The sequence below is a fragment of the Oncorhynchus mykiss genome, chromosome 5 (genome assembly GCF_057628025.1).
Source record: "Oncorhynchus mykiss isolate SJ-2025 chromosome 5, ASM5762802v1, whole genome shotgun sequence".
In the NCBI taxonomy this organism is placed as follows: domain Eukaryota; kingdom Metazoa; phylum Chordata; class Actinopteri; order Salmoniformes; family Salmonidae; genus Oncorhynchus; species Oncorhynchus mykiss.
The window spans coordinates 38,371,736-38,645,933 of NC_143026.1; the positions used below are offsets into that span (position 1 = coordinate 38,371,736).

Here is a 274,198-nt window from a genome sequence, read left to right on the forward strand (position 1 = left end):
TACCACAAAAATTAAGCCTCCACTAAAAGGCTTTCCAGCTGGCCTTAAGGCTTCAGCATGCTTCAGTTCAGCTGGCGCCTAGATTTAGCTAGCCAAACCGAACGAGTGTGCTTGCATACTTCGTTAAAAGACCTTAGCTAAAACATTTTTTAAAAGCTACATTAGTACTGTTTGTCCATTTTGAGACCCTGTAGACAGTATACACTTCCTCAAAATAGTACAAATTAATCTAAGATAACTCAAGAAATCTGTCATTAATTTTGAAGATTTTGCCAAAGAGATCTTAGTGGGGCAATTTTACATCTCAGGGACAGATCCAAATGTACTGGGGGGAGGGGCTGGTCCAACTCAAGGTGTCATAAAAAAATAAGTGCGCCCCCCTCCCCAAAGTAAAACATATTTTTACATGACCCTCCCCTTGTACTGTAAAATAAATGGAACACCCTCCCCCTCATCAAATTAACTCAAAATAATGTTTACAACCACAAATAACAATAGCTGTGTTTATAAATGTGGATGGACTTTTGTGTCACAGTCGATGCCACGCAGGGCTACGGCCAGAGACCACAGACGAGCTCCCTCTCCCTGCCTGTTTCATTACACTACAATCAGAACCGGCTGCAGACAATTATCAGCCAGGGGGGAAATCAGATTTTCAACATTTTGATGCCATTTATAATTCTATAAAATATATGCAAAATAAATTCCACCAACAGGTTTCTGTGCCAATAAACCACACAACCAATAAAAAAAACATACAGACTTTGGGCACATCGATATCATGGTTTGTGTTTAACATCTCGACAAAAAGAAAATGCATCCTTCCTACCTTGTAGGCTTACCCAGTATTGAAGGCTTGGCTTGACAATCTCTGAAGGTCATTAAACTTTTTTGGTGTTTTGTAACAGATGTCTCTTTCCATTCATTAATTGGCCTCTGCACAGTTTGGATTGATTGATTTTATTTTTCCATTAAAGAAATTTAAAATAATTATATACAAAATGGTATTGTCTGCATAGAGGTGGATCAGATAATCATCAGCAGCAAGAGCGACATCATTGATGTATACAGAGAAAACAGTCGGCCCAAGAATTGAACCCTGTGGCACCCCCATTGAGACTGCCAGAGGTCCGGACAACAGGCCCTCCGATTTGACACACTGAACTCTGTCTGAGAAGTAGTTGGTTAACCAGGCGAGGCAGTCATTTGAGAAGCCAAGGCTGTTGAGTCTGCCGATAAGAATGCGGTGATTGACAGAGTCGAACGCCTTGACAAGGTCGATAAATACGGCTACACAGTATTGTCTTATCGATGGTGGTTATGATGTCGTTTAGGACCTTGAGCATGGCTGAGGTGCACCCATGACCAGCTCAGAAATCAGATTGCATAGCGGAGAAGGTACGGTGGGATTTGAAATGGTCAGTGATCTGTTTGTTAACTTGGCTTTCAAAGACCTTAGAAAGGCAGGGTAGGATAGATATAGGTCTGTAACATTTGGGGTCCAGGGTGTCTCCCCTTTTGAAGAGGGGGATGACCCCGGCAGCTTCCAATCTTTGGGGATCTCAGACATTACGAAAGAGAGGTTGAACAGGCCAGTAATAGGGGTTGCAACAATTGCTAAGGATAATTTTAGAAAGAGAGGGTCCAGATTGTCTAGCCCAGCTGATTTGTACTGGTCCAGGTTTTGCAGCTCTTTCAGAACATCAGCTATCTGGATTTGGATGAAGGAGAAATGGGGAGGCTTGGCAAGTTGATGTGGGGGGTGCAGAGCTGTTGACCGGGGTAGGGGTAGCCTGGTGGATGGCTTGGCCAGCCGTAGAAAAATTTGTGTTGAAATTCTCGATTATCGTAGATTTATCGGTGGTGACAGTGTTTCTTAGCCTCAGTGCAGTGGGCAGCTGGGAGGAGGTGCTCTTATTGTCCATGGACTTTTCAGTGTCCCAGAACTTTTTGGAGTTTGTACTACAGGATGCAAATTTCTGTTTGAAAAAGCTAGCCTTTGCTTTCCTAACAGCCTGTGTATATTGGTTTATAGCTTCCTTGAAAAGTTGCGTATCGCGGGGGCTATTCGATGCTAATGCAGAATGCCACAGGATGTTTTTGTGCTGGTCAAGGGCAGTCAGGTCTGGAGTGAACCAAGGTCTATATCTGTTCCTGGTTCTACATTTTTTGAATGGGACATGCTTATTTAAGATGGTGAGGAAAGCACTTTTAAAGAATAACCAGGCATCCTCTACTGACGGAATGAGGACAATATCCTTCCAGGATACCCGGGCCAGGTCGATTAGAAGGCCTGCTCGCTGAAGTGTTTTAGGGAGCGTTTGACAGTGATGAGGGGTGGTCGTTTGACCACAGACCCATTACAGTGATCGCTGAGATCCTGGTTGAAGACAGCAAAGGTGTATTTAGAGAGCAGGTTGGTCAGGATGAAATCTATGAGGGTGCCCGTGTTTACGGATTTTGGGTTGTACCTGGTTGGTTCCATGATCATTTGGGTGAAATTGAGGGCATCTAGCTTAGATTGTAGGACGGCCGGGGTGTTAAACATATCCCAGTTTAGGTCACCTAGCAGTACAAACTCTGAAGATAGATGGGGGGAAATTAATTCACATATGGTGTCCAGGGCACGCAGCAACAGTGAGAGACATATTTATGGAAAGGTGGATTTTTAAAAGTAGAAGCTCGAACTGTTTGGGTCCAGACCTGGATAGCATGACATAACTCTGCAGGCTATCTCTGCAGTAGATTGCAACTCCACCCTCTTTGGAAGTTCTATCTTGGCGGAAAATGTTGTAGTTGGGGATGGACATTTCAGAAGTTTGGTGGCCTTCCTAAGCCAGGATTCAGACACGGCTAGGATATCAGGGTTGGCGGAGTATGCTAAAGCAGTGAGAACAAAATAACTTAGGGAGAAGGCTTCTGATGTTAACATGCATGAAACCAAGGTTTTTATGGTTACTGAAGTCAACAAATGAGAGCGCCTGGGGATTAGGAGTGGAACTGGGGGCTACAGGGCCTGGGTTAACCTCTACATCACCAGAGGGATAGAAGAGTAGGAGGATAAGGGTACGGCTAAAGGCTAGCAAAACTGGTTGTCTAGTGTGTTGGGGACAGAGAATAAAAGGAGCATATTTCTGGGCGCGGTAGAATAGATTCAAGGCATAATGTACAGACAAGGGTATGGACATTACAGAGACACAGACACGATACACAGATAGACACAGACACATTACAGAGATACAGAAACTCTCAGGAATCAAGGTAAGACCCAGATGCAGACTGTCGAAGTAACAATGTTTATTGTAGTAACAGGGCAAGTAAAAACAGGTCAAGGCAGGCAGGGGTCGATAATCCAGGGAAGGCAAAGGTACAGGACTGCAGGCAGACTCAGGGTCAGGCAGAGTTCAGAAATCCAGAGGTGGAGAAAAGGTACAGGACTGCAGGCAGACTCAGGGTCAGGCAAAGTTCAGTAATCCAGAGGTGGAGAAAAGGTACAAGACAGAAAGCAGACTCAGGGACAGGCACAGAGAGGTCAGGTGGGCGGGTACAGGGTCAGGACAGGCAAAGTTCAAAACCCAGGAGGACGAGAAAGGAGAGGCTGGGAAAAGATCGGCGCTGACAGGAAAACCACTGGTAAGTTTGAACAAGCAAGACAAACTGGCAGCAAACAGACAGGGAACACGGGTATAAATAATAGGGGATCATTGGGAATATGGGCAACACATGGAGACAAGCACAAGGTCAGGTGAAACAGATCAGGGCAAGACAGACACATTACAGAGATACAGACACATTACAGAGATAGAGACACATTACAGAGATACATACACATTATAGAGATACAGACACATTACAGAGATACATACACATTACATAGATACATATACAATTACATAGATGCAGACACATTACATAGATACAGACATATTACAGAGACACATTACAAAGACATGTTACAGAGATACAGGCACTTTACATAGATACAGGTACATTACAGAGATACAGACACATTATCATAGATACAGACACATTACAGAGATACAGACACATTACATAGATACAGGCACTTTACATAGATACAGGTACATTACAGAGATACAGACACATTACAGAGATACAGGCACGTTACATAGATACAGGTACATTACAGAGATACAGACACATGACAGAGACACATTACATACATACAGACACATTACATAGATACAGGCACGTTACATAGATACAGGTACATTACAGAGATACAGACACATTACATAGATACAGGCACGTTACATAGATACAGGTACATTACAGAGATACATTACATTATAGAGATACAGACACAGTACGGAGATACAGACACATTACATAGATACAGACATATTACATAGATACAGACACATTACAGAGATACATTACATTATAGAGATACAGAAACAGTACGGAGATACAGACACATTACATAGATACAGGTACATTACAGAGATACAGACACATTACATAGATACAGGCACTTTACATAGATACAGGTACATTACAGAGATACAGGTACATTACAGAGATACAGGTACATTACAGAGATACAGACACATTACATAGATACAGGTACATTACAGAGATACAGACACATTACATAGATACAGGCACTTTACATAGATACAGGTACATTACAGAGATACAGGCACTTTACATAGATACAGGTACATTACAGAGATACAGACACATTACATAGATACAGGTACATTACAGAGATACAGACACATTACATAGATACAGGCACTTTACATAGATACAGGTACATTACAGAGATACAGGCACTTTACATAGATACAGGTACATTACAGAGATACAGACACATTACATAGATACAGGTACATTACAGAGATACAGACACATTACATAGATACAGGCACTTTACATAGATACAGGTACATTACAGAGATACAGGCACTTTACAGAGATAGAGACACATTACAGAGATACATACACATTACAGAGATAGAGACACATTACAGAGATACATACACATTATAGAGATACAGACACATTACAGAGATACATACACATTACATAGATACATATACAATTACATAGATGCAGACACATTACATAGATACAGACATATTACAGAGACACATTACAAAGACATGTTACAGAGATACAGGCACTTTACATAGATACAGGTACATTACAGAGATACAGACACATTATCATAGATACAGACACATTACAGAGATACAGACACATTACATAGATACAGGCACTTTACATAGATACAGGTACATTACAGAGATACAGACACATTACAGAGATACAGGCACGTTACATAGATACAGGTACATTACAGAGATACAGACACATGACAGAGACACATTACATACATACAGACACATTACATAGATACAGGCACGTTACATAGATACAGGTACATTACAGAGATACAGACACATTACATAGATACAGGCACGTTACATAGATACAGGTACATTACAGAGATACATTACATTATAGAGATACAGACACAGTACGGAGATACAGACACATTACATAGATACAGACATATTACATAGATACAGACACATTACAGAGATACATTACATTATAGAGATACAGAAACAGTACGGAGATACAGACACATTACATAGATACAGGTACATTACAGAGATACAGACACATTACATAGATACAGGCACTTTACATAGATACAGGTACATTACAGAGATACAGGTACATTACAGAGATACAGGTACATTACAGAGATACAGACACATTACATAGATACAGGTACATTACAGAGATACAGACACATTACATAGATACAGGCACTTTACATAGATACAGGTACATTACAGAGATACAGGCACTTTACATAGATACAGGTACATTACAGAGATACAGACACATTACATAGATACAGGTACATTACAGAGATACAGACACATTACATAGATACAGGCACTTTACATAGATACAGGTACATTACAGAGATACAGGTACATTACAGAGATACAGGTACATTACATAGATACAGGCACTTTACATAGATACAGGTACATTACAGAGATACAGGCACTTTACAGAGATAGAGACACATTACAGAGATACATACACATTATAGAGATACAGACACATTACAGAGATACATACACATTACATAGATACATATACAATTACATAGATGCAGACACATTACATAGATACAGACATATTACAGAGACACATTACAAAGACATGTTACAGAGATACAGGCACTTTACATAGATACAGGTACATTACAGAGATACAGACACATTATCATAGATACAGACACATTACAGAGATACAGACACATTACATAGATACAGGCACTTTACATAGATACAGGTACATTACAGAGATACAGACACATTACAGAGATACAGGCACGTTACATAGATACAGGTACATTACAGAGATACAGACACATGACAGAGACACATTACATACATACAGACACATTACATAGATACAGGCACGTTACATAGATACAGGTACATTACAGAGATACAGACACATTACATAGATACAGGCACGTTACATAGATACAGGTACATTACAGAGATACATTACATTATAGAGATACAGACACAGTACGGAGATACAGACACATTACATAGATACAGACATATTACATAGATACAGACACATTACAGAGATACATTACATTATAGAGATACAGAAACAGTACGGAGATACAGACACATTACATAGATACAGGTACATTACAGAGATACAGACACATTACATAGATACAGGCACTTTACATAGATACAGGTACATTACAGAGATACAGGTACATTACAGAGATACAGGTACATTACAGAGATACAGACACATTACATAGATACAGGTACATTACAGAGATACAGACACATTACATAGATACAGGCACTTTACATAGATACAGGTACATTACAGAGATACAGGCACTTTACATAGATACAGGTACATTACAGAGATACAGACACATTACATAGATACAGGTACATTACAGAGATACAGACACATTACATAGATACAGGCACTTTACATAGATACAGGTACATTACAGAGATACAGGTACATTACAGAGATACAGGTACATTACATAGATACAGGCACGTTACATAGATACAGGTACATTACAGAGATACAGGCACTTTACATAGATACAGGTACATTACAGAGATACAGGCACTTTACATAGATACAGGTACATTACAGAGATACAGGCACTTTACATAGATACAGGTACATTACAGAGATACAGGCACTTTACATAGATACAGGTACATTACTGAGATACAGGCACTTTACATAGATACAGACACATTACAGAGATACAGGCACTTTACATAGATACAGACACATTACAGAGATACAGACACATTACATAGATACAGACACATTACAGAGATACAGACACATTACAGAGATACAGGCACTTTACATAGATGCAGACACATTACAGAGATACAGACACATTACATAGACACAGGTACATTACAGAGATACAGACACATTACAAAGATACAGACACATTACAGAGATACAGACACATTACAGAGATACAGACACATTACAGAGATACAGGCACATTACAGAGATACAGACACATTACAAAGATACAGACACATTACAGAGATACAGACACATTACAGAGATACATTACAGAGACACATCACAGAGATGCAGACAAATTACAGAGATAGAGACACATTACAGAGACACATCACAGAGATGCAGACACATTACAGAGATAGAGACACATTACAGAGATACAGACACATTACAGAGATACAGACACATTACAGAGATACAGACACATTACAGAGATACAGAAACATTACAAAGATACAGAGACATCACAGAGATACAGACACATTACAGAGACACATTACAGAGACACATTACAGAGATACAGACACATTACATACACACAGACACATTACATAGATACAGACACATTACAGAGATACATTACATTACAGAGATAGAGACACATTACAGAGATACAGACACATTACAGAGATACAGACACATTACAGAGATACATTACATTACAGAGATAGAGACACATTACAGAGATACAGACACATTACATAGATGCAGACACATTACAGAGACACATTACAAAGACATGTTACAGAGATACAGACACATTACAGAGATACATTACATTACAGAGATAGAGACACATTACAGAGATACAGACACATTACAGAGATAAGACACATTACAGAGATACATTACATTACAGAGATAGAGACACATTACAGAGATACAGACACATTACATAGATGCAGACACATTACAGAGACACATTACAAAGACATGTTACAGAGATACAGACACATTACAGAGATACATTACATTACAGAGATAGAGACACATTACAGAGATACAGACACATTACAGAGATACAGACACATTACAGAGATACAGACACATTACATAGATACAGACACAGTACGGAGATACAGACACATTACAAAGATACAGACATATTACAGAGACACATTACAAAGACATGTTACAGAGATACAGGCACTTTACATAGATACAGGTACATTACAGAGATACAGACACATTACAGAGATACAGACACATTACATAGATACAGACATATTACATATATACAGACACATTACAGAGATACAGACACATTACATAGATACAGACACATTACAGAGATACAGACACATTACATAGATACAGACATATTACATAGATACAGACACATTACAGAGATACAGACACATTACATAGATACAGACACATTACAGAGATACAGACACATTACATAGATACAGACATATTACATAGATACAGACACATTACAGAGACACATTACAAATACATGTTAGAGAGATACAGGCACTTTACATAGATACAGGTACATTACAGAGATACAGACACATTACATAGATACAGGTACATTACATAGATACAGACACATTACATAGATACAGGTACATTACAGAGATACAGACACATTACAGAGATACAGACACATTACATAGATACAGACATATTACATAGATACAGACACATTACAGAGATACAGACACATTACATAGATACAGACACATTACATAGATACAGACACATTACAGAGATACAGACACATTACATAGATACAGACACATTACAGAGATACCGACACATTACATAGATACAGACATATTACATAGATACAGACACATTACAGAGACACATTACAAATACATGTTAGAGAGATACAGGCACTTTACATAGATACAGGTACATTACAGAGATACAGACACATTACATAGATACAGACACATTACAGAGATACAGACACATTACATAGATACAGGCACTTTACATAGATACAGGTACATTACAGAGATACAGGTACATTACAGAGATACAGGTACATTACATAGATACAGGCACGTTACAGAGATACAGGTACATTACAGAGATACAGGCACTTTACATAGATACAGGTACATTACAGAGATACAGGCACTTTACATAGATACAGGTACATCACAGAGATACAGACACATTACATAGATACAGGCACTTTACATAGATATAGGTACATGACAGAGATACAGGCACATTACAGAGATACAGGTACATTACAGAGATACAGGCACTTTACATAGATACAGGTACATTACAGAGATACAGGTACATTACAGATATACAGGTACATTACAGAGATACAGACACATTACAGAGATACAGACACATTACAGAGATACAGGTACATTACAGAGATACGGGCACTTTACATAGATACAGGTACATTACAGAGATACAGGTACATTACATAGATACAGGCACTTTACATAGATACAGGTACATTACATAGATACAGACATATTACATAGATACAGACACATCACATAGATACAGACACATCACATAGATACAGACATATTACATAGATACAGACATATTACATAGATACAGACACATTACAGAGACACATTACAAATACATGTTAGAGAGATACAGGCACTTTACATAGATACAGGTACACTACAGAGATACAGACACATTACATAGATACAGACACATTACAGAGATACAGACACATTACATAGATACAGGCACTTTACATAGATACAGGTACATTACAGAGATACAGGTACATTACAGAGATACAGGTACATTACAGAGATACAGGCACTTTACATAGATACAGGTACATTACAGAGATACAGGTACATTACAGAGATACAGGTACATTACATAGATATACAGGTACATTACAGAGATACAGACACATTACAGAGATACAGACACATTACAGAGATACAGGTACATTACAGAGATACGGGCACTTTACATAGATACAGGTACATTACAGAGATACAGGTACATTACAGAGATACAGGTACATTACAGAGATACAGGCACTTTACATAGATACAGGTACATTACAGAGATACAGACACATTACATAGATACAGGCACTTTAAATAGATACAGGTACATTACATAGATACATTACATAGATACAGACACATCACATAGATACAGACATATTACATAGATACAGACACATTACAGAGACACATTACAAATACATGTTAGAGAGATACAGGCACTTTACATAGATACAGGTACATTACAGAGATACAGACACATTACATAGATACAGACACATTACAGAGATACAGACACATTACATAGATACAGGCACTTTACATAGATACAGGTACATTACAGAGATACAGGTACATTACAGAGATACAGGTACATTACAGAGATACAGGCACTTTACATAGATACAGGTACATTACAGAGATACAGGTACATTACAGATATACAGGTACATTACAGAGATACAGACACATTACAGAGATACAGACTCATTACAGAGATACAGGTACATTACAGAGATACAGGCACTTTACATAGATACAGGTACATTACAGAGATGCAGGTACATTACAGAGATACAGGTACATTACATAGATACAGGCACTTTACATAGATACAGGTACATTACAGAGATACAGGCACTTTACATAGATACAGGTACATTACAGAGATACAGGCACTTTACATAGATACAGGTACATTACAGAGATACAGGCACTTTACATAGATACAGGTACATTACAGAGATACAGGCACTTTACATAGATACAGGTACATTACAGAGATACAGGCACTTTACATAGATACAGACACATTACAGAGATACAGGCACTTTACATAGATACAGACACATTACAGAGATACAGACACATTACAGAGATACAGACACATTACAGAGATACAGACACATTACAGAGATACAGGCACTTTACATAGATGCAGACACATTACAGAGATACAGACACATTACAGAGACACAGGTACATTACAGAGATACAGACACATTACAAAGATACAGACACATTACAGAGATAAAGACACATTACAGAGATACAGACACATTACAGAGATACAGGCACATTACAGAGATACAGACACATTACATAGATACAGACACATTACAGAGATACAGACTCATTACAGAGATACAGACACATTACAGAGATACATTACAGAGACACATCACAGAGATGCAGACACATTACAGAGATAGAGACACATTACATAGATGCAGACACATTACAGAGATACAGACACATTACAGAGATACAGACACATTACAGAGATACATTACATAGATACAGACACATTACAGAGACACATTACATAGATACAGACACATTACAGAGATACAGACACATTACAGAGATACAGGTACATTACAGAGATACAGACACATTACAGAGATACAGACACATGACATAGATACAGACACATTACAGAGATACAGACACATTACAGAGATACAGACACATTACAGAGATACAGACACATTACAGAGATACATACACATGACAGAGACACATTACATACATACAGACACATTACATATATACAGACACATTATATAGATACAGACACATTACATAGATACAGACACATTACAGAGATACAGACACATTACAGAGATACATTACATAGATACAGGTACATTACAGAGATACAGGCACTTTACATAGATACAGACACATTACATATATACAGACACATTACATATACTGTATACAGACACATTACAGAGATACAGACACATTACAGAGATACATACACATGACAGAGACACATTACATACATACAGACACATTACATATATACAGACACATTACAGAGATACATACACATTACATAGATACAGACACATTACAGAGATACAGACACATTACAGAGATACATATACAATTGCATATGTACAGACACATTACAGAGATACAGACACATTACATAGATACAGACACATTACATAGATACAGACACATTACATAGATACAGACACATTACATATATACAGACACATTACAGAGATACAGACACATTACATATATACAGACACATTACAGAGATACAGACACATTACATAGATACAGACACATTACAGAGATACATATACAATTGCATATGTACAGACACATTACATAGATACAGGTACATTACAGAGATACAGACACATTACATAGATACAGGTACATTACAGAGATACAGACACATTACATAGATACAGGTACATTACAGAGATACAGACACATTACATAGATACAGGTACATTACAGAGATACAGACACATTACATAGATACAGACACATTACATAGATACAGACACATTACAGAGATTCAGGTACATTACAGAGATACAGACACATTACATAGATACAGACACATTACATAGATACAGGCACTTTACATAGATACAGACACATTACAAAGATACAGGTACATTACATATACTGTATACAGACACAATACATACATACAGACACATTACATAGACACAGACACATTACATATATACAGACACATTACAGAGATACAGACACATTACAGAGATACAGACACATTACAGAGATACAGACACATTACATAGATACAGACACATTACAGAGATACAGACACATTACAGAGATACATATACAATTACATATATACAGACACATTACATAGATACAGGTACATTACAGAGATACAGACACATTACATAGATACAGACACATTACAGAGATACAGGTACATTACAGAGATACAGACACATTACATAGATACAGACACATTACAGATATACAGACACATTACAGAGATACAGACACATTACATAGATACAGGTACATTACAGATATACAGACACATTACAGAGATACAGACACATTACATAGATACAGGTACATTACAGAGATACAGACACATTACATAGATACAGACACATTACATAGATACAGACACATTACAGAGATACAGGTACATTACAGAGATACAGGCACATTACATAGATACAGACACATTACATAGATACAGACACATTACAGAGATACATTACAGAGATACAGACACATTACATAGATACAGACACATTACATAGATACAGACACATTACAGAGATAGAGACAAAAAATGCTCAACCTTGTACAATTCTTACAAGCGTGTTTGGCTGGTAACTTATTCTTTAGATGTTTGGGGCTGCTGGTGAACCATGATGTGCAGGCTTTATCAGTGAAACTGGACTAGCCCACCTGCCAGAGTCTTTAGGGTGTCTGTAGCTAGACTTCCATTCAATTGGCAACGGATTGTCATGTGAAGATTCTAAAATCTTTATAAAAACAATATGCCATTTCAGAATTTCCTTTAGGAAAACTTTGCGCCGGTCAACATGACCGGGAAAATGATAATTTAATGGACATCCATATGCATTCAGATCCAAAATGGCACAGTCAGCGCCATCAATAAATGAGAGATGTTGACCAAATGAGACACATTTATGTGTCCTTAAAAACAGCCTATAACAATTTACAAAAACACTATTCCTTGTATTTCGATGAGTAGCATATACACATTTTATAATCTATTTATTTTTGGAGGTTTTAGGCTACTTTCCTTAAACAATAATTGTCCACCTCGTGGTTCAGCTGTCAGAGATTTGAGCACTAAATGTCAGGGCACCGCAATGCAAAAGAAAGAGGTATTCACTGAATGATATTCATATTTTAATGTATACAGTTGAAGACGGAAGTTTACATACACTTAGGTTGGTGTCATTAAAACTCATTTTTCAACCACTCCACAAATTTCTTGTTAACAAACTATAGTTTTGGAAAGTCGGTTAGGACATCTACTGTGTGCATGACACAAGTAATTTTTCAAACAATTGTTTACAGACAGATTATTTCACATATAATTCACTATATCACAATTCCAGTGGGTCAGAAGTTTAAATACACTAAGTTGACTGTGCCTTTAAACAGCTTGGAAAATTCCAGGAAATGATGTCATAGCTTTAGAAGCTTCTGATTGGCTGATTGACATAATTTGAGTCAATTGGAGGTGTACCTGTGGATGTATTTCAAGTCCTACCTTCAAACGCGGTGCCTCTTTGCTTGACATCATGGGAAAATCTAAAGAAATCATCCAAGACCGCAGAATTGTAGACCTCCACAAGTCTGGTTCATCCTTGGGAGCAATCTCCAAACGTCTGAAGGTACCACGTTCATCTGTACAAACAATAGTACGTAAGTATAAACACCATGGGACCACGCAGCCGGCATACCGCTCAGGAAGGAGATGCGTTCTGTCTCCTAGAGATGAGCGTACTTTGGTGCGAAAAGTGCAAATCAATCCCAGAACAACAGCAAAGGACCTTGTGAAGATGCTGGAGGAAACAAGTACAAAAGTATCTATATCCACAGTAAAACGAGTCCTATATCGACATTACCTGAAAGGCTGCTCAGCAAGGAAGAAGCCACTGCTCCAACACTGCCATAAAAAAGCCAGACTATGGTTTGCAACAGCACATGGAGACAAAGTTCGTACAATTTGGAGAAATGTCCTCTGGTCTGATGAAACAAAAATAGAACTGTTTGGCCATAATGACCATTGTTATGTTTGGAGGAAAAAAGGCGAGGCTTGCAAGCCGAAGAACACCATCCCAACCGTGAAGCACGGCGGTGGCAGCAGCATGTTGTGGGATGCTTTGCTGCAGGAGGGTCTGGTGCACTATACAAAATAGATGGCATCATGAAGATGGAAAATTATGTGGATATATTGAAGCAACATCTCAAGATATCAGTCAGGAAGTTAAAGCTTGGTCACAAATAGGTATTCCAAATGGACAATGACCCCAAGCATACTTCCAAAGTTGTGGCAAAATGGCTTAAGGACAACAAAGTATTGGAGTGGCCATCACAAAGCCCTGACCTCAATTCCATAGACAACTTGTGGGCAGAACTGAAAAAGCGTGTGCAAGCAAGGAGGCCTACAAACCAGACTCAGTTACACCAGCTCTGTCAGGAGGAATGGGCCAAAATTCACCCAACTTAATGTGGGAAGCTTGTGGAAGGCTACCTGAACTTTTGACCCAAGTTAAACAATTTGAAGGCAATGCTAACAAATACTAATTGAGTGTATGTTAACTTCTGACCCACTGGGAATTTGATGAAAGAAAGAAAAGCGGAAATACATCATACTATTATTCTGACATTTCACATTCTTAAAATAAAGTGGTGATCCTAACTGACCTAAAACAGGGAATTATTTAGTAGGATTAAATGTCAGGAATTGTGAAAAACTGAGTTTAAATGTATTTGGCTAAGGTGTGTGTAAACTTCTGACTTCAATTGTGTGTATATATATATATATATATGTATATATATATATATATATATATATATATATATATATATATATATATATATATATATATATATATATATATATATATATATATATATATATATATATATATATACTATATAAATGAAGAGAAGCTTAGGCCTAACCCCAGAGAGATAGAGATATGCCCGTGGCATGCAACGACACCAATATGCATTTCTTCATGTCAGATGGCTACTGTGTCTGCTACACAGAAATAGATTTACAGAAGGAGGCTAATTCGTACATTTTCTATAAAAAATATAGTGCATAAGCATTATATTGTTAGATTATAGGAGTAATTCTGGTAGGGCTGAAACAGATTTCCTCACCTGAAGTTCAACTGTCAGAGTCAGTTGAAGCGCCGGAGCGCACTGCCTTCATATCATAGGCCTGCAGTAGCTAAAGCTTAATAATAGCCACACCATACCAAACCTCGCCAACGTTTATAAATGTTATTGGGGTAATATAAAAAAGTAAGTCAAGGCATTATTTATAGAGAGAAAACAGAAGCAGAAGAGCGAATGTAAACCAGGGAAAAAACACACTACAATCACTAATGTTGACCTATCACCAGCTAAGGGGCGTAGACTTCAGCTCCGATCTTCGACTTCCCTCTCGATAATGTTTTTGCCTTCATATCATAGGCCTGCAGTAGCTAAAGCTTAATAATAGCCACACCATACCAAACCTCGCCAACGTTTATAAATGTTATTGGGGTAATATAAAAAAGTAAGTCAAGGCATTATTTATAGAGAGAAAACAGAAGCAGAAGAGCGAATGTAAACCAGGGAAAAAACACACTACAATCACTAATGTTGACCTATCACCAGCTAAGGGGCGTAGACTTCAGCTCCGATCTTCGACTTCCCTCTCGATAATGTTTTTGTGCCTGAACACCAGAAAAAAAAAACACTCACTGAAGTCCTAAACTAACAAAAAAACGTCACAAAATGTTGTGTAATATATGCATGAACTCTACCGAACTGTTTAGGCTGGGAAGCACGCGGACGACTTTATTTGGTACACTTTGAAAGGGCTTTCAAATAAATCTGAGATCAAAATACAACATTTACTGTAGGTAGGCTGGCCTACATAGATAGTATTGTAATATGTGGAATGGGAGCTTTGACTAAACAGTAAACTTCAAGCTTACACACCTGAATGGGAATTGAAGTCAGACGTCTGTCAACCTCTCCATCGCAAGTTATAATTTCATCAGCAATATGGCCTTACAGCAGACCCAGCTTTCATTCAAAACACAGTCTCCATGGTAACTATTGATAGCTGCTTGTTAGGGCTTGTTGCTAGAAAATGATTACTTTCTGATGGTGCGAGGGACTGGATAAAGGTACATTGAATCCTTTTTGTCTGACAGAATTACAGCTCAATTTGAATTTCTCAATCTCGTCATACAGAACTCCACTTCATGCTATCAGAAAATGTGTGAACACTTGCAGGCGTGCATGTGTGTGCATGTGTTTGAGCTTGACTGAATTGAGCATCAGCTCAAAATGCACCACAGGCCAATCATAAACAGATTGGATTGGATTGTTCACGAGGTCGTTGAGTTCAACCTGAAGTGCCTCAATCTTTTATACATGTATTTTATTACACTTGCAAAAGGTTTGAGTGCTGTATTCTTTGTCTGGTGTGTTGTGTATGTAGGGATGGTTTCAAGGTTGTGTGATAACTAATTGACTGTGACTGTACTGGTGATTCCAAATGAAATACCACTGGCACAAGCCAAATTGCTCCAACAGTAATTGTAGTATGAACATTTTAGATTGTTCACATCGGGGCTACATGGGGCTATATTTATTGCAAACAGTATTTCCAAGCATATATAGTATTTGCAAGCTTTATCTGGGTAGTTGTCTTTCATCTCTAATGTCTAATGGCAACACAGCAGGGGCTGTCTGCCTGAGGGATCTAGGGTGTACCTGTGTGTGTGTGTGTGTGTGTGTGTGTGTGTGTGTGTGTGTGTGTGTGTGTGTGTGTGTGTGTGTGTGTGTGTGTGTGTGTGTGTGTGTGTGTGTGTGTGTGTGTGTGTGAGTGTGTCTGTGTGTGCGTGCGTGCGTGTGTTTGTGTGCGTGTGTGTCTGTCTGTGTATGTGTGCGTGCGTGCGTGCGTGCGTGTGTATGTGCGTGTTTGTGTGAGTAAGTGTGTGCATGTGTGTGTGCTTGTGTGTGCGTGTCCAGGCCAATGCTCCTGCAGCTCATACTGTGCTCTGCTCTCAGAAGGGACTCTACTCCCACTGGCTGGCTTTTAGGGTAAAACAGCTGCACCCATCTCTGCCCTTAAGCTTCCTACCCCCTACCCCGCCATCCTGCATCTGTGACCTCATTTCCTATTTACGCAGACATGCAGAAACACCTCATGACCACATCATCATTTCATTTGCAGTTGCTCAATTAGCCTTCAAACAGCCCTGTCATTTTATCCACATATTAAGCACATCACAGTTCACTCTGTAGCACAGATAGGCTTACTGCTCACCTCAGTGAATATTTATAACGCTGTGTGAGCCAATAAACACCTTAAAAAGACATACTTAAAATCTGAACTTTAATTGTGCCCTAAAGTAAATTTGACAGCTGTGTTCTTTAAAAAAAGGAAATTGGACCCTCATTATGCACAATGTCATATAAATTACCATTTGAAACCTACATGTACAGCTGCTTTCATGAAGAATATTGAAATATGTTTTGACAATACCCCTGAGTGCCATTCTTCAATTTTAAAAAGGGCTTCCAATGGCAAATGAGGTTACCATGCCAACCCTGGTTCTATATGATATACAATACATGGAGAAATGTTATCCTCGTAACTGTTGTTGCTGCCAGCCTTACACAATGCAAAACACACTAATGAATTTATAAATAAGCGGATTGATCAAAGGGAAACTACTTTGATCCCCTTGATCCCCTTGAGCTTGTGACAGCAGAATAATTTGGAAAAGGGTCCCTCCGCTTTTAGTCTATCAGGACTCCTTACGCAAAATGAAAAAATGCTTTTAGGCTAACTTCATTTGTGTTAAACCACCGTTTACAGTTGTTACTGACAATACTGCAGGTGCTGGTTGTCAATCATAGACCGGGAACAATACACCCTGATTGTAATACATTTTCCAGGTCAGTCTTTTTTTCTATAGACATACAGTAAGAATACCCTTGTATAATAGAATTAGTGTAGAAATAGAACATTTACTCTTTGGATGAATTTTAAAATCCTTCATTTGAATCAATCCATGTGGAAAAAAAACACAGTGGGTATATTCCTCTTCAGTTTTCTTTTTTCAATCATCTTCTCAATTTCGTTGCAAAAAAATGACTTTCCAAAGCAGATTGACGTTCATTTAGCAACTGAGCACAACCAGCAAGGGAGAGCATTAAGTGAATTTCAACAGTAAAACTCAAAGAGCAGCCACTCATCTGAACGTGTGTTTAAATTTACATTAGATTCTCAAACAGACTTTTGCAGCATGTTAATTACCCCCTTTCACTCAAACAATATTCTGCTACGGTACGTCAACATGTTTACAATACTGTGTCTATTTCCATGTTATTTTGGCAAACTCCAGTTATTCTTCCTAATGTAAATCATATGATTTTCTATAGTCTACAACAAAAAAGGAAGGGACACATTTTCTGATAGCATGAAGTGGAACTGTACAAAGAGATTAAGAAATTAAAATTGGGATATATTTCTGTCAGACAAAAAGGGTTCAATGTACCTCTAGCTAGATTTAACACACACACGCGCACACACGCACACGCACGCACGCACACACACACACACACACACACACGCACGCACGCACGCGCGCACACACACACACACACATACAGCTGAAATGGTCTATTTAAAAAGACAATTCGGTTTTTAATTAATGCTTGAAAAAGCGGTGAAAAATCAACATCTTGTATATATTGCTGTTTTATCCCAGAGAAGACAAACAACAAGAAGAGAGACTGAGATCATTTTTATCCAGAAAGACGCTTAGCAAAAACAATAGCATGTCCAAGGGGACATACTGAGGGATGCAAATATGGATACATTTTGTCTGGGAAATACAGTATAACAAAGAGAAACAACATGCGAAAGCTGCCTGTGCAATCTGTGAAAGTATTTTAGGGAATGCAGGAAAAATTAAATTATAGATTGAAAACCATCCACGTGATCACTTTTACCCTGAAAGGCTGAGACAGATGTCTTTGTGCTTATATTAATCAATCAGAACATGATGATAATCTAATCACTGCATTACCATGTCAGATTTCCACATTCAAAAATGGGTGTTATGAAAGTGTATATGAATATAAATCAAGCCAGGATCCTAATCTGGCATTTTTGTAAACTCTGGTTATAATGGTCATGCTCAAATATATTAAAAAAACATATTTATTTCATACAGCAGACAAGATCTGCTTGGTTTGAATAATCAACATGATAAAGTATGTTTGCAGACTTTTGTTTAGACTCAGGCCTATTCACTGACAGATGTTCTCAAAATATTATCCAAGCCCCCCTGTGCTCTCCCAACTCCCATATAGTTACATCCTATCTCAGCCATGCCATTTGGCTGCTGCCCTGGACTCTTCCACTTCCGCTAGCTGTCTGTCACCGCTGAGGATGTCAGGCAGGCCCTCCCTCTACCGAGTGTCCTCATCAGAGCAGAATGAACCTGGCGCTGGCACTAATAAAGAATACCATCTGTGCCTGGCAGGCGGAAGGAAAGAGGCGAATGAACCAATGAACTTCTCTGTAGCATCTCCTCTCTCACCACATGCCACTGGCTCCCCTCAGCTCTGTCATGATGAAAGGGGAAGAGTGCAGGGGTAATTCAATTCCAGCAGGGGTCAGGGGCGACCCCGGTAGAACTATCTGTAAAAGGGTCAGGAGAGACATTATGACTGTGAGATTCAGAGACTAATGGGGGAAGAAGCATTATCGTCAAATTGCGCCTTCTCTCAGACCATCACATCCAGTTCAATAACCTATGGGGAGGAAGACAATAGCCCCTAGTCTCAGGTAGTGGAGAGGTGAAGCTGTATTATAGCCTACATTATCTCTGAGAGAGGACTTCTATACATTATATAAACATACACAAATACTAGGTCTACATGTGTGTCCATGGTGCCTCTTATTTATTTTCTGTCTTCTTGAGACTCCACTTTCAGCTTAAAATAAAAAAAAGAATTCTCTCACATGGATTTGGGATCATATGAGAATATGATTATTTCATAATGTATATTGCCACCTGCTGGCTAACATTGCCTCTCATAAAATCATACTGCACTCCACAATGACAGTTTTAAAACATTACACATCTTGAATACCGTCTGATTGGAGTGTGGGCCAATGGGTGTGGAAAAAATGGAGTTGTAAAAAAGAGTTGTATTCATCACACTGATTCTGTTACAAAACATTTTGTCTGTTGCAAAACAAACAGTTTACTCAAAATGGAAAATGTTTTGCAACGAAAACGAGAGTTTCTATTGGTCAAATGCAGGTAGGTCGTGCAATTGTGATGGGAATCACGTTCCAGAGTTCCCTGAGTGAAGGTCAAATTAGGAAGGATCAGGGCTGTCGAAAATTGGCAGTGAAAATTGTCGAAGCAGCGAGTAGAGATGATGAATGTAGTGGATGGCCAACAGTCTGTGGATGTCAGTCAGTTGAGAAATCTAATTGTGAAGAAGGTTGATTTTGTTGCGTTTATTGCGCAGGTGATAATTGCACAGGTCAGACATACAAAACATCTAAGGGTCTGGAAATCAGTGTAAAAGCGGCTGAAAGATTCTTGGATCTCCAAGATTTTCACGGCTGAAACATTGCAGGGAATACTGTCTAACACACCGATAGCGTCATTGAATTTTGGTACACAAGAAGTACATTAATTTCCAAAGAAACGCTGCGTTTGCCTTGCAGCGTTGCATTGTTGCATTCGGTGTGGTGCAAATGTTGGATTTATCGACCATATGCTTCAAACTGTATGCATAGATGGCTGGACAGAAATGGTATCAGAAGGTGTATTTTTGAACTTTTGTTGCATACATTTCCAGATTATGCTGCATACTATTTTGCACAAAAACACCACACTGAACGACTGCAAGTGCCTCTGCAAGGCAATGGTGCAAGGCAAACGCAGCGTTTCATTGGAAATAAAGTAATTTTGGTGTGCCAAATCGCAATGACACTATCGGTGTGTTTGAAGCGTCAGGCCCCCGAGCTTGTGTAGGGATCTGAGTACATTTGACGAAGTAGAGTACCTTTACTTTTTTTCGTTAAAGTATCTACGTTTTTACCCCACCCAGTAGGTTGCGGCAATACACCTTTTGGGATATAGTCCGCCAATAAAAAGAAGAAGAAGAAGGTCCCTCCCCGTTTCGTTTGCTGTTTGCTTGGTCAGTGCTATCACAGCTAGAACAATGAGGCAGATATTTCACTGGACGTATAAATGCGAAGCTTCCGCATGGCGTTTCCAATCACTACCAAATATGGTAGTGAGAGGAAGCCCAGTGGCCGGCAGTGGGAGAAGATGGAACGAGATGGATTTTGGCCGATATTCTGCAAATGTTCTTATTAATGACACATTTGAGCTCAGTACAGTTTTCTGTTCCCAAAACTATAATATTTTTCGAACAGAGTGGACAATGTTTTGTAGACTTTACCCTTTGCCAAATTAAAAAAAATGCGTTGTTTAGAAGGAGTGCAAATGCGAATTTAGTTATTGCACACGCGCACTTCACAGAGTAGGCGTTCCCTAACGGAAATATGCAAATATTTGCTAGAACGCGCCAATAGGATCTCGCTATCTCGTGCTTGGTTCTGATCACCTCCTTGTTTGTTCTGCCCACTGTGACTCACTTGTTCCCATTGGAAACGACTATCTTAGTTATACAAACCTTTGGTGCTATCGGTTCTTAAACGGTTTCCGTTGACTGACGTAATGAGTACACCACAGGAGGACGACAAGCACGAGTTTGTGAAGTAAGATATTATCTGAGTGTATTCGAGAACGTTTACGAGTCCATTTAAGTTAAATAAATGTCTGGCACGTAATTGAATCAGGTCTTAGCTGCTATTAGCTAGGGTGGCTAGGGAAAAGTTAGCTGTTGTAGTACATTCCTCAATGGGAATATATGGCCTAGCCCTTGCACTATAAGTTTCTCATAACCAATGATTATGGGGCAGATATTGTGAGAATTGGGCCATCCTAAGTACGTATCGTAGCCTAAATAATACATATGTAACTATCGATTGTGTAAATGCAAATGCACTAGAGCTGCAGCACGTTGAATGTAATGACATCATACATTATTACAAATGTACAACTATTTGTATTATGAGTCATATTGGAAAAGGCGGGGCATCGTTTTGTTTGAATTGACCAATGAGCTTGCGCCCCGATAGGTAAATAACAGGCGTAGGTAAACAGAATACGTGCTCCAGCTACATTGTTACAATATTCTCCACATGGAATCGTTCCACATCCCAAAATATATAAACGTAGGCTACAATGGCGTGTAGTAATTATTCCGTTTTAGACCATCGTTTTGCCAATTATGCATGTGATTTTGAAGAGAACGTGGCCAGAGTGGTTCAATAACATTTTATCTTTAGCCTATGACACATTTTATTTGTTGGTTATCTACTGTTTTAAGGCCAGGAACGACGAGTTAAAGTGTCATTTCTGATGCGAATGAGTAGTAGTATATTCTTCAGAGTATATTTGTAACATGACTCTTCTCTGGGTATGCCACATTTATTTATCCTAGGTAGTGACAGCAACATGGAGGAAGTCATGAGCAGGCTGCAGACCCTGAACCCAGATCAGCTACGACAGGAGATTATCGGGGCAGGGCTGAAGTGTGGCCCCCTTACCACCACTACAAGAGCCATCTTTGAGAGGAAGCTGGCCAGAACCCTCCTGGAGAAGCAGGGAGGGGATGGAGGGGTGACTGGTGAAGGTAGCACCTCCAATGCAGAGTCTAATAGACCCTTAACAGATACAGTAGAAGCAGACCACACCCTGGAACTCAAATCACCAGCAGAGGAGTGCAAAGAGACCGAGGAATTGGATGAACCAGAATTTCCCCTTGTTTACTATGGTGTATGTCCTCATTGGGAGGAGTCAGTGGTCACTGATGGTATGACCTCTTTTTATCCTATGAATAGTGCAAGATAGAGATTGTCTCTGAGTTCAATGTGTGGTGAATGACTATGTTTTCCCCACCAGACAAAGTACATGTATATGTGGACAGGAAGAAAGCTCTGAGAGCCATGATGACAATGAAAGAGTCCAGGTTTAAGTCCTTCTCAACACGAGAGGAAGCTGAGAAATTCTCAAAAGGCATCAATGAACATTGCCCAGCTGTAGCCAGCACAACTGCACCAGACGGGCCCCAGGGAGCGCTGCAACCTGTAGTCCACACAGGTGTGTCTGCTTCATAGCATAGCTTTATCTAATATAGAGCTACTATATAGATAGAAAGCTAAATGGATCATTCACCTCTTTTGTGTCATGTAAAATTAGCAAGAAAAAGGTTGACCGGCATGCATACAATGACACCCTTGTCCTCCCAGGAAGCCCTACCGCATCAGGGACTTTACCTGTGAACCTGGAGAGGGCTAATGAATTCCGCAGCCCCCGCACCCAGGACCTGACTGCCAAGCTGAGAAAGGCAGTGGAGAAGGGGGACAAGGAAGCCTTCAGCAAGCTGGTCTGGGCCAACCCACGCTACCTTATCGGATCTGGAGACAACCCCACCATCGTGCATGTATGCATTTGAGATAATTATTGTTTCTGTCATTTCCATGGGAGCAGAATAGTGCTTCACATTCTCTGGTGTAGAATAACTCTGTATTCCTGTTTTTTTTTTTATAGGAAGGATGCCATTATAACGTCCTGCATGTGGCGGCCAAAGAGAACCAGTCAGGGATGGTCCAGCTCCTCCTGGACACTCTGGAGAGCCCAGACTTCATGAGACTCATGTATCCCGATGACCAGGAGGCCATGTTACACCAACGCATCCGCTACCTCGTTGACCTGTACCTCAACACACCTGACAAAGCAGTGAGAACTTGCAGTCTATGAACCGTAACTGTGTAATACAATGGGGGTTGGTAGTCAGCACAATGCACACAGACATTATAGTCTGTCAGCGTTAAAGTGTGTATGTAAGGTATTCATGAGATGTACTGAATGTGTGTGATGTCCCTTTAGAGCAATGAAACTCCTCTTCACTTTGCCTGTAAGTTTGGCTGTCCAGACGTGGTCAACGTACTGTGTTCTCATCCGGCCACTGATAAACACCGTCAGAACAAGTACAACCAGAAGCCCTCTACTGTAAGCCACATTACAACCACTTAATTTGCACTAAAACCCTTCTCTTAGTAAAGCATTCCATTTCTCTTCAGTAAGGTGTATTGTCCCCTGAATGTCATGCCAGAAAAGAGATGATTTACAGGACTAAATACTTGACTTTATAAATGCCTTTACAGGTGATATGTGAGAGGAAAAACAAAACCTCTGACATAAAGAAGAAGATCAAGGAATATTTGGAGGGTACGTTTAGATGTTTGCCAATGATGGCTATAAAACCTTTTTATATGTGCAAAAGCCAACATGTGAACACATTGCTAACTTTGACCCTTTTCTGACAGAACGGTGCTATGTTCCCTTGCTGAGGGATACAGACAACAGCTTCCAGCCTGTGATTGGTTTGCCATGGTCTCCAAGCCCACTGGAGGTGGATTTTCATTCGCTGGGATCAGGAGTGGCTGGGAGTCCCATAGACCCAGTCATGACTGTGAGAGCATATGTGGGTCCCCTCAGTCCTTCAAAGGTAATCTCAATAGCTTGGAGTATTGTACAATGAAATAATCCATCTATAGAGGCTCAGGCCTTTGTCTCTAAACCCATTTTCTGTTTTGGTCTTCCAGGCAGATGAGTTCCATAGACTATGGAGAACTCCACCCAGGGATCGAGCAGAGTATTTCCACCGTATTCTCAAATCTGACCCTGACAGGGGTGCAGAGCGTGTGGGGAGGTGAGTGAATGAACAATGGACCTGTGACCTTTTTTAAAGGTCAAATGCAGCTGTTTTTATGTCAAATTAAATTATTTCTGGGGAACAATGAAGTACCTTACTGTAATTGTTTTGAATTAAAATGCTTCCACCATCACAGGAAAAACAGGTTGAAATTTCAGGGAGTCTTTTCAAGCAGCTCTTACACTAAAAGGGCATTATCATAATTTTCATAATATTGTTCCAACCGTATAGTGTGGAAATACACTGAGTGCACAAAACATTAGGACCAGCTCATTCCATGATATAGACTGACCAGGTGAATCCAGGTGAAAGCTATGATCCATAATTGATGTCACTTGTTATATCAACTTCAATCAGGGGAGGGGAGGACACGCGTTAAATGATTTTTAAGCCTTGAAATAATTTAGACATGGATTGTGTATGTAGGTGAATGGGCAAGACAACATATTTTGAAGTGCCTTTGAACAGGGAATGAGGTGCCAGGCACACCAGTTTGAGTGTGTCAAGAACTGCAACGCTGCTGGGTTTATCATGCTCAACAGCTTCTTGTGTATATCAAAAATGGTCCACTGCACAAAGGACATCCAGTCAACTTGACACAACTTTGGGTAGCATTGGAGTCAACATGGGCCAGCATCCCTGTGGAACGCTTTTGACATGAGTCCATGCCCTGACGAATTGAGGCTGTACTGATGGCAAAAGGACGTGCAACTCAATATTAGGAAGGTGTTCCTAATGTTTTGTACACTCAGTGTATATGTAAAGCATAGGCAAATATAGTTTTTGACTGCAGTGAGCTTTTAATAGGCTAAACTCTAAGGAAACAAACAAGCACATTTTATCAAGTAACCATAAACTTGCTGACGATCGATGAATGTCATGTCAAGGAAAAATGTAATGGCTACAGTTGGCATATTTTCTGATCGATCTGATCTCTCTCAACAGGGAGATTGCACATGGCATGGGGCATCCTTGGGCAGAGTACTGGGACTTCCTTCAGAGCTTCACTGACCTGTCTACAGAGGAGGGATGGAAGAGGCTGGAAGAGTATCTGGATAGGAAGGACCGAAGTGAGCTTCCCCGAGAAGAATATGGGAGGACAGAGGAGACCGGTGGTGGATTTAAAACATCAACACCCTCCAAAGGTAAGCACTTCCATAGAAAATCTACAACCTTACAAACATGTTATAACATATTATTTCATGCTTGAAATTATACAGGGAAATCCCAAAGTAATCTCAAATTCATGTGTTTTCCGTCATTTCAGAGGAGCAGAAAAACCACCAGAGCCATGCCCTGTCTAACCACATCCTGAATGACAAGAACTCAGCACCAGTGGAGAACAGTTCCCAGTCACCTGTGTGTAACCTCCTGCCAGAGTTTGAGAAAGCCAGTCTAAAGGTAGCATCTGGCACTGTGGAGGACTCGGAGAAGGCATGTCTGGCTCCCTCTGTACCTTGGAGAGAAGGCCTGGACCTGGGGGACGGTAGCTTCTGGAGGACCTGGGAGAGGAGTCGGGGGAAGAGGCAGGTGGAGGAGCTCTCTAACCCTAGCTCTGAGGAGTATCTGACTGCAGACGAGGGCTCAGACTCAGAGGGCCCAGATGGTCCCAGAGATGGTGGAGACAGGAGGAGAGACTCGGGATCCTCTAGCGCATCTTACAAATCAACGGAAGGAGACACCGCTAAGGACACAATTCTGATGACTGACACCCCTACAAGACGAAGACAGGAACTGTTTATGGATGGGTAAGTCTAGTCTTTGTTTATTTACTGTACATCAGTCAACCTGTCAAAATGATCTGTTGAAATTTAAACTGGCACAATAAATGTTTCTTTGTAGCCCAATGGAAATGCTAACCAATGTTCTTTGACTCTTTCTTGCAGGGAATTTCCCACCAAGTTGGACAGTGAGGTCCTGTCTGCAATGAATAACATGGAGATTGACCTTGAGAGATACCCTTGCATTACTAAGTGGAAGACCACCATTCTGGCCTATCCCTCTTCACAGAGGCTAAGGTGAGATAGATACCTATTCTGTTTCTTTATGCTGTGTCAGCAGACATACAGTTGAAGTCGGAAGTGTACACACACCTTAGCCAAATACATTCAAACTCAGTTTTTCATAATTCCTGACATTTAATCATAGTAAAAATTCCCCGTCTTAGGTCAGTTAGGATCACCACTTTATTTTAAGAATGTGAAATGTTAGAATAATAGTAGAGTGATTTCTTTCAGTTTTTATTTATTTTATCACATTCCCAGTGGGTCAGAAGTTTACATACACTCAATTCGTATTTGGTAGCATTGCCTTTAAATTATTTAACTTGGGTCAAACGTTTTGGGTAGCCTTCCACAAGCTTCCCACAATAAGTTGGGTGAATTTTGTCCCATTCCTCCTGACAGAGCTGGTATAACTGAGTCAGGTTTGTAGTCATCCTTGCTCGCACACACTTTTTCAGTTCTGCCCACAAATTTTCTATAGGATTGAGGTCAGGGCTTTGTGGTGGCCACTCCAATACCTTGACTTTGTTGTCCTTAAGCCATTTTGCCACAACTTTGGAAGTATGCTTGGGGTCATTGTCCATTTGGAAGACCCATTTGCGACCAAGCTTTAACTTCCTGACTGATGTCTTGAGATGTTGCTTCAATATATCCACATACTTTTCCACCCTCATGAAGCCATCTATTTCGTGAAGTGCACCAGTCCCTCCTGCAGCAAAGCACCCACACAACATGATGCTGCCACCCCCGTGCGTCACAGTTGGGATGGTGTTCTTTGGCTTGCAAGCCTCCCCCTTTTTCCTCCATAATGACGATGGTCATTATGGCCAAACAGTTTTAATTTTGTTTCATCAGACCAGAGGATATTTCTTTGTTCCCATGTGCAGTTGCAAACCGTAGTCTGGCTTTTTTATTGTGGTTTTGGAGCAGTGGCTTCTTCCTTGCTGAGCGGCCTTTCAGGTTATGTCGATATAGGACTCGTTTTACTGTGGATATAGATACTTTTGTACCTGTTTCCTTCAGCATCTTCACAAGGTCCTTTGCTGTTGTTCTAGGATTGATTTGCACTTTTCGCACCACAGTATGTTCATCTCTAGGAGACAGAACGCGTCTCCTTCCTGAGTGGTATGACGGCTGCGTGGTCCCATGGTGTTTATACTTGCGTACTATTGTTTGTACAGATGAATGTGGTACCTTCAGGCGTTTGGAAATTGCTCCCAAGGATGAACCAGACTTGTGGTCTACAATTCTGAGGTCTTGGCAGATTTCTTTAGATTTTCTCATGATGTCAAAAAAAGAGGTGAGTTTGAAGGTAGGCCTTGAAATACACCCACGGGTACACCTCAAATGATGTCAAGTAGCCTATCAGAAGCTTCTAAAGCCATGACATCATTTTCTGGAATTTTCCAAGCTGTTTAAAGGCACAGTGAATGTAAACTTCTGACCCACTGGAATTGTGATACAGTGAAATAATCTGTCTGTAAACAATTGTTGGAATATTACTTGTCATGCACAAAGTATACAGTATGTCCTAACCGACTTGCCAAAATTATAGTTTTACAAGAAATATGTGTAGTGGTTGAAAAACTAGTTTTAATGACTCCAACCTATGTGTATGTAAACTTCCGACATCAACTGTATCTGGTCTTCGATACTCTTGAGCGGTATACTACAAAGTAGGATTATGGAGTTAACTTGTCTTAATATTCTGATGTAATTTTTTATTTTGTAGAAAGATGCGTTTGAAATGGGCATGGTCTAATTGATTTAACTAAAGAAAAAACATATTGAAGTTGAGCTTTTTTTTAAACGAACCATTAAATCAAATGTTAGTTTCTGGCTAACTCATTGATCCTGCTTTGTTGTATAACTCTCAGGTGGTTAATGCTGCTGTTTTGTATTTCCAGCTGGCCAAGCCCGAAAAGGAGAAGCTTGACTGGGACACCAAACTGTTCTCCCAGCAGGCTCAGCTTTCACAGCCCAGGCCCCAATACCCAGAGCTGTTACTCCCAGACCATCCTCTGCAGGACCCTATTCCACTCCCCAACCTGACACAGGGGAACCACAAGCAAACAGGATGTCATGTCCCACAATCTGAATGTGGTGTTGAAAACACAACAGGGAATGTTGGCCACCACATCAGGTCTATAGTCTGACTTTAGAACCCAGGCAGGAGACCACTACATTGCCATTTAACAGGTTACATGTCCTTATTTTACCTTTGTGCTAGTTTCCATTCATGTAACTATTTGGGCTTTTCTATGCAAGCCACTATTACCTTATCTGGTAACTAATTGAGCTGATATTTGCACTAATGCATGTCCTCAATGCAAGCATTCTCTTCTGCCAGATAGCATAGCTACAGATTACACTTTGAATTTACCTAATGGTGTACACTGCTCCCAATACTAAAGTGATACAGTATGTAATGATGCTTTTTCTTATGAAAATTGTTTTATATTGTTAATGACTTAACTAGCTGATTCAAGGTAAATTAAGAGTTTTAAATTATCTATTGTTTTAATGTATACCTATACACAAACGGATATGATGTCAGTACATTTCCTCATGTTTATTCATAAAATGTCATATTAAAGCATTATCAAATCAATTTACTAAGAAATGGCACCGTCTGTAAAATACATTACAAATGATTTTTAAATACAAAACTGCAGTCAAAAGAATGATTCCCAACGTGGGCAAAACCATCTTAGAGGAGAAATGGTGGCAGCAGAAGGTCCGGTTACATGGGGCCAGCAGTGTTGGAAGGCGTGTCAGGTACGGGTGAGTTTTTCAGGAGGCATAAAGCCTGAGTCGCCCATCATCCTCAGTCCCACCCTGCCACTGGGTCTGATGGTGATCCAGGTGATGCTGCCGTTATTCAGGCCCAGCCGCAGCCAACCTTCTGGGGGAAACTGCAGAGCCCTGGATCAACCAAGAGAAACAGTTCCATAACAGATTTGACCTCACAATCAATGCCTAAAGAAATGTGTCCCGATTAAAGCATTACTACAGGAAACCAGGACCATGGGACGATATTATCAGTGTTGAACATTGACAAGTAGATCATGTTTTTCCACACCTTTCCAGTAATCTGTGAACCTCTTGAATGTTCACCTCACCGAGGACAAATCACTCACTATGAATTAGCTGAGCTATGCAACTCCATTAGCATGTTGTTGATGACTTGACTAACCTGCACACAAAGTAGCGAATAACATTTGCGTGGCAGACAATGATCTCGTAGCTATCCTCTGTCTGCTTGCTGTCTGCACGGTGGATGTAGCGACGGAAGGCTGCCTCGATTCGAGCTCCATCTTCATGATACTGCAGAAACCAAAGCACCAGTACAGTGTGTGAGGGAAAGTTTGACAGCCAATTTTGTACAGCACTTTAACAGATTGCTTTGAAGGTTAAGCCTTTAAGTGAATATCGCACAAGAAAAATAAGTGCAAGTGGGTAATTGTATCCATCTCCAGGACTAAGGATAGCAGATCACTCACCACACAGTCAGGTTTCCAGGAGATTGGTGGCACAGGCTCAATGGGAGCACCCTCTCTTAGCAGGTCACAGCTCACTTTGTCCACCTCTAATGCAGAGAGAGAGAGCAAAACAAGTTGTTTAGTACTGTTCAGTTTGGAGGCTTAGAATTACAGTACCAGTCAAAAGTTTGGACACACCTACTCATTCAAGGGTTTTTCTGTATTTTTACTACTATCTATATTGTAGAATAACAGTGAAGACATCAAAACTAGGAAATAACACATACGGAATCATTAGTTTTTTTTTACCAGGCCAAACACATAGAAATACAAACATAGAACAAAAACATAGAATACCCACCCACAACACACCTCCAGGCAGAGCCCCAAGATGACGTCGAAGGACATGGCTGACGTTTTACATTCTCCCAATGTCACACCCTGACTGTAGATTGCTTTGTATGTTTCTATTTTTACTTTGGTCAGGGTGTGATGTGGGTGGGTATTCTATGTTTTTGTTCTATGTTTGTATTTCTATGTGTTTGGCCTGGTAAAAAAACAAATGAGTCCCACTAAGCCCAAACCAGATGGGATGGCGTATCGCTGCAGAATGCTCTGGAAGTCATGCTGGTTAAGTGTGCCTTGAATTTGGGGGAGGGTGTATAGTGTGAAAGGCCGAAACACCCCAGGAACCAAAGGTACACTACTGACGATGTGCTCCCCAAATTTCACCAAGCTCACTCACTCTTCATGAACTCTTGGAAGTGCTTGCACAAAGGATAGTAACATCTCATCCTGTGTTCTTGGAATCTCTCCTTTTTGCGTAACTTATTTTGGACATAATGTTGCTGCTACCGTCTCTTTTGACAGAAAATATATTTTGAACATGAGAACAGCGATTACGCACCGCGGACTGGAAGAAACTTTTTCCTTTAACAAGAAGGATATCCTGCTTTCACTGGAACAGGCCACGCCTTTTTCGTGAATACGCAGGAAAAGGATTAGTCTCCCGCTCCTTGAAAGCGTGCTGCCTTCTGAGAATCCGTAGGCGAGCGAGTAAACTCCCCTGCCATCCGTTCTTTTTGCTAATGTGCAATCATTGGAAAATAAAATTGATGACCTACGATTAAGATTATCATACCAACGGGACATCAAAAACAAACATCTTATTTTTCACAGAGACGTGGCTGAACGACGATACGGACAATATAGAGCGAGCGGTATTTTCCATGCACTGGCAGAACAGAGATGCTACCTCTGGTAAGACGAGGGGTGGGTGTGTGTGTCTATTTGTCAATAACAGCTGGTGCGCAAGGTCTAATATTAAAGAAGTCTCGAGGTATTGCTCGCCTGAGGTAGAGTACCTTATGATAAGCTGTAGACCACACTATCTACCAAGAGAGTTCTCATCTATATTATTCGTAGCCGTCTATTTACTACAACAGAATGAAGCTGGCACGAAGACTGCTCTCAACCAACTCTAAAGCCATAACAAAACAAGAAAATGCTTACCCAGAAGCGGCGCTCCTAGTGGCTGGGGACTTTTGTTTGCCTACTTTAATGTAGGCAAACAAAAAAGAAATCCTAGACCACCTTTACTCCACACACAGAGATGCATACAAAGCTCTCCCCCGCCCTCTATTTGGCAAATCTGACCCTAATTCTATCCTCCTGATTCCTGCTAACAAGCAAAAACTAAAGCAGGAAGTACCAGTGACTCGCTCAATACGGAAGTGGTCAGATGACGCGGATGCTACACTACAGGACTGTTTTGCTAGCACAGACTGGAATATGTTCCAGGATTCATCCAATGGCATTGAGGAGGACTCCACATCAGTCAGTCATCGGCTTCATCATACGTACATAACCCAACCAGAAGCCATGGATTACAGGCAACATCCGGATCGAGCTAGGACTGCCGCTTTCAAGGAGCGGGAGACTAATCCAGACGTTTATAAGAAATCCCACTATGCCCTCAGACAAACTATCGAACAAGCCAAGCGTCAATACAGGATTAAGATTGAATCCTACTACACCGGCTCTGACGCTCGTCTGATGTGGCACGGCTTAAAAACTATTACAGATTACAAAGGGAAACACAGACGCGAGCTGCCCAGTGACGTGAGCCTACTAGACGAGCTAAATGCCTTTTATGCTCGCTTCGAGGCAAGCAACGCTGAAGCATGCACAAGAGCACCAGCTGTTCTGGATGACTGTGTGATAAAGCTCTCGGTAGCCGATGTGAATAAAACCTTTAAAATAGGTCAACATTCACAAAGCCGCTGGGCCAGACGGATTACCAGGACATGTACGCAAAGCATGGACGGACCAACTGTTAAGTGTCTCCACTGACATTTTCAACCTCTCTCTAACCGAGTCTGTAATATCTACATGTTTTAAGCAGACGACCATAGTCCCTGTGCCTACGAAAGCGAAGGTAACCTGCCTAAATTATTACCGCCCCGTGGCACTCATGTCGGTAGCCATGAAGTGGTTTGAAAGGCTGGTCATGGCTCACAACAGCATCCTCCCGGACACCCTAGACCCACTCCAATTCGCATACCGCCCCAACAGATCCACAGATGACGCAATCTCCATCGCACTCCACATTGCCCTTTCCCACCTGGACAAAAGGAACACCTATGTGAGAATGCTGTTCATTGACAAGAGCTCAGGATTCAACACCATACTGCCCACAAAGCTCATCACTAAGCTAAGGAGTCCATCTGCAACTGGATCCTGGACTTCTTGACAGGCTGCCCCCAAATGGTAAGAGTAGGCAACAACACGTCTGCCATGCTGATCCTTAACACTGGGGCCCCTCAGGGGTGTGTACTTAGCCCCCTCCTATATTCCCTGTTCACCCATGACTGTGTGGCAAACACGACTCCAACACCATCATTAAGTTTGCTGACAACACAACAGTGGTGGCGTGATCACCGACAACAATAAGACGGCCAATAGGGAGGTGGTCAGAGAACTGTCAGTGTGGTGCCAGGACAACAACCTCTCCCCCATTGTGAGCAAGACAAAGGAGCTGATCGTGGACTACAAGAAAAGGCTGGCTGAACAGGCCCTCATTAACCTCGACAGGGCTGTAGAGAAACGGGTCGAGAGCTTCAAGTTCCTTGGTGTCCACATCACCAACGAACTAGCATGGTCCAAACATACCAAGACAGTCGTGAATAGTGCACAACAAAACCTTTTCCCCCTTAGGAGACTGAAAAGACTTGGCATGGATCCCCAGATCCTCAAAGGTTCCTACAGCTGCACCATCGAGAGCACTCTGACCGGTTGCATCACCACCTGTTATGGCAACTGCTCGGCATCTGACCGTAAGGCGCTACAGAGGGTAGTGTGAACGGCCCAGTACATCACTGGGGCCAAGCTTCCTGCCATCCAGGACCTATACAATAGACGGTGTCAGAGGAAAGCCAATAAAATTGAGAGACTCCAGTCACCCAAGTTACAGACTGTTTTCTCTGCTACCGCACAGCAAGCGGTACCGGAGCGCCAAGTCTAGGACCAGACGGCTCCTCAACAGCTTCTACCCCCATGCCATAAGACTGCTGAACAATTAATAAAATCACCACTGGACAAGTTACATTGACCCCCACATCTTTTGTACACTGCTGCTACTCACTGTTAATTATCCATGCATAGTCACTTCACCCCCACCTACATGTACAAATTACCTCAACTAACCGGTTCCCCCGCACACTGACTTGGTACTGGTGCCCCCTGTCTATAGCCTCGTTATTCTTATTGTGTTACTTTTTATTATTACTTTTTATTTTAGTCTACTTGGTAAATATTTTCCTAACTCTTCTTGAACTGCACTGTTGGTTAAGAGCTTGTAAGTAAGCATTTCACGGTAAAGTCTACACATGTTGTATTCGGCGCATGTGACAAATAAAGTTTGATTTGTAAGGGCTATTTGACCAAGAAGGAGAGTGATGAGTGCTGCGTCAGATGACCTGGCCACAATCACCCGACCTCAACCCAACTGAGATGGCAGCCAACAAGTGCTCAGCATATGTGGAAACTCCATCAAGACTGTTGGAAAAGCATTCCAGGTGACTACCTCATGAAGCTGGTTGAGAGAATGCCAAGCGTGTGCAAATCTGTCATCAAGGCAAAGGTTGGCTACTTTGAAGAATCTCAAATTCAAAAAATATTTTGATTTATTAAAAAAAAAATTGGTTACTACACAATTCCATATGTGTTATTTCATGGTTTTGATGTCTTCACTATTATTCCACAATGAAGGAAATAGTAAAAAATAAAGAAAAGCCCTTGAATGAGGAGGTGTGTCCAAACTTTTGACTGGTACTGTACTTTTGATTCGAGCTTAGAATGAGTGGTGTCCTGTTGTCTCTGACCTGGAAGATGCTTGCTGATGATGCTGGCAGTCTCTGTGGCACGGGTCATAGTGGAGTGGACCATGACATCATACTTCAACCCCAGGGCAGCCAATCGCTGACCAGTGTACTCAGCCTGCTCCCTGCCTATAAATCAATCAAACAATCAATCAATCAGTGCTTTATTGGATTCAATTTACTTCAGCCTCCTCACTGATACTTTTTAAAAATGGCTACAACACTGTAATCAATGCACTTCATATACATGCCTAGAGGGGTTAGGACCCTCTCCTTGTCCACACTCCCATTCAGGTTGTACTGTGAGTGGCGGATCAGGAAGATGTGACGAGTCGCTTTGGGTTTGTTATTCTCCACCTCTGTGTTCAGTTCTTCACTGGTGATCTCTTTGTCCTTCTTTTTCTTCCCATTTATGAGTGCCAGGGGGTCACGCCTTACAAATGAATCACATGAAAAAGCAGAGATCAGGGAATTATGAAACATATCGTTTCACTTCATACACAAATTCCCATAATGACAATTGACAACGAATCAATGATTCGATTGGTTCAATCATACTCCCTTTACTGAGCGATGTGCTCATGAGAAATTAATTTAGGCTAATTATAGCTTACTTATCCCAGTTACTGTCCCAGCCATTCCCACTGGCAGTCACAGTGTGGTCATGGCCTGGTGACCACGTCTGAGGCACTGCTGCTTGGAGAACACCTAGACCAGTCCATTTTCTTGAACTTTCGTTATGTTTCGTTTTTTCAAAAGGATATCCTTTCGGTTCAGCCATTGCCACAAGTACTGCTGTTCCACCAGCAAGCCCACACACCAGCTTTGTTAACCTCCTGAAAGACATCCTTGCCAGGAAAAGGACAACAAAACGATATCACCAAATCCAGACGCAGCAACAACTACTGTAACAAACCTAAACTGAGTTAGCTACCACATCTGAGACATTAACATTTTAAATAAATAATATATGTGCATGGACAATAACAGCAGTGGTGTATGCACTGAAAAGACGAGGCAACTACGGAAACGTAGGAAGGAAAAAAATACGGAAATAATAAACGCTACCTATCCAAACACAGCTTTACAGCCGTAGTACCCATATTTGCCACATGATGTCAGTAGATAGCTAGCTATTTTCATTTGGCACAAAAAAAAAACATTTTCTGGCTTTGCCTAGCTCCAAGGCAACGCCGTGGCTTTACTCAGGAGGAGTCAGGATCATGGGGATGTCTCTCCCCACACAGAAAGCGGAGGGAAATTTGAAATTCTTCGAAATGATGGTATTAAAATGAAATTTTTCATTATTTTTGTAGGTCGAACTATTGCATTAATTGTAAACAAGAATAATATTTGAATGACATTAGAGATTACAATTTAGATTAAGTGGAAATATTTTGGTTCGGTGTTAGCATTAGCTAGCTAGCGTTAGCTAGCCAGCCAACACTTCCTTGTTGTTTGTTGACGCCAAAGTAGCATACATGCTAGCTAGCTACCAGCTAAATCACTTTATTACCATTTGACTTGTGTGATATCTGACCTGTGATAGCTTCTCGGCATTTCGTTTAGCTAGCAAGTCCCTATCATTACAGAACATCAACTCAACCTGAGATGCTTGAAGATGGTGCATGATGATTTCCCCATCAATACCTAGCAAGGGAGTACGCTAACATTATCGATTAAAGATGGAGCTGAAGCTGGAGGTTGTGTTGTCATCGAGCATCAAACGGAAGAAACCATGGCCACGGTTCTGTTGGCTCGGATTGGTGAGGACACTGAACTGTCAATCATCCACACAGAGATATTGACATCCATCACTAGATAATGCAAATCATTTGATTGCACAGCTTGAACATGAAATGGACTAGTATTGAAAACGGTAGTATCTGTGCAGTTTGTGACTGTATCAAACGGTTGATTTGTCCAGGAGAAGGAGTCTGTTTTCCTGCTAGATGACAAGCGGATCAGTGAGATCAACATGGTGTCTGGACACACCAAGAAGAAGACCCCCAAGCTGCAGCCCCTGCTCCCCAGGGTGGTAACCATGGCCGCATCCCAGAACGGTACACTTTCAGTGGCCTTTACATTTCAAAACCATTTGATTCCATAGAAACACGGCAGTAATCCTCATTGCTAAATTGTAATTATTTTGCCACTTACCTCCCAAATCTTACTACATTTGCACACACTGTTATTGACTTGATTTATCCCACGTGTAACTCTGTGTTGTTTGTGTCGCACTGCTTTGCTCCATCTTGGCCAGGTCGCAGTTGTAAATGAGAACTTGTTGGTTAAATAAAGGTGAAATAAATACATTTCCATGATTCATTTCTGTTTGTAGGTGTGTGGCTTGCCGGATTGCTAGTCTCAGGAGAGATGTTTTTATGGAGCAGGGACAAAGACTTCTTGAAGACCGTGGCAGCAGTCCCGACAGAAGCTCAGCTCGTCACTGCAGCACAAGGTCTGTATGTGCTCAAGCCATTGTTACAATAAGTCATGTTCAAGCTTGCCAACACAGCTCCATGTACTTACTGCGTATGTGTGGGTATGTACACAGGGTCTGGCGTGTGCCTGTCTCTGGTAGTTTCAGGGGATGGGATGCGGGTGCTGCTGTTGACTGTGACAGGGCAGGTGTTCCTGTGGGAGTGTGTGGACGTGCGTGACCTGGCAGGGGTACGGGATGGTACTGCTAGAGGACGCTGGGCACAGATACAGCACCCTGGAAACACTGCTCTGCCATCCCCAAAGGACAAGGAGGCATCTCAACACAGCATCTTCGTCAGAGGGGAGGTGAGAAGGACTACTCTGTCCACAGGGATAGACATGATTCAGTTGGAAAAGTCTGACTAGTTTCCCTAGGGAACGTTTGTCATGCCCTTATCATTTCTTCTGGTCTTTTCCTTGTTTTACTGCCAGGCAGTGGGCGATATCTGCTTGTCAGCTTTTGTTTTCACCTCGGAGGTGGAGCTAAGTGTCACTTTCCTAAAGATCCAATGGGAGGAGGGTCAGAGGAGCAGGTGAGTGGACTGGGAACAACTTCTCAGGGTCAAGGGGTCAATACTGCCGCTCGAGCATTTACACTCCTCTATATACCTTTTTATTGTCATAATACAATCAAAGATCTTTGTTCTCATGTTGCTCATCTGGAACATCTTTGATTGGGATGTATGTTTTTCCGTCAGTCCTGTGGGGTACAGTGTACGCTGGGTCACTAAGACATACCCCATGTCCTGCCTCACACCACCCTGTCGTCCGGTGAGGTCCAGGGGGTCACTGGTGCCAGCCTTCTCCCCTGATGGCCTGCTGTTAGCTGTAGTCCTGAACCAAAGAGACCCAAGGGCTACGCAGGTTCTCTTTGTCAGCACTCAGAACTTTGTGATTGTCTCCAGTGGACTGGGGGGATGTGGCAGCAAGAAACTCGTCATTCCTTCTAAATACGTGAGGTAGGTACACGACTATAACAGGGAGTATGTACTGTAGACACTGTATGTGCTTTAGATGATAAAGATGGCACCCTTGTATCTTGCAGGTCGTACTGGGTGGGCAGTGTGAGCTGGGCTGCGGGAGGGCTCTACCTGGCCTGTGTGCTGAAGAGGGGCTCCTTCCTCATGCTGGCTCGTCTGGGGGGGCTGCTCTCTCTGTCTACCTCAGGGTGCAGTGTGGACTTTGGCCCTGCTCACTTCCTGCCCCTGCATCCGCTAGTCACTTACAGGTAAACATGAGAATGATTCCATTCATATAAGCAACCCATTTCAAATGGAATGGTCAGTTTTGCTAATCCTACATATTGTAGCCACCCTGACCAGTTTGGATTTGTTCAAGTGTTCCATAAGTCATCCAACAGGAAATATACCATCAGTGTGATACTCTCTTCATCAATCAGTCCATCCATAGCCATAGAATGTCAAACTGATTTTGAACACACTCTAGATTATTTTATATCTGTTTTGATCCATTAGTCTCTCTACTTCCTTTTCCTTTCTTCTTCTCTCTCATCTGTAGTCATCCTCTTTCTCTATTTCTTCGCTCTCCTCTTCCAACATGGTCATTGTGTCCTTTTTCTCATGTCAGTATTTGAGGGGTTAACACGTGTTGGTCTTGATACTCCACACAGCACACTTGCGCTATCTCCTAAACATAATTCACTTTCTCATTAGCTTGATGGCACTTGAAACACAAAACAAATCACTGACATTTCTGATGATTATTTCTACATAGTTGGTACAGTGCATTCGGAAAGTATTCAGACCCCTTGAATTTTTCCACATTTGGTTACTTTACAGCCTTATTCTAAAAATGCATTAAATTAAAAAAAATGCCTCATCAATGTACACACAATACCCTATAATGACAAAGCGAAAACGGGTTTTTAGAAATGTTTGCAGATATATAATAAAATAAACTGATATCTTATTTACATAAGTATTCAGACCCTTTGCTATGAGACTCGAAATTGAGCTCAGGTGCATCCTGTTTCCATTGATCATCCTTGAGATGTTTATACAGCTTGATTGTAGTCCACCTGTGGTAAATTCAATTGATTGGACATGATTTGGAAAGGCACACACCTGTCTATATAAGGGACCACAGTTGACAGTGCATGTCAGAGCAAAAACCAAGCCATGGGGTCGAAGGAATGTCCATAGAGCTCCGATACAGGATTATGTCGAGGCACAGATCTGGGGAAGAGTACCAAAAAATGTCTGCAGCATTGAAGGTTCCCAAGAACACAGTGGCCTCCATCATTCTTAAATGGAAGAAGTTTGGAACCACCAAGACTCTTCCTAGAGCTGACTGTCCGGCCAAACTGAGCAATCGGGGGAGAAGGGCCTTGGTCAGGGAGGTGATCACTCTGGCAGAGCTCCTCTGTGGAGATGGGAGAACCTTCCAGAAGAACAACCATCTCTGCAGCACTCCACCATCAGGCCTTTACGGTGAAGTGGTGGTGGCAGCATCATGCTGTGGGGATGTTTTTCAGCAGCAGGGACTGGGAGACTAGTCAGGATCGATGGAAAGATGAACGGAGCAAAGCACAGAGAGATCCTTGATGAAAACCTGCTCCAGAGCGCTCAGGACCTCAAATTGTGGTGAAGCTTTACCTTCCAACAGGACAACCACCCTAAGAACACCGCCAAGACAACGCAGGAGTGGCTTCTGGACAGGTCTCTGAATGTCCTTGAGTTGCCCAGCCAGAGCCCGGACTTGAACCTGGTCGAACCTCTCCGGAGAGACCTGAAAATAGCTGTGCAGAGACGCTCCAGATCCAACCTGACAGAGCTTGAGAGGATCTGCAGAGAAGAATGGGAGAAACTCACCAAATACAGGTGTGCCAAGTTTATAGCGTCATAACCAAAATGACTTGAGGCTATAATCGCTTCCAAAGGGGCCCAAAGGGGCTTCAACAAAGTACTGAGTAAAGGGTCTGAATACTTATGTAAATGTGATATTTCAGTTTTTTTTTAAATAAAAAAACATTTTTGCTTTGTCATTATGGGGTATTGTGTGCAGATGGATGAGGGGGAAAAACGATTTAATCAATATTCGAATGAGGCTTTAATGTCACAAAATGTGGAAAAAGTCAAGGGGTCTGAATACTTTCCGAATGCACTGTACATGCCTGTCCCCTTGAAAAGCATGTTAATATACTACTATAATATACTCATGAATGGTGATGCTTTTCCCCACCCTATATTAATCTCTCCCCTCACTTTCCCCTTTCCCAATCATCTCTAACTGTCACCCCTCATCTCTCCTCAGACCTCCAGTCTCTGTCGGAGGGGCTGGGGTTGACCCTCTGTCCAGCTCCAGCCTGTCTGTACGGGATGTCCTGAGACAGCGCTACTCGGTGACCTGGCACCCACGGCTGCCCTACCTCATTGTGTCTGATGGCTACATGGCCACAGTGCTGCGGGTCCCTGAGCAGCCCTCCCCCGCCACCCTCCTCAGGGCTCTGCTGCACGACACCAGCCAGGGCCTGGAGAGTGCCAGCCGGGCACTGGGGCGAACACAGGTGAGGGGTCAGGAGAGGGTAGGGAGTTGAGTGTATTTCATTGTTTTGCTCTTGTGTAGTTGCTGAAATGCTCAATACTAATTCGGTCAATAGCTAAGATCAACGGGCCCGTATATTTCTCTTGTTGTTTGCTCTTTTTTTCTGTTGTCTACCTTCTCTTTTCCCAGCCCCATGCCAGGGCGTGGCTGGAGTCCATATCCTGTCTGAATCCTAGTAGCAGTCTGCAGGAGCTGAGAGCCAGGCCCACACCTGTACCTACCCCAACAGCCACAGCTACATCCACCCTGCCCCTCTTCCTGCAGGACCAGGGAGACCTGGGGGACACCAGGGAGCTGATCCAGAGAGTTCAGGTCTGTCCATCAGCTGATTCTCTCACACACACACACACTCGATGTTCTCTTCTCTTTGTCATAGTAAATGTTAATTTGTGTGTTTCCTTAGGCTTTGTTTGAGGATGACTCTGATCTTGAAGGACCGCCCGCTGGTTCACATGTGGAGGACCACGGTCGGCTGGAGTTTGCCTCCATGTTCGACACCCTCCATGCCCTCTCAGACACCCTGGCTGATCTTGACCCCAGTTCTCACCCTGACCCTGATGCTAGCTCTGCAGACTCAGAGAGGAGTCCCCCAGCCCTCCCTCCTGAGCTCCGGGGGGTCCACGGCAGCTTGCTGACAGCTTGGGCTCTGGGTGTGTCATTAGGTGGCGTTATGGAGCAGAGAGAGCGTCTGCTGAAGTACACAGTCCGCTGTGCGGTCCGCTTCGCTGCTCTCCTCCGTCTAATTTCCATCCCCAGCTCCCACACGGGAAAGAGAAAGAACAGCACCATTCCCTTCTCCTCCCGCCTCCTCCACCTCCTCAGAACCCTTCTCTCTTTCCTCCCCTGGGGTGCCCCTCACACAGGGGGGAGGAGTTGCCTGGGTTTGGTTGTGGAGCTAACTCAACAGCTAGTGGGCCTGCTCCTCTCCTCGCCCCCTGACCTCTCTCAGACTGGCCAGGCTAGCTCTGAGCCCTCCTCCCAGACCCTGTCCACAGCTCTGCTCCTCCTGCAGCTGACCTCCCACAGTATGGACCACACCTACAGCCTCCAGCAGAAATGTGCCCACACAGATGTCTACTGTGTGCTATTCCTGCAGGAGGAGGGAAGAGGGCCATCACAACAGGATCTGCCTCTCCCCCAGTGGCCCTCTAGCAGGTAGAGTCAATCTCTTGTGCATGTGTGTATTCATGAGAGTGGGCGTGTGATTGATTTTTAACGTAGTGTCATTTTTGGCTCTTTAGTCTGATCTCTCTCTCATATCCCTCGGACATTATGACTCGGCAGATTGCGGGGAGCGTGGCGTGCAGTGTACAGGCACACCCTGCAGTACTGGGAGGAGCTGAAGTACCGTAGGAGCGGTACGGACTGGGAGGAGGAGCAGGGCCGTGTGTCTGTCATCCTGTCCCAGATCCAGACAGCTCTACAGGGGATGGGAGAAAGGCTGGAGGAAGGGCCCACTCTGCTGAGCTACACAGGTAGGATGAACGGGAGCCTGTGTGAGCACTATAAAGTTGGGGGTTGTCTGGTTTCTGTACATTGAAGTGGTTCTGTATATAAGGGAAGACTCAAATGTGCAACCTTGTTTTGGGTCCCCAGGGGAACAGCACTTCCTGTTTGGTTCCTACTCAGAGAGTGCTCAGACTTGGAGAGCTGAGCTGTGGGCAGAGAGAGAGAGAGGTGAGAAGGATAGTTTAGTTGATATGTGTGGTTTTGGGGGACAGTTTGAATCTAAAGGTGTCACCTCCTGTTCCCCAGATGGGCCTCGGAGTGCGTTCTTGGAGACACGTCTGTTGCTGTCCCTGCTGTATGGACTGCTGTTCCAGTACCGTCTGAAAGAGGCCCAGGGGCTGGGGGACCACATGGCCCGTCTGCTACTCCATCAGGCTGGACCACATGGGGACGATAGTGCCCACAACACTGGTGTGTATGGATCTTGGTCAATCCAGGTTCATTGGAAGAGATTACCCCCCAAAATCATACTTTTGGCTTTACATAGCGCTAAAATGCAAAACTCATACAAATTGGCTCAATGTCATGCCAAGAGACTGTATCTGTATCAGTTTTAAAAGTCATGTATTGTTGCTTGTTGACATTGACTTTATTTATCTGTTGGTTGTAGAGGAGGCTCTTCCTGGCTCCTGGCTGCCTGGAGAGGTCCACAGGGAGGCAGCCTGTGCTGTAGTACAGACTCTGGGAAGGTTCATGGCCTCATATTTCACCAACCAGCCCCTTCTCATCCTGCCCCCTCACAGTGTGGATGTACTGCCTCCCTTACACCTCCCCCATGGTAAAAACTTCTCCATCAAAACACATACACACACACACATTATTGGTCCATACAGGCCAGTGTGTTGGACAGTGTGTTTATTCCTATGTCTATGTCTCTCTCCAGCCCCAGGTGTAGGGCGCCTGGTGCCCCTGTGCCAGGAGGGTGTGGCGGGGGCGGTGCGGGGTCAGCAGCTGTCAGAGGTGTGGACGGTGGGCTATGCCCTGGACTTGCTGCTACAGGGGGGGCTGCTGCCGGAGGCCACCTGGCTGGCTCATCGTCTGGGGGACTGGAAGACTGCAGTCTCCCTGGGCCTGGCCTACACCACCTACTCCACAGAGCACTGCGACTTCACCGGGTCAGTATGTGTTTGTCTGTACGTGTTAGAGCTGCCAGCTCATCAATTCCCCACTGAGACGTGTATGTGGATTGTGATGATTAAGTCAATGAGCTTTTGTGAGTTTCTGATGGTTGTCTGTTGCCACCTCAGGCTCAGATGGCGAGAACTACATCTCCCAGCATCCCTTGAGCCTGTGAGCCTCTTTCAAGGTCAGCTGGAGTCTCTACTGGGCAGGAAGGCCAGGTCAGAGGAGACCCAAGGAGACGAGGAGAGCTACAAGAGCTTCACAGGTGTGTTGTGCCTGACGGGGGACCTCTGCTCCTCCATTCTACAGTACAGTTTGCCTCCACATCTCTGTCTCTATCGCTCATATGCACTTTTCTATTTTCCTCGCCTTTAACATTCTCATCTCTCTCTCTCTCTCTTTCAGACTCTCTGGAAGGTGAGGACGTGGAGTTGTTGCAGGGTTCCGTGCAGGAGATCCTGAAGGCATCAGTCATGGCTGGTGTAGATGTGTTGTCCCAGCCCCTGGGGGCTCTACTGGACTCAGCCAAAGACCTGTCCTCCTGCCTTCCTGCTCTGGTGCCTATGGGCCTGTACCTGCCTGCGCCTCCACTCTACTGCCCTCAGCCTGCACCCAACACACAGGTACTACAGAGCACAGCGTTTCCCCGGGAATGTTGTAACAAGATGGTGCTGCTGAGTAAGGCCGGGGGGGGATGCCCAGGGCCTTTGGACTCAGAGATGTTAACTGCCATTTCCTGTGCCTCTCTTACATTCTTTGGGGAGAACCCTGGAGTACAACCACACCCAATTTGAAGGGAGGGGGACTGAGACAATGTTCCACCACTATTCCAAACTTAAAATATAGAAATATCTAGAAATGGAACCGTTAGGTGTTATTCTATCTATATATTTTGTATGTCATTAGGATCCCCATGTAGCTGTTGCAAAAGCAGCAGCTACTCTTCCTGGGGACCACACAAAACATGAAACAATACAGAATGACATAGTACAGAACATCATTACACAAGAACAGCTCAAGGACAGAACTACACACATATATTCATACACACAAACTATCTAGGTCAAATAGGGGAGAGGTGCTGTGAGGTGTTGCTTTATCTGTTTTTTGAAACCAGGTTTGCTGTTTATTTGAGAAACATGAGATGGAAGGATGTTCCATGCAATAATGTCTCTATATAATACCGTACTTTGTTGAATTTGTTTGTATTTGGTGACTGTGAATAGATGTCTGATGGAATAAGTGTGTGTGTCAGAGCTGTGTGTAAGTTGACTATGCAAACAACTTGGGATTTAACACATTAATGTTTCTTATAAAAATAAGTGATGCAGTCAGTCTCTCCTCAACTCTTAGCCAAGAGAGACCGGCATGCATAGTATTTATATCAGCCCTCTGATTACAATTAAGAGTAAAACGTGCCGCTCTGTTCTGGGCCAGCTGCAGCTTAACTAGGTCTTTCCTTGCAGCACTGGACCACACGACTGGACAATAATCACGATTAGACAAAACTAGAGCCTGCAGGACTTGCTTTATTACGGACAGACCTCTCCCCATCTTTACAACCATTGAATCTATATGTTTTGAACATGACAGTTTACAATCTAAGGTAACGCCAAGTAATTTAGTCTCCTCAACTTGTTCAACAGCCACATCATTCATTACCAGATTCAGCTGAGGTCTAGAACTTAGGGAATGATTTGTACCAAATACAATGCTCTTAGTTTTAGAAATGTTTAGGACCAGTTTATTACTGGCCACCCATTCCAAAACAGACTGCAACTCTTTGTTAAGAGTTTCAGTGACTTTATTGGCTGTGGTTGCTGATGCATACATGATTGAATCATCAGCATACATGGACACACATGCTTTGTTTAATGCCAGTGGTAGGTCATTGGTAAAAATAGAAAATAGTAGAGGGCCTAGAGAGCTGCCCTGCGGTACACCACACTTTACATGTTTGACATTAGAGGAGCTTCCATTAAATAAAACCCTTTGACTTCTATTAGATAGATAGCTCTGAATCCACGATATGGCAGAGGTTGAAAAGTCATAACCTGTTGTTGAAAAAACTTGTGTTATGGTCAATAATATCAAAGGCTGCACTGAAATCTAACAGTACAGCTCCCACAGTCTTCTTCTTCTTAATTTCTTTCAACCAATCATCAGTCATTTGTATCAGTGCAGTACGTGTTGAGTGCCATTCTCTATAAGTAGGCCAAAAGTCTGTTGTTTAATTTGTTTACAGAGAAATAGCATTGTATTTGGTCAAGTACAATTCTTTCCAACAGTTTGCTAAGAGCTGGCAGCAAGCCTATAGGTCTGCTGTTAGAACCAGTAAAGGTCGCTTTACCACTCTTGGGTAGCGGAATTACTTTGTCTTCCCTCCAGGCCTGAGGACAAAGACTTTCCTCTAGGCTCAGATTAAAAATATGACAGATAGTCAGCTATCATTCTCAGTAGCTTTCCATCCAAGTTGTCAATGCCAGGAGGTTTGTCATTATTGATCGATAACAACAAAAAATCCACCTCTCCTACTAACTTTACAAAATTCAAGCTTCCAATGCTTTTCTTTCAATATATATATATTTTTTTATTTATTTTTATGCATGAATACAATTGCTCACTGTTTGTTGTTGGCATTTTCTGCCTAAGTTTGCCCACTTTGCCAATGAAATAATCATTACAATAATTGGCAACATCAAATGTTTTTGTAATGAATAAGCCAACTGATTCGATGAAAGACTGAGTTGAGTTTGTCTTTCTGCCTATAATTTCATTTAAAGTTTTCAAGTGTTTTTCCATCGTTCTTTATATCATTGATTTTGGCTTCATAATACAGTTTCTTCTTCTTTTTGTTTAGTTTAATCACATCATTTTTCAATTTGCAGTAAGTCAACCAGTTAGATGTGCAGCCAGACTTATTAGCCACTCCTTTTGCCCCATCTCTTTCAACCATACAGTCAATGCCGTAACAGTTCTAACAGTCAGTTTCTTAACAGGTGCATGCTTACCAATATTTGGAACAAGCAATTTCATAAATGTATCAAGTGCAGCATCTTGATGCTCCTCATTAATCACACCAGACCAACAAATATTTTTAATGTCATCCACATGAGTCACAGATAAATATTTTGTATGATCTCTTATACACTATTATAGGCCCAGCTTTTGGAACTTTGGCTTTCCTGGATATAGCCATTATATTGTGATCACTGCATTCAATGGGTACAGATACAGCTTTAGAACAAAGTTCTACAGTATTAGTACAAATGTGATCGATACATGTGGATGATCTTGTTCCTGTAGTGTTTGAAAACACCCTGGTTGATTGATTATTAACCTGAACCAGATTACAGGCAGCGGTTACAGTGAGAAGCTTCCTCTTGAGCAAACAGCTTGATGAAAACCAGTCAATATTCAGGTCCCCAAGAAAGTAGACCTCTCTGTTTACATCACATACACTATCATGCATTTCACACATATTATTTAGATACTGACTGTTAGCACTTGGTGGCCGATAGCAACACCCCTAAAGAAAATGATTTAGATGTGGTTGCAGGTTCACTTGGCACAACACTTCAATAACACTTGACATAAGATCTACTCTAAGCATTACAGGGATATGGCTCTGAATATATATATATATTATATATATATATATATATATATGTATGTATGTATGTATGTGTGTGTGTGTGTGTGTGTATATATATATATATATATATATATATATATATATATATATATATATATATATATATATATATATATATATATATACAGCAACACCTCCCCCATAAGCATTTCTCTCTTCTATATATGTTATATCCTTGTATTGCTACTGCTGTATCATCAAAGGAATTATCTAAATGAGTCTCAAATGGCTAATATATGAATGTTCTCTGATGTTAGCAAGTTATTGATTTCATGAACCTTTCTAAGGCTGCATATATAATATGGGCTATTTTCAGCCCTTTCCTGGGTAGCTTATCAGAGGTAGACATAATACTGAAAAGAGCAAACAAAGCAAGATAAAAAATTACATTCAGCAGTCCATTTATCAATTTGTGTGCATGTGTGTGTGCTGCGTGGTTGAAGCTACGAACCCATAGGTTTGGCTCTCTCATCCCCTCCAGGCTTGTGGGAGGGAGGGTGGACAATGAGCCTGTCATTGTGGATGTAAGCAATGGCCCCACACACTCTGGCAGTTTTCTGAGACTGGGATCAGTTCTTTCCTCTTCTGGCGCACAGCTTCAGGATAGTCCTCGTTGAGGAAGATATACGTTTCTCTCAAGTTCTTGGCTCTTTCCAGAACAGCTACCTTGTCCTTGAACCTCGGGAACTTGACCAACATCAGCCTGGGCCTAGGCCTATCACCTGGGCCTGTCACCTGGGCCTGTCATCTGGGCCTATCATCGGTGGTGGGTTTTCCAGTCCTGTGGGCGCGCTCCACTTAATCTTCCTGTGGTCTTCAATTACTCAGAGATCATTTCCCTCACCTTGTCCTTAGATTCTGCAATTCCGTTCCACAACCATGTTGTTCCACCTTGATTGTCCCCCGAGAGTCTGATTTATGTCATTGTTACTCAGGATCCATCAGGGGGATTTGGGCAGCTGTTGGAGGGGGCGTCCCGTCACAGGGTGTCAGGGGTCCTCCAGAGGGTGCTGCTGCTCCTGAGGTCTGCTCGCTGCTCCCGTCCAGCTGCCCAGTGGTACATCAGCCACCTGCGACGCTCCCGACATCGCCTAGACAAGGTATTTCCTCCATTTCTCCTACACAAGGTACTGAACCCTCCTATCCTGTTCTTACCCCTGTCTCCAGCCCTCTTCCCCCTGCCATCCTGTTCTTACCCCTGTCTCCAGCCCTCTTCCCCCCTGTCATCCTGTTCTTACCCCTGTCTCCAGCCCTCTGTCCCCACACCCTCTAACCCCCCTCCTATCCTCTGTCCCCACACCCTCTAACCCCCCTCCTATCCTGTTCTTACCCCTGTCTCTAGCCCTCTTCCCCCCCTCCTATCCTGTTCTTACCCCTGTCTCCAGCCCTCTGTCCCCACACCCTCTAACCTCCCCTCCTATCCTGTTCTTACCCCTGTCTCCAGCCCTCTGTCCCCACACCCTCTAACCTCCCCTCCTATCCTGTTCTTACCCCTGTCTCCAGCCCTCTGTCCCCACACCCTTTACCCTCCCCTCCTATCCTGTTCTTACCCCTGTCTCCAGCCCTCTGTCCCCACACCCTCTAACATCCCCTCCTATCCTGTTCTTACCCCTGTCTCCAGCGCTCTGTCCCCACACCCTCTAACCTCCCCTCCTGTCCTGTTTTATAGAATAGATTGTATGAATGTGCCTATCTTTTTGAGTGAAATTAAATTATTTGGAGTGTTGTGCTGAGTCTCGTGGGGACTAACTTGGTGGTCGGTCTTTAGATCCGTCAGAAGTACTCCCAGCAGCAGTGTGTGACCAAGGCCTTCCCAGAGGCTCTGATGAAGTTTGTGACCCGCAGTGGATTCTTCAGACTAGGACCCAGTGGGGATGGAACCATGGACTCTGTCACTATACAAACTATCAGTAAGAAACTTTTTTTGACTGTTTGTCACACCATTGAACTACATTCATCCATTGAAGCATGGCCTAATTCCGAGCCTTTTCCCTCCAGTCTGCTTCAGGGAGCTGTGTGGCCTGTGTTGGATGCTGAATGTCAGAGACCAGCTCTCAATGTCTTGCAGGAAGTATCAGGCTGCAAGGAACCATGGGAGAGATCCCCAGGTACCACACAAAGGCCTTTTTCCTGTGTTGCTTGGTGTATCTTCTTCTGTGTGTGTGTGTGTGTGTGTGTGTGTGTGTGTGTGTGTGTGTGTGTGTGTGTGTGTGTGTGTGTGTGAGATCCTCTATAATCAATGATCTGTTAACAACTTGTTTATGTGTGTATTTCATCCTGTAGGTCCCAGCAGATGACAGCGAGGTGACCGCAGCCTGCGAGGAGGCTCTCCACTGGGCCTGTCGTTTCCTTCCCTTCTCCCGATTCCTCAATGCTGAGGAGATCCTCCAGGACACCCTCCTCAGCTTGGTCTCTGAACTACCCCCTGTACCCCTGGTAAACCTGAGCCGGCAGTCACCTCATTCACAGGCATTCCTATTCGGTTCATTGTGTTTTTCCGCGTCCCACACAGGAGAGGTATAAAGTAGAGTGGAATCACGTCTCTTACCCCAGGCTGTTGTCTTCCTCCAGGTGGCAGAGACTCTGGTGCAGGCCTTCCCTGAGGAGGAGGAGTCAGTCAGGGTCCCTCTGAGAGAGAAGTACAACTCACTCCTGCGGAGACTGAGGCACTGCACTGTCCCAGGTAACTACTATCTACTAATGTCATTGCTCTTCACCTTTCTGCCCAGCAGAACGTAAAGAGAGTCAAAAATAATATATGTCATTTAGCAGACACTTTTATCAAAACTGACTTAGTCATGCGTTCATACGTTTTACGTCCGGGTGGTCCCGGGAATCAAACCCACTGTCTTGGCGTAAGGTAATGCTAATGTTTCTTACTAATCTTCATTCGCTCCTTGACCTTCTCTTTCTCTCTTCTAGCCTCAGGACAGAACGGTGAGAAGAGGGATGAGGAGGAGGGAGAGGAGGTGATGATGATTCTGGTGCAGGAGCGGCTCAGACAGAGGAGGAAGGACCTGAAGCGTCTGGCCAGGCACCTGGCTCCCCTGGAGCTCTACCTATGGGAGAGGGAGGAGGAGCAGGACAGGGGGGGAGGAGGGCAGGGGGCTCTAGCCCTGCTGGAGAGATTCTCCCTGGGGGCCAGTCTGAGTAACAGCACCCTGACGGACTGTGGGCGCCCCCTGGTGTACAGCGATGGAGACACGGCCGAGAACTCCGTGGCTCTCTCTCCTGACCTGCACAGCAGGCCTCCTCACAGGTAGACTCAGGCTTTCTTGATGAAATTTGTATCTGTCAGAACTATTTGTTAAGAAATCAATCATTACTTTGAAACCTTGTCCTTTTATGGCCATTGTGGCAACGTCAGGCAAGTTGATTGGACAAAAGTTTCTCTTTGGTGTAATTTGTGGTGTAAACTATTTTTGTTTTCAGCATCAGCAAGAGAGTGAGGGTGCAGGACCGAGCAGACAAGCCTGGAAGTCAAGTAGAAGTAGTTGAGGGTGGGAGCACCCAGGAGGAAGACCAGAGCTGCACGGGCCCAGCTAAGGACCCTGCCTTGGGGGAGGACAGCCCCTCTCTGACCCTGCCCGTGGTGGGGACCTGGGAGTTTGAGTTGGAGGATGCTGAGTACCTGCGCTTCCTGGAGCTCTTCCTCAGCTACGTGTTGGAGAAGGACGGTCCTGACCCAAACGCAGGCTGTGACCCTCCCCTGCTGAAGGGCTTCTGTAGCCAGCTGAGAGACAGGGAGCTGCACTCCCTCACCTTCGATGTCCTCACCACCCTCCGCCGCCGCCAGAGAGATGGGCGCCAAGCGACCAGGAGGCAGGGGGGCAGTGACGCCCCCGTGTTCAGAGCAGGACACTGCTACAAACCAGTACTCGTTACCAACCCTTTGTTTCTCCACAGTGAGCCCCCTACACCCAGACCCAGCATGTCTGTCAGTGTCCTGTCCCTTCCTGGGCTCAGGACTGGCAGGCAGCAGGGGCTGTTTGGCTTCAGTCTGCAGGCCAGGTCTGCCAGCCCAGCTCCAGAACCCGCACCTCAAAGAAGCCGCCTTTGCTCGAAGTCTAGCCCCAGTCAGAGTTCTGTTCCCTGGGAGCAACCATCGGAGCGCTGGGCGTTCGGGCCCCTGTGCTCCGTGGAGGCTGTAGAACTGCAGCAGGAGCTGGAGCCCAAACTGGAGGCCCAGTTCCCAGGGTTGGGCAGGCTGCTGGAGTGGATGGTGCGCTGGGCTGATAAGAGGGTGTTGCTGGGACAACCCAGCCGGATGAAGGAGAGGGAGGCGGGCGGAGGAGAGGTAGCTGGAGGTGGGGTGGTTATTCGGGTCAAAGCCTCGGCTCCTGCGGTGCTCACGGCCCTCAGCATGTTGGAGCACAGGTACACCGCCGCCCTGCTAGGCATGGACCACTACAGCGCAAACTTACAGGTGAGTACATAGTGTTCTATGAACTGTTTATTAACCAGATATAAGATGTGCGTGGGCTGTGTGCCATAAGTGATGAGAACCACCAGACTTGGCATAGACCAGAATTCTCTGACAGGTTTCCTTTCTTCTCATTATCTCAAATCAAATGTTATTGGTCACATACACGTGATTAGGAGATGTTATTGCGGGTGTAGCGAAATGCTTGTGCTTCTAGCTCCGACAGTGCAGTAATATCTAATAAAGTACACAACATATAAACACAAATGTAAGTAGGAATGAATTAAGACTATATACAGATATGGACGAGCGATATCAGACCGGAACGTACTAAGATACAGTAGAATAGTATAGAATACACTATATACAAATGACATTTGTAATGCCAGATATGTAAACATTAAGTGACTAGTGTTCCATTCCTTAAAGTGGCCAGTGATTCCTAGTCTATTCCTATAGGCAGCAGCCTCTAATGTGCTAGTGATGGCTGTTTAACAGTCTGATGGCCTTGAGATAGAAGCTGTTTTTCATTTCTCTCGGTCCCAGCTTTGATGCACCTGTACTGACCTTGCCTTCTGGATGGTAGCGGGGTGAACAGGCAGTGGCTCAGGTGGTTGTTGTCCTTGATGATCTTTTTGGCCTTCCTGTGACATCGGGTGCTGTAGGTGTCCTGGAGGGCAGGTGGTTTGCCCCCGGTAATGTGTTGGGCAGACCGCACCACCCTCTGGAGAGCCTTGCGGTTGCGGGCGGTGCAGTTACCATACCAGGTGGTGATACAGCCCGACAGGATGCTCTCAATTGTGCATCTGTAAAAGTTTGTGAGGGTTTTAGGTGACCAAGACAAATGTCTTTAGCCTCGTGAGGTTGAAGAGGCTCTGTTGCACCTTCTTCACCACACTGTCTCTGTGGGTGGTCCATTTCAGTTTGTCAGTGATGTGTACGCCAAGGAACTTGAAGCTTTCCACCTTCTCCACTGCAGTCCCGATGTGGATAGGAGGGTGCACCATCTACTGTTTCCTGAAGTCCACGATCATCTCCTTTGTTTTGTTGACGTTGAGTGAGAGGTTGTTTTCCAGGCACCACACTCCCTCAACTCCTCCCTGTATGCTGTCTCGTCATCATTGGTAATCAAGCCTACTACTGTTGTGTCATCTGCAAACTTAATGATTGAGTTGGAGGCATGTTTGGCAACGCAGTCATGGGTGAACAGGGAGTACAGGAGTGGACTGAGCACGCACCCTTGTGGAGCCCCAGTGTTGAGGATCAGCGGAGTGGAGGGGATGTTTCTTACCTTCACCACCTGGGGGTGGCCCGTCAGGAAGTCCAGGAACCAGTTGCACAAGGCGGGGTTCAGACCAAGTGCCTCGAGCTTAATGATGAGCTTGGAGGGTTTTATTATTTTTTTTTATTTCACCTTTATTTAACCAGGTAGGCTAGTTGAGAACAAGTTCTCATTTACAACTGCGACCTGGCCAAGATAAGGCATAGCAGTGTGAACAGACAACACAGAGTTACACATGGAGTAAACAATTAACAAGTCAATAACACAGTAGAAAAAAGGGGAGTCTATATATACATTGTGTGCAAAAGGCATGAGAAGGTAGGCAAATAATTACAATTATGCAGATTAACACTGGAGTGATAAATGATCAGATGGTTATGTACAGGTAGAGATATTGGTGTGCAAAAGAGCAGAAAAATAAATAAATAAAAACAGTATGGGGATGAGGTAGGTGAAAATGGGTGGGCTATTTACCAATAGACTATGTACAGCTGCAGCGATCGGTTAGCTGCTCAGATAGCAGATGTTTGAAGTTGGTGAGGGAGATAAAAGTCTCCAACTTCAGCGATTTTTGCAATTCGTTCCAGTCACAGGCAGCAGAGAACTGGAACGAAAGGCGGCCAAATGAGGTGTTGGCTTTAGGGATGATCAGTGAGATACACCTGCTGGAGCGCGTGCTACGGATGGGTGTTGCCATCGTAACCAGTGAACTGAGATAAGGCGGAGCTTTACCTAGCATGGACTTGTAGATGACCTGGAGCCAGTGGGTCTGGCGACGAATATGTAGCGAGGGCCAGCCGACTAGAGCATACAAGTCGCAGTGGTGGGTGGTATAAGGTGCTTTAGTGACAAAACGGATGGCACTGTGATAAACTGCATCCAGTTTGCTGAGTAGAGTGTTGGAAGCAATTTTGTAGATGACATCGCCGAAGTCGAGGATCGGTAGGATAGTCAGTTTTACTAGGGTAAGTTTGGCGGCGTGAGTGAAGGAGGCTTTGTTGCGGAATAGAAAGCCGACTCTTGATTTGATTTTCGATTGGAGATGTTTGATATGGGTCTGGAAGGAGAGTTTAGAGTCTAGCCAGACACCTAGGTACTTATAGATATCCACATATTCAAGGTCGGAACCATCCAGGGTGGTGATGCTGGTCAGGCGTGCGGGTGCAGGCAGCGAACGGTTGAAAAGCATGCATTTGGTTTTACTAGCGTTTAAGAGCAGTTGGAGGCCACGGAAGGAGTGCTGTATGGCATTGAAGCTCGTTTGGAGGTTAGATAGCACAGTGTCCAAGGACGGGCCGGAAGTATATAGAATGGTGTTGTCTGCGTAGAGGTGGATCAGGGAATCGCCCGCAGCATGAGAAACATCATTGATATATACAGAGAAAAGAGTCGGCCCGAGAATTGAACCTTGTGGCACCCCCATAGAGACTGCCAGAGGACCGGACAGCATGCCCTCCGATTTGACACACTGAACTCTGTCTGCAAAGTAATTGGTGAACCAGGCAAGGCAGTCATCCGAAAAACCGAGGCTACTGAGTCTGCCGATAAGAATACGGTGATTGACAGAGTCGAAAGCCTTGGCAAGGTCTATGAAGACGGCTGCACAGTACTGTCTTTTATCGATGGCGGTTATGATATCGTTTAGTACCTTGAGCGTGGCTGAGGTACACCCGTGACCGGCTCGGAAACCAGATTGCACAGCGGAGAAGGTACGGTGGGATTCAAGATGGTCAGTGACCTGTTTGTTGACTTGGCTTTCGAAGACCTTAGATAGGCAGGGCAGGATGGATATAGGTCTGTAACAGTTTGGGTCCAGGGTGTCTCCCCCTTTGAAGAGGGGGATGACTGCGGCAGCTTTCCAATCCTTGGGGATCTCAGACGATATGAAAGAGAGGTTGAACAGGCTGGTAATAGGGGTTGCGACAATGGCGGCGGATAGTTTCAGGAATAGAGGGTCCAGATTGTCAAGCCCAGCTGATTTGTACGGGTCCAGGTTTTGCAGCTCTTTCAGAACATCTGCTATCTGGATTTGGGTAAAGGAGAACCTGGAGAGGCTTGGGCGAGTAGCTGCGGGGGGGGGGGGGAGCTGTTGGCCGAGGTTGGAGTAGCCAGGCGGAAGGCATGGCCAGCCGTTGAGAAATGCTTGTTGAAGTTTTCGATAATCATGGATTTATCGGTGGTGACCGTGTTACCTAGCCTCAGTGCAGTGGGCAGCTGGGAGGAGGTGCTCTTGTTCTCCATGGACTTCACAGTGTCCCAGAACTTTTTGGAGTTGGAGCTACAGGATGCAAACTTCTGCCTGAAGAAGTTGGCTTTAGCTTTCCTGACTGACTGTGTGTATTGGTTCCTGACTTCCCTGAACAGTTGCATATCGCGGGGACTATTCGATGTTAGTGCAGTCCGCCACAGGATGTTTTTGTGCTGGTTGAGGGCAGTCAGGTCTGGAGTGAACCAGGGGCTATATCTGTTCTTAGTTCTGCATTTTTTGAACGGAGCATGCTTATCTAAAATGGTGAGGAAGTTACTTTTAAAGAAAGACCAGGCATCCTCAACTGACGGGATGAGGTCAATGTCCTTCCAGGATACCCGGGCCAGGTCGATTAGAAAGGCCTGCTCACAGAAGTGTTTTAGGGAGCGTTTGACAGTGATGAGGGGTGGTCGTTTGACTGCGGCTCCGTAGCGGATACAGGCAATGAGGCAGTGATCGCTGAGATCCTGGTTGTAGACAGCGGAAGTGTATTTGGAGGGCCAGTTGGTCAGGATGACGTCAATGAGGGTGCCCTTGTTTACAGAGTTAGGGTTGTACCTGGTGGGTTCCTTGATGATTTGAGTGAGATTGAGGGCATCTAGCTTAGATTGGGTACTATGGTGTTGAATGCTGAGCTATAGTCGATGAACAGCATAGGTATTCCTCTTGGCCAGATGGGATAGGGCAGTGTGCAGAGTGACGGCGATTGCATCGTCTTTTGATCTATTGGGGCGGTAAGCAAATTGAAGTGGGTCTAGCTTTCTTGGGAACAGCAACAATGCTGGCCGTCTTGAAGCATGTGGGGACAGCAGACTGGGATAGGGAGAGATTGAATATGCCCGTAAACACTCTCTCCTTTCTCCCCTCCACCCCCAGGTTCCAGAGAGGCAGTGGACAGTGGCTCCAGTGTTGCAGCCTGAGGTGGGCTGGAAGCTGGAGAGGGAGAGCAGTGTGGATACAGGTTACCCTGCATCAGCTGGCACACCCATTACTCTGCCAGACCAGGATCCCCAACACTGCGAACTGTCCTAGTGAGTGTGTGTATGAGTGTTTTATCGTTTTCTTATGGCTCAGAGAGGATCTTAATATATGTCTGTTCTACAGTGGCTCACAGACTGAGGGGGTGGAACGAGTGACATCCCAAGAGACCTCACAGCTTTCTGACCCTGTGGGAGTAAACTTAAACCCTGAGAGTGGGGTGGCAGACCTCCCAGACAACAAGTGTGACCTTTCTGCTGAAAAAGGAGAGGACAGCAATGCTGACGAGGCCTTGAGGTCATCAGCCTCTCTCGCCATCCTCAACATCTCTGTCCACATCAAGAGCCTCCGTCCAACACTGAGCCCACCAGGCCAGGTGGGCACTGCCAATCACACCATGAGCGTTCCTCTATGTTGCTAGATGAAGTGTTTGGTTGGCACCTGGTCACTAAGTTTGTCTATCCTTTCTTCTCCCCAGGCATTAACGCTGGCAGATCTACGGTGCTCAGAGAGGGAAGAGAACATTGTCAGCTCTCAGTGAGTTCTGGGTGTGGGAAACATAGGGAAAAGTGATTTTTTTGTTGTTGTGGTTCTCATTTACTATTTGACTCCAGAGCCAAACCGTGGCTGGTTGGTCGAGGTGAGTTGGTAGGCTACTGTTACCGTGGTGATAGTAAACAGAAGCTACAGTTTGGTATGACAGACCATAGAAATGGATTCTATTCATTCTATTTCTACGTGACCGACACTGTGGATTGTAACCAAAGCACAGCAGCCAGTTACTAGAGGGCTTGTTTTATGTCTCTTTGGAAAAGTCATTTCACATCATGTTTATGTTTACATGAATGTTTGTGTGTTCTAGAGAGGGGGAGGCAGAGAATCTGCTGTCTCATGGCTCCCTGAGAAGACCATCAGATATTACTGAAGAAGTGACAAGAAATATGTAAGTGAGCCCAAACAAAAACACACTGTATATTGTTTTGTATTCCTTTTAGTTCCATATAAAATATTACAGAGGTACTTTGGTTCACTACCTTTCAAATCTGCATTTGTGACATTTACCTGGTCTGTTTTCTCCTCTTCAGAACTCTGAGTGAGGGTTCAGGATCAGACGGCCCTCCCAATGCCAGCTTCCAACCCCTTCCCGGGGCAGGGCCTCAGGCTGGGGCTCAGGTAGCAGACTCTGCCCCTAACGGCGGACTGCCCCAGGGGAGCACCAATACGACCCCTGCCCCTGCCTCTGCTCCCAACCAGACCCTTCCTGCCCAGACAGACCCTGTCAGACAGCTCTTGCAGGATGAGCTATTCAGACTGGTCCAGGTGGATATACATTTGAACATCAGACAAGGCAGGGGAAAATACATAAATGTATGTATGTAGCCATGGACTATTTCACGATTGCTTCGTGTTTCTCTCTTCAGTTGCAGCAGATCAACTTCATGAGTTTGATGCAGGTGGTCGGAGCGTCGTTTGTCAACCTCCCAGTGTCACAGAACAACACACTCCCGGCCCAGTCCAATGTGCCCTATCCACACCCCAATACGCCTCTGTCCCACCCTAACACTCTCCTCCCTCACCTGAATCTGACCCCCTCCCAGAACAACATGTCCCCTATGCCTCAGACCCAGAGCTCGGTTCAGGCCCCTCTAGCCTCGGAGCCCCTGTCTGGGGGACACGGACCCACAGACCAACCCCCCATCCACGAAATGCAGCCATTGGCCGTCCACCCTGAGCCATTGAGAGATATCCAGGGGCAGACCAGGACATTGATCTCATCCTCTCATGGGTTTCAGACCACTGTGGACCCCACCTGCAGTGCCCCTCTGCTACTGCCCTTTGGTGGTAGTTCACAGGTTTCTGCTCCCTACAGCTCAGGACTGAAGCTGCTTCAGCTGCACCCTCCCCTGCTGTCCCTCCAGCGGCATGGTAAAACGGCCCCTGTACGTGAGGCCTGGGGACCCCCGTCTGAGAGGAGACCCAGCACTGCCGTGCCCCCCCACCTGAACCCCAGCCAGTATGACCCAGCCGCTCTGGGGAGGGCAGAGGAGAGATCGAGGGAGGCAGAGAGAGAGTCCACCGCGCCACCATCACACCTCAATCTGACACAGTATGCCCACTATCCCTCCAACCAGGCCCCCAGGAACACACTGCCCCCGCTCCAGAATCCAGAGACCAGGGTGGAGAGGTCCAGAGGGGCTGAGCCCCGTCACCTGCCTCCTACCCTTCCATCCCACAGACCTCCCCCTGTCCACGGACTCCCCCTCCTCCGCTTCCACCCTGACCCACGCCCCCCTACGACCTTCGCTCTCATACCACTCCCACACTCCTCCAGGCCCCTGACTGTCACCCCAGCAGCCATGGGCCACAACCCCAGACTACAGCTACTCCAGAGGGACCCAGACCCTCCTAGGATGATGCTGCCCGAAGCCACCCCTCCGGCCTGCGTGCCACATCTCATCCCTCTGGAGGAGCTGATGGGCTGGGCTGCAGGGAGACAGAGGGGGGCAGAGGCCAGACTCCAACTCCTCAGAGTGGACCCACAGGCACAGAACCCTACCCCTGCAACACCCTCCACCAGCACCAACTCCAGCAGGAGGCAGAAGAGACGAGTGGACAGGTTGAGGAGAGAGGGAGAGAAAGCAGAGGTCACATTTAGACCGGAGGACTCCATCATACTCCCGCTAGAGTGCAATGAGGACGAGCCTGCAGAGCCTGTTCTTGGGGAGGGCTATGTCTTCCCTCTTGGGACATTTGACTCCGTGCTGACTGGTCAGGGATTGGTGGACAAGGCACTGTCTACTGCAGCTGAGCTCCATGCCTTTGCCTCTACACACAAGAGGCCTCCTGAGAGCCACGATGCCTGCACCAACACAGACCCAGCTTCTCCTCACTCAGATACAGGAATTTCTGCCCAACCTACTGTCACGTCTGCTGCTTCTGGACGTGCTGCTCTCCCTCCTGAATTGTTCCAGAATCTGCGTTTCCCTAGAGACCCTCCTGTCCACGACACAGAGACATCGGGGGAGAAACGACCCGAGAGAAACACGGTGAGAGGACTATTTAATGACAGAATCGAGTGGAACGTTCAGTACACCGGTACAGATCATCTTTACTGTTTCAGGCATTTTATGAAATGCTACTTAATGGTCTTATCTCTCTCTCCCTGCCTCTCCGGATGCACAGGGTCGTCAGTTCATACATGTGATAGATCTGGAGGATGGGGCCCTGCTACAGGAGTTGCCATCGTGCCCCCGCCCTGCGGTGCGGGACCATGACGTCACCCCGTCTCAGCCCTCTCCCCCCACCTCAGCACAGCTCCACCTGCTGGCAGCCTCCGTCACCAACTCAGCCCCTTCGGAACTCACTGCAGACACCAGCACAGAGGACGACCAACCCCAAGCTCAGCCAAGTGGTCTGAGTCAATGTAATCGATTCACTCTGCTAAAACAACAGAGTTGTACGCCGTATATTGTCTCTGTCTGTAATATGTCCTGTGTCTCCTCCAGGCTTCTCTGTAGCGTCCCTCCCACCTGCCCACCCTGAGCCCAGTGGAGACCCAGTGACTCGCAGTCTGCTGCAGGAGAGGAGAGCCCCAGGCTGCTCCCTGGAGACCCATCGCGGAGCTCCATCCAGGGCCCCAGTGATCCAGGTGGCTGCCCGTCTGTCTGAGATGGACGCCCAGCTAGCTGCCTTGCAGAACATTGCAGATCACATGGAGAGAGAGTTTGCCAATACCAGACTGGTAACGTAGCTTTGGGATTTACATTTCTGCACCTCATCCTGCCTGTCTACTTGTCGGCCTGATGATTGGCAAGTCAGTGAGTCTGCTGATAGTCCGTATGTGTAATATGAAGTATTCCCTCTCTTAGCTGGTGAGCACCATTGAGACTCTGCGTCCTGCCATGGCTCCTGAAAGGGTGGAGGGAAGAACACCAGTGAACAAGACAGTGACTCTGGCCGTCTCACCAGAAGGTCAGATCCACAGTGAAGGCGTCTCCTAGCTGAATTCGGGCTAGGCGACGCGGACGCCTGTGCTCGCATACTCCTTTCAAAAATGTGCATGGAAACTAGTTGTCTCTTAGAATGTCAACACACGTTTCATTGAGGAACCCCGTCCGTAGTTCCCACTCCTACTCAGAGTAGTACTTTTGACCAGTCACAGAAGAAGGGGTGTGGACTTCAGCTACCGAACTTCGACTTGTGTGCTCAAACATAACCAAATGTTGCTATAATGTATGCGCTAACCGTTACGACTTGGAAGCGTGCGCCAGGCTTGACACCAGACCAAACGTCTTGTCACCAGACCAAACGTCTTGACAACAACAACAGTTCTGCCATACCCCCTCTGACTCTGTATATGTGTGTATCCTCTCCTTTTGAGCAGGGTGGCGATCACGCCTGTCCGTGCACCATGACCCTGAGCTAGCGGGACTTTGCCAGGAAGAGGAGGAGCAGGAGGAAGGACCTGATAGTGTCGTAGTCAGCTCTGCTCCTTGGGGTGTGAAACAGCCCTCCTCTCTTTCTCCTCACGCTCATGCCGTCCAGAGCACCTCGACCCTGCACCAGCCCACACCCACAGGTATAGCAGCCCTCTGCAGCAAGCATTCCCACTGTGGGAATATAGTTGTGCTCGTAAAACAATTCTTAACATGTGTCAACAGATCGCTATTAGCTTAGCTTGTCATGGCATTGTTGATACATTATTGGCCATTGGATCCAATGGAAATATCTCCCTAGTAGATAATGGTGAGCCATGATGGTGTTAGTGTGATTGCACTTCTTATGAGTCCCTAGTGGTTCGGCAGGTGGTAGTGGTCTGTTGTGCCGTTTCCAGTTACCAGGCTACCATCTAATACTCCTCTTACTGGCTCACCACAGTTGTAACTTTAGTGTCTGTCTACCCGAGCACCACACATCCCTGCTTTGTGCCTCTAACCAGTCTGTCTGACCAGAGGTCTACAGTATATCAACTGGGGATCAGTCTGCGTAGAATGGCATCTCTGTCTTGTCTGCGGTTGCAGGCCTGTGGTTGTCTCCCGTCAGACCAGAACCAGAGCAGCGTGTGTGGGACATGGGTCAAGGTAAGAGCCACACACACACACTGTCACACACACCTGGCTGGGACTCGGTGCTGTTACCTAACTCTGCATACACACTTGTGCTGTAACCGATAGAGACTGCGAGTGGACACGTGTCCTTCTGCCCCTGAACAAGGCAGTTAACCCACTGTTCCTAGGCCGTCATTGAAAATAAGAATTTGTTCATTAACTGACTTGCCTAAATAAAGGTACAATTAAAAAAAAAATAATAATAATAATAAATAAATAAAAAAATGCTACATCCCACATACAGGCACACTCACCTTGTAATGGTACACCTGGTACCTGGTACCAGCATGTCTCTGGTTTGTGCTAGTTTGTGTTTCAGGTCGACATACTTGGAAGAGACACTGGACAGCTGCACAACTCACCCCCTTGCAGCAGCATTCAGATCTGTATCATCCTATTTAGTAAACTGTATGTTGATTGTGTTCCTCTTGCAGATTTAACAGACACTATGGATGGAGCACCTGGAACGTAAGTATGTGAAAACTGATATCGGTCATCTATTTAGGAACATGTTAAAGGATCACTGTTGGTTACCCTCTGTGTGAGCATTATTCCATAGATGTGATTGTGGTTTGAACTATCACATATTATTCTCCTCCTGCCTTTCCGGTCTTCCTCAGATGGGCAGAGGAGACTCTGGGTCTCAGTGGGCTGAGTGATGTGGCAGACATCTTGACGGAGTTGGTGAGGGGGGGAGGCATCTCCCCCACGGCCCTGGGGCTGTCGCACACCCAAGCTGCCCGCCTCAACAGGTAGGAACCTGCATGGTGTACAGCTCTAAACCTACTCCTCCTCTGATTGTCACCATCTCGAGCACTTTTGACTGGCTCTCAGCAGTGATGTGTTTGTGATTGACAGCAGGCTGAACCAGCAACAGAGCGGCAGGGCGGGACAGAGGGGCATGCGAGCAGAGGAGGAGAGGCGAGAGCTGAGGGTTTGGATGAGAAGGAAACAGAGGGAGAAACTGGTCGAGTACCGCAGACAGAGGGAGGAGAAGAGGGAGAGGGAACGCAAACCCTTCTCAACCCCAGTCACACTGGTGAGAGGCTTCTGACTCGCATTTACATTCTTTGTTCTGATTATTTTTTCAGTGCCTTCATTCAGACACCATTTCTCTTCACAGAAACCAACGTCCAAAGATATAAACATCAATAAGAAAATCAAGGAAGAGAAAGACAAGTATGAGCACGAACACAGATAGATACAGACATACATACAGATATACAGACATACAGATAGATACACTACCGTTCAAAAGTTTGGGGTCACTTAGAAATGTCCTTGTTTTTGAAAGAAAAGCACTTTTCTTTGGTCAATTTTAAAATAACATCAAATTGAACAGATTGTTAATGTTGTAAATGACTATTGTAGCTGGAAACGGCAGATAAATAAAAACAAGTTATATCTACATAGGCGTACAGAGGCCCATTATCAGCAACCATCACTCCTGTGTTCCAATGGCACGTTGTGTTAGCTAATCCAAGTTTATCATTTTAAAGGCTAATTGATCATTAGAAAACCCTTTTGCAATTATGTTAGCACAGCTGAAAACTGTTGTCCTGATTAAAAAAGCAATAAAACTGGCCTATACGGTAATGTACATGCAAGTGTTCCAAGTACTAGAGGCGTGTATGTGTATTGAAATGTTGTGTATTTGGACCTTTAGGACGGTTCTGCTGGAGCACCACAATCAGCGGGCCCGCGATGCCTGTAGTCTGATCACAGACCTCCTCACCACCCCACTGACCCTGCCCACTAACGCCAACCGTACCCTGAACCTACCCTCCACCTCCTCACGACCCTCTTCCACACGACCCCTTACAGCTCAGACTGTCGGCAGCACCCGCAGCAGCCCCAGGTACACCTCGTAGGGTATTCACATCTGGGAGGTTTTTAAGAACAATTTGGTTTCTAAGAACAGTTTTCAACAAATGTGTCTAAAACTATAATGAGAGGGATAGAGGATGATCCTTGTCGTTCTGTGACATCCCAGAGGTCGTAGTCTCTCTGTTGGGGGGAGGAGGAGGACCATTACCAAACCCCAGACTGGGAGAGCCCGCTCCCTCTCCTCTCCAGGGGTGACACTACGTTCAGAAAGACGGCCTGCGTCATCAGGGGGGCAGGAGACACTGACTTCCAGATTGGGACTGCACAGACCAGGTTAAGGCTTCTACCATCCACTAACAATCTCTTTTGATTTTGGTGTTCTAAGAATATCTAGGGGTTTACGCTAACAAAATGTATTGATATGTGATGACCTGGGATCCATAGCATTTAGAATGTAGAATGTTGCCAGATGCAGTGACTGACCAGTGTGTCTGTTTCCTGGGCGTTAGCGAGTTTTCTGCCAGGGGATCGTCTCTCCCACGTGACCCGGCGGGGTATGATCACAGACCTGAGGGGCAGGACTGGGACTGGGCCGATGACACCCAGCCAGCAAGGTGAGACACTGCCAAGCTGTTGAGTAATCTTAGTAGCCATGTTTAGGCAGGGTTGGGGAGTAACGGATTACATGTAACCCATGTAAGGGATTACAAAAACCCGGTAACTGTAATCCGTTACCAGCCAAAATATTGTAAGCAGATTACAGATACTTTTTAAAAACTAGATGATTACTTTTAAATTCAGAAAGGCTGTTTGAGAGAGAACAAAAATCGTCAACATTTCTCTGCTTACTCAATGACATTCAAATCAGCATTGAAAAAAAGTGAAAGTTGAAGTGTGTTCCACCTGAGTCAGAGACCACTATGATGACACACCAAATGTGTTTGATGGATCGCGGTAAAAGAGCAGGAATAGGCTTTTGTAGGCTACGGTCTGAGCTGTCTTCCAATGGTGCGACTGCTGTTGGCATCCAAAGATTATCCAACTTCAATAAACGCCTGGAGTTAAGGATGACAGCAGTGGTGTAGTGTACGGTGATAAGTATATCCTTTACTATTGATATCTACATAGCACATTGATGTGAATCACACTGCTGCTCTCTCATTTAGCTATCTGCTCCTTACGGATTGTGGTTGTTGTTGATGGCTGTTCACAAATCTAAATGTCTATTTGAACCCAATAATGGTTGAACTCAAGAAGTTTAAGCTGCCTATCAGTCATTGTTTTTGAAACCAGTGGACAGCCAGTGAAAAATGTGCTCTTACATCTGCTGCATAGTGCGGATCCCAGCCAATGGAACAAAAGTGGGGTGTTCAATCTAATTCATGCTGATGATTAAAAAAAAATTCCATAGGCTTAATGGACACATGCTCAAACTCGCACATTTATGATAGACTAAAAGGTGCAATCTGTAGTTGCTACATCCATTTTTGGATTTATAAATGTCATACACACATGCAGTCAGTCAGTACCAGTCAAAGGTTTGGACACACCTACTCATTCAAGGGATTTTCATTATTTTTACTATTTTCTACATTGTAGAATAATAGTGAAGACATCAAAACATGAAATACACATGTGGAATCATGTAGTAACAAAGTGTTTTTTATATTTCAGATTATTCAAAGTAGCTACCCTTTGCCTTGATGACAGCTTTGCATTCTCTCAATCAGCTTCACCTGGAATGCTTTTCCAACTGTCTTGAAGGAGTTCCCACATATGCTGAGCACTTGTTGGCTCCTTTTCCTTCACTCTGCTGTCCAACTCATCCCAAGCCATCTTAATTGGGTTGAGGTGGGGTGATTGTGGAGGCCAGGTATTGGTCAAATAGCTCTTACATAGCCTGGAGGTGTGTTGGGTCATTTTCCTGTTAAAAAACAAATGAGAGTCCCAAGTGAAAACCAGATGGGATGGCGTATCGCTGCAGAATGCTATGGTAGCCATGCTGGTTAAGTGTTCCTTGAATCCTAAATAAATCACAGATAGTGTCACCAGCAAAACACCATCTCACCACCTCCTCCATGCTTCACGGTGGGAACCACACATGCGGAGATCATCCATTCACCTACTCTGCATCTCACAAAGACAAGGTGGTTGGAACCAAAAATCAAAAATTTGGACTCATCAGACCAAAGGACAGATTTCCACCAGTCTAATGTCCATTGCTTGTGTTTCTTGGCCCAAGCAAGTCCTTTAGTGGTTTCTTTGCAGCAAGTCTCCTCAGAACAGTTGATGTTGAGATGTGTCTGTTACTTGAACTCTGTGAAGCATTTATTTGGGCTGCAATTTCTGAGGCTGGTAACTCTAATGAACTTAATCTGTAGCAGAGGTAACTCTGCGTCTTCCTTTCCTGTGGCGGTCCTCATGAGAGACAGTTTCATCATAACACTTAATGGTTTTTGAGACTGCACTTGAAGAAACTTTCAAAGTTCTTGAAATGTTCCTCATTGACTAACGTTCATGTCTTAACGTAATGATGGACTGTCATTTCTCTTTGCTTATTTGAGCTGTTCTTGCCATAATATGGACTTGGTCTTTTACCAAATAGGGATATCTTCTGTATACCCCCCTACTTTGTCACAACACAACTGCTTGGCTCAAACACATTTTAAGAAGGAAAGAAATTCCACAAATGAACTTTAACAAGGCACACTTGTTAATTGAAATGCATTCCAGGTGACTACCTCATGAAGCTAGTTGAGAGAATGCCACGAGTGTGCAAAGCTGTCATCAAGGCAAAGGGTGGCTACTTTGAAGAATCTGTTATTTGTTTAACACTTGTTTTTGTTTACTACATGATTCCACATGTTATTTCATAGTTTTGATGTCTTCACTTATTCTACAATGTAGAAAAAATAAAAACCCTGGAAAGAGCAGGTGTGTCTCACATTTTGACTGATACTGTATGTCCATTGATTCTTGAAGAATATAACTTATAAATGCCTCATGAGCCTAGTTCAAATGTCACACTCCATGAGAACCCACAATATAAGCTTGTGTTTTTCCAATGTTTGTATGGCCTCATAACATGGCTAAAACAATAATTTTGATGTCATGGACGGTCAGTCCTTGTATCCATAGTTATGTCTATTAATCTGAGAGTGGTTACATTTCTTCAAGTCCATCCCTCAGCTTTTTACCAAAACAGAGGCGGAGCGACAGTTTTGTTATTGTTTCATCTGTGGATTTGCCATTTAAACAGCTGTTTTCTCTGCAACCGCACGGCAAGCGGTGCCGGAGTGCTAAGTCTAGGACTGAAAGGCTCCTCAACAGCTTCTACCCCCAAGCCATTAGACTGCTGAACAATTCATAAAAATCGCCACCGGTCAATTTACATTGACTCCCCATCCCCTCTTATGCATTGCTGCTACTCGCTGTTTGTTTGTTACCTATGCATAGTCACTTCGCCCCCACCTACATGTACAGATTACCTCAACTAGCCTGTACCCCTGCACACTGACTTGGTACTGGTGCCCCCTGTATATAACCTTGTTATTGTTTATTGTGTTACTTTTTATTTAAACTACTTGAATAAAATATGTACCTTCTTGAACTGCACAGTTGGTTAAGGGCTTGTAAGTAAGCATTTCACGGTAAAGTCTACACTTGTATTCAGCGCATGTGGCAAATAAAGTTTGATTTGATATTATCGAGATATCAAAGTGTCACCAAAAAAAAGGTAAACAATAGGCCTATAGCAAATGCATCATATGGCATTCATTTTTCACATGTAAATAGCTCTTTTCAGTAGTGCTCAAAGCATGCCATTCCATGAGCGCAGCATTTATTTTTCAACTCAACTCAATGACCCCAATCAGTCCTCCATGACAACAACATCATAAACAACACAGTAGGGCCGGCTAATAAGTCCTTCGTTTTGGGGTTATGCTCAGGTAAAACAATTAGGCTAATCTATACTTCCATATTTCTAAGTCCTATTCTTGAAGATCAAGGGGTATAACATTTATTGGAATGACTGGAATTCTGATAGACTTTGGTTTTTAATGTAAAGATATAATTTAATTGTATTATTATTATATGTAGTAGAAAGCAATGGTTTAGAAGAAGCCTACATAGCCAACCCCTAAAGTAAAGTTGTACATCCATATATGACCAGCTATGTAAACTTTAACATTGATTTATCCTGCAATCGTTGTCGTTCAATTGGTAACATACATTTTTGTCTTCTTCTAATGCCTCTCTTAAAGGGAAAGTCATCTAAAAGTAACTGAATGTAATCAGATTCCGTTACTGAGTTTAGGTAATCCATAAATTATGTTACTGATTACAATTTTTGGACAGGTAACAGTAACGGATTACATTTAGAAATGAACCTACCCAACCCTGTGTTTAGGTAATACAGATTAATGTTATACCCTGTTTCGCCCTGTAGAGTGGAGAAGAGAAGTGATCCAGTCGTCATCTGGACGGAGAGGTGGAGGAGCAAGGGAGCAGAGAGAGACTGAAGAGAGGGAGGAGGAGGTGGTGAGCCCATGGAACCCCCCTCCAGAGATCTGCAGGTTGCTGGGGCTGGAGAACTCAGAGGGCCAGGGTGGTGTGGTGGCTAGAGCTGGGGGAGCAGGGCTGGACAGACTTGATACCCTGTCAGAGAGCACTGGCAGCATCCTCAGCAAACTGGACTGGGCTGCCATTGAAAGCATTGTGGCCTCGGAAGGGGCCATCTGATTGACTTCGAGCATCCCCATCGGCATGCAGGGACGAGGATGACTATCTTGAGGGACAAGAGGAGCAGAGGGTCACAAGGGAAGGATCACAACACAACATTAAAACCATTGATGTGCTTATACGCTGTGATATTACTTGAAAGCGTCTCAACTGTTCACGGGAGCATGTGGAGGGTAGTCAGTACTGTGTGTCTTGTCATGCATCCTCTTGGTACCAGAGAATCAGCATCATCATATTGGTACTCATGCCTTATCTTTGTATTGTATGAGTTTGTCATGTCTATTTTTGGAGATCCAGTGTGTGTATATGACATTTTTGTTTTGGGTTTTAAATACCTGCGTATGTATTTATTTTTGTGTGAACTTATAACCAGCTGATGTGGGCGGCAGGTAGCCTAGTGGTTCGAGTGTTGGACTAGAAAGGTTGCACGATCGAAGCCTGAGCTGACAAGGTAAAAATCTGTCGTTCTGCTCCTGAACAAGGCAGTTAACCCACTGTTCCTAGGCTGTCATTGAAAAGAATACGAATTTGTTCTTAACTGATCTGCCAAGTTAAATAAAGGTAAAATAAAAGAACATATTGATTTCCACTCAGGAAAAAAATGAAATAGAGTTTGAATGTATCCTTTGCTTTGTGGCATAGATCAACATTTTAAAAATATATATTTTTATAAAGACTGATAGTACTAGAAAGGGTAAGTATGCCTCTTTTTTTTGTAAGATACAGAATCTGCACAAATGGTCAATGACTGGAAGTGACAATATTATCAATAGCTAGAAATGACAACTACTTTGCAGTATTGGCGCTTTTGTTGAAATATTGAAGCAGCTTCCGGGTCACAGTTCAAGTAAACTTAGAAAAAAAAAAACATGGATCCTAACACAACGGGCAACGGTAAATGTTACGTTATTAGCTGATTTTTTGGGGGGTCAATTTTATAACTAAGCGAATAAATGGTTGCAGGGGACAATGTTCGTAGCAAGCATGATTATTCAATATGAATGTGAGAGAAATAATCCTGTTGTTGCTGCTACGTCAGCTAGCTAGCTACCAAACTAGCTAGCTAGCTAGCTGACGTTAGCTACTACAGCATCTCTGGCTACGACTATTCTTTCAATGAACAAAGCACGCTGAAATGTTTTCGTAATTAAACGGGTCCAACTGCAAAGTAGCTCAACCCAACAGAAGTTTGTATCCTCGTGCAGTTTGTAATGCGCTAGGTAGTCAAATGTATGTGTCATATGCACAGGATACACATGTACACAGACACAGTACAATGACACGGTTAATTGCAGGTTCACCTCAACAATGCGACAACAGTATAATATATGTAAAATAAAATAAGCAATAACGATCAAATAGAAATTCAATGAAAATATGGGAATAAAAATATAATACAAAGGCACTCAAACAAGAACAATAGTTGAATGTGCAATAGGGGGTATGGTTAGCAAAGTATTTACATTTAGCAATATTTTTTGCAATGTAATATAAGTAAGTGTATGTGTTTGTGCATATGTGAGCTAGCTTGTGAAATACAATAGCCACTCTGGAGTGTAGTCAGTCTATCAGTAAATTATGTATACAGTCTGTCTGATTTTTGGTTAGTTCTTGGTGTGACAATGGTAACATTAAGTATTGACAATGGTAGTGATTTCATGTTGAGAGAAAGTAGTGAATGAATGAAGCAGCTAGTGTGATTGAATCCTTTCCTTGTCTTTTAGCGTCTGACCAGAGTGATGGAGATATGGCCTCTGTCATGGGATTCTCTGGCTTTGGTAAGTGTTACTTCCATTGGCCTTCATATCAACCTGACGTCAACAACATGTTCACCAGAAATGTATTTTAATAGGTGAGTACAGCATTTTCACACCAGCGTTCCGCTCTTCACTCCAGGAAAGAAAGCTCGCACCTTTGACCTGGATGCCATCTTTGAGCAGACCCGAAGAACAGCAATCGAGAGGAGTCAACAAGTATTAGGTTAGTGACAAATAGCTACCTTCCCTTTAACTCAGTGTATGTGTGTTTTAAGTGTCTAACCTCAGCTGTGTCTCCAGAGGAGAGGCAGAAAGAGGAAACTGGGGACAGCTCCCATACAGCCAAGGCATCAAGCTCCAAACAGAGAGACAGAGCCTCTGCCCCTGCACCCAGGTAACACAAACAATCCCATCCATCCTAACTGACCAATGACTTTCATATGCTCTGAGTTATATTAACTGTGTGGGAGGGTAATTTCAAATTGAGTGTTATTACCAGTATGCAGAATTGGCTAGATTATTGAAACCCATGGGTCTCTCTTACATACTACCCAACAGGAAGAAGGAGGAGAGCAGTAGTGGCAGCACTAATAGTGACGCAGACTCTGACTCAGAGCTTATTGGCCCCCCAGTGCCCAAACAACTGACTGGTCAGGAGGATGATGAGGACTTGGTGGGGCCACCACTACCACCAGGGTACAGAGGAAGCATAGCTGACGATGAAGACGACGATGATGATGATATGGAGGATGATGAAGATGATGTAAGTCTGTTTCCACTAATGACACAAGGAAACGACTAAACATTTTACAGTATATTTGCTTGAGGCTAAAAACATCTGCTCCCATACTGTTGCTAAACCTTTACATGAGTACATACATTTCTGTCTGCAACAATAAACAATTTACATAAGCACACCAAATAGGTTCATAATTATGATCATTATACATTTCAGTCTGTAACACTGAACATTTTTTACAGTCCTGAAGCCACATATTTATTTACATGGTGTGTTCTTACTATGTTATACCACTGGAGGCCAGTACACTCTTAGCATTTCATGAGACTTGCTTTATCATTCCCTTTTACACAATAATGTATTGTGAGTCGACCCAGTGCAATCTTGGTGTACTGCTTGGGAAAGCAAGAGTTGGCTTTCTCACACCACCTCCTGATAAACCATAACAAAAAGACATCATTTTAAAGTATGTAGGCCACCGAAATGCACCGCCCAAAGACACTTGGCCAGATGGTTTTCTCCTTAAAAAAGTGTTCTCCCTCATCTCCCCCTCTTTCTCTCTGAGTAGTAAAAGTCTCTTTGCTGTGTGTATGTTATGGGTGATATAGGCCAGACACCCATCGTTCTCAGAGCAGGTGTGATTTGAGGCCGCCGTGGGGCTATGTGATGGATGGTGGCCTGTGACATGTCGGCCTCTGGTAATAACACGGCCCTCAGGCCAAACGCAGCCCTCCCATTGGGTGTAGGTGTAGCTAGTGGACCCTGCTGTGGGAGAAAACCAGCCTGTAGCATATCACAGCCCATTAAAGCTGAAATATTGTGTATGACAGAGTGCCACTCCACCTTCATCAACACATGTATGACAGGCAACTTCCTGTCCCTCTCTCTCTCTCAGAATCCAGTGAAGAAGATTCCAGACACTCATGAGATTACTCTGCAGCATGGCACCAAAACAGTAAGTATTTTCCAACTTTCCTCTCTATAACCCCCCCTCTATGTTTATTAACTGCGGTGTTCTATAACCTTTCCAAAGTGGATTCCAAACTGCTCATTGTTACTCATTGCACTCATGAGCCCGTTTAAATATAGCACCCATTAATTTGGATATTTCCCTCCTAGGACTCATTAACAATAGAACTGCCTGGCCTTTGTCTATCAGTACCCGCTAGAGAACGTTGCCGGGCGTCTCCTTTAGCATATGCATCAGATGCATATCAACCTGCAAGGTGCAACAAACATAAGCACCAATGCTTGATAAATAGTGCATAAACTATTATAAACATATTATTTGTTTATGGGGTAGAACAGCTTTAATATTACAGATAGATTGTAGCTTCCATCATTGTAATTGTCTGCATCATTTCCAATCCCCCATATATTTTGTTGTTGTATGTACAGTCATGGCCAAATGTTTTGAGAATGACACACATTTTAATTTTCACAAAGTCTGCTGCCTCAGGTTGTATGATGGCAAATTGCATATACTCCAGAATGTTATGAAGAGTGATCAGATGAATTGCAATTAATTGCAAAGTCCCTCTTTGCCATGCAAATGAACTGAATCCCCCAAAAACATTTCCACTGCATTTCAGCCCTGCCACAAAAGGATCAGCTGACGTCATGTCAGTGATTCTCTCGTTAACACAGGTGTGAGTGTTGACAAGGCTGGAGATCACTCTGTCATGCTGATTGAGTTTGAATAACAGACTGGAAGCTTCAAAGGAGGGTGGTGCTTGGAATCATTGTTCTTCCTCTGTCAATCATGGTTACCTGCAAGGAAACACGTGCCGTCAGCATTGCTTTGCACAAAAAGGGCTTCACAGGCAGGGATATTGCTGCCAGTAAGATTGCACCTAAATCAACCATTTATCAAATCATCAAGAACTTCAAGGAGAGCGGTTCAATTGTTGTGAAGAAGGCTTCAGGGCGCCCAAGAAAGTCCAGCAAGCGCCAGGACCGTCTCCTAAAGTTGATTCAGCTGCAGGATCGGTGCACCACCAGTACAGAGCTTGCTCAGGAATGGCAGCAGGCAGGTGTGAGTGCATCTGCACGAACAGTAAGGCAAAGACTTTTGGAGGATGGCCTGGTGTCAAGAAGGGCAGCAAAGAAGCCACTTCTCTCCAGGAAAAACATCAAGGACAGACTGATATTCTGCAAAAGGTACAGGGACTGCTGAGGACTGGGGTAAAGTAATTTTCTCTTATGAATCCCCTTTCCGATTGTTTGGGGAATCCGCAAAAAAGCTTGTCCGGAGAAGACAAGGTGAGCGCTACCATCAGTCCTGTGTCAAGCCAATGGTAAAGCATCCTGAGACCATTCATGTGTGGGGTTGCTTCTCAGCCAACGGAGTGAGCTCACTCACAATTTTGCCTAAGAACACAGCCATGAATAAAGAATGGTACCAACACATCCTCCGAGAGCAACTTCTCCCAACCATCCAGGAACAGTTTGGTGACGAACAATGCCTTTTCCAGCATGATGGAGCACCTTGCCATAAGGCAAAAGTGATAACTTCGTGGCTCAGGGAACAAAACATCTAAATTTTGGGTCCATGGCCAGGAAACTCCCTAGACCTTAATCCCATTGAGAACTTGTGGTCAATCCTCAAGAGGCGGGTGGACAGACAAAAACCCACAAATTCTGACAAACTCCAAGCATTTATTATGCAAGAATGGGCTGCCATCAGTCAGGATGTGGCCCAGAAGTTAATTGACAGCATTCCTGGGTGGATTGCAGAGGTCTTGAAAAAGAAGGTTCAACACTGCAAATATTGACTCTTTGCATCAACTTCATGTAATTGTCAATAAAAGCCGTTGACACTTATGAAATGCTTGTAATTATACTTCAGTATTCCATAGTAACATCTGACAAAAATATCTAAAGACACTGAAGCAGAAATTAATATTTGTGTCATTCTCAAAACTTTTGGCCACAACTGTACAGTAGTAGTTAAAAGTTTGGACACCCCTACTCATTCAAGGGTAACGCTCTTGGCATTCACTCAACCAGCTTCATGAGGTAGTCACCTGGAATGCATTTCAATTAACAGCTGTGCCTTGCTAAAAGTTAATATGTGGAATTTCTTTCCTTAATGAATTTGAGCCAATCAGTTGTCTTGTGACAATGTATTGGGGGGTATACAGAGAAAGCCCTATTTGGTAAAATACCAAGTCCATATTATGGCAAGAACAGCTCAAATAAGCAAAGAGAAACGACAGTCCATCATTACTTTAAGACCTGAAGGATAAGTTAGAGTTAACTGCACCTCAGATTGCAGCCCAAATAAATGCTTCACAGAGTTCAATTAACAGACACATCTCAACATCAACTGTTCAGAGGAGACTGCGTGAATCAGGTCTTCATGGTCGAATTGCTCCAAAGAAACCACAACTAAAGGACACCAATAATAAGAAGAGACTTGCTTGAACCAAGAAATGCGAGCAATGGACATTAGACCGGTGGAAATCTGTCCTTTGGTCTGATGAGTCCAAATTTGAGATTTTGGTTCCAACCTCCTATCGTAGGGAAACAGATGATCTCCGCACGTGTGTTTCCCACCGTGAAGCATGGAGGAGGTGTGATGGTGTGCGGGTGCTTTGCTGGTGACACTGTCAGAGATTTATGTGGAATTCATGGCACACTTAACCAGCATGGCAACCACACAATTCTGCAGCGATATGCCATCCCATCTGGTTTGCGCTTAGTGGGATTATCATTTGTTTTTCAACAGGACAATGACCCAACACACCTGCAGGTTGTGTAAGGGCTATTTGACCAAGAAGGAGAGTGATGGAGTGCTGCATCAGATGACCTGGCCTCCACAATCACCCGACCTCAACCCAATTGAGATGGTTTGGGGTGAGTTGGATCGCAGAGTGAAAGAAAAACAGCCAACAAGTGCTTAGCATATGTAGGAAATCCTTCATGACTGTTGGAAAAGCATTCCTCATGAAGCTGTTTGAGAGAATGCCAAGAGTGTACAGAGCTGTCATGAAGGCAAAGGGTGGCTACTTTGAAGAATGTCAAATATAAAATATTTAGATTTGTTAGTTTTTTGGGTTTCTACATGATTCCATATGTGTTATTTCATAGTTTTCATGTCTTCACTATTATTCTACAATGTAGAAAATAGTAAAAATAAAGAAAAACACATGAATGAGTAGATGTTCTAAAACTTTTGACCGATATGTGTGTGTACATACATACATACATACAGTTGAAGTCGGAAGTTTACATACACTTAGGTTGGAGTCATTAAAACTAGTTTTTCAACCACTCCACACACTTCTTGTTAACAAACTATTATATAGTTTTGACAAGTCGGTTAGGACATCTACTGTGTGCATGACACAAGTAATTTTTCCAACAATTGTTTACAGTCAGATTATTTTACCTATGATTCACTGTATCACAATTCCAGTGGGTAAGATGTTTACATACACTAAGATGACTGTGCCTTTAAACAGTTTGGCAAATTCCAGAAAATTATGTCATGGCTTTAGAAGCTTCTGATAGGCTAATTGACATCATCTGAGTCAATTGGAGGTGTACCTGTGGATGTATTTCAAGGCCTACCTTCAAACTCAGTGCCTCTTTGCTTGACATCATGGGAAAATCAAAAGAAATCAGCCAAGACCTCAGGAAAAAAAATGTAGATCTCCACAAGTCTGGTTCATCCTTGGGAGCATTTTCCAAATGCCTGAAGGTACCACGCTCATCTGTACAAACAATAGTACGCAATTATAAACACTATGGGACCACGCAGCCGTCATACCGCTCAGGATGGAGACGCATTCTGTGATGAACGTACTTTGGTGCAAAAAGTGCAAATCAATCCCAGAGCAACAACAGAGGACATTGTGAGTCCTATATCGACACAACCTGAAAGGCTGCTCAGCAAAGAAGAAGCCACTGCTCCAAACTGCCATAAAAAAGCCAGACTACGGTTTGCAACTGCACATGGGGACAAAGATCATACTTTTTGAAGAAATGTCCTTGAAGAACTGTTTGGCCATAATGACCATTGTTGTGTTTGGAGGAAAAAGGGGGAGGTGTGCAAGCTGAAGAAAATCATCCCAACAGTGAATCACGGGGGTGACAGCATCATGTTGGGGGTGCTTTGCTGCAGGAGGGACTGGTGCACTTCACAAAATAGATGGCATCATGAGGATGGAAAATTAGGTGGGTATATTGAAGCAACATCTCAAGACATCAGTCAGTAAGTTAAATCTTGGTCGCAAATGGGTCTTCCAAATGGACAATTGACACCAAGCATACATCCAAAGTTGTGGCAAAACGGCTTAAGGACAACAAAGTCAAGATATTGGAGTGGCCATCACAAAGCCCTGACCTCAATCCCATAGACAATGTGTGCAGAACTGGAAAAGTGTGTGCGAGCAAAGAGGCCTACAAACCTGACTCAGTTACACCAGCTCTGTCAGGAGGAATGGCCCAAAATACACCCAGCTTATTGTGGGAAGCTTGTGGAAGGCTACCCGAACCGTTTGACCCAAGTTAAACAATTCAAAGGCAGTGCTACCAAATGCGTGTATGTAAACTTTTAGCCCTCAGGGAATGTGATGAAAGAAATAAATGCTGAAAGAAATCACTCTCAATACTATTATTCTGACATTTCACATTCTTAAAATAAAATCTTAACTTTCCTAAAACGGGGAATTTTTATTAGGATTTAATGTCAGGAATTGTGAAAAACTGAGTTGAAATGTATTTGGCTAAGGTGTATGTAAACTTCCGACTGCAACTGTATATATATATATTATAAAGGATTAATTTCATGAATAATTATTTGTGGAAATAGATCAAAACACTAAAAAAACACACTAGTCATTTGTTTTGACTCAAGAATATGTTTTGTATATTTCTACAATGATCTTAGACTTAGACCAGTCACACGGACACATGCACACATACACACAAACAATCACACGCACGCAATCACACGCGCACACACACAGACACACACACAAATCCATTTGATCAACTTTATTTGTAGATTTGATTGGTAAAAGAGTAATTAATTAATAGTATAATGAATTAGTATAGTATAATGAAATAGTATAATTCATGAAAATATTATAATTAAATAGTATAATTAGTATTTCTAGTAGTCAGCCAGGTTAAATTATTTGCTGTATTCCTAAACAAAAGTGTCAGTGCATGAACAATTGTAAAGGATGAATTGCATAAATTAACAGCATATTAGATTTTTAAGTTTATTATGTTACTCGTTTTTGCACAGTAGCCAGAGAAGTGCTGCTGCGAGTGTGGTCATGTGATGAATACATGTACAGCACTGATATTCTTGGAAATAGAGCTGTACTTCTTGAATTATGAGAGTTATTTGACAAAGTTAAGTGTAATATAAATGCCAGAATATCTTCTTTCAGATACTATATAGAAATCAAAGTGTTTTACCTGCATGTGACTCTGAAGGACAATTCAATAAAGTGATGATCCTTTCCCTGCCTCTGTAAATTACAAGATGCGCCCATCTCTTCATGTTCAATTTGACAACTGATAGGCCTAATGTTGTCACTCATCAGAATATTGAAAAATGTAATCCTGTCTATAGATGAACTCTTATGTGTGAAATTTGGGTACAGTGTGTAGTTTCGATGGCCGGCTGTGCAGGCTGACTGGCGTCGTTTGTTTCCCACTCATGAAGTTAGATAGAATAATACAAAACATATCCTTTACTCTAAAGGCCTACTGCAACACAGCATGTTTTCATTTCCCTTACAGTACATTTGATTAGTAATAGAGTTGAGGTAAATAAAACAGTCCCGTAACAGCTTCTTTTTACAGAGTCAAATGTCAAAGAGAATGGTATCAACTCACAAGGCGCACGGTCAAATTATTAACATGAGCTCCGACGCTGATAAATAGGCATTACACTATTTTTTCACAATTAAATCAACCTCGTCACCCTCCTTAACATTTAGTTGGGCCTAATTTAAATTCAATTGTGTAGCGCCTGGCTGGGTACCAACATCCTACAGCACATTGTCTTGCGGGTTAAGTTAGGAATAGGTGTGAAAAAAACGGAGTAAAAGGCACTACGTACCTCCTCTGTGGTTTTAAAATTCTGACAAATGAGCTTGTGTAAAATACAAACATTTAGAATAAGTCAGGGAAGCAGCAGGACAAAGCTTTTTTGGGGGATTGATTTCTTTAATTTACTAAATCAAATGTCAGTGGCCGTTGGCCTATGGCGGTTCTAGCGTTTTAAGGCTAGGCAATGCACATCCAGACAAACTACTGGGACCCTCAGCCAAGATTGTGTCCATTGTGCACTAAGCTGGCTGGTTAGGTGGTGTGCTGTTAACCCAGTAGCAACTAGGTGTTAGTTAAGTGGTTAAGGTCCCTGGCAGGTGAAAGTAACCTCTGTTTGCTCCCTCCCTCCTCAGGTGTCGGCCTTGGCATTGGACCCCTCTGGAGCCCGTCTGGTCACCGGGGGATACGACTTTGACGTGCGCTTCTGGGACTTTGCTGGGATGGATGCAGCTCTGAATTCCTTCAGAACAATACAGCCCTGCGAATGGTGTGTCCACCACCTAGACTAGAACATACGCATGCCTATCAAACGGAGTGCATTGGGAGCGTAACCCATTAGGCCGTCCACCCATGCAGCCAGAGCCATCAATAAACGAGGGATATTGGCCAAATGAGCCATTTTTACCTTAAAAAAGAAGCTTATAACAAATGACAAAAACACTATGCAAAACTTTACAGCCAGTTGTCTTATTGGTTTTTACTTTCCTTAAACAATAGTTGTCCACATCACGGTTCAGCTGTCAGAGATTTTAGTGATAAATGCATCAGGGCATTGCATGCATACACCTATAGGCTTAGGAATCCACTGTATGATATTAATATATATGAAGAAAGAGAAACGTAGGCCTAGCCCCAGAGATAGATGTGCCGGCGGCATGCCCGACACCGACATGCATTTCTTTATCCTTGCCAGATAGGCTACTGCGTCTGCTATACAGATATAGGTGTACAGAAGGAGGCTAATTCATGAATTTTGTTATCCAAATATTTTTTCTTTATTAAGATAAGCATTATATTGGTAGATAATAGGAGTAACTCTGGTCGCAATTGCAGCAATTACTAAGAAAGGCTGGTGCCTACCGTAACCAACAAATGATAACAATAGGCTAACAATATTCATTTTACAACAAGCCTACTTAAACCTTAAACTAAATATGCGGCACACAATTATAAAGACCGATCAAACTTCACTTAGCCAACCAAAATGTCTCAACAGAATGAAACAAAACACATTCGGCATTCTTAAGGAGCTGGTTTAGACCAATAAATAGGCCTACAATAATAACAATGATACACAATAATGATATTTTGTTTACATTTTTCATATAAAAAATACGTTTTAAAAAAATAGCATCCTACCTGAATAGCGAGTTGCACAGTTGCCTACGTTCTTCTCATATTTGTCCACTACAATAGTAAAACGTATCCCCTTGTAGGCTTTTCACTGTGGGGGGAATTCAGACCCGAGTTAACCAAACGTACATGGAACATAATTCCCTTTCTATGCTCTTTTCTCTCTGTTCTGACCTTGAATTTAAGTATGAGAATAGCAAGCTATTCACCAGCTATTTGTTTGGGGTGGAGATGGAATAAATGAAGGTGTGGTGGTGTCTACAGATATGCCATATTCTGACCTTGACTTAATTCCAACACCTTTACACGCGAGGAAACCATGAGTAAAGCCTAGTGAACCTACCGGTTCCAAGTGGAAAAAACATGGACTGAATTTTTGTAGATAGAAATAAACACCATTCTCCATGCACTTTAATTTACACTGAGTTGCACCCCCTTTTGCCCTCAGAACAGCCTCAAATCATCGGGGCATGGACTCTACATGGTATTAAGCATTCCACAGGTATGCTGGCCCATGTTGATTCCAATGCTTCCCACAGTTGTGTCAAGTTGGCTAGATGTCATTTGGGTGGTGGACCATTCTTGATGCACAGGGGAAACTGCTGAGTGTGAAAAAACCCTGCAGCGTTGCAGTACTTGACACACTGGCACCTACTACCATACCCTGTTCAAAGGCACTTGAATCTTTTGTCTTGCCCATTCACCCTCTGACTGGCACAAATATACAATCCATGTCTCAATTGTCTTGAGGCTTAAAAATCCTTCTTTAACCTGTCTCTGCCCATTCATCTACGCTGATTGAAGTGGATTTAACAGGTGACATCAATAAGGGATCATAGCATTCACCTGTGAGGCACACCTGAGTGAGCATACATTTAAATAATTAGCATTTATTTATTTATTTATTTTACCGGGCTGATGGTGCCTGCATCTTATGGTCAGTCTCAGCAGAGGGAGAGAGCAGCAGACTCAAGGTCAGTCTCTCAACATCCCTCCGCTCTCCCTTTCCTCCACTGACACTGACCAAAAAGGGACATCGTCTTCCAACTGGTGGCAAAACTCGAGTCGCACCACATTATTTCTGCCTCATGCACAAATTCATGTTGTTACTCCAATGAACAAAGGAAGTGAAATATTCCCTGATATTAAAAAAGACCCAAGCCTCTAATATTAACAACGCAAGCCTATAGAAACACTTTCCTACTCATTCATTACTGCTGCAGCGATACAAAGTGTTGACAGTGCTGAGTAAGAACTTCAACATAAACACAGCTCTTTGCTGTATTCATTGACAGTCTTCTCTAGTCATGGTTTTAAATGTTATGAAATCTCACAGAATCAACTTTGCTGTAGCTTTGTACCTTCAGACACATGAAATGGTTCAAAATGACAACAGTTGCCTTCCCGGCGCGCAGGGCAGCTGAATCGGGTACACTTACGGCCAACAGCCCAAGACGGGGAAAACAAATAATTTTATTTTTTTATTTTTACAGAAAAGTTTGCAAATCTACCAGGAATACCTTTGAGATCGACCAGTTCAATCTCGTGCATTTCTCTGTGGGCTGATATTTATTCTGCGGGACAGTCCCGGGGGAGCTGCGCGTGGCAGTCTCGGGCTAATGTTTTTTACATGTATAACTTGATAAGAGCTATTGATAAATGAGTAATCTGTTTGGATAAGGGAATTGTAAATATAAATTACACTTTTAAATCTATTTTATCTTATAATCGCTGGAGACAAACGTGAAACCACTCATATGGCAGCAACCTGAAGCAAATCAACTTAAAGTAAAGTTTTACATTTAAATTGTACAGCATTTTAACTTGCACTGATGGCCACTGTTAATTATAGGCTACCCAGACGTCCTCTGTTTCCTATTTGTATCATGTTAAGTATTAGCCTCTATCAGTATCGACTGTCAATATGCCTAATAACCACATATATTCAACTGCCAATTTACTGTTAGTTCTATTCAGTTGCTATAGCCTACATCATTCCATTTAATGACATGTTTCGATTACCTTCGTTTGCTTCCTCTGTAAACGGCGTCACGGCCGTGTGGTTGTTGCTGAGGATCATTAGTAACAAAACATGTAGGGTGATTAAATGGTTATGTAGCGGAGAGCAGACCAAGTCGTAACAGTTTGAACCCGACGCATGGTGCAATAATTAATTGGCCGTGTCATCACACAGTTCCGTGGTTAGTGCAGGCAGTAGACATGGATGTTGCCTACTATTGTACGCTATTCTCCCTATTATATTTCTGTGTACACTAATCTTCCAACATTACCATGGGTCGAAGAGCTGAATGTGGCAATTTACCATATTTCGGTCCTTATTATTAGGTATGCTATTAGCAATAAGCATTACCACCTGTAGCCCAACTGATGCAGCATAGGCTGAAGCATGGGGTTGTCTGTCTGGGTTTACCCTGTTGGGCCAATCATTAGTTAGATCCCAAATGTCATCTTTTAACTAGTTACCATCCTATTGATGAATTTTATGTCCCAAACATCTTGCATAAACACTGTGAATATAATGTAAGCCTATATGTTTAGGTGACTTGGGGTAAACCTCCACCCGGGGCAACACGTTCCCTGTTTGTACTTCTCCAAGAAACCACTTCATAGGGTGGCGTTTTAAATCAAAGTTACTCTACAATTGACCTGTTAGTTAGCCCCACTCTCCCCTATGCACTCACAGGGATTTGCAGAGGTGTATGGTGCTTAACCATGACACTGCAGTTAGAGCATATTTAGGAGTTGACAAATAAATGAAGTAGGAATGGAAAGCTGGAATCGCCTTTTTAACAAAGGCCATTTAAACGGTTATTTTCCCCACAATTAGAGGAACAAGCCGACTATGTAAATAGATCAACTATTCTACTATGGGTTGTCTGATTTGTGGCCTGTTCTAGCGTGTTCAAAGTGCGCCACGACAGTTAAATGACTGCAGCGGAAACACTTCCAATATCCCATCGATCGATCTTGATATATGGCAACTTTCAGGATGAATCAAACCACTGTATTTTTTTATTCACCAATATATTTAGTGTGTAAAGGCTCTCTAAGCCTCTTTTTATGGTTCATAAATACTTTCCCAACCCTAAATAATCGACAAGATCAGAGTATTTTTAAGTCTACCAACTGGTGCTGAAACGGAGACGAATATGAATGTAATTTAGATGGCTTTATTTAATTTATCGGCTTTTAATTAATTTTATTGGCCAAAAAACGCCAATTACCAGCTAAGGAAACCCTGCTATCAAAATGCTCATACACATGCACAAACATGTTGTTGTGTTGCTTCAGCGCACCTCATGTTAACTGTACTACCTCATGTCAGAGGAATGGATCTTCTCCCTTTAATTAAATGGACCTAACCTAAATACTGTATGCTCGGATGCAGATGAGAGGAAGAGCTTGTGTTTGTGTACATGTGTATCACTGTGTGTATTTAATGTTTGTTTCGTGGAACCCATCAACGAATACATTCTCTCAGGGGTTTTGAGAACCAATGGGCTGAGCTGGAGCGGGCTTTCCCTGAATCTTATTAGCCGAACTCCACGCCACATTTAGCCTGATTACAGAGCCGTCCAATAGTCTCTGCGGTCACTGACACACTAGGCCGTATTTGGAGAGCCGTGTGAAGCCCACTGTTTCTCCATCGCTAGAGTTAAAAACGAGGGGTTATTTCCACTTAATGAGGAACCTTGATTCTTTCAGTGTTGTTGACTCTTCCTCTGAAGGAAATGTAGTGATGGCTGTCTGTGCTCCAGACCCTGGAGGTAGGAACAGAGATGTTAACCCAGTTTTATTTCACTATGGTCCCACTCCCTAAGCGTTCGGCTCCCCGCACGAAACCTGGCTGGCCCCTCTACCCCCTGCTGGGTTAATGCAGTTTGATATTGACCTGAATTGCTATCTGCACTTTGGGAGAGTGGTTATGTGTGTGTTTGCGTGACACGTGTGGTGTGCATGGAGTAGGAGGTAACAGTTCAGCGCATAGATTGGTATTGTGAATGGGTTGCTGGTGTAGCTAAATCCCAATCTTTGGGCTCATATTTGAAAATCTCCACTCCTTTTCTTGCTGTAAAGAAGCAACCCAACTATGTGTAGTGCAGCCAAGGTTAGCTTCGGTGTGTGTTACATTCTTCTGTCCCAGTCTAACAGACTGTTCATTGTGTCTGAGGGACAAGACAGAGAGAGGCCCAGACCTAGACATATCCACTGTTGTTCTGTCTGGTCCAAATCAACTGTTTCCGCTAACTCTCTGTGATGTCTGTTGTCACGGTTCTTATGGTAACAGGTTTTAGTCTAACACTGCTTCGGGATTTAAAGCTGTTATATGACATCGCTGTAGCTCTGATGCCGTACACTTTCAGACCTAGCAGATGTCTCTCACCAATTCAACAGAAACTCCCACAAAGACACTTACCGCACGCATCCATGGGAATGATAAGTAAAAAAGCTTTGCCTTTCTCATCCTCTCCCATTGTGTCCCCTCTCAGCCACCAGATCAGGTCCCTGCAATACAGCATCACTGGTGACGTCATCCTGGTGGTCTCTGGGAATGCCCAGGCCAAGGTGTTGGACCGCGACGGGTTCCCGGTCATGGAGTGTCCCAAGGGAGACCAGTACATCGTGGACATGGCTAACACCAAGGTACACACTCATCCACCACCTACTCTCTGATATGTGCTTCCTCTGTTACTGAGAAGGGAAGAGATATAGCCATCGGACACTATGGCCTTCCAGCCCCCCTGTCGGTGGCCACTCAAACAAGCATTCGGGCCTGGGCCTTAGCTTTGTGTCAGGGATGACCCCTGCACTGTATGTTCTGCAGCTGCAGGTTAGTTTGTGTATGGGAGTAATGATGTGTACTGTACTTCCAGCTGGGAACAGTCAGAGTGGAGTAGGAGAGGGTCACGATGACATTCACAACTAGATCATGCCGTGGTGACCGACCACTGACCAAGGTCGCGTTCGTTCAATGCGTCTTGGGTGAACAGTTTTTGCTGTCGAAAAGGCCGTTGCTGATTGTCCATTCGCAGAGCATGTTCTGCATGGTGGCTGAGACACCTGTGAGAATGATGTGATAGAGATGACTTCCCCAGTAGGATAACTATTGTAGGGTGTTGCTCTGTCTCTCTACATTCCTGTGGATCCAATGCTCCATTGGGGCTGTTGCTGGCAGCAGGGTTTTGGGTAGTGAAGCTCTGCAGCTCTGCTGAAGGTGACCCAGCAAATGTAGTCCAAAACTAATTATCTCACATCCCTACATCACCACCACACACACACACACACACACACACACACACACACACACACACACTAGTCTCTCTCTTTCTCCCTCACTCTCTTCTGCTCTTTGTCTCTTGCACAGCACCCACCCATATGCCCTCTCACACACTCACTCACTCTCTCTCACTCACTCACTCACTCACTCACTCACTCACTCACTCACTCAGTCACTCAGTCACTCAGTCGCTCACTCAGTCACTCAGTCACTCACTCACTCACTCACTCACTCACTCACACACACACACACACACACACACACACACACTAGTCTCTCTCTTTCTCCCTCACTCTCTTCTGCTCTCTGTCTCTTGCACAGCACCCACCCATATGCTCTCTCACACACTCACTCACTCACTCTCTCTCTCACTCACTCACTCACTCACTCACTCACTCACACACACACACACACACACACACACACACACACACACACACAGTGTGTGAGAGAGGGCTGGGAATTATCATGATACTTTGGTTAGCGATATGATATGCATTGCAATTTTCACGATTCTATATGTATTGCGATTCGATACTGTGATTTTATGGCAATTCGATGTTCTAAACATACTGCTCATCATGTCTGCTGCAGAGGGACAAGAGAGCCATGATAAAAATAAATAAAAAAAATAAATGTGTGTTTCACTCCAATTTTGTGGTGTCCAGTTGGTAGTTACAGTCTCATCGCTGCAACTCCCATACGGACTCGGGAGAGGCAAAGGTTGAGTGTCATGCGTCCCCCAAAACACGACCCGCCATGCTGCACTGCTGCTTGACACACTGCTCGCTTAACCCGGAAGCCAGCCGCACAAATGTGTCGGAGGAAACGCCGTACACCTGTCGACCGTGTCAGCATGCATGTGCCCGGCCCGCCCCGCCACAGGAGTCGCTAGAGCAAGTCAACAAATTGGATGCGGTCTATCACACTTCCATCCGTTTTGTCACCAAAGCCCCATATACTACCCACCACTGCGACCTGTGCGCTCTCGTTGGCTGGCCCTCGCTTCATACTCATCGCCAAACCCACTGGCTTCAGGTCATCTACAAGTCTCTGATAGGTAAGGCCCCGCCTTATCTCAGCTCACTGGTCAACATAGCAGCACGCACTCCAGCAGGTATATCTCTCTAGTCACCCCCAAAGCCAATTCTTCCTTTGGCCGCCTTTCCTTCCAGTTCTCTGCTGCCAATGTCTGGAATGAATTGCAAAAATCACTGAAGCTGGAGACTCTTACCTCCCTCACTAGCTTTAAGCACCAGCTGTCAGAGCAGCTCACAGATCACTGCACCTGTACATAGCCCATTTGTAAATAGCTTGTCCAACTACCTCATCCCCATACTGTTATTTATTTATTTATCTTTCTCCTTTGCACCCCTGTATCTCTACTTGCACATTCATCTTCTGCACATCAATCACTCTAGTGTCTATTTGGTATATTGTAATTACTTCACCACCATGGCCTATTCATTGCCTTACCTCCCTTTCTTACCTCATTTGCACACACTGTATATAGATTTTCTTCAACTGTATTATTGACTATATGTTTTGTTTATCCCATGTGTGTCAGTCTGGTTCTAATCAGGCATTGGCAGTTGGCTGTCCTCTCCTGTTCTGTTGGGGAGGAGGGGAATCAGAGGTGCATAGCAACGGTAGTTCCTCCAGTCCAATTAAAAGACTGTGAACGACCGGAGCTGTTTGTTTTGATGCCTTTTGCCAGAACGTGGAATTAATTCAGTCATTTACAAAACCATATAAGCGCTAAACATACAACACCATTTGTGGAATGTACCCTAAGCATTACAAGTATAGGTTGAAATACTTTTTTGTTCTCCATCTGTGAAAATTCAACGTAGTCCTTGTATTTTACAGTATGGGGAGATATAGCATTTAAATGCTATAAATGAGAGAGAATGACGGTTTGATAAGTCGTGGTAAAGGGGAACATATTACTGTGGAAGCCGGGCCGTGTCCAGTCCCATGGTTAAAGGGCTAACAGGCAGGCCTCTCCAAAATTCACACACTGATGTCATTTTGCTCAACTCCTGTCCTTTCTGTCAGGTTGAGATATGTCATGTCTGAACTCTCGGCTGCACGTCGGAGAAATCCCCTGCCCTCTCGGTGCAAGAGGGCCTCTCTCTGGGCAGTCGCTCTTTGAAGATGTTATTTGTTATGGCTATTTCTGTGAGTGCTTTTTTTACCAGAGCAGAACCCTGCTGGAGGTCACAGTCCTATGAGCTCTCAGTTTTGAGGCAGAGGGAGCTCCACTGGGCCTGGCTGGCTCTGGTGTTTAGGGGTCAGTGGCTCAGTGTCAGGGGGGTTCTCCTTCCCTGTAGGTCCATCTCTTTTCTCTGGAGAAGGACCAAGGGCTAACTAGGAGCAGTGAGATCAGGCTGCTATGCACGACGTGCCACTCCGTAAAATAGATGTTTGGTCGTTGCTTGTTGAAATCCAGATTCCTCAGTGCTGATTGGGTCAAATTATAGCCATTTAACTACGTTTCTGTCTTTTTATTTCAGGGTCACACTGCCATGCTGAACAGCGGCTGTTGGCACCCCAAGATTAAGGACGAGTTTATGACCTGCTCCAACGACGGGTGAGTTGTATGTGCGTGTGCGTTTCTCTGTGCCGGTGAATCTGAGGTTCACAGGGACAGACAAACGCACTGTTATAAGCTGGTAGTGGTGGAAAAGTACTCATTTGTCATACTTGAGTAAAGATACAGTGGGGCAAAAAAGTATTTAGTCAGCCACCAATTGTGCAAGTTCTCCCACTTAAAAAGATGAGAGGCCTGTAATTTTCATCATAGGTACACTTCAACTATGACAGACAAAATGAGAAGAAAAAAATCCAGAAAATCACATTGTAGGATTTTTTATGAATTCATTTGCAAATTATGGTGGAAAATAAGTATTTGGTCAATAACAAAAGTTTATCTCAATACTTTGTTATATACCCTTTGTTGGCAATGATAGAGGTCAAACGTTTTCTGTAAGTCTTCACAAGGTTTTCACACACTGTTGCTGATATTTTGGCCCATTCCTCCATGCAGATCTCCTCTAGAGCAGTGATGTTTTCGGGCTGTTGCTGGGCAACACAGACTTTCAACTCCCTCCAAAGATTTTCTATGGGGTTGAGATCTGGAAACTGGCTAGGCCACTCCAGGACCTTGAAATGCTTCTTACGAAGCCACTTCTTCGTTGCCCGGGCGGTGTGTTTGGGATCATTGTCATGCTGAAAGATCCAGCCACATTTAATCTTCAATGCCCTTGCTGATGGAAGGAGGTTTTCACTCAAAATCTCACGATACATGGCCCCATTCATTCTTTCCTTTACACGGATCAGTCGTCCTGGTCCCTTTGCAGAAAAACAGCCCCAAGCATGATGTTTCCACCCCCATGCTTCACAGTAGGTATGGTGTTCTTTGGATGCAACTCAGCATTCTTTGTCCTCCAAACATGAAGAGCTGAGTTTTTACCAAAAAGTTATATTTTGGTTTCATCTGACCATATGACATTCTCCCAATCTTCTTCTGGATCATGCAAATGCTCTCTAGCAAACTTCAGACGGGCCTGGACATGTACTGGCTTAAGCAGGGGGACACGTCTGGCATTGCAGGATTTGAGTCCCTGGCGGCGTAGTGTGTTACTGATGGCTTTGTTAATTTGGTCCCAGCTCTCTGCAGGTCATTCACTAGGTACCCCCGTGTGGTTCTGGGATTTTTGCTCACCTTTCTTGTGATCATTTTGACCCCACGGGGTGAGATCTTGCGAGGAGCCCCAGATCGAGGGAGATTATCGGTGGTCTTGTATGTCTTCCATTTCCTAATAATTGCTCCCACAGTTGATTTCTTCAAACCAAGCTGCTTACCTATTGCAGATTCAGTCTTCACAGCCTGGTGCAGGTCTACAATTTTGTTTCTGGTGTCCTTTGACAGCTCTTTGGTCTTGGCCATAGTGGAGTTTGGAGTGTGACTGTTTGAGGTTGTGGACAGGTGTCTTTTATACTGATAACAAGTTCAAACAGGTGCCATTAATACAGGTAACGAGTGGAGGACAGAGGAGCCTCTTAAAGAAGAAGTTACAGGTCTGTGAGAGCCAGAAATCTTGCTTGTTTGTAGGTGACTAAATACTTATTTTCCACCATAATTTGCAAATAAATTAATTAAAAATCCTACAATGTGATTTTCTGGATTTCTTTTCTAATTTTGTCTGTCATAGTTGAAGTGTACCTATGATGAAAATTACAGGCCTCTCTCATCTTTTTAAGTGGGAGAACTTGCACAATTGGTGGCTGACTAAATACTTTTTTGCCCCACTGTACCTTAATAGAAAATGACTCAAGTAAAAGTCACTTGAGTAAAAGTTGGTTTTAAATATACTTAAGTATCAAAAGTAAATGGAATTGCTAAAATGTACTTTAAGTATCAGAAGTATAAAAAAAAATCTAATTCCTTATATTAAGTAAACCAGACTGCACCAATTTATATTTTAAATGTTTTTTTAAAATTGTTAGATAGCCAGGGGCATACTCCAACACTCAGACATCATTTACATATGAAGGATTTGTGTTTAGTGAGTCCGCCAGATCAGAGGCAGTAGGAATGACCAGGGATGTTCTCTTGATAAGTGTGTGAATTGGACCATTTTCTTGTCAAAATGTAACGAGTACTTTTGGGTGTCAGGGAAAATGTATGGAGTAAAAAGTACATTCTTTTCTTTAGGAATATAGTGAAGTAAAAGTTGCCAAAAATATAAATAGTAAAGTACATATACACCCCCAAAACTACTTAAGTAGTACTTTAAAGTATTTTTACTTAAGTACTTTACACCATTGCAAGCTGGCTAACACCCAGTACTCAACCCTGCCCTATGTACATTGTCATTGAAAACTGGTCACTTTAATAATGTTTGCATACTGTTTTACCCACTTCATATGTATAACTGTATTCTAGTCAAGGCTCATCGTATATATCTACTGCTGTACACACCTTTTCTATTCATATACTGTCCAAAATGTCAATACACACCATAATATACATGCAGTATATATTTATATTCCGTACTCTGACATCGCTCATTCTATTTCAGTATTTCTTAATTCCTTTATTTACATTTTTGGGGTTGCATGTATTGTTTGGTATTGTTAGTTATTACTGCACTGGTAATAAGAGGCTCGGGCCAACTCTCTTCTCTGTATACATCAATGATGTCGCTCTTGCTGCTGGTGATTCTCTGATCCACCTCTACGCAGATGACACCATTCTGTATACTTCTGGTCCTTCTTTGGACACTGTGTTAACTAACCTCCAGACGAGCTTCAATGCCATACAACTCTCCTTCCATGGCCTCCAACTGCTCTTAAATGCAAGTAAAACTAAATGCATGCTCTTCAACCAATCGCTGCCCGCACCTGCCCGCCCGTCCAGCATCACTACTCTAGATGCTTCTGACAACTACAAATATCTAGGTGTCTGGTTAGACTGTAAACTCTCCTTCCAGACTCACATTAAGCATCTCCAATCCAAAATTAAATCTAGAATTGTCTTCCTATTTCGCAACAAAGCATCCTTCACTCATGCTGCCAAACATACCCTCGTAAAACGGAATATCCTACCGATCCTTGACTTCTGCGATGTCATTTACAAAATATCCTACAACACTCTACTCAGCAAATTGGATGCAGTCTATCACAGTGCCATCAGTTTTGTCATCAAAGCCCCATATACTACCCACCACTGCGACCTGTATGCTCTCGTTGGCTGGCCCTCGGATAATATTTGTCGCCAAACCCACTGGCTCCAGGTCATCTATAAGCCTTTGCTAGGTTAAGCCCCGCCCTATCTCAGCTCACTGATCACCATAGCAGCACCCATTCGTAGTGCACGCTCCAGCAGGTATATTTCACTGGTCACCCCCAAAGCCAATTCCTCCTTTGGCCGCCTTTCCTTCCAGTTCTCTGCTGCCAATGACTGGAACTAATTGCAAAAATCACTGAAGCTGGAGGCTCAAATCTCCCTCCACTAACTTTAAGCACCAGCTGTCAGAGCAGCTCACGGATCACTGCACCTGTACATAGCCCATCTGTAAATAGCCCATCCAACAACCTCATCCCCATACTGTTATTTAATTTATTTTGCTCCTTTGCATCACAGTATCTCTTACTTGCACACTCATCTTCTGCACATCTATCACTCCAGTGTTTAATTGCTATATTGTAATTATTTCGCCGCTATGGCCTATTGCCTTACCTCTCTTATCCTACCTCATTTGCACATACTGTATATATACTTTTTCTATTGTATTATTGACTGTATGTTTGTTTATTCCATGTGTAACTCTGTGTTATTGTTTTTGTTGCACTGCTTTGCCTTATCTTGGCCAGGTCGCAATTGTAAATGAGAACTTGTTCTCAACTAGCCTTCCTGGTTAAATGCTTTTTTTTTTTTTACTGCTGGAGCTAGGAACTTTCAAAGCATTTCGCTATCCCCGCAATAACAGCTGCACTAGGCCGTTACCCGAAAATTGTATTTGATTTAAATGAACACGGCACTAGGCTGTCTCCTACAGCTGGAGGGCTCTATCAGAGCTGGGATGAGTGGCTTGATTGGTTTGAAAAAGGCAGTAATGAGCTGAATAAGGGTGCACTGCCATGTCTCACTGCTTTCTCAGAATGGCACCGTGCAACTCATGACTACTTGGTCACTAATCTTCCTAACAGCAGGATTATGTGGATCAGGACCCCCACCAGAGAAGAAGACCCTAAACGATTCTTACAGGGAATAAACTAGTCGGATAGTCTCACCGAAATGTAAGGACAGCAATGCCGGTGTATGATCACTAGAGTCTTTGTTTGAGCTGGGGTACAGTGGCTTATCCAGGATCAGCTGGAGGATTGCAAATTAACATATCCCTTTAAGACTCATTTTCATTGAGATCACCTGGGCATCAATATGGCCCTCTCTGAAGTCTATTTCCAATTCAACAGTTACTAGGCAGTATTAGTTTGAGCTTCCAAAAATGCTGGTTTATCATTGCTGACAATATAAACTCAGCAAAAAAAGAAATGTCCTCTCACTGTCAACTGTGTTTATTTTCAGCAAACTTCACATGTGTAAATATTTGTATGAACAGAAGATTCAACAACTGACAGACAAACTGAACAAGTTCCACAGACGTGTGACTAACAAATTGAATAATATGTCCCTGAACAAAGGGGGGGTCAAAATCAAAAGTAACAGTCAGTATCTGGTGTGGCTACCAGCTGCATTAAGTACTGCAGTGCATCTCCTCCTCATGGACTTCACCAGATTTGCCTGTTCTTGCTGTGAGATGTTACCCCACTCTTCCACCAAGTCAAGTTTCCAGACATTTCTGGGGGTAATGGCCCTAGCCCTCACCCTCCGAACCAACAGGTCCCGGACGTGCTCAATAGGATTGAGATCCGGGCTCTTCGCTGGCCATGGCAGAACACTGACATTCCTGTCTTGCAGGAAAGCACGCACAGAACGAGCAGTATGGCTGGTGGCATTGTCATGCTGGAGGGTCATGTCAGGATGAGCCTGCAGGAAGGGTACCACATGGGGGAGGAGGATGTCTTCCCTGTAACGCACAGCATTGAGATTGCCTGCAATGACAACAAGCTCAGTCCGATGATGCTGTGACACACCGCCCCAGACCATGACGGATCCTCCACCTCCAAATCGATCCCGCTCCAGAGTACAGTCCTCGGTGTAACGCTCATTACTTCGACGATAAACGCGAATCTGACCATCACCCCTGGTGAGACAAAAGCGCGACTCGTCAGAGAAGAGCACTTTTTGCCAGTCCTGTCTGGTCCAGCGACGGTGGCTTTGTGCACATAGGCAACATTGTTGCCGGTGATGTCTGGTGAGGACCTGCCTTACAACAGGCCTACAAGCCCTCAGTCCAGCCTCTCTCAGCCTATTGCGGACAGACTGAGCACTGATGGAGGGATTGTGCATTCCAGGTGTACCTCGGGCAGTTGTTATTGCCATCCTGTACCTGTCCCGCAGATGTGATGTTCGGATGTACCAATCCTGTGCAGGAGTTGTTACACGTGGTCTTCCACTGCGAGGACGATCAGCTGTCTGTCCTGTCTCCCTGTAGCGCTGTCTTATGCGCCTCACAGTATGGACATTGCAATTTATTGCCCTGGCCACATCTGCAGTCCTTATGCCTCCTTGCAGCATGCCTAAGGCACGTTCACGCAGATGAGTAGGGATCCTCTGTATCTTTCTTTTGGTGTTTTTCAGTCAGTAGAAAGGCCTCTTTAGTGTCCTAAGTTTTCATATCTGTGACCTTAATTGCCAACCGTCTGTAAGCTGTTAGTGTCTAAACGACCATTCCACAGGTGCATGTTCATGAATTGTTTATGGTTCATTGAACAAGCATGGGAAACAGCTCTTTACAATGAAGATCTGTGAAGTTATTTGTATTTTTACAAATTATCTTTGAAAGACAGGGTCCTGAAAAAGGGACGTTTCTTTTTTGCTGGGTTTAGTTTACCATCATCTCACTTGTCACCAGCAGGGAGTCCTCTAGGCTAAGCTACGCCTCTGGGACCCTTGGTCTGTCCTCACCTCTCTCACAGTGTGGAGTCACCTCCTGGAGCTTTCATTGGGGAAAATCTCTGTTTTCAGAATACAATGGTAATACAATACAGAATTATCCATGTAACCTAATACACTTTCACAAGCCCTCTGTTTGTTATGTGTTCCTCTAGCCAATTGGTTTCCCCATAGAGCTTATCACAGGGGCTGTAGTGTTTCTATGTTTAGGGGTGGGGTCCGTGTGTGTTTCTCTGAACATGTTTATGTATGTGTGTATATGTGTGAGAGAGCGAGAGGGAGAGAACCCCAGTGATGATTCTAAGTGAGTGTGACAGGCAGCGGAGCAGAAACCCAACACCATGATCAGGACTGAAAACAAGGCTGAGGAGGGTAGGGGCTGGGACCAGTGTTCACCTCTGACCATCTCTTCTCCCTCCCAGATGTGGCGCTGGGGCTAGCTGCTTTATTTAGCTTTACTTTGGGTCCTGGGAATCCTCATGTGACACGTTAGCACTGGGGGTTGCCAGCCCAGTTCTGGGAGTAGCGCAGATCAGAGCAGTGGACAGAGAGCCGTTTGCAGCCGCGGCCAGCTGTAGATGTGAAGGGTCCCCAGCGGGAGGGTCCGAAGCGGGTCACTACAACTCCCTGGGCCACCGGGACCAGGAGAGGAAGGGAATGTCCAGTGGCCTGCTTTCAGGAGGTCCCTCTTCTTTCAAAGTTTCTCTCCCTCTCCTGCCCTCCATCCCTCCCCTCGGTCTCCCTCAATCACACGTCTCACTCTAAGGCCTCGGGGAACGGATGATTGTCGGGCGGATGTTGTGAAAGGGGATGTTTGGGACTTTTTATGACTGCCTCTTGTGAGCTAGGTGAGGTTCACTATGAGTAACTGAAGTTAGAACTGGAAGGGACTGAATGAGGCGTACGGTGAAGTGTTAGTCTCAATGAAGTGCTGCTGACAGTAAGAAACAGTTCATGCGTCGTCATTGGGTAATGATGATCAGTGTGGGAGGTACACCCAGTAGACCTCACAGCACAGGGAGCTGGGCTGTAGCCTGGGTTTTCACCTCAGGCAGTTATCTAAAGGCCCAGTGATTCTGAAGGGGTTGTATGAAAATGTATGCGCTCACTACTGTAAGTCGCCCTGGATATGAGCGCCTGCTGAATGACTAAATTGGAAATGTTGTCTCTCTCCTCCCCACTCCTGCACTCCCGTTCAGTGGTCCCAGTGGGGAGCCTGGATGTCTTGGCTGCTGTGTGTGTGCCTCTGTCTGACAATGGGCCAGATAAACCAGGACCCAGGGCTTCTATTTCTGAAGACCAGAGGAGGGCCAGCCGTACCGCCTGGTGCCGTTCGTCTGTCTTACTGACAACAGACCAGTGTTACCACCCAGATTTAATAGTCTCTCTCTCTCTCTCTCTCTCCCTCTATTGTTCTGAAGCTGCTTTTGATGTGCTGCTTTTGATGCTTTAATGTACTAGCTCTTTCAGGGCTCTATACTGACCTTTTTTTTACAAGGAGCACGTGTGCCCCTATGTTGAAATATTTAGAAGCACAATGACACATATTTAAGATAACAAGCCGTTTTCTTTAGCGATGGTGCAAGCATGATGGTCATGTATCTGCACTCAGTGCATTCTCCATGGCACTCGGGCTGCGGTACAGTGAAGTAATCATTGCAACAATTATCATCTAGAGGATTTTTTTGTGTTCGCACTGGTGCACCTAAATTAAAACTCCAGGTCTCACAGCAAACTATTTAGGCGCATATGGCGAGTCAAATGGTCGCACTGTCTTTGCCCACACAAAAAAAATACAACAAATTACTATAGAATTCTTTAGTAAATTGTAGAATACTATACTACGCACTGTAGTGTCTCTCAATCATGTGTAGTACTTGTTGAAAAATACTATACTAAATACTACAGTATTATCCGCAAAACAAACACTGTAGTAAATACTACAGTAATGTCCCCATTCTCCTCCCACATATCCCCATTTGTACACTATATACAGTCCATTCGGAAAGTATTCAGATACCTTAACTTTTTCCACATTTTGTTACGTTACAGCCTTATTCTAAAATGGATAAAATAGAAAATGTTCCTCATCAATCTACACACGAATCCCCGAGCTGACATGGTAAAAATCTGTTGTTCTGGCCCTGAACAAGGCAGTTAACCCACTGTTCCTAGGCCGTCATTGAAAATAAGAATTTGTTCTTAACTGACTTGCCTAGTTAAATAGAATAAATAAATAATAAAAGGTGCAAGGGTACCAAAAATGTTGTGCAACATTGAAGGTCCCCAAGAGCTCAGTGGCCATCATTCTTAAATGGACGAAGTTTGGAACCACCAAGACTCTTCCTAGAGCTGGCCTCGCGGCCAAACTGAGCAATCGGGGAAGAAGGCCCTTGGTCAGGGAGTTGACCAAGAACCCAATTTGTCACTCTGATTGAGCGCCAGAGTTCCTCTGTGTTGATGGGAGAACCTTCCAGAAGGACATCCATCTGCAGCACTCCACCAATCGGGCCTTTTATGGTAGAGTGGCCAGACAGACTACTCCTCAGTAAAAGGCCCATGACAGCCCACCCATGACAGCCCAGTTTTCAAAAAGGCGCACCTAAGGACTCTCAGACCATGAGAAAAATATTCTCTGGTCTGATGAAACCAAGACTGAACTTTGGCCTGAATGCTAAGCATCACGTCTGGAAAAAACCTGGCACCATCCCTACTGTGAAGCATGGTGGTGGTAGCATCATGCTGTGGGGATGTTTTTCAGTGGCAGGGACTGGGAGACTAGTCAAGATTGAGGGAAAGATGAACAGAGCGAAGTACAGAGAGATCCTTTATAAAAATCTGCTCCAGTGCGCTCATGACCTCAAACGGGGATGAAGGTTCACCTTCCAACAGGACAATGGTCCTAAGCACACAACCAAGACAATGCAGGAGTGGAATTGGGATAGGTCTCTGAATGTCCTTGAGTGGCCCAGTCAGAGCCTGGACTTGAACCTGATCAAACATCTCTGGAGAGACCTGAAAATAGCTGTGCAGCGAAGCTCCGAATCCAACCAGACAGAGCCTGAGTGGATCTGCAGAGAAGAATGAAAGAAGCTCCCCAAATACAGGTGTGCCAAGCTTGTAGCATCATACCCAAGAAGGCTCATAGCTGTTATCTCTGCCAAAGGTGCTTCAACAAAGTACTGAGTAAAGGGTCTGAGTACTTATGTAAACGTGATATTTTTAATTAATTCGCAAAAATGTTTGCAAAACCAATTCTTGCTTTGTCATTATGGGGGTATTGTGTGTGCATTGATGAGGGATAAAAACGATTTAATCAATTTTAGAATAAGGCTGTAACGTAACAAAATGTGGAAAACGTCAAGGGGTCTGAATACTTTCCGAAGGCACTGTAGACCATATATTGTGTTCCTTACAGCAGGGGTTCTCAAATTGGGTTCCACAGCCAGCTGTCTAAATAAATGACTATTACTAACAACACAAACAACTTTTGACCAAGGGATTGGTGGAATACGTTTAAGTGTGTAATGCAATACAATGTAATATTATTATGTTCTTAAATAACCCTGGGCAACATTGGCCTGGGAGGCTCACATGGGTATTGGTACAAAATGTTATCTTCGATGCTAAGAAATAGACCAAAATATAGAAATTTGCCAACATACAGAATTCTGGCCTGTATGATGCATTTTGCATCATATGAACATGCAAAACGTTTTATTAGCAATGGACTTATGAAACAAATAGCAAAATGTTTTTGGGGGTGGAGTTTTCCTTTAAGGCAGCCCCCCCACACCTTTCTGAGGGGTTGAGCTAAATGCGGAAGACACATTTCGGTTGACTGCATTCAGTTACTGACTAGGTATCCCCTTTCCCTTAACCCTACAGTATATTCTAGAGTTTTATTTTACTGTAAACTGTAGTATTTATTAACTGTAAATACTACAGTAAATATTAGTATTCACTAGTGTTTTCATAGACTTTCTACAGTGAATACTACAGAACAGTCTGCAAAAACACTACAGTGAATACTCAGTATTTATATCATAGTATACTATAGTATGTTTTTACATGGGTTATTAGGCCTATCTACAGCATATTCTCTGGTTGTCACATTCTGTGGATTCCTCTTCCCATGGCTTTGGCGGTCCTCTTTAAGTGTGACTAAACTATCCCAACATATTTCTATCAGAGGAATGTGACGAGAGATGTCGTTTCCCGATAAAGTAGCCCCGTGGAGCAGCAGTTGGAGTTAGACCGTATTGAAGCCCCTTTCAACATTCTCACTCTCGTTTGAGATTAAATTGGCATACATGCCAAATAGCACGCTACCTAAACGCAATGTGATTACTCATATTTGAAGCATAGGGCCCAAATAGCTGCTAAGTGCGGTGTTACTTAAACAAATTCTCTGCTGAAAGAACACCTGTTTGAAAGCCTCAAGGAGAATAATATGTTTCAGGCCAAATAGTTTGCCCCTGGAAAGTGTAAAGACTTTGTTCCTCTGTGGGAGTATTTCTAGCCAAGATTGAGCTATGGGTTTTACTAAGTAAGACATGTTTTGACACAGATTAATAGGGATGGAGAGACACACACACACACACACACACACAAACAATAACCCTAATAACTGTGAGGAATGTTTTGCTGGATGCCAGGGATAACCTCCATGCTGGGCTGCAGGACAGGGCTGGGATGTGGATTCCGATTGGCCCCAGAGGAGAGGAGAGCATGTCTCTGTCAGCCCCTGTCCTGGAGGTTCACCTGTCTGCTGTCTTTATCATACAGTACACCCCACCATTCCATGCACCATTCCATACAGTATATGATCTACACTGAGGGAGGGGCGTGCCTTCAACTCAATAATACAAAGGGTTTCTTAATGTTTTGTACACTCAGTGTAGATGGCACATTAAGGAATCACCATTGTACATGATCTTTCTGAAAATGGACACCATTATGAATCTGCTTCATGCTCTCGGGCCACACCAGTATAATAACCATGATAAAGGATGTGTGAATTGAGCGAACCCCGTAAATCTTTGCTATGGGGTTTCTCGCACTGTAGCAGCCTCTGAGTTGAGCTCTCACAAGTGTTTTATGTCCCGTCTCGATGTAAACTGATACTCCTCCCTGCTCTTGAGATCATCCCACTATCTCTTAATTGTTCATTTCTGGCATACTGTGCTTGTCAACTGAGTATTTTTCCCATTTTTCTATATGTAACCCTACGCTCTCAGCCCAAAGTATGGAGCTTGGAGATACCCTAATTTGGGCTTTTTGGAGGACTTGTGCAGGATCACAGGGCTATTAATTGTGATCTCCATGGCAATACGGAGATGTGGAGTGAGAACAGACCGATGTCCCAGGGGTCTGAGAGAACTTCTCATCCTCTCTGGGCATTGAGACACTCAGACACACCAGGTTCATCCACAGTCCAGCGCGTCTCTAACACCACGTCTCCCAGAGCCCGGCACCCCGCCTGCCTTACGGAGCTAGTGTTCCATATCCTGCTGCCCTGGAATGTAATTCAATGAAGAAAAATATGAACGCAAGATGCAACAATTTTGAGTTACAGTTCGATAAAGGAATCCAGTCAATTGAAACATACAGTTGAAGTCGGAAGTTTACATACACTTAGGTTGAATGTATTAAAAATTGTTTTTCAACCACTCCACAAATTTCTTGTTAACAAACTATAGTTTTGGTAAGTTGGTTAGGACATCTACTTTGTGCTTGACACAAGTAATTTTTCCAACAATTGTTTACAGATGGATTATTTCACTTATAATTCACTGTATCACAATTCCAGTGGATCAGAAGTTTACATACACTAAGTGACTGTGCCTTTAAACAGCTTGGAAAATTCCAGAAAATTATGTCATGGCTTTAGAAGCTTCTGATAGGCTAATTGATATAATTTGAGTCAATTGGAGGTGTACCTGTGGATGTATTTCAAGGCCTACCTTCAAACTCAGTGCTTCTTCGCTTGACATCATGGGAAAATCAAAAGAAATCAGCCAAGACCCTAGATCTTTTTTTTATTTTTTATTTTAATTCTGCCAAATCGGTGTCCAAAAATAAATATTTCCGATTGTTGAAAACTTGAAATCGGCCATTCCGATTAATCGGTCGACCTCTAATGCCAATTGCATGCGCCCTCAAAACATCAGTGGCGTTGTGTTGTGTGACAAAACTGCACGTTGTAGTAGGCCTTGTACCCAGCACAAGGTGCACCTGTGTAATGAATGCTGTTTATTCAGCTTCTTGACATGCCACACCTGTCAGGTGGATGGATTATGTTGGCAAAGGAGAAATGCTCACTAACATGGATGTAAACACATTTGGTACAAAATCTGAGAAATAAGTTTTTTGTGCGTTTGGAAAATTTCTGGGATCTTTTATTTCAGCTCATGAAACATGGACCAACACTTTTTTGTTCACTATACATACCACAACCAGATACTTTCAAGTACAGACTGTTGCCTCACAGCACAGAATGGATTGGATGTTGAACTATAACCTCAACCTGCTGCAATGGTGAGGCTACTCCTGTTTTATTGGAGCGACAAGAGACTTTCATGGTAATTTCCTCCTGTGCTACTCCAATGGGATCTAGGCTAATGGCTTACTTAACTTTTCAACCAATCAACCTGGATGAGCTACAGTCACTTTATCATTTGGTCTTTGGATGCAGATGCACTGCCCTACTTATTGAGCTTAACGAGGATCCATTAAACCAAGCTGACAATATTTATAAGCCTTTTTATCTCACTATTGAGGTGGATTTCAAATCCAGTGTACACACAGGAATCATAGCCACGGGAAGTAGGGTGGTGGTGGGGGTGCTGCGTTTTCTTTGCCCAGGCTGAAGAAGTCTATATCGGTCCATTAATGCAGGACTAGTAAAGGCCCAGTGCACTTCTTTTGTGGAGCATGTTTAAAACAAATGTATTTGAGAGTTTACCAGCATTTGTAACTTCAGTCTGGTAATTACGGTGGGGCAAAAAAGTATTTAGTCAGCCACCAATTGTGCAAGTTCTCCCACGTAAAAAGATGAGAGAGGCCTGTAATTTTCATCATAGGTACATTTCAACTATGACAGACAAAATGAGAAAAAAAAGGATACTTATAGGATTTTTAATGAATTTATTTGCAAATTATGGAGGAAAATAAGTATTTGGTCAATAACAAAAGTTTATCTCAATACTTTGTTATATACCCTTTGTTGGCAATGACAGAGGTCAAACGTTTTCTGTAAGTCTTCACAACGTTTTCACACACTGTTCCTGGTATTTTGACCCATTCCCCCATGCAGATCTCCTCTAGAGCAGTGATGTTTTGGGGCTGTTGCTGGGCAACACGGACTTTCAACTCCCTCCAAAGATTTTCTATGGGGTTGAGATCTGGAGACTGGCTAGGCCACTCCAGGACCTTGAAATGCTTCTTACGAAGCCACTCCTTCGTTGCCCGGGCGGTGTGTTTGGGATCATTGTCATGCTGAAAGACCCAGCCACGTTTCATCTTCAATGCCCTTGCTGATGGAAGGAGGTTTTCACTCAAAATCTCACGATACATGGCCCCATTCATTCTTTCCTTTACACGGATCAGTCGTCCTGGTCCCTTTGCAGAAAAACAGCCCCAAAGCATGATGTTTCCACCCCCATGCTTCACAGTAGGTATGGTGTTCTTTGGATGCAACCCAGCATTCTTTGTCCTCCAAACACGACGAGTTGAGTTTTTACTAAAAAGTTATATTTTGGTTTCATCTGACCATATGACATTCTCCCAATCTTCTTCTGGATCATCCAAATGCTCTCTAGCAAACTTCAGACGGGCCTGGACATGTACTGGCTTAAACAGGGGGACACGTCTGGCACTGCAGGATTTGAGTCCCTGGCGGCGTAGTGTGTTACTGATGGTAGGCTTTGTTACTTTGGTCCCAGCTCTCTGCAGGTCATTCACTAGGTCCCCCCGTGTGGTTCTGGGATTTTTGCTCACCGTTCTTGTGATCATTTTGACCCCACGGGGTGAGATCTTGCGTGGAGCCCCAGATCGAGGGAGATTATCAGTAGTCTTGTATGTCTTCCATTTCCTAATAATTGCTCCCACAGTTGATTTCTTCAAACCATGCTGCTTACCTATTGCAGATTCAGTCTTCCCAGGCTGGTGCAGGTCTACAATTTTGTTTCTGGTGTCCTTTGACAGCTCTTTGGTCTTGGCCATAGTGGAGTTTGGAGTGTGACTGTTTGAGGTTGTGGACAGGTGTCTTTTATATTGATAACAAGGTCAAACAGGTGCCATTAATACAGGTAACGAGTGGAGGACAGAGGAGCCTCTTAAAGAAGAAGTTACAGGTCTGTGAGAGCCAGAAATCTTGCTTGTTTGTAGGTGACCAAATACTTCCACCATAATTTGCAAATAAATTCATTAAAATCCTACAATGTGATTTTCTGGAATTTTTTTTCTCATTTTGTCTGTCATAGTTGAAGTGTACCTATGATGAAAATTACAGGCCTCAGCTTTTTAAGTGGGAGAACTTGCACAATTGGTGGCTGACTAAATACTTTTTTGCCCCACTGTATCTGTAGAAAACAGTTCATCTGATAATACTTGCGGAATGTAAAAATACTTTTTCCAATTTCTTGAAATACTTTGCAAATGCATCTTATTTCTATGTGAAAACTGATTGTCTATTCATTCATTTTCCATGTTTGTAGACGCTCTTATCCAGAGCAACTTACAGTAGTAGTGAGTGCATACAGTAAATTATTACTATTTTCCACGTTATAAAAATATTCTATTTGATGTGGATGTTTTGTCTTTGTCCGTAACTTTTGTATCTTTTGATGTGAATGTTTGAGGACAGTTTTTTTTTTTCAATGAATGCCATTAGAATGACAATCGCAGAGAAAGGGACAGGGCAACAACTACAATTTCAACTATTTAATCCTGCAAGATACTGTTCTTAATTATACAACTACCTTTTTTGCCGAAGTGGAGATGCTGAAAAAATGTTTTTCCCAGCACTACAGACGTTTCTATCGGTCCGCCAATACTAGTGAAGGCCCAGTGCACTACTTTTTGTTGTAAAAAAATAAAACATTCTGATTTTTCAAGGGGTGCTCCCCAACTTCCCGCTGCTATGACAGGAATATCATATAATAGCAATGTGCTGTATATTTTATTCTGTATACTATGTTTTTGCACGAAGGAGGCGATAAGTCAACATCTTCCCCGGCCTCACCTGGATGTCTGGTTGAACCTACTGTGTTCGTCTGTCTCTTGACTGCTCCTCTTCCTGTTTGACAGCCAGCAGTTTCTTTCCCCTTCTTATCTTGTACATCCTCTGAGATGGAGTAGCTTCCATTTTCCCCTCTAATCCCTATCAGTGATTATAACAGAGCCTCAGCGGGCCTCACAGCCGGGCCCCATCCCCGGGCCCCCAGCCATTCTAACACAGCCTGACACACAGAGGCCCCTGCGCTTTGATCAGACTGTCCTTTATTCCTCTCCTCCTTATCCCTCCATCTGGGGAGCTTTCCCATAATCCCAGCCACCCGGCCCTGGCAGACCTAAAGACTGTCCCACAGATAGCATCTGAAGGCAGAGAGGAGGGGGGGGGGCTAAACCCTGGGTTGATGTGTGAACGGCTGTGTTACCTAGTAAACCACACATGCATGACTGAGGCTGTATGGCTCTCGTCTTTTATCACAAACACCCCTCTGGGTCTTTAAGCGCTTACACAGGAAAAGGGGAGCGCTGATTGAGGCGAAAACAGGCTTGTTGGGGAAGGGAAAGAAAGGGTGGCGTGATACTTTGTGTGCCCCTCCGTGTTTTGGTTTCTTTATTATTCTGTACGGAAATGTTTTGTCACTTCATTGAAAATAATTGAGGTGCGACTTGTGAGATGGTTGCTAAGTTGTTGGTTCATCACACAGGAACGTAGCACCCTTCTAAAGCGGGTGATGTTAGAGGGTCACCAAAATCATTTATTAGAAGAAACAGCTCCTAAATAACTTGAGTGCACCTGTAGTTTACAATCCACTAGGTTTTGCATTACTTTGCGGCCATTCCTTGAATCCCTACAACTTCCCACCTAATATGTGGTAGAGCATCCTTGCCTAGCTGCTGAGATGTGTGAGAGACCCAGGATTGGCCCAGCCGTGGTGGGGTGGCGGTGGCCTCTGCTCCTGCCCTGTCAGCCATCAAGGCCATGTTTTGGAAAGAGGCTGGCTGAGATGAATTGAATTCCTGGTGTTGTGTGCTGCTACGTGAAAAGTTCTGCTGTCTTTAGTGTCTGGACAGACACCTAGGCTCCTATGTAGACAGAATAGAGACGTCTGTGAGCGAGCAGGTGGAACGATCTGTCACCCTGCACACTCCTGTCACCCACGACACGTATGCAATGCATACACACACACACACACACACACACACACACACACACAAACATTCACATACGAATTCACATCACGCACTAAACTTGGTCACTGTGTTGCTAGTATGAGGATCAGCCTGAAAGCACTTTGTGCTAGCAACATTATTAAACACTTGTAAATTTGTGAGGTTTATTAAACAACTGCCAATACTCCCTCAGATGATCTGTCTTTGGCTGGCATCTGTGTCACCTTGTCAAACTTATCTAAACACAGTTGAGTGTGTGTCTGACTGTTGTAGTGTGTAGCGAGCCGTGGAGGAATCCATGCCTTGCTGTTAGTAGCAGCTCTGCGTGTTTATGGTCCTCTCCTGACCCTGTGACCCCCAAGGGTCAGGCCTGTTGAAACAGGCAGTGGGTCAGAGAGACACACATGCAAGAGAGACATACATTTGCACGTCTGGTCTGCTAGGCTGACACATGGCACCAGGCGCCTCTAGTGTCTGCCCTCTGACTCATGTTTGTGCTAGTCGGCTTCCACTTCCCCATCCTCCCTTCCCCTCTCTACTGTCCCCTCTACTCCATCTCTATTTCTCGCTCTATTTTCTCTCATCCTGTACTCTCCTCTTGTCTATCTCCTCAACCTCTTTAGAAGGGTGAACTACTGAGCGTCTGTTAAGTTAGGTGAAGGTTATAATGTTGAGTGAGGTGGTAAGGAGGCGTGTGGAACTTACCTCCTTAAGGCATCCTTAGGATGGGAAACCAACCGTGTTGGTGAGGTTAAAGGTTACACTTCCTTTCCCCTCTGACCCTACAGGCCTTGGTGGTCCCAGTCACATGACTGTCCAGTGTCCACGTTGGTATGTTTTAAAAGCTGCAGAATGCCTGCTTTGAGCCTGTCTGACACGTATACATATTTCAGGTCAAATTTATGGTTTGTTACCTGTAGAAAAAAATCTGGCTATGTTTATATGACACCCTTTCAAACAGTCATTTTTTTTCCCTCACCACTTTACCAGCATACTTCTTTTATACATAGCATTGTGCAGCCCGGCACCGGTGACGGGTGGGAGTAGGGGTGTGCAGATGTGGGTATTTTAATAAACCCATTGAATTTACACCATCACAAAGAAATGCCTGATCAGTCAACATACATATATTTTATAATAAGAATATAACAAAATATTAGTAATATGTTTCCCAAACTACGCAGGAACGTGTGGAACCCGTTATTCGTCAAAAAGTATTCTTTTTTTAACAGAGACCATGCCCTTGTTTATAATTTCTAACCTGGGTAAAATTGTGTGGGATGATTTTAATGTATTCGTTTTTTTTATCACCTTTTCAAGGAATTGCAGAGAATATATGCAACCTCCCTCAATATGCCTCCATTGACTTTTACCACCCTGTCCCTGTATTATCACTCCTCTCCTAGTAGCCAAGTCAATATTTGGTTCAACACTTAGAATTGACTCAACCGTATACAACCAGCTCAGCTGTGTTTGTGTACCTATCGGTGTTAGAAATATGTATGTTTGTTTTTTAATTCTTCCCATCCTGCGCCGTCTGTCTGCAGCACGGTTCAATAATGTGTTGAGCAGATGTAGGGAGTAAAATCAGGACTTCATGGAGGCTTCAGACACGCCTGTCAGGCTGATCTAGTGTTCTGTCTCTCTGCTCCGTTCCATAACCTCTCATCCTTCAACACATATCTGGCTGATACTATATGGAGGGGTATGGGAAGAAGGCTCAGAGACTAGGGAACATCTATATGATGTGAGTTACTGGCTGATAGGAATTGTGGAGTTGTAATAGGAGAGCTCTCAGAATATTTGGATGATAATGGAACGGTGGTATGTTGTGATTGTTAATGGATTTGAGGAATTTCTAGTCGGGGATATTGTGCACAGAGGTTCGGGCTACTGCTGATACAGTGCATCCGGAAAGTATTCAGACCTCTTGACTTTTTCCACGGTTTGTTACGTTACAGCCTTATTCTTTGATGGATTACATTTATTATTTTCCCCTCATCAATCAACACGCAACACCCCATAATGAGAAATTTTAGGAAACTGAAATAACACAAGTATTCAGACCCTTTACTCAACACCTTTGGCAGCGATTACAGCCTTGATTCTTCTTGAGTATGACACCTCAAGCTTGGCACACCTGTATTTGGGGAGGTTCTCCCATTCTTCTCTGCAGATCCTCTCAAGCTCTGGAGCAGGTTTTCAACAAGGATCTCTCTGTACTTTTCTCCGTTCCTCTTTCCCCTCGATCCTGACTATTCTCCCTGTCCCTGGTGCTGAAAAACATTCCCACAGCATAATGCTGCCACCACCATGCTTCACTGTAGGGATGGTGCAAGGTTTTCTCCTGACGTGACTCTTACCATTCAGGCCAAAGAGTTCAATTGACCAAAGAATCTTGTTTCTCATGGTCTGAGTTCTTTAGGAGCCTTTTGTCAAACTCTAGCATAAAGGCTTGATTGTTGTCCTTCTGGAAGGTTCTCCCATCTCAGCAGAGGAACTTTGGAGCGCTGTCTGAGTGACCATCAGGTTCTTGGTCACCTCCCAGACCAAGGCCCTTCTCCCCTGATTGAGCAGTTTGGCCGTGCTGCCAGCTCTAGCAAGAGTCCTGGTGGTTCCAAACTTCTTCCATTTAAGAATGATGGAGGCCACTGTGTTCTTGGGGACCTTCAATGCTGTAGAAATGTCTTGGTACCCTTCCCCAGTTCTGTGCCTCGACACAATCCTGTCTCCTCACTCTACAGACAATGTCTTCGACCTCATGGCTTGGTTTTGCTTTGACATGCACTGTCAACCGTGGGACCTTGTATAGACAGGTGTGTGCCTTACCAAATAATTTCCAATAATTGAATTTACCACTGGTGGACTCCAATCCAAGTTGTAGAAACATCTCAAGGATGATCAATGGAAAATGGATGCACCTGAGCTCAATTTCGAAGTCTCATAGCAAAGGGTCTGAATACTTACATAAATAAGTTTTATTTTTATTAATATTGAACAATTTCTAAAAACCTGTTTCCACTTAGTCCTTATGGGGTATTGTGTGTAGATTGATGAGGATGTTTTATTTATTTAATCCATTTTAGAATAAGGCTGTAAAGTAACACAATGTGGAAAAATTCAAGGGGTCTGAATACGTTCCAAATACACTATGTTAATATCATGTGTCGTTTGAGCATCTTGTGTGTTGGTTCATAAACCTCTACTCTTTCTCACTGTGTTCTCAGTACTGTTCGAACATGGGACCTGAGCTCTAACAAGAAGCACAAGATGTGCTTCAAACCCCGCTCCCTGCAGGGGAAGAAAGTCACGCCCACATGTTGCACCTACAGCCGAGACGGGAAGCTAGTGGCAGCCGGCTGCCAGGACGGAACCATCCAGATCTGGGACAGGAACCTCAGCGTGAGTCTCTCTGTCGCACGCGCTGACTCGCACACGCATAAACGACCACACGTACGAACAAACACACACACACACTACCTCACCATTGTCTCACACTAGCTTATGCACACACTGTTAGTCACACATGAAGGACTCCGAGCAGGAGGCCAGGGGATGGGGTCAGAGTTCAAAAGGTCCCCAACACTAAGCAGGACCCAGCAGTAAATAAAGCCATAGGTGGGAAAGTGGCGTTTGTGTTTGATAAATAGCCTTAATTCAAACCATCCTGTCTGTTTTTTCCCATCTGTCTTGTATCTGGTGTGATATAGGATGAGGGATGTGTGGTATGCGGATGGAGAGGTCTCTCTACGTGTGTGGTGGGGGGAATAAGAATAAGAATGTGTCGTATGTTAGTGGGACAGATGGTTAGGTTTGATCCTCATTGCTGAGATGGAGGATTGTTGGTTGTTGGGCAGACATTTATTGTTTTCGGTCACTGGGGTGGGGGTAACCGTTTACATTATCCCCCCCCCCCCCCCCCTTGCTGGTATAGACTTTACAGTGAAGTGCTTGCTTACGAACCGAGCAGGGTTTATAAAATAATAATGCAAAATGGAATCGTGACTAACATGAGGAATAAAATGCACAATGATGGAGCTATATACAGTACAGGGAGTACCAGATCAATGTACAAGGTAGATAGATAGATAGATAGATAATAATGAGTAAAATAAAGAACAGAGTAGCAGCAGCAACTGATGAGTGTAAAAGTGTGGGTATGTATGTGTTTTTGTTGTGTCGGTATGCCTGTGTGTGTTTGTGTGTGTATGTAGTGTTTGTGAATGTGGGAGGGTTTTGTGTAAGAATGACAGTTCAGTGTGTGTGTGAGCGAGTGTCTACAGTTGAAGTCGGAAGTTTACATACACTTAGGTTGGAGTCATTAAAACTCTAGTTTTGGCAAGTTCGTTAGGACATCTACTGTGTGCATGACACAAGTCATTTTTCCAACAATTGTTTACATATGGATTATTTCACTTATAATTCACTGTATCACAATTCCAGTGGGTCAGAAGTTTACATATACTAAGTTGACTGTGCCTTTTAAACAGCTTGGAAAATTCCAGAAAATGATGTCATGGCTTTAGAAGCTTCTGATAGGTTAATTGACATAATTTGAGTCAATTGGAGGTGTAACTGTGGATGTATTTCGAGGCCTACCTTCAACCTCAGTGCCTCTCTGCTTCACATCATGGGAAAATCAAAAGAAATCAGCCAAGTCCTCAGAAAAATAATTGTAGGCCTCCATAAGTCTGGTTCATCCTTGGGAGCAATTTCCAAACGCCTGAAGGTTCCTTGTTCATCTGTACAAACAATAGTACGCCAGTATGAACACCATGGGACCACGCAGCCGTCATACCGCTCAGAAAGGAGACGCGTTCTGTCTCCTAGAGATGTACGTGCTTTGGTGCAAAAAGTCCAGATCAATCCCAGAACAACAGCAAAGGACCTTGTGAAGATTCTGGAGGAAACAGGTACAAAAGTATCTATATCCATAGTAAAACGAGTCCTATATCAACATAACCTGAAAGGCCGCTCAGCAAGGAAGAAGCCACTGTTCCAAAACCACCATAAAAAGCTAGACTATGTTCTGCAACTGCACATGGGGACAAAAATCTTAATTTTTGGAGAAATGTCCTCTGGTCTGATGAAACAAAAATAGAACTGTTTGGCCATAATGATCATCCTTATGTTTGGAGGAAAAAGGGGGAGGCTTGCTAGCTGAAGAACACCATCCCAACCGTGAAGCACCGGAGTGGCAGCATCATGTTGTGAGGGTACTTTGCTATTGCACTTAAAAAAAATAGATGTCATCATGAGGGAGGAAAATTATGTGGATATATTGAAGCAGCATCTCAAGACATCAGTCAGGAAGTTAAAGCTTGGTCGCAAATGGGTCCTCCAAATGGACAATTTTTTAAAATGTTTTAAGTTCACCTTTATTTAACCAGGTAGGCTAGTTGAGAACAAGTTCTCATTTACAACTGCAACCTGGCCAAGATAAAGCAAAGCAATGCAACACAAACAGCAACACAGAGTTACTCATGGAATAAACAAACATATAGTCAATAATACAATAGAAAAAGTCTATATACAGTGTGTGCAAATGAGGTAGGATAATGGAGGTAAGGCAATAAATAGGCCATAGTGGCGAAATAATTACAATATAGCAATTAAACACTGGAGTGATAAATGTGCAGAAGGTGAGTGTGCAAGTAGGGAAATGGGAGCAAAGGAGAAAAATAAATCAAATAAATAACAGTATGGGGATGAGGTAGTTGGATGGGCTATTTACAGATGGGCTATTTACAGATGGGCTATGTACAAATGCAGTGATCTGTGAGCTGCTCTAACAGCTGGTGCTTAACGCTAGTGAGGGAGATATGAGTCTCCAGCTTCAGTGTTTTTTGCAGTTCGTTCCAGTCATTGGCAGCAGAGAACTGGAAGGAAAGAGGAGGAATTGGCTTTGGGGGTGACCAGTGAAATATACCTGCTGGAGCGCGTGCTACGGGTGGGTGCTGCTATGGTGACCAGTGAGCTGAGATAAGGCGGGGCTTTACCTAGCAAAGACGTATAGATGACCTTGAGCCAGTGGGTTTGGCGACGAATATTAAGCGAGGGCCAGCCAACGAGAGCATACAGGTCGCAGTGGTAGGTAGTATATGGGGCTTTGGTGACCAAATGGATGGCACTGTGATAGACTGCATCCAATTTTCTGAGTAGAGTGTTGGAGGCTATTTTGTAAATGACATCGCCGAAATCAAGGATTGGTAGGATAGTCAGTTTTACGAGGGTATGTTTGGCAGCATGAGTGAAGGATGCTTTGTTGCGAAATAGGAAGCTGATTCTGGGTTTAATTTTGAATTGGATATGCTTAATGTGAGTCTAGAAGGAGAGTTTACAGTCTAGCCAGACACCTAGGTATTTGTAGTTGTCCACAAGTCCAAACCGTCCAGAGTAGTGATGTTGGACGGGCGGGCAGGTGTGGGCAGTGATCGGTTGAAGATCATGCATTTAGTTTTACTTGCATTTAATAGCCATTGGAGGCCATGGAAGGAGAGTTCTATGGCATTGAAGCTCGTCTGGAGCTTAGTTAACACAGTGTCCAAAGAACGCCCAGATGTAGACAGAATGGTGTCGTCTGCGTAGAGGTGGATCAGAGAATCTCCAGCAGCATGAGCGACATCATTGATGTATTCAGAGAAATTTGTCTGCCCGAGGCTTGTGGCACCCTCATCGAGGCTGCCAGAGGTCCGGACAACAGGCCCTCTGATTTGACACACTGAACTCTCTGAGAAGTAGTTGGTGAACCAGGTGAGGCAGTCATTTGAGAAACCAAGGAAGTTGAGTCTGCCGATAAGAATGTGGTGATTGACAGAGTCGAAAGCCTTGGCCAGGTTGATGAATACAGCTGCACAGTATTGTCTCTTATCAATGGCGTTTATGATATCGTTTAGGACCTTGTGCGTGGCTGAGGTGCACCCATGACCAGTTCGGAAACCTGATTGCATAGTAGAGAAGGTACGTTGGGATTCGAAATGGTCAGTGATCTGTTTGTTAACTTGGCTTTTGAAGACCTTAGAAAGGCAGGGTAGGATAGATATAGGTCTGTAGCAGTTTGGGTCTAGAGTGTCTCCCCCTTTGAAGAGGGGGATGACCGCGGCAGCTTTTCAATCTTTGGGGATCTCAGACGATACGAAAGAGAGATGGAACAGGCTAGTAATAGGAGTTGTAACGATTTTAGAGGATAATTTTAGAAAGAGAGGGTCTAGATTTTCTAGCCCAGCTGATTTGTAGGGGTCCAGATTTTGCAGCTCTTTCAGAACATCAGCTATCTGGATTTGGGTGAAGGAGAAATGGGGAGGCTTGGGCAAGTTGCTGTGGGGGGGTGCAGGGCTGTTGACCGGGGTATGGGTAGCCAGGTGGAAAGTATGGCCAGCCATAGAAAAATGCTCATTGAAATTCTCAATTATTGCAGATTTATCGGTGGTGACAGTGTTTCCTATCCTCAGTGCAGTGGGCAGCTGGGAGGAGGTGCTCTTGTTGTCCATGGATTTCTCAGTGTCCCAGAACTTTTTGAAGTTTGTGCTACAGGATGCAAATTTCTGTTTGAAAAAGCTAGCCTTTGCTTTCCTAACTGCCTGTGTATATTGGTTCCTAACTTCCCTGAAAAGTTAAATATCGTGGGGGCTATTTGATGCTAATGCAGTACACCACAAGATGTTTTTGTGCTGGTCAAGGGCAGTCAGGTCTGGAGTGAACCAAGGACTATATCTGTTCCTGGTTCTAGTCTTTTTTGAATTGGGCATGCTTATTTAAGATTATCAGGATAGCACTTTAAAAGAATAACCAGGCATCCTCTACTGACGGAATGAGGTCAATATCCTTCCAGGATACCCGGGCCAGGTCAATTAGAAAGGTCTTCTCGCTGAAGTGTTTCAGGGAGAGTTTGACAGTGATAAGGGGTGGTCGTTTGAATGCGGAACCATTACGGATGCAGGCAATGAGGTAGTGATCGCTGAGATCCTGGTTGAAGACAGCAGAGGTGTATTTGGAGGGCAGGTTGGTTAGGATGATATCTGAGGGTGCCCGATTTTCCGTATTTCGGGTTGTACCTGGTAGGTTCCATGATAATTTGTGTGAGATTGAGGGCATCAAGCTTAGATTGTAGGATGGCCGGGGTGTTAAGCATGTCCCAGTCCGATAGGCTCCGATAGGCTCTAGACAGCTAGCGGCCCGCGGATAGCAGATGGGAATTCAGGGGACGTTGCGTCGGAGGAGCCAGTTGAAAAACCCACTCGGGCGATTTACGTCAGTAGTCCAGTCATGATGGGTCATCGGGGCTCCGTGTCGGCAGTAAAAGGGGTCTAGGACAATTGGCAAAGTAAGTATTGTACCCCAAGTGGCTGATGGACCTCTTTGGCTAGCCGGGAGATGGGCCTAGCAAGGGCTAGCTCCAGACTAATTGGTAATCAATGATCCCAAGCATACTTCCAAAGTTGTGGCAAAATGGATTAAGGACAACAAAGTCAAGGTATTGGAGTGGCCATCACAAAGCACTGACCTTTGTTGGCAGAACTGAAAAAGTGTGTGCGAGCAAGGAGAGCTACAAACCCGACTCAGTTACACCAGCTCTGTCAGGAGGAATGGGCCAAAATTCACCCAACTTGGGTACCTTTAATTGACTATTTAGCAGTCTTATGGCTTGGGGGTAGAAGCTGTCTCGGAGCCTGTTGGTCCGAGAGCCGATACTCCGGGTATTGTTTGCTGGAAGGTATCAGAGTGAACAGGCTGGAGTCTTTGGCAAATTTCCGACCTTCCTCTGACACCGCCTGATATAGAGGTCCTGGATGGCAGGGAGCTCGGCCCCAGAGATGTACTGGGTTGTGAGCTTTTGTAGCGCTTTTCAGTCAAGGGTGGTGCTTTGCCATACGAAGCGGTGATGCAGCCAGTCAAGATGCTCTTCATCGTTCAGCTGTATAACTTTTTGTGGATCTGAGGGCCCATGACAAATCTTTTCAGCCTCCTCAGGGGGAAGAGGCACTGCCGTGCCCTTTTCATGACTGTGCGGTAGCTGTCGACCGATTATGACTTTTCAACGCCGATACCGATTATTGGAAGACCAAAGAAAGCCGATAGCGATTAATCGGACGATTTTTTATTTAATTTATTTGTAATAATGACAATTACAATAATACTGAATTAACACTTATTTTAACTTGATATAATACATCAATAAAATCAATTTAGTGTCAAATAAATAATGAAACATGTTCAATTTGGTTTAAATAATCTAAAAACAAAGTGTTGGACTGCAGCGCCAGCTGTGCCGCCAGAGACTCTGGGTTCACGCCCAGGCTCTGTCGTAACCGGCCGCGACCGGGAGGTCCGTGGGGCGACGCACCGTTGGCCTAGCGTCGTCCGGGTTAGGGAGGGTTTGGCCGGTAGGGAAATCCTTGTCTCGTCGCGCACCAGCGACTCCTGTGGCGGGCCGGGTGCTAACCAAGGTTGCCAGGTGCACGGTGTTTCCTCCGACACATTGGTGCCGCTGGCTTCCGGGTTGGATGGCGCTGTGTTAAGAAGCAGTGCGGCTTGGTTGGGTTGTGTATCGGAGGACGCATGACTTTCACCCTTCGTCTCTCCCGAGCCCGTACGGGAGTTGTAGCGATAAGACAAGATAGCAGCTACTAAACAATTGGGTACCACAAAATTGGGGAGAAAAAGGAGTAAAATTCACACACACAAAAAAAAAATATATATATATACACATTGGGGCAAAAAAGTATTTAGTCAGCCACCAATTGTGCAAGTTCTCCCACTTAAAAAGATGAGAGAGGGGGGTGATCCATGTTAAGTCCTTAGTGGTGTGGACGCCAAGAAACTTGACGCTCTCGACCCGCTCCACAACGGCCCCGTCAATGTGGATGGGATACGTGCTCTCACTTCTTTCTCCTACAGTCCTCGATCAGCTCCTTGGCTAAAGGGGAGATATGCTGGTCTAGGTTAAAGGGGTGGTCTGCTGCTTTAAATTCCAGGTAGCAGATAATGGACCCTAACAGATACTAATGTAGTTGGTGTTGTATATTAACTAATATACATGGGTTCTAATTTGAAACATTCTTTGTTAGTTTGCAATTGTACAATTTATGCTCCCTGCATATTAAAACCACAAAGACTGCCGGAATGCCCCGAACACAAGATCGTAATTTCTGTGAGTCACACGGTGGAGGAACTTAAAAATCTAGCTCGCTTATTTTTCTAGCGAGAAAGAAATAGCACAAATTCATTCAGAAATGGAGGAAGAGGATAGCTAGCTATAGCAAGCTAACGTTAGCAGCTGCCTCTTCAACAAGAATCAACTGTGACAACATTGATCGTAAAATCCAAAAAATAAACTTTCCCATTTAGTAAAATCCACCCCTCCTAGCGTCAAGTGTCAAATTTCAGTTTAGCCCACACTCGGCAGGCTATGTAGAAAACTCCCCCGGAGCCACAGAAATACAGAATTACCGCAACGCGCAGCCCCCTTGAAAACTTGCTTTATACAGTAACAGTGACCACCATCGCGGCCAAAACTACGTTTTCCCTTAAGATTGTACTGTTTATAGTATGACAGCATCAGTAGTTGGTTACGAAGAGATGGCAGACATGTTTACAGTTGGCTCTTTTTATTTGTGTTATTTACATGGAAGACGTGAGCTAAATGCGCTCGCTAACATTAGCAGAGAGGTAGCAAGTTAGCTCTTTGACTTTTACTTACCTGATTGACTTCCATGCTGACTGAAACCCATGATAATGCTCAGTCTCTGCTGGTGCTGCTGGCTGTTTGAGATGCTTTAGAAGTGACATTGATGGTAGGGACAGCATCCACTTTGAGAAGCAAGTTCTTGCTGAAGCACTCTTTCAAATTTGCATTACCCTGCAAATTGACGAGTAGACGCCCAATTCGCCTTACTCATTCTCACAAATGTCCCACATTTTATCAGATTTTGGTAACACTTACCGATTTTGTGCTTGTGGCTAAAACCACGTTAACCTAGTGCAAGTGAGGGCATTTCAAATAGTTGTTCTATTTCAGATAGTGGGGTTGTGGGATTCCTTCTGAAGTTAGAGCTGATTTGGGGAGAACCTCAAACCCAGCTTTTAGAACAACTTAATATAATAATAATTTGATTTAAGAGTTTGTAATTTGGGAATGTTTTCTTGGGGTGATCTAAGTTACTACTATATGCGTTTCTGGCATTGAGAAATAAGTGCTACACCTGGGGTGAATTCCTAGAGTGATAATGTCACATTCGAGGGTTCAACTAATGGTGTGAACAGCTTGGCGGAGAGGATACTGTGAATTACTAGCTAGATGGAGGATGCTTCCACTGAAACAGTAAATCAATTCATAGCTTAGTAGACTTGCTATACAACTCTATTTGGGTGGCCCTAGAGTTTCGCCTAATGTTATTCATGGCGAACTGAATTTTTGAGTGCATGTGAACTGCACAACAACAGAAGAGTAACATATTCCACCTGGGGTTTTAACCTCAGAAATACCCTGCATGTTTTGGTCAACAGTCCACTATTACACAATACTGCTGCCTGATTCTGGCATAACTCAGCCGTGGCTGTAGTAAAGTATATAACCTAAGCGAAGCTCCACAGGCTATCCGTCATCCTGAACTTAGCCCAGTGAAAAATAGCCAGTGATGTAATAAGAGTCTATCTGTGGTGGGGTGTGATGATTGAGTGGACAGACATGGAGGTTGCAGGGAGGCCTAATCAAATCCACTCTCTTCTGTACTTTTCCACTATTACTTAATTAAGTAATCAAAGTGTGCATTCCATCCATCTCTCTGATCCCGACTGCACGGTTAATTGTGTATTTTGGATCCTGGGAAGCGTTCTTCACATTTGCCTGACTGTTCAGTTTTTCTCTGGAGATATGTGACAAAGCATCACAGTTAGGACCTTATCAAATCTGCAATGCGGAGAACGCGGACGGAATCACATTAAAACGAAATTCAACAATATTCAAATATTTATTGAACTTAGTAGGCAATCGACTAAATGTCTTAAATTAATACATTTGTCCAAGTTTATCATAAGCATGAACAGAATGCATCAGTGATTCATATTTCCTGCAACTTTCAAGAGGCAACGAGCATGCCCCTGTCTGTGAGTTGTGTGCACGTCTACCACTTTTTGTAGCCGTTAGCCATGATGCGAATGAAAACAGTCTTCTGGTAGATGGAAAAGCTTTCCCAACAAACCTTCTCATTTAAATATGAACTACAAAGTAGCCTATGCTTACCTGGGAGAAGGATATAATGATTATTTGCATCAATCCAGTGGGTGTTTGTTTGTGCTCAACAGAAACACTGCTAAACAGCCTCTTGCTAGGTTCCCACTGGAATTAAAGGGTAACTACACCCAAAAGTTCTTTTTTATATAGTTCCCCAGACCTCAAAAGTGGTCTCCTGATGTCGTTTAAGCATTGTTTGTCTATTAAAAAGGTGTGATTTTGAGAGTGAAAACCTGAAAAAACAGGGGGAAACGGAAACTGATGAAATGGAATTTGGGAGAAAATAACTGAATCAGCCAAAAAATACAACAGATTTTATAGAGCCCTTCACAGTGGAGGAAAATGACCTGCATTCAGCACTCGGATATGTCTCAATCTGCTTCAGTCGAGTGTCTCTCATGGAGTAGAATTTCTTGCCTGGCTACAGACTGAGGAGAAACAGGCCTTTTTTCCCCGGCTCAGACGGTCAGTCACATCTTCACTTCTCCTCTTCCCGGACTCTGCATGTCCTGCCCGACTGTCTACCCATGATCCTACCTGCGTGGGGGCTTTTGCGGCCGGTGGGTGACACGTCTCTGGTCTGTGTCGGGGTGGTGGGAAGAAATGACACGCCGCAGCTTCCTGTGGAGGGATCGGTGGAGAGAGCAGGTTTGGCAGTCTATCGCTCACAGCCTCACTTACAGCTGTCACAGACAGACCTGACCCCCGAGAGGGGGAAAGAGAGAGAGAGCACTCTGGACCTGGCAAGAGGCCTACTGAGGCAATCTCTTTAAGTTTGAGGAGGTGTCAGAATGTCAGGACATCACTCCAGTTTGATTTCCTCCTAGTTATGTCCATTTCCTTAGTGTTTGTTGCCAGATTTCACAAGTCTTGTTATCCCACTAGAGTAGACTATTCACAAGGTACTCTAGTATACAAGGCTGAAGCTGGACTTTCATCATCTCTTTATTTATTCTTCCCATGTTAGCTTTTGCTTTGTTTTCCCCTTCTATTTACGCTTAACCAAAACAAAATCAGGACAACATTAATCCGAATGTTGACCGTCATTCATGCTCGTCTGCCTTGCTAACAGCTAAATCCTGGACCTTTGTAATTGGCTTAAGGAATGTTAGGAGATGATACAGAGCGTATGGGTTTCCCCTTATGCCTCCAGCAGCTCCCCCGATCCCTCCGTTCCGCTGAGGACCTTTCTGTGGACAGGGTTGAGTAGCTCAATGTGTGTGAATAGTAGTGTGTGTGTGTGATGTGACTGTTTTTAGTGTGAGGGGACGTCTGTGAGACAGTGACAGGCAGGCCTGATATCTGCAGGCTCTCTGTGCAGTGAGTCGGGAAACAGGGCTCAGACAGAGGACGGTATTTGTTTAGAGATTATAACATTTTATATTCACAAATGTAACAATCCTTTTTTTGTATTATTACGATCCATGAACCTTTGGTTTTATCTGTAGCAGGCATGCTTTCAGTTTCACATTTCCTCACTCATTTTCTCACGTCTGCCAGAGAGTCTGTGAATTGAGTGATGCTAGTGAGTTTTCTGTTGCTATATTCCTGTCCTGCCAGCCCTAACAGATCCCAGAGACTTGCCCCCCCCACCCCCACACCCCTGCATGGCTATAACAGCAGGCTCAGAGAGATTGAGTAAAAGCTCTCTAATTTATTACTTGTTCTTCTCCCAGACTAAATATTTACCCAGCATCCCATAGCAGCTTACAATAACACTGTGTGTTCCCTGGCCACCTGGGCTGGAGGGGCAAGTTTTCACTGAATGCCCTTTACCGTTACACATTTGTAAGAACCCTAGCCCTGGGACAAGGACATGTTTGTGACATGTTTGTGATTTAAATAGAGGACCCCAGAAAACATTATGACAAAACGTAATCAATTTGACTCTTATCACTCGCATAGATTTAGACCCACTTCCTAGCAACTCACTGCTGATGCCCTTTCACTGCTACTCCTCTTCACTCTGAAGAGGTTAGGATCAAGTCCATCTCTTGCCGTATCACTTCTATTACTCATGGGCAGAAAATGTCGACAGACAATATCAATTATCCAGCCGACCTTGATCTAGTGCTCGGACCGAAGAAGGATTATTGAGGATGACAGATCAGGCTCCTGAACCCTGATGTGGGATTGATTGATCCTGTGATGGGAGTCAAGAAAGGTCTCAGCCTTGCTGCTGTAGGGTCGGCAGTGATTGCGTGGCTTGCTGTTATTACTGCATTTGTGCCAGAATCACCCAGTTTCATGTCCAGGGTTGCCAGGTAATGTGCAGTGGTACTTTAGGGTGCTGCTGGGAAGCCTTTCACACTAAGAATGGGTGACGTACGGGTGAAAGCGGTGCGTGGATACGCTGGCCTCGGTTCCAGAACATTCCCACAGAGACGGAATGTTATGTCGTCAGTGTTCTCCTCCAAGCCCTTCAGAGTACAAAGTGCATCCACTCGAGGGGTGGTTTCAATCAAGCAGTGGTCAGTGTTAGTGTAGTACAGAGCCGTTACGAAACGTCTGTGCGAAGTTCTGCACACCATAATGAGGAGGAACATACAGTCCTTTGTGATATTAATGTGTTCAATCCATACTGTTCATATGCATATTGTGACGACATGAAGTCAAATTTGGTGATAAACCTCCATCCTGTTTTTATTCTAATCACACACTGTATACCTGCCTGGGTAAACGGACCAGAGCTGGCCAACACATCATTTGCAGTCACTGGCCTAATGGGACCTCAACGCAGCAGCAATGTGACTCTGCACAGTGTCACTGTAAACCAGTAAATCCCAGGGCCATAAAAGATTGGGCCAGGGACTTTGGCTAGGAACTGCCTGCAAAGGTCTAAAAACACAGGCCCAATGAAAATGTTTCAAGGAGAAGCCCAGGCCCTGACAGAAAGCTGGAGCAGCTACTCAGCGTTCTTTACGATCCTGTCTTCAGGGAACCCTTTGGAGTGTGAACAAACTGCCCCAGCTGGGCCTGTCTGGCTGGCTGAATGCATCCTGCCTCCTACAGACACAATACCACAATATCACAGCCTCCATCACAGCTGGGACTGGTAGACTAGCAGCCAGCCAGTCAGGGAACTGGGAGATTTGCCTTGTGGCAAAGGAATGCCACTGACAGCCTCCAATATGGTTCTTAACCTGTTTCTACATCCTAAAGTGAAGAGATTTTATTCCCTGCATTTTGGCTAAGGCTTTATGACTTAGAGAAATGGTGGTTGGTGGTTCCTTTTAACATGAGTCTTCAATATTCCCAGGTAAGAAGTTTTAGGTTGTAGTTATTATAGGAATTATAGGACTATTTCTCTCTCTACCATTTGTATTTCATATACCTTTGACTATTGGATGTTCTTATAGGCACTTTAGTATTGCCAGTGTAACAGTATAGCTTCCGTCCCTCTCCTCGCCCCTACCTGGGCTCGAACCAGGAACACATCGACAACAGCCACCCTCGAAGCAGCGCTCCACAAAAGCTGCGGGGAGGGGAACGTCCACTCCAAGTCTCAGAGCGAGCGACGTTTGAAACGATATTAGCGCGCACCCCGCTAACTAGCTAGCCATTTCACATCGGTTACACCAGCCTAATCTCGTGAGTTGATAGGCTTGAAGTCATAAACAGCTCAATGCTTGCATCACAGCGAAGAGCTGTTTGAATGAATGCTTACGAGCCTGATGCTGCCTACCATCGCTCAGTCAGACTGCTTTATCAAATCATAGACTTAATTATAACATAATAACATACAGACTCATACAGACTCTGCGCGCAATGAACGCAAGAGAAGTGACACAATTTCACCTGGTTAATATTGCCTGCTAACATGAATTTCTTTTAGCTAAATATGCAGGTTTAAAAAAATATATACTTGTGTATTGATTTTAAGAAAGGCTTTGATGTTTATGGTTAGGTACACGTTGGCACAACGACGGTCCTTTTTCCACGAATGCCCACCGCATCGATTATATGCAACGCAGGACACGCTAGATAAACTAGTAATATCATCAACCATGTGTAGTTAACGAGTGATTATGATTGTTGATTGTTTTTATGAGATAAGTTTAATGCTAGCTAACAACTTACCTTAGCTTCTTACTGCATTCGCGTAACAGGCAGGCTCCTCGTGGAGTGCAATGAGAGGCAGGTGGTTAGAGCGTTGGACTAGTTAACCGTAAGGTTGCAAGCTTGAATCCCCGAGCTGACAAGGTAAAAATGTGTCGTTCTGCCCCTGAACAAGGCAGTTAACCCACCGTTCCTAGGCCGTCATTGAAAATAAGAATGTGTTCTTAACTGACTTGCCTAGTTAAATAAAGGCGATTATTTTTCTTTTTAATCGGCCTTATCGGTGTCCAAAAATACCGATTTCCAATTAATCGGTCGACCTCTAGATGAAACCTAGCCCATCTCCTGTGGCCTGACCCTGGGCCTGGTCATACACCACAACACCCCCAACCCTTGATGAAAATGTGTGAAATCTCTGGTGATGTCCCAGGGATCAGCGTTGTAGGTGGAGGTCGACCGAATTATGATTTTTCAACGCCGATACCTATTATTGGAGGACCAAAAAAGCCGATAGCGATTAATCGGCCTATTTTAATATATATATATTTGTAATAATGACAATTACAACAATACTGAATGAACACTTTTATTTTAACTTAATATACTACATAAATAAAATCAATTTAGGAAACATGTTAAATTTGGTTTAAATAATGCAAAAACAAAGTGTTGGAGAAGAAAGTAAAAGTGCAATATGTGCCATGTAAGAAAGCTAACGTTTAAGTTCCTTGCTCAGAACATGAGAACATATGAAAGCTGGTGGTTCCTTTTAACATGAGTCTTCAATATTCCCAGTTAAGAAGTTTTAGGTTGTAGTTATTAGAGAAATTATAGGACTATTTTTCTAAATACCATTTGTATTCCATATACCTTTGACTATTGGATGTTCTTATAGGCACTATAGTATTGCCAGCCTAATCTCAGGAGTTGATAGGCTTGAAGTCATAAACAGCGCTGTGCTTCAAGCATTGTGAAGAGTAGCTGGCAAACGCAGGAAAGTGCTGTTTGAATGAATGCTTACGAATCTGCTGCTGCCAACCACCGCTCAATCAGACTGCTCTATCAAATATCAAATCATAGACTTAATTATAATATAATAAACACACAGAAATACGAGCCTTGGGTCATTAATATGATCAAATCCGGGAAACCTATTATTTCGAAAACAAAACATTTATTCTTTCAGTGAAATACGGAACCGTTCCATATTTTATCTAACGGGTGGCAACCGTAAGTCTAAATATTGCTGTTACATTGCACAACATTCAATGTTATGTCATAATAATGTAAATCCTGGCAAATTTATCACGGTCTTCACACAGTTCGCAATGAGCCAGGCAGCTCAAACTGCTGCATATACCCTGACTCTGCTTTCACAAGAGAAGTGACATAATTAGTTAATATTGCCTGCTAACATTAATTTCTTTTAACTAAGTATGCAGGTTTAAAAATATATATACTTGTATTGATTTTAAGAAACGCATTGACGTTTATGGTTCGGTACATTGGTGCAACAACTGCTTTTTTATTATTAGTATTATCATCAACCATGTGTAGTTAACTAGTGATTATGTTAAGATTGATTGTTTTTTATAAGATAAGTTTAATGCTAGCTAGCAACTTACCTTGGCTTATTGCTGCACTTGCGTAACAGGTGGTGAACCCTGCCATGCAGGCTCCTCGTAGAGTGCAATGTAATCGGCTATAGTCCGATTACATTGTCGATTACCGATTGTTATGAAAACTTGAAATCGGCCCTAATTAATGAGCCATGCCGATTAATCGGTCAACCTCTAGTTGTAGGCTCTGAGCCCAAACTGTTTTCATCCATGCATATAATTTAGTGTGTGTGTGTGGGACAGGGATTCATAGAGAGGTGCCACCTATTGCTCCATACTGAGGAAGGGGAGAGTGAGAAATCTGAGACAGGCTTCAAACGAAGAGTCGAGTTTTACAACCTGGTGCAGAACAGGAAGCTAGGCTTAACACTGGAAGCAAACCAACATCAGGAAATGAACACATATTAAAACCTGTAAGAATGTAGTCGGCAAATACACAGTATAGGATTGGATTGAAATAACACAAATGCATTGTGTGATTGATTGGTACAATGACGGTTGATACTCCCCATGCCTTAGGTGAGATACCTATAAGTCAGTGTGATTCTGTTCCTAGGCCATCATTGAAAATAAGAATTTGTTCTTAACTGACTTGCCTAGTTAAATAAAGGTAAAATAATTGTAAAAATTCTAGATCACTATTAGGAAGCTTCTTTCTCCAGCCCGAGGAGTGAAATGAGAAGAATTTGGTGCTCTGCTGTATCTCAGCAGGGTTCCCAGTTCTCAGAAGACCCTTTCCTGGTTGAAGCTGTAACTATGTTGCTGCTACCCCCCCCCCCCCCCCCCCCCCCCCTTCTCTCTGTCTCTCCCCTCACCTTTCCCATTCCTCTACTGAGGAGAGCGGTGCAGGAAAAGGGATGAATATGTCATGTCAACAGTAATCAAATCTCCCTGTAACAAGGCTTACCTCATGTCTGTGTTTTGGGCTGGGAGAATAACGACCCCAGTTCCCATAGCTCAACCAGGGGTCACATTGCTCTGTTTAGCAAAAGTAAGGACTTCTTAATTTGCAAGAATATCTAGGATCTCGTAAATGAGATCATTTGACCCAAAATATGACCTTAGTGCTTGGTTTTCACATTCATTACAGCTTGAAAAGCTAATGTACTTTTTCTGGTATGCAAAATGAATTATTTGTAGGCTAAAAAGAGTGCTGGGCTTCCAGATATTGTCCCGGTCATACCTCTCTCTGTGTTGAGATTTTTCCCCTGTTGTTCATTTAACATTCTAAACTTTTGAACATGAAAAAAACAAACATATACAAGTGAAGCTTTTAGCAATCACTCTTCAAAAACCATTTGCCCCAGAGGATATGAGATACTTGAGAGATAAAAGAAAATAAGTAGTTGAGGCCAAATGGTAGAGAGGACTGGAATAGATGGAGAGAGACGTTGAGTGATAAAACGCAGTGAGTGGATGATGTGTGTGTTATCTGAAGCTGAAAGTATACAGCAGCGTTCTATTTCTTTCCCAGCTTAATGACTTCCCTCCACTTACTATGGTGCTTATGACCCTGTTCCCTCGCTCGTCAATACAGCACCACCTGTTTCATTCCTCTGTCTCCTTTTCTGACAATATTGCTCTTTCTTTCTCTAGCTCTCTTATCTTTTCCCTCTACTTTATCCCACCATCCCTCCATTTCAAATTCCTTCTCTCGCTCTCTGACTGAAATTCCTTTGTTGCTATATTTAATTTACCATTGATGTGTTTGGTTATCGTTTAGAGTTGAAGGTTTACATACATAAATCCAGGTTGTGTATGTTTGAGTGCTGGGAAGTCCTTTTCGTCAGTACTGAAAGCTGTCTGGTTGTGATTTATGTGGGTAGTCTGGTTGTACTCAGCACAGGTAAAGCCGAGATTCGCTATGATATACAGTAATTAAGCAATAAGGCCCTAGGAGGTGTGGTATATGGCCAATATACCACAGCTAAGGAGTGCCTGGATACAGCCCTTAGCCGTGGTATATTGACCATATACCACAAACCCCAGAGGTGCCTTAATGCTATTATAAACTGGTTACCAACATTATTAGAACAGCACAAAGTACTATTTTGTCATACCCATGGTACCCGATCTGATAAACCAACATTCAGGACTCCAACCACCCAGTTTATAATATATCATTCTATTCTGGTAATCTACTTTTTTTTTTTTTTTACTCTGTGTGTGCTGGGTTTTGCAAATGTGTTCCTCCTCCGTGTTGTTTCTCATCGGTCTGAGTGGCTTTGGTTTAGTGCTGTGGAGCAAAAGCTATAACTCTCCTTGCCATTCCATCCTGAAGGCACATTGGGGCAATGCCAATAGTCTAGACCTGTGGACCTTGACACACAGCGCCTCTGCCGCAACAGGAGCTGATGCAGTGGAGCACACAGGAACCACGTTGGATGGGAGGCTATCTTGGATTGCTGCAGTCTGCTTCAGCGTGGACATGATTAGGGAGCTGAGATGAATGTTGGTGGATGAACTTGACTTCACATGGCCGCTTGTCAGTCTGATTGGCTTTTATCTAAACAATCTGTATCTTAAATGTACTACACGTCAACCCCCCCCCCCCCCCCCCGAGACTCATAAACAGCTTTTCAATAGATGATCTATAAAAGCACTACTCAAAGTGAAATTCTGTTGTATCAGCTTTTTTAACCAGTGAGGGCATTTTAGCCAGCATTAGCACTGTCAGGCCGTTTGAGAGCCCTCAATAGATTTGACACTGGGCTGAAAAATCATGTGGCTTCCATGGTGCGAGTGGCACGTGTTGATCACGTCACATGCTGCAATGTCAACCATGTTTTCGTTTTAGTATTGATATGTCTGTGCAAATGTATGACGCCCCTGACACATGGTGTTTACAGTGTTATTGACGTCACTATGACTGACCCCAGTCACATGTAAAGTCTTGTAAGCTTTCCAACCTAAATGCCTTAAAAGGGTTAGGACAAAGTGGTTTATCTGCTATGTATTGTGGTGTGGGACATACGTCTTGAGTTATGATTATGTGTTTCGGATTTAAATCGAGAAAAATAAAAGACTAGTAGTCGGGCAGCTCAGCTTGCCAAGGTAAACCCCCAGAGTCTAAAATCACACACTGTGTCTGTACCGTCTGCAAAGGTCTGAGCGTATCGTACAACATGGTGGTTTTGAGGGTACGGTGTTTTAGGAGCAAATTGAAACCGTATGTTGTCTTGAAGAGATGGAGCATGAATAAGTCTTTATGTTACTGGAGTGGTAAGAGTTCAACATCCGTTGGTGACAGAAAACTTCTAGAAGAACGTTTAGAAGTTCACCAAAGGTGATTGACAGTCTACGGAACATGCATTTGCTACAGCACTTCCGCCACTGAGACGATGTCCTGGGATGTTCGGTCTGATACGATGTCTATGTGAATGTTGGGTCACCTTTACTTGTCATACCTTTTGACCTCTATCCTCTTCACCCTCAGGTCCACACCAAGTTCCACTGTCGCCAGGCCCACGCCCCAGGAACAGACACCTCCTGTCTCACCTTCTCCTACGACGGGACAACACTGGCCTCTCGAGGAGGTGGGATCTATCAGCCTGCCTCACTACTTACCCATTTCCTCCTTACTACAGTACACCACCAGTATAACATGGACATCAGTGTTGCCTGACTGTGCGTTCAACAACACTGTACTGTAGCTCTGTGCCTGTGTGTGTATACATTGGAGCTAGTCCCTCTGCCCCAGCCCTGACCCCATGCTTTCAGGGGAGATGTCATGTCTGAACACGCATCCACAAGTCTGTTGTTTCAGCGGGGAAAGAGCTCATCTCTTCCCCAAAGTGCAAATAAAGACAGCCAGTCTGTCACCATCAGCGAAGCTGTGCAGCACACATGCAGATCTTCCATACACAGAAGCAGAGGGGTTTCCTCCGTCTTGGCGTGTGTTCTGTTCTAGCCGTACGTCCCTCTGAGTGGGCTGTATGCTTGGCCCGAGATGCCTCAGCCTTAGATCATGCCTGTGTTGACTCTCTCATCAGGGTGCCAGTGTTCCTTAACCATTATAGTTCCCCGTAAGGTCACTGTTGCGTTAAGAACGAACGGTATTTTACTGTACATGACTGACCAGACTGTGTGACCTATGGTAAGTAACACAGGAGAGAGTTGTACATCAGTGCACCGTGAAATAATTACAATACCTCTTGAATAACTTCCATTTTCTCTGCCAGGTGATGACACTCTAAAGACCTGGGACATCCGTAACTTCAAGAAGCCTCTGAATGTGGCTACAGGGCTTTCCGCCTTCTTCTCCATGTGAGTACTCCTGTCGTTATTCCCTTGATTAATCATTGGTGATTTGAACACTCTATATGGGATTTCCTGTGATTACTTTAATATAACTGGTTGGTACTACCTACATGTGCAGGGTACAGTTCCTGAGAACAACTGAAGGACATGACTTAAAAATAAAAAATAAATGTGCTTGTCTAGTATCAGCTGGCTGAAGTGTGGTGTGTGACTGTGTCCCGAACAGGACAGACTGCTGTTTCAGCCCTGATGACAAGCTGCTGGTGACGGGGACGTCGGTGAAGAAGGACGAGGGCAACGGGAAGCTGGTGTTCTTTGACAGAGCCTCCTTCCAGAAGGTTTATGAGATAGATGTCACCAACGCGGTGAGAAACATTATTTAACTCTGACTGCAACACTAAAAACATTCATTTATGTAGATTGCAACAGAGGCAGTATTGCAGACTTACCTAGAAAGTCCCTGAAATGTCATTTCCTCTCAGGATTTGGGGTTTGTCCTTGTGTTCCATCTTAAAACTCTCCTACATCAGTGTAAGCTCTCATTTGGGCAGGAAATAAGTCTTGTCTGTTCAGATTAAGGGGTTTAAGGTAATTTCCCATTTAACCCAAGATTAATTATCCCCAGCAGGGGTTAGAGCTACTTTACAACCACTACTGTGACTGTACAGGCAGGATAGGAGGGTTATCCTGGGGAATAGTGCACACTGCTGAACTCTATTAGTAAGTTCTGATACTGTAGATACTGCTGAACTCTATTAGTACGTTCTGATACTGTAGATACTGCTGAACTCTTAGTAAGTTCTGATACTGTAGATACTCCTGAACTATATTAGTAAGTTCTGATACTGTAGATACTGCTGAACTATATTAGTAAGTTCTGATACTGTAGATACTCCTGAACTATATTAGTAAGTTCTGATACTGTGGATACTGCTGAACTCTTAGTAAGTTCTGATACTGTAGATACTCCTGAACTCTTAGTACGTTCTGATACTGTAGATACTGCTGAACTCTTAGTAAGTTCTGATACTGTAGATACTCCTGAACTCTTAGTAAGTTCTGATACTGTAGATACTGCTGGACTCTTAGTATGTTCTGATACTGTAGATACTGCTGAACTCTATTAGTAAGTTCTGATACTGTAGATACTGCTGAACTCTTAGTAAGTTCTGATACTGTAGATACTCCTGAACTATATTAGTAAGTTCTGATACTGTATATACTGCTGAACTCTTAGTAAGTTCTGATACTGTAGATACTGCTGAACTCTCTTAGTAAGTTATGATACTGTAGATACTGCTGAACTCTCTTAGTAAGTTATGATACTGTAGATACTGCTGAACTCTTAGTAAGTTATGATACTGTAGATACTGCTGAACTCTTAGTAAGTTCTGATACTGCTGAACGCTAAACTTAATCCCTCAGGCCTGGTGTCTACTGGTTCTGTCGCCTTGTGTAAGTAGCAGTGAGGGTTTTTTGATGGCCAAGTTCTGTTTTAACAGTCCTGCTGGTTGAAAATTTGTGTTATTATAGAGGCCCACACAGCCCCTCCCCTCCCTGTTGATATGTAGATTTCATTATGAACAATTCATGGAACAAGTGACCTTAAGCTTTGTTTCACCTTTGTATCACGTCATTTAATTCAAGCCATGCATGTGTGTCTGAACATCAGAATTAGCCTACATATATCCTTGCTACATTTCAACAGTGTTAGCCTTTTCTCTTTGAGCATCTGCCTTGAGTTATGGCTGTGGGTCTAAACATGGCCACCTGTGCTATCTCTGAATGAGAGCAGAATACTGATGTTTCCCCCAACTCTGTGGTTTGCCAGTAGCGCGATCATCTTTCAGTGCAGGGACAACTGGAAAACCCAGCTCAACCCATCCAAGCCAGGAGAAAAGAGTCAGGAACACGGTTTGGGGCCGAGCCAAGCCAGGAAAGAGATGCATAATGTAACCCTACTCTCTGCCAATCAACCTCATCAAGTGTTGGCAGAAGATGCTTTTCCAATTGATTCATTAAACATTGGATAGAGAATTAACTGGTCTAACTAGCAAACCATTGTATAGTCCATTCACATACACATATTAATGTACATGTGAAGTAATGTACTCTGCAATCTAGCATGTAGGGAACCTTCTGTACATGCTACTTGTTGCCAAGGCAAAGGGCACGTAGGTGTAAAAATGATCTTCTGGAGATACAGCAGCTCCAGACGCTCTTCTCACTGACACTCCACTGCAGCGTCTGTCTGGCATTAGCTGATCAGAATAGCTCCCTTCACCAGGGTAGATGGGGATCCAGATCAGAAGGCTGCTGTGAGAGAGAGAGAGCTCTGTCTGTGGAGAATTGAAACCACACCGCCAGCCCCAGGTTGAAAGAATGTTCTCTCTGTGTCATGTGGTACAGTAAAGTATGCGCAGCGCAGCTCTTTTTCCATTCTCCTCTCTTCTACCAATCCCTTTCCACCTCTCCTTGCTCTCTCTCTCTCTCCCGCCCACCCCGACCCTCCAGTGGATTTATCAGAGTGTATGTGAAGTCAAAACAGTGAGGTCTGACAGAGGCTAACTCAGTATCCTCTGGTCCAGGCTGGACAGCTAGGTTCTCCTATCCTCTGGGGGTTTACAGTGGTCGCGTTGCACCCTACCTGCCAGCCGGCTGCCGTCTCCTCTCCATGTATGTTTGACAGCCGGCCTGGCACAGCCTACAGAGAGAGAGAGAGACACAACTCTTAAGTGCATGTACCCATGTATATTTAGTACCTACCCCATTCCAAATCAGATAAGCAAAGCTCTGAGGTGTTAAACGTTTGTCTTTGCAGCAGATGTAGTTATTTCTGGGGCGACGTGCACTCGAGGGACCTGCCCAATGAGCTGTTTACTGTGTTTACACCAGCCGTCCCCGCTCTGAGATGGGTTAAGAATTTAAGTGCTGTCTATATGAAGCGACCAGACGGTCGAGTGAAAGGCAGGGCTACCAATCATCTCCGACTAAACAGTCTTCATAACCCTTGGACCAGGGGCATAGGCTGTGCTATGGCGTGGAGGAGTTTTTAGCCTGGGTTAGGTAAATACTCCAGCCACTCTAAGCTTATCTCTGTCGATGACAACGGGCATGAACCAGGTGAGGACTCACAGACTCACTCCAGCTGAGGTACAGTGGGAAATACCTCTGAGATATACCTATCAGTGAGAGTACTGGTGGATGTAGCAGTCCCGGGAACCCTACGGTAGATTCCTCTGGGGAGAAATGGCAAAGACCCCGTGGGTGTAATGGGTATTTATTTCTGGTGGCTGGGTGTTGTGTGTCGGTGAGGCGTTGTCCCAGCCTCACATTCTCATAGTGTGTGTCACATCTGTGTGTTGATGTCTGCACTCGCAACACTTCACTTCTCACACTTGATGGCTCTCGAACAGTAGCCTTCCTCTCCTGCTCTTTGATAGAGATGCTTTCATCTTTAGTGTGAGGAGGGTGGAAGGTTGGCCAATGTCCATGGTGGTTCTCCTCTTTGTGGCTCAGTACATCACTCCTCCACAAGGGCCTATCTGGAGGTCATTCTGATTTCAGTTATGGGGTGCTCAGGCAAATTCGGATACTTTCATAGAGATTTTCCCATTTGATGGCACCAACGCTATATTTCTGTCTGCTGTGGGTAAATAGTCAGCTGTGGCATGGGGAAAAGGGGGGTGATAGTTAGGCTTTGTATGGATGTGTCCTTACAACATTGTGTGGAGTAGGAGTGTAAACAGTGTGGGGAATACTGTAAACACACGGCTCTGAATATCCACATTGGAACCCTCTACTGCTCAGCGAGGCTACCGCATAGCTCTGCTGGCTTGGGCTGGGCCATACCTGGCTGGGCTGAGTCAGTTGGGTTGGATCGGACTTGTTCTGCTGGTCTTGGTTCTGCTGATCTTGCCTGTGTTGGGCTGAGCTCTGCTAGGCTCGGTTCTACTTGGTTCTTGCCTGTGTTGGGATGCTGCTGGGTCAAGTCTCTGAACTGTGATTGAGCTCCACTGGAGTGGAACGGAATTCCTCAATGCTATGCATGTGATGTGATTGATGTGCTCCGGTACCATAGCGACCGTGATAGGCTGTTTTACACACTGCCCATTGATTGTCATTGAAGCATCTCTACAAGGGGCGCTTTGGTTCATTACGCTATACACACACACACACAGTTCTGTCCAGATACGTTTGTGCAGCATGTTTACACATTTCACATTTCTTAAAGTTCTGATTGGGAGCATTTTCTAGATCTTTCTAAATCATCAATTACTTTGCCACATGGTCAGTGGGGTAGATTAACCCTGACATGTCCACTACACTCACTCACCCGTCACCACAGAGCTGCTGGAGGTGCCTCGGGGGTCTGCTAGGCAAGTGTTTGAGGATCTGGGATGTTGTGGTGAGGGGCTGTTTGGCTGACTGTGTTTATGTAAGTGCATGATGTGTAATGCATAGGTATTGTGGGAATAGGTGAGTTCCTAATAGTATGTGTGTGTTTTGGTTGCTGTGTGTTGGTCCCCTTACCAACTGGAGCCCGGTGGGAACCTGAACAGCTGGGCGTTAAGCAGCTTTCAACCAGTCACAGACCCTCCCCACAGCACACCACACCTAGTCCTAACCGTCCCCATCCTGTCCCATCCCCCACTGGGCCACTGATTTCCACATCCACACTAATACTCCATCCATGGTCTCTGCTTGTAGTACTGCCCAGCATCATTCATAAACCATTTTCATGATTTATTTTAATACAAAACGCTATCCTTTGTGAACTAAAAAATCATCATTATTCCTCCCTCTCTGTCACACAGACAGTCATGCATAGAGAAAATTGCACCTCAGTGTGAGCAAGTAGGGCTCTGACGGTCATGGAATTTTGGATGACGGTAATTGGCCAGACAAATGACCACGGTCTATGTACATTGAATACAAATATAAATGCAACATGCAACAATTTCAAAGATTTTACTGAGTTGCAGTTCATATCAGGAAATCAGTCAATTGAACTATATTCATTAGGCCCTAATCTATTGATTTCACGACTGGGGATACAGACATGCATCTGTTGGTCACAGATACCTTATGAAAAAGGTTGGGGTGTGGATCAGAAAACCAGTCAGTATCTTGTGGGACCACCATTTTCCTCACGCAGCGCGACCTCTCCTTCGCATAGAGTTGATCAGGCTGTTGATTGTTGCCTATTGAATGTTGTCCCACTCCTCTTCAATGGCAGTGCGAAGTTGCTGGATGTTGGCAGGAACTGGAACACGCTGTCATACACATTGACCCAAAGCATCCCAAACATGCTCAATGGGTGACATGTCTGGTGAGTATGCAGGCCATGGAAGAACTGGGCCATTTTCCAGGAATTGTGTACAGAACCTTTATCAAGCTGAAACATGAGGTGATGCTGGCGGATGAATGGCACGACAATGGGCCTCAGGATGTCAACAGTATCTCTGTGCATTCAAATTGCCATCGATAAAATGCAATTGTGTTCGTTGTCCGTAGCTTATGCCTGCCCATACCATAACCCCACCGACACCATGCGGCGCTCTGTTCACAACATTGGAATCAGTAAACCGCTCGCCTAAGCAACGCCATACATTCATCCGTGGAGAACACACTTCTCTAGCATGCCAGTGGCCATCGAAGGTGAGCATTTTCCCACTAAAGTTGGTTACGACGCCGAACTGCAGTCATTTTAAGACCCTGGGGAGGACGACGATCCCACAGGTGAAGAAGCCGGATGTGGTGGTTCTGGGCTGGGGTGGTTACATGTGGTCTACGATTGTGAGGCCGGTTGGATGTACTGCCAAATTCTCTAAAACAACGTTGGAGGCGGCTTATGGAAGAGAAATTAACATTCTATTATCTTGCAATAGCACTGGTGGACATTCCTGCAGTCAGCATGCCAATTGTACAAGCCCCCCAAAACGTGAGACATCTGTGGCATTGTGTTGTGTTACAAAATTGCACATTTTAAAGTGGCCTTTTATTGTCCCCAGCACAAGATGCACCTGTGTAATGATATGCAAGTGGAAGGATTATCTTGGCAAAGGAGAAATGCTCACTAACATGGATGTAAACACATTTGTGCAGAAAGTTTGAGAGAAATAAGCTTTTTGTGCGTATGAAACATTTCTGGGGTCTTTTTATTTCAGCTCATGGAACACTTGACATTTTACTGTTATGAAGGATATTTTATTTTCATTGCGGTTTTCGTCTACAACCGTCGGTTACACGGTTGTACGCTAATTGTGCCATCCCTATGCGTGAGAGCAATGCATCCTCTTCCATTCCTCTGTTTTGGCCCCTGTTTTGGCCCCACTGTTACAAATAGGGTCTTCGAGAGAGGGATGAAGAGAGCTCAAAATAGCCTGAGGATTCTGCTCTACATTCAGAAAAATCCCAACGTCCAGCCACTACTGTCCAGCCGCTACTGTGTTAGCTGCCACAAATCTGCTTTGCAACTCTCAGAATTTCAACCTATCAACTGGAAGTCTCTACACACATGCACTCGTAGGTGCTTCATCACTGCTAAACACTTTTGCATACACACAAACACCACACACACACACTCTGGATGAGCGTGGTCACATTTGCCCTTGGCAGCGAGCCATCTGTCATACACAGACTGAAGGATCCAGGCCGCGTCCTGACGACCAAATATAGTCAGCTAATGCAGAGACCACTCCGACAGTTAAAAACCTGCCTGTGTCCGCTCCAGCGGTTATCACTAAGAATGATTTTAATCTCATGTTACAATCGAATGTTCACCATGTTTCTGAAAAGCTCATCTCCTGTCTGTTTCTCTTTGTGTCTTTTTCAGGGTGTGGTGCGGTGTCTCTGGCATCCCAAGCTGAATCAGATTATGGTGGGGACTGGAAACGGACTGGCTAAGGTCTACTACGACCCTGTCAAGAGTCACAGGTACGCTGCGCTGAGAATGCTTACCTTTACGGTAGCTGCGGACGGAAGTTATGTTTTTACATGACGAGTTTTTACTGTACAAACTCCCATTGAGAAATGATAATTGGTCTGAAGTAGTGTTGCACGGTATACTGAAACGTCGGTGCTTTTTTGATACTAGAACATGACAAACGGGTCGGCGCTAGAATTTTTGTTACTTTCCGTAGTTCTGTCATATGTGAAGTCTCACGTCATGTACGGATTGAAAGGATTGAGTCTGTCTAGTAATTTGTCTGAGTCTTCTCAAGGGGGCAGTAGTAAGCTAGCCAGGCTACTTGCGCTTGTGCATGCAGCTGACACAGCGAGAGCCACTTTTGGGAAGCAAGCGAGGGGAGAGAAAATGCCGACAGCATGGCTTCTTCTAACGAAAACATACCTCCATGCCCACAGCTTGTTGACAAAAATGGCTTCTGAAGCGAAATATGGGAATTCTTTCCTTGCAGAGCAGATGAGGGCCAGCCCACCCAAACAACTATGCAAAAAGTGTTACAAAGCCGTCCAGTGCAAGGGAGTTTTAGTTCCAAAACGACTTGAAAATATATATATATTCACACATGACATTTGCATTGTAACGTTATTCTACTAGTAACTACAGTGCCTTCAGAAAGTTTTCACACCCCTTGACTTTTTCCTCATTTTGTTGTTTTACAGCCTGAATTTAAAATGGATTGAATTTATACTTTTTTTCACTGACCTACACACACAAAAAAAGCTGAAATATTCAATCCCTTTCTTATAGCAAGCCTAAATAAGTTCAGGAGTGAAAATGTGCTTAACAAGTCAAATAATAAGTTGCGTGCAATAATAGTGTTTAACAGGATTTTTACCTAATCTCTGTACCCCACACATACAATTATCTTTAAGGTCCCTTAGTCGAGCAGTGAATTTCAAACACAGATTCAACCACAAAGACCAGGGAGGTTTCCAATGCCTCGCAAAGAAGGGCACCTATTGGTAGATGGGTAAAAAAATAAATTTTTAAAAAGCAGACATTGTATATCCCTTTTATTTCACCCTGAGGCCAATGGTGACTTTAAAATAGTTTGTTTAATGGCTGTGATAGGAGAAAACTGAGGGTGGATCAAAACATTGTAGTTACTCCACAATACTAACCTACAAGATATATACAAGATATATACAATAAATATATATTCAAAAACATGCATCCTGTTTGCAACAAGGCACTAACGTAATACTGCAAAAAATTTGGAAAAGCAATTCCTAAATACAAAGTGTTATGTTTGGGGTAAATCCAATACAACACATTACTGAGTACCATTCTCCATATTTTCAATCATAGTGGTGGCTGCATCATGTTATGGGTATGCTTAACGAATTGGGAGTTTTTCAGGATAAAAACTAAATGGAATGGAGCTAAGCACAAGCAAAATCCTATAGGATAATCTGGTTGTCTGCCTTCCACCAGACACTGGGTGATTAATTCACCTTTCAGCAGGACAGTAACCTAAAAGGCCAAATCTACACTGAAGTTGCTTACCAAGAAGACAGTGAATGTTCCTGTGTGGCCGAGTTACATTTTTTACTTAAATCTACTTGAAAATCTATGGCAAGACATGAAAATGGTTGTCTAACAATGATCAACAACCAATTTTACAGAGCTTGAAGAATTTTGAAAAGAATAATGGGCGAATGTTGCACAAACATGTTGCACAATGTTGCACAGTTGCTTTTAGAGACTTACCCAGAAATAGTCACAGCAGTAATCGCTGCCAAAGGTGCTTCTACAACATATTGACTCAAGGGTGTGAATACTTATGCAAATTAGTTATTTCTCTATTTCATTTGCATTTCTTTTTTTTAAATGATGGGATATTGTGTGGAGATGTGTGAGAAAAAACATACACTATCATTCCAAAGTTTGGGGTCACTTAGAAATGTCCTTGTATTTGAAAGAAAATATTTTTTTTAAGTCCATTAAAATAACATCAAATTGATCAGAATTACCGTGTAGACGTTGTTAATGTTGTAAATGACTATTGTAGCTGGAAACAGCAGATTTTTAATGGAATATCTACATAGGCGTACAGAGGCCCATTATCAGCAACCATCACTCCTGTGTTCCAATGGCACGTTTTGTTAGCTAATCCAAGTTTATCATCTTAAAAGGCTAATTGATCATTAGAAATCCCTTTTGCAATTATGTTAGCTGAAAACTGAAACATGCTGGCCAGCAAGGCAGAGTTGCAAAGAAAAAGCCACATCTCAGACTGGCCAATAAAAATAAAAGATCAAAATGGGGAAAAGAACAGACACTGGACAGAGGAAGATTGGAAAAAAGTTTTATGGACAGACGAATCTAAGTTTAAGGTTTTGCGATCACAAAGAAGAACTTTCGTGAGACCCAGAAAAAATTAAAAGATGCTGGAGGAGTTCTTGACGCCATACAGTGCCTTGCGAAAGTATTCGGCCCCCTTGAACTTTGCGACCTTTTGCCACATTTCAGGCTTCAAACATAAAGATATAAAACTGTATTTTTTTGTGAAGAATCAACAACAAGTGGGACACAATCATGAAGTGGAACGACATTTATGAGACTGGGACGGAGATTTGTCTTCCAACAAGACAATGATCCAAAACATAAAGCAAAATCTACAATGGAATGGTTCAAAAATAAACATATCCAGGTGTTAGAATGGCCAAGTCAAAGTCCAGACCTGAATCCAATCGAGAATCTGTGGAAAGAACTGAAAACTGCTGTTCACAAATGCTCTCCATCCAAACTCACTGAGCTCGAGCTGTTTTGCAAGGAGGAATGGGAAAGAATTTCAGTCTCTCAATGTGCAAAACTGATAGAGACATACCCCAAGCGACTTACAGCTGTAATCGCAGCAAAAGGTGGCGCTACAAAGTATTAACTTAAGGGGGCTGAATAATTTTGCACGCCCAAATTTTCAGTTTTTGATTTGTTAAAAAAGTTTGAAATATCCAATAAATGTCATTCCACTTCATGATTGTGTCCCACTTGTTGTTGATTCTTCACAAAAAAATACAGTTTTATATATTTATGTTTGAAGCCTGAAATGTGGCAAAAGGTCGCAAAGTTCAAGGGGGCCGAATACTTTCGCAAGGCACTGTATGTGATGGTCTGGGGGTGCTTTGGTGGTGGTAAAGTGGGAGATTTGTACAGGGTAAAAGGGATCTTGAAGAAGGAGAAGCTATCACTCCACTTTGTAACTCCATGCCATGCCCTGTGGACGGTTGGAGCCAATTTCCTCCTATAACAGGACAATGACCCAAAGCACAGCTCCAAACTGTGCATGAATTATTTAGGGAAGAAGCAGTCAGCAGGTATTCTGCCTATAATGGAGTGGCCAGCACAGTCACCAGATCTCAACACTATTGAGCTGTTGTGGGAGCATGACTTTATGGTACGTAAGAAGTGCCCATCAAGCCAATCCAACTTGTGGGAGGTGCTTCAGGAAACACAGGGTGAAATCTCTTCAGATTACCTCAACAAATTAACAACTAGAATGCCAAAGGTCTGCAAGGCTGTAATTGCTGCAAATGGAGGATTCTTTGACGAAAGCAAAGTTTGAAGTACACAATTATTATTAAAAATCATTATTTATTTCCTTGTCAACGTCTTGACTATTTCCTATTCATTTTGCAACTCATTTCATGTATGTTTTCATTGAAAACAAGGACATTACTAAGTGACCCCAAACTTTTGTGTATATTTAATAGGTTTTGAATTCAGGCTGTAACACAACAAAATGTGGAATAAATCAAGAGGTATGAATACCTTCTAAAGGCACTGTAAATTCAAATTATTTTTGCGTGACAATGACATGAACATATTCAGCATGACATTCATGTGAGCATTATAATATGACAACCCAAAAGTAATGTGAAATGCACTCAACTTATGACAGCAGTATATTTAGGGTACTTTGTTTGTCTGGGCTTGTGGGCTTGCTAGCAGTAGCCACGAGCCCACCAGCAGCCCTGGGTGGAGCATTGCATCCTGGGAGTTAAAATTTACCCTGGGAATCGTAGTATGCTGTGCAAAATTCATTGTATTTCTATGGTAGTTTTTATTGCCAAAGGCCAACAGGGGCCTGGCTACCCCTATCCCAGCAAACACCTCAGCACCCCCTGCAGCAACTTGCCAAAGCCCCCCCCCCCCCCCCGCGCGCTTCTCCTTTACCCAAATCCAGACAGCTGATGTTCTGAAAGAGCTGCAAAATATGGATCCCTACAAATCAGCAGGGCTAGACAATCTAGACTATCTCTTTCTAAAAAATTATCAGCCAAAATTGTTGCAACCCCTATTATTAGCCTATTCAACCTCTCTTAAGTATCGTCTGAGATCCCCAAAGATTGGAAGCTGCCGGGGTCATACCCCTCTTCATAGGAGGAGACAATCTAGAGTCTAGACCCAAGCTGTTATAGACCTATATTCATCCTGCTCTGCCTTTTTGAAAATCTTTGAAAGCCAAGTTAACAAACAGACTCAATGGCCTTGGCTTCTCAAATGACTGCCTCGCCTGGTTCACCAACTACTTCTCAGATAGAGTTCAGTGTGTCAAGTCGGAGGGCCTGTTCTCCCATCCGGACCTCTGGCAGTCTCTATGGGGGTGCCTCAGGGTTCAATTCTTGGGCCGACTCTTTTCTCTGTATATATCAATGACATCGTTCTTGCTGCTGGTGATTCTCTGATCCACCTCTATGCAGACGACACCATTCTGTATACATCTGGCCCTTCTTTGGACACTGTGCTAACAAACCTCCAAACAAACTTCAATGCCATACAACACTCCTTCCGTAGTCTTCAACTGATTTTAAATGCTAGTAAAACTAAGTGCATGCTCTTTTGCTGCCTACACCCTCCCGCCCGACTAACATCACGGGGCGGCAGGGTAGCCTAGTGGTTAGAGCGTTGGACTAGGAACCGGAAGGTTGCAAGTTCAAACCCCCGAGCTGACAATCTGTCGTTCTGCCCCTTCAACGGCAGTTAACCCACTGTTCCTAGGCCGTCATTGAAAATAACTGACTTGCCTAGTTAAATAAAGGTAAAATAAAAAAATCTAATAAACTACTCTGGACGGTTCTGACTTAGAATATGTGGACAACTACAAACACCTAGGTGTCTGGTTAGACTGTGAACTCTCCTTCACATTAAGCATCTCCAATCCAAAATTACATCTAGAATCGGCTTCCTATTTCGATGATGCGATACATAACCCTCCAACACTCTACTCAGCAAACTGGATGTAGTCTATCACAGTGCCATCCGTTTTGTCACCAAAGTATTTGGGTATAATGAATGTAATTTGACCCAACTTCAGCTTAACGTATATCAAATTATATTTTAAAACCGCTTAGATGTACTTTTTAAATGATTTTGTTGTCTGGTATGGTTTTGCAAGATTCTTCTGTTATTTAATACGGTGTTTTATTTTTCAAGCAATTTAATATAGAACGGAAGATATTCTATTTGTTAATTTTGTTCTACAATTTATCAACATATTGTTCAATGTTTAAAAATCGAGTATCATTTTGGTATCGAGTATCATGATATTAAACCTGGTATCAGTATGGAAGTCAATATTCTGGTATCGCGACAACACGTCGGAAGTGGGTTGTCTAGACTCCATCCTGTTAGGAGCAGATCAGAAGAGACTGGCCGGTACTGTATCTAACCTACAGTCACCCACGTTTGAGAACGGTGTATAAAGCTGACCGTGTCTCCCACATAATGAAATATGAACTCTATGGTGTCTCCTCTATCTCTCTGTGTGTAGGGGAGCTAAGCTGTGTGTGGTGAAGAGCAAGAGGAAAGAGAGGCAGGCGGAGACACTGACGCAAGACTACATCATCACACGTAAGTACCTCAGCACACACCTGTGCATTATTTAGTATGAGATCTACAACACACCTACCATATACCATCCATGATCACTTAATTATTTCCTAGCTAGTAGCTCCTTGTAGTCATAACTCAAGTTCAACGGTAGCTGTCGATCCTAACACTGTCATATAGGCATTATAGACCCTCTTTCCCTTAGGTTAAGTCGTTGTGCAAGGCATACAATTTAGTCCCGTTTACGAGGTGGACAATTACCAGAGCAATTTGGCTTAAGTGCCTTTCTCAAGGGTACTACAGCGGTAGGAGCTACCTTGAAACAGCTACAACCATCTGGTCACCAGTGACCTGCTCCCTCCCATATGTTACTGTGTTCCAGGAAGGACAGCCATCCTAGTCTAAAAAGCACTACTCCAGAACACAGAAAGCCACTGCATGATGTGGAGTGGGGGGGGGGCTTGTGAAAGCTTGTTAGACAATCGGAACACTATACACACATACACCAGGGTTTCTGTCAGGAAAATGGAGCGCTGGACATTTGAACGTTCTTCTTACTGAATTCCCATGCACACATTGAAGATGTTAGAAAAACTGTCCACATGTAACTTTTCTCAAACAACAAGACCAGTAACGATCAGCAAAATCACTAGCCTATGTCAATCTACTATTCCCCCATAGTAGAACAGTTGACCTATTCTTTTGGTCAGCTTGTGGAGAAGGATATAGCCTATTCCAAATGAGTAGAACCAGTAGGCCTCGGCTATATATATAAAAAAAATATTAAAAAAACGTTAAAAAGCAATGAGGCTGATGCAACATTTAGCTTAAAATGTTGATAAACTATTATGTCTTCAGTAGGCTAAGCACGAATGTTCGTTGCACATGCTAGCGGTTTCATGTGACAGAGATGAAAATATCCACTAGAAAGAGGGGAGATCTAAAGATGTAAGAACTAGCATGGATTGCTAATATGGCTAGGATTGTGCCTACTGAACGGTGAAAGAAAGTTGATTTGAAAACCAATAGAACATGAGAGAAATAGGCTTTTTTATTTTTATTTCACCTTTATTTAACCAGGTAGGCAAGTTGAGAACAAGTTCTCATTTACAATTGCGACCTGGCCAAGATAAAGCAAAGCAGTTCGACACATACAACGACACAGAGTTACACATGGAGTAAAACAAACATACAGTCAATAATACAGTATAGACAAGTCTATATACGATGTGAGCAAATGAGGTGAGATAAGGGAGGTAAAGGCAAAAAGGCCATGGTGGCAAAGTAGATACAATATAGCAAGTAAAACACTGGAATGGTAGATTTGCAATGGGAGAATGTGCAAAGTAGAAATAAAAATAATGGGGGTGCAAAGGAGCAAAATAAATAAATAAATAAAATACAGTAGGGAAAGAGGTAGTTGTTTGGGCTAAATTATAGGTGGGCTATGTACAGGTGCAGTAATCTGTGAGCTGCTCTGACAGTTGGTGCTTAAAGCTAGTGAGGGAGATAAGTGTTTCCAGTTTCAGAGATTTTTGTAGTTCGTTCCAGTCATTGGCAGCAGAGAACTGGAAGGAGAGGCGGCCAAAGAAAGAATTGGTTTTGGGGGTGACTAGAGAGATATACCTGCTGGAGCGTGTGCTACAGGTGGGAGATGCAATGGTGACCAGCGAGCTGAGATAAGGGGGGACTTTACCTAGCAGGGTCTTGTAGATGACATGGAGCCAGTGGGTTTGGCGACGAGTATGAAGCGAGGGCCAGCCAACGAGAGCGTACAGGTCGCAATGGTGGGTAGTATATGGGGCTTTGGTGACAAAACGGATTGCACTGTGATAGACTGCATCCAATTTGTTGAGTAGGGTATTGGAGGCTATTTTGTAAATGACATCGCCAAAGTCGAGGATTGGTAGGATGGTCAGTTTTACAAGGGTATGTTTGGCAGCATGAGTGAAGGATGCTTTGTTGCGAAATAGGAAGCCAATTCTAGATTTAACTTTGGATTGGAGATGTTTGATATGGGTCTGGAAGGAGAGTTTACAGTCTAACCAGACACCTAAGTATTTGTAGTTGTCCACGTATTCTAAGTCGGAGCCGTCCAGAGTAGTAATGTTGGACAGGCGGGTAGGTACAGGTAGCGATCGGTTGAAGAGCATGCATTTAGTTTTACTTGTATTTAAGAGCAATTGGAGGCCACGGAAGGAGAGTTGTATGGCATTGAAGCTTGCCTGGAGGGTTGTTAACACAGTATCCAAAGAAGGCCCAGAAGTATACAGAATGGTGTCGTCTGCATAGAGGTGGATCAGAGACTCACCAGCAGCAAGAGCGACCTCATTGATGTATACAGAGAAGAGAGTCGGTCCAAGAATTGAACCCTGTGGCACCCCCATAGAGACTGCCAGAGGTCCGGACAGCAGACCCTCCGATTTGACACACTGAACTCTATCAGAGAAGTAGTTGGTGAACCAGGCGAGGCAATCATTTGAGAAACCAAGGCTGTCGAGTCTGCCGATGAGGATGTGGTGATTGACAGAGTCGAAAGCCTTGGCCAGATCAATGAATACGGCTGCACAGTAATGTTTCTTATCGATGGCGGTTAAGATATCATTTAGGACCTTGAGCGTGGCTGAGATGCACCCATGACCAGCTCTGAAACCAGATTGCATAGCAGAGAAGGTATGGTGAGATTCGAAATGGTCGGTAATCTGTTTGTTGACTTGGCTTTCGAAAACCTTAGAAAGGCATGGTAGGATAGATATAGGTCTGTAGCAGTTTGGGTCAAGAGTGTCACCCCCTTTGAAGAGGGGGATGACCGCAGCTGCTTTCCAATCTTTGGGAATCTCAGATGACACGAAAGAGAGGTTGAACAGGCTAGTAATAGGGGTGGCAACAATTTTGGCAGATAATTTTAGAAAGAAAGGGTCCAGATTGTCTAGCCCGGCTGATTTGTAGGGGTCCAGATTTTGCAGCTCTTTCAGAACATCAGCTGAGCAGATTTGGGAGAAGGAGAAATGGGGAAGGCTTGGGCGAGTTGTTGTGGGGGGTGCAGTGCTGTTGACCGGGGTAGGAGTAGCCAGGTGGAAAGCATGGCCAGCCGTAGAAAAATGCTTATTGAAATTCTCAATTATGGTGGATTTATCAGTGGTGACAGTGTTTCCTATCTTCAGTGCAGTGGGCAGCTGGGAGGAGGGGTTCTTATTCTCCATGGACTTTACAGTGTCCCAGAACTTTTTTGAGTTAGTGTTGCAGGAAGCAAATTTCTGCTTGAAAAAGCTAGCCTTGGCTTTTCTAACTCCCTGAGTATAATGGTTTCTAGCTTCCCTGAACAGCTGCATATCACGGGGGCTGTTCGATGCTAATGCAGAACGCCATAGGATGTTTTTTTGTTGGTTAAGGGCAGTCAGGTCTGGGGAGAACCAAGGGCTATATCTATTCCTGGTTCTAAATTTCTTGAATGGGGCATGTTTATTTAAGATGGTTAGGAAGGCATTTTAAAAAAATATCCAGGCATCCTCTACTGACGGGATGAGATCAATATCCTTCCAGGATACCCCGGCCAGGTCGATTAGAAAGGCCTGCTCGCTGAAGTGTTTCAGGGAGCGTTTTACAGTGATGAGTGGAGGTCGTTTGACCGCTGACCCATTACGGATGCAGGCAATGAGGCAGTGATCGCTGAGATCTTGGTTGAAAACAGCAGAGGTGTATTTAGAGGGCAAGTTGGTTAGGATGATATCTATGAGGGTGCCCGTGTTTAAGGCTTTGGGGAGGTACCTGGTAGGTTCATTGATAATTTTTGTGAGGTTGAGGGCATCAAGTTTAGATTGTAGGATGGCTGGGGTGTTAAGCATGTTCCAATTTAGGTCGCCTAGCAGCACAAGCTCTGAAGATAGATGGGGGGCAATCAGTTCACATATGATGTCCAGAGCACAGCTGGGGGCAGAGGGTGGTCTATAGCAGGCGGCAACGGTGAGAGACTTGTTTTTAGAGAGGTGGATTTTTAAAAGTAGAAGTTCAAATTGTTTGGGTACAGACCTCTGCAGGCTATCTTTGCAGTAGATTGCAACACCGCCCCCTTTGGCAGTTCTATCTTGTCTGAAAATGTTGTAGTTTGGAATTAAAATGTCTGAATTTTTGGTGGTCTTCCTAAGCCAGGATTCAGACGCAGCTAGAACATCCGGGTTGGCAGAGTGTGCTAAAGCAGTGAATAGAACAAACTTAGGGAGGAGGCTTCTAATGTTAACATGCATGAAACCAAGGCTATTACGGTTACAGAAGTCGTCAAAAGAGAGCGCCTGGGGAATAGGAGTGGAGCTAGGCACTGCAGGGCCTGGATTCACCTCTACATCGCCAAATGAACAGAGTAGTAGTAGAATAAGGGTGCGGCTAAAAGCAATAAGAATTGGTCGTTTAGAACGTCTGGAACAGAGAGTAAAAGGAGGTTTCTGGGGGCGATAAAATAGCATCAAGGTATAATGTACAGACAAAGGTAAGGTAGGATGTGAATACAGTGGAGGTAAACCTAGGTATTGAGTGATGAAGAGAGAGATATTGTCTCTAGAAACACCATTGAAACCAGGAGATGTCATTGCATGTGTGGGTGGTGGAACTAATAGGTTGGATAAGGTATAATGAGCAGGACTAGAGGCTCTACAGTGAAATAAGCCAATAAACACTAACCAGAACAGCAATGGACAAGGCATATTGACATGAAGGAGAGGCATGCTCAGTCGAGTGATCAAAAGGGTCCAGTGAGTGGAGAGGTTGGTTGGGGGTCACGGCGATTTAGACAGCTAAATCGGTAGCAAGCTAGCATACGATGGAGGTCTGTTATTAGCCAACTCTTGCGTTCCGTCAGTAGATTAGTGGGTTTCCGTGTGGTAGAGGGGATGAATCCAAATCACACAACAACAACAAAAATAAAAACAATAGATATAGTTATAGAGGCCCAAGAAGAAAAATAAATCAATAAATAAAAATAAAATAAAAATTGTCCGATTGTCTATTCAGATAGCAGCCGATAAGATAGCCAACGGCTAGCAGGCCGCAGATGAGCGCCCAGGCAACGTTGCGCCGGAGGAGCCAGCCGGACAGTTCCCTCGGGTAGACAACGTCGGCAGTCTAGCCGTGAAGGCCCGGTGGGGCTCCGCGTAGGCAGCAAAACGGGTCCGGATAGGTGACTGCAGCCCAGGAGTGATTGATGGAACTCTTCAGCTGGCTAGCTCCGGAACAATTGATGTTAGCTCCGGAATCGACGAAAGCCGATAGTCACACGGATAGCAGCTAGCTAGCTGCGAGATCCAGGAATGGACGTCCAGAGCCAGCGGCCGAAATCCAGGGGCATGGAGAGAAAAATTGGTCCGATATGTTCCGCTCCGAACCGCGCTGCGCTGCACCGCGCCGTACAAAACTGGCAATAGATTCTCGAGCCAAAGGACAGCCGATGACCACAAACCGTGGTCAGCTGAGTACCAACGATTAGCCAGTAAATAAGCTAACTAGCTTCTGAACTAGCCCCTGAACCAGCTTCAGAGTAGCTTCTGAACCAGCTTCTGGCTAACTCCCGGCTAGCCTCTGGCTAATTTCTGGCTAGCCTCTCGAAGGATCACAGATCTGAGGTAAATAATACTTTTTTATATAAATATAAATTGGTGAAACGGATTGCAGGAGAGTGTTCTGAAGATGAGTTTTTGGAAAATTAAAAATGTATGTGAAAAAGAAGTTGTAAATATATATATATACGGGACACGACAGGACGAGGACAAAAATACGTCTGAACTGCTATGCCATCTTGGGAGAGTGGCTACTGGTTTCAATGACATATGGACGTCTTTATGAAACAATAGGCTACTGGTTTCAATGTCATATGGAAGTCTTTATGAAACAATAGGCTACTGGTTTCAATGTCATATGGAAGTCTTTTATAAAAGGATTGCCGGCACAGACATGGTCGAATTTTGGCTAGGGCACTTTGAAGGTAAGGTAAGACATGCCTCATAATATGTAGTAAAATGTTCAGGTTTCAAACAAGTATGTTTTCAAAATCCATACTGCCTTTAGATCATTGCAAAATGCTGTGTGACATGCTGATGAAGCCTGCCTTCTGTTGCCTATCCATTTGAATGGCGAATGGAAGCGTGCATCAATTACAAGTTGAGGAATAACAATAGTAGCTTATTTTAGGCATAGCCATCAAAACAGTTTTTAACACTCATCTAAAATTGTTGAGCAATGATTGGGCTTATAAAGCACACATTTCACTCCAGCAGCAATGAAGAGCTGTTTGAGGAGCTTAGCAGCAACGAAGAGCTGTTTGAGGAGCTTAGCAGCAACAAAGAGCTGTTTGAGGAGCTTAGCAGCAACGAAGAGCTGTTTGAGGAGCTTAGCAGCAATGAAGAGCTGTTTGAGGAGCTTAGCAGTTACGAAGAGCTGTTTGAGGAGCTTAGCAGCAACAAAGAGCTGTTTGAGGAGCTTAGCAGCAACGAAGAGCTGTTTGAGGAGCTTAGCAGTTACGAAGAGCTGTTTGAGGAGCTTAGCAGCAACGAAGAGCTGTTTGAGGAGCTTAGCAGCAGGGAAGAGCTGTTTGAGGAGCTTAGCAGCAGGGAAGAGCTGTTTGAGGAGCTTAGCAGCAGCGAAGAGCTGTTTGAGGAGCTTAGCAGCAACGAAGAGCTGTTTGAGGAGCTTAGCAGCAGCAAAGAGCTGTTTGAGGAGCTTAGCAGCAGGGAAGAGCTGTTTGAGGAGCTTAGCAGCAGGGAAGAGCTGTTTGAGGAGCTTAGCAGCAACGAAGAGCTGTTTGAGGAGCTTAGCGGCAACGAAGAGCTGTTTGAGGAGCTTAGCGGCAGCGAAGAGCTGTTTGAGGAGCTTAGCGGCAACGAAGAGCTGTTTGAGGAGCTTAGCGGCAACGAAGAGCTGTTTGAGGAGCTTAGCAGCAGCGAAGAGCTGTTTGACAGATTTTCCGCTCAAAGGCTGTAACGCTGTGCGCATATGATAAATAAGATGCATACCGAATGTACACACACCCCATTTTTAATTCCACAAAATTATGCAAATGAACCTATAGACAGATAAGCATGACATGTCAAATGTATTTCCATCGACTGGGATTTCCATTAATGAATAGGTAAAAAACAGCATTGTTTAGCAATGGATTTTTTTTCCTTCTCCCAGAAAATTGGCCGGCGGCAAATTTATTTATCTGCTTTTCAAACTTTTATCATCCACAAGCCGTCTATTACCAGCTAACGGAAACCCTGACACACACACACACACACACAGCTTTCAGAGGCAGGCAGCATCAGCGAGTTTTGCCATTAGCTGATGGCGTGGGGTGAGAGTGAGTGAACAGACAGCCACAGGGCATGATGCCACGCGTCAGCCACAGTCAGCCACCAGGGCTCCAGTCACGCCAGGGACAGCCACCTCGTCCACCCCCGGCAGCGTGATACCCCCGCTAACACACACACACACTCCCGTATCATACTCCCACTCACCCCTCTCCTGAATCAACACACTCCCCCCTCCCTACAACCCACCACACTTGACCATTCTTTAACCCAGCCAGTCTGTCATTTCCACACGAATCACTCAGCTGCACGGTGCATGGACGACGTGTGGCTCTCTCAACCTCATACAGAAGACTCTCTCACTCCCACTGAGGTAATGGGTGAACAGTAACTGGAGGACAAGACACCTGGCTGTGCCGTGATAGACTAGGAGGGAAACACAGCTTATTGTTTAGGTGACAGAACCCTTCTCTAATATCCATCATGTGATTTCACCGCCACCCCGACAAGCTGAGAGACTATTGGCTGGTGTCTGATGGCCGCGGTCGCTGAGTGACGCACTTGTGCCCTAGTGCTGGAAAATTAGAGGGGACAGGAAGCGTGGTGATGGCCCATTGAGAAAAGAGTGGAAATCTGTTAACAGTAACCTTTTTGCTTAATGTAGCATGGAGGAGAAGAATTAACACTGAGCAGTGACAACAGGGGCTCCTGAATGGAAAATCACTTCATCTAGCCCACTCTGTGTCCCTTTGTAACCCCTGAGGAAACACACACACATACACACACACGGGTACTTACTCAGCTATACAAGCGTACACATACTGTTGGGGACACGCAATAACTCAGGTGTAGACATAGAATACACACTTACTGTAAAGTGCCCAAGACATGCATTGTGGTGGTGTTCAGCAAACTGAAATATAAATATAAACACGGACGTGATAGTGTTGGTGTCCAACAAGGCAGTAGGCAGAGTGCTATAGACCTCACTAGAGGTCACTTGGTGTGTTTGGCTTTTACGCTATGCTCTGCACTTAGGCTTGTTGAAGTGTTTGTTAATGTATGCGTTTTCTACTCGTTTTCTGTTTCTCCCCCCTCTCTCTCTCTCTCGCGCTCTCATATTTTATAATTTCTTCTCTCCCGCCAGCCCATGCTCTTCCCATGTTCCGCGAGGCCCGGCAGCGCAGCACTAAGAAACAGCTGGAAAAAGACAGACTGGACCCAATGAAGTCCCACAAGCCTGAACCCCCTGTCACTGGACCAGGTAACGTTACGCGGAAAATTCCACTACATACACACATATATATTATACAGTGCCTTAAAGTATTCACACCCCTTTACTTGTTCGCATTTTGTTGTGATAATGCCTGAATTTAAAATGGATTACATTTAGATTTTGTGTCACTGATCTACACACAATACCCCATAATGTCAACGTGGCATTTTGTTTGTAGAACATTTTAGAAATGAATACAAAATGTAAAGCTTAAATGTCTTGAGTAAATAAGTATTCAACCACTCTGTTATGGCACACCTAAATAAGTTCAGGAGTAAAAAATGTGCTTAACAAATCACATAATAAGTTGCATGGACTCATTTCATGTGCAGTAATAGAGGGTAACGTGATTTTTGAATGACTACACCATCTCTGTACCCCACAAATATAATTATCTGTAAGATCCGTCAATCGAGTGGTGAATTTCAATCACAGATTCAACCACAAAGACCAGGGAGGTTTTCTAATGCCTCACAAAGGGCACATATTGGTAGATGGGGTTAAAAAAAAAAGGGAAAAAGCAGACCTTGAATATCCCTTTGAGCATGGTGAAGTTATTAATTATACTTTGGATTGTGTATCAATACACCCAGTCACTACAATGATACAGGCGTCATTCTTAACTCAGTTGCCGGAGTGGAAGGAAACCACTCAGGGATTTTACCTCGAGGCCAATGGTGACTTATAAACAGTTAGAGTTTAATGGTTGTTATATGAGAACTGAGGATGGCTCAACAACATTGTAGTTACTCCACAATACTAACCTAAATAACAGAGTGAAAAGTAGAAAACCTGTACAGAATACAAATATTCCAAAACGTGCATCTCGTTTGCAAAAATGCACTTAATTAATACTGCAAGAAATGTGGCAAAGAAATGCACTTTTTGTTCTGAATACAAAGTGTTACGTTTGGAGCAAACACAACACATCAATGAGTACTTTTCTTCATATTTTCAAGCATGGTGGTGGCTGGATCATGTTATGGGTATGCTTTTCATCAGCAAGCATAAGAAATAAACTAAATACAGCTATGAGCACAGGCAAAATCCTAGAGAAAAACCTGGTTCAGTCTTCTTTCCATCAGACACTGGGAGACTAATTCACCTTTCAGCAGGACAATAACCTAATAATAACCTAAGCCGTCATTGTAAATAAGAATTTGTTCTTAACTGACTTGCCTAATTAAATAAAGGTGTAATATATATACACACACACACACACACACACACACACACACACACACACACACACAGTTGATGTCGGAAGTTTACATACATTTAGGTTGGAGTCATTAAAACTAGTTTTTCAACCATTCCACAAATTTCTTGTTAACAAACTATAGTTTTGGCAAGTCGGTTAGGACATCTACTTCGTGCATGACACAAGTCATTTTACCAACACTTGTTTACAGACAGATTTTTTCACTTATAATTCACTGTATCCCAATTCCAGTGGGTCAGAGGTTTACATGCACTAAGCTGACATTTAGAGACTTTCCCAAATAGACTCACAGCTGTAATCACAGCCTTAAGGTGCTTGTACAAATTATTGACAGGGGTGTGAAAACTTATATTTTTGTATTTCATTTTCAATAAATGTACAAAAAATAAAAACATGTTTGTCATTATGAGGTTACCTGAGATGGCGGTTTCCACCATCGTAAACACACCAAATGATGGAATTTCTTGTGGGAGACTGGTGTCACATCGTTCCAGACACTTAGAGAATCTTTGCCAAGGCTCATTGAAACTGTTCTAGCTCGTTGTGGTCCAACGCCCTATTAAGACACTTTATGTTGGGGGTTTCCTTTATTTTGGCAGTTATGTACCACTACATATGTCTACTGTTATTAATGTTACACAACCAATAACGCCACTATAGCTGTCTACTAGTGTTATTACTGGTGGTAGGAACACTTCTTACCCAAGGCAGGTGCATCCAGGGGCTTGACTGTTGGAAGTGTTTTCCTCTTGAAATGAATTGACTCTATCATTCTTTGCTTACCAGACGGCAGACACATTCATCCAAAGCCACTCATACACTACATTATATTTTCTACAGTAATACAGCAGCAGTTTGGGGTCACACAGCAGTATAGATTTTCACGCTGTGACAAATACTTTTCACTCTAAGCCCCTGTGGGATTTTCACTCCTAACACGTTTGGCCACTGTGTCATTTCCCTAACTGCCTAGTCATACTGCTGCACTAAGTTGAACTTCTATGTCCACGCTGCATACAGTCAACCTCTACGCTCTACCTGACCCTCCCTAAATAAGCTGAGGTGCGGGCACAACCTTTCTTGACTAAATGTCTGTTTAGCTGTGATGCTATGAGAAAGTTTACACCCCAGTTTTCCTCTTGAAACGTCCCATATCTTCTTCCTCGAGACGGAGAAAGTGGAAGAAAGAGGTAGAGAGAGAATGACTTGTTGGCTAATTCACTGTCATTTGTTTATCATCCTGATTAACCTACCTTTTAAAAGTACTGTGCAATGTTTGGGATTTTGGCTGGTTGCTTGCAAGAGGACCTCCTTCAACCCTCCCCTAACAGCTACCTCTGACACCAACCCACTGAGACAGGATATCACTGGAGTCTCCTCTTTCAGCTGGGCCTCACTGTGTGTGTGTGTGCCAGTCCATGTTTAAACACAACATAAATACCCTCTTACGGAGATGAGGATGTTTTTCCCAACGTTCTCATGTGTGTATGTTTTGGCGCAAGAGGAATGTGTTTCCTTGCATGTCACTAAATTTGTGGTCGACTTTTTTTTGTCATCTATATTTGGCGGTGTGTATGTCTGTGTCTGTATGTATGTCTGTGTATGTCTGTCTGTGCTTGTGCATGAGTTACTAATCCAGTGGTTGTCGTCTCCTCTCAGGTCGTGGTGGTCGCGTGGCAGCCCATGGAGGTACTCTGTCCTCCTTTATTGTGAAGAACATTGCTCTGGACAAAACAGACGATAGCAATCCTCGCCAGGCCATCCTCCGACACGCCAAGGAGGCCTCCGAAAACCCCTACTGGGTTGCCCCTGCCTACACCAAGTAAGACTGGCCACACGTACACACACACACACACACACACACACACACACACACACACACACACACACACACACACACACACACACACCCCTGGGATGACGCAGACAGACAGTAAGGTGAGTCTGCACTGGGTGTAGTTTATGGCAGTGTGGCTGTGCTAAGGATCCAGCCTTCCTGCCTGGCTGGCTTGGTGACACATGAATGTTTAAAGAGCTGCAGCCTAGGCCTGGAGGCCCACCAACAACCAATCAGCTACCTGAGAGGGCTTGTGTTTCACCTCAGTGTCCACAGACACGCTGGCTAAAGAACGGGTCTATTCTTGGCCGAGGACCTAAAGGTGTTGAAGGAGAACTTCCACATTCTGTAGACGTATCGGATCTCTTGATGGTGTGAACAGGCCCATATCAATGTAATTCATGGCAGGGTGTTTGGCAGGAGATAAGCTCACCGTATTTTAGTTGGAACAGTAAATGAGTGAATGAACTTATTGAGGTTGACAGTTTTACCTTATATAACCTTTTAACTCAATGGAATGATCGAAGTCTAAAATGACCAGGCGTAAGAATAGGTCACTCACCTGAGAGAGATTTCCCCATGTTGATGCTATTGCTCTAGAGGTTGGAGTGTAGCCTGGCCCTGGTTTGGCCCTCTGGGAGTGAGGTTGGAGTGTAGCCTGGCCCCGGTTTGGCCCTCTGGGAGTGAGGTTGGAGTGTAGCCTGGCCCCGGTTTGGCCCTCTGGAAGTAACAGCAACAGTCACACCTCTCTTGGCTCTGGTCTCTGCTTGTTTGGGTGTTCACATGCATTATGCATCAGTCTAATTATAGCGACACAATCCCAATGGATTGTCTGTCAATAGCTTATCACCTCACCAGTGGACAGGTGCAGAGATGAGTGATGGAGATGTTACCATCATTATCATCATCCTCTTCATCGTCATCCATACAGGTACAGGTAACTGCCAAAATATAGGAAACACCAACCTAATAGGGCGATGAGCCACCATGAGCCAGAACAGCTTCAATGCACCTTGGCATAGATTCTAAAAGTGTCTGGAACTCTATTGGAGGGATGTGACCATAGCCCCTCTAGTAATTAGTAGGATTTCTATGTCATAAATCCTCAAAGTTCCAGAATGGGGTGAAAATGATGGTTGATGGTGGTGGAAACCGCTGTCTCAGGCGCCACTCCAGAATCCCCCATAAGTGTTCAATTGGGTTGAGATCTGGTGACTGAGACACACACACTTTAAACCCCCTATGTTCCTTTGAGATCCCTCTTTCGAAGTCACTGATCTCTTTTAGCCATGGTAGCCAAAATAATGGGCAACTGGACATTTGTATACAGTATACCAAACCCAGTATACCAATTTGTATACAGTACCCTAAGCACGCTGACCCTAAGCATTAATTTCTTAATTAACTCACCAGTGTGGAAGCACCTGCTTTCAATATACTTTGTATCCCGCATTTACTCAAGTGTTTCCTTTATTTTGGCAGTTACCTGTATGTGTGCTTAGCAAGTATTTAGTGTTGTTGTCAGTAGGGTAAGACACTCCAAGGTGCCATAATATCAAATCAAACTCTATTTGCCACATGCGCCAAATACAACAAGTGTAGACTTTACCGTGAAATGCTTACTTAAAAGCCCTTAACCAACAGTGCAGTTCAAGAAGAAGAAAATATTTACCAAGTAGGTTCAAATTAAAAGTAATAATAAAAATGAACACAATAAGAATAACAAGGTTATATACAGGGGGCACCGGTGTACCGAGTCAGTGTGCAGGGGTACAGGCTAGTTGAGGCAATCTGTACATGTACACTCGTGGCCAAAAGTTTTGAATGACACAAATATTAATTTTCACAAAGTCTGCTGCCTCAGTTTGTATGATGGCAATTTGCATATACCCCATAATGTTATGAAGAGTTATCAGATGAATTGCAATTCATTGCCAAATCCCTCTTTACCATGCAAATGAACTGAATCCCCAAAAAACCTTTCCACTGCATTTCAGCCCTGCCACAAAAGGACCAGCTGACATCATGTCAGTGATTCTCTCGTTAACACAGGTGTGAGTGTTGACGAGGACAAGGCTGGAGATCACTCTGTCATGCTGATTGAGTTCGAATAACAGACTGTAAGCTTCAAAAGGAGGGTGGTGCTTGGAATCATTGTTCTTCCTCTGTCAATCATGATTACCTGCAAGGAAACACGTGCTGTCATCATTGCTTTGCACAAAAAGGGCTTCACAGGCAAGGATATTGCTGCCAGTAAGATGCACCTAAATCAACCATTTATCGAATCATCAAGAACTTCAAGGAGAGCGGTTCAATTGATGTGAAGAAGGCTTCAGGGCGCCCAAGAAAGTCCAGCAAGCGCCAGGACCGTCTCCTAAAGTTGATTCAGCTGCAGGATCGGTGCACCACCAGTACAGAGCTTGCTCAGGAATGGCAGCAGGCAGGTGTGAGTGCATCTGCACGAACAGTAAGGCGAAGACTTTTGGAGGATGGCCTGGTGTCAAGAAGGGCAGCAAAGAAGCCACTTCTCTCCAGGAAAAACAGCAGGGACAGACTGTTATTCTGCAAAAGGTACAGGGATTGAACTGCTGAGGACTAAGGTAAAGTACTTTTCTCTGATGAATCCCCTTTCCGATTGTTTGGGGCATCCGGAAAAAAGCTTGTCCGGAGAAGACAAGGTGAGCACTACCATCAGTCCTGTGTCAAGCCAATGGTAAAGCATCCTGAGACCATTCATGTGTGGGGTTGCTTCTCAGCCAAGGGAGTGGGCTCACTCACAATTTTGCCTAAGAACACAGCCATGAATAAATGGTACCAACACATCCCCTGAGAGCAACTTCTCCCAACCATCCAGGAACAGTTTGGTGACAAACAATGCCTTTTCCAGCATGATGGAGCATCTTGCCATAAGGCAAAAGTGATAATTAAGTGGCTTTGGGAACAAAACATTGATATTTTGGGTCCATGGCCAGGAAACTCCCCAGACCTTAATCCCATTGAGAACTTGTGGTCAATCCTCAAGAGGCTGGTGGACAAACAAAACCCTGCAAATTCTGACAAACTCCAAACATTGATTATGCAACAATGGGCTGCCATCAGTCAGGATGTGGCCGAGAAGTTAATTGACAGCATGCCTGGGCGGATTGCAGAGGTCTTGAAAAAGAAGGTGCAAATATTGACTCTTTGCATCAACTTCATGTAATTGTCAATAAAAGCCGTTGACACTTATGAAATGCTTGTAATTATACTTCAGTACTCCATAGTAACATCTGACAAAAATATCTAAAGACGCCGAGCAGTTGCCATACCAGGTGGTGATGCAACCGGTCAGGATGCTTTCGATGGTGGAGCTGTAGAACCTTTTGAGGATCTGAGGACCCATGCCAAATCTTTTCAGTCTCCTGAGGGGGAAAAGGTTTTGTCGTGCCCTCTTCACAACTGTCTTGGTATGTTTGGACCATGACAGTTTGTTGGTGATGTGTACACCAAGGAACTTGAAATTCTCGACCCGCTCCACTACAGCCCTGTCGATGTTAATGGGGGCCTGTTCGGCCCGCCTTTTCCTGTAGTCCACGATCAGCTCCTTTGTCTTGATCATGTTGAGGGAGAGGTTGTTTTCTTGGCACCACACTGCCGCCAGTTCTCTGACCTACCTATAGGCCGTCTCATCGTTGTCGGTGATCAGGCCTCCCACTGTTGTTTCTTCAGCAAACTTAATTATGGTGTTGGAGTCGTGTTTGGCCACACAGTCATGGGTGAACAGGGAGTACAGGAGGGGACTAAGTACACACCCTGATCTAGTCTGGCCTAAGTACACCCCCTGATCCCTGTAGACCTACCTGTAGCCTCTCATCTGGGGGGCCTGGTTCAGCCGATCCACCCAGTATGGGAAGATCACTCATTACCACGGCTAATTGGAGTGTTGGCACTAATGAGTCGCATTGTAGCACTTGGGTACTGTGACATTCATGACCAAATTAACCGGTTACTCCCTTTGTTGGGCTGTTTTAATGGGTTCCCTCTGGTATCAGAACACACATGAGACAGAACAGAGTGAATATTGCATTACAACTCTCTCACCTGATCATTGAATGACCTGGATGAAAGTTCTGGAAGAGTGGGTGTTGTCTATAAAACATCCTTAGGAAAGAGTCACAGAGTAGGAGGCCTACTGCAGGTGTTTTAGGAGGTGCTGGAACTAGTGAAGGTTTTGGAAGAGCATATTCTTAATTCCCGTACTCCTTCCTATAGTCTAACCTTGTGTGTGTCTTTTCTGCGTACGTCTGTGCACGTTTCACTGAGTGTGTTACATCCCCTCCGTAACTCACACAGGACAGATGTTGGTTTTTAATCACTGCTCAGAATAGACAGAGTGATAAAAATAGAGGAATGTTTAATCTCATCCTGTCCCGCCGCACTGGTTTATGTCCTTTCACTACTTCTCCGTTCTCTCTTTATCTTGTCCCTTCCATCTCCCGCATCTGTTTTCATTGTCTGTTGAGGGTTGACCCTGAATTCGACCCTCTTATTTGGTTTGAATAAGGATGGTTGTATTGTACTGTACCAAAGTAAAAGATGTGTAGTAAGTTGTCTCCCCTTCTCCCTGTCTTCTGCCAGGACCCAACCAGATGCCATCTTTCAAGAGGAGGAAGAGTCTGATGAAGAGGCTGACAAGGAACCAGAGTGGAAGAAACGCAAGATCTGAGCCGCAGCAACCCCTTAGTGTGTGTTTGTGCGAGTGTGCACTGGTGTGTTTGGATATGTGCATGTTTTTGTACTTTACAGTACTTGAATCAAATGTAGTGCCGTTTATGATCTCCTGAGAAACAGTAATAAAAGGGACAGTCCATCCAAGTCACACTCGCAGTACTTTTACCTCATCTCTTTGATGCTCATAGCATTGTCTTTGGACCTGTAGAGTCCAAGATCAACCCAGATCAAGATTTTATTGTGATGTATTATGCTCCACTTAGAAACCAGATAGATCAAGGTGGATTCTATCAGAGAGTTCACCCTCTTGGACGTCCACTCAGTCTTAGTCATGGACTGAAGGACGTGCATGTGTTTCCTTCAGTGAGTCACTCCTTCAAATAAATATTTATTTAGATGTTATTTCTAGTGCGCAGTTTCACTTGCAGGACTCAAACATTCCTAAATATTGATGGGAAAAGTGAACATTTTGCATGAAAATGAATGATTGCGTTCGGAAATACCAAGACAACTCCATGCCATGTGGTGTAAATTACGATCCATCATGTTGGAGAATAATTTGGGGGGTATGAATTGACTAGAAGGTTATGTTTCTGTCCATATCAGCAGGTAATATATCTGTTATACATACCCAATAGAACTATATGGGTAACAAGCTGCTGCATAGCTAGACATTTTTTAAATATACTTGAATCGCTTCCTTTCACCTCACCCGGAAACTAGATAGTGACGACAGTCAGCAGTGTTGTCCTAAATCTCTTGTACAACCTGTAGTGTCTATAATTACGTTAGTGTGACAGAAAAAGCTATGCCATATAGTTCATGGATCACATGTTCGTGTTCATTACAATCCCCTGGAATGTAGCCTCTGGTTAACCCACCAAACAGTTGTGTGGGATTGAGAAGACCATTCAGTTTCAACAAGTTCTACTATAGTGCCTTTAGAAAGTGTCAGTTGTCTTTCACTGGTATGACTGAAGACAGGCATGGAAAGGGTTCGATTTGTCTTTCCTTCTTAGTGAATGAAATCGCAAAGGGTGTGCTGTGCTTTGGCCTGCACAAACAATCATCCCAAGAGATCTGGACTAGAAAACGTGTTCTTAACACAAATCCTCGAAAGCTGCTCATTATCTGGGCTGTGGCCAGATCGCCATGAAAAAGCCTCAAACGTCCTGAAAGCCGTAACAACTCCCAAAGGAGCGTGGCTTAGCCAAGCCCCAATCCTCCTGCCCAGCACTACTATTCCAAATGCTGACGTCACCAGCCACTGGCTCCAGCAGTGTCTGTTACCGGCCCGGGAATGCCACAATGTTAGAATGCAGGCGAGCTATGGGTGATATCACAGTCCACCCATGCCCAGTGTGATCATCTGCCTCCTTTAGTAGTGGGCAACGGGTGTGTTGGGGCTCTGTTTGGCACTACGGCCCGTATAAGTCATGGAGGAGTCAGAGGATCAAATCTCTCCTCTGTTTTAGTCTCAAGTTTGTCCCCATCTCCTTGCCGTCAATAGTTCAAGAGAGGGGCAGGTTTTGGCCGGTAGTCCAGGCGTGAAGTCTTGATCCTCACAGGACAGTTGTGTGTACATAATCAGTGCTTTCGTTTTATCCACTGGAAAAAAAATCGAGGTACATAAACCTTGAGGTGTATACACACCGGCAGAAGTTGACTGACTCACTCCGCCTGGCCAACTGTGCCATTTTCTCATCAGCGTTTACATATCTTCTCTGCACGGTGGAAACATTCCCGCTGAGTGCCTCGATTTACAGCATGGTGTCGCTTTACAGCAAGCTTTTGTTTAGCGTACAACCCTGGGCCAGCGTTCAGGAATGCACAACACGAGGAGTAAAGCACTAGAGAGCCTCTATCTCCTCTCTCTAATCCGGTCCTACGACTCCCTACACACACCTACAACCCTCAACCACCCTCTCCCCTGACCCGCCCTAACTTCGAGTGCTGATGACAACCTCCAACATGATGATACATTATTCCACAATGAGAAATACTTTTGCACTCGTCTTGCTTACAGTCTTAGAACAGTCTCCTTTTCTCTTTATTTTCTCCACAAATGTATATGTCGGGGAGAGACTACTTATGTTATGAATGACCTTTCTGGCTGGCGAGAACCTGGCAATCTTTTTCAGATTCTACAGCTCACTGAAGCAACAAGCATTTAGTATTCAATAGCCATCATACAGACATTTTGATAAAAATGAGTTTAATTCTGTAAAAAGTTATAAAATGAGTATTGTACAAAAATAAAGTTTGTTGAGGGCTTTGGTTCAGTAACACAAAACATTACACCTTTTCTTTCGCAGGTGATTATAACACAAACATGGGTCTGAAAACAAAAAATGCAATCCTTTCTGCCTGGTGTTGGCACTGCAGATTCCTCTGCTTTTACACACACCTTACCTTCACAAAATAACTGCCAGCGTTATGAACACACAGGAAAAGGAACACTGACAGTTGAGGAAACAACCATATGTGAAGACATAGGGGGAGTGATCAGACACAGTTTACACACTTAAAAGTAACATACGGAAAGGTAAGGGCCCAAGAGGCTGCCGGAAAGGCTTACACAGAAACCAGTTATTAAAGGGGATGATGATCCAATTGATTAAAGGGGTCGATCTTTCTCTGACAGTGTTTGGCCTAAATTCATCTTGATGCCGTGGATTTGTTCTGTGTGCTGGGGGAGATTATGGGGCTAAAGCTGGCTTGGTTTCTGTTGGGTGAGCACAGATACTCTGGTCCATAATCCATGCTAACATCAAGGCCTGTTCTGGGGCTCCCTTTCTCTGGGTTTCACTCAAAAGGTCTTCTATATGGACAAGGGCATAGTACTGTAGTAATAATGCTTTGAAGATTCCTCTGTTCGTTTTCTTTTCTGTAGTTGTTTTGGGTGAGGATTGATGGTATGCTGTATAGTGCTCACACTGAGCATGCCTGGTTACCCCAGTGCTCCCCTCTCTCCCCTTTAGTAATGTCACAATCTATGTCCGTCTCTTTGTTGTACTGTCTGGCCCTAAGACATGTATGTCGGCTTGGCTAAGAGTGACAGAGCCAGATCTCCCTTAAATGGTTTTAAACACCAGGGTGCCTTTGCCAGTGGGAGTAGTGGGCTAAGCTGCATGTTAGAGGATCGTTTTCAAACTAACCCCAGATCAGTGAGAAAGACCTGTGTCAGAGCAGAGCAGAGACAGAGACACTCCCAGGAACGCTAAAGCCTACTGGGACAGTAACCACTACAAAGCCTTTGCCCAGACTTGGTGTAGAGCCAGGACCAGGCTGAAGGGTTGAGATATAAGACCCTGGGCAGCCAAGCATACATGCATACCATCAACTTCTGCACTGTGATGGCCAAAGGACACTGGGTCCATTTTCCACAGTCTAGTCCCTCAAGGTTTTCATTATGATATGAGATTTTCTTGTGGTCTTTTGTAAAGCGGTCAGTCAAATATTACTTTGCAAATGGTGTGATTGAAAGAGAATGAAAGTGCGTTGAAAGCAGTGGTCCTGAAGGCTGCCCATAACCAACCTGTCCTGTACCTCCTGAGGTCCTTTTGTTATTCTGTCTATAATTCAATGTAGTCTTCTTTTAATGTGGGGAGTATCATTGTAGGGAAGGCTGCACAGCTGTCTGGGATAACCACCGGCAGTACGACTTTATTTTGTCCTAAAAAAACAACAACGAGAATGCAGGGTTTGTATGCTCCTTGTAAACATGCCATGGTTTTGCCAGAAGTCTGTTTACCCCTTTACTTTGATAGAGTTAGGAGTGAGGAGCAGCTGACTGGTCTCTCCCAAGCCCTCAGCCCCTAACGTCCCAGGCCTCTCCATCCTCTCTGCTTTCCATTAGTGACAAATGAGGAACACTGTCAAAGACGCTCAAACCTGGCATCCTTCAAAATGATCGGAAAGCAGAGATAAGATTTTTTTTGTTTAGAAAAAGGTTGAAATTGGTCCACTCCAAGCTGTCTTTCTCTCTGCTTTCCCTCCCTAAACCTGATACCTTATGTTATTCTCATAAATCCATGATGTTTTGGAATCGGCAGTGGGTTTAGGATTATCTACCATGGAATTCAGATACAAACTGTACAGCGTTTGGAAACAAAAGGATGAGTTTGATTGGTTATGGCTGCACCTTGAACCCAGTTGTTTCAGCACAATCTGATTTCCCTTAGAAAACACATGCTCTGCTTTGGCACTATCCAGGACAAAACAAAGCTCAAATAAATAAGGAAAATCATAAAAATGGACTGCAATAAATAACAATAAATTAGTTCAATCTTAATAAATACATCTCATATATAATTAGAAATATTTGGGATTTTACATTGGTGTGTAGCACCAGACAGTCTCTGCTGTAGGACTAAGCCAGTCAACAGGTTGAAGAGTCCTCTCTACTTTTTTTCCCTCGTTCATTGTGAATGTAAACTTTAAGCTCCAGTCTGTGCAGTGGAACCAGAACACACTGGACTGCAGCTAAAAATACTCATCAGGACGAAGTCTGTTCTCACTGTGTGCCTCAGGAGCTGTCTACGTTTCTGGGAAAATAGATGCTCCCAGGAGAATCTGACGTTTTGAGGAACAGACCAGCTTTCAATATCCAGATTTCCTCTGTCTGGTTCTGTCTCACCAACTCCATTGCAGGCAAGCCTTTGAGTCTAACAGCATGGTTCAACAGGTAAATGAGACAGTATCCATGTAGACCTCCAAGGACGGGATCCAACCATGAAGTGAATACTGAGCTGAATTGACAATGTCTCTTTAATGGGCTGTTACACTGAATTCCAATGTAATTTAATGTCAGTCATCAACTGGCATTAGAACATAGAGGAGTCCCTTCTCCACTGTGACCTGACTTGGGCTCTGGATCAGCTTAATCACTGGAGGTTTGGGGACTACACTATCCCTGTTCACCCCTTTGCAGCTTCTCAGGAGTTGGACAGGACACGCTAACACTGGCCATGGGTCCTAAGACACCACTGGAGTGGACTATTTGTCTCACGTTCTGTTGTTTTCCACTGTGTTCCTTCCCTTGAAAAGGCAGTGCCAGCCTCTGAGAGGCTTTATGTCACTGCCCGCTTCATTTATGTCTGTCAGCACTTTGCCTTTCTCTCTCGTTTCATCTGTCCCAGAGTCAAACACAACCACATTTGCGGGCGGAATGCTTCTGCAGAATGTGGTAGTCCTCGTTGTTGTCATCCAGGAACGACAGGTCGTCGTCAAAGGCGATTGGTCGACAGCAGGTGCGGGAAGGTATGTCCTTGACCAGCTTCTTGTTGTGGGTGAGGTTGTTGAGGATCTTGTCATAGTTGGTCTCTGCGTCTGAACAGGGGCCGCTGCAGTATCGGAAGATCAGCTCCTCTTTGGTCTGGTAGCCCAGACCTAAGTCAGTGACGTTGAGATGGACCTCTTTTAGCAAGCAGCCACGGCCTTCAACCGGCTTCATCCGCTGCTCCCCTCTTTCACTGCTCCTCCCTTTGCCCCCTCGCCCCCGACCCTTCTTCTTCTCCGCGCGTCCTCCTCTTGCCCGTCCTCCTCTCCCCTCTCCTCTCCCTCCTCCTCCTCCTCGGTCCGTGTTTGCTGCTCCTCTCTGTCTCTCCTGCTCTCTCTGCTCCCTCCTTTCCCTTGAGCCGCCGGCGGGCTCGGATGATCTCCTCAGTCTGCCAATGGTAGCCTTGATAAAATCCATTACATCATCAAACTGGTCCGGATATGGGCCTGTGATGTCATCTGTAAGAGAGAGGATGCATAGAGGAAATGACTGATAATGCAATAGTAAAGTCAATGCATTAAAGTGACAACATATACTGTAGTAATAAAGTAGTGATGGCAACAATTTGAATGTTAAATCAATATAGTTTCCCTGTGACAAGGTAGCGATGCTTCAATAACTGTAACAGTTGGCAGTTCCATACAGAAGATCGTTTCAGTAATTCTAGTTATACTTCTTGGAACAGACCACCTTCTCTTTCCCTTTTTAAAATACTGAATCAGAGCTTCAAAGCACCGCTAGAAGGGAATCATATGGACTGTGATATGGAGAGAGACGATTTCATCTCTCTTCAGCACTTATTCTATTTCAAATTCAAAACATGCAGGAAGCCCTCCGCCATCTGCAGAGGGAAACAAAACCCCAGAGAGCCCTTTGATCCTCATGTAATACACGGTGATTCCATTATAGTGTAAACTCCCTCCTCCTTCTCCGCATCGCTTAAACGTCTGGCAACCCACTCAGAAGATCACAGAAAACATTATTGTTAAATGACTCAATTAGTATGACACTAATCATATTACCCAATATGAATGTCAGGTGTATGATGTTTTTTTTTATGTTTTAATGTGTGTGTGTGTGGCTAGCTTTTGTGCGTGTGTGTGTTCGTTCAGTGGAGGTGGGGTTAGTAGAGAAGGAATGCCCTTAAAGCTAGCCTTGGCATGATTTACTCCAGGCCTCAGTAGACTGGCCTGTGTGTGGCGGGCACAAGGCACCCAGGCAGGTTGTGTAGTGTGTCTATCTGCCAGGTAGAGGTGTCAGTAGCCCAGCCTCTTCTTGCCGTTGGGAGTCACCTGTCTCACCTGTCCCACTGCCAGCGTGCAGGTCATCTGATCCACCCAGCTCCACGGCTGATTGGGCCGTCGTGGTGGTATCGGGTGAGCCAGGGACCAATCTGTTTAGACACCCTGTGCCCTTTGATTTAAGCACCTTCTATTGTGTGGCTATCAGCTGATGGACGATAGAGTAGACAGACAGACAGGGATAGCACCTATTCTACACCAGCTGTCAGACACAATTGTTCCACAGCCCAAACGACAGCAACACCTCCCGGCTCTCCCCGTGCACCTATTTCAAATGTTCTCCAGAATCACGTTTGTTATGATTTAGAGATCAGTTCTGAAGTCTGCCGGGTGTAACTCGCCACTGAGAACAAAGTGAAGTCCTGACAAGGCATACAAAAAGATGTTTGTATTAAATACTTCACTTCACATAGTTTTCTAGCCTAGTGGAGCATGCACCAGAAGCCAGACACAAGTATCTCTAGAGGCAGTGGATCAGCTGCAGAGACACTTGGCTCCAAAGGTTTCTTGGAACTGGTACAAGATTCATCGCTTACCACAGACATCGCACCCGAAACAAAAGGCCAAACCTCCCATTGAGTTCCAGGGTTGTTTACACCTTGGTGCATTGTTAACGGTCTTAAGTTACAGAACAGGCTGAGGTGATGTCACTCACCGCCGCTAACTGAATATGAGGTGAGGGGAAAAACATTTATCTGTTCTAAATGTTCCATGCCTTATCTAGAGCGCTGCACAGTTTACTACTGTGTAAAGTCAAGACTGTTATGTTCTTTTAAACAAATGGAATTCCTTGCCCTCGAAGATGCTTAAATGAGCCTAAACACAATATTTTGCGCGCCCTTATTGGTTTTGACTCTGTCGTATTGTCCAGTCTTTCTCCTGTGATCTGCATCTGTTTCCGTGTTCCTTTACTCTAACTTGGTTAGGGATAAAACACAACACGCTATGTTTTCTTGACAGGGAGAGGGCACAGGTCCTGCAGTCCCAAAGAGACGGGGGTGAAGATAAACAAGCAAAAGGAATGTCAGCTCTAGCCTCTATGTTTGGAACTGAGGAGCCGCACTCACTATTTCTTGCTCCTTCTGCCGCATGGATGTTTTTACCATCAGCGTGATGCTGCCCACAGTAGTAGATGTTTTTGCCATCAGCGTGATGCTGCCCACAGCAGTAGATGTTTTTACCATCAGCGTGATGCTGCCCACAGCAGTAGATGTTTTTGCCATCAGCGTGATGCTGCCCACAGCAGTAGATGTTTTTACCATCAGCGTGATGCTGCACACAGCAGTAGATGTTTTTACCATCAGCGTGATGCTGCACACAGCAGTAGATGTTTTTACCATCAGCGTGATGCTGCACACAGCAGTAGAGAGAACTGTTTAATTAAACCTACTGTTAGACAAACTGCTCTGAAGTAGGTAGTCAGCAGGATTTATCAATGACTAGTCTGGCCCCATGGGCGCCTCAGTTGAAGTGCCCTTCAACAATTAAAAAGTAGGTGAAAAAGGTAACTCAAATAACCAAATTCAACCTAGCTAATTTCCAATTCAGACAAAATAGTTTGACTACATAGGTAGCAAAACTGTACTTCAAATCTATGATACTCCCCTACTTAACATTCTGCTTAACTAGTTGGGCCCAAGCTTGCTGTACAACATGAAAATCCGTTCAGTCTGTCTACAAACAGGCTCTCAAAGTGCTTGATAGAAAGACCAATAGCCATCATAACTTTTACATCCTCAGAAAGCACAAAAATATTGTGCAATACACTGACGCATGTCTTGTATTCAAGATCCGAAATGGCCCGGCTCCTCCCCCTCCACTTAGTACTTTTCTTCAACAGAAAACCCAAACCCATGGCAGCAGATCCACAAGGTCTGCCATGTGAGGTGACTGTATAGTTCCCTTAAGGAAAAGCACCTTTAGTCAATCTGCTTTCTCTGTGAGAGCTTCCCATGTCTGGAACACACTGCCATCAACTGCACCACCTATAGCACCTTCACAAAAAAACATAAAGACATAGCTAAAGGCCAGTCAGACTTGTGAACATATTCCCTAGCTGTGTAATGTATCTTTCCGTGTCTGTTGCTTGTGAGGTGTGGAAACACTGTTGCTTTTATGGATTTTGTTTTGTTGCTTTTTGTGTTATGTTGTTCTGCCTGCGTGCTACGTGTTGATTGTCCTATGCGGCTCTGCATATTGTTTGTCTGTATTGTATTGTACTGTTATTGTAATTCATTTGAATAACCTGCCCAGCAACTGCGGTTGAAAATTAGCCGGCTGGCTAAACCATCACTTTTACTGAAATGTTGATTAATGTGCACTGTCCCTGTAATTAAAAAAAAAAATCAACTCAAGCCCAAACAATCAGCCCTCAATTACATTGACTGCTGTCCCTTTATATGGGATAAGCTTGCCTTGCTAGTTGCTACAATATGATCCATAGCAAAAGTTCATGGCTTGCAAGACTTTAACCCAAGTGTGAACCCAAGGAGAGCCTGTTCCTACCAAAGGAGCGCCCCCGACTCTATTTAAAACACATAATCCTGTATGTGCCATACGGAACACATGGCAACCTATGGCCATCACATAAACATATGTATCCTCTCTGAGGTTTGTGTTAAATGCTGGGGCGGAGTATACCCCGTTTGTTTTGATAATCAGGCCTTTGAACAAACTGGGTACCAAACCATAAATGGTATGTTGAATGTGCATTTTCCAGCGGTCGTGTTTGTCAACCTCTTCAAGCACATACACACTTCAAGGAACTGAGAACCAGTTGACTACTCAGTACTGCAGTCACTTTATTGCTATGGTTTTGAAAAACAGAGCCTCATCAAGCCACTTTATTAGTCTTTTGTTAGAGAATCCTTTTCTAGAACACGGTCTGATCTTAAAGCGAGAGTCCTTAATTGAATTAACAACAAGGCAGCCACCCCGCCTCTGTTTTAGTAAAAAACTCAGGGATTGGCCTGGAGAAATGTAAGCACTCTCAAATTAATATACAGAGCAATGGATTCAAGGACTGACCATCCAAGATATAAAAAGGATAGTTTTAACCATGTTTTGTGGCTATACAGTGTTTGTTTACATTTACATTGTAAACAATGTAAAACAAGCTTATATAGTAGAAGTCAGAAGTTTACATATACCTTAGCCAAATACATTTAAACTCAGTTTTTCACAATTCCTGACATTTAATCCAAGTATAAATTCCCTGTCTTAGGTCAGTTAGGATCACCACTTTATTTTAAGAATGTGAAATGTCAGAATAATAGTAGAGCGAATTATTTATTTCAGCTTTTATTTCTTTCATCACATTCCCAGTGGGTCAGAAGTTTACATACACTCAATTAGTATTTAGTAGCATTGCCTTTAAATTGTTTAACTTGGGTCAAACATTTTGGGTAGCCTTCCACAAGCTTCCCACAATAAGTTGGGTAAATTTTGGTCCATTCCTCCTGGCAGAGTTGGTGTAACTGAGTCAGGTTTGAAGGCCTCCTTGCTCGCACACATTTTTTTCAGTTCTGCTCAATAGGATTGAGGTCAGGGCTTTGTGATGGCCACTCCAATACCTTGACTTGTTGTCCTTAAGCCATTTTGCCACAACTTTGAAAGTATGCTTGGGGTCATTGTCCATTTGGAAGACCCCTTTGTGACCAAGCTTTAACTTCCTGACTGATCTCTTGAGATATTACTTCAATATATCCACATACTTTCCCACCCTCATGATGCCATCTATTTTGTGAGGTGCACCATCCCCACCTGCAGCAAAGCACCCCACAACATGATGCTGCCACCCCCGTGCTTCACGGTTGGGATGGTGTTCTTCAGGTTTGCAAGCCTGCCCCTTTTTCCTCCAAACATAAGGTTTTAATGTGTGTGTGTATGTATGTGTATGTAAACTTCCAACTTCAACTGTATTTGGGGCTCTGATGGGGTACGACAGTTCATGAGGCATTCATAAGCTATATTCTCCAATAATCAATGGGTATATATCACAAGTCCAAAAATGGATGTAGCAACCAAGAATTTTAGCTTTAATCAGAAGAAAGTATATTTGACTCACACTTCAGCAGGTGATAAAACACTATCAGAGTCTTGACTTACATTTATCCTCCATGGAGATTTCCTGCAGGCTGTGAGACTCTGACTGGAACTCTGGCTCTGGTTCCTCCGCAGACAGGGACAGAGAATCACTGTACCGATCCGAGTAGTGAGCTCTCTTGGCTGGCTGAAGGTTTTGGTAGAGGGGGCGTGTGGAGACGGAGCTCAGGAGCAACAAACACGTGGCCAAAACATCCCATAACTTCATCTTAGACTCAGTTCCTATGAAGGAAGCTGCAAGAAAACAAAAACAGGCGTGTGAGGTGGATCAACCTCTGAAATAATCCTACATTTACAAATTAGATTAAAATGTTAAAGATATGTGTAGGCTGTGAACACAGGAAACATAGGACATAGTGCCAAAATGGGCTTAGTTTGGTCATCTTTTGAATTGCAAGAAAATATTACAAGCATGAATATTTGATGTTGATACTATGAAGGATGGGAATAAGGCGTAATATATACTGTAGCTCCTGACTGGCACATTGTTGACCTGCTTTGATACAGTGCAGAAAACAGTCTTGAGTCATGATGACATCTTTCGAAATTCATTTGGCAATAGCAACCATCCTTCATGTCAAGAGGTTATGCCCATTCAACAACAGTGAAGCCAGCCAACTTGCTGTATATATGATGTTTTGTTGGCTATTGTGTTTTGGGACAGCTATTGGGGATCCAAATTAACAAACTTCAGAGACCATTATTTACATTGTATCAAGTTGTATATCTTTCAACAAAAATGTCAAATATAGCTAGAAAGTTATAAACGCTATATGTAGGCTAAATATAAACTGTTAGCCCATGGTCTTTAGGTTGACATGGTCTAGATATAATCTATAAATATGATTTCATACTGAAATATCCTATTACTTTTAGGGACCTCCATAGCTTCTACATGATACAAAATATTGATATTACAATAATGTCGTTTTAATTATTGTTTTTGTATATGATGGACATTCTGATCCAAAGAACCTCGATTACAACCCATTTTTGACCTATTTGAGTGATCATTGACGAGTGCGTGTTACTGAAATGGATGGCCGTCACAGGCAAAGGGTGCGCCTTTACTCCAAAATTCGTTTATGGACGCACCATGCATAGAGCATTGGCTTGTGTTCAGTAGAAATGTGCCAGATGGTGAATCCCTATTGCTTATGTGACTATTGTTAATTGAGCATTTGGCTGCAGCTAAAGTATGTCCATAGGGTGTACTTATTGAATAGGCTTAATGCATTAAATAAATTACTTCCGATTTGCAACTAATACCTAGAACATTTGGCACAATGTTAATGCGTGCTAGACTGTTTATTTTCCTTTTCTGTACGTGTTTTATCCATTGTGAATGCTTACTTTGTAGGCTGATCGACATTCAGAATAGGTCTGATATCATCAAAATTCCTTCATCAATACTATAGTAGGTTAACAGCCTACATAGCCTACAAGTGCATCTCATTTACAAAAAAATAATATTGCACAATCAATAACTGATTGGAATGTGCTTACCTTAAATCTGGCCCTTGCAGACCTGCAATTGTATCCGTATTAAAGTCCAACACACAGCGATGCATTTAACGTTCCGTGGTGAGTATGAAGTACTTGTATCCAAATGATATATTCAGACTGTACAGTTTTATCTGATCACATAAACAAGATCCGATGCGTTCAATTTAAATGACAATGTAAAAAAAAAAAAACAATAAGTAAAAATGCCACTCAGAATTAATGGAACTCTGTAGCCTACAGAGCGCCCAACCATGCGTCTGCCCACAGGTAGGCTACACGCTTAAGTGGCTAGCTGGCCAAAGTGCCTCTGCGCTGTCTATCCAGGCGCTCAATCGCAAACTAATTGGATGCTGGTTTCCACATTGGAAATCCGAGAGAGATCCACCATCATCAACTGCAAGGAGTCAAATGAAGACATCAGCTTTACCGACGCCGAATTGCTTTACCGGCACCGAATCCGCTTTAGAGAGACAGTTTATTACGTGTTACCTTAAACTTTTTCAATGAGAGAAAATCAAATCATCCACCGGACCAACATAGAGTCAAGAAGATTTACTTGATATTTTCATATCCCCAATGGACTTGGTATTCTAATAAAAAACGAGGGCAATGTGTATTCTCCATTATATCCAAGTGGTGTCCGTGCAAGGAGTGAGATGGTTGTCCACATGCAGGCTCTGTATATTCTCTCCAGACTGGCACTGTCAGTACAGATGTGCAGCTGTCTGCGCATCACGCTGTACGAGTCGCAGAAGACCGCCTGGATAGATTTATAGCTTTGAGCGCGCTGACGTTTCGAAGAGTCCGCCCTCCTTTTCTCGACCTCTACACAACCAAACAGCAAGTACAAACAGAAGTACACGCAAACTCACATCTCCAAAAACACCTGGCGCTCCATTTGCTGGGTCGCAGTTTTGGGATCTCTTTAGGAGTATGTCACTCTCCTAATGTCCTGGGGTTAGATTTCAGTAATGTGGAAGGCGATTTGGAGACGTTCGTTTGCTATACATGTTCCTTGAATACACTGATCTTTACCGCGCGCACTGGGTGTCGGGTTCCAGCTACTCATAGATCAAATTAGGATGCCCACCACACTTATTTACTAGGACAGACTTGAAAATAAGTGTGATGGGCATTTGTGGGTAAAGGTGTAAATATGTAAGTCCTTTAATATTTTATGCATATGGCACAAGATATAATTCTCCAAAAGTGTATGCACTGCAGCAGCTGTAGAATACCCATTACATAACCACTGGGCACACACTGGTTGAATCAACTGTTGTTTACATGTCATTTCAATGACATTATGTTGAACAAAGTAGAATAGACTTTGAATTGAAGTCTGTGGCCAGTGGGAAGTATTCAGATGCACACTATAGCTTGGAGCAAATGGTCACTTAATAACCAGTGTTTGGTGTCGTTTTGCCTGCAGGGGTCTGTGTGGCCCACAATAGAGCGGCTATAAACCCTCTGTGATGTGGTACCTGAGAGGCCTGGTCCATTAGCCCTCCTCATTTACACTCTAGATCTCTTTCATCTTCAGGATAGCTACATTCTTCATGGTTTTACCCAACTGTTTATGAATTTAACTCATTTCAGTGTTGATGAGTTAGAATACACCCAGATATTTTACACATTCAAAAAATAAAACATTTCGAGATAAGGATTTTATTTATGTTTGACAGGCAAATTACAGAGGGCAACATTCTGGCTGTGACGCAAGGGATGCAAATTCAACGGTTGACACTGTCAATCTAAGGTGACTGGTGGTGTGATTTAGCTCGTTTTTATCATTCGTTGGTATTAAAAGGGGCATATTTGTTAGCTCCAGGACTGGGATCACACGTTAATGTATGTATTCTCTAATATGTTTCTTTGTGTGTCTGCTTTGGTTACCATCTGCCTCCTCTTGTTATTGACTCCTTTCTACGTACACAATACTGTAGATTCCTCACTGTCATGTTCTCTTCAGAAGCTATCCACTTCATTGTTACTGGATCAGTAACATTCTGTGAGTAATGGGCGCTCCAATAACCGGTCGAGAGGTATACAATTGTCTAAATCCATGCCTTTAAAACCCACCTCTGGCTGACTGTGTTCCGCTCACGTTGCATCTCATAATCATGCCTGAAACACAGCATAACAATTTTTCCTCGGTGAATCCCTTTTAAGTGTAGTGTCTGTCTGTCAGTCTGTGTAAAAATGTCAGATGTTTTAAAAGCCAAGAGAGGTGATGTCCTGTACAACAGAACACTTGACCAGCCAGTACTTTCTAAGTGCAGGTGCAGGCTAAGGGAGTTTACAGTATGACATGTGCATTTAGTTTTTTGTTTTTACAAAACGACAGTGAATTGATGGTGGATGGGTCGGATTCTCCTATTTAAACATTCCTAGTATCACCTCTCCTCTGTTCCTCTCTTGGTGTTAGCTAAAAGGATTTGCACAACCCCATTGACCTGCTTTTCCTCTGTTGTTTAGGACCTTTGACATCTAGGATTTCATGGGAAGAGGTCAAATGTGATCTATTCTGCCTGTACTTACTCTGACCCTGAGAGAAATCATGGCCTAATCTGCACTCTGGATCAATTTAACGGACCTGAACAGTCTAGTCTACCATCCACAAGCTCGACAAAATGTGTCCTGTCTCCAGATGATCTGTATTCACTACTTGTTTCTGTTGGTAATCCAAATGGTTGTTAGATGCCATCAGACTCACTAACTGATTCATGTCATGTCACTAGAGGAACGGTTGATAGTCAGGTTACAGCACTACAACTTGTAGTGATATTGACAGTAAATGCTGGCGGAACCATTTAACTGCAGGCTGATAGAAGAACCATGTGTCTGCCGTGGGTGAATCAGTTGACATTTGAAGGGAGGCACTCATTCCGTAGTGAAGTCCTATCTCTTGCTCCTCCACTGAGATATGTGAGTGGGGTTATATTTAAGCGGTCCAGTCATAATTGGTGCTCTGCCCAGCCTCTCTGATTTTGGTCTTGTCATAAGGAATTAAACTAACGGTTGGTTTCCTGCTCTATCCTCTGGGTGTTAGTGACAGTCGAAGCTGTGTGTGCCTCTGTGATTCTCTGGGTTTGTCCAAATGTTTAGCTTGGCGCTGGTGTCTCCAGGAAGGATGCCCATTGGCCATGGACACCTAGATGCATCACTCATCTTTTATGGAAGCAGCGGTTACTAGTGGTTACTAACAGACCATGACAAATAAACACTACCATAAAAACAAGAATAAACAGGATTGCATAATTCTCCTTTTCCACTTTACGGTCAATGAGAATATCAACAGTAATGACAACAAGGATTAACATACTGTCTGCTACCAACAAGCACAGTACTGTCATAGTCATGTCCAGTAACAGATGGGGACAAAAAGCCAACATAGAAAGCCAACAGTGGTCCTGAACTACAGCCTGGGTCTTTAATATATTTATTTTATTTAAAGTGCTGACATTGAGAGCATTTTTTAAGGGGAGGGGCTGAGAATTCTACAGGCGGGGGGTTGTACTGGAGAGAGCTATCCCCTGTGTTGGTGGGTGGGGGGGTAGAGACATTAAGGAGACCAGGGTCAGAGCTCAGGAGCTGTTATGATGTGATAGCTAAACAACCACGCAGGGAATTACATCTTTGGGAAATATCAAAAAGCTTCTACTGGCTGGCACTGGGAAATTGTGTCAAAAGTTTGCATGAGTGGCGTGAGTACATGTAACAACACTGTTTATGGTTGGAGATGGTCATGCCAGTGTACAGAGCCAGTGGGGTTAGAAGGGAGGGAATACCAAAACCTTGTCACAGAGACCTGAGAGAAAGAGATCCAGTAATGACTCCACTGGGATCCAATCCATCCATATCATAAAAAGCAATCACTCTCTTTCAGTGATGACTGGTCTATTCCTTTTAGCGCCGTTTACAAGGGAGTGTGTCACAGAGCTCTCTGATGTCACAGACTAGTTGAACATGGCCAGCTCATGGTCCAGACAGAGTGTGTTTTGTTATGTGGACTTGTCCCGTGTTACCCAACTCCAGTCCTCTAATACCCCCAACAGCATTCATTTTGTTGTAGACCCGGACAAGCACACATTATTTAACTTGTCAATTAATCGTCAAGACCTCAGTGAGTTGAATCAGGTGAGTTTGTCTGGGGCTACAACAAAAATGTGTGCTGTTGGGGGTACTCGGGGACTGGATAGGTAAACACTGGACCACACTGGGGTAAACTGGGGTGACACCAAAGACTCCCTCCATAATACCGTTTCTCTGGACCTCTGATACTAACATAAACGAGGTAGTAATGGCTTCCAAACACAGTCCCTGTTTTAGAAAGCTCCTTTGTGTGAGAACACATCACAGGCTGAGGGTGTCATTCGCAGAAGGGACTAGTCACTGAGATGGAAGTGCCTTCTTCTCTCATTAGGCATGCAGTGCGACGGGGCAAACCACTTTATTTTGAATGCCAACCCCTCAGAGCACACAAACAGCCTTATCTGTCTGAGGAGGAGGGTGACTCTTGGTTGACCTTTTAGTGTTCAAACTCAACCCCCGGGTTAAATAGTGCTAGTCACTGGGAGTTTGAGGACTTTTTTTTTGGACAGCTTTGGGTCTCGTTGTGTGGTGGTGGGTGTCATCGAGTGTGTGTGTGTCATAGAGGACAGAGGAATGCGGAATTACAGGGGTCATCATACTAAACTCTGTAGTCGGTTGATAACTCATGATGTCCATGTTGATCTGCTTGAATCAAATACACAATGAACAATCACCAAGTCACACACATACATTAAATATATTCCTAGAAGGCTTTAGTATGATCCACCATTGTGTTTATCACATGGCTGACATGTTAACCACTCATCGGCCTGTTTGAGAGTTTTGTCTGGTGTGTTTTACGGTCCTGACCACAGTAACCACTCCAGTGATATGTGGGCTTGTCTAAAAGGTCGGCATGTTCGCAGGATTATCAGGCTAGCACATGGAATTCACACACATCATACACCCCTCGCTCCCACTACACCCATGGAGTGGACCTTATGTTCTGATGTGATCCGTGACACTGTATACGGTGACAGAACTCGAGGCCACTGCAGTGTGCATTTCTGTCCCAACTTCAGTAGGCCTTTGATGGTGCTGACTTAATTAAATCAGTTGAGACAGGTGGATTGACCTGCATCTATATCATGTGATGAAAACAAATGCACAGTTTGGGGGCTTCAGCAGTTTGTAGGCTTCATTTGAACTACTTGCTTGTGAAACAACGTGGCACGATCACTGACAGTACCTCCACCTACTCTCTGAGCTGCCGAGCGAGCCGACCCTGACCTGGTCCCACCCTAGCCAGATAGTATCAGGCAGTGTTTGTTTGATGTGGCTGTGGGACAGTCACATGGCATTGCATAGTGGCCCTGTCTCTAAATCCCCTTTGGAACTCTTGATCAGCCAGGACAAGGGTGGAATTTGAGTCTCTATCCTCTGCGGTGTGCCTGGGCACTAATACCCTGGAGGGCAGTGTCTCGGCTCCACTAATACCCAGCTGCCACAGGAACCCACCCTGGATAACCCGTGGAACCAACAGGTTCCTGTTGAGAGAGCAGTATGTAACAGTTAGAGCAGTAGGCGATTCTTATACTACTGCTCACTGTGCCATACAGTGCTTCATCTCCACCTGTTCTCTCCTATTATTTTGATCATACACACAAGATGGTGTACAGGTATTACTGACACAATCTACTGTATCTCATGTTACTCTATGAGAAACAGTCTAGGTCACTTACAGTAAGATACCACCCAGTATCATCTGTGCTTTGCTGAAACAGCTGAGGTGTTGCAGAGAGAGATGTATGTGTGTGTGTGTGTGTGAGTACACAGTATCACACTGCAGGCAGGACTATGACACCGTTATTAATAGAAGTGAGGAAGTGCAGGTTAAATCCTTCAAACGAAGAAATGTAACGTATAGAGAGATCACATTTTAAAAACCTACTCTGTGAAATACTGTCTCTATTTTCCAATGCGATATACTGTAGATGAAATGTGTCAAAGAATCCAATAGACATATTTATCCAAGAGGAGATCCAAGAGGGTGAAGATCACCATTCCCATACTTTCACTTTTTGTCCAGTTGTCTTCTAGCTGTGCCTCAGGAAGATTGTAGAGTGGAGATAAAGGTCAGTGATTGATCTGTCTGACTGTTATAGAGCAGCATGCTGGGGAGGTCTGGGAACAGCTCATTATTGGTCAAGGGTGAATTATCACCTCATGAGAATCAAAGGAGCTTGATACAAGGCAAAGATTCTATGGCGCGCATAGGCTTCTGATGGACATTTTTTAAGGTCCTTGCTTAAGGTGGTGGAGTGTGCTGAATGTGGTTTATAACCAAGGGGTGTGTCACGAACGTCGTCAGGGAAATGACCGGACCAAGGTGCAGCGTGTTGAGCGTACATTATCCTTTATTAAGAATGTCGCCAACAAAGCAAGAAACGCCAAAAATGAACGAGAAGCTTCCTAGGGCTATACAGGCCACTAACAAAGACAACTACCCACAACTAAGGTATGATTCCCAATCAGAGACAACGATAGATAGCTGTCCCTGATTGAGAACCATACCCGGCCAAAACATAGAAACAGAAAACATAGAATTAAAGAAACTAGATTACCCACCCTAGTCACACCCTGGCCTAACCAAAGTAGAGAATAAAAGCCTCTCTATGGCCAGGGCATGACAGGGTGTTGATTCATGTGCCTTCCTTTTGGAGTAGCATGTCCTATAACAATGACAGAAATGTGGATGTAGGGTCTGGACTAGGGTTGCATAACTACTCGTAATAACTTTCATAGGTATTCTAACTTTATATCCCTGTCCATATGAATGAAAGCATCTAATCAACAATTACGTCATTTCCAATTAACTCTGCAAGTCCTCCAACTTTTTACTTTTTTCACAACTGCCACCAGTTTGGCACTAAAACATTGACAACAAAATACAAATTGACAAGGTAAAATTAAGAAAAGTGTGTAAAAAAATATGATATTTTATGCTGAAACTAAATACTGAACAAAAATATAAACGCAATAGGAAACAATTTCAAAGATTTTGCTGAGTAACAGTTCTTATGAGGAAATCAAACAATTTAAATCAATTCATTAGGCCCTAATCTATGGATTTCACATGACTTGGAATACATACAGTGCGGAGAACAAGTTTTTGATACACTGCCGATTTTGCAGGTTTTCCTTCTTACAAAGCATGTAGAGGTCTGTCATTTTATCATAGGTACTCTTCAACTGTGAGAGACGGAATCTAAAACAAAAATCCAGAAAATCACATTGTATGATTTTTAAGTAATTAATTAGCATTTTATTGCATGACATAAGTATTTGATACATCAGAAAAGCAGAACTTAATATTTGTTACAGAAACCTTTGTTTGCAATTACAGAGATCATACGTTTCCTGTAGTTCTTGACCAGGTTTGCACACACTGCAGCAGGGATTTTGGTCCACTCCTCCATACAGACCTTCTCCAGATCCTCTAGGTTTCGGGGCTGTCGCTGGGCAATATGGACTTTCAGCTCCCTCCAAAGATTTTCTATTGGGTTCAGGTCTGGAGACTGGCTAGGCCACTCCAGGACCTTGAGATGCTTCTTACGGAGCCACTCCTTAGTTGCCCTGGCTGTGTGTTTCGGGTCGTTGTCATGCTGGAAGACCCAGCCACGACCCATCTTCAATGCTCTTACTGAGGGAAGGAGGTTGTTGGCCAAGATCTCGCGATACATGGCCCCATCCATCCTCCCCTCAATATGGTGCAGTCGTCCTGTCCCTTTTGCAGAAAAGCATCACCAAAGAATGATGTTTCCACCACCATGCTTCACGGTTGGGATGGTGTTCTTGGGGTTGTACTCATCCTTCGTCTTCCTCCAAACACGGCGAGTGGAGTTTAGACCAAAAAGCTCTATTTTTGTCTCATCAGACCACATGACCTTCTCCCATTCCTCCTCTGGATCATCCAGATGGTCATTGGCAAACTTCAGGCGGGCCTGGACATGCGCTGGCTTGAGCAGGGGGACCTTGCGTGCGCTGCAGGATTTTAATCCATGACGGCGTACTGTGTTACTAATAATTTTCTTTGAGACTGTGGTCCCAGCTCTCTTCAGGTCATTGACCAGGTCCTGCCGTGTAGTTCTGGGCTGATCCCTCACCTTCCTCATGATCATTGATGCCCCACGGGGTGTGATCTTGCATGGAGCCCCAGACCGAGGGTGATTGACCGTCATCTTGAACTTCTTCCATTTTCTAATAATTGCGCTAACAGTTGTTGCCTTCTCACCAAGCTGCTTGCCTATTGTCCTATAGCCCATCCCAGCCTTGTGCAGGTCTACAATTTAACCCTGATGTCCTTACACAGCTCCCTGGTCTTGGCCATTGTGGAGAGGTTGAAGTCTGTTTGATTGAGTGTGTGGACAGGTGTCTTTTATACAGGTAACGAGTTCAAACACGTGCAGTTAATACAGGTAATGAGTGGAGAACAGGAGGGCTTCTTAAAGAAAAACGAACAAGTCTGTGAGAGCCGGAATTCTTACTGGTTGGTAGGTGATCAAATACTTATGTCATGCAATAAAATGCAAATTAATTACTTAAAAATCATACAATGTGATTGTCTGGATTTTTGTTTTAGATTCTGTCTCTCACAGTTGAAGTGTACCTATGATAAAAATTACAGACCTCTACATGCTTTGTAAGTAGGGAAACCTGCAAAATCGGCAGTGTATCAAATACTTGTTCTCCCCACTGTAATTGCATCTGTAGGTCACAGATACCTTAAAAAATAAATTGGCCTCAGGATCTAATCACAGTAATTTTGTGCATTCAAATTGCCATCGCTAAAATTAATTGTGTTCGTTGTCCGTAGCTTATGCCTTCCCATACCATAACACCACCGCCACCATGGAGCACTCTGTTCACCATGTTGACATCAGCATTCCGCTCGCTCACACTATGCCATACACATGGTCTGCGGTTGTGAGGCCGGTTGGATGTACTGCCAAATTCTTTAAAATTATGCTGGAGGTGACTTATCGTAGAGAAATTAAGATTAAATTCTCTTGCAACGGCTCAGGTGGACATTCCTGCAGTCAGTATGCCATTTGCACACTCCCTTAAAACTTGAAACATCTGTGGTGTTGTGTGACAAAACTACACATTTTAGAGTGGCCTTTTATTGTCCCCAGCACAAGGTGCACATGTGTCACGATTATGCTGTTTAATCAGCTTCTGATATGCCACACCTGTCAAAGGGAAGGATTATCTTGGTAAAGGAGAAATGCTCACTAACAGGGATGTTATATTTAGGATAATGTTAAAATTGTCTTCATTTATTATTTTATATACTTTATATGTTATGGAAATTCTATAAAATCCTGAGAGTTTCCAAAATTCCGGTAGTATACTGGTAAACTCAGAAAGTTACCGGTAATATACCCTATCCATGTAACCCTAGTCTGGTCATATGTAATGCAACTCTGTTAATTGATGCATAATCAATTAATCAAACTAGGACTCCCAGGAGGTTTCTGCAGGGTTTGTACGGCAGGGAGGCAATGAGTGGCGTCTGTGCTGAGTTTGTCTACTGTTTGGTCCGCTGTGTGCCGGCTCTCTAAGCCTTCCTCAGGCCGTCAGACACACCGGCCTGCGGCTGCAGTCAAGGGCACGCGTCTGTGGTAGAGCTGATAGTGTTCCAGCAGGGCCTTTCAACTCAGCCCACAGCCAGCCCTAAGAGGGTCTCTATGGGCCGCCAGCATGCCTTTGGGCTGATACGGTACCTGTGATGGGCTTAACCTCTGACCTTCAGCAGCTGTCAGTGTGAGGAACCATCTCATAGGAGACATGTGGGACGGTCCCCAAGGTGGCACCGTGTTAGAACCGACGTTGGCTTTACGACTTTGACCATTCAAAGAGAGTCGCCGTGCCGGCCCCTCTTCCTACTGCTGTTACTAAACAAACATGGACGGGAGAGAGCGCTGAGCAGCAGTGAGTAGCCTCACTGGGCTTAGAGTAAAACACCCCTGGGGAAAGGAAATGATTACGCTGCTTGTTGTCCTGCTGCTTTATACACTATCGCTTTACAGAGCTGAGGAGTGCTATTTTAATGATAACCTCTAGCCTTCAGGCTTGCTGGCCTGCTGCTGCTGGCTAAAAGCGTTGGACAGGCGAGAGGCTCGGTCTTACCTTTCACAACGCGTACCCGTCCCGAATGTAACAAGGTCGCACTAATTGGAGGAGGAAGTGCCGAGGATGTTTTTGGGGGAGGGGTAGTGGCCCCGGCGAGAAATTGGAGAGGGGGTCGGATCCTGTTTCTGCTCACCTCTGCTCTGGTTCCCCTTTCTAATCCAGCCTAGCATGTGTTGAGAACAGGGTGGGGGCCATTGGCTGTGTGCTTCCATCCGCTGGCAGTGCAAAGAGAGTCGCTAACGCCATACTTCCTCCAACACTTTGCTCACACTGGACACAGAGAGCACCTGATGGATGTCAGGCACACACAAACTCGTACACACACACCTCCAAACCTCCATGTCAGTTTATACCCAGAGGATATTATGTATCTCTCTCAGCAGAGTGAGCAGCTGGCTCCCCAGGCCATGACAGCATGACAGTAACACTGGTGTCAATCAGACTGCATGCTGCTTACAGTCACTGTTACGGTTACATTCATCAAAATCAGATATTTCAGCAAATGAACAATGCTTCCAGGTGCAATGTACTACTGTATATCAGCAGGAAAAACAACATTGTTTTAGATAAGTGGATCTGCACCTGGTTACCCTAAATCTTTGAGTACTTGCAGAAAATTGTATTTACTCATTCTGCAGCCAGCAGTACAGTCCATGACCACCAATGTGGTAACACTGAGACTAATTTGCCCATCTGTATATCATTGCTAGTGCTCTAGTTGGGGTCAGTTTTTATCTATTAATAACAGGGCTAAATTTGTCTCACTATCACAGTGAGGAGACTGGGTAAAGAGGAGACCTGACACCAATCCAAAAGGGTCACTAGTCCACATAAAATCACTGACACAGAACAACAGTGGGACCAGTCATTCCTATCTATACTTCATAGGCTAAATTGGGAAACCTCAACACACTTTGATCCCAACCAGAAAGGTACATTATGCCCTAATGCCAGTGTTGTTACAGCTGGATGTCCTTCCCCGCTGTATATCCTGGCAGCCGCTAGGATGAGAATGTTGTTTTACACGTTCAAATTAGGTGAGCAACAATTATGTGAAATTACAATTACCTAAAAGGAAAAGAGCTGAGGGATTAATGAAAAAAAAATCTGCAAGTATGAGCTTCTCACATTACCAGCAGTAACTTTGGTCATGTATGGCTTTACAAGTTGGTGGATACTGGGGATATACAGTATGTGGGGTTAACTTGAGCCTAGACTTGGTACTTGAAAAGGAGAGAAATGTATGTATTTCTAGGTCATTTCTGCACCTGCTGTTCCAATACAGAGCTGTTGTTCTGGGTGGAGACAGAAGCCTTACAGTACTGTAGCTCAGTGTGATCAGCCCTTGTGTGATTCTCCCTGCGTTTCCCTTAGGGTTCTGCCAAATGGAATGCCCCTGATGGGCGAATGGAATGCTCATGATGGGTCAATGGAATGCTCATGATGGGTCAATGGAATGTTCAAAATGGGTCAATGGAATGCTCATGATGGGTCAATGGAATGTTTAAAATGGGTCAATGGAATGCTCATGATGGGTCAATGGAATGTTCAAAATGGGTCAATGGAATGCTCATGATGGGTCAATGGAATGTTCAAAATGGGTCAATGGAATGCTCATGATGGGTCAATGGAATGCTCATGATGGGTCAATGGAATGTTCATGCAGGGTTAAATGTGGACACAACCTTGGACATCATTCATAATGACGTTTGTCAAGAAACAATTAAAATAACTGTAACTTTTGGGACTGTAACTGTTAGGGACAGCCTACATATAGACAGCAATGCTGCAATTCAGTACAGGGGGAAATAGTGCCTACTGCTTTGATGGGCATCTCTCCAAGTGGCTCCGATAAATCTGGAGGCCATGGAGTTGTACTATAGTAAATCACCTGGAATGGAAGGATCAGACGTGGCCTAATTAGATGTTGTAATAAGAGTCGCTAGGCCGGGTTAATTTAGCTTGCTACTGGACTCCCACACCAAACAACTACAGCCCCATGCAAACAATAGACTGGGAAACATGAAACCCCTTTCATGGAATTTCACAGGGATAATATTTAGACATGGAATTAAACCGCAGTAGCTGGGTCTGGGTCTTAAAGGGGATTAGGACGCCAACATTGGACAATCTAAATACATTTGTTGATGAAAGGAACAACAAACACAATGTAGTATGGTAATTAGATAAATGAATGGGATGCAGGCTTGGTTTATTACCACATCTGTTTACTTTATCTGAACAGGGACGTCAGGCTGATCGCTGCATGCTCTAAAAGGACGATGACCCTGACTATAACCCGAGGAAAGACCATGATTAAGAGCAGCCAATCACCAGTGAGTTTGCAGTCACACTTGTACTGTATCAGACATGTTTTCTGACCGCAAGGAGAACCTGACCAACTGATCAGGGAATTAGAGTCAGGGGTCAAGGTTCAGGTGTCACAGATTACTCGCGGCGAGTCAGGGTGGGTCTGAAGTTCTGAACCTTGAACGTCTTAAGGATATAGATGTACTTATAGCTGCTATAGTACTTCTGTACCGCTCCGGTGCCCATTTGTAACCAGTCAATTTTCCTAACCACTGCCCCAACGACCTGTGATAGAAGACCAGACTGACAGAGGGTTGGAACTGTGGTCTCATGTGTCAAACAGTTGGTGTCTGCGGTGCAGAGCTAGCTGCCTGAACCTATGTAGTCCTATCTAATCAGGGGCGTCCCTGTATGTAGCCTACAACACAGCTGTTATGTGGCATGTAGAAACAGCTGAAAAATTCTATGATAAAACTGTGATTACTCTGTGGTCCAGAAAGGGAGGGATGGATGGATGAATAGGCAGATGAAGAGAGAGCGAGCTTCGTAGTGATCTGAGTGGAGGGAATACTCTGGCAACAAATACTTGACAGCATCTTCATTTGCATGCACTGGAGTAATCTGGATGCATGTTGTGAACATTTAAGATACTGTATTTTTGTTTAAGAGAATGTTGTAACACTAAATCGTTGTTTCTGTTTATTTTCCAAGACAGGTGTAGGTCAGCCAACCAAGGGGTCAATTATGCAGCTCCCAGGTAGGATCAACATGCTGTATTCATGCATTCCTTTCTGCTTTTCTTCTGCATGTCAATGTTGTGTGTTTTCACCAGGGGATTGGTGTCACTACCACCCAGAGGCAAAAGCTTTGGAGAGACAGACACAGACCTGGCCCTGTTGGTGAAACCGATGAGGAGCGCAATTATTTTCTATTTCTACACATTGCTATTACAACTGAAAAGAGCTATCCCTTCAACTGTCCGCATGACAAAAAGCAATATTTCAAATGCGATACGTGATCTGTGTGTGTGTCAAAGGGAATGTGCTGTAAGGGGTCATTACAGAGAGAGAAAGGCCTGAGTCTTTTAAGCAGATGGGGCTTTATCGTTGTGGCCGTGGGGCAAGAAGACACAGAGCGGGGGGACAGAGACAGGAGACCACAAGAAAGGTGGAGAGGGGACTGGACTGTGACACATGTCTCAGTGCAGGGGGGGGGGGGGATTTTACTCACCTCTCCTTTGTAGGGTCATCATGTTACCAGCCTTGTGAAGAGCAGTCCTCCCCTGCACTATATTGTACTATAGTGCATGTGGGCTGGGGAATAAAAGAGACTAGACAATGCTCCTGACAATAGAGCAGATGGTGGGAGTGAGCCTTGTCCCATTGTTGCTGATGTATCTTTGAATAAACCGAGAGATAAAGCTGATCGAATGGCTGCACATGTTGCACGGTGGAGGTGGCGTTCCTTTGAAGCAATGTAAAGGCGGTGTGCAGACCATGTAAGTGTTGGAGATTTGATCAATTGCTCACCCGTCGTCCTTTAATATCCACATTAGCAATGGACAAAGACACACCTACAGGACCAAATTGATGGCTGAACTTCATGCAGTTACCTTGAAGCACCTGCGCTCTCTTTTGACTTTTGACAACCTATTCTTTACCTATCACCATCTCACCATATTCAAAGACATTTAGAATCTATACTTTGTGATACGCTTTCATGCAAGAGTCCCCTGCAACAAAGAAATACTTTTCTTTTACGTTTTAGTGAAGCCATTTGCCCAGCTCCAGTCACGCATGTAGCTGTCCATATTAGCCATACGACCAGACCTCAATAGGAAGGTTACATTGCCAAACCTGTTACTACCATCACCTGCCCCCTGAACAAACATATGGAGGTCTTGAGGGGGATGTCTGTGTCTTTGGTCAGTTTAAGGTGAACTTGGAAACATCTGATCTGCTGAGGGCCTCGAAGTGTGTGTGTGTGTGTGTGTTTTAAGTCCAAAATGAGCAACAGCTACAGTCCATAGTATTTGTTTCGGGAAGATTTACAATGACGTAAATAAATGCCTCTTCGGGGGATTGGCTAAATACAGTTAGTCTGAGCAAACTATAGGGCAAGGCATGGTGAGGGCACCTTTTGAAACTCATCTCAATGATCAAGAGATATCAGCTGAAATAATGAGAACAATTAGTGTGTACTGAATGAGAACAAGCAGTGTGTACTGAATGAGAGAGCTGTCCTCTCTTATCTTACATCTCAAGCAAAAACATTTTTTATTAGGATATTTTCCTGGTTTTGACCAAACTCCAGTGTAACTGATTGTAACAGTGTTTTACATAGTTACTTAGGATTACAACAAACCTGTTACACAAAGTTATGAAGGACATGTGGCATGTGTAACAAGCGTAAAATACTTAGACATATGATATCCTTTAAGGTCAGAAATGAATAACACAACCTGACCTCTAATGTACCATCCACTTTTTGAGAGTACCCCTTTAAATACTGTACCAGTCAAAAGTTTGGACACCTACTCATTCAAGGGTTTTTCTTTAATTTTTACTATGTTCTGCATTGTAGAATAATAGTAAAGATCAAAACTATGAAATAACACATATGGAATCATGTAGTAACCAAAACAGTGTTAAACAAATCAAAATAGATTTGAGATTTGAGATTCTTCCAAGTAGCAACCCTTTGCCTTGATGACAGCTTTGCACAATCTTGACATTCTCTCAACCAACTTCACCTGGAATGCTTTTCCAACAGTTGAAGGAGTTCTCACATATGCTGAGCACTTGTTGGCTGCTTTTCCTTCACTCTGCAGTCCAGCTCATCCCAAACCATTTCAATTGGGAGGAGGTCGGGTGATTGCGGAAGCCAGATCATCTGATGCAGCACTCCATCACTCTCCTTCTTGGTCAAATAGACTTTACACAGCCTGGAGGTGTGTTTGGTCATTGTCCTGTTGAATGATAGTCCCACTAAGTGCAAACCAGATGGGATGGCATATTGCTGCAGAATGCTGTGGTAGCCATGCTGGTTAAGTGTGCCTTGGCTGGTTATGTGTGCAATGTCACCAACAAAGTACCATCACACCACCTCCTCCATGCTTCACGGTGGAAACTACACATGCGGAGATCATCCGTTCACCTACTCTGCATCTCACAAAGACATGGCGGTTGGAACCAAAAATCTACATTTGGACTCATCAGACCAAAGGACAGATTTCCACCGGTCTAATGTTCATTGCTCATGTTTCTTGTCACAAGCAAGTCTCTTCTTATTATTGGTGACCTTTGGTAGTGTTTTCTTTGCAGCAATTTGACCATGAAGGCCTGATACACTCCTTTGAACAGTTGATGTTGAGATGTGTCTGTTACTTGAACTCTAAAGCATTTATTTGGGCTGCAATTCCTGAGGCTGGTAACTAATAAACTTATCGTTTGCAGCAGAGGTAACTCTGGGTCTTCCTTTCCTGTGGCATTCCTCATGAGAACCAGTTTCATCACAGCGCTTGACGGTTTTTGCGACTGCACTTGAAGAAACTTTCAAAGTTCTTGAAATGTTCCATGTTGACTGACCTTCATGACTTAAAGTAATGATGTACTGTAGTTTCTCTATTTGAGCTGTTCTTGCCATAATTTGGACTTGGTCTTTTACCAAATAGGGCTGTATTCTGTATACTACCCCTACCTTGTCACAACACAACTGATTGGCTCAAACGCATTAAGAAGGAAAGAAATTCAAAAAATGTACTTTTAACAAGGCACACCTGCTAATTGAAATGTATTCCAGGTGACTACCTCATGAAGCTGGTTGAGAGAATGCCAAGAGTGTGCAAAGCTGTCAGCAAGGCAAAGGGTGGCTACTTTTAAGAATCTCAAATAAAAAATATATTTTGATTTGTTTAACACTGTTTTGGTTACTACATGATTCCATATGTGTTATTTCATAGTTTATGTCTTCACTATTATTTTACAATGTAGAAAATAGTACAAATAAAGAAAAACCCTTGAATGAATAGGTGTTCTTAAACTTTTGACTGGTACTGTATAAGGAGCTGTCTGTGTGTCATGTGTCATAAGGTCGATGTTGTAAATCTTTACAGGGAGATGGAGTGAGCTCTCTTCTCTCAGTTAATATGAGGGAGGTGATGGGAGATCAAGAGCAACCTTCCACCAGGTGGAAAAGCCAAGCATTCAGGGGTGAGGGGTCAGAGACACAGGAGTGGTCAGACACGTGTCAGGACATTATTTACAGCTGTAGAGGCCCACCACAGACCACCAACGACTGCCCTGCCCTACAGTCCATCAGTATAGCTGATCCTTTGGAAGTGTTTGCCTCCTGGGTCCACTAGGTGGGAGTAAACATCAAGACATAACAATGTTCTGGTAGTCTAACTAACATAGTGTATATCCTTTACCAGCAGTTATGTGAACAAAGGAACTGTGCAAATGTTTGCTCTATATTTTTCTGAAACAGCTGAGAACTTCGCACTTTTTATGTTATTAAAGTGTTATATGGTAAGCAATGCTATTCAAGTGTGTGCATGTGTGTTTGCATGTTCGTGTTTGTGACATTGTGTGTGTGTGTGTGTGTCCATGCATAACTTGGCCTTTATTTGAAAAAGGGTCCATCACCTTTGGGGTTGGGAGGGAGTTAAGGCCAGGGTCAGTGTGTGGGTAACAGAGATGGAATGTGTTTGAGTTGCCTAGAGCTATGACTTCCAGATCCTACATTTGTCATTCAAATACTGAAAATAGAAAAAAAAAACCTCAGTGTGCAATTTGAGAACACCATCTCTTATTCCAGGGCCATGAATATCTTCGGGTGCTTAATATGTACCCACTGACCAAATTATCTTACACCCTAACCTTGGTAACGAAAACCTTTATTGATAGACCTCGTGAATTTGCCAGTGAATTTCAATCTACTGCAGACTTTAATCTCAAATGTCCTCTGTAATATTGAATATAGTGTGTTGAATGTACATATCCAGTTTAGTTGTAAATATGTGTCACTAGTGGGCCTATATTAAGTAAGTAAGGAGTTGGAAAGATCATTTTAGAATGAAGTGATACTTAAAACCAAGCTTTCATTTACAGTACATTCTGAAATAGATAGACATCAATGGTATTACCCAGAGTAGTGGCACTGGCAAAGCCCTGGACAATAAAATATGGTGTTATAAATCTGTTCTGTATGATGGCAGTATAGGATGACTTTAAACCAGGGGCAAATGACATAATTTAATACTTCAAACTGTAGCAGTAGGATGCTTTTTGGAATGGAAAACAAGTGTCTGAAATAACATCAACAGTCAAATTCCAACCTGGCTTCCTGTCTAGAGGGTTAGTGGATGAATGTCACTACAATGGGAGCCTGGGGTTGTGAAAGAAACCAGTAAAAGATTATTGATCAATAGCGGGAAATCAGATAAAGCCTGATACCAGACGTTGATATGAAGTCTGATAGAGGCGCAATGTGTGCCAAGAAACATTATGTCCTTCTGGGAATCTTCTTGGCAGAGACGCAAATAGCTCAGGGACTGTTCTCTTTGTCAAATTGTTGTTGCAGTGAGTAACTGGTCATGTATTTACCCATGGTAACGGTCCATAATAAACCATTTATAAAGCATTTATCAATTGTGTATTTACCACTTATTAATCATTACTCCTACATTTACTAACTGTAATACCCTGCTAAATCCATGCATTATGTCACGCCCTGACCTTATCTTTGTTTTCTTTATTATTTGTTTAGGTCAGGGTGTGACAAGGGTGGTTTGTTTAGTTTCTGTATTGTCTAGGGGTTTTTGTATGTCTTGGGGTTTTTCTAGTCTAGGTGTTTATATGTCTATGGTTGCCTAGATTGGTTCTCAATCAGAGGCAGCTGTTTATCGTTGTCTCTGATTAGGAACCATATTTAGGTAGCCATATTCCTTGGGTATTTTGTGGGTTGTTATTCTATGTTTAGTTGCCTGTTCTGCACTAGCCATGCTGCTTCATGGTTCGTTTTGTTGTTTTGTTTGGTTCTGATCAGTGTTCTCTTTTATTAAAGAGTTATGTTTGCTTACCACGCTGCGCCTTGGTCTCCTCTTTATGATGACCGTGACACATTAGAAACACGTTTTTACTACAGCCTTTGCTGTTGAGCCTATGTGGTTTTGCAATGCATCAAATACTTGTGTTTCTTTTCATGTGCAAACTTCAAAGAAACAACCTGTCAATCATTGAGAGTCTTTGTTGCTTGAATTATCTAATGTACCATCCACGTAATTAGTTTGACCTTTTGCATTGATGCGAGCTAGAATGGCCGGATTTGGTTTAGCCAATTAGAAACCATATGGATTATGTACAAGCTGCGTGCGCCACCTGCCTTCTCTGAGCTGCTTCACGAGGTGAGGGAGAAGGAAGACATGATTCTAGACGAGTATTGTGATGTCACCAGCTGTCACTACAAATACTGCTGAGACCACAGAAGCTAACAGTGCAATGGAGCTGCTGAGAAAAGAACTGAATGGTTTGAAAATTGAGATGACTCGTCTTAGGTCTGCTGTTGTCGCCACAAGTAAGCATGACACGCCCTCTCAAAAGTCAGATTCCTCTGTCAAAAAGAAGAACACTGATCCATCTCAAGGTCCTACCAGGGATGAAGGCAGACCTGGTATATAAGTGGAGAGTATGGATACTTGAAATGAGACTGAGGGTCTGGAAAATCTGAAGAAAGTCAACAAGTGTCTCGTCAGCCAGAAACAGTCGATGGGAAACTACAGAGGGACCCAGTAAAGGAGCGTCCTGAAGTTTCCCAGTTTCCAGGATAACTTCTTGTGAGACCTGAAACGCAGACGTCTACTGCTGTGTCGTCTCAAAGAATAACATTTGCATTCAGGAATGTATCATCGCGGGAATTCACCATAAAATGTAGCATGCCCATTGCTTACTTGTTTCCTGTAGATGTGTTCTGTAGTAGCTCCTGCTGGGATAAGGGCAATTTACCTGAGAAGCTGACTCCTATTTCATTTGACTTTGGTGATTCAACTGTGTATCTGAAGAATGGAAGAGGTTATATCTGACAAGATGCGTTTTCTCAACTCATGAGTTTGACATTGGTTGTTCTAAGAGCACTCACCATACCATCAGAGTCACTGATGACACACTGTTTAGGGAGAGGTCTCGACAGCTGGCCCCGGCTGATGTGGAAGAAGTGAGAAACTCCTAAAGAACGCTGAAATTATCTATGCATTGCAGATTGTGGTGGTGATGAAGAAGAACGGAACCATACGGATGTGTGTGGACTACAGGACACTCAGACGTACTTCCAGACCAATACACAATTCCACGGATTGAAGATGCCCTGACCAGTTTGAATGGAATCAAATGGCTCAGCGTGTTGGATCTCAGAAGTGGATATGATCAAATTCTGATGAGTGAAGTTGACAAAGAGAGGACTGCTTTCTGTCTGAATTCTAACCGGTGTGAGAGGATGCCGCAGGGTATGTCTGGAGCACCAGCAATTTTACAACGTGTTAAATACTAGGTGTACTTCAAGCCGTCAAAACCCTTCAGATCTAGGTGGGATGAAAAGCGTGAAATGGCCTTTGAGAACCTGGAAAACCCAGCCATGTTTCATCTTCAATGCCCTTGCTGATGGTAGGCTTTGTTACTTTGGTCCCAGCTCTCTGCAGGTCATTCACTAGGTCCCCCCGTGTGGTTCTGGGATTTTTGTTCACTGTTCTTGTGATCATTTTGACCCCACGGGGTGAGATTTTGCGTGGAGCCCCAGATCGAGGGAGATTATCAGTGGTCTTGTATGTCTTTCATTTCCTAATAATTGCTCCCACAGTTGATTTCTTCAAACCAAGCTGCTTACCTATTGCAGATTCAGTCTTCCCAGCCTGGTGCAGGTCTACAATTTTGTTTCTGGTGTCCTTTGACAGCTCTTTGGTCTTGGCCATAGTGGAGTTTGGAGTGTGACTGTTTGAGGTTGTGGACAGGTGTCTTTTATACTGAGAACAAGTTCAAACAGGTGCTATTAATACAGGTAACGAGTGGAGGACAGAGGATCCTCTTAAAGAAGAAGTTACAGGTCTGTGAGAGCCAGAAATCTTGCTTGTTTGTAGGTGACCAAATACTTATTTACCACCATAATTTGCAAATAAATTCATTAAAAATCCTACAATGTGATTTTCTGGATTTTTTTTCTAATTTTGTCTGTCATAGTTGAAGTGTACCTATGATGAAAATTACAGGCCTCTCATCTTTTTAAGTGGGAGAACTTGCACAATTGGTGGCTGACTAAATACTTTTTTTGCCCCACTGTATACAGGGGGTACCGGTACAGAGTCAATGTTTGGGGGTTAATCAGGTTAATCGAGGTAAAATATACATGTACTGTACAGTAGGTACCAGTCAAAGGTTTGGACACACCTACCTAAAGGGTTTTTATTTATTTTTACTATTTTCTACATTGTAGAATAATAGTGAAGACATCAAACTATGAAATAACACACATGGAATCATGTAGTAACCAATAAACTGTTAATCAAATCAAAATATATTTGATATTCTTCAAGGTAGCCACCCTTTGCCTTGATGACAGCTTTGTACACTCTTGGCATTTTCTCAACCAGCTTCATGAGGTAGTCTGTGCTAAAGCTATGCACTATAGATTTCCTTAATGTTTAATTTAATGCATTATTATGGTGTCAAATATGATTCAAAAGTCCAGCGGGCACAAGATTGGGCCCGTTCAAAAAAAATGTAATAATGAAACATTGTGTGAGCAAACACTTGAGTGGAGAAAGAAAAATAATATGGTAGAGCGAGCAGAGGATGGGTCCCGCGAGCGCAGGCCAGCGCTTGAAACACCACGTCCCCACACCAATTTTCGAGATCTCTTCAAAATAAATGTTGCTCTTGCAACTGATTACAATAATTTACAATAAAGAAAACCGAAATAACCAACCAGCTAGCTAAATCAACTAAGATTTCAATTTTGAAGTTGAAGTAAGTAGCTTTTTCAACTTCTGTTATTAAAGCAGGCTATTGATGAGGCAAGCTAGGTTAACGTCAGGTAGCTAGGAAGCTAACCATGTGTTTTAACCAAAGCCAAGGGGGTTTCTATACCATCTCTGGTTTAACTAAGAGCATTGTGCCTAAGTCGAGGAGGGGGTTTAGTAGAGGAGAACTTGGAAGACCAACATGACTGGGTGGCAGAAGGGAGAGGCAGGGGGAGAACAGACAGGGAAGACCCTCACTGAGGAGGGGGAGCCAAGAGGTCAGACTCTGAACCAAACCACAAACCGCATACTTTGTGATACAGTCTGATTGAAATAAAGATTTGATAACTTTTAAATAATTGTGAATGACCTCAAACCATTTCGCTCTCTCCATCCCTCTTGCCATGCAAGTCCATTGTCACTAATATGTGGTGGTGAAGTTGTTATCTGCTCAGCTGACAGAGACAGGAGATACAGGAGTCCATTCTGTTCCAAGTAGGTTACCTTGGCTCTCCACTAGGCACAGCACTCTGGGGACTTCCTGCAGGTAACCATGACATCCACCAATCATCCCTGTAATCTAATCATTAGTGGTACTGAGAATTCCATTTGTGAAGGCTTTGTGCATAGGACATTTGTCACGTGGATGATCAGCTGCGGTCTATTGGTTAGAAAGATGGTTCTTTAATGAATGTATGTGATAGTCATTGCTAAACAATAAATTAGTGTAGGTAAAGGATGAAGTGAACACCTACAGGAGGATAGCTCTCCACAAAGGTGGGTTTTTAAAAGTTAAGAAACTGAGCGTCAGCATGACTGGTACCGTGGAATTGCCCTACAGCTGTGCTCAGTCCAGTATCACATTGTGTTTTATCACTTATTTGGCTAAATTATTATCCAGAGTTAAAATTGACTTTTATTTGAATGCAACATTAAGATGTTAAAACATTTAAAAACAATTGAACCGTCAGACATTTCCTGACATCTTATTTTCCGCTCGGTCACTCCAATTGTTCTCAGGATAGAGGTCAGTGTATGTGTAGAGAGAACACGTTTGACCAGGTGGAGTCAGGCTTCTACTTCATCGCCTTGGACCACTACACCAATGAGGCAGAGGACGCCAAGTTTGGACCAGTGAGTCACCAACTCGTCTTATGCCTTACACAACTCAGCACATATGTATCGCTCCACCTTCCTCCGACTGCCCTACTTTTGCTTACCTTTTCACCAACGTGTATGGATTGTACAATGATTTTAAATTGGGACTTTGACTCCATAACAAATCTAATTCTATCTCCTGTACTCTCTATAGATTATGCTGATGCCCCTCTGTAAGAACCTGGAGATCTTCACTGGTACTGTGGGAGGTGATGTGTCCACAAACAGTGCCTGGGACACCTTCCAGTGCTACATCTGTCTGGAGAACAGCCAGAGAGAGGGTGGTCAAGACATCTGTCTGGAGAACAGCCAGAGAGAGGGTGGTCAAGACATCTGACTGGAGAACAGCTAGAGAGAGGGTGGTCAAGACATCTGGCTGGAGAACAGCCAGAGAGAGGGTGGTCAAGACATCTGGCTGGAGAACAGCCAGAGGGACATTTGCTGAAAATTCATCTATATAGTGTGTCAGCTGCACCTGGGAGTTAAAGGTATGACACCGCACTCCCAACAGTCAAATGAGCATACAAGTATGTTTAAACATATGTGTTTCTTAAAGTGGAAATCAGCAGTTGAAACAATAACAAAAGCGCCTCCCCACCAGTTTCAATAAAGATCTGAGGGATTGGCTGGAGAAATGTAACCACTCAAATTCAAAGACATAGCTAAGGATACAAGGTCTGACCATTGTGCCTAATAAAACCCCATTGGAGGAGACAACCCAAGGTACCACACCTCAGAACTCCTCCAATGGGGTTTGAGAAGGATGTGAGGAAGTGAGGAGCTGGGCAGAGATGAATTGTGACCAAGCTCATATCATTGTTTTAGGTGGAAACTTATGTTGAATCTCTGTATTATGTTTTCACTCATATGTTTGTTCTACTTGTGCTCTTTCCACTGATGGCTCTGGCTTGCTGGAAACATCTGATCTGATGAGACTCCATATTGATTTGACTCCTGTATTACTGACTGTATTCAATAAAACTTCCAATGACGAATTGAAATAATTTAAGATTCTGTAATTGATAGACAATGGTAGTTCCCGATCAGACAATTACTATAAAACAAATCTGTTTCCCACAGTGCAATGTTTGGTGAATGCGTGATATTGTTTGGTCCTTAGTCCTCCTTTGACTGCTGTGTGTTCTGATTCTGTTCTAAGCGACCATCATTGAGTCCATGTTCTGGTCAATGACGACCAAAACCTCCCGTCATCTGAACAGTTTCTTCTGTTGCCTTCACCAACCGGCCACCTGGTCCACGATGATACGGTCATCCACTCTATCATCCCAGAACTGCACATTGTTCTTTGCACTCGCTTACATGCATCATTTATAAAGTAGTTTGTAGTGTTAGTGTACATACTGTATGTGGGTTTGTGGAAATTCTGCATCTACAGTGCATTCAGAAAGTATTCAGACCCCTTGACATTTTCCACATGTTGTTACGTTACAGCCTTATTGTAAATGGATTAAAAGTGTTTTTCCTTAATCTACACAAGATAGCCCATAATGACAAAAATATTACATTTACATAACAATTCAGATTGTTTAGTCAGTACTTTGAAGCACCTTTGGCAGCGATAACAGTCTTGAGGCTTCTTAGGTATGACGCTACAAGCTTGGCACACCTGTATTCGGGGAGTTTCTCCCATTCTTATCTGCAGATCCTCTTAAGCACGGTCAGGTTGGATGCGGAGCGTTGCTGCACAGCTATTTTCAGGTTTCTCCAGAGATGATCGATCGGATTCAAGTCCGGGCTCTGACTGGACATTCAGAGATTTGTCCTGAAGCCACTCCTGCGTTCTCTTGGCTGTGTACTTAGGGTCGTTATCCTGTTCGCCCCAGTTGGACGTCCTGAGCGCTCTGGAGCAGGTTTTCATCAAGGATCGCTCTGTACTTTGCTTCGTTCATCTTTCCCTCAACCCTGACTGGTGTCATAGTCCCTGCCGCTGAAAAACATACCCCCAGCATGATGTTGCCACCACCATGCTTCACCATAGGGATGGTGCCAGGTTTCTTCCAGACGTGACGCTTGGCATTCAGGCCAAGGAGTTCAATCTTGGTTTCATCCAGACCAGAGAATCTTGTTTCTCATAGTCAGAGTCCTTTAGGTGCGTTTTGGGAAACTCCAAGCGGGCTGTCATGTGCTTTTACTGAGGAATGGCTTCCATCTGGACACTGTACCATAAAGGCCTGATTGGTGGAGTGCTGCAGAGATGGTTGTGCTTCTGGAAGGTTCTCCCATCTCCACAGTGGAACTCTAGAGCTCTGTCAGAGTGTCCATCGAGTTCTTGGTCACCTCCCTGACCAAGGCCCTTCTCCCCCGATTGCTCTGTTTGGCCGGGCGGCCAGCTCTAGGAAGAGTCTTGGTGGTTGCAAACTTCTTCCATTTAAGAATGATGGAGGCCACTGAGTTCTTCGGCTGCCACTGGAGGCCAGGTCATCTGATGCAACACTCCATCACTCTCCTGGAGGTGTGTTTTTGGTCACTGTCCTGTTGAAAAACAAAATGATAGTCCCACTAAGCTCCTACCAGTTGGGATGGCGTATCGCTGCAGAATGCTGTGGTAGTTAACGCAAACGCTGGGAGTCGAGAAGCAAGTACGGAGGGAATTTAATAATATAATAAACATGGAACAATACAAAACAAGAGTAGCATCTGGACATGAGACAACTAATACTGCCTGGGAAATGAACCAAAGGGAGTGGCAGATATAGGGGAGGTAATCATAAAGTGATGGAGACCAGATTAATCTCATGAGGCGCAGGTGCGTGTAACGATGGTGGCAGGTGTGCGTAATGATAAGTAAACTGGCAACATCGAGTGCTGGAGAGGGAGTAGACGTGACAGTACCCCTCGCCGAAGCACGACTCCAGTCGCAGGACACCGCCGCCCAGAGGGACAGTCCCGAGGACCAGGAGTGGGCCGGTCGCTTCTGTTGAGGCGAGGGAACAAGTCGAGCCAGCTGAAGCGCGGGGGCCCGTCGAGCCAGCTGAAAAATCCCTGTTGCTTCCAATTGTTGAGGCAGTATTTTGTCACGCAGACGCTGGGGGTCGAGAAGCAAGTACAGCGGGTGAATTTAATAATAAAATAAACATGGAACAATAGAAAACAAGAGTAGCACCTGGACATGAAAAACGTAACTAATACTGCCTGGGGAATGAACCAAAGGGAGTGACAGATATAGGGGAGGTAACCATAGAAGTGATGGCGTCCAGGTGAGGTGCAGGTGGGCGTAACAATGGTAGCAGGTGTGCGTAATGATGAGTAAACTGGCAACGTTGAGCGCCGGAGAGGGAATAGACATGAAAGGTATCCATGCTGGTTAAAATGTGCCTTGAATTCTAAATAAATCACAGACAGTGTCACCAGCAAAGCACCCCCATACAATCATGCCTCTTCCTCCATGGTGGGAACCACACATGCAGAGATAATCCGTTCACCTACTCTGCGTCTCACAAAGAGACATGCAGTTGGAACCAAAAACCTCAAATCTGGACCCATCGGTCGAATGTCCTTTGTTTGTGTACTTGGCCCAAGTAAGTCTCTGCTTCTTATTGGTGTCCTCCAGTAGTGTTTTCTTTGCAGAAATTTGATCATGAAGGCCTGATTCAGTCTCCTCTGAACAGTTGATGTCGAGATGTGTCTGTTACTGGAACTCTGAAGCATTTGGGTTGACATTTCTGAGGCTGGTAACTCTAATGAACGTATTGTCTGCAGCAGAGGTAACTCCGGGTCTTACTTTCCTGTGGCGGTCCTCATGAGAGCCAGTTTCATCATAGAGCCTGATGGTTTTTGTGACTGCAATTGAAGGAACTTTCAAAGTTCTTGACATTTTCCTGATTGACTGATCTTCATGTCTTGAAGTAATGATGGACTGTTGTTTCTCTTTGTTTATTTGGGCTGTTCTTGCAATAATATGGACTTGGTCTTTTTCCAAATAGGGCTATCTTTGGTATACCAGCCCTACCTTGTCACAACTGATTGGCTCAAACGCATTAATAAATCTTCTTCGGGATAGGCGTCCCGTTAAGAAGTAACGAAATTCCACAAATTAACTTAACAAGGCACACCTATTAATTGAAATTCATTCCAGGTGACTACCTCCTGAAGGTTGAGGGGATGTCAAAAGTGTGCAAAGCTGTCAAGGCAAAGGGTGGGTACTATTAATTATCTCAAATATAAAACATAATTAAGATTGTTTAAAACTTTTTTTGGTTACTACATGATTCCATGTGAGTTATTTCATAGTGTTGATGTCTTCACTATTATTCTACAATGTAAAAATAAAGAAAAACCCTGAAATGAGTAGGTGTGGCCAAACTTTTGACTGGTACTATACATAAAAATGTCTCAAACAAACTTCGTTACACATGTGTCCTTCACTAAAAAAGGTGCAAAAATAAGCTGAACTATTTACAAAGGGCATTTGTGTTCATTTTTACATCCCAGGTGTAGATGATTCGATTTCACTTTCACCATAGCTTGTGCATGTCATGATAATCTTTGAAGCAGTCCCTCTCTGCCAGGAAACAAAAAGCGAACTGACATTTCGGACAAAAGATCTGTAATTTCCCCCTTTTTTCCCCGTGTTTGTGCAATGCTGACAGTTCTTTGTCTTTTGGCATGTGTTGGATAGTGGCGCTCACCTTGAGTGAGTGGGGGGGGGGGGGTCTTGTGATGGTTGTGAGGTTGCTTTGGGCCCCCAATTCAGCCATTTCCAACACCAGCTGCTCTCTGAAGGTCAAATTGAAAAGGGGTTTGACCTTTTGCTATGGCCATCTGCTTTGGCCATCTGCTTGTGGAAAACGAAAGCATTTACTATAGCAATGTCCACAAAGTGGTAAAAAAAAAAAAGGTCTTACCACTTCCTGGTCTTGTGGAGAACCTGGTACTAGCCTATCAGAGCATCAGATAGGTTGACACCCCCTATGCTGGAAGTGTAGTCCTTCACAGAATCGGGGACATTGCTCACCCGTGCCCTACTGGAATTTCACTCTCCTTGAGACATGGTCGTTATTGAATGCCTTATGCTGTGTGCTGAGCATGGTTACTTACCTAGCGTCCTTCCATTTCACAAAAAGCAGCTTGTTAGTCTTGATCCAACGTTTAGTCTTCCTCTCTGCTGTCTTTGGCATGTCGTTTACATTGGTCTTGGGGAAACCAATTCTGTTAGGGTCTTGTGGCACCATTCGTCCTATTTTATTTTTCAAGAGGTCTATGAAAAGCATGGGACTAGTATAAAAATTGTCCACAAAGAGCTTGTACCCACTGCCAAGTAAGGGGGAGTACATTGGCTGCATGACAGAGTCATAACTAAGGCCCTTCCCAGTTGGTGTGATCGCCTTGCCTTCATAGATGTAATGATGGGGTGGTGAGTCGGAAGCAGGTGCAGGTGAAATGTTTTAATAATACAACAAAACCAAGAACACGACACTAACACAAGGTAGTTCGCCGATACACAATAGCAATACCAACTGGTGAGTGAACATGGGAGAGTGACACAAAGGGGAGGAAATGATGAAGGTCATGGAGTCCAGTTGTGAATGAATGATTCACAGGACCGGTGGTCAGTATTCTGGTGACGTTGTACGCCGGAGGGGAGGAGCAGACGTGGAACTTTTTAATCTACTGCCACGTGTAGGCAGAATCGGCTAGCACAAAGAGCATTTGGTTGGCTTATTTTTCATATATTGGTTCAAGCCTATTGGAGCCTTTGAGGCATCCATGTACTCATCTATAGATAGATTTTGAGCAGGCTGGAAGTACGTTTTGCATGCCTCCACCATGTCATGATAAAGGGGCTTGACTCTTGCAAGACGATCATACCCTGCAGTCCCCTCCTGGTCATTCTCCTGATCCTTTTGTCTGTCACTCATGTGAAGAGTACGGTTGATGGCCAAGAATCGGTTTTCACTCATGATGGAGGTGAGGAACTCAAACCGATAGAGTGGGGACTTGCTCCAGTTGTCAACTAGTCTTGATACCTTTACCAGTCCCATGTAAATCACCAAGGAAATGTAGTTGAGCATGTCACCCATGGTGACAGGTTTCCAGGACATCTTCCTTCCCCCTGTTGGCTCCCAATAGTCATCATCCAAATCCTCTGCATCCTCCACTCTGTGGTGAATACAATAAAGGGATGTATTGTTGTAAGACACAGAATTACAGTTGACAAAATTTACAAAAACCCATTACTGTAAAGTAAAAACACCAAGCTTAAACTTTACCTGTACAGTGACTCACATAGGTGTTTAGCACACACATGCACGCTTTGGAGACAAATACATAGGGGAGGTACCACAAATAAAACGATGGACTTGAGAGTTTAGTGGCCTCTAAGTTAAGGATGAAACTTAGAACATCAAACAGTGAACTAATATGAAGAAACAGACTATAACTACTTTGGAATTACAGTGCCTTGCGAAAGTATTCGGCCCCCTTGAACTTTGCGACCTTTTGCCACATTTCAGGCTTCAAACATAAAGATATAAAACTGTATTTTTTTGTGAAGAATCAACAAGTGGGACACAATCATGAAGTGGAACGACATTTATTGGATATTTCAAACTTTTTTAACAAATCAAAAACTAAAAAATTGGGCGTGCAAAATTATTCAGCCCCTTTACTTTCAGTGCAGCAAACTCTCTCCAGAAGTTCAGTGAGGATCTCTGAATGATCCAATGTTGACCTAAATGACTAATGATGATAAATACAATCCACCTGTGTGTAATCAAGTCTCCGTATAAATGCACCTGCACTGTGATAGTCTCAGAGGTCCGTCAAAAGCGCAGAGAGCATCATGAAGAACAAGGAACACACCAGGCAGGTCCGAGATACTGTTGTGAAGAAGTTTAAAGCCGGATTTGGATACAAAAAGATTTCCCAAGCTTTAAACATCCCAAGGAGCACTGTGCAAGCGATAATATTGAAATGGAAGGAGTATCAGACCACTGCAAATCTACCAAGACCTGGCCGTCCCTCTAAACTTTCAGCTCATACAAGGAGAAGACTGATCAGAGATGCAGCCAAGAGGCCCATGATCACTCTGGATGAACTGCAGAGATCTACAGCTGAAGTGGGAGACTCTGTCCATAGGACAACAATCAGTCGTATATTGCACAAATCTGGCCTTTATGGAAGAGTGGCAAGAAGAAAGCCATTTCTTAAAGATATCCATAAAAAGTGTCATTTAAAGTTTGCCACAAGCCACCTGGGAGACACACCAAACATGTGGAAGAAGGTGCTCTGGTCAGATGAAACCAAAATGGAACTTTTTGGCATCAATGCAAAACGTTATGTTTGGCGTAAAAGCAACACAGCTGAACACACCATCCCCACTGTCAAACATGGTGGTGGCAGCATCATGGTTTGGGCCTGCTTTTCTTCAGCAGGGACAGGGAAGATGGTTAAAATTGATGGGAAGATGGATGGAGCCAAATACAGGACCATTCTGGAAGAAAACCTGATGGAGTCTGCAAAAGACCTGAGACTGGGACGGAGATTTGTCTTCCAACAAGACAATGATCCAAAACATAAAGCAACATCTACAATGGAATGGTTCAAAAATAAACATATCCAGGTGTTAGAATGTCCAAGTCAAAGTCCAGACCTGAATCCAATCGAGAATCTGTGGAAAGAACTGAAAATTGCTGTTCACAAATGCTCTCCATCCAACCTCACTGAGCTGTTTTGCAAGGAGGAATGGGAAAACATTTCAGTCTCTCGATGTGCAAAACTGATAGAGACATACCCCAAGCGACTTACAGCTGTAATCGCAGCAAAAGGTGGCGCTACAAAGTATTAACTTAAGGGGGCTGAATCATTTTGCACGCCCAATTTTTCAGTTTTTGATTTGTTAAAAAAGTTTGAAATATCCAATAAATGTCGTTCCACTTCATGATTGTGTCCCACTTGTTGTTGATTCTTCACAAAAAAAATAGTTTTATATCTTTATGTTTGAAGCCTGAAATGTGGCAAAAGGTCGCAAAGTTCAAGGGGGCCGAAAACTTTCGCAAGGCACTGTATATAACACTGAAATTACTTGTTACATAGGCCGATGTAAACTAAATTCAAAGCACAAAAAGCAGACAACTTATAATAAAACAAAATACATAGAGTAAATTAGCTGTATAAAGTCATAAATAATTTACTTACAGATCTAAAAGTGGATCCAGTCCTTCTAGAAAGCAATCTTTGTCAGCCGGAAAGAAAAATCTGAGCCAGGTAGCAATAGTTTGCATTATGCATGTGCAAAGATAGTCACTTGGTGAACATTCGATGTTGACATTAAGTCATACATCATCAGATATCATTTTCGATAGGCTAGATTTGTTCCTACCAACCTAAGGATTCATTTTATAACTCAAACAGACCAAATCGAAGCTTACCTTGTAAGATGGTTGCTGTTTGGTGAAAACGTTCCGTAAAAAACAACATTTTGACTCTCTTGGCTGGTGATCAATAACGGTAAGTCACAGGCAAACAATAAGATGTGGGGACTTTACATATAAGAGGGGATTGAGGCCACTGTGATTCTTGGACCTTCAACGCTGCAGAAATGTTTTGGTACCCTTCCCAGAGCTGTGTCTCAGCGCTCTCCATACAATTCCTTTGACATCATGGCTTGGTTTTATACTCTGACATGTGTTGTCAACTGTGGGACCTTATATAGGCAGGTGTTTGCCTTTCCAAATCATGTCCAATCAATTCAATTTACCACAGGTGAACTCCTATCAAGTTGTAGAAACATTTCAAGGATGATCAATGGAAACAGGATGCACCTGAGCTCAATTTTGAGTCTCATAGCGAAGGGTCTGAATATTTATGTAAATAGCGTATTTCTGTTTTTATTTTATTTTTATACATTTGCAAACATTTCTAAAAACCTGTTTTCACTTTGCCATTATGGGGTATTGTGTGTAGATTGATGAGAAAAACATATATTTAATACATTTTAGAATAAGGCTGTAATGTAACCAAATGTGGAAAAGAAGAAGGGGTCTGAATACTTTCCCGAATACACAGTATATATATTTTTTGTCTGTATCATTTGTCTATCATTTGTATAGTATATTGAAACTGCAGTTATACTGTTATACCTCTACTGTTATACTTATTTGTTTAAAGGGACATACTGACAAACACAATTCACCAACATTGTCTCTTCTGACTGGTGAATGAATGAACCCCTGTTGTTATTATTCGATAGCCTGTGATCAGTCACATCTGGTCAACATTCCTTCATCCTCTTAATTAAGCCACGTGGCGCCTACACCTACCTGCTCACTACCTGGCTGCACTGATAGAAGGTGCTGTTAAAACTGTAGCGGACGTCACTGGAGGACAGTACACGCCCACTGTACTGGTAGGCTCTCTGAAGATAATTCCCGCCGACATGGTCCAGATACGCTGTGGAGAAGGCTGTCTGGTATCATCATCCGAATGTTGACCGTCTCGGAGAGATGATTGAACTCGTCTCGCTTGCGCATACACACACCTATTCTCGGGAAACATTTTCCGTTTGCAACGGAGTGCACACTCGCTCAAACGCATTCCTCAAAGTGTTATGCTCTGTGTTGTTTACAGTTGATTAACTCTTTCTGAGTTATGGATGTCTTGAGTCAAAAGATACGCATGTGCTTTATTGTGTTGGTGTTACTGAACGCGGTGGGCATATCTTTTGCTGTTAAAAGGACGTACGTCAGAGGATCAGGTAAGTTAATGTCCTCACCTGCATTAAGTTGAAGTTCTGACAATTTATTGTGGACATTATATACAAGTGCTTGTTGTGTAGCTTAGTATTTGTTTTATTATGATGTAGCCCAATTCACCCAATAAAATCCTTGCAGCATTGTTATGTTTAGGCTACACATGCACATGGACTTTGGTGACTTTTGGAAGGCGTTACAGTTTATCGGGGGTTATTCGTACCTGTAGCCCATATATGTTGAAGTATGAACTTCTTTTCCCAGTATATAGCTTAAATATAGCTGCCACGGAAGATGGCTAGGTTATATAGGGATGTGAGCTATGCTGTCAACTCAGCAGCTCTATGGGTTTGAAAGCATCCCATAGTACAACTGCCAGTGGACAAAATTGTTAAATACAAATTATAAATGTTTCTGTCGTTGTTCACTTGGTACTACTGTGTTAAAAAATAGTCATGTTTTTCTTGGTTGTGCAGAGCGTCTCCATCCACCTCTGGACATTGAGCTGGAGACGATCAACTGCACTGCAGTCCGGGTCAAGTGGTGGATACCCTTGAGACACATCAGTACTGTTACAGGTTACAAGGTAAGATCTACTGTGTCTCACTTGTACACCTCTGGAATGATGATGTTTGAGTGTTGTAAGGAAAACCATCTCTAATCGTAGTCAAGTTCTCATGAACAGAGAGCGACTGACCTCTGCCTAACCTTCTCCCAACAGAAGAAAATTGTTTGTTTTTCATTTATTCCAAATCAAACTTCCTCTCTTGGTATATCTCTAGTAGACAGAAACCCCATTGTCATGTGAAACTGCAAAGTTTGCTTCCCACACACATCATTAGCTACTGCGGGTTTTTGTACTCTCCCATGTACTCTCCCAAGGGAAAATCAGAAAGGGGTTGTTTGCTTTTAGTCACAGTTTATAGTCAGACTCTTAGTTGTAATACCGAATTGTGACAAGGTCCTGAGCCTGGGAGGAGATGATTAAATTAATAATCCATGCTTAGAGATCCACATGACGGCTTGTAAAATCCTGTAGTCATTTTGTCATCTAGTCAAAGTCATTTAACCCCCAGTCAGTTTCCCTCCAGGGGATAGCCTACAAAGTAACTGTGTCTTTATGAGAGTGTTCATTTCTGTCAGATTTCTCGTCACTGCTACATTTTGAGATCCAAAACAAGCCTGTCTTTACTGTATTTTAGCAGATTGTTTGTTAACCGTTTACACTCGTGGGATGGTACCAAATGGAATTGTTTCAAACAGAAGAAAATATGAGAAACCTATGCATAACCACGGTAGCAATTGAACGGAAATACTTAGTCGATTATGGGTAAATTATCAGACCAAAAGGTGAGGACACATCACTTCACCTGACACAAGACTGAATACAAATATTACACTTGCTTTTATGTACATTTTACTGTACTTTTCGCAGGATTTGCCGATAAAGAAATCTGATAATACTGTGGATACATTCAGTAACATAATAACAATATTCATGGTAAATGAGGGGTAGGTGCAACGTAAGTCATAAGAAAAGTATTTGCACAAGAGGCCATACACCTCTCCAAAGTGTGCACAGTTACTAAATCATTTCAATGCACTTTTATGACTCAAGGAAAGAGCCTTCAACTATGAGGTTGAAGGCTCTATGAGATACAAGCACACTTGTATTTTTTTTGTTTGGAACATAGCCCTGTATCGAGATCCGTTACGCCCAAGACAAGGGCACGTGCCCCCTCAGATTTGCCCTGCTTAAAAAAAAATCTGATGTAAAATTATTTACTAACTTAATTTTTAAGCCTACTTTTTTATCATAATTATTGATAAAAAATATCTGTAAGCAGTATTTGCGTGGAGGGGGGGCACACTGACTGGACCTGCATCCCCACCATCACACCATACTGGTGTTTACGCAATCCAAAAACAGTCCATTATAAATTGCAATCTGGGTCAGGTGGGCATAATTTGAAAGCTTGTTCTATTGTCAACATGACTAGCTAAGTTATACAATACAATCCTATAGTGTTAAGTTTACACAAGGCACTTTGGTGCATATAGAATGGATTCATGAGTGCATTCAGGGGAGTGTTCCGCAGCAAATTGTCTTCTAAATACGACAAACAGGCTCATTCTGTTCAGAACAACCCAGGGTATGACGCCATGTTATCCTTATAACTGTACGTTGAACATATGCGATTATAAACATTAATGCTGTAATTTACATTTGTTTTATAAAATGGAAATATAAAGTGCACATTTGGACTTAGGGGTGTGTGGTTTGCTTGTATGACATCACAGCAGTATTTATTATAATCCTCAACAGCTTCGAGTTCTCCTGATTTACAGCATTCCCCTCTCTCAAGCAACGAAAAATATGCAAAAGTAGCCCAATTAGCAGGAGTCATCTTCTTGTTGTGCTTGATGCTGCCGTTTAGAATGCCTGTCAGCTGAATCCCATACAGTGCTGTCAAGCGGAGAGTCTGAAGACTCTTACCTCTGACATGTATAGCATGTTAGCCACTGCGGTCCAATTTAGGTGACCAAATCTGCCATTTTCAAACCGCATAAGTGTTATGAGTGTAAAGAGCTACCAAGGTGACTTGTCTTGTGTATATGCTTTAGCAAGGAAAGCCTGTCATGAAGTGTCTTTATGCACTTAAAGATGCAGTCCAGTATCTTAAACACAACAAATTTGTAACATATACAAAAATGTATGAATCCAATTCGTACAATATATTTTTTAAATATACACTCCCCTAACTTTGATTTATTTTTTTTCTCCATAATTTTGGATTTGAGATCAAATGTTTCATGAGGCGACTGTACATAATGTCACCTTTTTATTTGAGGGTATTTTCATATCTGATTTATCGTTTAGAAATTAAAGCACTTTATACAGTGCATTCAGAGAGTATTCAAACCCCTTGACTTTTTCCAAGTTTTGTAACGTTACAGCCGTGTCCTAAAATGTATTAAATACATTTTTCCCCCCTCAATCTACACACAATACCCCATAATGACAAAGCAAAAACAGGTTTTTAGAGCTTTTTGCAAATGTATTAAACATTTTAAAACTATCACATTTACATAAGTATTCAGACCTTTTAATCAGTACTTTGAAGTACCTTTAGCAGCGATAACAGCTTCGAATCTTCTTGGGTATGACGCTCCAAGCTTGGCACACCTGTATTTGGGGAGTTTCTCCTGTTGTTCTCTGCAGATCCTCTCAAGCTCTGTAAGGTTGGATGGGGAGCATCACTGCACAGCTATTTTCAGGTATCTCCAGAGATGTTTGATTGGATTCAAATCCGGGCTCTGGCTGGGCCACTCATGGACATTCAGAGATTTGTCCTGAAGCCACTCCTGTGTTATCTTGGCTGTGTGCTTAGGGTCGTTGGCTTGTTGGAAGGTGAACCTTCGCCCCCGTCTGGGGTCCGGAGCACTCTGGAGCAGGTTTTCATCAAGGATCTCGCTGTACTTTGGGTTCATCAGATCAGAGAATCTTGTTTTTCATGGTCTGAGAGTGTGTTAGGTGCATTTTGGCAAACTCCAAGTGGGCTGTCATGTGCCTTTTACTGAGGAGTGGCTTCTGTCTGGCCACTCTACCATAAAGGTCTGATTGGTGGAATGCCTCAGAGATTGTTGTCCTTCTGGAAGGTTTTCCCATCTCCACAGAGGAACTCTAGAGCTCTGTCACTGACCATTGGGTTCTTGGTAACCTCCATGACCATGGCCCATCTCCCCCGATTGCTCAGTTTGGTCAGAAGGCCAGCTCTAGGAAGAGTCTTGGTAGTTCCAAACTTCTTCCATTTAAGAACGATCGAGGCCACTGTGTTCTTGGGGACCTTCAATGCTGTAGAACTTTTTTGGTACTGTTCCCCAGATCTGTGCTTCGACACAATCTGGTCTTGGAGCTCTACAGACACGAGACGTATGTGGCAGAGTCTACAGACAATCATGGATTACAAAGTGAAAACCAGCCACGTCGCGGACACCAACGTCTTGCTTCCAGACAAGCTAAACACCTTATTTGCCTGCTTTGAGGATAACACAGTGCCACTGACTCGGCCTGCTCCCACGGACTGTGGGCTCTCATTCTCCATGGCTTACCGCCCCAATAGATCCACAGATGATGCCATCGCACTGCGCACTGCCCTATCCCATCTGGACAAGAGGAATACCAACGTCAGAATGCTGTTCACTGACTATAGCTCAGCCTTCAACTCCACAGTACCCTCTAAGCTCCTCATTATGCTCGGGCCCTGGGTCTGAACTCCACCCTGTGTAACTGAGTCTTGGACATCCTGATGGGCCACAGCCCTCAGGTGGTGAAGGTAGGAAACAACACCTCCACTTCGCTGATCCTTAACACAGGGGCCCCACAAGGGTGCATGCTCAGTCCACTCCTGTACTCCCTGTTCACCCATGACTGCGTAGTCACGCACACCTCCAACACAATCATCAAGTTTGCTGACGACACAGCAGCAGTAGGCCTGATTACCAACAATGACGAGACAGCCTAAAGGGAGGAGGTGAGGGCCCTGGGGGAGTGGTGCCAGGAAAATAACCTTTCCATTAATGTCAACAAAATGAAGGAGCTGATAGTAGACTTCAGGAAACAGCAGAGGGAGCACACCCTTATCCACATCGATGGGACCGCAGTGGAAAAGGTGGAAAGCTTCAAGTTCCTTGGCGTACACATCACTGGCAATCTGAAATGGTTCTTCCACACAGACGGTGTGGTGAAGAAGGAGCAACAGCGCCTCTTCAACCTCAGGTGGCTGAAGAAATTTGGCTTGGCCCCTAAGACCTTCAGAAACTTTTACAGATACACAATTGAGAGCATCCTGTCGGGCTGTATCACCGCCTGGTATGGCAACTGCACCGCCCACAACCGCAGGGCTCTCCACAGGGTGGCGCGGTCTGCCCAACGCATCACTGGGGGCGCACTGCCTGCTATCCAGGACACCTATAGCACATGATGTCACAGAAAGGCCAAAAAGATCATCAAGGACATCAACAACCTGAACCTCCACCAGTTCACTCCGCTCTCATCCAGAAGGCAAGGTCAGTACAGGTACATCAAAGCTGGGACCGAGAGACTAAAAAACAGCTTCTACCTCAAGGCCATCAGACAGTTAAATAGGCATCGCTAGCCGGCTACCACCCGGTTACCCAACCCTGCACCTTAGAGGCTGCTGCCCTATATACATAGACATGGAATCACTGGTTACTTAAATAATGGAACACTAGTCACTTTAATAATGTTTACATACTGCTTTACTCATCTCATATGTATATACTGTATTCTATTCTACTGTATTTTAGTCAATGCCACTCCGACATTGCTCGTCCTAATATTTATATATTTCTTAATTCCATTATGTTACTTTTAGATTTGTGTATTGTTTGACACTACTGCACTGTTGAAACACAAGCATTTCGCTACACCTACAATAACATCTGCTAAGTGTGTGAATGTGACCAATAAAATTTGATTTGATTTACAGACGATTCTTTCAACCTCATGGATTTGTTTTTGCTCTGACATGCACCGTCAACTGTGGGACCTTATATAGACAGGTGTGTGTCTTTCCAAATAATGTCAAATAAATAGATTTTTTTCCACAGGTGGACTCCAATCAAGTTGTAGAAACATCTCAAGGATCAATGGAAATATGATGCACCTGAGCTCAATTTTGAGTCTCATAGCAAAGGGTCTGCATATTTATGTAAATAAGGAATGTCTGTTTTTTTTATTTTTAATAAATGAGCAAAAATGTCTTAAGAACCTGTTTTCACTTTGTCATTATGGGGTATTGTGTGTAGATTGCTGAGGCTGTAACGTAACAAAATGTGGAAAAACTCAAGGGGTCTGAATACTTTCCTGAAGGAACTGTACAGGACAGGAGTTTACCCTTAGAGGGTTAATGCCAACACTGTGCAGTACCAGCACAGGCTCAGGGAGGATGTTTGGAAGTAAGAAGGACAAGGAACACTTCAATCCTATTAGACATGTGAGTGTACTGCTGGCGTCTTGAACAATCTGCTGATGTGCAGGGAAAGCGAGGTACGCACATTGATATGGCATCTTGTAGTCCGTGAGGTGCTGGTTGTGGCAAGATGCTAATTCAATTGAACAGACTGCAAGCCTTGAGATATTTTTGAGTTATTACAGCTCTTTGTCTCATTTGGAGTTCTGTTGTCTGCATTTAATAGTGTGACAGACATATTGTTCAGCGTGGCAGTAACCATGCCTTGCCGTGGTTGAGCAGGCAGCTGTACACTAATTGTTCTACCGTAAAACAACATGCAGTTAGTGTTTCAGCTTTGACTATGGCTTGTCATTGTAATGGGCCACATTGTTAAACGATGAGCTAGGTCAGCCCAGAAATCTGATACAGTTCAGTGGGCTACAGTAACTTAGACTATGTTCTGTTTGTCTCTTATAGGCTATTTTTTTTGTCCTCTGCTGTCCTCAACTCCCCACAGTCCTTTAGAGCTAATTTGCCTTTTTTTGTACAGACAACCACATGGTTTCCTTGATTTGTTTTACAATACAAATGATCCCAGAGGTGATTTAATCTGAGGTGTCCTGAGATGTATACAGATCTGTATAATTCTACATGCAGTATTTGTGTATTCTGCTGTAGGTGTTTTACACTGAGATGAGGAATGGCCGTCCAGCAAGTTCAGCAGTAGCAGTGAATGTTCGTCTCAGTCTGGACGTGTTGGCTGCAGTGAGCTATTTCTCCTTCTATATTGAATATGTTATATTTCCAAGTTATTCTTTCAACAATTTTTCTCTGAAAATCCTTTATTTTTACCTTCAGGTAAAGTTCAATGGGCACACCATTTTTGTAAGTGTATTTTGCATTACATGTTCAACTAATATCATTCAACTGAGATTACTGATAGAATGAGCACAAAAAGAGATTCAGTGTTTATCTTCCTATATATATTTGTTTTATCTTCCTGTGGCTGTAAGGATGTAGAAATTGGCAGTTTGAAGATGGCAGCCCAGTATGTGTTTAGTGTCGGTGCGTATGGATGGGCAGGAGAGGGACGACCCAGCGTGCCACGGAGAGTCAGCACCTTCCAACCAGGTAAGTGGATGGAGGAGAGGGACTCACCTTGGCCAGTCTAGTCATCCTGAATGAGGGAAAACCAGTGCGCTTACTGCGTGTAGCAATGAATCTGGGGCTGAATTTACTGAATGTTTAGAAAAGAGTGGAATGGTTGGAGGTGGCACTTTGACTACAAATGGCTCTTCTGGGATTGTTATTTTCAGTTCATTCGCTGTACTGTACAACAACAATTTGATGCTGGGGGTTGACGGGAGGTTCATGTGTCACGGAACCTACTGAATGACCCTTTGCTCCACTGCCCCTAAATGCACCCACGCTTTGACATAATAACAAGGATGTGGAATTTCAGAGAAAAGATTTCACATCTTTGATTGTTTTTGTATCTTTCCACACTCCACCACTACCCTCAACAGAGATGTGCATGCCCCCCTCGGCCCCCTCACAACCAGCCGTAAGGGCTGTTTCGGACACTGAAACCGAGTTGTCATGGAAACAGAGTGAAAGAAAGGGAAGCTCACCTGTCCTTCATTTCATTGTGTATTATATCAGGTAAGAGTTGTTTTTCTTCTTTTTATAGTGCTTATTAGTGTGTGCCCCAGTCAACCGCTTGTCTTTCTTCTTTCCTTTACTGCTGTTATTTTTCCTGAACGTGTGTAATGGTTAAATGTGTCCTTGAATTAACGTGAAGACCACTTTGGCTGACAATATTATGGTTGTGCATAATCTCGGTTAACCCAGAAGTAAAATCTTGCAAAATGGGGTCAGCTGTCTCATTAACTTGTGGGTCTATATGTGTTTAGAAATTGACAGTTCCGACGGTTTGTGAAGTTTCCACCCTCACAAAAGGAAACTCTCAGTCTTCGCCCCCAATCCTGATACGTCTGTATAACCAGCGGCGAGAACCCAAAGACCGGAGCTACTCCAGCTCGTTATCTCACACCTCCCATTCAATCCCGGCTGATTCTTTGGTCTACACGCAGAATCTGCCCACGGGAGATTAGGTTGTACATAACGTACGGTGGCTATTTTCAACAATCTCCTGGAACCACTGCTCTTACAGATAGGTTGCCAACACGTTTGGTTTTGATGAACAAAAGCAGTGGAGGAAAAACAATGTTGGAGATCTACAGGAGTGCTAAGCGTGATAATGGATTTTACAGTGGTTCACAAGGTTAAGGTCAGACACACAAACACCACAATACTTTGAGAGGTTGACAGTTCAATGGGGATGCGCTGTGTGCATTTTCTTTTTCTATGGGTACAAGGATTTAGAGAAGAACTAAAGAAATTGTCAATTAGTCAAACATTTCGATAGATTTGAATGGACATTCCAAAAAGGAGTCATTTGAACAGCAAACCGAGTAAATGTTTGCGTGCAGCCTGTTTGCGTGTTGGGACCAAACATGGAATGTTAATGATGCTGTGAAGTACCGTAGGATTTTTATTGAGTAATTCATCTCTTGTCTAAAGAGCTGGCAGATAGCAGATATCCAGAGCCAGGGACAGACCACACACATACAGTATACACCAGAGAGAGACGATGTGTGTCTGGATCCAGCTAGATACTGTTCTGTCCTTTTAACAAGATGACTAGAGGGCTAAAATGACTGGAGTGCATTTCTCGCTTGAATCTGTTGTGAATAGAGGATGGATACTGACTATCATTGAAACTACGTGACCGGAGTTGAAGGATGTTGACGAAGGCAGTATAATACTTATGAAGGCTGTAGTCAGCATGACTTTGTGGACAAGGGTCACGCGAGATCATACTTCACTTGTCTAGATTTTGCTGAGCTCAGTTTCACTGACAGGCTGTTGTTCAGACCTTCACAATTCTATAATGTTTCAACCTGTCTCAGCAATGGCAATATGAGCACGCAATTACTGTAAGCAAGCGGGTGTTTTGGAAGAGCCTGTCTCACACGTGGATGTTGTCTAACGTGCGTAAGAGAGTTCCTAACCTATCCCTTACCCGCCTGTCTTTGACACACTACCCAGTCAGATTGTAATGGCTGATTTAACAAGTTAAATGCATTCACAGTTACTTATACCGTTACCTCAGAGTCTGTCTCTACCTGTGATACCATGCAGACCAGAAGTGGACTCTGAGTGGATGTCCCTAAAGGATCCAGTGAACAGCAGCTCGGTGGTTGTGAGAGGACTGGATCCTGACACTCAGTACCATTTTGTTGTCCAGGCAGTCAATGTCTACGGAGCCAGCCCACACAGTGCCATCACTGACCCAATATGGACCTTCAGTGAGTGTGGGGAGGCATCTCTTCATTAATGATTTGACAAACTGCTCGTCCAAGTCTGTGATTGTCATTTATTCATGTCTCTGTGTTAGGTGTGCAGGAAGGTGGCAGCGGGAGCCTGGGTCAGGGTTCTGCTGGCAACGACAACATTCATCTGGAGGATTTGACTGATGTTAAGAACTCTGATTATGGGGCCCTCGTTCAGGAGGTAAAAGACAGTGTCATGCAGGCTTCACAATCACCATGTTTCTCGTTGGCTATTTGCCAAACGTCCAAGTGTCTCTTCTTTTTTTTGTGTCCTACTGTCTTTGCTCCAGCCACTTTTCTCTCCAGAAGAAGACCGAAGATCTCTGCCGAGGTCCCGAACATGGAGTCCCATCTCACACACAGGGGGAGGAGGAATGTCTTCTAGAGAGAACACTGCTGATTCTGGCACCATCATCACTGTTAACAAGGCAACCACTATAATATCCACCTCTACCACACCCATTCCCACCAACCACACCCTTACCACCAACCCAGTTGCCCTCACCTCGTCTCCAGGCCTGGATAGCCTTCTGCCGACCCCTAGCTCAGCCCCACTCCCGGCCCGCTCCACCCTGGCTGGCCCCCTCTCCCCTACCCCTCCCGGCCCCAGGTCCCAGTGGAAGGGACAGGTGAGGGGGCTGTATGACCTGGCCTGTGAGGACGCTGTATGTTCTCTCAACAGTGTGTGTATAGATGACTACCAAAGTGGGGGATCTCGCTGTTACTGTGCCCTGGGCCGAGGAGGGGACGCCTGCTCTCAGGGTGAGACAAGATAACCACTCTCTAATGGACTATTATTGCTTAGTTGATGGACACTAGTCTCTCTCTGTTTTGCTACTGAATTTGAGCTTATTTGTTTATTTTTGTTCTTGGTTTCTTTGTCCTCCAGTTGTAGTGGTGAAATATCCACAGTTTTACGGCTTCTCCCATGTTGCCTTTGAGCCTCTGAAGAATTCCTATCAATCCTTTCAGATCATGCTTGTGTTTAAGGTAAAATGTTGATGCCTGTTTCATTCTGAATGTGTTGCAGTTCCTTCATAGAAATAAGCTGTAAAGCTATGTTGTGCATCCCAAATAAAAGGCCAATGGTATTCTAAAGGATGTAAAACAAATGGACGCTCACCCCTGTCTTGTTACCCCACAGACTGACTCAGAGAATGGCCTTCTGTTGTTCTGTGGGGAGAATGAACATGGCAGTGGAGACTTCACCTCGCTGGCTCTCATACATGGGAAGCTCCACTTTAGGTGGGTGGATGTTGATACAAATCAGTCAGTCGCGCACTGACTGACTCACCTCACCTCTATCTGTGTGTGCAGGTTTAACTGTGGAACAGGCACTGCCCAGATAGTGAGTGGGAGTCGGGTGGCACTGGACCAGTGGCACAGTGTCGTTGTCGGCAGGGAGGGTGCGATTGGCTGGCTAAGACTGGACAATGACACACCTGTCACAGGACACTCACAGGTGAGGACAATTCATTCTGCTGCTACTGGTAAATACACATCATACAATGTAATAACCCTATGTGCGGCCCGGCCCTGTCCGGGTGTGTATCTCCTAATCTCTGATCCTACAGGGCGACTACAATAAGATCACATTCAGAACACCTCTTTACGTGGGAGGCTCCCCTAATGCTTATTGGCTGGCCAGGACAGCAGGGACCAATCGGGGTTTCCAGGGGTGTATCCAGACGCTAAGTATCAACAGTAGGGTGACGGACATGAGGCCTTGGCCAATGGGATGGGCTCTTAGTGGGGCGGATGTGGGTGAGTCATTGAATCGAAGCCACTGGATTCTAATACATTAATGTTTCCATCATAATCTCTCACCTCATTTACTCTCTCTGTTTGGTGAGTTTATCCCTGCTTATTTATGTTATTGCGTGAAGGTCATAGCAAGTAACATGTCAATCAATGATTAACATTTTATTTTTATTTTACCTTTATTTAACTAGGCAAGTCAGTTAAGAACACATTCTTATTTTCAATGACAGCCTAGGAACAGTGGGTTAACTGCCTGTTCAGGAGCAGAACGACAGATTTTTACCTTGTGGGTTAACTGCCTGTTCAGGAGCAGAACGACAGATTTTTACCTTGTGGGTTAACTGCCTGTTCAGGGGCAGAACGACAGATTTTTACCTTGTGGGTTAACTGCCTGTTCAGGAGCAGAACGACAGATTTTTACCTTGTGGGTTAACTGCCTGTTCAGGGGCAGAACGACAGATTTTTACCTTGTGGGTTAACTGCCTGTTCAGGAGCAGAACGACAGATTTTTACCTTGTGGGTTAACTGCCTGTTCAGGAGCAGAACGACAGATTTTTACCTTGTGGGTTAACTGCCTGTTCAGGAGCAGAACGACAGATTTTTACCTTGTGGGTTAACTGCCTGTTCAGGAGCAGAACGACAGATTTTTACCTTGTGGGTTAACTGCCTGTTCAGGGGCAGAACGACAGATTTGTACCTTGTCAGCTCGGGGGTTTGAACTTGCAACCTTCCGGTTACTTGTCCAACGCTCTAACCACTAGGGTACCCTGCCACCCCATACAAGTGTTTAATGACAGTAGGTTATAAACTTCTAATTGTTCTGAAGCCCCTTGTCATGTCTTATTTTCTGTCGGAAGCAACAACTTCCTGGTCACTGGCCAATTTGCCTTCTTTCTTGTTGATGTCTGAATATCCTAAGAACATACATCTTGAGTCAGTTGTTCAGCAGATATTGTGACACACAGCAGTCCTTGTTGTGCACAACATGTGCACATTAAGACTGAGCAGACAAAGCTTTGATGTGTGGGTCTGCGTCTGGTTAGATTGGCCTAGGGTTGGTGAGATGCGTTTCTATGGCAGCCTCTGGAAGGCTTCCTCCTCATCACTCCTATTATTCAGAGAGACAGAAAGGACGTCTCTGTTCTAGTTCAATAGGATTTGATGAATGCCAGCAGGGAGATGCCAAAGTGGTCAGACACAATAGTCCCTAATGAGCTGACTCAATAAATGAGATTATGTAAAAAAAAGAATAAAATAAAAAAAAGGGGGATTTTTGTTTTGGTCCATTTGTGGACTGACACACTTTGTCTTTTTTCTGTCTTTCTTTTTTTTCACGCTATCTCTTTCAATAGATCCCTTCCTCTTTTCTCGTTCTGTCTTTCTCTCCCTCGCTCTCTTGCTCACTTTCATAAACATCTGTTCTCTATGCCTCTAGTATGACAGAATGTATGTAGGACTGTTTTAAATGACTGGTACACTATGGTGTATGTGGTTCACCCTGTAGGTGAATGCAGTGCCAGTGTCTGTGAAGGGGTCACCTGTGCCAATGAAGGAACTTGCTTTGCCAGCCATGCAGATGGGTACATATGTCTGTGCGCACTGGGTTATAGGGGTCCTCTATGCCAGGAGAGTGAGTAGCTACCACATCTCCACATTTTTTTTTAAATCTTGAACTTACTGTAATTACACACACACCTTACATGTAACCCCTTCCATGTATTCCCTCAGGCTTCCAGCTGGTGGTGCCGTACTTTAATGCGTCTGTGCTGTCGTACGCCAGCGCCCCCTGGCCTCGGTCCTCCAGACACTACCTGTCCTGGATGGAGTTTGAGGTGACCTTCAGGCCAACGGCTCCTGATGGCATTCTGCTCTACAGCCAGGACTCAGCCAGCAGAGACTTCCTGTCAATCAGTCTGCTGGGAGGATACTTGGAGTTCAGCTTCGACTGTGGCTCTGGGACAGCCACCATCAGGTTAGGGATAACAGTAGGGTTGCTTAGTCGTGGGAGAGTCCTGTTTTTGAGAAGCATGCACATTTAAAAAAAAAAATTCAACATGTTGACGCTGTGGAGCACTCACATTCGGAGGAAAGGCCAACTATGTGCAGAACCAAGGCATTACATAAATGTAACCAAATAGGAGAAATGGTGTGTCTGGTAAGCACTGGTAAGGTTGCTGTATCCGTTCATGTGCAGGAGTGAAGAGACGCTCACAATGAACGAGTGGCATGAGCTGCGTGTCTCCAGGACGGGCAGAGAGGGCATCCTGCAGGTGGATAACCAGATGCCCACACACAGCCTGGGTGAGGTACTGACCTTCATGGAGCCTGCTGAAAACATACACTGAACATTTCAGTAAAGACTGATCATGATGTATTCAAACTGTAAATTAGAAGAATTCTGAAATGTGAATTTGGTCATCTTTGATTGTTGTTTTAAGTAAATGTAGATTGAAGTAAATGTAGTTTGGCTTCCTCTCTCCTGTTGTTCAGGGAGCATTCACTCAGATCAGGTGCAGCGGTCCTCTGTACATCGGGGGCGTTCCAGAACACACCAACCCCAGGACTAAGATCAACGCTGGTGCTGCCTTGCTCCACCACTTCACTGGCAGTATCCAAAAGGTACCACAGACCAATGAGCCCCCAGTGTTTGGTAGGTAGATATGACACCACCCAGTAAACGGGATGTCCTGTGGACATTTGGCGACGTTCCCATTTTGTCCCTTAAGGGTTTCGGTGCGGCGTTATCCCAGTGACGTTCTAAGAACACTACGTGATGATCCCAAGGAAACGTTCTCTGGGGGACCTTTGTCTAGTTCCCTGTACGTTCCCACTAAAGCATTCCCGCTAAAGTGCTAGGGAAGGTTAATGCCAGTTTTTGGGTAGAAAGTCCTAGCTGCTTGATAAGGACTCCATAAAAGTGCTAGCCACTGCCCTCATTCAATGCCATTTTGACTTGCTAGTACTTCCTGGTTTGGGGGGGGGGCTTATCTAAGCTTCTGAAGGGGAAGCTCCAGATAGCCCAGAATAAGCTAATCAGGATAGTCTTGAAGGGGAGTCCACATACTCACATAGGCAGGAGCTGCTTTCAAGAACTCAATTGGCTGCCTGTTGAGGCTAGGGTGTCCCAGATTAGACTGGGTTTGGTTAACAGGAGTATTTATGGTTCTGCGTCCAGATTTGTAACTGATTAAAAAATAAGGTGTACGCCACTTTCTAAGCAAACTTTGGGATTTCTAAAAAACAAACTTGAATGTGCTGTCCTCCACTGGCACTTTGACCCATACGTACGCACATAAAATTAGAAACTGCGACTCCGATGGCAGAAGGATGACACTCAAGAAATGTTTTGAAATTGATACCATTGTGTAAAATAAATCTAAATATTACCTCTCACGTATTATATATGAAGAGCTCCCTGGAGTACACACAAAAAACATGATTTAGGATAATAAATACAAACAGAGATCTGTTTTTGCAAAATAACCCCTCAAATATGCTGTACAGTTTAATTGGGAATCATAGTTAATTGTATCTGTAATTATTAAACAATACTTGCACGTTATTAAATGTATTCTCATAAATAATAAGGTGAACAGTAGGACAAATTACATTTAAACTGATGCATGTTTCGATGCCTCATTCAGGCAGATACGTTTTCATTTATTGTTATCACATGTTCATTGCACAGAACTGTCAATGTGATAATGGCCCTGTCATTGTCAGTTAAAATCAGGGTAATTACCACACCTGAAGGTGTTACGCAACTGGGTAGCTTTGACCATCAAATGGGTGGGTATAAAAAGGCATGCAATTACAATGTGTACTGACCCACAATGGCTGCTTTGGCACTGTTGGAAGAATTCGGAGAGAGTGAATTTTCAGAGACCAGCAAGATTTACTGGCCGATGATGAGTGGCTTATGAGCCGGTTCTGATTTACCAAGCGTTGTTTACTTGGATCTCTGTGCTGTAGTGGGCCCAGCTTTACAGAGAAGCACCCGCAGAAACCAAGCCGTGCCTGTCTCACTGCAACTCCTTGGCAACCTCGTTAATAGCGTCTATAGTCTCTTTGCGTTTGCAGGACTGCATATGTGAGGACACGGCCGCTGGAGGGTTGTGACACACGAAGTGCAGTGGAGTTGCCGGGGCTGGGCGGACTCGGCTTCCGCTCAACTGCAGGCGAGTGTTCCAGCGGGGGTCGGTGGTGCTGCAGCTGAGCGGAAGCCGACCACCGACCCCCGCTGGAACACTCGGCTTCCGCTCAGCTGCAGCACCACCGACCCCCGCTGGAACACTCGGCTTCCGCTCAGCTGCAGCACCACCGACCCCCGCAGGAACACTCGGCTTCCGCTCAGCTGCAGCACCACCGACCCCCGCTGGAACACTCGGCCTCCGCTCAGCTGCAGCACCACCGATCCCCGCTGGAACACTCGGCTTCCGCTCAGCTGCAGCACCACCGACCCCCGCTGGAACACTCGGCTTCCGCTCAGCTGCAGCACCACCGACCCCCGCTGGAACACTCGGATTCTGCTCAGCTGCAGCACCACCGACCCCCGCTGGAACACTCGGCCTCCTTCCGCTCAGCTGCAGCACCACCGACCCCCGCTGGAACACTCGGCTTCTGCTCAGCTGCAGCACCACCGACCCCCGCTGGAACACTCGGCCTCCGCTCAGCTGCAGCACCACCGACCCCCGCAGGAACACTCGGCTTCCGCTCAGCTGCAGCACCACCGACCCCCGCAGGAACACTCGGCTTCCGCTCAGCTGCAGCACCACCGACCCCCGCTGGAACACTCGGCTTCCGCTCAGCTGCAGCACCACCGACCCCCGCTGGAACACTCGGCTTCCGCTCAGCTGCAGCACCACCGACCCCCGCTGGAACACTCGGCTTCCGCTCAGCTGCAGCACCACCGACCCCCGCTGGAACACTCGGCTTCCGCTCAGCTGCAGCACCACCGACCCCCGCTGGAACACTCGGCTTCTGCTCAGCTGCAGCACCACCGACCCCCGCTGGAACACTCGGCCTCCGCTCAGCTGCAGCACCACCGACCCCCGCTGGAACACTCGGCCTCCGCTCAGCTGCAGCACCACCGACCCCCGTTGGAACACTCGGCCTCCGCTCAGCTGCAGCACCACCGACCCCCGCTGGAACACTCGGCTTCCGCTCAGCTGCAGCACCACCGACCCCCGCTGGAACACTCGGCTTCCGCTCAGCTGCAGCACCACCGACCCCCGCTGGAACACTCGGCTTCCGCTCAGCTGCAGCACCACCGACCCCCGCTGGAACACTCTGCTTCCGCTCAGCTGCAGCACCACCGACCCCCGCTGGAACACTCGGCCTCCGCTCAGCTGCAGCACCACCGACCCCCGCTGGAACACTCGGCCTCCGCTCAGCTGCAGCACCACCGACCCCCGCTGGAACACTCGGCTTCCGCTCAGCTGCAGCACCACCGACCCCCGCAGGAACACTCGGCTTCCGCTCAGCTGCAGCACTACCGACCCCCGCTGGAACACTTGGCTTCCGCTCAGCTGCAGCACCACCGACCCCCGCAGGAACACTCGGCTTCCGCTCAGCTGCAGCACCACCGACCCCCACTGGAACACTCGGCTTCTGCTCAGCTGCAGCACCACCGACCCCCGCTGGAACACTCGGCTTCCGCTCAGCTGCAGCACCACCGACCCCCGCTGGAACACTCGGCTCCCTCTCAGCTGCAACACCACCGTCCCCCGCTGGAACACTCGGCTTCCGCTCAGCTGCAGCACCACCGACCCCCACTGGAACACTCGGCTTCCGCTCAGCTGCAGCACCACCGACCCCCGCTGGAACACTCGGCCTCCGCTCAGCTGCAGCACCACCGACCCCCGCTGGAACACTCGGCCTCCGCTCAGCTGCAGCACCACCGACCCCCGCTGGAACACTCGGCCTCCGCTCAGCTGCAGCACCACCGACCCCCGCTGGAACGCTCAGCTGCAGCACAACCGACCCCCGCTGGAACACTCGGCTTCCGCTCAGCTGCAGCACCACCGACCCCAGCTTGAACACTCGGCTTCCGCTCAGCTGCAGCACCACCGACCCCCGCTGGAACACTCGGCTTCCGCTCAGCTGCAGCACCACCGACCCCCGCTGGAACACTCGGCTTCCGCTCAGCTGCAGCACCACCGACCCCCGCTGGAACACTCGGCTTCCGCTCAGCTGCAGCACCACCGACCCCCACTGGAACACTCGGCTTCCGCTCAGCTGCAGCACCACCGACCCCCGCTGGAACACTCGGCCTCCGCTCAGCTGCAGCACCACCGACCCCCGCTGGAACACTCGGCCTCCGCTCAGCTGCAGCACCACCGACCCCCGCTGGAACACTCGGCCTCCGCTCAGCTGCAGCACCACCGACCCCCGCTGGAACGCTCAGCTGCAGCACAACCGACCCCCGCTGGAACACTCGGCTTCCGCTCAGCTGCAGCACCACCGACCCCAGCTTGAACACTCGTCTTCCGCTCAGCTGCAGCACCACCGACCCCAGCTGGAATACTCTGCTTCCGCTCAGCTGCAGCACCATCGACCCCCGCTGGAACACTCGGCTTCTGCTCAGCTGCTGCACCACCGACCCCCGCTGGAACACTCGGCTTCCGCTCAGCTGCAGCACCACCGACCCCCGCTGGAACACTCGGCTTCCGCTCAGCTGCAGCACCACCGACCCCCGCTGGAACACTCGGCTTCCGCTCAGCTGCAGCACCACCGACCCCCGCTGGAACACTCGGCTTCCGCTCAGCTGCAGCACCACCGACCCCCGCTGGAACACTCCCCTTCCGCTCAGCTGCAGCACCACCGACCCCCGCTGGAACACTCGGCCTCCGCTCAGCTGCAGCACCACCATCCCCCGCTGGAACACTCGGCTACCGCTCAGCTGCAGCACCACCGACCCCCGCTGGAACACTCGGCTCCCGCTCAGCTGCAGCACCACCGACCCCCGCTGGAACACTCGGCTTCCGCTCAGCTGCAGCACCACCGATCCCCGCTGGAACACTCGGCTTCCGCTCAGCTGCAGCACCACCGACCCCCGCTGGAACACTCGGCCTCCGCTCAGCTGCAGCACCACCGACCCCCGCTGGAACACTCGGCCTCCGCTCAGCTGCAGCACCACCGACCCCCGCTGGAACACTCGGCCTCCGCTCAGCTGCAGCACCACCGACCCCCGCTGGAACGCTCAGCTGCAGCACCACCGACCCCTGCTGGAACACTCGGCTCCCGCTCAGCTTCAGCACCACCGACCCCCGCTGGAACACTCGGCTCCCTCTCAGCTGCAGCACCACCGACCCCCGCTGGAACACTCGGCTCCCGCTCAGCTGCAGCACCACCGACCCCCGCTGGAACACGCAGCGACTAAAAATAAAAAAAATAAAATGGCACAATTGTTTGTGTAAATATATGTTTAAACACAACTTGAATGCATTTGGTTGACTCTTTTGAAACGAGGGAATTGTCATTACATACCTGGATCATCCGGTGTGTCTTGCATGGTTGTGTCCCCCTCCACCTCCGTCACTACTCCACTCAGAAGGCTATGCGCCTTTTGGCCTCCACTTTTATGTCGGACCACTTTTTTATTTCTGAGAGGGTCCGACCTTCTGAGCCAGGAGCATTCACAGTGTCCGCCACATGCTGCCACTCTAACGCCTTTTTGGCATTTGTAATGCCCACACTGTGTCCACCAAACAATATATTTTGTCTTGCTTCAACCTCTCCTACAAGAACTTCCATTTCACACTGGGTGAAATTTCTTTTTTTAGCCTTTCTGTCGTGATTTGCCGTCATTGTCGTCATGCAGTCAGTTTTTGATGAATATTAATTAGGGCGTTTCATTGACTATTTATATGCAACTATGCTGGCTGGCTGGTGTGTTTGCGGACATATTCAATCAATCCTTATCTCAGTCTGCTGTTCCCACATGCTTCAAGAGGGCCACCATTGTTCCTGTTCCCAAGAAAACGAAGGTAACTGAGCTAAATGACTATCGCCCCGTAGCACTCACTTCCGTCATCATGAAGTGCTTTGAGACACTAGTCATGGACCATATCACCACCTCCCTAGACCCACTCCAATTTGCTTACCGGCCCAATATGTCCACAGACGACACAATCCCAAACACACTGCACACTGCCCTAACCCATCGAGACAAGAGGAATACCTATGTAAGAATGCTGTTCATCGACTACAGCTCAGAATTCAACACCATAGTACCCTCAACTCATCAAACCTGCCCTGTGCGACTGGGTCCTGGACTTCCTGACAGGCCGCCCTCAGGTGGTGAGGGTAGGTAACAACACCTCCACCCCGTTGATCCTCAACACTGGGGCCGCACAAGGGTGCGTTCTCAGCCCTCTCCTGTACTCCTTGTTCACCCATGACTGCGTGGCCATGCACGCCTCCAACTCAATCATCAAGTTTGCAGACGACACTACAGTGGTAGGCTTGATTACCAACAACGACGAGACGGCCTGCAGGGATGAGGTGAGGGCCCTCTGAGTGTGGTGTCAGGAAAACAACCTCACACTCAATGTCAACAAAACAAAGGAGATGATCGTGGACTTCAGGAAACAGCAGAGGGAGCACCCCCCTATCCACATCGACTGGACAGTAGTGGAGAGGGTGGAAAGTTTTATGTTCCTCGGTGTACACATCATGGACAAACAGAGGGTCCACCCACACAGACAGCGTGGTGAAGAAGGTGCAGCAGCGCCTCTTCAACCTCAGGCTGAAGAAATTCGGCTTGTCACCAAAAACACTCTCAAACTTTTACAGATGCACAATCGAGAGCATCTCGTCAGGCTGTATCACCGCCTGGTATGGCAAATGCTCCTCCCACAACCGTAAGGCTCTCCAGAGGGTAGTGAGGTCTGCACAACGCATCACCGGGGGCAAACTACCTGCTCTCCAGGACACCTACACCACCCGATGTCACAGGAAGGCCAAAAAGATCATCAAGGACAAGAACCACCCGAGCCGCTGCCTGTTCACCCCACTATCATCCAGTAGGTGAGGTCAGTACAGGTGCATCAAAGCTGGGACCGAGACACTGAAAAACAGCTTCTATCTCAAGGCCATCAGACTGTTAAACAGCCACCACTAACATTGAGTGGCTTCTGCCAACATATTGACTCATCTCTAGCCACTTTAATAACAAAAAAAATGATGTAATAAATGTATCACTAGCCACTTTAAACAATGCCACTTTATATAACGTTTACATACCCTACATTACTCATCTCATATGTATATACTGTACTCTATACCATCTACTGCAACTTGCCTATGCCGTTCGGCCATCGCTCATTCATATATTTCTATGTACATATTCTTATTAATTCCTTTACACTTGTGTGTGTATAAGGTAGTTGTTAGATTGTTAGATTACTTGTTAGATATTACTGCATGGCGGTGCCATCCGTTTTGTTACCAAATCACCTTATACCACCCACCACTGCGACCTGTATGCTCTAGTCGGCTGCCCCTCACTACATATTCGTCGCCAGATCCAATGGCTCCAGGTCACCTATAAGTATATGCGATGTAAAGCTCCTCCTTATCTCAGTTCACTGGTCACGATAACAACACCCACCCATAGCACACGTTCCAGCAGGTATATCTCACTTATTATCCCCAAAGCCAACACCTCATTTGGCCGCCTTTCCTTCCAGTTCTCTGCTGCCAGTGACTGGAACGAATTGCAAAAATCGCTGAAGCTGGAGACTTATTCCCTCACCATCTTTAAACATCAGCTAACCAATCGCTGCTGCTGTGCATAGTCCATCTGTAAATAGCCCACCCAATCTACCTACCTCATCCCCATACTGTTTTTATTTACTTTTCTGCTCTTTTGCCCACCAGTATCTCTACTTGCACATAATCATCTGCTCGTTTATCACTCGTGTTAATCTGCTAAATTGTAATTATTTGTTACTATGGCCTATTTATTGCCTACCTCATGCCTTTTGCACACACTGTATATAGACTTTCTTTTTTTTTCTATTGTGTTATTGGCTTGTTTATTCCATGTTATTCCATGTGTAACTCTGTGTTGTCTGTGTCACACTGCTATGCTTTATCTTGGCCAGGTTGCAGTTGTAAATGAGAACTTGTTCTCAACTGACCTACCTGGTTAAATAAATAACAAAATAAAAAAAGCACAAGCATTTTGCTACACTCTCATTAACATCTGCTAACCATGTGTATGTGACAAATAAAATATGATTTGATTTGGGTGTCAAAAGGGTGGGACAAGACGCTCGCTCACATGTGCCAAATTTCAAGTTGATTGTGATTTATGAAGGTAAACCGGCGTTGGACGTGCGTGCGCACTGTTATAAATCAGAACATTTTTGTGCATAAGCCCTTTCTGTGTTTCGTCCGTACTCCACCCTTTGACGTGAATCCTCTGCACAGTTTTCTAAATGAGGCCCCAGATCAGGTGTTGCTAATGTGTACTTATCAAGGTTCAGGAGTAATGCTGGGAAGGGCACTGTCTTCTATACTGGAGTGGAAGGAGTTGCCTCTGCACATAAAAATCACTTCCCCCTCTGGGCAGCATTAAAAATAAAGTAAAAAAACTGATGTCTTCTGTGCCCGTGTGAATGACCCCTATGATGTAACTGCAATGATGAAATAGATGTTCTTTTTTGTTTCATTATCTCGCTGTCATACTGTGTTCAACCGTGTTCGATCTTGCCTAGACATCTTGTTTCAAGAGGAACACAATGGAAATAAGTCCCAGACTTTGTGTGTTATCCTCCGTGATTTAACTCATGTGCATGTATGGCTTGTTCTAGTTGTATGAGTGCTTGTTTTTTTTTAAATGGTTGAATTAATAAACTGAACTACAAATAAAACATCAGGTGACGGTCCCAAGTGAACGTTCTTTGGCGGACCTTTTTATAGTTCCCGGTTAGCCGCTTTTAAGACATTCTTGGGATGAAAAATACATGGACAATGTAATAATGTATGTCAAAATGTGTCAACTATATAAGTTGAGAAAACTGTATGTGAAAGCACTCTGTGTCCCCAGCATTGCCAAAAGACAAAGAGCTGTGACTGGATCAGTTGTTCACCAATCAGGGCCTTGATGGGCTTGGCAACAGTAACAAGGGGTGATGTATAATGAAACTAGGTTGTGTGTGTGGCCTCGGTTAAAAAAAAAATTTAAATTAAAAGATCCACGGGACAAACCGGGAACTAGACAAAATCCTCCAGCGGACCATGACACAACGTCCTGACAACTTTAGGCAACCATTTCATGACGTCACGGGGACGTCCCAACGACTCATTATTGTTTGCAGGGCATGTCCCCCCCATAGGAAATGTAAAGGTTTCAAATCTCATCGCTGTTAAATACACTTAGTGACATTTTACTGAAGCTATGTGGTTCTATAACAGTATTGTACAAAATGATTGCCGGGGATACATTACATAGTTATGCCCTAACTATTTGTCTCCACCCCCCTGTATCCTTATTGGCTGTTCCATATTCCTCTGCCCTTCCCATCTTTATCAGATCACTCTTAATGAGCGCAGCATCCGTCTGCCCCAGGACTTCTCTGAAGGGGTAAACATGGAGAACTCCCTGCACCCCTGTGTAGACTCCCCCTGTGCCAACAGGGGCACGTGCCGCCCAAAACAGGCCTTGTATGAGTGTGACTGTCCCCTGGGATACACTGGAAAGCACTGTCTACAAGGTCAGACCTCTCACTGCTATACTATAAAATGCATGTGTATGTTGCATGCACACATCTCTAGTGTACCCACCTCTCACCCTCTCTCTTCTCTGACCATGGTATTGCTGAGCAGAATGTGGAACTTACTGCATGAACTGTAAGTCTCACTGTGTGTCATGTTGCTCCGGTGCATAATTCTACAATGACATATTATAACAATAAGATGTATTACAGCATGTGAAAGCATGTGGCGTTTACTTGTAATTGGAAACACCCTATTGATTTGAATGTCCATGTGAAAAGTTGTAGTGCCATCTAGTGGAAATTGTGGGTAAGTACAGGTTCTCCTTTACTGTGCCTTCAGGAAGTATTCACACCCCTTGAATTTTCCCACATTTTGTTGTTACAAGGATGAATTTTTTTGTAGATTTAAATTGAGATTGTGTCACTGGCAACCACACAATACACCATAATGTCAAAGTGGAATTATGTTTTTAGATGTGTTCATATATTAATTTCAGGCTATATGCTGAAATATCAGTACATATTCAATATAAATAAGTTCAGGAGTATGAATTTTCTTAAGTCACATAAGTTGCATGGACTCTGTGTGCAATAATAGTGTTTAACATGATTTTTGAATGACCGCCTCATCTCTACCCCACACATACAAATATTTGTAAGGTACCACAGTCGGGCAGTGAATTTCAAACACAGATTCAACCACAAAGACCAGGGAGGTTTTCATATGCCTCCCAAAGAAAGGCACCTATTTTTAGATGGGTAAAATGTTTAAAAAGTAACAAAAAACCTTGAATATCCCTTTGAGCAGAAACGGAATAGAGCTAAGCACAGGCAAAATCCTGGTTGTCTGCTTTCCAAAAGACACTGGGAGACTAATTCATCTTTCAGCAGGACAATAACATAAGTCCAAATTAACACTGGACTTGCCTACCAAGACGGCATTGAATGTCCTACGTGCTCTAATTACAGTCTAGACTTTATTGCTGTCTAGCAATGATCAACAACCAACTTGACAGAGCTGGAAGAAAAGCCTCCCAGCTGTAATCGCTAAGGTGATTCTGGACTGAGGGATGTGAATACTTAAGTAAATTACATATTTCTGTATTTCATCTTCAATACATTTACAAAAAAATCTAAAAGCATGTTTTCACTTTGTCATCATGAGGTATTGTGTGTAGATGGATTAGAAAAAATATATTGAATCATTTTTTAATTAAGGCTGTGACCATAACAAAATGTGGAAAAAGTCAAAGGGTATAAATGCTTTCTGAAGACACTGTACATCCTTTAGTAACCGAGGCAACTGAGACTCCCCAGTTTATTGGACGAAGCTACCTCGTTTATAACAACAAGGACATTTTAAAGAGGTATGCCCCTTCCATTTTCCAGATTATTTGCATATTTCATTATGTATCGACTAACCATGTCAGTAGATAATACTTTTATCTCTTCACTTTTATCTCTTGACTACTATCTCTGTATCAGGGTGTCAGGGTGCAGGACTCATGTGTTGCTGCGCTTTAGGAGCTCCGCTCAGGATGGCTTGTTGCTATGGCGAGGCCACACTCCTGTGAGAGCCAACAGTGACTTTGTTTCTCTGGGCTTGGAGGACGGGGCTCTCATCTTCAGGTACAGGTAGCCCCGTAAACAATGGAGGCTATATGCCAGGGGTCAGAGAGAGAGAGAGAGAGTGTGTTTGTGAGAGAGAGAGGGAGATCATGCTTCTCTCTAACGTTGACCCTTTCTATTCAGCTATAACCTTGGAAGTGGTGTTGCCATAGTAATGGTCAATGGAACCTTTAGTGATGGACAATGGCATCGGGTCAAGGCAGTCAGGTGACCTCTCACTATTCCAGCCTTTCTTTGGCTCTGAAATATTGACGTGCTGACAAACAATTATGTTACCTGCATTTACACAGCGATTTGGTGGAGTCTGTTTTCTGGTGGTGTGATGTAATGAGGTTGTGTCTTTATCAGAGATGGCCAGTATGGGAGCCTGACAGTGGACCACTATGAGACCAGTACAGGGAGATCACCAGGCAACATGAGACAGCTCAATACCAACAGCATGGTGTACCTGGGTCAGTAGTGCTGTTGGAGATAGCAGGGGCGGTGGTGGGAATGATATGGTGGTAATATTGATGTTGAAAATAATATTAAGGATGATGATGATGATGATGATGATGATGCCGTGGTTCCTGCAGGTGGAATGAAAGAGGTTGGCTTGTATACCCATGGCCAGTACCTGTGGGGCCTGGTGGGCTGCATTTCTCAGCTCACCCTCTCTACTGACTACCACCTGTCTCTGGTGGAGGATGCTGCCGCCGGCAAGAACATCAACACATGCCGGCCCTGACAGCTGCTAACCTCGTTTCCCTGGGCACTCATTTACAGGGGGGACTCATTTACCGGGGGGACTCATTTACCGGGGGGACTCATTTACAGGGGGGACTCATTTACAGGGGGGACTCATTTACAGAGGGGACTCATTTACAGAGGGGACTCATTTACCGGGGGGACTCATTTACAGGGGGGACCATGAGCAGAGGGGACTCATTTACCGGGGGGACTCATTTACCGGGGGGACTCATTTACAGGGGGTACTCATTTACAGGGGGTACTCATTTACAGGGGGTACTCATTTACAGGGGGGACTCATTTACCGGGGGGACTCATTTACAGGGGGGACTCATTTACAGAGGGGACTCATTTACAGGGGGGCTCATTTACAGGGGGGACCATGAGCAGAGGGGACTCATTTACCGGGGGGACTCATTTACCGGGGGGACTCATTTACAGAGGGGACTCATTTACAGAGGGGACTCATTTACAGGGGGGACCATGAGCAGAGGGGACTCATTTACATAGGGGACTCATTTACCGGGGGGACTCATTTACAGGGGGTACTCATTTACAGGGGGGACTCATTTACAGAGGGGACTCATTTACAGGGGGGACCATGAGCAGAGGGGACTCATTTACAGGGGGGACTCATTTACAGGGGGGACTCATTTACAGGGGGGACTCATTTACAGGGGGGACTCATTTACAGAGGGGACTCATTTACAGGGGGGACCATGAGCAGAGGGGACTCATTTACAGGGGGGACTCATTTACAGGGGGGACTCATTTACAGGGGGGACTCATTTACAGAGGGGACTCATTTACAGGGGGACCATGAGCAGAGGGGACTCATTTACAGAGGGGACTCATTTACAGGGGGGACCATGGGCAGAGGGGACTCATTTACAGGGGGGACCATGAGCAGAGGGGACTCATTTACAGGGGGACCATGAGCAGAGGGGACTCATTTACAGAGGGGACTCATTTACAGGGGGGACCATGAGTAGAGGGGACTCATTTACAGGGGGGACTCATTTACAGGGGGGACTCATTTACAGGGGGGCTCATTTACAGGGGGGACCATGAGCAGAGGGGACTCATTTACCGGGGGGACTCATTTACAGGGGGGACCATGAGCAGAGGGGACTCATTTACCGGGGGGACTCATTTACCGGGGGTACTCATTTACAGGGGGTACTCATTTACAGGGGGTACTCATTTACAGGGGGGACTCATTTACCGGGGGGACTCATTTACAGGGGGGACTCATTTACAGAGGGGACTCATTTAAAGGGGGGCTCATTTACAGGGGGGACCATGAGCAGAGGGGACTCATTTACCGGGGGGACTCATTTACAGGGGGGACTCATTTACAGAGGGGACTCATTTACAGAGGGGACTCATTTACAGGGGGGACCATGAGCAGAGGGGACTCATTTACATAGGGGACTCATTTACCGGGGGGACTCATTTACAGGGGGGACTCATTTACAGAGGGGACTCATTTACAGAGGGGACTCATTTACAGAGGGGACTCATTTACAGGGGGGACCATGAGCAGAGGGGACTCATTTACAGGGGGGACTCATTTACAGGGGGGACTCATTTACAGGGGGGACTCATTTACAGGGGGGACTCATTTACAGAGGGGACTCATTTACAGGGGGGACCATGAGCAGAGGGGACTCATTTACAGGGGGGACTCATTTACAGGGGGGACTCATTTACAGGGGGGACTCATTTACAGAGGGGACTCATTTACAGGGGGACCATGAGCAGAGGGGACTCATTTACAGAGGGGACTCATTTACAGGGGGGACCATGGGCAGAGGGGACTCATTTACAGGGGGGACCATGAGCAGAGGGGACTCATTTACAGGGGGACCATGAGCAGAGGGGACTCATTTACAGAGGGGACTCATTTACAGGGGGGACCATGAGTAGAGGGGACTCATTTACAGGGGGGACCATGAGCAGAGGGGACTCATTTACAGAGGGGACTCATTTACAGGGGGGACCATGAGCAGACTATATCATGTTTTATAGTTATGTTCATATTCACTGTATGTCTTGGGATGAACCCAAACACTCAATTGGTGGTTAAACTTGCAAATATTTTATTATTTATAGTTTTTTTACTGTAAAGAATTTCCATTGTTTTGAAAATGTATTGATTTTTTTTGGGGTGGGTATTCCCGTCTCATGGGCAGTAGAGGCATGAAACAGCCTTCTAGAATCTCTTCGTGCCTGATACTGAGGTGGCGTGTAGGGTTTTGTACTGTCAGATACTGCTATCCAGCTGTTTTGGGTATTTAATCCCGTAATACATGCATTGTGTTTTCTTTATGTTCATGTTCTTAACGCTTATTATTTCTTATTGTTGTTACATTTGTACAGAAGGAACCTGCAAGTAAGCATTTCCTTGGACAGTGTACACCATGTGTATCCTGTACATATGACGAACACAACGTTCAACTTGCATTGTAACCATATATCTGTCAAGGGAAATAAATAGGATGTATATGTATTGCAATATGCGGAAGATTTTATGGATGTGGAAATATATACAAATGCCATAACATGTCCTGACATGCCTTTTTACAAACATAAACATTTTAAATAGCATGTTATATTTGATTGTCTTTCATTGAGGAATAATGTGGTAATATTGTCTTGACAGGTGTACCACTAAAGTTACCTTTCTTGTGTTGTGTCATAACAGAGAAAAAGTCTTAAAACTGAAACAATATTTTCCCAAACAACTGACCACCTACTGGGCCAGAAATAGTCTGCCAGACTCCTCCATACAAACACATATATACAGTCCTTGTTATATTGTCTGCCATAGGGGAACAATAGCTCAATAGAAAGTGATGGCGAAGGACATATAAACATTTCCTAGAAATGTCCATGCACATCTTCCACTCAAAAAGATGTCAGTCAGAAATTGCTGAAAAAAATCATCTTATTTTCAGTAGGAGAAAGAGCAAATGTTCTGTTTTCTGTTCTGAGAATCTTAAGGCCGTTTCTGTTGTTCCAGATGAAAACGGTCTTAAGATTCTCAGAACAATTACTCCTTCTCCTACTGAAAAGAACATCATTTTTTTGTGAGTGCTCTATTTCCATCTAGCATGTCTAGCAACGTGCCGTGTACCTTTTTCTATACAACAGATTCACAGCGGAAACCTTACTTGTTAGGAAGATACCCCTGTGCTGCTCACTGATGCCCTCACTGTACAATACTCACGCTGTACAATACTCTGTGCATAATACTCACACTGTAATACTGTACAATACTCACGCTGTACAATACTCTGTGCATAATACTCACACTGTAATACTGTACAATACTCACGCTGTACAATACTCAGTGTATAATACTCTCGCTGTACAATACTCAGTGTGTAATACTCACTGTACAACACTCACGCTGCACAATACTCTGTGCATAATACTCACACTGTAATACTGTACAATACTCTGTGTGTAATACTTATGCTGTACAATACTCGGTGTATAATACTCTCGCTGTACAATACTCACGCTGTACAATACTCAGTGTATAATACTCGCTGTACAATACTCACTACAATACTCAGTGTATAATACTCTCACTGTACAATACTCACACTGTACAATACTCAGTGTATAATACTCTCACTGCACAATACTAACACTGTACAATACTCGCGCTGTACTATAGTCGGTGTATAATACGTTCACTGTACAATACTCACGCTGTACAATACTCACACTGTGTAATACTCACAGTATAATACTCGCTGTACAATACTCAGTGTATAATACTCTCACTGTACAATACTCACGATGTACAATCCCCAGTGTATAATACTCACACTGTGTAATACTCACTGTATAATACCCGCTGTACAATACTCGTACAATACTCACGCTGCACAATACTCAGTGTAAAATAATCTCACTGTACAATACTCGCGCTGTACAATAGTCAGTGTATAATACTCTCACTGTACAATACTCACGCTGTACAATACTCAGTGTATAATAATCTCACCGTACAATACTCAGGATGTGCAATACTAGGTGTATAATACTCTCACTGTGCAATACTCACTCTGTACAATACTCAGTGTATAATAATCTCACTGTATAATACTCATGCTGTACAATACTCACCGTATAATACTCATGTGGTACAATACTAAGTGTAATACTCCTACTACTCATACTGTATAATACTCATACTGTACAAAGTAGTGTTGCCAGCTTAACAATACCTCAACCCGAACACTTGCAAATGACAGAAAGAATGCATTGGTCGCTGATCAACTTATATAAGGCAAAAGCATGTACTCAGCTGGAAAAACATCCTCCTCAGCCTCTCATTGTAACTGGGGAAGTATAAATAGCCGAGATCTGACGTTTCAGTTTTAGTCACGATGACATCCCAGGTCCACTGTTAACAAGGTGTGTATATGACGAGATCCTTGTCATTTACTGTCGTTAAGCAGACTGCCACAGTTAATTAAGGTGTTCTGTATTTCAGCTGGATAAGCTAATAATACAATGTTATCTGTGCAGTTTTACCAAGCGGTAATGATGGGTCTGCTCTTAATCACTTTGCTCTCCCATCACTGAGCCCAGATAGAGGGAGACAGTCTGTCTGGGGGGGGGGGGGGGCGGGGGGGGGAGGGGCGGGCCCTCCAGGGGTCCGTGAGCAGAGTGGTGGCCCCATCTTACCCCACTACTCCCATCTCACCTCACATTCCAGTTACCTGGGGATACAAATGTCAAACACAGATTTAGGTGAGATATAAAGAGAGGGAGGCATACAGAGAGACAAAGACTGACAGCCTGGGCAAAGATGCTGAGATGTTCTCTCCGACTCATTACGATTATGCTGACAATCAGAAGCTACAAGGACAGTATGATGTGAGCCAGTGTGGGTCTGATAGATCTCTTCCCTGAGAGCTGTTCCTAGAGGCCTGAGATCCTGTGGACACCACAGAACAAAACAGTAAAGCATTGTGGCTGCAGTCCACTTCTCATGGTCTTACCTCAAGTTGCTTGTACTGTAGCTTTTCTTGAGAACCACTGAAAGAAAAGGAACTGTCAACACATTCTCGAGACTGTTTGTTTTTTGTAGGAGGTTAGATCAGCTTTAATATTGCAGATGGAACCAACAATCTGTCAATGTAACTGTTTGCATAATTTCCATTCCCCATATAGATACACTACAGTTCAAAAGTTTGGGGTCACTTAGAAAGGTCCTTGTTTTTGAAAGAAAAGCACATTTTTTGTCCATTGAAGTAACATCGAATTGATCAGAAATACAGTGTAGACATTGTTAATGTTGTAAATTGCTATTGAAGCTGGAAACGGCAGATTTTCTTTAGACTTCTTTCGACTAGTTGAGTATCTGGAGCATCAGCATTTGTGGGTTCTATTACAGACTCAAAATGGCCAGAAACAAAGACCTTTCTTCTGACACTCGTTAGTCTATTCTTATTCTGAGAAATGAAGGCTATTACATACGAGAAATTGCCAAGAAACTGAAGATCTCGTACAACGCTGTGTACTACTCCCTTCACAGAACAGCTCAAACTGGCTCTAACCAGAATAAAAAGAGGAGTGGGTGGCCCTGGTGCACAACTGAACAAGAGGACAAGTACATTAGTGTCTAGTTTGAGAAACAGGCCAGTGTTGGGGAATAATCAGAATTAGTTGGTAACATAGGTAAGATGTTTTATATTCATTATATGCTTGTGAGTTACTTCTCATCAGAATGTTTATTTTTGTATAATACTGTTCGCCATTTGCAGTCATCTGTTCTCTGTCAGGACTAAGTTACTTGGGCCACAGAGAGGGGAGAGGTGAAGCGTGTATCTCTTGGCTCCACAATGTCTGTGTGCCTGTCTCTGTGATCTTGTCAAGGAGGGGTGCATTTGATATATGCCTGTTGATAGGTTTTGTTTTATGGTTCTGAGAGCGAGAAAATAACATAGTTTAGGAGACAAAGCTGAACGATAATTTATGGCCATGCTGTCTGGCTATGTGTGTCTTTGCTATAAAGGATCTCAGTTGCAATGTGTAAGGACTCTCAGAGAATTCATTGATAGACACTGAATTGATCTGAGAGTCACAGGGTTGTGATGGAGCTCATATAATTAAAGATGGACTTTATGATAACTCTGACTTGTGTGTGTTTTGCTCTCATGATTTGGTAAATACAGGAAATTTCCACGACACCAGTTTTATTGCTTCTTTAATCAGGACAACAGTTTTCAGCTGTGCTAACATAATTGCAAAAGGGTTTTCTAATGATCAATTAGCCTTTAAAATTATAGACTTTGATTAGCTAACACAACGTGCCATTGGAACACAGGAGTGATGGTTGCTGATAATGGGCCTCTGTACACCTATGTAGGTGGTCCATTAAAAATCAGCCGTTTCCAGCTACAATGGTCATTTACAACATTAACAATGTCTACACTGTATTTCTGATCAATTTGATGTTATTTTAATGGACAAAAACAAGGACATTTCTAAGTGACCCCAAACTTTTGAACGGTAGTGTGTGTATGTATGTATGTATATAAAGTGCATTGCGAAAGTATTCGGCCCGCTTGAACTTTGCGACCTTTTGCCACATTTCAGGCTTCAAACATAAAGATATAAAACTGTATTTTTTTGTTAAGAATCAACAACAAGTGGGACACAATCATGAAGTGGAACGACATTTATTGGATATTTCAAACTTTTTTAACAAATCAAAAACTGAAAAATTGGGCGTGCAAAATTATTTAGCCCCCTTAAGTTAATACTTTGTAGCGCCACCTTTTGATGCGATTACAGCTGTAAGTCGCTTGGGGTATGTCTCTATCAGTTTTGCACATCGAGAGACTGAATTTTTTTCCCATTCCTCCTTGCAAAACAGCTCGAGCTCAGTGAGGTTGGATGGAGAGCATTTGTGAACAGCAGTTTTCAGTTCTTTCCACAGATTCTCGATTGGATTCAGGTCTGGACATTGACTTGGCCATTCTAACACCTGGATATGTTTATTTTTGAACCATTCCATTGTAGATTTTGCTTTATGTTTTGGATCATTGTCTTGTTGGAAGACAAATCTCCGTCCCAGTCTCAGGTCTTTTGCAGACTCCATCAGGTTTTCTTCCAGAATGGTCCTGTATCTGGCTCCATCCATCTTCCCATCAATTTTAACCATCTTCCCTGTCCCTGCTGAAGAAAAGCAGGCCCAAACCATGATGCTGCCACCACCATGTTTGACAGTGGGGATGGTGTGTTCAGGGTGATGAGCTGTGTTGCTTTTACGCCAAACGTCTTGCATTGTTGCCAAAAAGTTCAATTTTGGTTTCATCTAATGCACCTTCTTCCACATGTTTGGTGTGTCTCCTAGGTGGCTTGTGGCAAACTTTAAACAACACTTTTTATGGATATCTTTAAGAAATGACTTTCTTCTTGCCACTCTTCCATAAAGGCCAGATTTGTGCAATATACGACTGATTGTTGTCCTATGGACAGAGTCTCCCACCTCAGCTGTAGATCTCTGCAGTTCATCCAGAGTGATCATGGGCCTCTTGGCTGCATCTCTGATCAGTCTTCTCCTTGTATGAGCTGAAAGTTTAGAGGGACGGCCAGGTCTTGGTAGATTTGCAGTGGTCTGATACTCCTTCCATTTCAATATTATCGCTTGCACAGTGCTCCTTGGGATGTTTAAAGCTTGGGAAATCTTTTTGTATCCAAATCCGGCTTTAAACTTCTTCACAACAGTATCTCGGACCTGCCTGGTGTGTTCCTTGTTCTTCATGATGCTCTCTGCGCTTTTAACGGACCTCTGAGACTATCACAGTGCAGGTGCATTTATACGGAGACTTGATTACACACAGGTGGATTGTATTAATCATCATTAGTCATTTAGGTCAACATTGGATCATTCAGAGATCCTCACTGAACTTCTGGAGAGAGTTTGCTGCACTGAAAGTAAAGGGGCTGAATAATTTTGCACGCCCAATTTTTCAGTTTTTGATTTGTTAAATTAGTTTGAAATATCCAATAAATGTCGTTCCACTTCATGATTGTGTCCCACTTGTTGTTGATTCTTCACAAAAAAATACAGTTTTATATCTTTATGTTTGAAGCCTGAAATGTGGCAAAAGGTCGGAAAGTTCAAGGGGGCCGAATACTTTCGCAAGGCACTGTATGTATGTATGTATGTACAGTGGGGCAAAAAAGTATTTAGTCAGCCACCAATTGTGCAAGTTCTCCCACTTAAAAAGATGAGAGAGGCCTGTAATTTTCATCATAGGTACACTTCAACTATGACAGACAAAATGAGAAGAAAAAAAATCCAGAAAATCACATTGTAGGATTTTTTATGAATTTATTTGCAAATGATGGTGGAAAATAAGTATTTGGTCAATAACCAAAGTTTATCTGAATACTTTGTTATATACCCTTTGTTGGCAATGACAGAGGTCAAACGTTTTCTGTAAGTCTTCACAAGGTTTTCACACACTGTTGCTGGTATTTTGGCCCATTCCTCCATGCAGATCTCCTCTAGAGCAGTGATGTTTTGGGGCTGTTGCTGGGCAACACAGACTTTCTACTCCCTCCAAAGATTTTCTATGGGGTTGAGATCTGGAGACTGGCTAGGCCACTCCAGGACCTTGAAATGCTTCTTACGAAGCCACTCCTTCGTTGCCCAGGCGGTGTGTTTGGGATCATTGTCATGCTGAAAGACCAAACAACATTTCATCTTCAATGCCCTTGCTGATGGAAGGAGGTTTTCACTCAAAATCTCACGATACATGGCCCCATTCCTTCTTTCCTTTACACGGATCAGTCGTCCTGGTCCCTTTGAGGAAAAACAGCCCCAAAGCATGATGTTTCCACCCCCATGCTTCACAGTAGATATGGTGTTCTTTGGATGCAACTCAGCATTCTTTGTCCTCCAAACACGACGAGTTGAGTTTTTACCAAAAAGTTATATTTTGGTTTCATCTGACCATATGACATTCTCCCAATCTTCTTCTGGATCATCCAAATGCTCTCTAGCAAACTTCAGACAGACCTGGACATGTACTGGCTTAAGCAGGGGGACACGTCTGGCACTGCAGGATTTGAGTCCCTGGCGGCGTAGTGTGTTACTGATGGTAGGCTTTGTTACTTTGGTCCCAGCTCTCTGCAGGTCATTCACTAGGTCCCCCCGTGTGGTTCTGGGATTTTTGCTGACCGTTCTTGTGATCATTTTGACCCCACGGGGTGAGATCTTGCGTGGAGCCCCAGATCGAGGGAGATTATCAGTGGTCTTGTATGTCTTCCATTGCCTAATAATTGCTCCCACAGTTGATTTCTTCAAACCAAGCTGCTTACCTATTGCAGATTCAGTCTTCCCAGCCTGGTGCAGGTCTACTATTGTGTTTCTGGTGTCCTTTGACAGCTCTTTGGTCTTGGACATAGTGGAGTTTGGAGTCTTCTTAGGTATGACGCTACAAGCTTGGCACACCTGTATTTGGGGAGTTTCTTCCATTCTTCACTGCAGATCCTCTCAAGCTCTGTCAGGTTGGACGGGGAGCATCGCTGCACAGCTATGTTCAGGTCTCCCTAGAGATGTTTGATCAGGTTCAAGTCCAGGCTCTGGCTGGGCCACTCAAGAACATTCGGAGACTCGTCCTGAAGCCACTCCTGCATTGTCTTGGCTGTGTGGCTAAGAGTCATTGTCATGTTGGAAGGTGAACATTTGCCCCAGTCTGAGGTCCTGAGCGCTCTGGAGCAGGTTTTCATCAAGTATCTCTCTGTACTGTGCTCTGTTCATCTTTCCCTCAATCCTGATTAGTCTCCCAGTCCCTGCTGCTCAAAAACATTACCACATCATGATTCTGCCACCACCATGCTTCACTGTAGGGATGGTGCCAGGTTTCCTGCAGACGTGACGCTTTGCATTCAGGCCAAAGAGTTCAATCTTGGTTTTATCAGAGAATCTTGTTTCTCATGGTCTGAGAGTCCTTTAGGTGCCTTTCTGCAAACTCCAAGTGGGCTGTCATGTGCCTTTTACTGAGGAGTCCCTTCTGTCTGGCCAGTCTACCATAAAGGCCTGATTGGTGGAGTGATGAAGAGATGGTTGTCCTTCTGGAAGGTTCTCCCATATCCACAGAGGAGCTCTGTCAGAGTGACCATTGGGTTCTTGGTCACCTTCCTGACCAAGGCCCTTCACCCACAATTGCTCAGTTTGGCCGGGCAGCCAGCTCTCAGGAGAGTCTTGGTGGTTCCAAACTTCTTCCATTTAAGAATGATGGCGGCCACTTTGTTCTTGGGGACATTCAATGCTGCAGAAATGTCTCAGAGCTATAGGGACAATTCCTTCGACCTCATGGCTTGGTTTTTGCTCTGGCATGCACTGTCAACTGTGGGACCTTGTGTAGACAGGTGTGTACCTTTCCAAATCATGTCCAATCAATTGAATTTATCACAGGTGGAATCCAAGTTCTAGGAACATCTTAAGGATGATCATTGGAAACAGGATGCACCTGAGCTTAATTTCGAATCTCATTACAACGGGTCTGAATACTTATGTAAATAAGGTATTTCAGTATTTGCAAAAATACAAATAAACTGTTTTCACTTTGTCATTATGGGGTATTCTGTGTAGATTGATGAGATGGAAAAAAAAACATTTAATCCATTTTAGAAGGCTGTAACGTAACAAAATGGGGAAAAAGTGAAGGGGTCTGACTACTTCAAGATGTAAAATCATTCCAGGTGAAGCTGCTTGAGAGAATGCCAATAGTGTGCAAAGCTGTCATCAAGGCAAAGCCTGTCTATTTAAATAAGATATTTTGATTGGTTTAACACGTTTTTGGTTACTACATGATTCCATATGTGTTATTTCATAGTTTTGATGTCTTCACTATTATTCTGCAATGTAGAAAGTAGTCCACATAAAGATAAACCCTTGAATGAGTAGGTGTGTCCAAACCTTTGACTGGTACTGTGTATATATACAGTATATATACTGAACAAAAAATATAAATGCAACATGCAATAATTTCAAAGATTTTACTGAGTTACAGTTCATATCAGGAAATCAGTCAATTTAAATAAATTCATTAGGTGTCACGTTCTGACCTTTATTTCCTTTGTTTTGTCGTTATTTAGTATGGTCAGGGCTTGAGTTGGGGTGGGCAGTCTATGTTTGTTTTTCTATGATTTTGGGATTTCTATGTTTCGGCTTAGTATGGTTCTCAATCAGAGGCAGGTGTCATTAGTTGTCTCTGATTGAGAATCAATTGCTTGTGTCAGCACAGTTCTCATTATAGCTTCACGGTCGTTATTTAGTTTATTGTTTTATATAGTTTGTATTCAGTGTTCAGTGCTTTCTTTTATTAAAAAATCCTCATGAACACATACCACGCTGCATTTTGGTCCGCTTCATACGACGATCGTGACATTAGGCCCTAGTCTATGGATTTCACCTGACTGGGAATACAGATATGCATCTGTTGGTCACAGATACCTTAGGGGCGTGGATCAGAAAATCAGTCAGTATCTGGTGTGACCACCATTTGCCTCATTCAGTGTGACATATCTCATTTGCATAGAGTTGACCAGGTTGTTGATTGTGGCCTCAGGAATGTTGTCCACTCCTCTTCAATGCCTGTGTGAAGTTGCAGGATATTAGCAGGAACTGGAACATGCTGTCATACATGTCAATATCCAGAGCATCCCTAACATGCTCAATGGCATGTCTGGTGACTATGCAGGCGATGGAAGAACTAGGACATTTTCAGCTTCCAGGAATTATGAACAGATCCTTGCGTTATGGGGCCATACATGATCATGCTGAAACATGAGGTGATGGCGGTTGATGAATGCCATGACAATGGGCCTCAAGATCTCGTCACGGTATCTCTGTGCATTGAAATTGCCATAGATAAAATGCTATTGTGTTCGTTGTCAGTAGCTTATGCCTGCCCATACCATAGCCCCCCCTCCACCATGAGGCACTCTGTTCACAACTTTGACATCAGCAAACCGTTTGCCAACACAACGCCATACACGTGTTCTGAAGTTGTTAGGCCAGTTGGACGTACTGCCAAATTCTCTAAAACGAAGTTGGAGTCTGCTTATCGAAGAGAAATTAACATGAAATTATCTGGCAACAGCTCTGGTGGACATTCTTGCAGTCAGCATGCCAATTGCACCCTTTATCAAAACTGTGGCATTGTCTTGTGTGACAAAACTGTGCATTTTAGAGTGGCCTTTTATTGTCCCCAGTACAAGGTGCACCTGCGCAATGATCATGCTGTTTAATCAGCTTCTTGATATGCCACACCTGTCAGGTGGATGGATTATCTTGGCAAAGGAAAAATGTTCATTAACAGGGATGTAAACAAATTTGTGCACAACAGTTGAGAGAAATACGCTTTTTGTGAATATGGAAATGCTCTAGGATATTTTATTTCAGCTCATGAAACACAGGACCAACATTTTGCATTTATATTTTGGTTCAGTGTAAAAAAATCTTGTATTATTTTAAAGACAAACTGAACACTAAAATACAAAAACAATAAACGTGAATAACCGAAAACAGTACCGTGTGGTGAACAGACACGGAAACAAACACCCACAAACAAACAGTGAAACCCAGGCTACCTAAGTATGATTCTCAATCAGAGACAACTAATGACACCTGCCTCTGATTGAGAACCATACTAGGCCGAAACATAGAAATCCCAAAATCATAGAAAAACAAACATAGACTGCCCACCCCAACTCACGCCCTGACCATACTAAATAACGACAAAACAAAGGAAATAAAGGTCAGAACGTGACAATATCTTAATTCATTCACACAATTGACGAATAATATGCTCAATAATGTTGCCACTTCCTATGAAGGATTGTTACCTATAACAATGACTGGCAATACATCTAAATGTTGAACAATTATTATGCACTTTACATTACACTGTGATTCCATCCTATACTGTCCCTAACATCGTTACCCCATAGCAACAGATGTGGGATACATACACACACCCCTTCCACACAAACACTACCCCTCTCTCCCTTTTCACCCATAGACCCCCCCCCCCCCCCACACACACACACACAAACTCACACAGCCACAAGCTCAGATGTTCAAGCCCAACTCAATAGAAGACTAGATGTGTGAATGTGTATACAGTCGTAGCTGTTTGAGAAGACATGCCAGATTAACTGTTGGTGGATAGAGGTTATTGGAGACTTTGCCCTGGGGTGTTCACTACTCAACTGCACAAAGAGCATACACAGCTTTTTATTATCCCTTGTCTAATTCAATTCACACCCTCAAGCACAAGGATATAAGAATGTATTCATCAGGGTGAAAATATATAACATATTTATAGTTTTTGAGCAAAGACAACATATATACACTGCTCAAAAAAATAAAGGGAACACTAAAATAACACATTCTAGATCTGAATGAATGAAATATTCTTATTAAATACTTTTTTCTTTACATAGTTGAATGTGCTGACAACAAAATCACACAAAAATCATCAATGGAAATCAAATTTATCAACCCATGGAGGTCTGGATTTGGAGTCACACTCAAAATTAAAGTGGAAAACCACACTACAGGCTGATCCAACTTTGATGTGATGTCCTTAAAACAAGTCAAAATGAGGCTCAGTAGTGTGTGTGGCCTCCACGTGCCTGTATGACCTCCCTACAACGCCTGGGCATACTCCCGATGAGGTGGTGGATGGTCTCCTGAGGGATCTCCTCCTAGACCTGGACTAAAGCATCTGCCAACTCCTGGACAGTCTGTGGTGCAACGTGGCGTTGGTGGATGGAGCGAGACATGATGTCCCAGATGTGCTCAATTGGATTCAGGTCTGGGGAACGGGCGGGCCAGTCCATAGCATCAATGCCTTCCTCTTGCAGGAACTGCTGACACACTCCAGCCACATGAGGTCTAGCATTGTCTTGCATTAGGAGGAACCAAGGGCCAACCGCACCAGCATATGGTCTCACAAGGGGTCTGAGGATCTCATCTCGGTACCTAATGGCGAGCACATGGAGGGCTGTGCGGCCCCCCAAAGAAATGCCACCCCACACCATGACTGACCCACCACCAAACTGGTCATGCTGGAGGATGTTGCAGGCAGCAGAACGTTCTCCACGGCGTCTCCAGACTCTGTCACGTCTGTCATGTGCTCAGTGTGAACCTGTTTTCATCTGTGAAGAGCACAGGGCGCCAGTGGCGAATTTGCCAATCTTGGTGTTCTCTGGCAAATGCCAAACATCCTGCACGGTGTTGGGCTGTAAGCACAACCCCCACCTGTGGACGTCGGGCCCTCATACCACCCTCATGGAGTCTGTTTCTGACCGTTTGAGCAGACACATGCACATTTGTGGCCTGCTGGAGATAATTTTGCAGGGCTCTGGCAGTGCTCCTCCTTGCACAAAGGTGGAGGTCGCTGTCCTGCTGCTGGGTTGTTGCCCTCCTACGACCTCCTCCACGTCTCCTGATGTACTGGCCTGTCTCCTGGTAGCGCCTCCATGCTCTGGACACTACGCTGACAGACACAGGAAACCTTCTTGCCACAGCTCGCATTGATGTGCCATCCTGGATGAGCTGCACTACCTGAGCCACTTGTGTGGGTTGTAGACTGTCTCATGCTACCACTATAGTGAAAGCACCGCCAGCATTCAAAAGTGACCAAAACATCAGTCAGGAAGCATAGGAACTGAGAAGTGGTCTGTGGTCACCTCCTGCAGAACCACTCCTTTATTGGGGGTGTCTTGCTAAATGCCTATAATTTCCACCTGTTGTCTATTCCATTTGCACAACAGCATGTGAAATGTATTGCCAATCAGTGTTGCTTCCTAAGTGGACAGTTTGATTTCACAGAAGTGTGATTGACTTGGAGTTACATTTTGTTGTTTAAGTGTTCCCTTTATTTTTTTGAGCAGTGTATATTTTTTAAGTAAACAGCTTAAGCTTGAATGTCACGGGGAGAAGAAATTCAGAGAAATTGTATAGTATCTGAGAATTCTGTGTTAAATCTCAGAGAGACAGAGCTGATTCTAAAGTTGTTTTGTTTGTTTGTGGCTGTATGCTGTGCGGGCGGACGGTTTACGTCTGTTGTTCTCTCTGTCATGGGGTATGCCCTAGAGTGCTTAAACTGATGATGATGATGATGATGATCCTCTCTGGGTGTAACTACAGAGAGAGAGAGAGACTGCATTGTGGTGATCCCATCTGACACTCCTCCTAAACCTCTCCTTCCTCCCCTCCTAAGGAGCTCCTCTGTTCTCCAGCCTAATAGTTCTGGCTTCGTTCCCTCTCTCTCCCCTTCTCTCTGTTTCTGTTTCTCTTCAACCCCTGGTTTTCCCAGGCTGAGACTTGGGCATTCTTCCTCCATTTTCACCACCATCCACTCCCATGACCTCACCACTCACCATTATGTGTTATTCTCTGGTGTACAAAAGGCACATGCTACTGAGAAGTTTCAGGTTAATGGTTCCTTTCTTTTACAGTGTCCTTTCCTATGGCTTGGTGCAGAGATCCATCGTTGAATTAAGATGATCAGATGGTATACTGCTACGTGAGTCCTTCAGGTATAAGTTATGTGCAGTGATTCCGTCCCGAGGTTTCCTTTACCAGCAACAGTAGCAGTATGGTTGAATGGTTACGCAAATGGACTGTCAATGTTGAAGTTAGCTGACTTCCAACTATTCAGCCAGGCACAGCAGTCTGAAATGCTTAGTATACACTGCTGTGACAGATACAATTGGCTAACATGTTCTCCAGAATGTCCGTGTAAATTGCTTCGAACAGATGTGTGTCCTGAGTTATGAATTCCAAACGTCTCAGTAACGATCAGTTTTAACCCTGTTGCTGACTGTGCTTCCTGTCATTGGTAGTTTCCTTCTTGATAATCTGTCATGAGTTGGCTGTGCGTTGCCGTTGGCTGGAGCTAAATCCATACTAATCTATACTGACAGCACAGTATCAGTCCCTAACATGAATGACAGCTTGGTCACCACTGCTATTAGATAACATGTTTCACTTAATGATAGACCAGTATTCGGAGCGGGTGCACCAGTAACCCTCTGGTTCTGGCTCTGCTAGGACAGAATATTGATTAGAACCCCACTGAGTTGTTGAATACAAGCTGTCCACTTGAGATTGCTGCCAAGCGCTTCTCATGATATCTTCAGTGAAAATCACCATATTTTACATGACAATCTACCATGGATTTCTACTTCATTATAATAATGTATGTAACAAGGACTATATTGAATAAGGATGAGTTGTAATTGGTTTTGTAATAAGTAATTCCTTTAAATCACATAATCTTTCAACTGGTTTCTCTACCCCACCAGATCTTCCTGATTGAATGATCAGAGTGACTATGGCTGCGTTTATACAGGCAGCCCAATTCTGATCTTTTTTTAAACTAATTGGTCTTTTGACCAATCACATCAGATCTTTTCACATCAGATATTTTTCAGAGCTGATCTGATTGGTAAAAAATATCAGAATTGTGCTGCCTGTTTAAATGCAGCCTAAGACAACAAAATTACCTGTCCCTGACTGTGGAACATTGCATTCCCTCAGTTGTGGCCCACAGCCATAAGCAGCTGAGCTGACTCTCTCGTCCCCGCTCTATAAGCTGTGTTAAGACAGGCAGCCCAATTCTGATCTTTTTATTCACTATGGATGCATTTACACAGGCAGCCCAATTCGGATATATTTTTTAACTAATTGGTCTATTGACCAATCAGATAAGCTCTGAAAAATATGTGATTGGTCAAAAGACCAATTAGTGGAAAACATTTCAGAATTGGGCTGTCTGTGTAAATGCAGCCTAATTGGTATTTTGACCAATCAGATCACCTCTGAAAAAAATCTGATGTGGTTGGTCAAAAGACCAATTTGTGGAAAAAAAATATCAGAATTGGCATGCCTGTGTGAATGCAGCCTGTGTCCTGAAGGCTATTCAGTATCTGTCAATGACTGCCAGGTCAGTCTAATTAAAAGTCTGTGTCACCCGATCAATAACCTATTCTCTTTCTCTCTCTGCTCTGGTCCATCGCCTAGCCCTGGCCTGTGCTTTCCCACACACGCACACCAGAACTGGATTCAAATACAGTTGTTATTTAAATACTTATTTTCTGTGTATTTGAGTATTTTCAAATAATGTGGCCCAAATCAACTACTTCAAATACTATTTTAAAATACCTGGGTTAAATGCGTCTATTTGAGTATTTTCAAATACTTTCCATGTGTATTTCCAAATATATTCCAATGTTCAACTACTTGTCTTTTCAATATTTAAATACTTACTTACAAATGTCTATCAAAGTCATTGAAATGCCATAAATAGTATTTGAACCCAGGTCTGACACACACACACGCATCCATACGCGCATGCACGCACACACGCACGCACACACACACACACACACAGAGAGGTAGGGAGTCACAGGAACAATGTGGTGTGGGGGTGGTGAGAAGTGTAGCCTTGAATCAGTCCTCTTCTTCTCATCCTCTTGGAATCCCAGGGCAGCGCGCCCCCTTAGAGATGTTTAAGACCCGGATGATACTGCTGATGGGTGATCCTCTGTGGCACTCTCTCAGACTGCCTCTGGGGCTGGGCTGGAAAAACAGCTGGTGCAGTAGGAAATAGCATCTGAGAGAACCAAGGGTGCAATAAGCTCACAGAACAATGACTCATGCTCATACTCAGGCGCTGATATTTGTCGTGGGTCTATTTGTTTTCTTTCAAATATGCGTTTCACTTCCCTGGCGTAATGGAAGCAGTGGAAAAGTCCCAAAAGTGCATTCTGGTCAAGCTAAATCAAGTGCACCTGAAATATTTGAAGGTATTTGACCCTGGTCTACTGTAGCGGCTCAACTTACCGACAATGCCCCGTCATTGGCAGACTTATTTATCCATCCATAGCTGGAGTGTCGGTAGTGTCTCATTTGGCCCAAGATGTGTTTGTCACAAGGATAGAGTGACAGGTGGCTGAGAGAAGATGTTTTGGGGTGGGGGTGCTGTCGACAAGGATTCAAAATGGATTAAATCTATTTTTTTCTCTCACACATCTACATACAATACCCCATAATGACAAAGTGAAAACATGTTTTTAGAAATGACTGCTAATGTATTGAAAATGAAATACGGAAATATCTCATTTACATAGGTATTCGCACCCCCTTAGTAAGTACGTTAGAATCACCTTGACAGCGATTACAGCTGGGAGGCTTTCTGGATAAGTCTCTAAGAGATTTGCACACCTGGATTGTACAACATTTGCACATTATTCTTCAAGATTGCCTCGTTAAATAAAGCTCTGTCAAGTTGGTTGTTGATCATTGATAGACATCCATTTCCAAGTCTTGCCATGGATTTTCAAGACAATTTAAATCAAAACTGTAACTAGGCCACTTAGGAACATTCAACGTTGTCTTGGTAAGCAACTCTAATGTATATTTGACCTTGTGTTTTAGGTTATTGTCCTGTAGAAACGTGAAATTGTCTCCCAGTGTCTGTTGGAAAGCAATCATTTTGCCTGTGCTTAGCTCTATTCTGTATATTTTTATCCACCCTAAAAAAAAGTCCCTAGTCCATGTCGATGACAAGCATACCCATAACATGATGAAGCCACCAGCATGCTTGAAAATATGAAGAGTGGTACTCAGTGATGTGTTGATGGATTTGCCCCAAACATAACACTTTTTATTCGGGACATTAAGTTAATTTCTTTGCCACATTTTTGCAGTTTTACTTTATTACCTGATTGCAAACAGGATGCATGTTTTATAATATTTTTATTCTGTACATTCTTCCTTTTTTTCACACTCATTTAGGTTACATTTGTGGAGTAACTACAATGTTGCCGATCCCTCATCAGTTTGAAATTGGGAAAATGATAATAATGTCATTTTGTGTAAGAGCTGTTTGAAAGAAATGCCTGGAATTTCAGCCTGTTCAGGTGTGATGGATCTTTTGGCCCACATCATGACATCACAATGTGATCTGATTATATTAAACCAATGACTGTTCATCTGGTTAAGGGGGCGGGCTTTAGACCATCCTATCAGCCAATTAGGGCTGTGTAGGTAAATATCTTCCACATTTTTTCAGAATGCCCACACCATCAGACTGAGTATTTCAAGGGCCAAAGAAGGCACAGGGAAATGAATGATAAAAAATATATTTTATTTTCATTAAAACCTCTACTGGATTGGTGGGTCCCCAGCGGGATGGTTGAACTAATGTAGGCTAATGTGATTAGCATGAGGTTGTAAGTAACAAGAACATTTCACAGGACATAGACATATCTGATATTTGCAGAAAACTTAAATTATTGTTAATCTAACTGCACTGTCCAATTTACAGTAGCTATTACAGTGAAAGAATATCATGATATTGTTTGAGGAGAGTGCACAGTTATGAACTTGAAACGTTATTAAAATAAACCAATTAGACACATTTGGGCAGTCTTGATGCAACATTTTGAACAGAAACGCAATGGTTCATTGGATCAATCTAAAACTTTGCACATACACTGCTGCCATCTATCTAAATCTAAATTGTGCCTGGGCTGGAATAAAACATTATGGCCTTTCTATTGCATTTCAAAGATGATGATACAAAAAAACAGTTATTTTTCCTTTGTATTTTCTTTTGCCAGATCTAATGTGTTATATTCTCCTACATTAATTTCACATTTCCACAAACTTCCTTTCCTTTCCTTTCAAATTGTATCAAGAATACGCACATCCTTGCTTCAGGTCCTGAGCTACATGCAGTTAGATTTGGGTATGTCATTTTAGGCGATTTTTTTAAAAAAAGGGGCGGATCCTTAAACAAACACACACAGTGATTTATTAGAGACACAGTGATGATTTTAAAATACAATTACAAAGACTACATGGGGGCTTTCACCCACTTAAGGTTTCACCGTCATTGTAAAGCCCTAGTCCTTTCTGAAGATTATTCATTTACATCTGTCCCTCATTTTAAGATCAACCCTGTTACGCGAACTGAGGGAAACTATTCCTTTTTGAATATTTTTCTCAGAAGAACATTAAACATCTAATAGTCAAGCCATAGTGTAAAAGCAGGTGAGCTGGTTCTATTCTTTTTGGCCATGTTCTGCTATTTTGTGGTGGAAGTCAATCCAATTGGACTTGTCACATGCTTCGTATACAACAGATGTAGACTAACAGTGAAATGCTTACTTACGGGTCATTTTCCAACAATGCAGACCGTGTTGCCCATAGATAGACAGAGATGTTTTAACTTGTAACTTTTTTTGTGAAGATTATTTTCAATTGCACTTCCCACGATTTATGACTGTTTAATGATGAAATCGTCAACCCTGTTACAGTCAACGCTGTTACAGTCAACGCTGTTACTATATTTGGCACTTAATAGGCACTATAGTCATTGTTTTATTTAACCTTTTGAGATGGGAAAACGTGTTTTTTATTAAGTTGAACATGCACTTTTTATGACATAATGTTAAAATGATCTGAAATCATTTTATTTTTTTTAATTGTTTTTTAATTTTTTTTTTTTAACCAAGTCACACTACTCAAAAGGCATCTAATTGGTGGAACAACCCTACTGTGGATACCAATATCCCTGTGAGCGTTCCAGGCCCATGATGTGCATATAAGGGTTTAGAACATAAATTGTGGATTATTAATATTACATTGTATTGTACTGCACCCTCTAAGCTTTTAACACAGATCCCTTCTCCAAAAGTATTTTAATCTGCTATTGTTAGCAATATATATATATGCTCCCTCTCCAGCCTCTAGGTCACCAGGCTGCTCGTATGGTGCCCACCTGTCACCATCGCTACGCACACCTGCGCATCATCAGACTCACCTGGACTCCATCACCTCCTTGATTACCTGCCCTATATATGTCACTCCCTTTGGTTCCCTCCCCAGGCGTCCTTGTTTCTGTTCCAGTGTCATGTCTGTGCGTTGTTTGTGTTTCTAATTTTGTATTTAGTTGCGTTTATTTATTAAAACACTCACTCCCTGAACTTGCTTCGCGACTCTCAAGCGTACAGGTTACACTATCACTCTTGCCTTTCGTAAACTAACACTCACACTTGATATTTTCCTACTAGCACTGACTTTGCTGATAGCTACTTTATCAAGGAAAAATGTACTTACTATGACTGAGATATGTGGTTGTCCCACCTAGCTATCTTAAGATCAATACACTAACTGTAAGTCACTCTGGATAAGAGTGTCTGCTAAATTACTCAAATGTAAATGTTAAAATGTAGACTTACAAATGACTTTCTTCTGCATGCATTTGCAGTGCCCTACCTGTCAGTTCGGCTAAGTACTTCTCACCTTCAACACATTTGGGAAATGTGGTAAAGAAATCTGAGGTTCCCTTTCCCTAAACTTCACACCCACACCTACCTGTCCTCAGTGTTTCTCAAATTAAAACACAGTCTCACCACAACATACCCAAGTTACAATGCCTTTTCTCAGAAGCGCTTCCATCTTGCTGCCTCTTCTCAGAATATGGCCTTACTCTTAGAATTCACCCCCCCCCCCCCCCCCCCCACACACACCCTTTCCTTTGTGACTTTCACACACACGCACGCACACAGGCACCCACGCAGGGACGCATGCACGCACACACACACACACACACACACACACACACACACACACAGACACAGACACACATACACGCACACACAACGTCAACCTAAGTCAGTAAGTCAGTTATTTGACCTCTGCTGTGGTGGGCTAGATGATGTGTATGTGTGGGCTATAGGTGTCTTTCACACCTAGTGGCCCCAGAGCAGAGGGTGACAGACCAATCAGATGGCCTGTTACCCACAGCAGAGACAGCAGGGAGGGAGACCTGTCCCAAGCAGGCTGCAATGGCATATGTCACTAGCACAGATGAGGCATTTTGGAATACAGTTATTTCACTTCTGAAATCAGATATCATGGATGAATGATATACAGTTATTTCACTTCTGAAATCAGATATCATGGATGAATGATATACAGTTATTTCACTTCTGAAATCAGATATCATGGATGAATGATATACAGTTATTTTATAATGATAAAAAAACACGTTTTTATTCAGCGTTAGAATAAATTGTGGCTGGGGTGGCCAGTAAGATTGACATGTAATCATGGATGTAATCACAGCACCATCTGTGGCCCTAAAACATGAGGTGGTAACAACAGCAATATAAAATGGTTATGATGATATGGCAAATATCACAAAGCTATATTTGAGATTCCACCCCACACCATTAAGATAACATAACATAACCTAATGCTACAGGCCATACAGTATTGTGTCTTTCCTCTGGCTGAGTCCTTGACCTCTAATTAGTCTAAACGCCATTCGAAATGGCACCCTTTTCCCTATATAGTGCAATACTTTTGACCAGGGCCCATAGAGCCCAAAGACCCAGATACTCACAGCCCATAGTGCTGTAGCAGTAGGGGGAAATGCGTGTAAGATGCTTGGAGAGCTCCTTTCATGATGCAGCGTTCGGAGAGGGCTTCTTGTCTCCGCTATGTCCAGGAACACTAGTTGGCTTTGTTTCAGCAATGATAAACCTCTGCCAGTGGATCAGCTGGTAATCACAACCATGGACTGGCTGTGTTTGGCCTAAAATAAACCGGTCCACAGAGCTACCCATCAACAGAGCTGCAGATATACTCATATTTCTTAGAAAAACAAAAGCATTTTGTAGTGTCAGTTACAGTGCATTCAGAAAGTATTCAGACACCTTGACTTTTTCCACATTTTGTTACGTTACAGTCTTATTCTAAAATAGATTAAATTGTTGTTTTTCCTCCTAAATCTACACACAAAATGTAATATTACATTTACATAAGTATTCAGACCCTTTACTCAGTACTTTGTTGATGCACCTTTGGCAGTGATTACAACCTAGAGTCTTCTTGGGTATGACACTACAAGCTTGGCACACCTGTATTTGGGGAGTTTCTCCCATTCTTCTCTGTAGATCCTCTCAAGCTCTATCAGGTTGGATGGGGAGCGTCGCTGGACAGTTATTTTCAGGTCTCTCCAGAGATGTTTTATCAGGTTCCAGTCTGGGTTCTGGCTGGACCACTCAAGGACATTCAGAGACTTGTCCCGAAGCCACACCTGCATTGTCTTGGCTGTGTGTTTAGGGTCATTGTCCTGTTGGAAGGTAAACCTTCGCCCCCAGTCTGAGGTCCTGAGTGCTCTGGAGCAGGTTTTCATCAAGGAACTCTCTGTACTTTGCTCCATTCATCTTTCCCTCGATCCTGACTAGTCTCCCAGTCCCTGCCGCTGAAAAACATCTCCACAGCATAATGCTGCCACCACCATGCTTCACCGTAGGCATGGTGCCAGGTTTTCTCCAGACGGGACGTTTGGCATTCAGGCCAAAGAGTTCAATCTTGGTTTCATCAGACCAGAGAATCGTGTTCCTCATGGTCTGAGAGTCCTTTAGATGCCTTTTGGAAAACTCCAAGTGGGTTGTCACGTGCCTTTTACTGATGAGTGCCTTCTGTCTGGCCACTCTACCATAAAGGTCTGATTGGTGGAGTGCTGCAGAGATGGTTGCCCTTCTGGAAGGTTCTCCCATCTCCACAGAGGAAATCTGGAGCCCTGTCAGAGTGACCATCGCGTTCAAATCAAATCAAATTTTATTTGTCACATACACATGGTTAGCAGATGTTAATGCGAGTGTAGCAAAATACTTGTGCTTCTAGTTCCGACAGTGCAGCAATATCTAACAAATAATCAAACAATTACCCAACAACTACCTAATACACGCAAATCTAAAGGGGTGAATGAGAATATGTACATGTAAGTATATGGATGAGGGATGGCCGAGCGGCATAGGTAAGGTGCAATAAATGGTAAAAGAAATACAGTATATACAGTACATGTGATATGAGTAATGTAAGATGCAGTGCCTTGCGAAAGTATTCGGCCCCCTTGAACTTTGCGACCTTTTGCCACATTTCAGGCTTCAAACATAAAGATATAAAATTGTATTTTTTTGTGAAGAATCAACAATAAGTGGGACACAATCATGAAGTGGAACGACATTTATTGGATATTTCAAACTTTTTTAACAAATCAAAAACTGAAAAATTGGGCGTGCAAAATTATTCAGCCCCTTTACTTTCAGTGCAGCAAACTCTCTCCAGAAGTTCAGTGAGGATCTCTGAATGATCCAATGTTGACCTACATGACTAATGATGATAAATACAATCCACCTGTGTGTAATCAAGTCTCCGTATAAATGCACCTGCACTGTGATAGTCTCAGAGGTCCGTTAAAAGCGCAGAGAGCATCATGAAGAACATGGAACACACCAGGCAGGTCCGAGATACTGTTGTGAAGAAGTTTAAAGCCGGATTTGGATACAAAAAGATTTCCCAAGCTTTAAACATCCCAAGGAGCACTGTGCAAGCGATAATATTGAAATGGAAGGAGTATCAGACCACTGCAAATCTACCAAGACCTGGCCGTCCCTCTAAACTTTCAGCTCATACAAGGAGAAGACTGATCAGAGATGCAGCCAAGAGGCCCATGATCACTCTGGATGAACTGCAGAGATCTACAGCTGGGGGGGGAGACTCTGTCCATAGGCCAACAATCAGTCGTATATTGCACAAATCTGGCCTTTATGGAAGAGTGGCAAGAAGAAAGCCATTTCTTAAAGATATCCATAAAAAGTGTTGTTTAAAGTTTGCCACAAGCCACCTGGGAGACACACCAAACATGTGGAAGAAGGTGCTCTGGTCAGATGAAACCAAAATTGAACTTTTTGGCAACAATGCAAAACGTTATGTTTGGCGTAAAAGCAACACAGCTGAACACACCATCCCCACTGTCAAACATGGTGGTGGCAGCATCATGGTTTGGGCCTGCTTTTCTTCAGCAGGGACAGGGAAGATGGTTAAAATTGATGGGAAGATGGATGGAGCCAAATACAGGACCATTCTGGAAGAAAACCTGATGGAGTCTGCAAAAGACCTGAGACTGGGACAGAGATTTGTCTTCCAACAAGACAATGATCCAAAACATAAAGCAAAATCTACAATGGAATGGTTCAAAAATAAACATATCCAGGTGTTAGAATGGCCAAGTCAAAGTCCAGACCTGAATCCAATCGAGAATCTGTGGAAAGAACTGAAAACTGCTGTTCACAAATGCTCTCCATCCAACCTCACTGAGCTCGAGCTGTTTTGCAAGGAGGAATGGGAAAACATTTCAGTCTCTCGATGTGCAAAACTGATAGAGACATACCCCAAGCGACTTACAGCTGTAATCGCAGCAAAAGCTGGCGCTACAAAGTATTAACTTAAGGGGGCTGAATAATTTTGCACACCCAATTTTTCAGTCTTTGATTTGTTAAAAAACTTTGAAAAATCCAATAAATGTCGTTCCACTTCATGATTGTGTCCCACTTGTTGTTGATTCTTCACAAAAAAATACAGTTTTATATCTTTATGTTTGAAGCCTGAAATGTGGCAAAAGGTCGCAAAGTTCAAGGGGGCCGAATACTTTCGCAAGGCACTGTATGTAAACATTATTAAAGTGGCATTATTTAGAGTGCATTGTATGAAGTGACTAGTGATCCATTTATTAAAGTGGCCAGTGATTGGGTCTCAATGTAGGCAGCACCCTCTGTGAGTTAATGATTGCTGTTTAGCAGTCTGATGGCCTTGAGATAGAAGCTGTTTTTCAGTCTCTCGGTCCCAGCTTTGATGCACCTGTACTGACCTCGCCTTCTGGATGGTAGCGGTATGAACAAGCAGTGGCTCGGGTGGTTGATGTCCTTGATGATCTTTATGGCCTTCCTGTGACATCGGGTGCTGTAGGTGTCCTGGATGGCAGGTAGTCTGCCCCCGGTGATGCGTTGTACAGACCGCACCACCCTCTGGAGAGTCTTGCGTTGAGGGCGGTGCAGTTTCCGTACCAGGCTGTGATACAGCCCGACAGGATGCTCTCGATTGTGCATCTGTAAAAGTTTGTCAGGGTGTTGGGTGACAAGTCAAATTTCTTCAGCCTCCTGAGGTTGAAGAGGCATCACCACAGTGTCTGTGTGAGTGGACCATTTCAGTTTGTCTGTGATATGTACGCCGAGGAACTTAAACCTTTCCAACTTCTCCACGGCTGCCCCTTCAATGTGGATAGGGGGGTGCTCCCTCTGTTTCCTGAAGTCCATGATCATCTCCTTTGTTTTGTTGACATTGAGTGAGAGGTTGTTTTCCCGACACCACACTCTGAGTGCCCTCACCTCCTCCCTGTAGGCTGTCTCGTCGTTGTTGGTAATCTAGCCCACTACTGTTGTGTCGTCTGCAAACTTGATGATTGAGTTAGAGGCGTGCATGGCCACACAGCCATGGGTGAACAGGTAGTACAGGAGGGGGCTGAGCACGCACCCTTGTTGGGGCCCCAGTTTTGAGGGTTAGTAAAGTGGAGATGTTGTTTCCTACCTTCACCACCTGGAGGCAGCCCGTCAGAAAGTCCAGGACCCAATTGCACAGGGCGGGGTTGAGACCCAGGGCCTCCAGCTTGATGATGAGCTTGGAGGGTACTATGGTGTTGAATGCTGATCTGTAGTCAATGAACAGCATTCTTACATAGGTGTTCCACTTGTCCAGATGGCATAGGGCAGTGTGAAGTGTGATGGCGATTGCATCGTCTCTGGACCTGTTGTGGCAGTATGCATACTGAAGTGGGTCTAGGGTGGCTGGTAAGGTGGAGGTGATAGGATCCTTGACTAGTCGCTCAAAGCACTTCATGATGACAGAAGTGAGTGCTATGGGGCGGTAGTCATTTAGTTCAGTTATCTTTGCCTTCTTGGGTACAGGAACAATGGTAGTCATCTTGAAGCATGTGGGGACAACAGACTGGTATAGGGAGCGATTGAATATGTCCGTAAACACACCAGCCAGCTGGTCTGAGCATGCTTTGAGGACGCGGCTAGGGATACCATCTGGGCCAGCAGCCTTGTGAGGGTTATCACGTTTAAATGCTTTACTCACGTCAGCCACGGGGAAGGAGGGGGTGGGGGGGGGGTTGCAGTCCTTGATAGCGGACCATGACGGTGGCACTGTATTATCCTCAAAGCGGGAAAAGAAGGTGTTTAGTTTGTCTGGAAGCGTGACGTCGGTGTCCTTGACATGCCTGGATTTATTTTTGGAGTCCATGATTTCCTCATGTCTGAGCCATTGAATTGCGACTCCACCTTGTCCCTGTTCCGGCATTTCACTTGTTTGATTGCTTTGCAGAGGGAAAAGCTGCTTTCCATGGTTAAATGCGGTGGATCGCGCTTTCAGTTTTGCGCGAATGCCGCCATCCATCCACAGTTTCTGGTTAGGGTAGATTTTAATAGTCATAGTGGGTACAACATCTCCAATTCACTCCTTTATAAACACACTCACAGAGTCAGCGTATAGGTCGATGTTGTTCTCTGAGACTGGCCGGGACATATTTCATTCCGCGTGATCAAACAATCTTGAAGCGTGGCTTCCAATTGGTCGCACCATCATTGAATGGTTCTCGTCACTGGTACATCCTGTTTGAGTTTTTGACGGAAGGAGCAAGATGATGTCGTGGTCGAATTTGCCGAAGGGAGAGCGGGGGAGGGCTTTGCATGCATCGTGGAAGTTAGAGAAGCAATGGTCGAGGGTATTGAACATGCGCGTAGCGCAATCAATAGGCTGGAAGAATTTAGGTAGACTTGTTCTCAAATTTGCTTTGTTAAAATCCCCAGCTACAATAAATGCAGCCTCAGGATGTCTGATTTCCAGTTTGCACATAGACCAGTGAAGTTCCTTGATGGCTGTCTTGGTGTCTGCTTGAGGGCGAATGTACACATCTGTGACTATAATTGACGAGAATTCTCTTGGAAGGTAAAATGGCCGGCACTTGATTGTAAGAAATTCTAGATCGGATGAGCAGAAGGACTTTAGTTCTTGTATGTTGCCATGATTACACCATGAGTCATTAATCATAAAGCATACACCCCCGCCCTTCCTTTTCCCAGAGAGGTGTTTATCTCTGTCGGCACGATGCATGGAGAAGCCCGGTGGCTGAACCGATTCCGACAACATATCCCAAGAGAGCCCTGTTTCTGTGAAACAGAGATTGTTACAATCTCTGATGTCTCTCTGGAAGGCAACCCTTGCTCAAATTTCGTCTACCTTGTTGTCAAGAGACTGGACATTGGCTAGTAGTAAACTCGGGAGCGGTGTGCAATGTGCACCTCTACGGAGCCTGGCCAGGTGGCCGCTTCGTCTGCCCCTTCTCCGGCGGCGTTGTTTTGGATCGCCTACTGGAATTAGCTCCATTGTTCTGGGTGGTGGTCCAAACAGAGGATCCACTTTGAGAAAGTCATATTCCTGGTCGTAATGTTGGTAAGTTGACGTTGCTCTTATATCCAATAGTTCTTCCCGGTTGTATGTAAAAAGACTTAAAGGGATAGGCATCCCGCTAGCGGGACAGCTCCGGTGAAACTGGAGGGCGCGCAATTCAAATAAATATTCATAACATTTAGGTACATACAAGTGTCTCATATCAGTTGAAAGTTTAAGTTTGTGTTAATCTAACTGCACTGTCCGATTTACAGTAGCTATTACAGCGAAAGCATGCCATGTGATTGTTTGAGGATGGCGCCCCACATCTAAATATTTTTCCACGGGCACAGGTTTCATAAAAAAAATTCATAAAGGTTTCATAAAGGTTTCATAAATTAAATATTCACTTACTTTTTGGAAATCTTCCTCTGATTTGTCATCCAAAGGGTCTTAGCTTTAACATGTAGTGTTGTTTGGTTAGATAAAATCTTTCTTTATATGCCAAAAAGTCTGTTTAGTTGGCACCATCGATTTGAGTAATCCACTCGTTCAACATGCAGAGAAAGGAATCCGAAAATCTACCCCTAAACTTTGTTTCAACAAGTCAAAATACATGTTTATTTACTCCTCAGATACCCTAAAATGTAATCAAACTATATTATTTCTTACGGAAAGAAGCATGTTCATGTTTTAGCAGGTGCATCTTGTCTTCAAGGCGAGCCCAAACACGAATTTCCAAGACTGTGTCCCTGTACTAAAACTGATATTTCTTATTTGTTTTGGAATAAGAAGAGACTGCTGACATCCTGTGGAAGCCATAGGAATTGCATCCTGGGAGCTAGAATTCAGTATGCCCCTACTTTCCATTGTAAGAGCATGGTCTCTCTCTCAAAAATAAAATCTGTTTGTTTTTTCTTTGGATTTTCTCCTACCATATCTATTGTGTTATATTCTATTACATTATTTTAACATTTCTAAATTTCTAACATTTCCAATGGTACCAATTATATGCATATCCTGGCTTCAGGGCCTGAGCAACAGGCAGTTTACTTCGGGCACGTCATTCAGGCGGAAATTGAGAAAAAAGGGGCCTAGACGATTTTCTGTGGTAACAATGTAAGAAATAATACGTAAAAAAATAAAAATACTGCATAGTTTCCTAAGAACTCGAAGAGAGGAGACCATTTCTGTCGGCGACATCTAGTTCTTGGCCCTTACCAAGATTAATCCCCCAATTGCTCAGTTTGGCTGGGAGGCCAACTCTAGGAAGAGTCTTGGAGGTTCCAAACTTATTTTATTTAAGAATGATGGAGGCCACTGTGTTCTTGGGGACCTTCAATACTGTAGACGTTTTTGCTCTGTCATGCACTGTCACCTGTGGTCCCTTATATAGACAGGTGTGTGTCTTTCCAAATCATGTCCCATCAATTGAATTTACCACAGTTGGCCTCCAATCAAGTTGTGTAAACATCTCAAGGATGATCAATGGAAACAGGATGCACCTGAGCTCAATTTTGAGTGTCATAGCAAAGGGTCTGAATACTTATTTAATAAAAACCTGTTTTTTTTGTCATTATGGGGTACTGTGTGCAGATTGATAAGGAACATTTCTAATTTTGTCCATTTTAGAAATTGGCTGTAACGTAACAAAATGTGTACTAAGTCAAGGGGTACGAATACTTTCTGAAGGCAATGTAGTTGTCATCCAGTGGGGAAAAAAACTATTTAGTGGAAAAAGTGTGGCATTGGTATTTTTGTGAATGGAACATTCTAAAGCACTGGAGCTGGTGATAAATATTATATTTGCAACAAATCAAATTCCCTCGAAAATTCAGCCGTTTTTACTGTCCTCAGGGGTGGAGTTTAAATAACACCTTTCTTTCTTTATCCACAGTCTCTTGTGTCCTGACAAACCCTGTACATCGTGAACCTGCTAACTCTTTTACAAGTGGCGAAGGCACTCTTTTTACACCCTTTATCGAGTTCTGACCTGTGGTGAACCCAGGATAATCGAGTTTAGTATTTTGGTTTTTGAGCAAAGCGGTCTGAAAAGGGTCTTGGGGAGTGGAACGGCAGCTGCTTGCTCACTTGGGCGTGACTTGATAAAAGTGGGGAGGCTTTTATCTGTTCCTCTCCCAGGACTAACCTTTCCTCACACATGGCTGCTCATTTAACAGGCCTGATGCTGGTTTAAAAGGGCTGATTCTCCCTGAATCCCCATGCTGGATCGCTTCGGTCCCTACTCCCCTCTGGAAGGAAGCCAAGCTGGGACACACTGCTCTCACCTTCCATGTACCTTGGGCCCTGGAGCTCTATGTACACTCAGATCTGATTAAGGCACGCAGAGTTAGAGAGAAGAACAGTGCTGTTTAGAAGTGAATTATCGGTGGTGTTCCGCATTTACAGTAGTTATATAATGGAGAATGGAGTCTAGGAATGATACAGTATGTTGTTGAGCCTACATAACACAATGACATAACATGTATGCTTATAAAGCTCATACTATCTAGCTGAGAGCCAGACAGCCTTAGTGGGCTACAGGTGCCGTTCAATACATACTCTCCTGTCTGTCCTGCCTTCAGGAAATTGACCAAAGCAGTTTTCTCTGTTGCACCTGTTCCTCCATGCGTTGCTTGACCCAGTCAGTCTGATACCAGTCTGCAACTCTGTGATCCTGTGTCATGCTGGGTAAGTGGGGTCGTGCAGTGTAAGAATTGGTTCTTAACTGACTTGCCAAGTTAAATAAAGGTTAAATAAATAAATACAAATAAATAAAAGTGGCATAATCTAAAACTGTAGTCAATGTACTTTTAAGCCACTTGAAACGACTTTATATCACTGTGTTACCAAGGAATATTGGGTATGGCAAATAGGTTGAAGACAGGATTTACAGTTGGAAGTCGAAGGTTTACATACACCTTAGCCAAATACATTTAAACAATTCCTGACATTTAATGCCAGTACAAATTCCCTGTCTTAGGTCAGTTAGGATCACCACTTTATTTTAAGAATGTGAAATGTCAGAATAATAGTAGAGAGAATGATTTATTTCAGCTTTTATTACTTTCATCACATTCCCAGTGGGTCAGAAGTTTACATGCACTCAATTAGTATTTGGTAGCATTGCCTTTCAATTATTTAACTTGGGTCAAACGTTTTGGGTAGCCTTTCAAAAGCTTTGCACAATAAGTTGGGTGAATTTTGGCCCATTCCTCCTGACAGAGCTGGTGTGACTGTGTGTAGGCTTCCTTGCTCGCACACGCTTTTTCAGTTCTGCCCACAAATATAATTGAGGTCAGGGCTTTGTGATGGCCACTCCAATACCTTGACATTGTTGTCCTTAAGCCATTTTGCCACAACTTTGAAAGTATGCTTGGGGTCATTGTCCATTTGGAAGACCCATTTGCAACCAAGCTTTAACTGATGTCTTGAGATGTTGCTTCAATATATCCACCTAATTTTCTTTCCTCATGATGCCATCTATTTTGTGAAGTGCACCAGTCCCTCCTGCAGCAAAGCACCCACACAACATGATGCTGCCACCCCCGTGCTTCACAGTTGGGATGGTTTTCTTTGGCTTGCAAGCCTCCCCCTTTTTCCTCCAAACATAACAATGGTCATTATGGCCAAACAGTTCTATTTTTGTTTCATCAGACCAGAGGACATTTCTCCCAAAAGTACGATCTTTGTCCCCATGTGCAGTTGCAAACTGTAGTCAGGCTTTTTTTATGGGGTTTTTCCTTGCTGAGCGGCCTTTCAGGTTATGTCAATATAGGACTCGTTTCACTGTGGATATAGATACTTTTGTACCTACTTCCTCCAGAATCTTCACAAGGTCCTTTGCTGTTGTTCTGGGATTGATTTGCACTTTTTGCACCAAAGTTCGTTCATCTCTAGGAGACAGAATATGTCTCCTTCCTGAGCGGAATGACGGCAACGTTGTCCCATGGTGTTTATACTTGCGTACTATTGTTTGTACAGATGAACATGGTACCTTCAGGCATTTGGAAATTGTTCCAAAGGATGAACCAGACTTGTAGAGGTCTACAATTTTTTTTCTGAGGTCTCGGCTGATTTCTTTTGATTTTCCCATGATGTCAAGCAACGAGACACTGAGTTTGTAGGTAGGCCTTGAAATACATCCACAGGTACACCTCCAATTGACTGAAATAATGATCAGAAGCTTCTAAAGCCATGACATTATTTTCTGAAATGTTCCAAGCTGTTTAAATGCACAGTCAACTTACTGTATGTAAACATCTGACCCACTGGAATTGTGATACAGGGAATTAAAAGTGAAATAATCTGTCTGTAAACAATTGTTGGAGAAATTATTTGTGTCATGCACAAAGTAGACGTCCTAACCGACTTGACAAAACTATAGTTAGTTAACAATAAATTTGTGGAGTGGTTGAAAAACGAGTTTAATGACCCCTGCTGAAATGTAGTCCCTGTGCCTAACATGATCAGACTACCCCCTCTCCTTGGCAGTTCTGCCAAGAACTGCACTCCTCACAAATGTCCTCATCATGGAATTCAGTCAAAGTCTACGTAGTAAGTGAATAACTAATCTAATCCAAAACTAATTAAGATTTAAAGGTTACATGCAACAATGAGAAATATTGCCAAAAGCACATTGGAAATCAATGTAACACATGACCAGCGTGAGAACAGAGGGCAGAGTGACAGGGGAGGGAGGGAAGCAGGGGAGGAGTCGGGGGTGGGGGAGGCTGCTTTCCTGCTCTCTCACTGTTAATCTTTCTGCTGGCTGGCTGACTGGCTGGCTGAGAGGAGGCTGAGGTGAGAGCAGAGTCGTGGAGAGCAGAGCAGTTGATTCCTGTAACTTTGGGTGATTATCATCAGAGTATCTGAACAAACGTCAGGCTCCACCTAACCCAGGAATTAGAGAGAGAGAGAGAGGCTGGTGTCTAGAACCTTACACAACATTTAAACCTCCAGTCTGTCTGCTCTCTCCAGCACTTCCTATACATGCTGCGCAGCCAAAGTCACCCATCTCCACCAGTCCACACTAACACACAACAGGAGGAGGAGGACATCACTAGGGCAACAGGTATGTGCAATTGACTTATTTATGATTTGTTCACAGTCATTTTCTCTCTGCTAACATAGATGGATTGATGAATTTTGTGATTTGAAGATGAAGCTCGTATCAAATCTGTCTTCAAAATGTTTGCAGTATTGGGAGTTGAAAGCTATGTTTATTCTGTAAAACTTTCTTTGATTCACTACACTGCAGGGCATCCCTTCTAAAAAAGAATACATTGAATAAGTCTGGAATGATTTGAATTAGACTATTTCCCCTATTCCCTGGCCATTATAAAGCTCACATTTCTTCTTCGAGAAACCCATCAAGCCCAACACACATGGGAACGAGCCGACAGATCTAGGCTAACCCCAATCTGACTGGCTCAATATTCAGGTATGCTATCCATGCACAACCACACAGCCTAGCCTATGGCTATGATGCTGCCCTCAGCATAAGACAATGATGAGGACACCCCCTCGCTTGGGTCAAAGGAACACTATTAATACTATTATTGCTGAACATTGGACTTCCTTCTTACTATATTGCCTAGGATCCAGGACATCTGGACAATAAGGACTCCACGTCAATTAATGAACAATATATTGAAGTGTCATACAGACGGGGGCTGCTTCATTGTGGGGATACAGCACATTGCATCCATATGTGGCCTAAATATGGCAATATAAATTGGAAGCTATTCCCCTGCTATTTTTTATTGTACGACTGTTTAGGATGATGGCCAGTCCTGTATGGGCTACCACACAATTCCTTATTTCTTCTTCCTGTTGATCAGTGTCCCCTTCCCTTTACGCCACTTAAAATGTAGTACAGAGCACCTAAATACAAATGTAGGGTACATTTATGTTTATGGTCATTTAAACCATATTGCTAATAATAATAATGAGGATTATGGCTCAAGGGATATTCCTCCTACAGTACAGCCATCCATTTGACTGTTTAGGCTTGCATATCAGTTGTTATATCTCGCCTACTTTTCTCCTTTTCTTTTATTGCCCACCATATGTCATCAAGTCTACTAACTTAAATGTACAAGTCTGAATGGGTAAATGCTTACTTCTTGTGTTTCACTTTGATTTATTTATGAATAACATAAGCTCTAAACAAATATATACAGTTAGTGTACAAAAAAACATTATGAACACCTTCCTTATATTGAGTTGCACCCCCTTTTTTCAGAACAGCCTCAATTCGTCGGGGCACGGACACTACAAGGTGCCGAAAGCGTTCCACGGGGATGCTGGTCCATGTTGACTCCAATTGCTTCCCACAGTTGTATCAAGTTGGCTGGATATCCTTTGGGTGGTGGACCATTCTTGATACACAGAGGAAACTGTTGAGCGTGAAAAACCCAGCAGCCTTGCACTTCTTCACACACTCAAACCGGTGCGCCTGGCACCTACTACTATAGCCTGTATGTGTATGCTCCAAATTCATACGATCCTGCCTTTCTTGATTCTCTGAACACCATATTGTTATAATTAACTGAATTCCATCTGGTTATACGGACAGACATTAACGACATTTTGGACGTGCAAGACAAATCTAATAACTCCCGTACACACGCAACCAAGGCTCTCCAGCATACTGTATACTCTCTGATTACAACATCATTGATGCCTTGCAAGCACATCATCTTAGAGCAAAGGAAACATTCTCGCAAATCGATTTCATACAATTATCTACACCTGTATTTTCTTTAATCAAGAAAATAGAAATCTGACTTAGTATGAGCTTGTCTGATCACCACACAAACAGCTACCAACTTCAAATCTTAGAATCTACTAAAAGAGCCACAAGATGACATTTCAACCTTTCATTACTACAAAATCCTACATTCTGATTAATTTGAAATGTAACTAAATTTAATTCATAATGATCAATCAAAATTCAGTCGACCCCTGGATTCTATGGGATGCCACTAAAGCTTTATACAAAATTGTGAAGCTGCATTTGCACCTGGTTGAATAAATTGCAATTAAAAAATACATCTGAAATGGAAATGTCGTTAACTGTGTTAGAGCGTTCTCAATACACTCTTTTCAGACCACTTACTCTTTTCAAAATCAAGACAGAACTTAATTTATTGATGAGACACAACGAAGAATTTACCATCCATCGAGTTAGACTCAGCCATTACTTACATGGTAATCGTCCTAGTCGTTTATTGGCCAACAAACTTCGCAGTAATGAACAGTTAGCTGATATAGTAACTATTGAATCTAAAACAGGGGAATTACTGTCAGAACCCAAATTAATCAATCAAATATTATTAAAAAACTGTACATCTCTGATTGTAAATCCACACCAAGCCAGAATAAGTCCTTTCTAAAATAATTAAGAACTCCTCTTCTCTCAACAGAAGAAGTCACATCGCTGTGAGCCCAAATCTCTCTCAACTCAAAAGGGCATTGGATAGCATGAATAAAGTTTCACATAATTTCATATTTTTAAATAAATAAGGTCCACTATTGTTCGAAATGATGAATACAGCCATTCACAAAGGTTAATTTTGGAAAGACGTGAATACAGCACTAATTTCGCTTTTATTTAAAAAAGTTAAGGATGCCACCCTCTGTTCTCACTATAACCCCTTATGATAAACACAGATGTAAAACTGTTTTCCAAAATGTTGTTGTCCTGTCTTGAGACTTAATTACCCAAATTGGCCCACACGGACTAAAGCGGGTTTGTTAAAAAACATTTATTTTCGGATAACCTCCACCAACTATTACTGTAAGGACAGACTCTGGGAGACCAGATGCAAGTACAGGGAGTGGATATTTAATCAATTACGGACATGAAACAAATCAAGGACAGCGTCTGGACGGGGAATAAAACGACATTAAGGCAGACATGAGGAAGAAACTGAGGAAGTGACAGATATAGGGGAGGCAATCGCTAAAGTAATAGAGTCCAGGTGAGTCTCATGAAGCGCTGATGCGCATAACGATGGTGACAGATGTGCGTAATGTTGGGCCGCTTGGTGCCCTCGAGTGCCATAGAGGGGGAGTGGATAATTACATGTCTTAAATGCTTCATCAGAAACAACAGCTCCTTGAGCTGTATTATCTCTCGATGCAGAAAAAACTTTTGATATCTATCATGGTCATATCTCTGGTCTGTCTTGGAACTTAATGGAAATATCTGCTGTGCTCCATTCGGAATCACTAGAAGCAGCAGACAGGGTGATCTAATTTCGCCTTTGATATTTTTGTTATCCATGGAACCGCTAGCCCAGGAAGTTCATCAAGCGAAGGAAATAACATACATTTCCTTAAAATCTACTGATCTACTTCACATTATACGCAGGTCAATATTTTACTATATCTAGACAATGTATCTCAATTGCTCCCAAATGCATTTAGGATCATAGATATATTCAGCTTTTTTCAGTTACTGTACAACCAAATGAATTTAGCCCCTGTCCAGAATACCCCTGAAGCATCCCCTCATGTGCATTTTACCAGTAGGCCTATGATCTCATGAGTCTTCTCAAGTACCTCCTATGTATAGGCCAAGTACCCCCAGGGGTCCTAGTACTCCTGCTTGTTTCCCACTGATCTAATCAATTTGCTTCAAGTTTAACACCAACCCCAGTAAAATGACAAGTCATCTTTAAAGCACAGTACATTTTGCTTTCAACTGCATTATTTTATTTGCCTTTCAGTGAGAATACACATACTCTGCCCACTGTCATGCAACAGAAAGTTCGTAAAATATGTTTTATAACACAATTCAATTGAAACAGAATGAAACTTTTACATGTGAATATTTTCTTCAAACAAATACAGACTTTCTTTCAAAGAAGTACTCAGTTGTTGTTGTTTACTTTTAGCCTGGGTTTTAGACTGGCTCGCTAAATGTTTTGGTTTTGTAACATTCTGGGTGTAGTGGGTGAGAAGTCAGGCGCAGGAAGCAGAGAGTTCAGGGTAGTGCTAATTTAATGCACAAAATGGCGAACATAAGCCAACCCCACGAAAACACAGGGCGCACAACAAAACAAACGCCCCAAACACGGGGACTTAAACTGTCCATCAAAACCCACGAAATGGGAAACATGTAACCCACAGACGTGCACACAAGTTACACAAAACAATCCCGCACAAAGAGCAGGCGGGCCGGCTGGCTAATAAAGCCCAACTAATCAGCATGTACACAACAGGTGTAACCAATAAACAGACAAGGAGGGGGAGGAAAGAATCAGTGGCAGCTAGTAGGCCGGTGACGACGACCGCCGAGTGCCACCCGAACGGGAAGGGGAGCCACCTTCGGTAGGAGTCGTGACAGGTTTACCTTTCGCCTGTGTTTTAGAATGGCTTGCTAAATGTTTTGGTTTTAGCTTTAGCCTGGGTTATAGACTGGCTCGCTAAATGTTTTGGTTTACCTTTAGCCTGGGTTTTAGACTGGCTCGCTAAATGTTTTGGTTTACCTTTAGCCTGGGTTTTAGACTGGCTCGCTAAATGTTTTGGTTTACCTTTAGCCTGTGTTGTAGACTGGCTCCCTAAGTGTTTTGGTTTACCTTTAGCCTGGGTTTTAGACCGGCTCGCTAAATGTTTTGGTTTTTATCTTTGGCCTGGGTTTTAGACTGGCTTGCTAAATGTTTTGGTTTTATCTTTAGCCTGGGATATAGACTGGCTTGCTAATGTTTTGTTTTGAGGAGGAGGAGCAGGAGGAAGGTGTCAAGGTGATAGAAAATGTCTCTGACGTCAACCTGAGTGTAGAGATGTGCTGCAACATCAATGAGCACAGCATGGAGCCCTGAATGGATGTGACACACTTGAGCCAGACCATCACTCACTGTGTTCAGTGTCGTAACAGATGGGGTTTTGTAATATGTTATGTTTTTCGGTCAATGTGGGCAGATATAGAAAAAGCAACACTTTGTGCAAGTAAATAAAATAGCAGCAAGTGGCTGATTGTAAATATATAAAAAATGGTCAGTTGACTTGTAATTTGAATATGTTTCTGTTTATATATACTCCATGGAACCCCTGGCCCAGGCAATTCATGAATCGAAGGAAATAACACAAATTTCCTGAGAATCTACTTAATCTCATTATTTGTACACAGACAATATTTTGCTATATCTAGACAATGTATCTCAATAGCTCCCAAACACATTAAGGATCATAGTTACCTAACTTTTAAAATGGATTCAACCAAATCAGCCCTATGCCTCTCAAGACCCTGATGGAGGACTCCATCTCTACTTATGGAATCCCAATCGTTTCCCATTTTAAATATTTGGGAGTAGATATATTTCCTTCCTTAGATAAAACCATTGGCAGAAATTTTAACAGAACGCTAAAATCAATTAAATCTGACCACAGTAGATGGAATAATATCCCAGTTGCATTAATAAGAAGAATATCTATTGTCAAAATGTATATATTGCCACAGCTTAATTTCTGTAGTTCAATGCTTCCCATGGTTCCCCCTTCTGGCTACTGGGATAAAATGTATAGTGCGGTTTCACTGTGTATGGCAAGGTAAACGATCCCGGATAAAATGAACACACTTACAAAGAGAGAAAGAAATAGGAGGACTACCCGTACCAAACTTTAAATTGTATTCCCAGGCACTAGCATTTCATCCCATCCGAAATTGGTTTAGAGATAATTATTCTGGCTGAGGGAAATGTAGTGTCTCCTATTTCCCTGGAAGAGGTGGTGGTCTTCACTGATATTATTGCTCACACAATTTCTATTTTACATACACATTACCAGGCAACTCCTTTTTTCTATATTTATGTTTTGGTTTACCAAAACTCACTGGACAGGTTATTAGGTACACCACCCCGTTCACGAAAATGGATCGCTGCTAAAGACAGTGAGTCACATGGCTGTGGCTTGCTATATAAGGCAGGCAGACAGGCATCGTGGCATTCACTTACTGTTCGATTGAACGTTAGAATGGGCAAAACAAGTGACCTAAGTGACTTTGAGCGTAGTATGATCGTCAGTCCCAGGCGTGCCGGATCCAATATCTCAGAAACGGCTCCCCTCAAGGGCTTTTCACGCACGACAGTATCGACAGTTTACTGACAATGGTGTGAAAAAAACATCCAGTCAGCAGCAGTCCTGTGGTTGAAGGAAAATGGCAAGAACCGTACCAGCTAACATGCGGGCCACAAACAGACAAATAACGGTACAGTATAACAGTGGTGTGCAGAATGGCATCTCGGAACGCAAAATCCTTGTCCTTGTCACGGATGGGCTATTTCAGCAGAAGACCACACCGGGTTCCACTCCTATAAGCTAAAAACAAGAAACGGCTCCAATGAGCACATGATCACCAACACCGGACAATTGAAGAGTGTAAAAACATCACCTGGTCCGACATATCCCGGTTCCTGTTGCGTCATGCTGATGGCATGATTTGGCGTAAAGCATGAGTCCATGGAATCATCCTGCCTGGTACAGTCTGGTGGTGGTGATGTACTGGTGTGGGGAATGTTTTCCTGGCACACATTAGGTCCCTTAATACCAATTGAGAAAATAAAGTTTCAGACTTGTATAATCCATTCCCAAAGAATTCAGGATGTTCTGGAGGCAAAAGAGAAGTCCGACCCGGTACGTGATGGGTGTACCTAATAAACTGGCAGATGAGCGTATATAGTAGTGTAGGCAGTAGCGATTTTGGCATGTAAATCTTGGTGGGGAAAAATATGCCAGCAAAGCCCCTACACAACACAACACTAAACAATGCATTAATTGCACTAAAACTGTGACAAACGGTGCCCAGAAACTGTTTGGGGCTACATAAAGCTGTCCCAACAGCAGAGCTTTCTTTTCAGCACCATGGACCAATAAAATTGGATTTGGCAGCGAAACAGTTAATTCAGCGTCCTTTACTGCCTGCGACATGCATTGTTAAATAAAGGTTAAATAAAAAAATGTCAAATATAAAAAACATAAATGGAATGGCTGACTTGCTTAAACAAATGTGTTTTCTACTGACAATTTGAAACATAGAAACTATAGAAACTAGGTAATCCGTCATTTTGATTAAGATATTAATGAGTGCGTTAGGACGGATGTAGTCAATATAACTATTTGTTCAGCACTTTTGAAATGTACAGCGACAGAATTCAGAACATGAGCCGTTTTTAGAGTATTCTCCCTGTACACCAAGTCAGAGCCGTAGGATAAATACAGGGGGCATATAAGCAGAAAATGAAAGCTCTTACAATATTCAATGATTACATTTCTCTAAAACAGGCTATAGGTTACATGTGCACCACCAAGTCAGAACAGTAGGCTAAGTTAAGAGGGGGAAAGGGACCAAACTATTAGGGTGAGGCACATGGGCTACTAACAGCTTACTACACAACATACACTTAGCATTACTTTGTGTGACACGTATTAATGTTAAAATAACATGAAAAGCAGGCACACACACAAAAAATAAAAAAATTATAATATACAGAACCAGTCAACAGTTTGGACACAGAAGTTTTTCTTTACTTGTCCTATTTTCTACATTGTAGAATAATAGTGAAGACATCAAAACGATGAAATAACACATATGGAATCATGTAGTAACCAAAAAAGTGTTAAACAAATCAAAATAGATTTTTAGATTCTTCAAAGTAGCTACCTTTTGCATTGATGACAGCATTGCAAACTCTTGTTCTCTCAACCAACTTCACCTGGAACGCTTTTCCAACAGTCTTGAAGGAGTTCCAACATAAGCTGAGCACTTGTTGGCTGTTTTTCCTTCACTCTGCGGTCCAACTCATCCCAAACCATCTCAATTGGGTTGAGGTCGGGTGATTCTGGAGGCCACGTCATCTGATGCAGCACTCCATCACTCTCCTTCTTGGTCAGATAGCCCTTACGCAGCCTGGATGTGTGTTGGGTCATTGTCCTGTTGAAAAACAAATGATAAGCGCAACCAGCGATAAGCGTATCGCTGCAGAATGCTGTGGTAGACATGCTGGTTAAGTGTGCCTTGAACTCTAAATAAATAATTGACGCTGTCACCAGCAAAGCACCCCTACACAATCACACCTCCTCCTCCACACTTCACAGTGGAGACTACACATCCGGAGATCATCCATTCACCTACTCTTTCGTCTCACAAAGACACAGTGGTTGGAACCAAAAATCTCAAATTTGGACTCATCAGACCAAAGGACAGATTTCCACCGGTCTAATGTCCATTGCTCGTGTTTTTTGTCCCAAGCAAGTCTCTTCTTATTATTGGTGTCCTTTAGTAGTGGTCTCGTTGCAGAAATTCGACCCTGAAGGCCTGATTCATGCAGTCTCCTCTGAACAGTTGATGTTGAGATGTGTCTATTAATTGCACTCTGTGAAGCATTTATTTGGGCTGCAATCTGAGGTGCAGTTAACTCTAATTAACTATCCTCTGCAGCAGAGGTATCTTTTGGTGTTTCTTTCCTGTGGCGGTCCTCATGAGAGCCAGTTTCATCATTGTGCTTGATGGTTTTGCGACTGCACTTGAAGAAACTTTCAAAGTTTTGAACATTTTCCTGATTGACTGACCTTCATGACTTAAAGTAATTCTCTTGACTGTCATTTCTCTTTGCTCATTTGAGCTGTTCTTGCCATAATATGGACTTGGTCTTTTACCAAATATGGCTATCTTCTGTATACCACCCCTACCTTGTCACAACTCAACTGATTGGCTCAAATGCATGAAGAAGGAAAGAAATTCCACAAATTAACTTTAACAAGGCACACCTGTTAATTGAAATCCATTTCAGGTGACTACCTCATGTAGCTGGTTGAGAGAATGCCAAGAGTGTGGGTGGCTACTTTGAAGAATCTAAAAACTCAAATCTATTTTCAAATAAATCTAATTGTATTGGTCACATGCCCCGAATACAACCTTACAGTGAAATGCTTACTTACGAGCCCCTAACCAACAATGCAGTTTCAAAAAAATATGGATAATAATAAGAGATAAAAGTAACAAGTAATTAAAGATCAGCAGTAAAATAATAATAGCGAGACCATATACAGGGGGGTACCAATACAGAGTCAATGTGCGGGGGCACCGGTTAGTTGAGGTAGTATGTACATGTAGGTAGAGTTATTAAAGTGACTATGCATAGATGACAACAGAGAGTAGCAGTGGTTTAAATAGGGGGTCGGTGGGGGGGGGACCTAGACTTGGCACTCTGGTACCGCTTGCCATGCGGTAGCAGATAGGACAGTCTATGACTAGGGTGGCTGGAGTCTTTGACAATTTTTAGGGCCTTCCTCTGACACCGCCTGGTATAGAGGTTGTGGATGGCAGGAAGCTTGGCCCCAATGTCCGTTCGTACTACCCTCTGTAGTGCCTTGCAGTCGGAGACCCAGCAGTTGCCATACCAGGTATGCTCTCGATAGTACAGCTGTAGAACAGCTGTAGAACATTTTGAGGAGCCATGCCAAGTCTCATGAGGTGGAATAGGTTTTGTCCTGCCCTTTTCAAGACTGTCTTGGTGTGCTTGGACCATGTTAGTTTATTAGTAACGTGGACACCAAGGAACTTGAAGCTCTCAACCTGCTCCGCTGCAGCCCTGTCGATGAGAATGGGGGCGTGCTCGGTCCTCCTTTTCCTGTAGTCCACAATCATCTCCTTTGTCTTGATCACATTGAGAGAGAGGTTGTTGTCCTGGCACCACATGGCCAGGTCTCTGACCTCCTCCCTATAGGCTGACTCGTCTCGTCGCAAATTTAATGACGCTGTTGGAGTCGTGCCTGGCCGGCAGTCATGAGTGAACAGGGAGTACAGGAGGGGAATGAGCACGCACCCATGAGGGGTCTCTGTGTTGAGGATCAGTGTGCCGGATGTGTTGTTACCTGCCCTTACCACCTGGGGGCAGCCCATCAGGAAGTCCAGGATCCAGTTGCAGAGGGAGGTGTTAAATCCCAGGGTCCGTAGCTTATTGATGAGCTTTGAGGGCACTATGGTGTTGAAAGCTGAGCTCTAGTCAATGAATAGAATTCTCACATTGGTGTTGCTTTTGTCCAGGTGGGAAAGGGCAGCGTGGAGTGCAGTATAGATTGAATCCTCTGTGGATCTATTACGGCAGTATGCAAATTGGAGTGGGTCTAGGGTTTCTGGGATGATGGTGTTGATGTGAGCCATGACCAGTCTTTCAAAGCACTTCATGGCTACAGACGTTAGTGCTACGGGTAGGTAGTCATTTAAGCAGGTTACCTTAGTGTTCTTGGGCACAGGGACTTTGGTCGTCTCCTTAAAACATGTTGGTATTACAGACTCGGACAGAGAGAGGTTGAAAATGTGAAGACACAAGTGAAGACACATGCCAGTTGGTCAGCGCATGCTCGCTGTACACCTCCTGGTAATCTGTCTGGCCCTGCGGCCTTGTGAATGTTGACCTGTTTAAAGGTCTTACTCACATTGGCTGCAGAGAGCGTGATCACACAGTCTTCCGGAACAGCTGGTGCTCTCATGCATGTTTCAGTGTTTTTGCCTCGAAGCAAGCATAGAAGTAGTTTTGCTCATCTGGTAGGCTTGTGTCACTTGAAAGCGGTAGCTCTAGCCTTTAGCTGAGTGCGGTTGCTGCCTGTAATCCATGGCTTCTGGTTCGTCTTTGTATGTATGGTCACTGTGGGAATGACGTCATCGATGCACTTATTGATGAAGCCAATGACTGATGTGGTGTACTCCTCAATGCCATCAGAGGAATCCCAGAACATATTCCAGTCTGTGCTAGCAAAACAGTCCTGTAGCTTAGCATCTGCTTCCTCTGACCACTTTTTTATTGCTCTAGTCACTGTTGCTTCCTGCTTTAATTTTAGCTAGTAAGCAGGAATCAGGAGGATAGAATTATGGTCAGATTTGCCAAATGGAGGGCAAGGGAGAGCTTTGTATGCTGTGTGTGGAGTGTAGGTAGAGTTTTTTTCCCCTCTGGTTGCATATTTAAAATGCTGATAGAAATGTGGTCAAACTGATTTAAGTTTCCCTGCGTTAAAGTCCCACGCTCCTAGGAGTGCCTCCTCTGGGTGAGCGTTTTCTTGTTTGCTTATGATGGAATACAGCTCATTCAATGCTGTCTTACTGCCAGCCTCTGACTGTGGTGATATGTAAACAGCTACAAAGAATACAGATTAAATCTCTCTCGGTAGGTAGTGTGGTCATCAGCTTATCATGAGAAACTCTACCTCAGGCGATCAATAGCTCGCGACTTCCTTAGATATCGTGCACCAGCTGTTGTTTACAAAAATACCAAGACCGCCACCCCTTGTCTTACCAGACACCGCTGTTCTTCTACTCGTATAACCAGCCAGCTACATGTTGATATTGTCGTCGTTCAGACACTACTCCGTGAAGCTTAAGATGTTAGAGTTTTTAATGTCCCATTGGTAGTTTAATCTTCCGCGTAACTCGTCGATTTTATTCTCCAAAGATTGCATGTTTGCTAGCAGAATGGAGGGAAGTGGGGGTTTATTCGATCGCCTAGGAATTCTCAGAAGGCAACCCGACCTTCAGCCCCTCTTTCTCAACCTCCTCTTCACGCAGGTCACAGGGATCGGGGCCTGTTCCCGAGGAAGCAGTATATCATTCGCGTCGATTCATGAAATGAAAAAAAGGATTCTGCTAGTCTGTGGTGAGTAATCGCAGTCCTGATGTCTAGAACTTAATTTCCTTCATAAGAGACGGTAGCGGCAACATTATGTACAAAATAAGTAAAAAAATAAGTTGCAAATAAATTAACAAAAAAAACACAATCAGCTGGGGGCACATAAAACGTCTGCCTTCTTCTCCAGCGCCATCTTAATGACTTATTTTGATTTGTTTCACACTTTTCTTCGATACTACATGATTCCATATGTGTTATTTCATAGTTTTGATGTCTTCACCATTATTCTACAATGTAGAAAATAGTCTAAATAAAGAAAAGCCTTGAATGAGTAGGTGTGTCCAAACTATTGACTGGTATTGTATATATATATACACACACTACCGTTCAAAAGTTTGGGGTCACTTAGAAATGTCCTTGTTTTTGAAAGAAAAGCAATTTTTTTGTCCATTAAAATAACGTCAAATTGATCAGAAATACAATGTAGACATTGTTAATGTTGTAAATTACTATTGTAGCTGGAAATGGCTGAGTTTTAATGGAATATCTACGTAGGCGTACAGAGGCCCATTATCAGCAGCCATCACTCCTGTGTTCCAATGGCACGTTGTGTTAGCTAATCAAAGTCTATCATTTTAAAAAGCTACCTTATCATTAGAAAACCCTTTTGCAATTATGTTAGCACAGCTGAAAACTGTTGTACTGATTAAAGAAGCAATAAAACTGACTAGTTTAGACTAGTTGAGTATCTGGAGCATCAGCATTTGTGGGTTTGATTACAGGCTCAAAATGGCCAGAAACAAATAACTTTCTTCTGAAACTCGTTCGTCTATTCTTGTTCTGAGAAATGGAGGCTGTTCCATGTGAGAAATTGCCAAGAAACTGAAGATCTCGTACAATGCTGTGTACTACTCCCTTCACAGAACAGCGTAAACTGGCTCTAACCAGAATAGAAAGAGGAGTGGGCGGCCCCGGTGCACAACTGAGCAAGAGGGCAAGTACATTAGAGTGTCTAGTTTGAGAAACAGACGCCTCACAAGTCCTCAAATGGCAGCTTCGTTAAATAGTACCCGTAAAACACCCGTCTCAATGTCAACAGTGAAGAGGCGACTCCGGAATGCTGGCCTTCTAGGCAGAGTTCCTCTGTCCAGTGTCTGTGTTTTTTTGCTCATCTTAATCTTCTATTTTTATTGGCCAGTCTGAGATATGGCTTTTCTTTGCAACTCTGCCTAGAAGTCCAGCATCCCGGGGTCGCCTCTACACTGTTGATGTTGAGACTGGTTGTTTGCAGGTACTATTTAATGAAGCTGCCAGTTGAGGACGTGAGGCATCTGGTTAGTAATTGTTTAGTAATTGCTTGCTACCAACCTTGCCAGCAGGCATGCCAGCTAAGCTAGTTAGCCAAGCTAGCTACTCTAATTTGACAGCCTCAAATAGCTTCTTGGTAGTAAGTTATGAAGTTGGGAGATTGGGAACCTATCTGGGCTAGCTAAAGCCAACTTCATAAAATTGCTAGGTGGATAGTAATATTACAGAGAAACAACAACAAAAATATTTTGAATAAACAGGACAGATCTGAGGGGGCGCGTGCCCCTGTGCCCCCTTTGGGCATGACGCATCTGCCCACCTCCCCAAACACACATCTTTGGAGAGCTTCTGAAACACATGGCTTCTAAAATACAAACAAAAGGTGCCGATTGCGCTATTAGTAAAATAACCATTGCCTCTTGAGATTACTGTGAAACACTCTTGGGCAGCCACACTGATGAGGGGGCTTCAGTCAGTCAGTCAGTCAGTCAGATAAACAGCAGTTGAATGGTGCCCACCCACACCACTCTGCTCTACTAGCTGAATGGCTACACATTAAGGGAGGGGGCATGGCCAGGGTTGGGTATGTTACTTTCTAAATGTAATCCGTTACAATTACCAGTTACCTGTCCAAAACTGTCATGAGTAACATATCTTTTGGATTTCCCAAACTCAGTAACGTAATCTGATTACATTCAGTTACTTTTAAATTACTTTCCCCTTAAGCCAGTACATGTCCAGGCCCGTCTGAAGTTTGCTAGAGAGCATTTGAATGATCCAGAAGAAGATTGGGAGAATGTCATATGGTCAGATGAAACCAAAATATAACTTTTTGGTAAAAACTCAACTCGTCGTGTTTGGAGGACAAAGAATGCTGAGTTGCATCCAAAGAACACCATACCTACTGTGAAGCATGGGGGTGGAAACATCATGCTCTGGGGCTGTTTTTCTGCAAAGGGACCAGGACGACTGATCCGTGTAAAGGAAAGAATGAATGGGGCCATGTATCGTGAGATTTTGAGTGAAAACCTCCTTCCATCAGCAAGGGCATTGAAGATGAAACGTGGCTGGGTCTTTCAGCATGACAATGATCCCAAACACACCGCCTGGGTAACAAAGGAGTGGCTTCTTAAGAAGCATTTCAAGGTCCTAGAGTGGCCTAGCCAGTCTCCAGATCTCAACCCCATAGAAAATCTTTGGAGAGAGTTGAAAGTCCGTGTTGCCCAGCAACAGCCCCAAAACATCACTGCTCTAGAGGAGATCTGCATGCAGGAATGGGCCAAAATACCAGCAACAGTGTGTGAAAACCTTGTGAAACCTTGACAACAAAGGTTATATAACAAAGTATTGAGATAAACTTTTGTTATTGACCAAATACTTATTTTCCACCATAATTTGCAAATAAATTCATTAAAAATCCTACAATGTGATTTTCTGGATTTTTTTTTCCTTCTCATTTTGTCTGTCATAGTTTAAGTGTACCTATGATGAAAATTACAGGGCTCTCTCATCTTTTTAAGTGGGAGAACTTGCACAATTGGCTGACTAAATACTTTTTTGCCCCACTCTATATGTATAATTTAGGTCCAAAATTAAGTCCAAAAATGTATGTAGCAACTACAGATTGCCCCTTTAAGTCTATCATAAGTGTGCGAGTTTGAGCATGTGTCCATTAAGCCTATGGATTTTGTTTTTATCAGCATGAATTAGATTGAACACCCCACTTTTGTTCCATTGGCTGGGATCTGCACTATGCAGCAGTTGTAAGAGCGTATTTTTCACTGGCTGTCCACTGGTTTCAAAAACAATGATTGATAGGTAGTTTAAACTTCTTGAGTTCAACCATTATTGGGTTCAAATACACAGTTAGATTTGTGAACAGCGATCCACAACAACCACAATCCGTAAGGAGCAGATAGCTGAATGAGAGAGCAGCAGTGTGATTCACATCAATGCGCTATGTTGATATCAATAATAAGTGATATCCGTATCGCCGTAGACTACACCCCTGCTTGTCATCCTGACCTCCAAGCGTTTATTCAAGTTGGATAATCTTTGGATGCCAACAGCAGTCGCACCATTGGAAGACATATCTTGGACTGAAGCTTGCTCTTTTACCCCGATCCATCAAACACATTGGTGTCATTTAAGTGGTCTATGGCTTGTGGTCAGACTCGCTCAGGTGGTATACATTTTAAGTTGAGCCTTTTTTCAATAGTGATTTGAATGTCATTGAGAAAACAGAGAAGTGTCAATGATTTTTTTTCTCTCGCTAACATCCTTTCGGAATTTAGTAAAGTAAGTAATCCTCGAAGTAATCATCTAGTTTTTCAAAAGTATCTGTACTCTGATTAAAATATTTTTTGCTGGTAACGTAGTTACCGTTTTTTTTGTAATCCCTTACATGTAATCCGTTACTCCCCAACCCTAGACATGGCTTTACATTGCGTGACTCTTTGGGCAGTCTTGATTTGATCACATTAACATAAATAAACAAATCCTCTTATAATCAGTACCTCAATGGGGTTGCGGTCAACCAGAGCCAAGCCAACACACTGCAGGGTCTGCATGGCTATATTCATCATCACAAAATGCCACCGCTTAATCACTTCCTTTAATCATTCGCTTTATGGATGGACATAACCCAGTGATTAATATTATAATTTATTAACAGTGACAAAAAAGGCTGCATTAAAGTAAATAGTATATGACTTCATAAGTCTATGATTTCACATATTGAATGATTTTATCACCAAAAGTAACAAACTTTTATAAGACAAAAATGCCTAAACATTAAGTTTTTGTTCATAGTATGTGCAGTCTCTCCTAAATGCTCTTTCCAAATGGTTGCTTGTCACAAGCACTTAGATCCATGATAACTAAAAGTTTTTGATTGTTATTGTTGTGCAGTGGTTTGCAGCCGATCAATGCTTTCACACCAATGAGTAAGGAACCCCTGTCTGGGCAGAGCTACAGTATGTTGACTACACCTCA

At 43.6% G+C, this 274,198-nt stretch overlaps 7 protein-coding genes and 1 long non-coding RNA gene across 12 annotated transcripts; 5 read left to right on the forward strand and 3 right to left on the reverse strand.

Annotated features, from left to right (window-relative positions):
- Positions 1–22,542: 22,542 nt before the first annotated feature.
- LOC110523762 (ankyrin repeat and LEM domain-containing protein 2) lies at positions 22,543–30,365 on the forward strand. 2 transcript variants are annotated; one of them, XM_021602754.3, is made up of 13 exons: positions 22,543–22,686; positions 23,475–23,846; positions 23,936–24,133; positions 24,283–24,476; positions 24,584–24,772; positions 24,923–25,045; positions 25,201–25,264; positions 25,363–25,544; positions 25,642–25,748; positions 26,697–26,896; positions 27,019–27,499; positions 27,638–27,769; positions 29,662–30,365. In XM_021602754.3, the coding sequence occupies exons 2-13, from the start codon at positions 23,489–23,491 to the stop codon at positions 29,804–29,806; spliced, it is 2,373 nt and encodes a 790-aa protein (XP_021458429.1). In that variant the 5' UTR covers positions 22,543–22,686; positions 23,475–23,488; the 3' UTR covers positions 29,807–30,365. The 2 variants fall into 2 exon arrangements, with proteins under 2 accessions (XP_021458429.1, XP_090090897.1); XM_090234771.1 differs by lacking the exon at positions 29,662–30,365 and adding an exon at positions 28,936–29,066 and having other exon boundaries at positions 22,550–22,686.
- LOC110523764 (serine/threonine-protein phosphatase PGAM5, mitochondrial) lies at positions 30,312–36,646 on the reverse strand. The gene is made up of 6 exons (XM_090234773.1): positions 36,230–36,646; positions 35,863–36,048; positions 35,619–35,740; positions 31,258–31,343; positions 30,951–31,081; positions 30,312–30,679 (listed from the first exon to the last, which is right to left on the reverse strand). Exons 1-6 carry the CDS (start codon positions 36,460–36,462, stop codon positions 30,529–30,531), a joined length of 909 nt encoding a protein of 302 aa, XP_090090899.1. The 5' UTR covers positions 36,463–36,646; the 3' UTR covers positions 30,312–30,528.
- On the forward strand, positions 36,545–69,165 carry cplane1 (ciliogenesis and planar polarity effector 1). Of its 3 annotated transcripts, none has more exons than XM_036977440.2 (44): positions 36,545–36,898; positions 37,208–37,381; positions 37,543–37,678; positions 37,957–38,076; positions 38,173–38,405; positions 38,532–38,632; positions 38,798–39,058; positions 39,145–39,327; positions 41,373–41,625; positions 41,793–41,975; positions 42,067–42,818; positions 42,948–43,138; positions 43,260–43,340; positions 43,419–43,583; positions 43,783–43,950; positions 44,056–44,287; positions 44,420–44,559; positions 44,700–44,917; positions 48,885–49,049; positions 49,718–49,859; positions 49,948–50,057; positions 50,233–50,385; positions 50,521–50,632; positions 50,872–51,208; positions 51,382–52,375; positions 56,779–56,933; positions 57,007–57,256; positions 57,359–57,417; positions 57,743–57,823; positions 57,966–58,200; positions 58,302–59,927; positions 60,064–60,304; positions 60,387–60,622; positions 60,750–60,852; positions 61,265–61,459; positions 61,902–61,961; positions 62,423–62,456; positions 62,609–62,740; positions 62,847–63,027; positions 63,112–63,167; positions 63,655–63,846; positions 63,982–64,148; positions 64,325–64,429; positions 68,266–69,165. In XM_036977440.2, exons 2-44 carry the CDS (start codon positions 37,301–37,303, stop codon positions 68,556–68,558), a joined length of 9,912 nt encoding a protein of 3,303 aa, XP_036833335.2. In that variant the 5' UTR covers positions 36,545–36,898; positions 37,208–37,300; the 3' UTR covers positions 68,559–69,165. The 3 variants fall into 3 exon arrangements, with proteins under 3 accessions (XP_036833335.2, XP_036833336.2, XP_090090896.1); XM_036977441.2 differs by having other exon boundaries at positions 62,850–63,027; XM_090234770.1 differs by having other exon boundaries at positions 36,615–36,898; positions 38,536–38,632.
- A 195-nt stretch (positions 69,166–69,360) lies between these two features.
- Positions 69,361–155,212, forward strand: wdr70 (WD repeat domain 70). 2 transcript variants are annotated; one of them, XM_021602756.3, is made up of 18 exons: positions 69,361–69,452; positions 70,283–70,336; positions 70,455–70,538; positions 70,616–70,709; positions 70,874–71,078; positions 71,950–72,009; positions 78,482–78,615; positions 83,993–84,146; positions 87,297–87,373; positions 107,002–107,176; positions 125,121–125,220; positions 125,866–125,950; positions 126,171–126,309; positions 132,783–132,883; positions 138,688–138,767; positions 147,171–147,287; positions 150,181–150,343; positions 154,976–155,212. In XM_021602756.3, the coding sequence occupies exons 1-18, from the start codon at positions 69,428–69,430 to the stop codon at positions 155,061–155,063; spliced, it is 1,935 nt and encodes a 644-aa protein (XP_021458431.2). In that variant the 5' UTR covers positions 69,361–69,427; the 3' UTR covers positions 155,064–155,212. The 2 variants fall into 2 exon arrangements, with proteins under 2 accessions (XP_021458431.2, XP_090090898.1); XM_090234772.1 differs by having other exon boundaries at positions 69,382–69,452; positions 70,411–70,538.
- Positions 143,703–146,847, forward strand: LOC149983267 (uncharacterized). The gene has a single exon (XM_090234774.1). It carries the CDS (start codon positions 144,972–144,974, stop codon positions 145,710–145,712), a length of 741 nt encoding a protein of 246 aa, XP_090090900.1. The 5' UTR covers positions 143,703–144,971; the 3' UTR covers positions 145,713–146,847.
- A 2,054-nt stretch (positions 155,213–157,266) lies between the features above and the next one.
- On the reverse strand, positions 157,267–168,008 carry gdnfa (glial cell derived neurotrophic factor a). Its single transcript, XM_021602758.3, has 3 exons — positions 167,261–168,008; positions 165,758–165,988; positions 157,267–160,807 (listed from the first exon to the last, which is right to left on the reverse strand). The coding sequence occupies exons 2-3, from the start codon at positions 165,960–165,962 to the stop codon at positions 160,212–160,214; spliced, it is 801 nt and encodes a 266-aa protein (XP_021458433.2). The 5' UTR covers positions 165,963–165,988; positions 167,261–168,008; the 3' UTR covers positions 157,267–160,211.
- Positions 168,009–195,996: 27,988 nt separating this feature from the next.
- LOC110522859 (uncharacterized) lies at positions 195,997–198,576 on the reverse strand. Its single transcript, XR_002473378.3, has 3 exons — positions 198,356–198,576; positions 198,123–198,182; positions 195,997–196,085 (listed from the first exon to the last, which is right to left on the reverse strand). It is a non-coding gene; the product is annotated as an uncharacterized LOC110522859 (long non-coding RNA).
- Positions 198,577–199,356: 780 nt separating this feature from the next.
- Positions 199,357–225,169, forward strand: LOC110523766 (pikachurin). The gene is made up of 23 exons (XM_090234775.1): positions 199,357–199,680; positions 200,152–200,261; positions 206,332–206,418; positions 206,512–206,538; positions 206,667–206,784; positions 207,180–207,315; positions 208,858–209,024; positions 209,114–209,229; positions 209,339–209,810; positions 209,938–210,038; positions 210,193–210,293; positions 210,366–210,510; positions 210,623–210,812; positions 212,314–212,439; positions 212,538–212,781; positions 213,004–213,115; positions 213,300–213,428; positions 222,352–222,532; positions 223,827–223,902; positions 224,021–224,164; positions 224,288–224,371; positions 224,513–224,616; positions 224,740–225,169. Exons 1-23 carry the CDS (start codon positions 199,575–199,577, stop codon positions 224,889–224,891), a joined length of 3,228 nt encoding a protein of 1,075 aa, XP_090090901.1. The 5' UTR covers positions 199,357–199,574; the 3' UTR covers positions 224,892–225,169.
- The last annotated feature ends 49,029 nt before the right edge of the window (positions 225,170–274,198 follow it).

What these genes read in the sequence shown, in the direction of transcription:
- LOC110523764 (XM_090234773.1), bottom strand. Translation starts at nt 36,462, where the DNA reads ATGTCTTTCAGGAGGTTAACAAAGCTGGTGTGTGGGCTTGCTGGTGGA. An exon ending in TGGGACAGTAACTGGGATAA is followed by an intron (nt 36,049 to 36,229) that starts GTAAGCTATAAT and finishes TTCATTTGTAAG; the next exon opens with GCGTGACCCCCTGGCACTCA. An exon ending in GTCCTAACCCCTCTAGGCAT is followed by an intron (nt 35,741 to 35,862) that starts GTATATGAAGTG and finishes ATTTATAGGCAG; the next exon opens with GGAGCAGGCTGAGTACACTG.
- wdr70 (XM_021602756.3), top strand. Translation starts at nt 69,428, where the DNA reads ATGGATCCTAACACAACGGGCAACG. An exon ending in TGGACATGGCTAACACCAAG is followed by an intron (nt 84,147 to 87,296) that starts GTACACACTCAT and finishes TTTTTATTTCAG; the next exon opens with GGTCACACTGCCATGCTGAA. An exon ending in AGATAGATGTCACCAACGCG is followed by an intron (nt 126,310 to 132,782) that starts GTGAGAAACATT and finishes TGTCTTTTTCAG; the next exon opens with GGTGTGGTGCGGTGTCTCTG.
- LOC149983267 (XM_090234774.1), top strand. Translation starts at nt 144,972, where the DNA reads ATGATTGGGCTTATAAAGCACACATTTCACTCCAGCAGCAATGAAGAG.
- LOC110523766 (XM_090234775.1), top strand. Translation starts at nt 199,575, where the DNA reads ATGGATGTCTTGAGTCAAAAGATACGCATGTGCTTTATTGTGTTGGTG. An exon ending in ATGGGGCCCTCGTTCAGGAG is followed by an intron (nt 209,230 to 209,338) that starts GTAAAAGACAGT and finishes TCTTTGCTCCAG; the next exon opens with CCACTTTTCTCTCCAGAAGA. An exon ending in CATCGGGTCAAGGCAGTCAG is followed by an intron (nt 224,372 to 224,512) that starts GTGACCTCTCAC and finishes TGTCTTTATCAG; the next exon opens with AGATGGCCAGTATGGGAGCC.
- gdnfa (XM_021602758.3), bottom strand. Translation starts at nt 165,962, where the DNA reads ATGAAGTTATGGGATGTTTTGGCCACGTGTTTGTTGCTCCTGAGCTCC. An exon ending in AATCTCCATGGAGGATAAAT is followed by an intron (nt 160,808 to 165,757) that starts GTAAGTCAAGAC and finishes TCTCTCTTACAG; the next exon opens with ATGACATCACAGGCCCATAT.
- cplane1 (XM_036977440.2), top strand. Translation starts at nt 37,301, where the DNA reads ATGGAGCTGAAGCTGGAGGTTGTGTTGTCATCGAGCATCAAACGGAAG. An exon ending in ACCATGGGAGAGATCCCCAG is followed by an intron (nt 50,058 to 50,232) that starts GTACCACACAAA and finishes TTCATCCTGTAG; the next exon opens with GTCCCAGCAGATGACAGCGA. An exon ending in TCTGGCCGTCTCACCAGAAG is followed by an intron (nt 60,853 to 61,264) that starts GTCAGATCCACA and finishes CCTTTTGAGCAG; the next exon opens with GGTGGCGATCACGCCTGTCC.
- LOC110523762 (XM_021602754.3), top strand. Translation starts at nt 23,489, where the DNA reads ATGGAGGAAGTCATGAGCAGGCTGCAGACCCTGAACCCAGATCAGCTA. An exon ending in GGTGCAGAGCGTGTGGGGAG is followed by an intron (nt 25,749 to 26,696) that starts GTGAGTGAATGA and finishes CTCTCTCAACAG; the next exon opens with GGAGATTGCACATGGCATGG. An exon ending in AACATCAACACCCTCCAAAG is followed by an intron (nt 26,897 to 27,018) that starts GTAAGCACTTCC and finishes CCGTCATTTCAG; the next exon opens with AGGAGCAGAAAAACCACCAG.